General features: G+C 46.6%; 16 protein-coding genes across 38 annotated transcripts; 7 read left to right on the plus strand and 9 right to left on the minus strand.

Moving 5' to 3' along the window:
* Positions 1–48,493: 48,493 nt before the first annotated feature.
* Positions 48,494–56,063, minus strand: LOC311214270 (carbohydrate sulfotransferase 5-like). The gene is made up of 2 exons (XM_084294774.1): positions 56,008–56,063; positions 48,494–49,881 (listed from the first exon to the last, which is right to left on the minus strand). Exon 2 carries the CDS (start codon positions 49,851–49,853, stop codon positions 48,672–48,674), a length of 1,182 nt encoding a protein of 393 aa, XP_084150900.1. The 5' UTR covers positions 49,854–49,881; positions 56,008–56,063; the 3' UTR covers positions 48,494–48,671.
* Positions 55,919–60,974, minus strand: TMEM231 (transmembrane protein 231). 2 transcript variants are annotated; one of them, XM_084294775.1, is made up of 7 exons: positions 60,750–60,968; positions 60,509–60,678; positions 59,508–59,636; positions 58,099–58,242; positions 57,421–57,502; positions 57,177–57,287; positions 55,919–56,288 (listed from the first exon to the last, which is right to left on the minus strand). In XM_084294775.1, the coding sequence occupies exons 1-7, from the start codon at positions 60,889–60,891 to the stop codon at positions 56,104–56,106; spliced, it is 963 nt and encodes a 320-aa protein (XP_084150901.1). In that variant the 5' UTR covers positions 60,892–60,968; the 3' UTR covers positions 55,919–56,103. The 2 variants fall into 2 exon arrangements, with proteins under 2 accessions (XP_084150901.1, XP_084150902.1); XM_084294776.1 differs by lacking the exon at positions 59,508–59,636 and having other exon boundaries at positions 60,750–60,974.
* Positions 60,975–61,237: 263 nt separating this feature from the next.
* Positions 61,238–69,673, plus strand: GABARAPL2 (GABA type A receptor associated protein like 2). Its single transcript, XM_084294777.1, has 4 exons — positions 61,238–61,413; positions 61,750–61,805; positions 66,938–67,110; positions 69,113–69,673. The coding sequence occupies exons 1-4, from the start codon at positions 61,380–61,382 to the stop codon at positions 69,201–69,203; spliced, it is 354 nt and encodes a 117-aa protein (XP_084150903.1). The 5' UTR covers positions 61,238–61,379; the 3' UTR covers positions 69,204–69,673.
* A 5,016-nt stretch (positions 69,674–74,689) lies between these two features.
* On the minus strand, positions 74,690–93,896 carry ADAT1 (adenosine deaminase tRNA specific 1). Of its 6 annotated transcripts, XR_014618834.1 has the most exons (11): positions 93,740–93,873; positions 93,179–93,370; positions 92,362–92,430; positions 90,126–90,180; positions 89,245–89,375; positions 87,938–88,553; positions 85,456–85,601; positions 83,637–83,736; positions 82,016–82,102; positions 75,233–75,824; positions 74,690–74,996 (listed from the first exon to the last, which is right to left on the minus strand). XR_014618834.1 is itself a non-coding variant. In XM_084294864.1 (10 exons), the coding sequence occupies exons 2-10, from the start codon at positions 93,345–93,347 to the stop codon at positions 75,692–75,694; spliced, it is 1,506 nt and encodes a 501-aa protein (XP_084150990.1). In that variant the 5' UTR covers positions 93,348–93,370; positions 93,740–93,896; the 3' UTR covers positions 74,690–75,691. The 6 variants fall into 6 exon arrangements, 5 of the variants coding, with proteins under 5 accessions (XP_084150990.1, XP_084150986.1, XP_084150987.1 ...); XM_084294864.1 differs by having other exon boundaries at positions 74,690–75,824; positions 93,740–93,896; XM_084294862.1 differs by lacking the exon at positions 74,690–74,996 and having other exon boundaries at positions 75,685–75,824; positions 85,456–85,558.
* A 108-nt stretch (positions 93,897–94,004) lies between these two features.
* KARS1 (lysyl-tRNA synthetase 1) lies at positions 94,005–103,966 on the minus strand. Of its 2 annotated transcripts, none has more exons than XM_084294878.1 (14): positions 103,856–103,966; positions 102,974–103,124; positions 102,603–102,768; positions 102,095–102,188; positions 101,621–101,807; positions 101,328–101,453; positions 99,443–99,562; positions 98,443–98,605; positions 98,180–98,353; positions 97,307–97,392; positions 96,526–96,611; positions 96,157–96,283; positions 94,368–94,511; positions 94,005–94,131 (listed from the first exon to the last, which is right to left on the minus strand). In XM_084294878.1, the coding sequence occupies exons 1-14, from the start codon at positions 103,915–103,917 to the stop codon at positions 94,045–94,047; spliced, it is 1,773 nt and encodes a 590-aa protein (XP_084151004.1). In that variant the 5' UTR covers positions 103,918–103,966; the 3' UTR covers positions 94,005–94,044. The 2 variants fall into 2 exon arrangements, with proteins under 2 accessions (XP_084151004.1, XP_084151005.1); XM_084294879.1 differs by lacking the exon at positions 103,856–103,966 and adding an exon at positions 103,641–103,826.
* An 8-nt stretch (positions 103,967–103,974) lies between these two features.
* Positions 103,975–107,402, plus strand: TERF2IP (TERF2 interacting protein; the record flags this gene model as incomplete). Of its 2 annotated transcripts, XM_084294883.1 has the most annotated exons (3): positions 103,975–104,473; positions 104,558–104,637; positions 105,497–107,402. In XM_084294883.1, the coding sequence occupies 3 exons, from the start codon at positions 103,975–103,977 to the stop codon at positions 105,938–105,940; spliced, it is 1,023 nt and encodes a 340-aa protein (XP_084151009.1). In that variant the 3' UTR covers positions 105,941–107,402. The 2 variants fall into 2 exon arrangements, with proteins under 2 accessions (XP_084151009.1, XP_084151008.1); XM_084294882.1 differs by having other exon boundaries at positions 103,975–104,637.
* A 3,608-nt stretch (positions 107,403–111,010) lies between these two features.
* On the minus strand, positions 111,011–115,261 carry LOC311214397 (carbohydrate sulfotransferase 4-like; the record flags this gene model as incomplete). The annotated part of the gene is made up of 2 exons (XM_084294949.1): positions 115,175–115,261; positions 111,011–112,157 (listed from the first exon to the last, which is right to left on the minus strand). The coding sequence occupies exons 1-2, from the start codon at positions 115,234–115,236 to the stop codon at positions 111,011–111,013; spliced, it is 1,209 nt and encodes a 402-aa protein (XP_084151075.1). The 5' UTR covers positions 115,237–115,261.
* A 6,955-nt stretch (positions 115,262–122,216) lies between these two features.
* On the minus strand, positions 122,217–129,318 carry TAT (tyrosine aminotransferase; the record flags this gene model as incomplete). The annotated part of the gene is made up of 11 exons (XM_084294802.1): positions 122,217–122,360; positions 123,139–123,237; positions 124,490–124,573; positions 124,922–125,050; positions 125,872–126,024; positions 126,396–126,448; positions 127,023–127,161; positions 127,358–127,516; positions 127,878–127,945; positions 128,784–128,888; positions 129,084–129,318. 11 exons carry the CDS (start codon positions 129,316–129,318, stop codon positions 122,217–122,219), a joined length of 1,368 nt encoding a protein of 455 aa, XP_084150928.1.
* A 9,178-nt stretch (positions 129,319–138,496) lies between these two features.
* On the plus strand, positions 138,497–141,370 carry MARVELD3 (MARVEL domain containing 3). The gene is made up of 3 exons (XM_084294718.1): positions 138,497–138,570; positions 138,697–138,797; positions 138,937–141,370. The coding sequence occupies exons 1-3, from the start codon at positions 138,512–138,514 to the stop codon at positions 139,545–139,547; spliced, it is 771 nt and encodes a 256-aa protein (XP_084150844.1). The 5' UTR covers positions 138,497–138,511; the 3' UTR covers positions 139,548–141,370.
* A 3,975-nt stretch (positions 141,371–145,345) lies between these two features.
* PHLPP2 (PH domain and leucine rich repeat protein phosphatase 2) lies at positions 145,346–173,302 on the minus strand (the record flags this gene model as incomplete). The annotated part of the gene is made up of 19 exons (XM_084294900.1): positions 145,346–146,820; positions 148,059–148,290; positions 148,424–148,612; positions 149,062–149,172; positions 149,538–149,668; positions 150,189–150,351; positions 151,872–152,072; positions 152,824–152,979; positions 154,328–154,423; positions 155,154–155,214; positions 155,691–155,893; positions 156,736–156,966; positions 159,338–159,484; positions 160,498–160,652; positions 161,832–161,957; positions 162,377–162,567; positions 165,144–165,277; positions 172,504–172,748; positions 173,135–173,302. 19 exons carry the CDS (start codon positions 173,300–173,302, stop codon positions 145,681–145,683), a joined length of 4,080 nt encoding a protein of 1,359 aa, XP_084151026.1. The 3' UTR covers positions 145,346–145,680.
* A 3,816-nt stretch (positions 173,303–177,118) lies between these two features.
* Positions 177,119–217,115, minus strand: AP1G1 (adaptor related protein complex 1 subunit gamma 1). The gene is made up of 23 exons (XM_084294778.1): positions 216,904–217,115; positions 206,819–207,022; positions 204,264–204,388; positions 201,263–201,404; positions 200,180–200,276; positions 199,293–199,369; positions 195,334–195,429; positions 194,765–194,845; positions 194,421–194,519; positions 193,956–194,011; positions 192,993–193,106; positions 189,874–190,014; positions 189,199–189,253; positions 187,486–187,608; positions 187,082–187,171; positions 186,444–186,571; positions 185,700–185,804; positions 183,363–183,504; positions 182,772–182,898; positions 182,182–182,277; positions 181,795–181,955; positions 180,748–180,846; positions 177,119–178,416 (listed from the first exon to the last, which is right to left on the minus strand). Exons 2-23 carry the CDS (start codon positions 207,017–207,019, stop codon positions 178,315–178,317), a joined length of 2,457 nt encoding a protein of 818 aa, XP_084150904.1. The 5' UTR covers positions 207,020–207,022; positions 216,904–217,115; the 3' UTR covers positions 177,119–178,314.
* A 727-nt stretch (positions 217,116–217,842) lies between these two features.
* Positions 217,843–224,859, plus strand: ATXN1L (ataxin 1 like). Of its 2 annotated transcripts, XM_084294784.1 has the most exons (3): positions 217,843–217,931; positions 218,169–219,769; positions 224,115–224,859. In XM_084294784.1, exons 2-3 carry the CDS (start codon positions 218,282–218,284, stop codon positions 224,211–224,213), a joined length of 1,587 nt encoding a protein of 528 aa, XP_084150910.1. In that variant the 5' UTR covers positions 217,843–217,931; positions 218,169–218,281; the 3' UTR covers positions 224,214–224,859. The 2 variants fall into 2 exon arrangements, with proteins under 2 accessions (XP_084150910.1, XP_084150909.1); XM_084294783.1 differs by having other exon boundaries at positions 218,169–224,859.
* Positions 224,860–226,303: 1,444 nt separating this feature from the next.
* Positions 226,304–239,706, minus strand: ZNF821 (zinc finger protein 821). Of its 10 annotated transcripts, none has more exons than XM_084294890.1 (9): positions 239,549–239,706; positions 238,227–238,318; positions 235,960–236,153; positions 235,082–235,160; positions 230,296–234,397; positions 229,669–229,811; positions 228,988–229,092; positions 227,897–228,063; positions 226,304–227,189 (listed from the first exon to the last, which is right to left on the minus strand). In XM_084294890.1, exons 5-9 carry the CDS (start codon positions 230,375–230,377, stop codon positions 226,535–226,537), a joined length of 1,152 nt encoding a protein of 383 aa, XP_084151016.1. In that variant the 5' UTR covers positions 230,378–234,397; positions 235,082–235,160; positions 235,960–236,153; positions 238,227–238,318; positions 239,549–239,706; the 3' UTR covers positions 226,304–226,534. The 10 variants fall into 10 exon arrangements, with proteins under 10 accessions (XP_084151016.1, XP_084151014.1, XP_084151019.1 ...); XM_084294888.1 differs by having other exon boundaries at positions 230,296–234,676; XM_084294893.1 differs by lacking the exon at positions 235,082–235,160 and having other exon boundaries at positions 236,067–236,153.
* Positions 239,707–240,151: 445 nt separating this feature from the next.
* IST1 (IST1 factor associated with ESCRT-III) lies at positions 240,152–249,055 on the plus strand. Of its 2 annotated transcripts, none has more exons than XM_084294522.1 (10): positions 240,152–240,371; positions 242,465–242,564; positions 243,234–243,414; positions 243,652–243,739; positions 244,062–244,145; positions 244,559–244,669; positions 245,033–245,239; positions 246,323–246,415; positions 247,567–247,615; positions 248,646–249,055. In XM_084294522.1, exons 2-10 carry the CDS (start codon positions 242,477–242,479, stop codon positions 248,843–248,845), a joined length of 1,101 nt encoding a protein of 366 aa, XP_084150648.1. In that variant the 5' UTR covers positions 240,152–240,371; positions 242,465–242,476; the 3' UTR covers positions 248,846–249,055. The 2 variants fall into 2 exon arrangements, with proteins under 2 accessions (XP_084150648.1, XP_084150647.1); XM_084294521.1 differs by having other exon boundaries at positions 240,152–240,400; positions 248,646–249,054.
* Positions 249,056–249,122: 67 nt separating this feature from the next.
* On the plus strand, positions 249,123–253,122 carry DHODH (dihydroorotate dehydrogenase (quinone)). 4 transcript variants are annotated; one of them, XM_084294518.1, is made up of 9 exons: positions 249,601–249,630; positions 249,750–249,950; positions 250,127–250,326; positions 250,531–250,613; positions 251,137–251,324; positions 251,724–251,837; positions 252,174–252,327; positions 252,399–252,558; positions 252,667–253,122. In XM_084294518.1, exons 1-9 carry the CDS (start codon positions 249,613–249,615, stop codon positions 252,719–252,721), a joined length of 1,173 nt encoding a protein of 390 aa, XP_084150644.1. In that variant the 5' UTR covers positions 249,601–249,612; the 3' UTR covers positions 252,722–253,122. The 4 variants fall into 4 exon arrangements, with proteins under 4 accessions (XP_084150645.1, XP_084150644.1, XP_084150643.1 ...); XM_084294517.1 differs by having other exon boundaries at positions 252,674–253,122; XM_084294519.1 differs by lacking the exons at positions 249,601–249,630; positions 249,750–249,950 and adding an exon at positions 249,123–249,253 and having other exon boundaries at positions 252,674–253,122.
* Positions 253,123–253,614: 492 nt separating this feature from the next.
* DHX38 (DEAH-box helicase 38) lies at positions 253,615–264,280 on the plus strand. The gene is made up of 26 exons (XM_084294970.1): positions 253,615–254,141; positions 254,594–254,781; positions 254,940–255,044; positions 255,463–255,628; positions 255,747–255,865; positions 256,012–256,088; positions 256,286–256,441; positions 257,397–257,558; positions 257,644–257,751; positions 258,675–258,787; positions 258,889–259,026; positions 259,293–259,479; positions 259,569–259,754; positions 260,214–260,354; positions 260,529–260,639; positions 260,719–260,835; positions 261,076–261,183; positions 261,302–261,414; positions 261,912–262,120; positions 262,207–262,361; positions 262,439–262,594; positions 262,670–262,804; positions 262,884–263,009; positions 263,396–263,491; positions 263,723–263,844; positions 264,026–264,280. Exons 1-26 carry the CDS (start codon positions 253,804–253,806, stop codon positions 264,108–264,110), a joined length of 3,717 nt encoding a protein of 1,238 aa, XP_084151096.1. The 5' UTR covers positions 253,615–253,803; the 3' UTR covers positions 264,111–264,280.
* The last annotated feature ends 17,448 nt before the right edge of the window (positions 264,281–281,728 follow it).

Raw genomic sequence — 281,728 nt, forward strand, 5'->3', positions numbered from 1 at the left:
ATGAGTTGAGTACGGTACCTCCCCTAGCCCATGACCTCCTAACTGCTCAACATCCACGTGTCCTACCTCACTTAACCATTCCTCCACAACAATCCCCATGCTTTTGCTACAGCTTGGAATATTAAAAGGACAAAATGACCAAGCAAGTAACTGAATTTTTTTTTTTCATCTGGAATTAGCTCAAGCTTTTATTTACATAGAAAGAAAAGTCTAGGAGCAGAACTGATTACATGCCAAAAAAGAATTCAATTCCATTCCACTCGCAGGAGAAATCACTTACTTCAGTAAGCTGAGAACCAAAAGGCTATGCTGATGTGTTAACACACACTACAGGACACTGGGTCCAGGCCCTCCGCTGCACCCACTTAAAATCCATCCCTACACTCACCAAGGTACAACCCCAACCCAAACACAGACGCAGCATTTCAGCTTCAACACAGTTTTGGGAACTGATAGAAAGGACACCTCATCCTCAGCGAGGTGTGCTCAGGCTACACAGGACAGGGCTTTGGGCACCTCTTTGCCTACCAAAGAAGACAGCCATCAGCACCTGCTTTGTTCAGATTCTAAAGACTAACATCACAGCCCACATTGCCTGGGACACCTGATAAACAGAAGAGAAAGCAGCCATACCGTTTTCAAGCCATCCCTGCACGTGTTGCTCCTTGATGATCTGCAACCTCTTCTCAAATCCTCAACCGCTTCTGTGGAGAGCCTGCCATGGCACCTGCAAAGCAAGATGGATACCCTTCGCAGTCACCTTGTGCTACTTGGCAGTTCTGCTCCAATCCAGCTCACAAACAGCCAGCCCTTCTCGTGCTGCTCTTTAGAGTGCAGCTTAGCCCCTCTGAGCCTGTGCGACACACCTGTGAAACAAAAAGAAAAGCATAGGCCTAAGCAGCATCCAAAGCCACAGCACAGCTAGGACAGTTACTCTCATCTGCTCCCTTACCTCGGCCCCCTCACCTGCCCTCGAGGCAGATGCTTCCATCTGCTCTCTTAGGCCAGCTACAACACGCCTCTGAAATATAAACAGGATTTTTACTGTATTTTGTGTAGTTAACTAACTGCAGTGACAACTGCACCCCTAAAGTACCTGCTACATCTGTTCATCGCTCACCTTGCCTAAAGCAGCTATGCTCAAGTCCCACGTTGTACACTGTGTTGCAGCTTTAACAAATGAAAACAGTCACAATATAATCATTCAGCGGCCAACATTAGAACCCATCCCTCAACAACAGCAGGGACCCCATTTACAAATCATCGTTTCAAAACAGCAGCCCCATTACCTCAGCACCTCAGAAGTAGATCAAGCCTGTCACTGAGCTGCCTACCCAGTGCTGAACAGTTCCAGATGGAGCTCTTTCCTGTGACAGGTTCCAAAGGTTTACACTCTACTGGGGACAGGAAAGAAATAAGAATAAACATTTCAAAACCCCATATCTGTAACCTTTCAAGATTCAACAGACCTCCTCAAGCACACCGTTCAAGCACTTATGCGAGCAGCTGCTCACAAGCAGATATACTCTCCCACCTCCACATCTGCCAAACACCACAGAGATGACTGTGCCAGCTGCCTTTCAGTACGTGCCCAGAGGCAGACCGGATGCCTTTGCCAAAACAGTCCAGACAATGTATTAGTACACCCATGCACTGCCACATTAATCACTAACTGCCAGGCAGGACAGCTCCAGACCAAACACATACACACACAGGCACGCCACAAACACTACAAAACACACAACACAAGGCGCAAGAAAAGGTGACCCCCCCCATAGGGAAGCTCTATGGCAACAGCAAGTCAGAATAGGTGCTCTGCACCAGACCCAAGGAGAGACTCAAATGTCACGACACGCGACTGGAAGCAACTGGCAACTGCCAGAACTGGGATGATGGAGGCCTAAAAAGCCTGCCTTGAAGACAACAGACCAGAAGGATGGGGACTGAAAACCCCATAAGACAACGCTTAGGAATTCAATTCCCAACAAGAGCTCCTGATGCGGCCCAGATGACTTCCGCAAGAGTGAGGATGGAAACAGACGCCATCTCAAACCGAATATGATGCACGAGACCTGAAACAGAACTGCACTTCAAGCAGCGACTGCAAGACAAGAAGTGCTCGGATCAGAGCCACGATGACAAAACAAGCACTGAGGCCCTTCAGCACCGCTACCAAGTCCCCTGTCTGGTCAGTCCAGTGTAAAAAGCTAGAAGGATATCAAGACCTAAGAAGCACAGAACAGACATTGCAGAAGCAGCACTACAGGACAGACGAACAGAAGGAAACTGTCCTGCCTGGCTCACCCACTCACGCTACAAAATAATCCCGCTGCTTCTATTAGCCTGGTGACCCAGCCACAAGCAGCCTGAACGTGACCCAGCCTGAACCACCCTCACCGTGGAACCAAGTCTAGTCAGCCAGCAGGCACCATGCTCCTCTGGCTCCCAGTTCCCATTAGCCACCCCAGATATGCAAATACCAGGTGCCCCCCAACTTAGCTCTCAGGTTGTTGCATGGTATAGTCCCTCCGCCTCAAGAAATGCACAGGCACTGATCGTCATCTTAGGCAATTGCCAGGCTCATCATCAGCTGCAAACACAGAGTAACAGCATTCACTAGCACGCTGGCCCCATTGCTCACCTTCTCCACAATGCTGACCACTGCTGATGCAACATACGATTGTGCTCACGTGTTCCTCTCCGAGTCCAAGCTCCAACAGTGCAGCCAGCGTCATCCACACCACCTGGGAAAACAAAGGGATTAAATGATCGTTGCGTTCACAACACATCACCCAGTTGTGTTTTTTTTTGTTATTGTTGTTTTTTGTGTGTGTGTGTGTGTGTTTCCTTTATTTATTTATTTTTTAGTCTGCTTTAGCTCAACAGCATGCAGAGTGCAGACAAGAAAACCGGGGTGTTTCTAGAAACAACAATCCCCACGCTTTTGCTGCAGCTTTGAATATTAAAAGGACAATACGACCCAGCAAGTAACTGGAACTTTCTTAACTGGAATTAGCTCAAACTTTTATTTACATTGAAAGAAAAATCTAGGAGCAGAACACATTATACACCAACAAAATTAATTCCATTTCATCCCCAGAAATAAATCACATACTCTCATCCCCTCCTGTACCTCAGCCGCTTGCCTGCCCCACGTGGCAGATGCTTCCATCTGTTCCCTTTACCCACTTATAGCACCTTTAGAAGGCAAACTGGAATTTTACTCTATTGGATGTAGGAAAATAACTGCAGTGACAACCGCGCCCCAAAAACAACAGTTACCTCTGCTCATCACGCACCAGAGTCACTGCAGAGGCAGCTCGGGTCAAGACGTCCTGCACTGCGCACTGCGTTTCACCCTGAACAAAGGCAAAACACAGGCAGAAGATAAACATTCAGCTGACAGCAGTAGCACCCATCCCTCAACAACAAGAGGGACCCCATCTTTAGTTTTAACCTTTCAAAACAGCAGGCCACTTGCCTCGGTACCTGCAAATTAGGCCCAAGCTTGAAAGGAGCAGCCAGCATCACCTACACCACCTGGGAAAACAAAAGGACAAAATGACCACTGTGCTTGCAAGCACACACCTGCCACACTGCTCCTCTATCCCACACAGCCTCACCTCGGACCCTCACAGGGAAACACCTGAGCGTCTTCCCTTCGCTTCAGATAAGGGATGACCAGGCTGACAACACTCACCTTCCCTCAGAGCTTCGTGACATGAGGATTTCCCTTTCCTGTCCACGACTGCACAAAGCACCTGCAGACACAAGAGAAACGCACACTCTGAGGCACCTCACAGCCACAGCGTACCTACTGCAATACCTCTCTCTTCCCAGCTCCTGTAGTTCAGCTGCTCAACAGCTCTAACTCAGATTCTTCGCTCACAGCACCACAGCAAACTCTGCCCGGGCCACACAACACACACTACACAAGCTACAATGGCTAAGACACACAAACTGGAACATTCCTGCCCAACAATCAGTCGCATCGCACAGGAAGGCTGCCGCACACTCTGAGAAACCAAACCTACCAGTCCTGAGCAGCTCCCCACCTCCTCCTGCCAACCACGCTCAGCACACACACTATTTGCCCCTCAAAAAATAAAAGCTTAGAATATACACACACACACACAAAAAAAAAACACTATCTGAGATCCATAAATGCCAAAAAGACGTGCACGCACAGCAGCCCCTGCAGAGGTAATCACAGACATACCCTTTGCAGAGGAAAGAGCAGACTCTGATACAACCCTGCTCAGGCTCTTAGTAATGCTGCATCTACACTGCCAAGCCACATGTAGCATGAAATGAAGCTGGTTTTAGTCCTCTGGAAAATTACACAAGTAGGTTTATACATCTAGAGATTAAAATATAGCTCAAAAAAAGAAGAGCATCCCACCATCAAAAAAAAAAAAAAAAAAGAGCCAGCAACCTCTACTAAATATTCCTCTGTTAAGTGAATTCCAAGCACTTAGAAATCCAGAAATCCATAGACTCCAGCCTGCCTAGAGAATCCTGCAACTGACTGAAGGAAAACAAAACACTTACCCCAAAGAGCAGCCCAGGCAGAAGGAGCTCTCTGATGTCATGCCTGGGGCTCATATACCATTTGGCCCCGCCCAATATCCAAACCCTATCACCTGGAAAAGGGGAGGGACAAAGCACAAGGAAGTAGGAGCAGAGCAGGAGGAGCAGTAGCTGGTTTTTTTTTTTGTTTGTTTTGTTTTGTTTGTTTATTTGTGTTTTTTTTTTAAATCTGCTTTACCTGAACATCATGCAGAGAACAGACAAGAGACCTGGGGTGTTTCTAGAAGCAACAATCCCCATGCTTTTGCTACAGCTTTTAATATTGAAATAACAACACGACCAGTCAAGTAACTGGAACTTTTTCAAATGGAATTACGTCAAACACGTTCATTATCACTTGCAAAAACAGAGAACCAGCAATCACTAGCATGCCAGAGTGTTGTCGACGGAAGGAAGACAGGGACACTCAATATGAGTGATATGATCAGCAAGCTTCGATTTATTGGATAGCTCAGACGCCTTTTATTCCTTAACATATAATTAGCTCATACATCCCTCTACAATTCCCCCGTTTTTATTTTGGACTACTAATACCTTTTCTGTGACTTGTTCATCTGTGACTTGTTCAAGCTTCTTAGTTAAGCAACCAAAGATTATTCGCGCAGCTATTTTTATCAATATAACTATAAGCAGAAAGCGAAATCCCTCTTTGATTAGACTCACTAACCAGTTAGACAGACCCCCAAAGATGGACTGCAACCAATTGTCAAGCCAACTAGGTTGTACTGTAATTTTCTTTGTGTGCTCCATCAACCATTTCAACTGGTCATGAATCGATTGACCATGATCTGAAAGATTGAAACAACACATTCCTTCAAAATCTTCACATCCATGTCCTTGCGCTAAAAGCAAAAAATCAGTTGCAGCCCTATTTTGTAACACAACATGCCTAAGACTATCCATATCTTGTGCCATTTCAGTAATAATTTCAGTTGTTACATTTGATTGCTTAACAGCCCAACAAGCAAGCTTATTAATGCTAGCCAAAGCATGTGCAGTTCCCACTGCTGGAACTAATGAAGCAAATATTCTCTCAGCAGCGCCCCATAATTCTACACCATCGTCACAGTCAGAACCTAAAGTCTTAAGAGCTCGTTTGGATCTCTGCGACAAGCTCTGGTTCCGGAGACTGTGTAAGTCCGGGGCGAACAATGTGAGTCGCCCTAGATAACATGGACCCCCAAACGCATTGGCAGGTATTCCTTGCCATGCACGATCCCCGCAAATCAAAAACATGCCAGGTGGCAGAGCCTTTGCAGTGTCATTATTCCACATCGGATTGTTATTAGATTTTGCTTCAGCTCCCAAAGCCCCCAGTCCTTGACTCCATACTTGTGAAATATGATTTTGCTCGACCGATCGCAACTAGTCCTGCTAGTTGCTTACAATCGACTCCCCATTTTTCTAAAAAGCACTGTAATGAATCTAGGGCTACTTCGTCCTTCATTTTCCTATGATTTTTTTGCCGGCACTAATTTCCTATGATTTCAGCCTGCACTATGGCAATAAGCACGCTCTCACTAACACAGTACATAGCACACTCGCACACACACAGCACAATTGCACACCCAGAGGCCTCTGGCACATCTCAATCTCAATCATACCACAACCTCAATCATACCACAAGAATATAATTTAGAATGATAAGCAAACAATACGTGTGGCCAATATAATTTAGAATCATAACCAAACAAACAAGTATTGTCTCTCATTGTGTTCCTCGTGAAGTGACTTGCAACACTTGGTTTTAAAACCTTACCCTTACACAAATACTTTCAACACAAAATACCTGGACATTTAAGAATAACACATACAATTATTAACACTCCAGTTAGTATGCCTCCAGCAGCCAAAAACATACTGTTTGTCTGCAGCTTCAGGAGATCTTTGCTCCTGTGGTGAGCAGCTGAGAGTGGAGTCCCCTCCGAGCAAAAACGCTCAGGGTACACCGAGGGGCGTCCACGCCGCAGCCGATCCCCGCAGCCGAGCAGTGTCTCCTCAAGTCTGCCGGTGGTCATTTGGCAGCGTAATCTGCATCTCTGCACTCCTGCCCCGCAATAGAGCTAAGTCGTCATTACTAATCCATAGAATGTGGCAACCCCACGGAATCTTATCCAGAAACATAGTTATAACACCGATCTGGGGACGAATAGTCTTTTTTGCATTGCAAGATAAACCTCTTATAAAATGAATGCCAGAGAGAAGCAGCACAGCCGCCGCTGCTTCCATGGTTACGTCAGACAGTCTGCAGGGTCCTGATGTCCACCCCTCTGCTCTGTGCCGACTCGCCACACAGTGAGGGTCGGCTGCCGTTGTCCACTAATGCCTCTGGTCTACTGTAGCAACCTGATCTCGGATGTCCCGCATCGCACCGCGATTACTTCAATTTCCCGTGTCCCTCCGCAATTCCTTTTTCCGCGTCCCTCCGCAATTCCTTTTTACAGTCTATACCCTGTATGCTCCGCTTTTCTAAAAAGCACTTGAGCAGATCATACGTCGCTTGTCTCTCCATACCTTTGTTTACGTCAGCACTGTTGCAGCCTTTGCAAGACCTCGGCGACACGTGGCCGGCGGGACCCTCTATAGGTGCTCCCGGGTGCGAGGATTTAGCATTTTCGTCCCTTCCACCTCCTGAGCTGCATTGCAGGACCTGTTTCCTTCCCTTATTCCGTCGATCTGTGGCTCGCAGGTTCACCGCCAGCGGGGTCCGTGTTCGGGCGCCATTTGTTGTCGACGGAAGGAAGACAGGGATACTCAATATGAGTGACCAGCAAGCTTCGATTTATTGGATAGCTCAGACGCCTTTTATTCCTTAACATATAATTAGCTCATACATATTACAAAAGTTAAGCTCATGATTGGTCCCCCTACGTCCTTATCTTATCAGCTTCTTCCTCATCCTTTCGACCGAAATAACACAGTCGGTACTTTCCCAAACTGCAAACGAATATTGTGTCCTTGTGTCTGATTGGCTCAGACAAGTTGTGTGCAATGTTTGTCCAAATCGTGAAGATTCAGCTGTTTTATGTCTATGTGACCTATCTCAGTTAACCATCCCTCTACACCAGAGCTAATACCCACCTCCTGCACAACGCTCGCTACTACTAATGCAACATACAGTTGTGCAATACCTCTCTGTTCCCAACTCCTTTATCTCACCTGCTCAGTAGCTCCACCTGAGAAATGTGCCCGGGCGGCGCCGCGCCGAAATGTGCCCGGGCGGCGCCGCGCCGAAATGTGCCCGGGCGGCGCCGCGCCGAAATGTGCCCGGGCGGCGCCGCGCCGAAATGTGCCCGGGCGGCGCCGCGCCGAAATGTGCCCGGGCGGCGCCGCGCCGAAATGTGCCCGGGCGGCGCCGCGCCGAAATGTGCCCGGGCGGCGCCGCGCCGAAATGTGCCCGGGCGGCGCCGCGCCGAAATGTGCCCGGGCGGCGCCGCGCCGAAATGTGCCCGGGCGGCGCCGCGCCGAAATGTGCCCGGGCGGCGCCGCGCCGAAATGTGCCCGGGCGGCGCCGCGCCGAAATGTGCCCGGGCGGCGCCGCGCCGAAATGTGCCCGGGCGGCGCCGCGCCGAAATGTGCCCGGGCGGCGCCGCGCCGAAATGTGCCCGGGCGGCGCCGCGCCGAAATGTGCCCGGGCGGCGCCGCGCCGAAATGTGCCCGGGCGGCGCCGCGCCGAAATGTGCCCGGGCGGCGCCGCGCCGAAATGTGCCCGGGCGGCGCCGCGCCGAAATGTGCCCGGGCGGCGCCGCGCCGAAATGTGCCCGGGCGGCGCCGCGCCGAAATGTGCCCGGGCGGCGCCGCGCCGAAATGTGCCCGGGCGGCGCCGCGCCGAAATGTGCCCGGGCGGCGCCGCGCCGAAATGTGCCCGGGCGGCGCCGCGCCGAAATGTGCCCGGGCGGCGCCGCGCCGAAATGTGCCCGGGCGGCGCCGCGCCGAAATGTGCCCGGGCGGCGCCGCGCCGAAATGTGCCCGGGCGGCGCCGCGCCGAAATGTGCCCGAACAGACTTATTCTTTAGACATGAAGCAGGTGACCCTGCTCACTCTCTAGGCACTACTGCACTTATGCGGTCAAGAAACATTACCCCACGGTTTCCCAAAAACAACGTACCTGGCAACCCCTCATAAACATACCTCAAATATGTGAATTCCATGCACATAAAGCCTAGAAGGCTTTATGGTCTAAAGACTCGACAGACAGCAAACACACAGGCAAAAGCTCCAGAAATATAACAAACCGCCCCTAACCCTGAGAAAGACCACTGCTTATATGCCCAATGCTGCCATTTTCAGATACATGCTCACACAGGGAGCCTCCATGATACATTTCTCCTAAACCACGCTCCATCACTTTGCCACCAAGGTTGGGACTTTCATAAGATTTGACATAAAGGCAAAGTCTCAAAAAAAGCCCCGTAATTCTGCAAAAATCATAAGGGACCCAGAACCACAAAGCAAACACACAAAATAACATCACCATACTATCCGTAACACTGATATAACAATTACTCACCTGAGGAAGAGCTCCATGCAATACAGGCACCTACTACTAGATTGCTTTACAATGACAGATCCTGCCAGTTGCCACCTCAAAAAGACATGCATACCGGTTTCTACTTGAAAATGCATCAGTCCATAGACTCTGACCCACCTAAAGAACCCTGCAACTGACTGAAGGAAAAACAAAGCACTTACCCCAAAGAGCAGCCCAGGCAGAAGGAGCTCTCTCATGGCATACCTGCAACTCAGTTACTATTAGGTCCAACCTGGAACCTGAAGCCAATCACCTGGGAAAGTGCAGGGGGAAAGCACAAAAAAAGCAGAAAGAGGAGGAGCAGCAGCTGTGGTTTTATTAACTTACTTATAAGGCTTAGCTCAACAGCATGCAGAGGGCAGACAGGAGAACTGGGGTGTTTCTAGAAGCAACAATCCCCATGCTTTCGCTGCAGCTTTGAATGTTGGAAGGACATTACCACCAAGCAAGTAACTGAAGCTTTTCCTGCTGGAATTAACTCAAACTTTTATTTATGTAGAAAGAAAAATCTAGGAGCAGAATAGATTACACGCCAAAAAAAAAGTCAATTCCATTCCACTCACAGGAAAAATCACTTACATCAGCAGGCTATCTGAGAACAAAAAGGCTATGCTGATGGGTCAAAACACACTACAGGACACTGGGGCCGGGACCTCCGCTGCACCCACTTAAAACCCATCCCTACACTCACCAAGGTGCAACCCCAACCCAAACACAGACGCAGCATTTCAGCCTCAACACAGTTTTGGGAACTGATAGAAAGGACGCCTCATCCTCAGGGAGGCATGCTCAAGCTACACAGGACAGGGCTTCGGGCAACTCTTTGCCTACCAAAGACGACCGCCATCAGCACCTGCTTTGTTCAGATTCTAAAGACTAACATCACAGCCCACATTGCCTGGGATACCTGATAAACAGAAGAGAAAGCGACCATACCGTTTTCAAGCCATCCCTGCACATGTCACTCCTCGATGATCTGCAACTTCTTCTCAAATCCTCAACTGCTTCTGTGGAGAGCCTGCCATGGCACCTGCAAAGCAAGATGGATACCCTTCGCAGTCACCTCGTGCTACTTGGCAGTTCTGCTCCAATCCAGCTCACAAACAGCCCGCCCTTCCCGTGCTGCTCTTCAGAGTGCAGCTCGGCCCCTCTGAACCTGTGCGAGACACCTGTGAAAGAAAAAGAAAAGCATAGGCTGAAGCAGCATCCAAAGCCACAGCACAGCTAGGACAGTTACTCTCATCTGCTCCCTAACCTCTGCTCCCTCACCTGCCCTCGAGGCAGGTGCTTCCATCTGCTCTCTTAGGCCAGCTACAACACCGCTGAAATATAAACAGGATTTTTACTGTATTTTGTGCAGTTAAGTAACTGCAGTGACAACTGCACCCCTAAAGTGCCTGCTACATCTGTTCATCGCTCACCTTGCCAAAAGCAGCTCTGGTCAAGTCCTGTGTTGTACACTGTTTCACCTTAAACAAATGAGAACAGTCACAAGATAACGATTCAGCTACCAGCATTAGTACTCATCCCTCAACAACACAAGGAACCCCATTTACAATATTATAATTTCTAAACAGCAGCCCCCTTGCCTCAGCACCTCAAAAGTAGATCAAGCCAGTCACCGAGCTGCCTACGGAGCGCTGAACAGTTCCAGAAGGAGCTCTTTCCTGCGACAGGTTCCTCCAAAGGTTTACACTCTACTGGGGACAGGAGAGAAATAAAAATAAAACTTTCAAAAACCCCATATCTGTAAGCTTTCAAGATTCGACAGACCTCCTCAAGCACACCATTCAAGCACTATGCAAACAGCTGCTCACAAGCAGATATACTCTCCCCACCCCAACATGTGACAAACAACACTGAGATGACTGTGCCTGCTGCCCTTCAGTACGTGCCCAGATGCAGACCGGATGTCTTCGCCAAAACACTCCAGACAATGTATTAGCACACCCATGCACTACCACGTTAGCTGTCATCACTAACTGCCAGGCAGGACAGCTCCAGACCAAACACATACACACACAGGAACGCCACAAACACTACAAACAAAGCACACAACACAAGGCGCAAGAAAAAGTGACCCCCGGAGGGAAGCCCTATGGCAACAGCAAGTCAGAACAGGTGCTCTGCACCAGACCCTAGAGGAGACTCAAATGTCACGACATGAAACTGCAAGCAACTGCCAGAACTGGGATGATGGAGGCCTAAAAAGCCTGCCTTCAAGACAACAGACCAGAAGGATGGGGGACTGAAAACCCCATAAGACGACACTTAGGAAATCAATTCCCAAGCAAGAGCTCCTGATGCGGCCCCGATGTCTTCTGCAAGAGTGAGGATGGAAACAGACGCCATCTCAAACCGAATATGATGCACGAGACCTGAAACAGATCTGCACTTCAAGCAGTGACTGCAAGACAAGTGCTTGCATCAGCCCTACAATGATGAAACAAGCATTTAGGAACTTTGGTGTGGCTACCAAGTTGCCCATCTAATCTGTCCAGTGGAAGAAGGAAATGTGGATATCAAGACCTGAGGAGCATGAAATATATGTTGATCATATCAAGAAACGTTTGATACAAACAAGTATTACACACACAGAAGGGATTCCTTTAAGCTCCCACCGCAAGACGAGAGGTGCTCAGCTCCCAGTTGAACATCAGCAATATTCCAATGATGTCAAGTGTTCAGTACCCTCAGGATGACTTAGCCAGGGCCTGCTGAGCACCAAGAGCAACAGCACAGTACAGCACAGACAACACAGAACACAGATGACAAGCTGGGACTGCCCTGCCTGCAATGTGTTCACACTGTACGTGACAGAACTCCCCACACATAATCTCTCTGCCTGATCTGATCAATCCTGAAAGGCCCCATCCAAAGCAATGACTTAAAAGCACAGACCCTCGCCCTATGGGTGCATTCACAACCCCAACTCAAACACAGCACTTGCCCCTCCCCCCAACTTAGCTTCGGAATGCTGGGAGGCAGGTTCCATCCTCACCAAGGAACACAAAGACTAGCCAGGACATTGCTTCAGGCACAAGGCTCCTCTTCACCTGCAGAAATGAAGTGCCATCAGGCACCAGCACACCAGCCAAATTTCTTCCAGTGAAACAACCTCCTCAGAAACAAAACAGTAGTCAACTGACCTGCTCCGCTACTGAAATCAGATAGACGCCCTTTAAACAACTCCCCAACATGCAGTATTTGCCCCTGGACTTAATTCTCAGGGCTCAGAATCAACCATCAACGTGGACCACAGAGGCCAGCTAGGATGTTCCCAGGACCTTCTTCGTCCCTGAAAGAGAGGAGTCACCCAGAGATACATCAAGAGACTTCTACACCAAAAACAATACCCGTTTTCCAACTTTTCTCCACTCACCTTCCCGATCCAGGCTTAGCACTTCCATTCAGTGTGCCGAACCAAGGTCACGGGGCTTAGACCAGGGAGAAAGAACAGACACACATGACAATCCACAAAACAGTCTATACCCACTCCTTTCCTCCCCTGCTGCAACAGCCAAGAAGCCCCAGAGCCACGTGCTCCAACCCAGTACCACCGCTTCGCTCACCTAACATCCCAAGGAGATGCATCATGCTCCCAGCTCCTCTTGTGCTCTGAGCATCTCCAGCATTTCAGGAACGGGAACCGCTGACGTCTGGCACGTGTCAGAAACGTGGCAGGAAACGTACTCTGCTGTCGCAAGGCACTTGCAAAGCCGGCCCGACAGCTGAAGCAGACTCACACAGTCCACCGACCAACTCGGGGCCCCCACTGCTGTCCACTCACCCTCATGCTTCGTTCAAGCTTCCGTGCCTACGCCCTGAGCTACAAGAAACAAAGAGAGAAGGTCACATCCACAATGGATACGCAAACAGTGCGGCACATGCAGAGGACTCAAACACAGAGACCAGAGCCAGACAAATAAAAAAAAAAAAATGAAGTCCACAAATGCCACAAGGCCATGAATGCATAGCAGCCCCGGCAGGGGTAATGACAGACATACCCTTTGCAGATGAAAAAGGTGACCCTGCTCAGTCTCTTGGTAATAATGCACCAACGCGGTCAAGCCTCTTCTAGCACGTAATCAAGCTGGTTTTAGTCCTCTGGAGAGTTACACAAGTGGGTTGATTCATCTAGAGAATAAAAAACAGATCAAACACAGGAGCGTATCCCAACCATCCCAAAAAACAGTGAGCCAGCAGCCTCTACTAAATATCCCTCTATTAAGTGAATTCCAAGCACTTAGAATTCCAGAAATCCATAGACTCCAGCCTGCCTAGAGAACCCGGCAACTGACTGAAGGAAAAACAAAGCACTTACCCCAAAGAGCAGCCCAGGCAGAAGGAGCTCTCTGACAGCATACTTGGGGCTCATATACCTTTTGGTCCCACCCAGCACCCAAACCCAATCACCTGGGAAAGGGGAGGGGCAAAGCACATGAAAGTAGAAAGAGGAGGAGCGGCAGCTGTGGTTTATTTACTTATTTATAAGGCTTAGCTCAACAGCATGCAGAGGGCAGACAGGAGAACCGGGGTGTTTCTAGAAGCAACAATCCCCATGCTTTCGCTGCAGCTTTGAATATTGGAAGGACAACACAACCAAGCAAGTTACTGAAGCTTTTTCAGCTCGAATTAGCTCCAACTTTTATTTCCGCAGAAAGAAAAAACTAGGAGCAGAACAGATTATACACCAACAAAATCAATTCCGTTCCACTCGCAGCAAAAATCACTTACTTCAGCAGGCTGAGAACCAAAAGGCTATGCTGATAGGTCAAAACACATTACAGGACACTGGGGCCAGGCCCTCCGCTGCACCCACTTAAAACCCATCCCTACACTCACCAAGGTGCAACCCCAACCCAAACACAGACGCAGCATTTCAGCTTCAACACAGTTTTCGGAACTGCTGGAAAGCAGGCTTCATCCTCAGCGAGGCGTGCTCAGGCTGCACAGGACAGGGATTTGGGCACCTCTTTGCCTACCAAAGACAACCGCCATCAGCACCTGCTTTGTTCAGATTCTAAAGACTAACATCACAGCCCACATTGCCTGGGACACCTGATAAACAGAAGAGAAAGCAGCCATACCCTTTTCAAGCCATCCCTGCACGTGTCGCTCCTCGATGATCTGCAACCTCTTCTCAAATCCTCAACCGCTTCTGTGGAGAGCCTGCCATGGCACCTGCAAAGTAAGACCCTTCGCAGTCACCTCGTGCCACTTGGCAGTTCTGCTCCAATCCAGCTCACAAACAGCCCGCCCTTCTCGTGCTGCTCTTCAGAGTGCAGCTTGGCCCCACTCAGCCTGTGCAAGACACCTGCAAAAGAAAAAGAAAAGCATAGGCTGAAGCAGCATCCAAAGACACAGCACAGCTAGGACAGTTACTCTCATCTGCTCCCTTACCTGCCCTCGAGGCAGGTGCTTCCATCTGCTCTCTTAGGCCAGCTACAACACCCCTGAAATATAAACAGGATTTTTACTGTACTTTGTGCAGTTAAGTAACTGCAGTGACAACTGCACCCCTAAAGTGCCTGCTACATCTGTTCATCGCTCACCTTGCCAAAAGCAGCTCTGGTCAAGTCCTGTGTTGTACACTGTGTTTCAGCTTTAGCAAATGAAAACGGTCACAAGATAATCATTCAGCTGCCAGCATTAGTACCCATCCCTCAACAACACAAGGAACCCCATTTACAATATTATAATTTCTAAACAGCAGCCCCCTTGTCTCAGCACCTCAGAAGTAGATCAAGCCAGTCACCGAGCTGCCTACCGAGTGCTGGACAGTTCCAGAAGGAGCTCTTTCCTGTGAGCAGTTCCTACTAAGGTACACACTCTACTGGGGACAGGAAAGATATAAAAATAAAAGTTTCAAAACCCCTTATCTGTAAGCTTTCATGATTCAACAGTGCACCGTTCAAGCATTATGGGAGCAGCTGCTCGCAAGCAGCTCAACTCTGCCAAATCCAAATCTACCAACCTCCAGAGATGACTGTGCCAGCTGCCCATCAGTACACGCCCAGAGGCAGACCGGATGTCTTTGCCAATACAGTCCGGACAATGTATTAGTACACCCATGCACTGCCACGTTAGCTGTCATCACTAACTGCCAGGCAGGACAGCTTCAGTACTTTGTGCAGTTAAGTAACTGCAGTGACAACTGCACCCCTAAAGTACCTTCTACATCTGCTCATCGCTCACCTTGCTAGAAGAAGCTGCGGTCAAGTCCTGTGTTGTACACTGTGTTTCAGCTTTAGCAAATGAAAACGGTCACAAGATAATCGTTCAGCTGCCAGCATTAGCACCCATCCCTCAACAACACAAAGGGACCCCGTTTACAATATTATCATTTCAAAACAGAAGCCCCCATACCTGAGCACCTCAGAAGTAGACCAAGCCAGTCACCGAGCTGCCTACGGAGCGCTGAACAGTTCCGGAAGGAGCTCTTTCCTGCGACAGGTTCCTCCAAAGGTTTACACTGTACTGGGGACAGGAGAGAAATAAAAATAAAACTTTCAAAACCCCTTATCTGTAAGCTTTCAAGATTTGACAGACCTCCTCAACCACACCATTCAAGCACTATGCAAACAGCTGCTCACAAGCAGATATACTCTCCCCCCCCCAACATCTGACAAACAACACTGAGATGACTGTGCCAGCTGCCTTTCAGTACGTGCCCAGATGCAGAACGGATGTCTTCGCCAAAACACTCCAGACAATGTATTAGCACACCCATGCACTGCCACGTTAGCTGTCATCACTAACTGCCAGGCAGGACAGCTCCAGACCAAACACATACACACACAGCCACGCCACAAACACTACAAACAAAGCACACAACACAAGGCACAAGAAAAAGTGACCCCCCGGAGGGAAGCCCTATGGCAACAGCAAGTCACAACAGGTGCTCTGCACCAGACCCAAGGAGAGACTCAAATGTCACGACACGCGACTGGAAGCAACTGCCAGAACTGGGATGATGGAGGCCTAAAAAGCCTGCCTTCAAGACAACAGACCAGAAGGATGGGGACTGAAAACCCCATAAGACGACGCTTAGGAAATCAATTCCCAAGCAGGAGCTCCTGATGCGGCCCAGATGACTTCTGCAAGAGTGAGGATGGAAACAGACGCGATCTCAAACCGAATATGATGCACAAGACCTGAAACAGACCTGCTCTTTAAGCAGTGACTGCAACACAAGTGCTCAGATCAGAGTCATGATGACAAAACATGCATTGAGGCCCTTCAGCACCACTACCAAGTCGCCTGTCTAGTCAGTCCAGTGTCAAAAGCTAGGAGGATATCAAGACCCGAGAAGCACAGAACAGACATCGCAGAAGCAACACAAGACAGACAAACAGAAGGAAACTGTCCTGCCTGGCGCACACATTCACGCTACAAAATAATCCCGCCTCTTCTATTAGCCTGGTGACCCAGCCACAAGCAGCCTGAACATGACCCAGCCTGAGCCACCCTCACCGTGGAACCAAGTCTAGTCAGCCAGCTGGCTCCATGCTGCTCTGACTCCCACCTCCCATTAGCCACCCCAGATATGCAAATACCAGGTGCCCCCCAACTTAGCTCTCAGGTTGCTGAATGGTAAAGTCTCTCCGCTTCAAGAAACGCACAGGCACTGATTGTCATCTTAGTCAATTGCCAGGCTCATCATCAGCTGCAAAAACAGAGTACCAGCATTCACTAGGACGCCGGCCCCATTGCTCACCTTCTCCACAATGCTGACCACTACTGATGCAACATACGATTGTGCTCACGTGTTCCTCTCCGAGTCCAAGCTCCAACAGTGCAGCCAGCGTCATCCACACCACCTGGGAAAACAAAGGGATTAAATGATCGTTGCGTTCACAAGAAGTCAGCCAATGGTGGTGTTTTTTTTTGTTATTGTTCTTTTTTGTGTGTGTGTTTCCTGTATTTATTTATTTTTTTAGTCTGCTTTAGCTCAACAGCATGCAGAGTGCAAACAAGAGAACTAGGGTGTATCTAGAAGCAACAATCCCCATGCTTTTGCTGCAGCTTTGAATATTAAAAGGACAATACGACCCAGCAAGTAACTGGAACTTTCTTAACTGGAATTAGCTCAAACTTTTCTTCACATTGAAAGAAAAATCTAGGAGCAGAACACATTATACACCAACAAAATTAATTCCATTTCATCCCCAGAAATAAATCACATACTCTCATCCCCTCCTGTACCTCAGCCGCTTGCCTGCCCCACGTGGCAGATGATTCCATCTGTTCCCTTTACCCACTTATAGCACCTTTAGAAGGCAAACTAGAATTTTACTCTATTGGATGTAGGAAAATAACTGCAGTGACAACCGCGCCCCAAAAACAACAGTTACCTCTGCTCACCACGCACCAGAGTCACTGCAGAGGCAGCTCGGGTCAAGACGTCCTGCACTGCGCACTGCGTTTCACCCTGAACAAAGGCAAAACACAGGCAGAAGATAAACATTCAGCTGACAGCAGTAGCACCCATCCCTCAACAACAAAAGGGACCCCATCTTTAGTTTTAACCTTTCAAAACAGCAGGCCACTTGCCTCTGTACCTGCAAATTAGGTCCAAGCTTGAAAGGAGCGGCCAGCATCACCCACGCCACCTGGGAAAACAAAAGGACAAAATGACCACTCTTCTTGCAAGCACACACCTGCCACACTGCTCCTCTATCCCACACAGCCTCACCTCGGACCCTCACAGGGAAACACCTGAGCGTCTTCCCTTCGCTTCAGATAAGGGATGACCAGGCTGACAACACTCACCTTCCCTCAGAGCTTCGTGACATGAGGATTTCCCTTTCCTGTCCACGACTGCACAAAGCACCTGCAGACACAAGAGAAACGCACACTCTGAGGCACCTCACAGCCACAGCGTACCTACTGCAATACCTCTCTCTTCCCAGCTCCTGTAGTTCAGCTGCTCACCAGCTCTAACTCAGATTCTTCGCTCACAGCGCCACAGGAAACTCTGCCCGGGCCACACAACACACACTACACAAGCTACAATGGCTAAGACACACAAACTGGAACATTCCTGCCCAACAATCAGTCGCATCGCACCCGAAGGCTGCCGCACACTCTGAGAAACCAAACCTACCAGTCCTGAGCAGCTCCCCACCTCCTCCTGCCAACCACGCTCAGCACACACACTATTTGCCCCTCAAAAAATAAAAGCTTAGAATATACACACACACAAAATAAAACACTATCTGAGATCCATAAATGCCAAAAAGACGTGCACGCACAGCAGCCCCTGCAGAGGTAATCACAGACATACCCTTTGCAGAGGAAAGAGCAGACTCTGATACAACCCTGCTCAGGCTCTTGGTAACGCTGCATCTACACTGCCAAGCCACATGTAGCATGAAATGAAGCTGGTTTTAGTCCTCTGGAAAATTACACAAGTAGGTTTATACATCTAGAGATTAAAATATAGCTCAAAAAAAGAAGAGCATCCCACCATCAAAAAAAAAAAAAAAAAAAAAAAGAGCCAGCAACTTCTACTAAATATTCCTCTGTTAAGTGAATTCCAAGCACTTAGAAATCCAGAAATCCATAGACTCCAGCCGGCCTAGAGAATCCTGCAACTGACTGAAGGAAAACAAAACACTTACCCCAAAGAGCAGCCCAGGCAGAAGGAGCTCTCTGATGTCATGCCTGGGGCTCATATACCATTTGGCCCCGCCCAATATCCAAACCCTATCACCTGGAAAAGGGGAGGGACAAAGCACAAGGAAGTAGGAGCAGAGCAGGAGGAGCAGTAGCTGTTTTTTTTTGTTTGTTTTGTTTTGTTTGTTTATTTGTGTTTTTTTTTTTTAAATCTGCTTTACCTGAACATCATGCAGAGAACAGACAAGAGACCTGGGGTGTTTCTAGAAGCAACAATCCCCATGCTTTTGTTACAGCTTTTAATATTGAAATAACAACACGACCAGTCAAGTAACTGGAACTTTTTCAAATGGAATTACGTCAAACACGTTCATTATCACTTGCAAAAACAGAGAACCAGCAATCACTAGCATGCCAGAGTGTTGTCGACGGAAGGAAGACAGGGACACTCAATATGAGTGATATGATCAGCAAGCTTCGATTTATTGGATAGCTCAGACGCCTTTTATTCCTTAACATATAATTAGCTCATACATATTACAAAAGTTAAGCTCATGATTGGTCCCCCTACGTCCTTATCTTATCAGCTTCTTCCTCATCCTTTCGACCGAAATAACACAGTCGGTACTTTCCCAAACCGCCAACGGATATTGTGTCCTTGTGTCTGATTGGCTCAGACAAGTTGTGTGCGATGTTTGTCCAACTTGTAAAGATTCAGCTGTTTTATGTCTACGTGACCTATCTCAGTTAACCATCCCTCTAAAATTCCCCCGTTTTTATTTTGGACTACTAATACCTTTTCTGTGACTTGTTCAAGCTTCTTAGTTAAGCAACCAAAAATTATTTGCGCAGCTATTTTTATCAATATAACTATAAGCAGAAAGCGAAATCCCTCTTTGATTAGACTCACTAACCAGTTAGACAGACCCCCAAAGATGGACTGCAACCAATTGTCAAGCCAACTAGGTTGTACTGTAATTTTCTTTGTGTGCTCCATCAACCATTTCAACTGGTCATGAATCGATTGACCATGATCTGAAAGATTGAAACAACACATTCCTTCAAAATCTTCACATCCATGTCCTTGCGCTAAAAGCAAAAAATCAATTGCAACCCTATTTTGTAACACAACATGCCTAAGACTATCCATATCTTGTGCCATTTCGGTAATAATTTCAGTCGTTACATTTGATTGCTTAACAGCCCAACAAGCAAGCTTATTAATGCTAGCCAAAGCATGTGCAGTTCCCACTGCTGGAACTAATGAAGCAAATATTCTCTCAGCAGCGCCCCATAATTCTACACCATCGTCACAGTCAGAACCTAAAGTTTTAAGAGCTCATTTGGATCTCTGCGACAAGCTCTGGTTCCGGAGACTGTGTAAGTCTGGGGCGAACAATGTGAGTCGCCCTAGATAACATGGACCCCCAAACGCATTGGCAGGTATTCCTTGCCATGCACGATCCCCGCAAATCAAAAACATGCCAGGTGGCAGGGCCTTTGCAGTGTCATTATTCCACATCGGATTGTTATTAGATTTTGCTTCAGCTCCCAAAGCCCCCAGTCCTTGACTCCATACTTGTGAAATATGATTTTGCTCGACCGATCGCAACTAGTCCTGCTAGTTGCTTACAATCGACTCCCCATTTTTCTAAAAAGCACTGTAATGAATCTAGGGCTACTTCGTCCTTCATTTTCCTATGATTTTTTTGCCGGCACTAATTTCCTATGATTTCAGCCTGCACTATGGCAACCTGCACTATGGCAATAAGCACGCTCTCACTAACACAGTACATAGCACACTCGCACACACACAGCACAATTGCACACCCAGAGGCCTCTGGCACATCTCACTCTCAATCATACCACAACCTCAATCATACCACAAGAATATAATTTAGAATGATAAGCAAACAATACGTGCGGCCAATATAATTTAGAATCATAACCAAACAAACAAGTATTGTCTCTCATTGTGTTCCTCGTGAAGTGACTTGCAACACTTGGTTTTAAAACCTTGCCCTTACACAAATACTTTCAACACAAAATACCTGGACATTTAAGAATAACACATACAATTATTAACACTCCAGTTAGTATCCCTCCAGCAGCTGAAAACATACTGTTTGTCTGCAGCTTCAGGAGATCTTTGCTCCTGTGGTGAGCAGCTGAGAGTGGAGTCCCCTCCGAGCAAAAACGCTCAGGGTGCACCTAGGGGCGTCCACGCCGCAGCCGATCCCCGCAGCCGAGCAGTGTCTCCTCAAGTCTGCCGGTGGTCATTTGGCAGTGTAATCTGCATCTCTGCACTCCTGCCCCGCAATAGAGCTAAGTCATTACTAATCCATAGAATGTGGCAACCCCACGGAATCTTATCCAGAAACATAGTTATAACACCGATCTGGGGACGAATAGTCTTTTTTGCATTGCAAGATAAATCTCTTATAAAATGAATGCCAGAGAGAAGCAGCACAGCCACCGCTGCTTCCATGGTTACGTCAGACAGTCTGCAGGGTCCTGATGTCCACCCCTCTGCTCTGTGCCGACTCGCCACACAGTGAGGGTCGGCTGCCGTTGTCCACTGATGCCTCTGGTCTACTGTAGCAACCCGATCTCAGATGTCCCGCATCGCACCGCGATTACTTCAATTTCCCGTGTCCCTCCGCAATTCCTTTTTCCGCGTCCCTCCGCAATTCCTTTTTACAGTCTATACCCTGCGTGCTCCGCTTTTCTAAAAAGCACTTGAGCAGATCATACGTCGCTTGTCTCTCCATACCTTTGTTTACGTCAGCACTGTTGCAGCCTTTGCAAGACCTCGGCGACGCGTGGCCGGCGGGACCCTCTATAGGTGCTCCCGGGTGCGAGGATTTAGCATTTTCGTCCCTTCCACCTCCTGAGCTGCATTGCAGGACCTGTTTCCTTCCCTTATTCCGTCGATCCGTGCCTCGCAGGTTCACCGCCAGCGGGGTCCGTGTTCGGGTGCCATTTGTTGTCGACGGAAGGAAGACACGGATACTCAATATGAGTGATATGATCAGCAAGCTTCGATTTATTGGATAGCTCAGACGCCTTTTATTCCTTAACATATAATTAGCTCATACATATTACAAAAGTTAAGCTCATGATTGGTCCCCCTACGTCCTTATCTTATCAGCTTCTTCCTCATCCTTTCGACCGAAATAACACAGTCGGTACTTTCCCAAACTGCAAACGAATATTGTGTCCTTGTGTCTGATTGGCTCAGACAAGTTGTGTGCAATGTTTGTCCAAATCGTGAAGATTCAGCTGTTTTATGTCTATGTGACCTATCTCAGTTAACCATCCCTCTACACCAGAGCTAATACCCACCTCCTGCACAACGCTCGCTACTACTAATGCAACATACAGTTGTGCAATACCTCTCTGTTCCCAACTCCTTTATCTCACCTGCTCAGTAGCTCCACCTGAGAAATGTGCCCGGGCGGCGCCGCGCCGAAATGTGCCCGGGCGGCGCCGCGCCGAAATGTGCCCGGGCGGCGCCGCGCCGAAATGTGCCCGGGCGGCGCCGCGCCGAAATGTGCCCGGGCGGCGCCGCGCCGAAATGTGCCCGGGCGGCGCCGCGCCGAAATGTGCCCGGGCGGCGCCGCGCCGAAATGTGCCCGGGCGGCGCCGCGCCGAAATGTGCCCGGGCGGCGCCGCGCCGAAATGTGCCCGGGCGGCGCCGCGCCGAAATGTGCCCGGGCGGCGCCGCGCCGAAATGTGCCCGGGCGGCGCCGCGCCGAAATGTGCCCGGGCGGCGCCGCGCCGAAATGTGCCCGGGCGGCGCCGCGCCGAAATGTGCCCGGGCGGCGCCGCGCCGAAATGTGCCCGGGCGGCGCCGCGCCGAAATGTGCCCGGGCGGCGCCGCGCCGAAATGTGCCCGGGCGGCGCCGCGCCGAAATGTGCCCGGGCGGCGCCGCGCCGAAATGTGCCCGGGCGGCGCCGCGCCGAAATGTGCCCGGGCGGCGCCGCGCCGAAATGTGCCCGGGCGGCGCCGCGCCGAAATGTGCCCGGGCGGCGCCGCGCCGAAATGTGCCCGGGCGGCGCCGCGCCGAAATGTGCCCGGGCGGCGCCGCGCCGAAATGTGCCCGGGCGGCGCCGCGCCGAAATGTGCCCGGGCGGCGCCGCGCCGAAATGTGCCCGGGCGGCGCCGCGCCGAAATGTGCCCGGGCGGCGCCGCGCCGAAATGTGCCCGGGCGGCGCCGCGCCGAAATGTGCCCGGGCGGCGCCGCGCCGAAATGTGCCCGGGCGGCGCCGCGCCGAAATGTGCCCGGGCGGCGCCGCGCCGAAATGTGCCCGAACAGACTTATTCTTTAGACATGAAGCAGGTGACCCTGCTCACTCTCTAGGCACTACTGCACTTATGCGGTCAAGAAACATTACCCCACGGTTTCCCAAAAACAACGTACCTGGCAACCCCTCATAAACATACCTCAAATATGTGAATTCCATGCACATAAAGCCTAGAAGGCTTTATGGTCTAAAGACTCGACAGACAGCAAACACACAGGCAAAAGCTCCAGAAATATAACAAACCGCCCCTAACCCTGAGAAAGACCACTGCTTATATGCCCAATGCTGCCATTTTCAGATACATGCTCACACAGGGAGCCTCCATGATACATTTCTCCTAAACCACGCTCCATCACTTTGCCACCAAGGTTGGGACTTTCATAAGATTTGACATAAAGGCAAAGTCTCAAAAAAAGCCCCGTAATTCTGCAAAAATCATAAGGGACCCAGAACCACAAAGCAAACACACAAAATAACATCACCATACTATCCGTAACACTGATATAACAATTACTCACCTGAGGAAGAGCTCCATGCAATACAGGCACCTACTACTAGATTGCTTTACAATGACAGATCCTGCCAGTTGCCACCTCAAAAAGACATGCATACCGGTTTCTACTTGAAAATGCATCAGTCCATAGACTCTGACCCACCTAAAGAACCCTGCAACTGACTGAAGGAAAAACAAAGCACTTACCCCAAAGAGCAGCCCAGGCAGAAGGAGCTCTCTCATGGCATACCTGCAACTCAGTTACTATTAGGTCCAACCTGGAACCTGAAGCCAATCACCTGGGAAAGTGCAGGGGGAAAGCACAAAAAAAGCAGAAAGAGGAGGAGCAGCAGCTGTGGTTTTATTAACTTACTTATAAGGCTTAGCTCAACAGCATGCAGAGGGCAGACAGGAGAACTGGGGTGTTTCTAGAAGCAACAATCCCCATGCTTTCGCTGCAGCTTTGAATGTTGGAAGGACATTACCACCAAGCAAGTAACTGAAGCTTTTCCTGCTGGAATTAACTCAAACTTTTATTTATGTAGAAAGAAAAATCTAGGAGCAGAATAGATTACACGCCAAAAAAAAAGTCAATTCCATTCCACTCACAGGAAAAATCACTTACATCAGCAGGCTATCTGAGAACAAAAAGGCTATGCTGATGGGTCAAAACACACTACAGGACACTGGGGCCGGGACCTCCGCTGCACCCACTTAAAACCCATCCCTACACTCACCAAGGTGCAACCCCAACCCAAACACAGACGCAGCATTTCAGCCTCAACACAGTTTTGGGAACTGATAGAAAGGACGCCTCATCCTCAGGGAGGCATGCTCAAGCTACACAGGACAGGGCTTCGGGCAACTCTTTGCCTACCAAAGACGACCGCCATCAGCACCTGCTTTGTTCAGATTCTAAAGACTAACATCACAGCCCACATTGCCTGGGATACCTGATAAACAGAAGAGAAAGCGACCATACCGTTTTCAAGCCATCCCTGCACATGTCACTCCTCGATGATCTGCAACTTCTTCTCAAATCCTCAACTGCTTCTGTGGAGAGCCTGCCATGGCACCTGCAAAGCAAGATGGATACCCTTCGCAGTCACCTCGTGCTACTTGGCAGTTCTGCTCCAATCCAGCTCACAAACAGCCCGCCCTTCCCGTGCTGCTCTTCAGAGTGCAGCTCGGCCCCTCTGAACCTGTGCGAGACACCTGTGAAAGAAAAAGAAAAGCATAGGCTGAAGCAGCATCCAAAGCCACAGCACAGCTAGGACAGTTACTCTCATCTGCTCCCTAACCTCTGCTCCCTCACCTGCCCTCGAGGCAGGTGCTTCCATCTGCTCTCTTAGGCCAGCTACAACACCGCTGAAATATAAACAGGATTTTTACTGTATTTTGTGCAGTTAAGTAACTGCAGTGACAACTGCACCCCTAAAGTGCCTGCTACATCTGTTCATCGCTCACCTTGCCAAAAGCAGCTCTGGTCAAGTCCTGTGTTGTACACTGTTTCACCTTAAACAAATGAGAACAGTCACAAGATAACGATTCAGCTACCAGCATTAGTACTCATCCCTCAACAACACAAGGAACCCCATTTACAATATTATAATTTCTAAACAGCAGCCCCCTTGCCTCAGCACCTCAAAAGTAGATCAAGCCAGTCACCGAGCTGCCTACGGAGCGCTGAACAGTTCCAGAAGGAGCTCTTTCCTGCGACAGGTTCCTCCAAAGGTTTACACTCTACTGGGGACAGGAGAGAAATAAAAATAAAACTTTCAAAAACCCCATATCTGTAAGCTTTCAAGATTCGACAGACCTCCTCAAGCACACCATTCAAGCACTATGCAAACAGCTGCTCACAAGCAGATATACTCTCCCCACCCCAACATGTGACAAACAACACTGAGATGACTGTGCCTGCTGCCCTTCAGTACGTGCCCAGATGCAGACCGGATGTCTTCGCCAAAACACTCCAGACAATGTATTAGCACACCCATGCACTACCACGTTAGCTGTCATCACTAACTGCCAGGCAGGACAGCTCCAGACCAAACACATACACACACAGGAACGCCACAAACACTACAAACAAAGCACACAACACAAGGCGCAAGAAAAAGTGACCCCCGGAGGGAAGCCCTATGGCAACAGCAAGTCAGAACAGGTGCTCTGCACCAGACCCTAGAGGAGACTCAAATGTCACGACATGAAACTGCAAGCAACTGCCAGAACTGGGATGATGGAGGCCTAAAAAGCCTGCCTTCAAGACAACAGACCAGAAGGATGGGGGACTGAAAACCCCATAAGACGACACTTAGGAAATCAATTCCCAAGCAAGAGCTCCTGATGCGGCCCCGATGTCTTCTGCAAGAGTGAGGATGGAAACAGACGCCATCTCAAACCGAATATGATGCACGAGACCTGAAACAGATCTGCACTTCAAGCAGTGACTGCAAGACAAGTGCTTGCATCAGCCCTACAATGATGAAACAAGCATTTAGGAACTTTGGTGTGGCTACCAAGTTGCCCATCTAATCTGTCCAGTGGAAGAAGGAAATGTGGATATCAAGACCTGAGGAGCATGAAATATATGTTGATCATATCAAGAAACGTTTGATACAAACAAGTATTACACACACAGAAGGGATTCCTTTAAGCTCCCACCGCAAGACGAGAGGTGCTCAGCTCCCAGTTGAACATCAGCAATATTCCAATGATGTCAAGTGTTCAGTACCCTCAGGATGACTTAGCCAGGGCCTGCTGAGCACCAAGAGCAACAGCACAGTACAGCACAGACAACACAGAACACAGATGACAAGCTGGGACTGCCCTGCCTGCAATGTGTTCACACTGTACGTGACAGAACTCCCCACACATAATCTCTCTGCCTGATCTGATCAATCCTGAAAGGCCCCATCCAAAGCAATGACTTAAAAGCACAGACCCTCGCCCTATGGGTGCATTCACAACCCCAACTCAAACACAGCACTTGCCCCTCCCCCCAACTTAGCTTCGGAATGCTGGGAGGCAGGTTCCATCCTCACCAAGGAACACAAAGACTAGCCAGGACATTGCTTCAGGCACAAGGCTCCTCTTCACCTGCAGAAATGAAGTGCCATCAGGCACCAGCACACCAGCCAAATTTCTTCCAGTGAAACAACCTCCTCAGAAACAAAACAGTAGTCAACTGACCTGCTCCGCTACTGAAATCAGATAGACGCCCTTTAAACAACTCCCCAACATGCAGTATTTGCCCCTGGACTTAATTCTCAGGGCTCAGAATCAACCATCAACGTGGACCACAGAGGCCAGCTAGGATGTTCCCAGGACCTTCTTCGTCCCTGAAAGAGAGGAGTCACCCAGAGATACATCAAGAGACTTCTACACCAAAAACAATACCCGTTTTCCAACTTTTCTCCACTCACCTTCCCGATCCAGGCTTAGCACTTCCATTCAGTGTGCCGAACCAAGGTCACGGGGCTTAGACCAGGGAGAAAGAACAGACACACATGACAATCCACAAAACAGTCTATACCCACTCCTTTCCTCCCCTGCTGCAACAGCCAAGAAGCCCCAGAGCCACGTGCTCCAACCCAGTACCACCGCTTCGCTCACCTAACATCCCAAGGAGATGCATCATGCTCCCAGCTCCTCTTGTGCTCTGAGCATCTCCAGCATTTCAGGAACGGGAACCGCTGACGTCTGGCACGTGTCAGAAACGTGGCAGGAAACGTACTCTGCTGTCGCAAGGCACTTGCAAAGCCGGCCCGACAGCTGAAGCAGACTCACACAGTCCACCGACCAACTCGGGGCCCCCACTGCTGTCCACTCACCCTCATGCTTCGTTCAAGCTTCCGTGCCTACGCCCTGAGCTACAAGAAACAAAGAGAGAAGGTCACATCCACAATGGATACGCAAACAGTGCGGCACATGCAGAGGACTCAAACACAGAGACCAGAGCCAGACAAATAAAAAAAAAAAAAATGAAGTCCACAAATGCCACAAGGCCATGAATGCATAGCAGCCCCGGCAGGGGTAATGACAGACATACCCTTTGCAGATGAAAAAGGTGACCCTGCTCAGTCTCTTGGTAATAATGCACCAACGCGGTCAAGCCTCTTCTAGCACGTAATCAAGCTGGTTTTAGTCCTCTGGAGAGTTACACAAGTGGGTTGATTCATCTAGAGAATAAAAAACAGATCAAACACAGGAGCGTATCCCAACCATCCCAAAAAACAGTGAGCCAGCAGCCTCTACTAAATATCCCTCTATTAAGTGAATTCCAAGCACTTAGAATTCCAGAAATCCATAGACTCCAGCCTGCCTAGAGAACCCGGCAACTGACTGAAGGAAAAACAAAGCACTTACCCCAAAGAGCAGCCCAGGCAGAAGGAGCTCTCTGACAGCATACTTGGGGCTCATATACCTTTTGGTCCCACCCAGCACCCAAACCCAATCACCTGGGAAAGGGGAGGGGCAAAGCACATGAAAGTAGAAAGAGGAGGAGCGGCAGCTGTGGTTTATTTACTTATTTATAAGGCTTAGCTCAACAGCATGCAGAGGGCAGACAGGAGAACCGGGGTGTTTCTAGAAGCAACAATCCCCATGCTTTCGCTGCAGCTTTGAATATTGGAAGGACAACACAACCAAGCAAGTTACTGAAGCTTTTTCAGCTCGAATTAGCTCCAACTTTTATTTCCGCAGAAAGAAAAAACTAGGAGCAGAACAGATTATACACCAACAAAATCAATTCCGTTCCACTCGCAGCAAAAATCACTTACTTCAGCAGGCTGAGAACCAAAAGGCTATGCTGATAGGTCAAAACACATTACAGGACACTGGGGCCAGGCCCTCCGCTGCACCCACTTAAAACCCATCCCTACACTCACCAAGGTGCAACCCCAACCCAAACACAGACGCAGCATTTCAGCTTCAACACAGTTTTCGGAACTGCTGGAAAGCAGGCTTCATCCTCAGCGAGGCGTGCTCAGGCTGCACAGGACAGGGATTTGGGCACCTCTTTGCCTACCAAAGACAACCGCCATCAGCACCTGCTTTGTTCAGATTCTAAAGACTAACATCACAGCCCACATTGCCTGGGACACCTGATAAACAGAAGAGAAAGCAGCCATACCCTTTTCAAGCCATCCCTGCACGTGTCGCTCCTCGATGATCTGCAACCTCTTCTCAAATCCTCAACCGCTTCTGTGGAGAGCCTGCCATGGCACCTGCAAAGTAAGACCCTTCGCAGTCACCTCGTGCCACTTGGCAGTTCTGCTCCAATCCAGCTCACAAACAGCCCGCCCTTCTCGTGCTGCTCTTCAGAGTGCAGCTTGGCCCCACTCAGCCTGTGCAAGACACCTGCAAAAGAAAAAGAAAAGCATAGGCTGAAGCAGCATCCAAAGACACAGCACAGCTAGGACAGTTACTCTCATCTGCTCCCTTACCTGCCCTCGAGGCAGGTGCTTCCATCTGCTCTCTTAGGCCAGCTACAACACCCCTGAAATATAAACAGGATTTTTACTGTACTTTGTGCAGTTAAGTAACTGCAGTGACAACTGCACCCCTAAAGTGCCTGCTACATCTGTTCATCGCTCACCTTGCCAAAAGCAGCTCTGGTCAAGTCCTGTGTTGTACACTGTGTTTCAGCTTTAGCAAATGAAAACGGTCACAAGATAATCATTCAGCTGCCAGCATTAGTACCCATCCCTCAACAACACAAGGAACCCCATTTACAATATTATAATTTCTAAACAGCAGCCCCCTTGTCTCAGCACCTCAGAAGTAGATCAAGCCAGTCACCGAGCTGCCTACCGAGTGCTGGACAGTTCCAGAAGGAGCTCTTTCCTGTGAGCAGTTCCTACTAAGGTACACACTCTACTGGGGACAGGAAAGATATAAAAATAAAAGTTTCAAAACCCCTTATCTGTAAGCTTTCATGATTCAACAGTGCACCGTTCAAGCATTATGGGAGCAGCTGCTCGCAAGCAGCTCAACTCTGCCAAATCCAAATCTACCAACCTCCAGAGATGACTGTGCCAGCTGCCCATCAGTACACGCCCAGAGGCAGACCGGATGTCTTTGCCAATACAGTCCGGACAATGTATTAGTACACCCATGCACTGCCACGTTAGCTGTCATCACTAACTGCCAGGCAGGACAGCTTCAGTACTTTGTGCAGTTAAGTAACTGCAGTGACAACTGCACCCCTAAAGTACCTTCTACATCTGCTCATCGCTCACCTTGCTAGAAGAAGCTGCGGTCAAGTCCTGTGTTGTACACTGTGTTTCAGCTTTAGCAAATGAAAACGGTCACAAGATAATCGTTCAGCTGCCAGCATTAGCACCCATCCCTCAACAACACAAAGGGACCCCGTTTACAATATTATCATTTCAAAACAGAAGCCCCCATACCTGAGCACCTCAGAAGTAGACCAAGCCAGTCACCGAGCTGCCTACGGAGCGCTGAACAGTTCCGGAAGGAGCTCTTTCCTGCGACAGGTTCCTCCAAAGGTTTACACTGTACTGGGGACAGGAGAGAAATAAAAATAAAACTTTCAAAACCCCTTATCTGTAAGCTTTCAAGATTTGACAGACCTCCTCAACCACACCATTCAAGCACTATGCAAACAGCTGCTCACAAGCAGATATACTCTCCCCCCCCCAACATCTGACAAACAACACTGAGATGACTGTGCCAGCTGCCTTTCAGTACGTGCCCAGATGCAGAACGGATGTCTTCGCCAAAACACTCCAGACAATGTATTAGCACACCCATGCACTGCCACGTTAGCTGTCATCACTAACTGCCAGGCAGGACAGCTCCAGACCAAACACATACACACACAGCCACGCCACAAACACTACAAACAAAGCACACAACACAAGGCACAAGAAAAAGTGACCCCCCGGAGGGAAGCCCTATGGCAACAGCAAGTCACAACAGGTGCTCTGCACCAGACCCAAGGAGAGACTCAAATGTCACGACACGCGACTGGAAGCAACTGCCAGAACTGGGATGATGGAGGCCTAAAAAGCCTGCCTTCAAGACAACAGACCAGAAGGATGGGGACTGAAAACCCCATAAGACGACGCTTAGGAATTCAATTCCCAACAAGAGCTCCTGATGCGGCCCAGATGACTTCTGCAAGAGTGAGGATGGAAACAGACGCGATCTCAAACCGAATATGATGCACAAGACCTGAAACAGACCTGCTCTTTAAGCAGTGACTGCAACACAAGAAGTGCTCAGATCAGAGTCATGATGACAAAACACGCATTGAGGCCCTTCAGCACCACTACCAAGTCGCCTGTCTAGTCAGTCCAGTGTCAAAAGCTAGGAGGATATCAAGACCCGAGAAGCACAGAACAGACATCGCAGAAGCAACACAAGACAGACAAACAGAAGGAAACTGTCCTGCCTGGCGCACACATTCACGCTACAAAATAATCCCGCTGCTTCTATTAGCCTGGTGACCCAGCCACAAGCAGCCTGAACGTGACCCAGCCTGAACCACCCTCACCATGGCACCAAGTCTAGTCAGCCAGCAGGCACCATGCTCCTCTGGCTCCCAGCTCCCATTAGCCACCCCAGATATGCAAATACCAGGTGCCCCCCAACTTAGCTCTCAGGTTGCTGCATGGTAAATTCCCTCCGCCTCAAGAAATGCACAGGCACTGATTGTCATCTTAGTCAATTGCCAGGCTCATCATCAGCTGCAAAAACAGAGTACCAGCATTCACTAGCATGCCGGTCATGATGCCCCCCTTCTCCACAATGCTGACTACTGCTGATGCAACATACAACTATGCTCACCTGTTCCTCTCCAAATCCAAGCTCCAACACTGCAACCAGTATCATCCACACCACCTGGGAAAACAAAGGGATTAAATGATCGTTGCGTTCACAACACATCACCCAATGGTGATTTTTTTTTGTTATTGTTGTTTTTTGTGTGTGTGTGTGTTTCCTTTATTTTTTTTTTTTTTTGGTCTGCTTTAGCTCAACAGCATGCAGAGTGCAAACAAGAAAACTGGGGTGTTTCTAGAAGTAACAATCCCCATGCTTTTGCTGCAGCTTTGAATATTAAAAGGACAATACGACCCAGCAAGTAACTGGAACTTTCTTGACTGGAATTAGCTCAAACTTTTCTTCACATTGAAAGAAAAATCTAGGAGCAGAACAGATTATACACCAACAAAATTGAGTCCATTTCATCCCCAGAAAAAAAATCACATACTCTCATTCCCTCCTGTACCTCAGCCGCTTGCCTACCCCAGGTGGCACACGCTTCCATCTGTTCTCTTTACCCACTTATAGCACCTCTAAAAGACAAACTGGAATTTGACTCTATTGGCTGTAGGAAAATAACTGCAGTGACAACCGTGCCCCAAAAACAACAGTTACCTCTGCTCACCACGCACCAGAGTCACTGCAGAGGCAGCTCGGGTCAAGACGTCCTGCACTGTGCACTGCATTTCAGCCTGAACAAAAGGCAAAACACAGGCAGAAGATAAACATTCAGCTGACAGCAGTAGCACGCATCCCTTAACAACAAAAGGGACCCCATCTTTAGTTTTAACCTTTCAAAACAGCAGGCCACTTGCCTCTGTACCTGCAAATTAGGTCCAAGCTTGAAAGGAGCGGCCAGCATCACCCACGCCACCTGGGAAAACAAAAGGACAAAATGACCACTGTGCTTGCAAGCACACACCTGCCACACTGCTCCTCTATCCCACACAGCCTCACCTCGGACCCTCACAGGGAAACACCTGAGCGTCTTCCCTTCGCTTCGGATAAGGGATGACCAGGCTGACAACACTCACCTTCCCTCAGTGCTTCGTGACATGAGGATTTCCCTTCCCTGTCCATGACTGCACAAAGCACCTGTAGAGACGAGAGAAAAGCACACTCTGAGGCACCTCACAACCACAGCGTACCTGCTGCAATACCTCTCTCTTCCCAGTTCCTTTACTTCAGTTGCTCAACAGCTCTAACTCAGATTCTTCGCTCACAGCGCCACAGCAAATTCTGCCCGGGCCACACAACATACGCTACACAAGCTACATTGCTTAGGACACACAAGCTGGAACGTTCCCGCCCAACAATCAGTCGCATCGCACAGGATGGATGCCGCATACTCCTAGAAACCAAACCTACCAGTCCTGAGCAGCTCCCAACCTCCACCTGCCTACCACGTTCAGCACACTAGCTGTTTACCCCTCAGAAAACCAGAAACTTAGAACATACACACACACAAACAAAAAAAAAAAACACAACTCCACAAACGCCAAAAAGACATGCACACACAGCAACCCCGGCAGGAGTAATCACAGACTTACCCTTTGCAGATGAAAAAGGTGACTCTGATACAACCCTGCTCAGTCTCTTGGTAATGCTGCATCTACGCTGCCAAGCCACATGTAGCATGTAATCAAGCTGGTGTAACTCTCCAGGGGACTACAATAAGTGGTTTTAAACATGTAGAGATTAAAATATATCTCAAAAACAGGAGAATACGCGGCCATCCTAAAAAAAAGTGAGCCAGCAGCCTCTACTAAATATCCCTCTAATTCAAGCACTTAGAGATCTAGAATTCGAACCACTTAGAAATCCAGAAATACATAGACTCCAGCCTGCCTAGAGAACCCGGCAACTGACTGAATGAAACACAAAGCACTGCCCCCAAAGAGCAGCCCAGGCAGAAGGAGCACTCTGATGCCATGCCTGGGGCTCATATACCTTTTGGCCCCGCCTAGCACCCAAACCAAATCACCTGGGAAAGGGGAGGGGCAAAGCACAAGAAAGTAGAAATAGAGCAAGAGAAGTAGCTGTTTTTCTTTTTGTTTCTTTTTTAAAATAAACTTTATCTCAAAAGCATGCAGAGAGCAGACCAAATATTTGCAGTGATTCTAGAAGCAAAAATCGCCTTTGGCTTATTCTGCAGGTTTTAATATTGAATTGACAATATCACCAAGCTAATAACTGAAACTTTTTGAACTGGAATTAGTTTAAACAGGCTCATCCGCACCTGTAAACACAGAGAAGCAGCATTCACTACCATGCAAGACCTAATACCCATGTCCTGCGCAACGCACACTACAACTAATGCAACATACCATTGTGTAATACTTCTATGTTCCCGGTTCCTTTACCTCACCTGCTCAGTAGCTCCACCTGAGTAATGGGCCCGGGCGGCGCCGCGCCGAAATGGGCCCGGGCGGCGCCGCGCCGAAATGGGCCCGGGCGGCGCCGCGCCGAAATGGGCCCGGGCGGCGCCGCGCCGAAATGGGCCCGGGCGGCGCCGCGCCGAAATGGGCCCGGGCGGCGCCGCGCCGAAATGGGCCCGGGCGGCGCCGCGCCGAAATGGGCCCGGGCGGCGCCGCGCCGAAATGGGCCCGGGCGGCGCCGCGCCGAAATGGGCCCGGGCGGCGCCGCGCCGAAATGGGCCCGGGCGGCGCCGCGCCGAAATGGGCCCGGGCGGCGCCGCGCCGAAATGGGCCCGGGCGGCGCCGCGCCGAAATGGGCCCGGGCGGCGCCGCGCCGAAATGGGCCCGGGCGGCGCCGCGCCGAAATGGGCCCGGGCGGCGCCGCGCCGAAATGGGCCCGGGCGGCGCCGCGCCGAAATGGGCCCGGGCGGCGCCGCGCCGAAATGGGCCCGGGCGGCGCCGCGCCGAAATGGGCCCGGGCGGCGCCGCGCCGAAATGGGCCCGGGCGGCGCCGCGCCGAAATGGGCCCGGGCGGCGCCGCGCCGAAATGGGCCCGGGCGGCGCCGCGCCGAAATGGGCCCGGGCGGCGCCGCGCCGAAATGGGCCCGGGCGGCGCCGCGCCGAAATGGGCCCGGGCGGCGCCGCGCCGAAATGGGCCCGGGCGGCGCCGCGCCGAAATGGGCCCGGGCGGCGCCGCGCCGAAATGGGCCCGGGCGGCGCCGCGCCGAAATGGGCCCGGGCGGCGCCGCGCCGAAATGGGCCCGAACAGACTTATTCTTCAGTGATGAAGAAGGTGACCCTGCTCAGTCTCTTGGCAGTACTGCACTTACGCGGTCAAGGAACCATGCTCAACTGTTTCCCAAATACAACTACCTAGCAACACCTCATAAACATACTTCTAATATGTCAATTCAAGGACATCAAGACTAGAAGGCTGCAAGGTCTAAAGACTCAACAGACAGCAAAACCACAGGCAAAAGCTCCAGAAATACAATAAACTGTCCCTAAACCTGAAACAGAATACCCCTTACATGCCCAATGCTGCCATTTTCAGATACACGCTCACACAGGGAGCTTCAATGATACATTTTTCCTAAACCATGCTCCATCACTTTGCCACCAAGGTTGTGACTTTCATAAGATTTGACATAAAGGCAAAGTCTCAAAAAGCCCCGTAATTCTGCAAAAATCATAAGGGACCCAGAACCACAAAGCAAACACACAAAGTAACATCACCATACTATCCGTAACACTGATATAACTACTACTCACCTGAGGAAGAGCTGCATGCAATACAGGCACCTACTACTAGATTGCTTTACAATGACAGATCCTACCAGTTGCCACCTCAAAAAGATAGGAGTACTGGTTTCTACTTGAAAACGCATCAGTCCATAGACTGACCCACCTAAAGAACCCTCCAAACAACTGAAGGAAAACCAAAGCACTTACCCTAAAGTGCAGCCCAGGCAGAAGGAGCTCTCTCATGGCATACCTGCAACTCAGTTACCATTAGGTCCCAACTGGAACCTGAAGCCAATCACCTGGGAAAGTGCAGGGGGAAAGCACAAAAAAGCAGAAAGAGGAGGAGCAGCAGCTGTGGTTTTATTAACTTCTTTATATGGCTTAGCTCAACAGCATGCAGAGCGCAGACAAGAGAACTGGGGTGTTTCTAGAAACAAAAATCCCCATGCTTTTGCTGCAGCTTTGAATATTGAAAGGAAAATACAAACAAGCAAGTAACTCTTTTTTTTTTTTCCACCTGGAATTACCTCAATCTTTCATTTACAAAGAAAAATCTAGGAGCAGAACAGATTACATGCCAAAAGAAGAATTCAATTCCATTCCACTCGCAGGAGAAATCACTTACTTCAGTAGGCTGAGAACCAAAAGGTTATGCTGATGTGTTAAAACACACTACAGGACACTGGGGCCGGGCCCTCTGCTGCACCCACTTAAAACCCATCCCTACACTCACCAAGGTGCAACCCCAACCCAAACACAGACGCAGCATTTCAGCCTCAACACAGTTTTGAAAACTGCTGGAAAGCAAGCTTCATCCTCAGCGAGGCGTGCTCAGGCTACACAGGACAGGGCTGCGGGCAACTCTTTGCCTACCAAAGAAGACAGCCATCAGCACCTGCTTTGTTCAGATTCTAAAGACTAACATCACAGCCCACATTGCCTGGGATACCTGATAAACAGAAGAGAAAGCAGCCATACCCTTTTCAAGCCGTCCCTGCACGTGTCGCTCCTCGATGATCTGCAACCTCTTCTCAAATCCTCAACCGCTTCTGTGGAGAGCCTGCCATGGCACCTGCAAAGCAAGATGGATACCCTTCGCAGTCACCTCGTGCTACTTGGCAGTTCTGCTCCAATCCAGCTCACAAACAGCCCGCCCTTCTCGTGCTGCTCTTCAGAGTGCAGCTTGGCCCCACTCAGCCTGTGCGACACACCTGTGAAACAAAAAGAAAAGCATAGGCTGAAGCAGCATCCAAAGACACAGCACAGCTAGGACAGTTACTCTCATCTGCTCCCTAACCTCTGCCCCCTCACCTGCCCTCGAGGAAGGTGCTTCCATCTGCTCTCTTAGGCCAGCTACAACACACCTCTGAAATATAAACAGGATTTTTACTGTACTTTGTGCAGTTAAGTAACTGCAGTGACAACTGCACCCCTAAAGTACCTTCTACATCTGCTCATCGCTCACCTTGCTAAAAGAAGCTGTGGTCAAGTCCTGTGTTGTACACTGTGTTTCAGCTTTAGCAAATGAAAACGGTCACAAGATAATCATTCAGCTGCCAGCATTAGTACCCATCCCTCAACAACACAAGGAACCCCATTTACAATATTATAATTTCTAAACAGCAGCCCCCTTGCCTCAGCACCTCAGAAGTAGATCAAGCCAGTCACCGAGCTGCCTACCGAGTGCTGGACAGTTCCAGAAGGAGCTCTTTCCTGTGAGCAGTTCCTACTAAGGTACACACTCTACTGGGGACAGGAAAGATATAAAAATAAAAGTTTCAAAACCCCTTATCTGTAAGCTTTCATGATTCAACAGTGCACCGTTCAAGCATTATGGGAGCAGCTGCTCGCAAGCAGCTCAACTCTGCCAAATCCAAATCTACCAACCTCCAGAGATGACTGTGCCAGCTGCCCATCAGTACGCGCCCAGAGGCAGACCGGATGTCTTTGCCAATACAGTCCGGACAATGTATTAGTACACCCATGCACTGCCACGTTAGCTGTCATCACTAACTGCCAGGCAGGACAGCTTCAGTACTTTGTGCAGTTAAGTAACTGCAGTGACAACTGCACCCCTAAAGTACCTTCTACATCTGCTCATCGCTCACCTTGCTAGAAGAAGCTGCGGTCAAGTCCTGTGTTGTACACTGTGTTTCAGCTTTAGCAAATGAAAACGGTCACAAGATAATCGTTCAGCTGCCAGCATTAGCACCCATCCCTCAACAACACAAAGGGACCCCGTTTACAATATTATCATTTCAAAACAGAAGCCCCCATACCTGAGCACCTCAGAAGTAGACCAAGCCAGTCACCGAGCTGCCTACGGAGCGCTGAACAGTTCCGGAAGGAGCTCTTTCCTGCGACAGGTTCCTCCAAAGGTTTACACTGTACTGGGGACAGGAGAGAAATAAAAATAAAACTTTCAAAACCCCTTATCTGTAAGCTTTCAAGATTTGACAGACCTCCTCAACCACACCATTCAAGCACTATGCAAACAGCTGCTCACAAGCAGATATACTCTCCCCCCCCCAACATCTGACAAACAACACTGAGATGACTGTGCCAGCTGCCTTTCAGTACGTGCCCAGATGCAGAACGGATGTCTTCGCCAAAACACTCCAGACAATGTATTAGCACACCCATGCACTGCCACGTTAGCTGTCATCACTAACTGCCAGGCAGGACAGCTCCAGACCAAACACATACACACACAGCCACGCCACAAACACTACAAACAAAGCACACAACACAAGGCACAAGAAAAAGTGACCCCCCGGAGGGAAGCCCTATGGCAACAGCAAGTCACAACAGGTGCTCTGCACCAGACCCAAGGAGAGACTCAAATGTCACGACACGCGACTGGAAGCAACTGCCAGAACTGGGATGATGGAGGCCTAAAAAGCCTGCCTTCAAGACAACAGACCAGAAGGATGGGGACTGAAAACCCCATAAGACGACGCTTAGGAAATCAATTCCCAAGCAGGAGCTCCTGATGCGGCCCAGATGACTTCTGCAAGAGTGAGGATGGAAACAGACGCGATCTCAAACCGAATATGATGCACGAGACCTGAAACAGAACTGCATTTCAAGCAGCGACTGCAACACAAGAAGTGCTCGGATCAGAGCCACGATGACAAAACAAGCACTGAGGCCCTTCAGCACCACTACCAAGTCCCCTGTCTGGTCAGTCCAGTGTAAAAAGCTAGGAGGATATCAAGACCCGAGAAGCACAGAACAGACATTGCAGAAGCAACACTACAGGACAGACGAACAGAAGGAAACTGTCCTGCCTGGCGCACGCACTCACGCTACAAAATAATCCCGCTGCTTCTATTAGCCTGGTGACCCAGCCACAAGCAGCCTGAACGTGACCCAGCCTGAACCACCCTCACCGTGGCACCAAGTCTAGTCAGCCAGCAGGCACCATGCTCCTCTGGCTCCCAGCTCCCATTAGCCACCCCAGATATGCAAATACCAGGTGCCCCCCAACTTAGCTCTCAGGTTGCTGCATGGTAAATTCCCTCCGCCTCAAGAAATACACAGGCACTGATCGTCATCTTAGTCAATTGCCAGGCTCATCATCAGCTGCAAAAACAGAGTACCAGCATTCACTAGCACGCCGGTCATGATGCCCACCTTCTCCACAACGCTGACTACTGCTGATGCAACATACAACTATGCTCACCTGTTCCTCTCCAAATCCAAGCTCCAACACTGCAACCAGTATCATCCACACCACCTGGGAAAACAAAGGGATTAAATGATCGTTGCGTTCACAAGAAGTCAGCCAATGGTGTGGTTTTTTTTGTTGTTGTTTTTGTTATTGTTGTTTTTTGTGTGTGTGTTTCCTGTATTTATTTATTTTTTAGTCTGCTTTAGCTCAACGGCATGCAGAGTGCAGACAAGAAAACTGGGGTGTATCTAGAAGCAACAATCCCCACGCTTTTGCTGCAGCTTTGAATATTAAAAGGACAATACGACCCAGCAAGTAACTGGAACTTTCTTACCTGGAATTAGCTCAAACTTTTCTTCACATTGAAAGAAAAATCTAGGAGCAGAACACATTATACACCAACAAAATTGAGTCCATTTCATCCCCAGAAAAAAAATCACATACTCTCATTCCCTCCTGTACCTCAGCCGCTTGCCTACCCCACATGGCACACGCTTCCATCTGTTCTCTTTACCCACTTATAGCACCTCTAAAAGACAAACTGGAATTTGACTCTATTGGCTGTAGGAAAATAACTGCAGTGACAACCACGCCCCAAACTGAGCCAGCAGCCCCTACTAAACATCCCTCTACTAAGTGAATTCCAAGCACTTAAAATCCAGAAATCCATAGACTCCAGCCTGCCTAAACAACCCTGCAACGGACAGAAGGAAAAACAAAGCACTGCCCCCAAAGAGCAGCCCAGGCAGAAGGAGCTCTCTGATGGCATGCCTGGGGCTCATATAGCATTTAGCCCCACCCAGCACCCAAACCCAATCACCTGGGAAAGGGGAGGGGCAAAGCACATGAAAGTAGGAAGAGAGCAAAAGAAGCAGCTGTGTTTTGTTTTGTTTTTTTTTTTTTCCTTTGTTTTTTAAAATCTGTTTTATCTCAAAAACATTCAGAGAGCAGATGAGACCTGTGGTGTTTCTGGAAGCAAAAATCCCCTTTTGCTTTTGCTGCAGCTTTTAATGTTGAACTGATAGCGGCACCAAGCAAGTAACTGAAACTTCTTCAACTGGAATTAGTTTAAACACGCTCACCGTCATCTGCAAACACAGAGAACCAGCATTCACTAGCCCTAACCCTAACCCCAACCCGCACCCTAAACTCTAACCCTAGCCCCAGCCCTACTCCCTAACCCCAACCCTGGTTCCCGAGAACTGCATTTCCAGGCATGCTCTGAGCGCTCAACATGGCCTCCCGGAGGTCCAGAGTCCCAGAACTACATTTCCCGGCATGCTCCGGGCACCCAACATGGCCTCCCGGAAGTTCGGAGTCCCAGAACTACATCTCCCGGCATGCTCTGGGCAGTCAACACGGCCTACCGGAAGCCTGGTGCCGGAAAACTACACCTACCAGAATTCCCTGGACAGCCAGCACGGCCAATCAGAGGCCGAGTTTTCGAGAACTACGTTTAACCGCACTCACTGTAACCCTAGCCCTTCCCGCCCTTACACAAAAAAGCCTCAAGCCCTATCCCTAAACATCCTCGAAACCCCTACGGACCTAACCCAAACTATTTACCACACTAAACCCCTGAAGTCCTATGCCTAAAACCCCTAACCCAATAAATTAAGATGCTCAAATCCCAAACCCGCAAAATTGAGATGCTCAAATCCCAAACCCAAAAAAATAGGACGCTCAAATCCCAAACCCCCTTCCAAAAAAGAAAAAGAAAAATCAAGAAAAAAAAAATCAAACAAAACAAAAACAACAAAAGGGGTAGATCTGGTGGCATCTGCCCTGTAACCCTGCAAAAATCACGAGGGACCTAGAACAACAAAGCAAACGCACAAAATAACATTGACATCCTATCCATAAATGTGCTATAACAATTAATCACCTCCAAAGAGCTTCAAGCAATAAACGCACATACTACTAGATCGGTTTCCTCTAAAAGATCGTACCAGACCCTGACCCACCAAAAGAACCCTGCATGTAGCTAACAGAAGCATCAACAAAGCACTGACCCCAAAGAGCAGCCCGGGCAGAAGGAGCTCTCTGATGCCGTGCCTGGGGCTCCTATACCATTTGGCCCCGCCCAGCACCCAAACCCAATCACCTGGGAAAGAGGAGGGGGCAAACCACAAGAAAGAGAGCAGGAGCAGCAGCAGCTGTGTTCTTTTATTTATTTATTTATTTGTTTGTTTTTGTGCCTATCCCTAGTTTACAGCATGCAGAGTGCAGACAAAAGAACTGGGGCGTTTCTAGAAGCAAAATTTACCGTATTTATGCCTCAGCTTTGAACATAGAAAGGACAATACAGCCAAGAAAGTAAATGAAATATTTTCCACGGGAATTAGCTCAAACTTTAGTGTTAGGTCAGAGGTTGGACTCAATGATCTTGAGGTCTCTTCCGACCTAGAAGATCTGTGATTCTGTGTGATTTACATATGAAGAAAAATCTAGGAGCGTAGGAAATTACACATCAAAAAAAACAACGACGTAATAAGCAACGCGCATGCACGGCCCCACGGCCGCCTGCAGTACTCGCTTCCCACCAGCAGGTGGCGGCAGAGGGCGCCCGCGGGCGTCACCGCGCTATGCGCGCCCCCCGGCCGCCTGCAGTACTCGTTTTCCACCAGCAGATGGCGGCAGAGGGTGCCCGCGGGCGTCATGGCGCATTTGTGGCGCCCGGCAGCCTGCAGTACTCGAATATCACCAGCAGGTGGCGGTAGAGGGCGCACGCGGGCGTCACCGCGCATGCGCGCCCCCCGGCTGCCTGCAGTACCCCTTTACCACCAGCAGGTGGCGGCAGAGGGCGCCACCGGACCCCACCGCGCATGCGCGCCCCCCGGCCGCCTGCAGTACTCGTTTTCCACCAGCAGGTGGCGGCAGAGGGCGCCACCGGACCCCCACCGCGCATGCGCGCCCCTCGGCCGCCTGCAGTACTCGCTTCCCACCAGCAGGTGGCGGCAGAGGGCGCCCGCCGGCTCCTCCGCGCATGCGCGCCCCTCAGCCGCCTGCAGTACCCCTTTCCCACCAGCAGGTGGCGGCAGAGGGCGCCCACGGGCGTCACCGCGCATGCGCGCCCCCCGGCCGCCTGCAGTACCCCTATCCCATCAGCAGGTGGCGGCAGAGGGCGCCCGCGGGCGCCACCGCGCATGCGCGGCCCCCGGCCGCCTGCAGTACTCGCTTCCCACCAGCAGGTGGCGGCAGAGGGCGCCCGCGGGCGTCACCGCGCTATGCGCGCCCCCCGGCCGCCTGCAGTACTCGTTTTCCACCAGCAGATGGCGGCAGAGGGTGCCCGCGGGCGTCATGGCGCATTTGTGGCGCCCGGCAGCCTGCAGTACTCGAATATCACCAGCAGGTGGCGGTAGAGGGCGCACGCGGGCGTCACCGCGCATGCGCGCCCCCCGCCTGCCTGCAGTACCCCTTTACCACCAGCAGGTGGTGGCAGAGGGCGCCACCGGACCCCACCGCGCATGCGCGCCCCTCGGCCGCCTGCAGTACTCGCTTCCCACCAGCAGGTGGCGGCAGAGGGCGCCCGCGGGAGTCACCGCGCCATGCGCGCCCCTCGGCCGCCTGCAGTACCCGAATGACACCAGTAGGTGGCGGCAGAGGGCACCCGCGGGAGTCACCGCGCTATGCACGCCCCTCGGCCGCCTGCAGTACCCGAATAACAGCAGCAGGTGGCGGCAGAGGGCGCCCGCAGGCGTCACCACGCATGCGCGCCCCTCGGCCGCCTGCAGTACCCCTTTCCCACCAGCAGGTGGCGGCAGAGGGCGCCCGCGGGAGGCCTTGTCGGGCGGATCACAGCTCGCCTACTGTGCCATTCGGAGCTTGTGGCTGTATTTTTTCCAACGTGTTTGCTACCCACACCCCGCGGGGCAGCTTGTCTTACAAAGAATTCTCTCTGTTAATATTCTCTTTAAGGCGGGCACGAAGCATCCACTGCTCTTCTAAGCAAGCAACCTTCCTTCTGTGCTCCCTTCGGGATGCAGGACTACGTGCACTGAGATTTATTCCACCCATTTTTCTTCGCCTTTTCATTGGCACAGTCTCCAAGGACGCCTGGCTTTCTTCTCACAGACTCGCGTCCGTTTCAGCGTAAGGCATTGTCCTGGTTTTAGTTAGAACAGAATTAATTTTCTTCCTAGTAGCTGGTGGAATGCTGTGTTTTGGCATTATTAAATTATTAAATACCACGCAGCCGTTCGCTCACCCTCCCCCCTCCCTCTCTGGGACGGGGGAGAGAAATGGAAAGTGAAGCCCGTGAGTTGAGATAAAGACAGTTTAATAAGACAGGAAAATAATAATAACAAAATAATAATAACAATAATGTTACAATTATGATAATAGGAAAGTAATAATAATATGTACAAACAAGTGATGCACAATGCAATTGCTCACCACCCGCTGACCGATGCCCAGCCTAACCCCGAGCAGTCCGGCCCCCTCCCCCCGGCTAGCCACCCCTATATATTGTTTAGCATGACGTCAGATGGTATGGAATACCCCTTTGGCTAGTTTGGGTCACCTGTCCTGGGTCTGTCCCCTCCCAGCTCTTACTGCACCCCCAGCCTGCCTGTTGGCAGGACAGAGCAAAAGGCTGAGATGTCCTTGGCTTGGTATAAGCACTGCTCTGCAACAATTAAAACATCGGGGTGTTATCAGCACTCTTCTCATCCTAAGCCAAAACACAGCATTCCACCAGCTACTAGGAAGAAAATTAATTCTGTTCTAACTAAAACCAGGACATCTATCTTTTCCCTCCGCCGCTCTAATCCAAATTCAAATTATCCAGATAAAACAATAGCGAGGTAAGAGAGAACTGTCTGAGTTAAAGTCACCATCTTTCTGTAACTAATTTAGCAGACAGCTGTACCACAGAGGAGGACGTTTAGATGCTAACCAGGTCACAGGCCCTGCTCAGGCACATCACGGTCAAGTGAGTGCCCCCGGAATCACTAAAGAAACTTAAATAAGAATCTACTAGAAGAAAGCTGTCTCCTCTTACCACCGCCTATTTAAGAGATAGTGTAGTACAGGCAGTTCTACACGCATAAAACCACATACACACAGTATACCTGACCCAAGTAAATTCCCTCTTAGAAGTCCACCATTAAGCAAAAGAGGCGTATTGTGGTGACATACAGCTGCCGTGTAATGATCCTGAAGGGATGAATCGCCCTATGTATTCCAAGGTACTACTGTGGTTTGTTTGTTTTTTTTTTTTTTTTTTTTTTCTTCCCCCCCCAAGTACGTTCAGCGGTACAGATAAGTACGTTCCCGCTAAGAAAAAGAGTTCAGAATTGTTTATAACGAGTTCGTTCCACGTGTCACTTTCTCACTTAACGTAGTAATAAAGATACGCTGCTGCTTTTGGATTTAATTTCCTTCTTGAATCTCACTGGTGTAATTCCAATGGTCAAACAACCTCTTCCAGAAAGACCAGCCCACTGCTTCACAGGAGAAGGAAAAGATGTCTCACACACGCTGGCTAGTACTAAAAAGAGTAATAGGAAGAGAAGTTCAGGCCATCAACGTAAGTATGTTTCCCTGCCTCTTCTGCTGGCTGGTCAAGTGGAATCCTCAGGACAGCCCCAGTACCTTGTGAAGAGCTTCTTAACGCCAGCACAACTTCAACTTGTCTTTTAAAAGAAAGCTGTTAAAGGAGCAGGAGACTGTTTTTAAATGAGAACAACCGAAAATAAAATTATCTGAAGAGCCACTTACTACTGGCATATTACCGTTTAAAAGGAAAATATTAATTACGTGCAGGTGCTCCAGTCTTCGTTGCATTTTCTGTGATTCACAACATTACCTTTGAACAAAAGAGTAAGAGGAACGGAAGGGAGGATATTAACTCGGGTAACCAAGGATTTGGTAAGCTGGAACTTGGTGTCTTTAACACTTTAGCCTTGGAGCAAAAATGTACACCCTGTACAGGCTGAGCTGACTGATGAGGCAGGTGCTCCAGGGTACGTGCTACCGGGAGGTAAGTAACAAACACATTCTGCAGCTATTACCAGAAGTGGGGTTTCAGGATATGCAGACTGGTTTCACAAAAAATATTAGCGGTCTGTTGGTGACAGACAATTCGAGGAATTCAGTGCTGCCCATTACAGACTCCTCAGATCAGCACTTAACAAGAATTAATAAAACGGTTTATTTATATATATATATATATATATATATATATATAAATATACACACACACACACACCCCTATGTTCAAAAAAACGTATACAGTTAAAATATCAAATTAGTGATCCGGTAACAACACTGTTCAAAACCAATCTCTTTTGTATGAACATTAAAATAAATGCACACTTTTAAAAGCATTTCTTTTTAGTGCTTCCAAAGCACAGCGTGTGCCAAGGCAAGGCCACCTGAAGAATCTCCGTCCTCCTCACGGGATGAAAGAGAACTGAAGTCAGGGACCTGGGAAGCCTCAGGTGCGCTTTCATAATGTCTGCAGATAAAAACAGAAGAGAGTCTGAGGTAGATTGTTTAGTAACCACCAAGTGGTAACAGTCACAGGGCTGTCTTTAGCTTTCATTAACACAACAGCAGTTTCTTTACTCTCGATCTATGCTGAATCTCAAGTTTAAAGGCATGGCTAGCAGTTCTCGGGAACAAGACCCTCGTCTCTGTGCTGGCAACATGCAATATTACCAGTGCAGGTGTTTCTGGGAGTTTTGTTTGTTTGTTTGTTTGTTTGTTTATTGGGGGGGGGGGGGGGGACAACAGATGGGATCTCTCCACAATGCAGACACTGTGTGCATTTGACAGTGCCCCATTTTAGTGCGATCCACTGCCTATTGCACGTAAAACGGCTAATGACAGTATTCAAGTGAGTAAATTCTCACCACCTGCAGGAGGGGCAGCAATGGTTATTTTTTTCAGCCTGTTGAGCAAAGAGCACCCTCCACAGGAAAAAAGCCACACCTTTCATAGCACGTCCTTAAGGTTACAGCCCAGCTTCTGCCGATAGAGGTTCGTAAAGTTAAAGCTCTGCTGCTTCTTCTCAGACTCTGACAGTAAAATCACTTGACTGCCAGGATGGCAAGGACAACAGCTACATCCTCTTCCACTCTTCTGTGGCACAGCAAACTCATTCCTGGTCCATATTCCTCTGGCTGGTACACTATTATCTACTGTTCACCTGATTAACTCTGTTGGGTAGGCTGTTGAACTCTAGTTCCTCTAGTATTCTCTCTAAGTGTTGTATTAAGACACGATTTTTAAACCTAGGGAAGAGAAAGGAAGTAATTTCATTTTTTCTTCCAAAAATAGCAGTTAAATAACTCAGTATTATTTTGCCACGACAAACAGTATTAGCAGAGGCTCTCTGTTTCCAGCATGCGCCAGCACGCCCTGCGGGCCACTTCCGCCCTCGGTTCTTAGCCCGGTACAGAGCTAGCCCGGCGCGGCTCCCGCTCCAGAAGAGGGCTCCGCCATTTTGCCGCGGGCAGGGGCCCTGCGGCGCCGCCCCGCTTCCCCTGCTTAGGCGAGGCGGTCGGCTCCGCGCATGCCCGGAAGCAGAGGAGCAGGCACGGCTTCCCGAAGCAGCGCTGATGTGCAAGTTAAAAAAAAAAAAAAAAAAAAAGATGCCACTGACACCTTTCTGCGTTTACACCACTTCGGGCAGAGGTTGCCTCTTTGTTGCCTTTTTTTTAGCGGTGGTTTGTTGTTTTTTTTTTTTTAAGAAGGTCCGGGTATGCTCGGTCCTCTCTTAACAAAGCTTGTAGCAGGTGGTATCTTCCTACCTTTTCCGGCCTAAGGAAAAATTAGCACTACCCTAAAGGTAACAGGACTTGCTCTTTACATGTTTGGAAGCAAGCTAAATGTGTTTCTAAGTGCTTTCTGCCAAATACAAGCTACCAGAAAACTTAACCACAGAACAATTAATTTTGTCTGCAGAATAAAATTCTGCAGTGCTGAGGCACACGCGCTTTCTTTTATCCCAGTCTTCTTGGGAGTACCAAAATCTGTTGGAGGCAAATTGATGCTAGACAGGTAAACTCCAGAAGGGGGTACATGTCATACTTACGAAACACCTTGCACTTGCATCCAAGGTCCAAGCTGCCAGTGTGCTCTTTGGCCGATGACTGCCACCCGAGCCGCCCCTAGGAGTTACGGTCCTTTTGGAAGGCGTTTAAGAAGTCAGTGCAACTTTTTCCTCAAAGCACGAACACCTCCACGACTTTAAAGCATACTCCTAAGCATTTTCATTAAAACATATTCAAAACTAAGAAGTAACAAAAAGTATGGGTGTTTAGAAAATGGGTGTGGGTTAGCTGCCCCAGACAGCCCTGAGCCCCTGGCAGACCCTTACTTGCTTCCCCTCCCAAGGTGGGGAACGAGAATCAGAAAGGTGCAAGCAAGGAAAGCCACGTGTTGAGGTTAAGACAGCTTAATGGGCACAGAAAAAGCATCACACACAAGCAAAGTAAGGAGTCCAATGTCCACTCCAACCCCCCATCTTTGCCCCAGCTTTTACTGCTGAGCATGCCACACACTATGGTCAGCCTGGCTGCATGCCCTCTGACATACAGTTAAGAAACAAAAAAAACTCAGGATCTGAGAAGGCAGTGGGTGTCCTCAGAGAGGGCATGGAACAAATAGCAACACAGTACAAGCTGGAAAGGATGCTGCTGCACAAATGTGAAAGACCTGCAGAACCTCAGGAGGGTCCTGAGCAGAACACGCAGGTCCTTGGGAAGTGTGTGTGTGTGTGTGGGGGGGGACACGACTAGGATGTCTAAGCAGAGGAGAAAATAAGTGTTGTGGGCCTCACGTGTGCGCAAGGAGGGTTCCTGAGATGTAGCCCTGGGGGTACCTCCCTACACGGTGGGCATCCCACTGTCCTTCAGGCCCAGCAGCCAGCTCTGGTCACATCTCACAGCATCCTCCTTCCTTTTTGCAGTGTCCAATGGTGGAGAATGAAGAAAGAAGAGTCCCAGCATGGAGCTGTGAGGCAAAAAGAGTGGAGGAGGTAGCCAGAGACAGGCAGCCTGGGCAAAGGGACACCCTACCACTGGGACTGCGGTCACATCAGAGCATGTCCATTTTGCATTGGGTGCCCTCCCTGTAAGCACAGCTGGCTTTTAATACAGATGTATTGTATTAAAAAAGACACCTTACGTTTCTCAGTGACCTTCAATAATAATACCTGTTGTGTGGAAGAAAGGGGATAATGATGTAAATTGCATTTGTGGAATCAAGCATGTGCCTACTCTGTCACAGCATTAAAACGCACAGTTAGGACACCATTATATTCCACATATTTCCACAGAGACTCGCCACAAAGTTTCTTTACCTCTTTTCTTTTTTTTTTTTTCCATCCCAAGAATAGAGCTCTCTGCCAACTTCCATTCAAATATCTGACTACAAAATCTGACATTCCAGTAAAAGCTCTAAGAAATCTATCAGTATGTGAAACTACTGCTTAAGCCTTTTAAAACAGAACGACTGCTGTTATCCCAGCACTTGAAGAACATTTATGTTGAAATTAAAAGCATCAAAGGAAGCCTAAAAAATACACAACTGCACAACTTTAGAACAAAAGAAAAAAGTCAAGTGATTCTAGGTAAAAAAGTGAAATCAGTTTCTACTTTGTTCCCTATACACAAATTAAAGACAGAAATTCTTGAGTATTTAAAACACAGAACTAGATGTAAACTATTATCAAGGATCACTTATTAAACTTCTTTAATACAAAGTATTTAAATTATATTTTTAAAACAATGATGAGAACAGCCCAGTTCTGTTGTAAATTTGCAATCACAAAAGTACCTTGCTGCATTTCTTGTGTTTTTGTTGTTGTTTGTTTCGTAGTGTACAAAACTCAGGAGGAAAAAAAAAAAAAAAAAAACTGCTTACACTACTTGGAAAACCATCAGACAGGAAGCTAATTAAACTCATCAGACAGGGATTTTCAAATTACTTATGTACTGCACAATAGATAAATACTCCCCACCACTCACCCCCATCTTTCAAAGTAACATCTTAGTTCTTTGGATTAAATGATGACCAGCTGAATTGGTTTTGTCTTCTTGGCAACACTAAATCCAGTGACAGATCTCTTTGTTCTTTTTCTGAATCCACTAGCTGATAGCCAAGCATGTTTATAGCACCTTTGCAAACTTCCTGTATTTTCTTAATTTTCTGGAATGAAAGAACATTTCTCCAGGCCTGGGAAACATTGACTGCATCTCGAGACGTGATTTTGAAGGCTTCCTTTTTTTTTCCTGGCCCCTGTCCATGTGTGATGTTATAGACCCAACTTTTGAGTGTGGGCGTCAAACTAAGATCTGCAAATTTATACATTTCTGAGATTTCTGATAATGGATCTCTCACCAGATCTTCAAAACGGATCATCAGATAGCGATCTTTAAGGAAACTAGGTGGTTTTAGAGTAGCTGTTTCATAAATCTGAACATGACTTCTACAAATCTCTTGCATTACTTTGTATTTGCTATCTTCCACTTTAGTGCCATTGGTACTCAGAACAATTCCATTGTCACGGGCTAATGCTTTGACTGATTGTTCTCGTGACTTGACAACTGCCCTGGGGTCACGGACCAGGTGAATGATTTTGAGGTTCAGGGATGGATCAGTGAGAAGTGGGTAGAGGACCTTCAAGTCAAAAAAACGAACCTCCTTGATGACAACATGGCTGTAAGTTTTACAGGCTTCCTCCACCTTGGTGAATGGGTACCGTCCACATAGAGTCTTGCATGCCATTTCACTGGTTATGTCAGTACGTTGAAAGGAGTCACAAGCAGGAGCTGAACATAGAGCTCGACTCACTGCCCACTGGAAAAGATCAGATAAGTTTCTTTTCCAAGGCATGTAAGCATCAAACACAGACATGTCACACAGAAAGACCGACCTGACTAGGTCCCGCACTGCCATGTGCAAGACCTTCGCACTGTTCTGATACATCGTAACCCATACGTGCCAGGCAGGCTCCATCAGGTAGAAGACACTGGGGTGCTGGCTGAAAAGCTGACCAACAAAAGAAGATCCTGACCGCCAGGAGGAGAGAATGAGGATGTGGACTTGAGACGGTTTCTCCTCAGACTGAAGCATGAAGCTACTGTACCGGGCATACATGAAGACTAAGAATCCAGTCTGAACCATAACAAAAAGTATAACAATTGTGCTAGAGATCCGAATCCTTGCCATTCTCACTGAGGAAAAGCAATTAAAAAAGCTGAAAAAGAGAAGGAAAATGCTGGTGAGCTGTTGATGCTATGGCATAACAATGATAAAACTTACACAATACAAACTCTTGCATTAGTAAGACCTTTCTTTAAATGTTCATATACATAATTCAGCACTATTAGGTTCCTTTGTCAGTGGTATTTGGAGGAGAACATCTGCAGATGGATGGGTGTTGAAAACAGAAAGAAAGAAATGCACTACAGCAAGATCACAGCAGAAGTAAGTTTGTAGTGAAGGTTTGAAGTAGTGAAGAAACCTTGTGTTGAGGCTGCTCAACTGCTGGAAAAAAAAATAATAAAAAATATAAAATGGTCTCAGCTGGGATTCTGGGAAATGCTGCCAAGGAAAAAGAAAATCTTAGTCACTCCACTCCACTGTATTTCAATCTCAGTCTAACAGTACAAGGGTTTTTATTGCTAGATGGGAACATTAGCAACTGCAGGTACTGAAATTAAAATAATCTTCTCGTTAACTCTAAGTGTTGCGCCCTGTGGTGACAGTAGGACACTAAACCAACTGATGATAGTACACAACATCCTGTTTTTCAAAATTACAGGAGATGGGTGTAAACTTGCAACCTCAAACAGCTTCTGGCTATAAATGTTGTACGGGACAAGCAGTGGATGCATGCCTTTTGTATGGAGTGCATATTCCCCATGAGTGATTAAGGAACTATCCATTTTTGAGTTAGAATTAGCTACATGCACTCCTCACAACTTTTTCCTAGAGATTTTTGGCACCTGACTTTGTACTCTCACTTTTGCAGATTCCCCTTGAAAGCAGTTAGTATGTTAACAGGCTGGGTTTTAGGGAAACATGAATTCTCAGGTATGAAGACCATATCAAGGCTTTTATGTGGAAGTATTTACTATCTAACTGCATTTAAACGTATTTTTTTTTCTTGTTACAATGAATGGCAGATATACCGAAACACTCTGGACTGTTGAAAACAAATAATGCAGACTAGCAAATACAGATGCAAAACCATTTGAGGTAATACATGAGCTAAGTTCTTAGTGCTAGCATTATAAAACATGAAAAAGACTATTTACTAGTACTGAAAGCTGAAATAAATGGTTAATTAAAAGAGATGGTAAAAACAGGCAGTTTCAGTTCTTTCCACTGCCCAAATGTCTCATCAGGATATAAACGCTATTTTAAATGAACACAGTTTTGCTACTAAACTTTTGTTTTTAAGCCAAGGAAAAGAGCAGAAATATTTTTTTTTCTCCCAAACTCCCGTCTTTCACTTGCATGACATACTCTTTATATTCACCTACTCAGCTAAAAATGCCTTTTCACTGTTTTATTATGTTCCCTTCTTCATCACATAATATCACTCTGTAGCTACGCAAAAGCATTTATATATCTCTAAAACCATGGATATCCCCAATTTTGTTACGCTGCCCATTGAGGCATTTTGTCCAGTGACTCCACATTTGCATCAATGCTGCACCAATATTGATGACACATGCCTGCAACAGCACCTCTGAAGATGAAACCCAAGGCCCATTAAGCCTCCCTTGCATAGTTCCTAATGCTTATCAGACACTCTGCTAAGCCACTTCAGTCTGCTAGCTTGGAAGAGAACTAATCACTCATTTTTTTTAACCTAGCTCTTTAGTGTCTAAGCAATGCAACACTGTACATAACAGTACTGGAGCTGGCACAAGGAAGGGGGGAAAAAAGGCATAGTTACGAAAGGAGGAGCCTGATCATGGCTGCCAACAAAATACATCTCGAGCCATTCACTCAGATATTTATGTTATCAATGATTAGACCTTTTGAACATCTAGTGCATAATTGTGTCATCAAATTATTTACATATACTTTTCAGTTATACTAGGCCTCCCTTATGATCGGGTCCCTCAAGCCTCCTGGGTCACTACTCACTTTACGGAACCACACAGCTAATTGCCAAGCTTACAAAGTACAAATGAACAGTGAAAGGTATAAGCTCACACAGCGTCTGTGAAACAAAACAAAACAAAACAAAACAAAACAAAACAAAACAAAACAAACACGTGTTTTTCATTAAGCTACTGCAAGTCTTTTGCCCCGTCAAAACGGTGATTAAAGGACCATGGTTAGTATCACTGAATAGTTGGGGTTGGAAGGGACTTCGGGAGGTCTTCTGGTCAAACTCCTGCTCAAGCAGGGACACTCAGAACAGGCTGCCCGGGACTATGTCCAGGATGAATATGAACCAAAGGCTGAAAGGGAGCACAACAGCAGCTGGACTTCCTGTCCATTACTGCAACTTCAGATACCTTCTCGGTGAACAGATCCTTTAGCAAGCACCTTCTCATTCGCTCATGAGACCAGAATGAACAGAAGTGGCAATGGTGCTGCAAGAAGTAGAAAATCTGATTGATAAGGACATCAAGTTGCCTCACACCATTCACGTCTCTGCAAAATTTGAAGTATCACAATAGTTGGTATCACAATATACACTTTTATACATAAAGATGCTGCTAGGCATAAATTATTTTAATAACAGTTACAATGGTATTAACAGAGCACTTTTCAGACCTAAAATGGTACCAAAATATGGAGAAGGGAAGAAATAATTTGTGCAGAGGATGATCATTTAACTCATGCTTTTAAGGACTTATCACATGAGGGATTTGTCACATGAGACAAGTAATATTGTAATCAAGCAAACATCTTTGCAGTCTGGGAACAGCATTACTGTTGAGTGAACTTCCTTTAAGTACAGAATTCAACCTGAAAATGAACAAAAATTAATTTTAGAGTTAAAAAAAAAAAAAAAGAAAAAAAATCCTCCTATTATATTATACTAAAGACAGAAAGAGAGCAGCGCATATGGGCTCTCTGACCTGGGGCAAAAGACTGGCATGAAAGACTCTCTCAGAACAAAAAGATCTGGGTTTGTTGCAGGAAAACTGAAAATTTGGGCTAGAATAAAGCAAAGAACTGAAAACAGCTGAGGGAAGAATTACAAGTACCTGCTCCCATAAAATAAGTTCTGAGCAACTGAATCATAGCTGTCTTTGCCAAAGTCTTCCCCAGCCATTTTGTGTCTAAGAACATTTCAAGCACACTTGCTTTTAAAACAGCTCGTATGTATGAAGTATTTTTTTAAAGCCAAAGTCTTTATAGATTACAAAGAAATAAGTTTAACTTCCACAAAATGCAAAAATACAAATTTGAATGAATATCCAATAATGTATTATATCCTGTGGCTTTTAATAGCAGAAAATTATTTTGTCCTGTATGACTGTCATACACTAAATGCTGACTTTCAGACCAAACATTAGAGTTGAATGTACGTAAGATTTATGTACTTATAATTCACCACGGTACACCTCAGAACTGACTGTGAAAATGATCATACTAGTAAGTGTCATGCCTTTTATAGAATTAATAGGAAAATGTTTGTGCATGGCTTGATAAACAGAGCAAAGATCACTTGGAGGTCTATGTTTTATGGAGGTGTTACTCATTACATACTTCAGATGTAAGACATTACACCGATGTGTATAAGAGAAAACAAACCAAAACAAAATCACCACCACCAGAATTGCTTCTGTGAGCTTACATTAGAAACAATTTTGCTGCTTGAAACAGTGAAAATGCATGAACATTACAAAACAGATCCGAGAACAAAGCACAACATTACAGTAATTCTTCCTATAAATCACACGGCTGACAAAACATTGCTTAACAATGGTATTCCATAACTGGAAATGGAACATCTTCACAAGACAAAAGCTTGCTGTATTGTCAACAATGTGTGGTAAAAAAAAAAAAATAATAATAATAATTTAAAAAGCTTAGAGGGTGTCTTCTATAACCACTAGTACTTCAAAAAGAGTTAAAAGTATTTCCAATAGTTGTTGATTGCTAAATCATTGAATGGATTGCCTGTTTGATTATTTTAACCTAACAGTGAAAGTACAACAACAGAAATAATTAAACTACATTAAAGGAACCATAATCAGATGTTTTAAATTCTGACATTATATTATCATTTTAGCTGACGGTGCTATTTCTGCTTTTGAAAACAGCGTTTCTTTTACAATTTAGTGGTAAAAGACATGGAAGAGTCACTCCCAGGTAACCATCAAGCTTAAATACTTCATAATGTAATGTAATACTTCATAATGTAATGAAACATACCACAGATTTCATGATATAACTATAAAAGTTTTATATATGTGTGTGTGTATATATATATATATATATATATGTATATATGTATATAAGGTGGTTTTTTTTTTGGCCAAAACGGTTTGGAGTTACATAAAGTTGTACACCCTGAACAAACGGCAGTGTCAAGGCATAGCCCTACAACACCTACTTTTCCATGCTGAGGATCACAAGGTGTCTTCAGCTACTAGAAAACAAGACTGCGACTGAGCAGACCTCGTGTCTTCAGATCTGCGTTGGGAATACCGACTGTTTCTAAGGATGGCAAAACTGGGGCCGTGGGGACACCTGCGGTGACCGATCGTTCCCCCGCCGCAGGCTTTGCCAGCACCAGGGCGGCGGCGGCCCGGAGCGGCCGGGGACGCGAGGGCAGAGGCGCGCTGCGCAGAGCCCCACGGAAGCAACCGTTCCAGGTAAGAAACTATGACAAGGTCGTTCCTCCTACACGCCGCTTTCACCTACACACAGAGGCTGGACACTGCAGAAAAGTGGGAAGGGACTTCCCGGAACGGCAGGAAATGCTCTCTACAGCACCTGATTTAACAGTCTAATTCCGGCAAAAACACCTTGACTCGGATCAGCCATATTCTCTAGGGAAGTAAAGGACAGGATGGAAAAAAAAAAAAAAAAAGCACATTTTCAGCAGCGTCCCCTTGATCGCAACCGACCGCACCGCGGCACCGCGCGGAGCCCCGCCGCCAAGCCACCGGCCGCCCAGTCCTGCAGCGCGAGCGGCTGAAAGAGAGCGCTCCGCTTCGCCGGGCCGCGGGCGCTGCCGGCGGACGGCGAGGAAGGGCCCGTCCTCGCCGCGGACCCCCCGCCCGCCCGGCTCGCCGGCCGTACCTCCCTGCGGGACGCCCCCCGCCCCCGCCGGCCCGGCCGTACCTCCCCGCCGCCTCCCGGCACCGCGAGCATCCGCGCTCCCCACGGAGACAATGGGCCTCTTTCAGACGTGGCCAAGGCGCCGCGGCAGCGGGAGGAGCCCGGGAAGGCGCCGATCCGCCCCGCGCTGGAGCATCCCCGGCAGGGACCCGCCTGACAGGGGCCGCCCGCCCCGCCCCCGGCCGCCCAAGCGGGACCGGCGCGGCAGGGGGCAGCGGGCCGGGCACGCCCCCGCTGCCCGCAGCCGTCCGCTCGCAGGGTCCGGGGAGTCCCACCGCAGCCGCTCCGCTGCCACGCTGCCAGCCCGGGCCGTGCCCCCGCACCCCCCACGGCGCTCTCGAGGGGCCCGGGCCCGCCGGGTTCGACGCCCGCAGCCCAGCTGCGGTGCCGTTAGCGGCCTGGCGCGAGCCCTGCACCGGAGCCGGGTTGTGCCGCCCGCCGCAGGCCGCTCGGCTCCTTAAACGAGCGCGGAGGCGTTTTCAATCTGGCAGCGCCCCTGAGGCATGCTCTTAATACTCGCGCCCCCAGACATTTCCAAACCCGCTTTTATCTTTTATTGTGAGACTTTTAACCCACTACTTACTTTTTCTCCTAACGAGACACTTCCAGAAAGCAAACTTATTTTAGCATGCCTCTCAGTCTGTCCTCAGTGAACGAGGTTTAGATTGCTCTCTGACAAGTGCATACACGGTAGTTCTGTGCAGTAGCATGGTGTTGGACTGCAGTGGAATTTTTATTTACTGCTGCTTAGCAAGCTAAAGGAAAAGTTCTTACAGCCAGCCTTCCAAGAAAAGGAGCTTCAGGAAGTCTCAATACTAGCTGTTATGGATCCACATGCAGGTATATTTTTTCTTGTACTCTCCTGTGGTAGCCATATAATCTCATCAAAAACAAAGGACTACCTGTTTTAGGGGGGGGGTGTTTAACTGTCCAAAGTTAACCATTTCAGTCCAAAAATGTTCCCACAGAGATGCATGAATTAACATACTTTAAAAAGGAAAAATTACATAATGTCATAGCAACATAGAGCAAGGAGAGAACGTACTCAGAACATACATACCTAGTTCTATCTTTCAAAGTAAAAAGTGTGTACAGATAATAAAAGCAGGTACTGATTTTTGAACTGGGTTTCTTTAAAGTTTTCTCAGGCATTTCCTCAGGACTGATGCTGTTTGCAGGACAACACTGGAGACAACGGCAGAACTGATGATATTGGAGTTGTAGTGAACACCTGATTCTGGAACACAAACATTTTAATCCTACCGAAGACCCAGAGAAAGATAAGGAGAATGCTGACATATTGGATCCAGGCAAATTTAATGATTTCCCAAAATCCTGGCTGATATTTAAAGAGAGTCAAGGAGTGTTAATGGAGAAACTTCTCATACAACCACTGCAGTAACTAAACAAGAGAATCAGAGGTGGAAAGGCACCAAATTGGTTAGACATCAGTTTGTGTGGCAACTGCAAAGCTGCTGAGTCACAGAAATCTCAAAAAGCATTTTACCACAGAAATGCTGTGCAAAATACCTATCCTAGAAGATGTTCAAATCAATTCTGTGCAAAATGTCTATTTTGTCCCTGCTTCACCAGAAAGCAGATATTGGTAATACTCAGGCAGGTAAATAAACCTTGTGAGAGATGTGCTATATACATTTTCTTCGAAACACGGGCCAGTTCTTGTCTGAGAAACCGAGTAAAGAACATAAATCATTCTTTTGGAGCAAAAAGTTTTCAGGACTGTCTGTATAGGTAACAGATTTGCCACATCCACTTCAGGGGTTATTATTGGCTGAACCAACCTTGTATACAGATTTCTGATTTGCTTTAGGTCGGAAAGTGTAGTATCATGCTTTGCCAGTAGCAAACATTACTTCTCTTCTGTATCCACAACAAAGTGGGACTGCAGGACCAAAGCAAGGCTTACTAATGAGATTCACTATGAATTGCTCAGAAACCACCTTAAAAGGTCATTTTAGTAAGGGTGAAGAGCAGCAGGGGTTCCCAGTAAAGACAGAAAACAGTTATGTAAGCAGAACCATCTGGAAGTTGCACACACGGAGTTACGGGTAAACAAGTATTCAGCTAACGCTGCAACTATAGCATATGCTCAGCAAACAAAGGAAAAGTTTAGCAAGAAGTCTAGGAGAAAGCAGTGTTCATTTGGCCTGTATATGAAGGCTCGAATAATGCTATCCAATTATGCTTCAGTTAATGCAGTTTTCTAAGGATATAGGATAACTTCCTCTGGGTAATGAATAGTAGCATTAATGATGAATGGTGTATCTGCTGCTCTTCCAGTCATCCAAACAGGGTTGGGATCTGAAAAAACTGTCGTCACTAAAATGGGGAAAGAAAACATCCAAGTTAATGGGGTTTTCAGTCTTAATACAGAATTTAAATCCTCTAAGAGCAACTACCAATATGCTAACTACTGCTGTGCTGCAATTAGCAGCTGTACAGTCAGGCTTACCATTTCTATCTCGATATGCTGCAATGATGTTTGTTAGATCATAGTCAGCTGCAAAAGGACTTGTGCCATTGACCACAGACACCTGTTGACACAAGGAGATATTTACGTTACTTGTTCACTCTTCAAGAAAGTAATCCTACTGAGTTTGTTAAGCAAAGTAACCATGTCTTGAAAGGAAAGCACACAGATGTCACACTAAACATCTTGGCAAAAGATTCTCTTCTACCCTTCAGCCTTACAAATAAATGTTTAAGAGTTCAGAAGTTCTACGGTCCACTCTGTGCAAACATAGAATCATAGAATATCCTGAGCTGGAAGGGATCCACAAAGATCATCAAGTCCAACTCAAGTCCATCAAGTCCCCAGAGGACCACCCAAAAAATCAGACCAAGTGTCTGAGCATTGTCCAAATGCTTCTTGAACTGAGGCAGGCTTGGTTCTGTTACACATTCCCTGGGGAGCCTGTTCCTGTGCCTGACCACCCCCTCAGTAAAGAACCTTTTCCTGATACCCAGCCTGAACTGCCCCCCCGTTGCAGCTTCAAGCCATTTCCTTGGGTCCCTCGGGTATGAATAACTAGAGTGTCACCTATGGTGCTAGTAAGGGAGGAAATTAATGGAGAAAAGACAATAATAATAATAATAATAATAATAATAATAATAATAAAGAAGTCCTCACATTGTATCTGGTATCCAGTCCACAGTGGTTAAGTAATTGCCTCTGGTTCAGTTTCAGGTCTCCATTCATATAGAGCTGAGATCCTGGTACAGGAGAAAAAAACTGAAGAAAAGCCATGCTCTGCATCACAAGCGTTGACATTCTCTGAAACAGTGAACATGAGAAAAGAAAAATCAGGAAAAGCAAACAAAACCACAAACAGTTTTCTAACTCTTTGTATCTATAAATCCTCTGCATAGATTTTATTTTATTGATGCCCAGGTTTCAGATCATCACATTATTCTAAAGAAGGGAGGACCAAGTGAGAAATATGAAAATAAACTAGTATAGTTCTTGATTAACTAACTCTGATTTTAAAAGTTCCGTACATAATTCAGCAGAGTCCAACAGTTTGTGGCTAATGACAAAAAAAAAAAAAAAAAAAAAAAAAGACTTTCCATAACATGTTAAAAGCAGCCAGATAATTAAACATATTCATTGAAGGTAAACTTTAAAATATTCAGACATCAAAACCAATACCCTGCAATAAGGGCTTGATAAGGAAATTCCTCTGCCCTCATCAGCCATTCAATCTGAAAGAAAATTTCAAATTTACTGTAAAACAAAGGCATTGTGACTACTGAAACTTTCCACATGATATTAATGACTAAACTAATACTTCAGCACATAAATTTAGGACTGTAAAGGCTTTTACTCTGGATCTCAGGGGTTTAAGATTATTAATTTTTTTTAGCTCAGCTGAAAGTTTAGTTTAGCTAAACTTGTCTACCTGCAGCCAGCAAGAGTCCCTCAGACAAGCTAAAGTAAAAGTTCCTCATCTGTTTGGCTACATCAAACTCTATTCTATACATTATTGCTGCCTTCAGATGCATCCATGGCTTCTCTGTGCAGCGGTGTTTTATCCACTCTTCTAGCTATTAATCCCACTAACACCTGAGAGAGAGACAATGGCAGCAGAAGCGTTCTTGTCTCCCTGAGACACCTTTTTGTCCCCTCTCAGCTATGAGGTACGGATGATCCTGGCAAATTATTATCATTGTTTCAAAAGCTCTTAAACAAACAAAACCTATGGAGTTTCAGGATGCCGCAGCAGCCTGTCCCTCCAACCTCTACTGCTGTAGATCTATCCTCTATGCTGCACCACAACCCAATAGGAGGACGTACAGCTTCAAAAACAACAACAAAAAATAACCACAGAACAACAACAAAACACACACCAACCACCATACCAGTGAAACAAACTGAAACTAGGAATGACCCAGTAGAGAAGGAAATCAAATATATTAGCAAAATAAATCTTTTGAATAGGAATTTCAAATGCATAAAGATTCTTTCTTGCTTTGCATAACCACTGCTGGAATATTATATTGGGCCTATATGTCACAATGAATAAAATGAAAAATGCTCACATAGAGTTGGTAGGAAAAGATTAGAATCAGCTGAACACCAACTACATGCTCGGTAGATTGTAGCGGAAGCTCCAGTTTAAAATGTAACTGATCCATTTTGCCATCTTGATTTTTGTCTTCCTCCCTAGTCTAAAAGAAGCAGTAAGAATGGTTTTGCTTGTTTGCTTAAGAACTTCCTGTTAAAAAGAAATACAAAGAATAGTTATTGTCTAGGAGATCTCCACACCTGCAACATATTCATAAAAAGGAATCAAATGATTCCATAGGAAAAACAATAAAAATCTAATTTAAAGACATGAGACTAGAGACAAGCAAGAAACCTAAATTTTGTTTGTAACACTATGCCCTGGGTGCTCCCCAGGGAGGGAAAGTTCATCAGGCCCTATAAGAACTCTTCTGCCCTATGCCATTCCAGCAATCTTCCCTGTATACTGGCATTGGTACACATGATGGATCTTCTGCCACATCTTGCGCGAATGCACAACTTCTGCCTTCTGCCCTTGCAGCTTGCTTCTTATCAGCTTCTGTGTGCCTTGTACAATCCCTGGCTGGGAGCCAAGACTTGCTATGCTTCTGTGCGACAAATGCACAGTTCTTCAGCTATCTGCAAACATAACAGGGAGGCGTAACAGAGCTTTCACAGATAAGTAACTGCTACTGTTGAATCCCAGAAGGAACATTTGCTTGCAGAGTAGAGACTTCAGGCTTTTGAAAGCACATACCTGCATTAAAAACCATGGGTTACCAGTGAACCCCTGCAAGCTTCTGAGTGCAATAAATCATACAGAGAGGGAAAAAAGAAAAAAGGAAAAAGACAAAAGAAAAAAAAAAAAAGAAAAAAGAGCTGATTAAAAACTACCCGTCCCGAGGGACTCGTACCGTGAGGTGCAAAACACGAGGCTGCTGCTGCTCCTCGAAGGCAGCGGTGCGCGCCCACCCACTCGCTCACAGGCACCACCAACGCGACTCGCGTCCCCGCCAGCACCGCCCGGTACGCCTACCGACAGAAACGGGACTCGCAATCTGTCCTCCTGGAGCCGGTTGAACGCTGGGAACGTGCTCCACGCCAAGAAGCTGCCCGGGCCGGGCCCGGTGGTGGCCACGAAAAGCACCTCGTACCGGAACCGCACAGTGGGCTGCTCACGGTACGCACCCTGCTTCAGCCAGAAACCTGCGGGCAGACACAGCGCGGGGCCTCAGCGCCGGGCCGGGCCGGGCCGCGCGGGGCCGAGCGGCGCTCACCGTGGCTGCGGTAGGCCACTAGCAGCGGCGGCACGTAGGTGAACACGGCGATGAGCAGCAGCGCTAGCGCAGCGGCGGAGCAGAGCCCGGCCCGGTAGCGAGTGTAGAACGCGGGGTGCGAGAAGAGCTCCACGCCCGCCATCGGGCGCCCGCCCGCCCGCAGCCCTCGCCCTCACCGCGGCAACGGCGAGGCGCCGGACTGACGGGACGCAGCGCCTATCAGCGCGCCGGGGCGCCGAGGAGGAACGGGCGCAGCAGCCAATGAGCATTGGGCTCGCGCGCTCCGGGACGGCTCGTTGCAGCCGGCGACAGGAGCGGGACGCGGGCGAGGGCGCTTGCCACGGCACCGGGACCCCCGGGACCCCCGGGACCCGGGACGCGACCTCCAGCGCCCCGGGAACGCCTCGGAACTCGGCGTTCAGACTGCTCCGGCCGCCAGCGCTGGGCCGGAAGCGCTGCGTTTCGGGCGGTTGCTAGGAAACCGACCGGAAGTCCCGCCTGCCGAGCCGCGGCTGTTGTTGTTGTGACAGGGACCGTGACAGCGACAGGCCCCGCCGCCCGCCACGAGTCCCTGCCCGCCCGCACTCGGGCCTCGCCGCCGCCGGCTCCGCTTCCTGCCCGGCCCGCGCCATGAAGTGGATGTTCAAGGAGGACCACGCGCTGGGTAAGGGCGGGCCCGGGCCGGTGCTGCCCGCCGGCGGCCCTGCGCCGCCCCGTCTCCTGCGTCGCCATCTGCCCCGGGCCTCCCGACTCGGTACGCCCCGGGCAGCCCCCGAGCCGGTCGTCGCGGCTCTGGGCGGACAGCCCCCTGCGGCCCTCGCCGAAGGCTGGCGCGGTAACCGGGGACGGTCTCCCCGAGTAGCTGGGGTCTCGTCGCAGGGAGGCAGGACGGCCGCAGCCCCCACCGGCTCCCATGTCTGCAGCGCTGCTGGCTCTGCCTAGGACACCGGTGATAGATACTGTTACCATCCCAATGACTAATTACGAGTTTTGTTCACAGAGCACAGATGCGTCGAGTCAGCAAAAATCCGAGCCAAATACCCTGACCGTGTCCCGGTGAGTAACCAAGCCATCTTCATTCCGGTACTTAGAGGCGAAGATGGATAAGCTGTTCCCATCCTGCCTTCTCTTCTTTGACCAGATCCTACTACGTAAATTCATCTTTCGTGTATTCATCTTCCATTTTGTGACATAGATGTTTTAAAGAGGCTCCAAACACATTTAACTAATTCAGCATTCCCTCCTCTACCCCTACACGTATTCTCAAGTAAGCAACAGTGCCTGACTTTCTGAATGCTCACCACGTGTCTATGGTTTATGAGTGTCCTGGTTTCTTCTAATAGCAATTATATTCTCAGTAAAGACCCTATGCTTTCAGTCTCTTGAAGATTTTATTCTGTGCCAGGGAGAGAATAAATTATTACACCTTGACAGTCATCCATCATGGCTAGATGAGTTTTGTAATTTTCCCCTTATTTAATATCCACCTGTAAGCAATCTGATCTTGAACCTACCTCATGTAAACTCTGTTGTTTGAAAAGCCATTGCAAGTGGTGACTTTTCCTTTCTGCATTAATACTTGCTGCCTGCTAAATAGCAAATAACTTTTCTTCACTCTGTAACCCCCTTTATCATGTTTCAGTCAGTGAAATGACCATACTTCATGCTCGTGTAACATCTAGCAACACATTCACATTCTCAACTAATATACTTGAGAGTAAAATTTCCACATTCCATCTGATCACATGCCAATTAGTGACATTCCTGTCTGACCTCTACGTAAGTACCTTAGCCAGTAGACAGCACAGACCAGAGATAAGACCTCTAACCATTTTGCCTTTCCCTCTTTCTGAATCAAACCTAGTCACAGCATCTTCTCCAGTTGTAGTCTGGCAAGCTCATCCAATCCTTGCTATTTTCCACTTGGCCAACTACCTAATACAGACTGTAGCATGCTAATAACCATATATCTTTACAGGTATACTTTCGCGCATTTCCAGAATATCTTTCACGACCCTAGAGGAAAAAGAGAGACATTGGAACTCATAGTATGAGTCAGAATTACGTGATACTTTATCGAGAACGGATAGCAATGTGTAAATAGATACAAGAATTAAACCTCAAAGTCCATTGTGATGCTTTGTCTAGGAAAATAAAAAAAAATCTGCATGATGTTTCAGATTGAGACACCTAACTTTTACAAAGTAGTTGGTATCAAATATACATTCTTTTTCATTTAGTGATCAAAAGTGTTTTTCAGACTTAATGCATGTTTTCTTCTTTCCAGTCTGTAGTCTGCATCCAGAATGATGTAGGTCAGAGGGTTCTGACCTTCAGAGCAGTTCTCAGCTGCTGTCTCTGGCTCCATGGATTTGTAGATATTTCAGTAGCTCAAACATCTTAAGCTGTATTGAGATACCATATGAATAGCCCCTGTCCTAGCCTGGACCCTTTAGAAATAAAATGGGAGTTGAAAAGACACTCATGCTTCTTAAGCACTGCTATTTTAAATTTGCCTGGGCATCACATGATCCAAGGGTTAGAGGTATCTGCAAGTTTTACTAGAAGCAGTTCACCAATAGCCTTGACTTCCAATTACGACAGCTTCTGCATTGTAAAGCTAAAATGCCTGGTAGATTATTGCAATCTCTTTTTTTAAAGTATCAGATGTTAAAGCTTGAATGCTCCTTTCAGTCTGGTCTTGGTCTTCTTCACCCTTCCCATGTACTAAATTGCAAGGGCCACCTACTGTACCATCCTGTTTCTGTAGACAGCACCAAATAAAAGAACCCTCTCCAGATCATAGTGTATTTTGTAAATTTACTCGAGCCTTAACTGTATGCTGTAGCAATGAGGAGTGCAGAGCTAAGCAACGGAGGCACAGCAACCTCTTGTCAGCCCTGTTTCCCCACATACTGCATTCTTCAGGTCCTTTCCATAAGTTATACTTAATTCACCTTCCTCCCATATGTTGCTTTTTGCTTTGTTTGTGACCACCTTGCTGTCTTGCCTTCCTGTGGTCAATTTCTTAACTTCCTAACATATGAAGTAAGATAGTGTAATGTCAGTTCAGTGTAACACAGGAGAATAGCATCAGTGAGACAACAATAATAAGGTAGAACAAACTGTATGCTCTAAAGTGCAGTTACGCATATTCAGAATAAAACTTTTTTTTTTTTTTTTCTGCTGTCCAGTGAAAAATATCAGTATGTTACTGCAAACCTGAGTCTGTAGACATTCTAAAATGGTGATTAACATACGCATCTTTTTTTCCAAGTCTATGTATCCCATCTGGCTCTTATTCATATATAACTCATACATAGCTAAAACCAACATTTCATTAGTATGGCTTCCCTGTCATCCTGTAACTTCATCCAACTGATGCTGTAATCGTATTGTTGATAATATCATACGTAACATATACTGCTGGATCATTTCTCAGTTTAAGTTTAGTATGTCAGAAGCATACAGACAAGATCACATCACAGCACATTTCTGCTAATCTGGTGGAGCACTCAACTGACTTCATTGGCAGACTAACTGGTACTCCAGGGCACGCTGCAGGCATTCCTTTCTCTGCCTAGACTCATCATACAGCCTGGCTAAAATGCCTAGTGCCTAACTGTGGGAGGTGAATAATTATTGCCAGATTAATTATGCAAACCCAGACAGTGTGGATGACAATTCAAAAGCTGTGCAGCAAAACACTTTTTTTAAAAAAAAAACAAACCATGGGATCTATGGCAAACTAGAACCTTACATTATACAATTTACACTGCAACTCTATCAGAATTTTGACTACATTCAGATATAACATGGTCTCTTCAGCTCTGCACTAAGTTATCTACAGTATGGCTGCTGCTCTACTTAGCATGACAGTTTCTGAGATCCTGGTACATGTGTGATGATATTGGTACATATTCTGTGATGGTGCAGTACACTGCACAGATAAATACAAAATACTTAAAAAATAGTGAATCAAGTTATGCTTTACATAGAAGCCTAAGAGACATTTTGGCATCTTAGGATTGTGAACAGCAGGTGAAGTCAAAAACATTAGATTCTAGACTAGGCTGGTGGTTCTCCCTCTTACCTTAGTACTGATTTTTTTGTTTGTTTTTTGCTTTAGTGTTGATGACTTTTTTATATTTTTTTTTTGCCCTTTTGCTATATTCCATATCAAGGCAATCAGTTCTGTCATGTGTTAGGAATGACTTGGGGCTTTGTTCAGAGGAGACAGTTAAGTTTGATGGGTAGAAGTGGTGTGTATGTATTAAACCTTTACTTCTTGGTTTGCGGATTACTATTTTATCATATAACATTTTAAAAGAGCATAGGGAATGCTCCTTGCAGACTACAGTTCTATGTAACACAAAATTTCAATCAATGACTGCCACTTTCTGTGTATGAGATAGTGACAAAGACAAAATAAGCAGCATATGTACAAAGTGAGTGAGTGGACTTCACAATCACAGAATCATTAAGGTCGGAAGAGACTTTCAAGACCATCACCCTACTGCCAATATCATCTATTAACCCATGTCCCTAAACACCAGGTCCAACCTTTCCTTGAACACCCCCAGGGACGGTGACGCCACCACTTCCCTGGACAACCCATTCCAATGCCTGACTACGCTTTCTGAGAAGAAATGTCTCTAAATTTCCAACCTAAACCGTCCCTGGCGCAACTTCAGGCCATTCCTTCTAGTCCTATTGCTAGTTACCTGTGAGAAGAGGCTGACCCCCAGCTCCCTAAGCCTTCCTTTCAGGCAGTTGTAGAGAGCAGTAAGGTCTCCCCTGAGCCTCCTCTTCTCCAAACTAAACAATCCCACATCCCTTCAGCTGCTCCTCACAGGGCTTGTGTTCCAGACCCGTCAGCAGCTTTGTAGCCCTTCTCTGGACATGTTCCAGGACCTTGATGTCCTTGTACTGAGGAGCCCAAAACTGAACACAGTACTCGAGGTGCAGCCTCACCAGAGCTGAATACAAGGGGACAATCACGTACCTGGTCTTGCTGGCTACTCTATTCCTGATACTAGCTAGGATGCCCTTGGCCTTCTTGGCCACCTGGGCACACTGCCAACTCATGTTCAGGTGAGCATCTATCATTGTCCCTAGATCCTTTTCTGCTGCACAGCTTTCCAGCCACTCTGCCCCAAGCCTGTAGCGCTGCATGGGGTTGTTGTGGCCAAAGTGCAGAACCTGGCACTGAGCCATGTTGAACCTCATCCCATTGGCCTCTGCCCATTGACTCATCCCGTCCAGGTCCCTCTGCGGGGCCTTCCTACCCTCTGGCAGATCGACACTTCCCCCTAACTTGGTGTCACCTGCAAACTTCCTGAGGGTGCACTCAATTCCCTCATCCAAATCATCAACAAAGATATTAAAGAGGATGGGCCCCAACACTGACCACAAGAGATCACTCCTGGTGACCATTCTCCCACTGGATTTCACTCCATTCACCACCACTGTCTGGGCATGGACATCCAGCCAGTTTTTAACCCAGCAAAGAGTATACCTGTACAAGCCATAGGCTGCCAGCTTCTCCAGAATACTGTGGGAGACTGTGTCAAAGGCCTTGCTGAAGTCTAGGTAGACTACATCAAGAGGCTTTTCCTCATCCACCAGCTGGGTCACCTGGTCATACAAGGAGATGAGGTTGGTCATGCAGGACATGCCTTTCATGAACCCATGCTGACTAGGCCTGATCCTCCGGTGGTCCCACCTACATTGTGTGATTGCATTCAAGATGACCTGTTCCATCACCTTTCCGGGCACCGAGGTCAGGCCTGTAGTTCCCTGTGTCCTCCATATCACTTTCCACTGCTGATTTACCAGTACTGCAGTCTTGTTGATTTTTTCATGACTCCAATACATTTGGAAGGAATATGTGAGACCAGAGGAGGGCCACGAGGTTGTATCAGGGGGCTGAAGCATCTCTCCTGTGAAGACAGGCTGGGAGAGCTGGATTTGTTCAGCCTGCAGAACAGAAGTCTCTGGGGGGACCCTATAGCAGCCCTCCAGTGGCTGCAGGAAAGCTGGGGAAGGACTCTCTGTCAAGCAGTGCAGTAACAGCACAAGGAGTAACATCTCTAAACTAAAAAGAGGATAGATTTTGGTTAGAGCAGGTGATTTATCAAAGCCTTCTGTTCATAGAAAAGCCTCACTTTCATGCTTATATTTTACAGGTCATAGTGGAGAAGGTCTCAGGATCTCAGATTGTTGATATTGACAAGAGGAAGTACTTAGTTCCATCTGACATCACTGTGGCCCAGTTCATGTGGATCATCAGGAAGAGGATTCAGCTGCCCTCCGAGAAGGCAATATTCCTCTTTGTAGATAAGACTGTCCCGCAGTCTAGGTAAGAGGCTGTTCACTTGGTATTCAGAACCATATCAGAGGGACATTAACTCCTTTTGAGGCTTATTTGGTGATTTTTAGAAGGCACATATTTACAATTTAAATCTTACTGCTTCCCTCCCCCCCTCATATGTGATAAATATCTTGTTTCTCAAGCTAGGCTTAAAGGAAAGGTGACTACAAAATGTATTATCAATACTTTCATGGCAAGAGGGTAAGCTCTGGCATTATATCTTTGGTTGAACGTAGGAACAACACTGATATCATCAATGGCAAATAATCCTCAGTATAACAAAAAGGTTGCATGTTAAGTGCTCAAAAGCAAACACCATAAATTATTCTGAAAAAAACATTAACCTACCTCTGTCAGTTCACAAAGAAATGACACTATATTTTTTTTTATATAAGCATGAAATGTAAAATGACTGTAGAAAGGTTTTTCACATTGCTTTTGTATTGAAATAAGTTGCAATGGTTGCCTGCTACATACAGAATAATATATAGAAGCAGCAGCTACTTACTATACAAGCTATTTTAATATTTGAAGGAATAGCATGTAACATTATGTGGCTTAGATGCAGCATTTTTCTTACTAACCCTTACCTTTGTAACAGTACTCCCAGGTAACTTGTCCAGACTCAGCTAGAAATATTTTTATTTAATTCATGATACACAATAGGGACCTGTGAACCTTTTTCTATGCTCTCTCTTCTGGGAGCATTAGGAATGCATTAGTGCCATCTTCTTAGTGCTATACAGCTGCTAGCAACAAACAGGAAAGGAAAAGAAACAGCACATTATCTAATCTCACATTAATGATGAGATCTCTCATCTCTGCTGGAAATACAGGGCGCTGAAGCTTCAAGCTAATGGAAAAATGTAAACTTTTGTTAGCAGATAAAAATCTTATTGATCAATGGCTACTTCTCTTGTAGGACAAATTTATTGCATAGACCACTAACTCTTGCCATTCTTCTCTCCTCATCCAGAAGTTTATCTACTATTTTCCAATTTCCTTCTATTTCTAGTATTGCCTGCAACTCTCTCCAGTTCCTCTCATGTGGCATCCCTTTCTTATGGGTAAAAACCCATGACTGTTTTCCCCATCACTCACATTCAGTCTGCATCTTCCAGTTCACTAGTTTTTTCTCAAACAATCTTGGGAAGTCAAAGGTGAGCAGAAGCAGCACCACTTGTGCACCTGACTGAAGTCAACTGCCTGTTTCATCTGTGGTTCACAGATAGTTGGAACAATTTACTGGCCAAGTAATTGCTTGGTTCTGTTACTGTTTTTCACAGTAAAGCATCCCACTAAAGACTACTTAAACTGTGAAGGGCCACATGCCTATCCTGTTAAAAAAAAAAAAATAGTCCAGACATTCAAAATTTTATCCACTGAAAAAAACACTAGCTTTTAGCTAGCATGGAATTCATTGCCCACACATTTTAGTAATAGCACTATTTTAAGTCATCACTTTTTAACAATACAGAAGACAAAGCTTTAACTCCTCCAAACAACCTGGACCTCGGAGAAACAGTCCAAGCAGCATAAGTTTGGTGAACTTAAGACCATCTGAACATTCAAGACTACAGTATATGGAGAGAGAAATTAGGTTCTTCACACAAGCAGCAAGGTTTCAGTTCAGCTGCATTGAAGGATGATGCTACCAGGCTCTTAATCTTGCTATTAGTCACAGCATCAATAACATACAATTCAGAAATTGAAATACATCCAGTGAGTAATTCCTAATAAAAATAAGGAAGCATTTTCATAGATGTACTTATTAGGTACACAAGAAACAGAAATCTAGGTGTCCTGCAGGGAGCCCAGGATCATTTTGTGAAATCAGGAGTCAACTTTTTTTTTTTTTTGTGTGTGTGTGTGTGTGTTTTAATTTATACATAAGACTTAATTTTAGCTTTTATTAATCTTTATGTGAGATTCTGTTACCATTTGCAACTGTCGTGATCCAAGCAAGCTGTTTCATTTTTCCCTCTTCAAGCTTAACTATGGGACAACTTTATGAGAAGGAGAAGGATGAAGATGGATTCTTGTATGTTGCCTACAGTGGAGAGAACACATTTGGTTTCTGAATGTTGGGTCTTGGCTACTATACCATCCTCCTGTGTATCTTGTAGATAGCTGATCATTTTCTGTTCTGACATCCACGTAGGTTTCTTCTATATACATGTATTTGTAACTTGATTTATTTCCTAATGTATCTATAGGTCTTGTTTTATTAGACTGTTAAATTATAAAAAAAAAGTGTGTTTTTTTCTCATGGCTGTGGATTTGCAGAGCCTCACTTCTTTAGGGGATGCATTTAATGGCATTGATTAAATAATAAAGCAAAGTAGTGGAGCTACTAGAACATGAAAAGAATGCACATTTATTCTGTTTTAAGGAGTTAATTTATGAAAAATAGAAACATTGAATTAGTATTGGGAACACTGGATTTGCTAGGTTATCCTAAGCAGTAGCAAGATGCTGATCATGTTGAATCAAGGAAGTATGTTCTCCTTTCTCAAATAACAAAGTACAATAAAAATTCCTACCACAAACAGACAGTGATGTTATTTGTTTACTTTCACTTTGGCCACAGTTATATATCACTCACTAGATAGCATACAACTGCTTACATTATTTACTAGATATTGTACTGCTTCTCAGCATTTGGGATGCTGCTGATGATAGAAGGAATAAACAAAAAGCTATCTGTTAGTTCTTAAGACCAAAAGATTCAGCACTATTACGTGTAATCAGGAGTTTAAAAGCCAGGCCAGCGCACAGGCTAAATGCGGAAGAATAAATACTGTTGGGATTTGGAATGCAGGACCTAGGTGAAAAAAAGTATAGCATATAAGGAAAGGGCATCTTGAAGAAGGAACGATACAAATAGAAAACCAGAGAGCTGAAGAACAGGAAGGAATAATTTGTCCATGAAGTTGTGGCCAAGAGAGAAATAACTGGTAAGGAGTTCAGATTAAAACAGTTGCATGAGCAGCTTTAAAAAAAAAAAATAACAGTAGTGGTTGTGTTACAGTTAGTTACATAAATATACATGTATTTTCCAACCAAAAATTTGGTAGGTATTGTAAGGAATTTACAGAACCAAGTATGTGAAAAAATAGCTTTAATTTGCTTGAAATGGACAGCTAGACTTAGAAATGCTGCATGCAAGATAAAGAGTTCAAGATCTGTTCCTATACTTTATGAGCACTTTCGCTCAAGCATGTGGCACGGCACAGCAAAAACAGAAAGGTTTGCCATAAAACCAAAAAAGCTGTTACTCATGAGGCTCTCAACTTCCTTCCAATTTGGCTTACCATAGCTACATGACTACCTCTACTTAAGAGGCAGAGGCAAGCTTGTGGCTCTGAACTACAAGACTGCATAAACAAACAAAACCACATGTAAGTGCATAGTACTGGAGTTCATGCTCTGATATGAAAAGACAACACTGGGTTGGAAGAGTAGCATTGCTCCGGAGTTTGTGAATCAGCAAGGAATCACTAATTACAGTTTAGGTTCTTAATAAAAGTATCACTTGATTTTCATGCTAAATGGTGTAGAAGAGTTTATTTTTTACAGTGTTTCCAGACACATTGGAAATGTTACCACTCTGTAAGCTTAAATCAAATTCATATTAGACTAAAATTCTCATGAAGCCACCTTATGCATGGAATTGTGTTCAGCACTACAGGTTTTAGAGGTGCTGGCAGAATGACTCCACATTTGAAGAGATAGGAGCTTATGAAACACTGATACTACAGTATTATTTGGACTTGTCACAGTAGCAGTGCTGTATGTGCTTAATACATCTGAGAATGTGCAGTTAATTTCAGTATGCCTTTCATTATTTGAAATAGTACTGCAATGTATAGCAATGCCTTAGTTAACATTCCGTCCGTTTCTTTCCAGAATGCGTTCCGTCCCTTTCTATGGACTTACTATTACCATTTACTCCAAAACATTTTGATTCAAATTTAGAGTGGTTGCAGCTGTGATTTTTAATACATTTTTCTGCTGAAAAATGTTTTCTTTGAGCTGAAATGTCACAGTTTGTCTACAGTATTAAGTTTGGTGGTTATCTTTTTTTGCTAGCTGTTAATAAGAAAACGTACCTTAGCCCTCACAACTGCACAAGAAAACTAATTACATGCTAGCACAAATATATCTAACCAAAACAAGGAAAAATGAGGTTTTATTGCCAATGTTATGATTCATGTGACTTTTGGAATACCCCTCATAAGCCTCTAAAAACAAACATAATTACTCTCTTAACTTCTCTGTAATTTTTAATTAGTTTGGTTTTAGAAGCCCAGGTACCCAAGTAATCCCAGAGAATGCAGAGATAAAGGCTCTAACATATACGTTCCTTTACATCTGCAAATGTACTTGAAATGTCAAGAAAAAGATTTTCTTTTGAACTGCATACCTCTCCTTTAGAGAGGACAGTGTGTCTTGTAAATTGATTAAAAGCAGTTTGTCTAGAACACTGGGTCCCATATAGTCTTTTCTGTTAACCCTTAAGGACTGAGAAGGCATTTCAGTCTATACACTGAATGAATCACAGAAGCACAGAATTGTAGGGGTTGGAAGGGACCTCAAGAGACCATTGGGTCCAACCCCCTTGCCAAAGCAGGTTCCCTCGAGCAGGTTACCCGGGTAGGCGTCCAGACGGGTCTCATATATCTCCAGAGAAGGAGACTCCACAACCTCCCTGGGCAGCCTGTTCTAGTGCTCCTTCATCCTCACTGTGAAGAAATTCTTTTGTATGTTGGTGTGGAACTTCCTGGGCTCCATTTTGTGGCCATTGACCTTTGTCCTGTCTCCACAAACTACCGAGAAGTTGGCCAAATCCCTCTTTGTCCCACACTTAAGATATTTGTAAACATTAAAAAGATCCCCTCTCAGTCTTCTTTTCTCAAGGCTGAACAGACCCAGGTCTCTCAGCCTTTCCTCACAGGGGGGAAACCCTATAGCCCATAGGCCCTGTATCATCTTAGTGGCCCTCTACTGGACTCTTTCCAGGAGATCCCTGTCTTTTTTGTACCGGGGAGCCCAGAACTGGACACAGTACTTCATGTGAGGCCTGACTAGGGCACAGTAGAGGGGAAGGATCACAACCCTTGACCTGCTGGCCACGCTCCTTTTAATGCACACCAGGATCCCATTGGCTTTCTTGGTCACCAGGGCTCACTGCTGGCTCATGGTCAACCTGTCGTCCACCAGGACCCCCAGGTCCTTCTCCTAAGAGCCTGTACTTCTCCCTTCTCCCCCAGCCTGTACTGATCCATGTGGTTGTTCCTTTCCAGGTGCAGGACTCCAAATTTGGTCCTGTTAAACCTCATTTGGTTTCTTTCTGCTCATCTCTGCAGCCTATCCAGGTCTCGCTGAATGGCAGCACAGCCTTCTGGCGTGTCAGCCACTCCTCCCAGCTTTTTATCATCGGTGTACTTGCTGAGGGTGGACACTATTCCCTCATCAAGGTCATCGATGAAAATGTTGAACAAGACCAGACCCAGCATCAACCCCTGAGGAACACCAGTAGTCATAGGTCTCCAGACGGACTCTGTGCTGCCAATCACCACCCTCTGAGCGCTTCTGAATAATGAAGAAATTGAATAAACATCTCACTATTCTTACAGTAACATTTCTATATAGCCTTAAGCTTACTTGAAGCGTCATCTAAAGAAACAAACACTATTTGAATTTAGATGGTCTTTCCTCAAAAATTATTTCGTGTAAACCACCACTGCTGCAATGCGCTTGTAACGATGCTATCAGATTCTCAGGATAGTTACACTCTAAGGAAGAACCTTTCAACTGCATTTGGTTGCCAATTTTACTCTTAACACCTTTCTTTCCTTCTTACTGACAGTAGCTTTTCATAAGTAACTCACTCAAATGTTTTCCTGCTTATACCTCAAGCATTTCCTCCAGGCATGGTTTCATAACCATCTAGTAGTTTCTAACCATCAGAAGGAAGCCTGGCTCCACCCACAGCAGCACAGCCCTAGCTCTTCCTTTGCTCTTGTGCTTACTAGGTTAATTGCAAAGCTGTGAACAACTAGCACAAAGCTACCTTGTTCTGGGGTCACAGTTTGTTTCTCCACAGACAATTATTTGAACCATCTTCCATTTACTTTGAACGTATTATGAACAGTAAGGGCTCCAGTCAGCATGAGGTGAGCAGTAAAGGCACACTGCAAAGATGAGAACTTTGCTTTTTCAGGGAGAGAGAGATGCTACCACACAGTCTCAAGAAATTTTAGCTTCAAGCTCAAACGGATGATAGTTTAATTTAGACCTGGACAAGTACTTGTTCCTATGCTCTGCTTTTGACTTCCTTTAAAATGAGCGGGCTGTCTGCCCAACCTTCTTATTGTGATTGAGAATAGAATAACTTCTGCAACAGCAAAGCTGTTAAAGGCATCCCATACAAATTAGGGATTACAGTTTCTTTGTTCTAGCAAATAGGAACAATCAGTCCCTGTACTAGCTTGGGATAGCCAAGCATGTATCTGGGTGATAAAAAGACACTCTGTAGAGCATTTTACACATGCCTTGGAAATCCTGCTGCCCTCATAAACTCTGCTGTTCCAATTACCAATTGTTTGCTCATCCTTGTTAACCATCAGTTTAAATGAATTTACATCATGTAACTGCTTATCTCACAACTAGTCTGATGCCAAGACTGCAGAACAACTAAGCTTTATGTAATCCATTTTAATATTGCAGCTGAGCAGGTACTGGAAACATTCCAGTCTGGTCAGCAGGTTCACTTCAGACCTTGTTGACGATTAATGAAGGGAAACTGGGCATGTTAAGGAGCAGTTTCTGCAAGATTTCAAGGAAGGACAGAGGCAAATTTCAGGAGCCTGGAAATTTACCGGTTATCTTTTTAGTTAAACTACAGGACTCTGCCCTTGGGATGCTATTTGCTCAGTGATGGTAACTGCTACCATTTGTCTTTAGCAGTTCACCCAGTGGCCTATCTGCAATGGCAGCTGGCCATCTTCCAGCCTCCAATGACTTAACGCAAGTCACCGTTCTCCATAATCCTCTGCCCTTTACAAACACATGTAATGTCTTCCCCATCACCAATTCAACTGGTCTTTCTGAATGTCAGCGCTGGAGTTAAGCGGATAGGCTTACACACACACAATTCAAGTTTGTTGTTATTCCCACAATAAATAGATCTTCTGTAACACGATCTCTGCTATCAACTGTTCAGTCCCCTATGCAGCTCCGTAGGTTGGCTGTAAAAGCTGTTTTGAGAAATTCTGTACCCATTTTTCAAATCCAAAATAACAGTAAGATACCAAACAGAAATCTCAAATAACTAGAGAATTCTTAAAATCCAAATTAAACACTTTCTTTCATTCTGCCATTACATTGTCCGAATATTTTAGGAATAGTAGGTTATAGCAGAAAAAGTACAGAAAGGGAGCATGCTCAGTAGCAGTGACACAGTCCTGAAATTACTCACAGAAGGTAATAATTGGGACAGAAAGCTTGAGGATGATTACCCATTGTTCCCCTCCCTCCCCCCAGCTAGCAATGTGGATTGTTTTGTCATGCAGATGTTATTGGTAATAAAGCATAAAGGCAAAGATTGCAAAGACTGTGTTTTCACCTTTGCCAGGCTATTAATGAACACTTGGCCAGGAAACACTGACATAAATGCTTACGGCATCCCTGCTTTTAATGAACCACGTATCACTGGAGAAAAAGAAAAAACAGACCCTGAACCAAGCAAGCAAGCAACCAAAAACAACCAATAAAAACCCAGTGTTGAACAAGATCGAACCAAGTAATTCAGGAGATTTCTTTCCTGTCCACAGAAGCACATCAACTGTGAAGGGGTTTCTGGCAAAGTCCTGAAATTAAGAGATACACAGGATAACAAACAGTATTATTTGACAGTCTTCTTCCCGGCACTCTTAATTCTGCTTTGGCTACTTTTAGTAATAGAAAGTTATACGGATTACTTCCAGGAAAAGACCCTTGAACAAAACTACTATTTCCAGTTAGGAGCAAAAAATTCTGTGGGGAGACAGAAAATTCTTGCAAGCACCAAACAAGAAGAGCCAAGAGTTATAAAAATAATACTTACTATACATTAGGGTTGTCCCAGCAACACAAAAGCAATCACAACATTATGAAGAGTAGAAGGAAAACCAGCACCAAAGTTTTAAAAAGACAGCCCTTCTTCCATACTACTGTTTCAATTTCAGTTGACATTACTTCCATTTCAACAGACTATGGCTGATAAATCATATCCTCAGAAAAACGATGATTCGCATCACTGCTTCCTTACTTTTGAAGGCACATTGTTTCATACAGTTCAGAACTAAATATGCAGTGATTCTTCTCTACAGATAAATAAAGGGGGGAGGGGAGTGCAGGGCAGGGTGCAAATCAACCAAAACAAAGAGATCTCTGATTTTACTTTCCTTTTCAGTCTTATCTACTTATAGCACAGGAACTAGAGGACATCTTTACTGGCCCTTGAGTAGCATAGGTATCTGCTGGGTTTCAGGGCATTTTGATGTATTTACAGTTGCTTTTATTCTCATGTGAACTCCAGGTATTCCTGGGCATTCTTGACCCAGCCCAGCAGCGCTTGGCTGCGCAGCACTTTCCAGGCTTCTTGATAACTTGATGCAGCTTCCTTGTAGTCCCAGTATGTTCTTAGGGTCTTCATCCTGACAGAAAGTGCACAACAACAACAAATTGTCTATTATTCTATTGGATGTATTGTAAGACAATGAAAAAAACAATCAAGCATTTAAGAATATGATGATGTCCCTATGAGCTCTTCCACACTAAGTGAAATTCTCTTGTGCTTCTAAGGGAGACTTGGAGAGGCGCAGGTGCTGAGGAAGTCAGTGTTTCTAGACATCGTTAGCAGTCTCATGAAAGAAGAAAACAGTAACTTGTCTGCCACGCTTCATACGTGCTCTCCAGCAACAGAAGTATCCGTGCCTGACTGTGTGACAATAGGTTATGGAAAACCCATGCTAGCAAAAAACGTAGGACCAAAGCAGAAAAAGTGGCTAGAGATGGGTGCTTTGAATTGGGTTGAAGTAGCTTTGTTTTGCTGGAAGAACAGATGTGATTGCTGGCCAGAAGGGAAGGGAATAGGGAAGAAGAGTATTTCTTTTTTAACATGGAGTTATGGGGAAGAATGAGACTATTTTTTTTCCTTTTATCTTCTCCCTAAAGCGTAAGAGGCTCAGTTTTGGTATTCTGCCCCTCTTCATTATGTAGCACCTGCTCCCCACAATCTCAGGAAAACCACCAGTCTCTCTGCTGAATGCGTGATACCATTGGTTTTCAAAACAGGGAAATACAGGTCAACAGTATCTGAACACATAGGAGAGAGAAAGCACAAACACCTCTAAAACAATTTCATATAACTTAATTCTTTTCCAGCCTCTTTCTTCTCCCTTTACCAGTGTCAAACCACATGAGATGCACAATGTTTAAACATCAATCCAATATGAAGGGAAATTCACAGGCAACATGACATTCCTCAATAAAGAGGAAAAGCCAAACTGCTCCAGGGATCCTAATCTAAAAAGTCTGAGAACCATTGCACTAGGTTACAGAACAAACTTTCATGCTTAAAGGCACCACAGTCATCACCACCACCCAACACTGCAGAATAGCAGACCCTAAGAAGCTATAATTCAGCCATTCAGCATTCTATTATAAACGTATTTCTAGAACACTGACATGCACAGCAAACCATGAGATAGTAACTATACAGAAGAACCAAGGTTCAGACAATGCAAGAGCAAAGAACCTGCCTACTCAACTGCTGAACATGGGAGAGTTATAGAATCTCAGAATCATTTGGGTTGGAAGGGATCTTAAAGATTATATAGTTTTGACTCCCCTACCATGGACCCACTAGACCAGGTTGCACAAAGCACCATCCAACCCAGCCTCAAACAGTTGCAGGGATGGGGCATCCAAAACTTTTCTTTTAGATACTCTTACAAACCTGCCTGCACTCTTTGTCACAGCCAATTCATTTTGCTTTCTTTACCTCTTTCACATTATTCAAACTCTGCAACTAACCACTGAGCTGTTTTTGAAAGTTCTGTGGAAAGGCCCACTGCAACTCTACTCCACCTGCTCAATGGAACAGGCATAGAATCCCAGTACCAATGGTAGATGCTATAGGAGCATCACTAAAGAGGTAAAAGACCACCAATTATCTGCATAAGCAGTGTTCAGGAAACAGCACACATCCTAGTTGGATGGTGGACCTTAACCAGCTCCCTCAAATCTCTAGTGTAGGCTAGCTGTTCCTCTCCCAGGTACTCCAGCATGATCCTCAGAGATATGGTGCAAACCACCTGCACCTCCACTCCACTACAAGACAACTCTTGAAGGAGCAAAGTGTATGCTTATACTCAAATTTGATGACCGATTCAGTCTTTGGGAAGAAACTTTTATGCTACCATACTTTCTATACTTGAAGTACTTCTGACACATTTAAGATTTTGACGTTATCTTTCTTCACTGTAAATGCATCTAATGACATATATTTGTTCTTCACTATAGAAGAGCTAATATCAGATGCTGTTTACATCTTCAAAACACAGCTACTTTTACTTATTTGTTTGCATTAGGATGGTTGTAAATCAGAAAGAAACCTACAGAACACAGATTTTTGGACTGGCTCAGTCTTGTAAAAAAGGCGAAACACATGTTTTCCTTGGATTTGCTAGGGATGATGGCACTATACACATATACATAGATTCTTCCATCAGCCACAGAGCCAAGAGACAGACTGATGCCTAGCCATTTATTTCATCCTTGCTAAATGTTGCTTTTTTCCTGAATTTGCTGGCAAATCAATGGCTTTTAAATGTATATCCAGCAGTCTGATCCAGTTTAACTAAAATACGTAAGGAATTTTCCCAACTTAGATTATTTCAACAGAGTTCTGTTATGAAACTTTTATAGTAGACAGTAAGGGAAAACATAGCTAGCACGAAAGCAGGATATGCAGTGAGAAGTAGCTCAGTATTTCCAATTCACTTTAGCAGTTACAAGACCACATATAACTGCAGCCTCCTGAGATCTCATTCTCCAGGCGGGCAACATTGCAACAGGATTGAACAGCAGATGTAACAGAAAGCTGCATTTTAAACAGTTTCATCAAAGAGTGGCCCAAATGAAACAGATTTTTTTAATTCATGCTCAACTTCTGCCTTGGGCTTATGAGAAATTTTTAATATATATACACACATGGAAAGAATGCTTTCAAATTCAAAGTACATTACAACTGCCAAAAGAGCCACATGATTTGTCTGTATCTCTAGTATGTTTGGGACGTTAAGACTCCAAGAATTTGTAATGAAGAACCTGTGACTTTTTTGGAGGGGAGGGAGGAAGGGGCAGAAATGAACGCTTGTCTGCTGACCCAGGCAGTCCTGTAAATAATATGATCTCTAGCCTATCCAGGTCTGACTGTCTACATTCCTTTTATGTTTCCCTTTACTATTCCAATCTTAACACTAGACTACAGTACAGGAGAGAAGCAGAGTGGTTCCAATGCGTGCCAGAGGCATGAGAGGTGAGCCATTAGTGTCACACACTTGGAAAAAGCATTACACCAGCACCACTACGCTTAAAAAGGATCATACATTCAGCCACGTGCAAAACTGAGCTGAAGCAGGGCAGCTTATGAAGAAAAATAATGCACTGCTGCACACTGTCAGGCATTGACCAAAACATTACTCTTATGGGAAAAAAAAAAAAAAAAAGAATCACATCTAAGAGGATAAAAGCTTATAGATGTTCAATATATAAAAATAAGCGGTGAACCCCTAATGCTAGGCTGCCAGGAAACCATACTTTGCCTGATTCTCATAGCATCTTAAACATGAAACCAAGAGAATGTTCTGTTCTTTAGGCATTTTAATCTTAGCCATCTAAAAGTCCTTGTACCCTTAGTACACATACTCTTCTGTAGAACAGCCTACCCCCCTCTCCCCAGTGAGGCTTCTCCGGAACCGGAATCACCCATACATAATGCAGTCTGAATGGGAAGGAGAAAGAAAACACAGTATTAAATGTAGTCAGGACCCATCACAGTTAAGAGAAAAGGTGATCAGCCATCCATTTAACAAGCCCAGCAAGAAACTCAGGCTAGGTTTTTGTTGCAAAGTATCACTTAGATTCACAAAAAGGGTTGTGCAGCTAGCCACACCTTGCACAGACTGCAGTGCCTGCTGACTCTGTAGGGTGGACGCCACAAAAGAAGGCTTTCAGTTTCCCAGGTTATGAACATTATGAACAAGGTATGAAGAACAAGATTCTGCCAGCAGAAAAAACAAACAACAATCCAAAAAAATGTCTTTGCCATACTACCACCAAGTATTTTGAAATAATAATAACTATAGAGGTTTTCACATAACAATTCAGATTAGCAATGGCACAACAGAACCCAAAACTGCATTGTATCCCTCCCTTAACAATGAGCACAGAAAACATGAAATTGATGCAGCACGTGAGATGTAATCAGTAAGAAGACTGAATAAAACAGCTGACTGGCAGCAATAGTTATTTGTTTTGGTTTTAAAGGATTTATGTACCAGTAACTTCAATCATTAAAACAAAACAACATGTGAGAGGGTGTCAAGCAGAAAAGAATGAAGTGTGGCAGGTGGAGGTAAGCAGTTGTCTAAGATGTTAATGTTTGTTTATAGTCCAGTTAGGGAGATGGGCAAGTAAGGCACAGAAGACAGATCAGAATTATCAGAAATGAAGAAAACGGGATAGCGCAAGAGAACACTATCTGATTCTTGGTGAAGAAGTAGATAATACCAGTCAAACATCTCATTGTTTTCAGCTGAAAGTAAACCAACCTAAGACCTAAAAGAAGCAACTGCTAAATGTTACGCTTCGCATGTTAGTTGTACTACATCACCACAATTTCCTAAACATGCTTTTTAAGAGGAGCCAGCAATCTTCTACTTTGAGTATGCTCTCAACCTGTTCCAACTGAACAGTGCCTGCACCGATTCTGAAGAGGTGTCAAGAATGAAGGAGAAATGAAGGGACAGAAAGCAGGAGAAGCATGTCTACATACAGGAAAGAAGAAAATAAAAGAACATTACTACATTATTTTCACATCAAGCTTTAACTGTCCCAGTATCCTAAGTGGACAACAGGAGGTGAGAAAAGGGCTAAATAAAGGAAGATTCTTGTCCTAATACACCCCAAAACTAAAAAGACAAGCTCTAGTAAAGATGAGATTCCCTTGGGTGTGCAGAACAGATGGGAGCCAAGAGACCAAAAAGTGGACCAGAAAAGGCAGGGAAGGAATGTAGGGGCAAAGAGAGAAAAATAAATGGTGTGACAGCATAGCACAGGAGCCAACCATCTATAAGAGGAGATAAGCTACATTTGCGTAGGAGGAAAAAAAATGGGTAAGAGTTGAATACACAGGAGTTCAGAGGAAGAAATTCCACACTTTCAAATTGTTTATCTGAAGTCTACTTGAATTCAGACTACAAGGAATACAGAGGAAGAAAACAGAATATTGTGCAGAAAGGGTAAGGGAAGGAGGAGGAAGCAAAGCAACTTTTTATTTTGATTTTTAATTGAAGAGTAGGAAAAAGGGAAGACTTCAAAAGGAAAACAACTGAACAGGCTGACTGGCGAGCTAGCATCTCTGCTGTATAAACTGAGTTTGTGCAACCTAAAAATGATGCCACATCTGCAAGTCAGCTGGAGTTGGTGAGGAGAAGCCCAGAGAGAAAAATGGTAGAGGACAAAAAAGTCAAAGGAAATTACAAAGCTACTTAAGTCCAGAAAAAGCCTGAGGTAAGGTGACTTTACATAAGCAGCATACAATCAGCACAATGAGTCAACTACTCAACAATGAATTATTTCATGCTCTATTCTGAGGAAATTACAGTGACTGAACAAGTTAGAAGCCATTCCCTCTCAAAAGAGTTGGTAATTTTATATTTGAAACTGAATTAAGAATGCCCATCAGTAGCTACAAGCAGTTAAATTAGCTCAACATCTGCTATGATTTCATCTTAGAGGTGGAAAGATCATACCTTGAAATAAGACTAAAATAAAATAAACCTACCAAAGCAACAGATCTGGCACATTCTGCATCACTCAGAATAATCTCTAAGCCAAACTGAGATGTATGTTTCTCTATCCATGAAGCTATAACTCCTAATCATCAGGTACAGCAAGGTGAAATACCACCAAACGTGTAACGTGATAATCATCCAGTCTCATATACAATCTCCAGCCTAAAAATCCCAACTTGTTTCTAATGGTGTAAATTAAATCCCCAAGAATGGCTTCCTCAGACAAAAGCTTCTTTCTGTTCTTTCCAGAAAGTCTCCATCTACGTAACGCACACATAGTGGAAACAGCCCTGCAGTCTCACCTTGCTAGCTCTTACTCCATCATACACTTAACTGAAAGAAAATTCTAGCCTAGACTTGTTTTAAAAAAAAGAGTAGCTTTCTGACAAGACAGAAAGTTGAACAGACTTACAAGGGGTCCAGAAGACATCTATTGCAAGAGCAGGACATGTCTCTGTGATCAGGAAAATTTACTCTTTCCAAAAGTAGCAATTCTTCACAGCAAAAGCCTTAACTCCAAACAAACAAAACACCTGCAACTTCTGTCTCTCATTAATGAGCTATTTCTCCAATGAGGCAAAAGACCAAAACCAGAAAGACTCTTCCTAACCCATCAAGGATATGCTGTATTCTTTAAGTATCCAATTTTAACAATGGAGTTATCTCAAGTGAGACTCATTGGAAAGTTCTAGTATCAACACATTATTCTTGAGTTTCATGAGGATAACTTTTTATTCACATAAATATTATGAAAATTTCTTTACCGGAGAGTGTCTGGTAGATTCTCTTGTGAAATACTTGTCACCAGCTTTTGAAATGCATGGAAGAGTTCCACTTTACAGATCTTGGATCTGATGGAAAAAATATATCAGAAATGCACTTCCTCTTGATGCTTACAGTAATACATTCCAGCTGAACGTTTTTGCTCCACCATTTAACTTTTCATACCCCACCTGAGCTGCCCATTGTTTTTCTTTTTTTAAACCTTAATTTTAAATGTTATGTTGACAAAGAGCTGTATTGCCCCTATTGTCCCAGCTAGCACCATCAGTTTGCAGAGGGGACATTTTAATATTGCCACATTGTTATAAGACTGCACCATCAATTTGCTCCCAATTATAGCACAGGCTGAAGCAGAGGGACTAGTCCCAGAAATGATCACACGAGTACAGAAGGACTTGAAGAGCTTGTTCAAACTGGAAAATTTGTATTATTCAGAAAAAAATAAAAGAACCAGAAGAAACATCTGTGACAGTGCTGCCCTTGTTGCAACAGTGACAAGGATGCATTCAGCAACAGATGGAGGGCAGTTAAATACAAATAGATTAATCAAAAAGTAAAGTAAAAGTTTGAAAGGTCTTAAGGATACCACAGGCATCTCTGTCAGCTTTCAGCTTTAAGCCTTTCTCTTCTCCCAGAAGTCAGACAACCATATCAGGTGTTCCATGAAACATGGATGGGGCTTTTAAAACAAACTAATTTTTCTATGGAATTAAATTCTTATTACACGATTATATTCATGATGACTAATTCAATTCAGTCTTCCAACACATGCAAGCTAACTCTCCAGAATTATTAAAAGAAAATGTGCTTTCTATTTTGCTTTAGGTTAAGAACCCCAAAACTGGCATGCAAAGGTACTCTAAAATTTTCACGTTAATCTGTCAAAAGTTCATATTGTAGTTTTTGGTGTTTTAGTTAAGTAAGCAAAAGCACATACCAGAAGACTACTTACAAACTACTTTTAGTCAGTCAACTTTATCTTCCATGAGATTTAGTGTTATCTAATATGTTCCACCGAGAAAAACCAAACAACCCTCCTCCCCTCCTCCCACATCCCCCCCAATCACCTAAAGGCTCCTTGAAGGGGGGAAAAAAAAGAGAACAGAAATACAAGTCTTGTTTAGTATTGAACAACCCCCCCTACATTAAGGCTACAAATTCCTTATATGGACCTTTTACCACAAAAGCTGTTAACAAAGAGCTGACTCTCTTACAGAAAAAGAAATCTGTAAAAAAGGTCATGCAACACATTCATTTCCTTCAGTCTTCAATTCAAAAGGTACGAAGTAAAAAATTTTCCCACCTTTGCCAACAAATAAGCTGTCTTTTAAGGAATACTGATCATAATCCCCCACTACTATTATTGACAATGTTCTCCTTTATAAACAGTGACATGCAAGAAACAGGATAAACTTGTTTGCCCTCATTCAGCTCCTCTCACCTTCTCTCCCTTACACAATGACTATTCCTTTATCCACACTACCTTTCCCCACTCAGAGAATTTCTGCTCTGACAATGCCACCACACACCACAGTGACCTAAGAGACAGGCATGTATGCTAAAACGTAAGATATGTGCATCCATGTGTCACAATACTCTCACCTGCTCTGATGGCTCCCAATCCCCTTTTTTGTTGTTCCCTGCCGGAAACCATCTGAGGTGACATCCAGAGGTTGTTCAGGAACTGCACTCCAACTGATAGCTGAGGAAGAAAGGATTTATTAAAAGAACAGAAACTCATCTAAAAACAATAAGAAAAAATAAGAAAAATAAGAAAAAATACACACACTCTTCAGCTCTTTTGAGAACCCATGCCTCTTTAAACATTTAGCCTACAGCTCCATAACTTTCCCATTTTTTAGAGGGATTCTCTCCTTGGTGTATCCAGTCTAGACAAAGAGTGAATAATTCCCAAGTCAGATGGCATAATTTTGTATCAGGCTGTAAAACACACCCCCATACTACTGGTACCAGTCAACCTGTGTCTTCCTTATTATGATATTGTGCATCCTTTAAATAGTTCTTTGTACATTTCGTAACTGACACAAAGATATTTGTAGACATTACCTGAAAAATGTTACTAGCCAACAGTCAAACAAAAATACTTTGTTGGAAGAGTTGTTAAATGCTAACAACCTTATCTTTTACCCCCATCTGGATACGTAATTACAATATTAGACTGTACATGTATACTTCTTGATGCTATAACTCAGCATGCAATTACCTTACAAATTTATAAATAACTAGCAAAGCATCTGAAGAGGCTCGTCACCAGAAACAAAAGCGATTGACATGCCCAGTCTGTACCTACATAGCCTAACAACAATACTATTAAGTTCTACTGTCTTGAGATCATTTCTGCTCCCTTCATTCTCATTTCTGTCTTCCAAGCACATGAAAGAGTTGCAACAAATTTAGACTTAATTCTGATTTTCCTCTGCTCATGAAAAACTCAATCTAGCATAATATATGCAAAACTGTTTCATAAAGTATCATTTACCATCTTCTAACAGAATGACTTGAGTAACTGTATAAAGGTAAAGAGTAAATAGAAAAGTAGAAGTAATTTTTATTTAGTATATTTGGTCACAGTTTGCTTCAGATGTTTTTTGTTAAGTGAATTCACAGCATTTTCAACAATATATTTTGCTTCCTATCTCATGGTATCAAAATCTTTTCCCTACTGGCACCTGTAAATTGTATACAATTTAATGAATCTGTGAATTTAATTAAAGAGACATTTGTTTCTATTTTATCATCAGGTCTATTCTAAGAGAATAACTTCCAATTAAGCCAGAAAAATATACAACAGCAGAAGGTAACCACACCTAAGTCCTGAGAAAATGCTTACCCGTACACATACAGTAGTGCTTCCTCCCCCCCAAAGGAGACCACATTGCTGAATTGCCACATTGCTAAATTATATGACTTGCAAATTCATTCCTCAGCATGACAGAAAATGTAATGTACAAAAACTTTGTATCAATTAAACCTTTATACTACACTACTCTGTATTCCTTCCATATTCAAAGAGTTCTGAAGAGATTATAATCATAACTCAGCATGGCAAATCTTCTGTTCATTACCAAGGATAACACAAAACTAACTTAAACAAGAATTCTTTTGATTCTTCTTGCCCTCAGAACTTTTGTCTTGGCTGTTTATTTTCTACCTTTGTTTAGATTATAAATTCCTAATGGTATTGACTTAGTTTTTATTCAGTCCGAAAAGTGTTTACAGGAAAATAGAGGCAGATTGCAAATACTATTAAGTTCTGTTCTGAAATTAATATCTTTATGTAAGTCATACTTTGCCTCTAGCACTGGCAATGAATGATGTTACGTTTTAGGGAACATCAAAGTCACATAATTTATATTATGATTTCTGCACACAGTTACACAACTAGTCCAAATTAACTCACCCGCGCTACAGGGAACAAGTTTTGTTTTGCTGTTAGTTTGAACTTCCTGGACTGCCTGACGGCTATGTTCAAATCGAAGTTCTGATTGTAGCAGTTTAACCTCCTGAGTGAGAAAACCATCTGGTAAAAATGAGACATGCTGACACCTACAGTAAATAATGGAAAAATGCATGTGATTTAAAGTCTCATCTTCCAGGACAAGCAGATTCCATGCAATTTCCCTACATAATCAAAAGCATGTTACATTTTAAAAGTGAACTGAACGTGAGTTGTAAGAGATGCAAGGAGATATGGAGACATTTTCCCCTTCTAAACAGTATTTGTTTAGGCTATAAAACAAACAAAACCACAAAGCCACAGAGTTTAGTAAGACCTTGTCTTTCCTAGAAAAAGGACAACAAACTGATTTTAAAACGGGTCTAATCAAAACCTACTACAACTCCATAGAAGATAGGCAGAATAAAAACTGCAATATAATTCTGAAATCATAACAGAAAAAAATAATCAGAATGTATTTACACAGTCAACCATACTACATGAATGTTTTTAATGGACCTAGGGGTTCAGAACTAAAGACCAGAAAGACACAAAATATACCTAAAGTTTCATGTATAATCTCAGCTTTGTTACCTTCAATTATTCTAACACTCTGAATGATATTAGGAACATACAGGGAGGAAAAAACAGCATCTATTTATTCACGGTACTTATATGAAGCAAGAATGAATTAAAACTGAGGTTTGCATTGTCAGACGTAATAGGCTGAAAAAGTGCCTGACTTTGCAACCTAGAACTGATGAGGCTGGTCAAACTGACAACTACTGCTAATGCAACCAAGTGTTGACCTGAAATCATGACTTTCTTATCTGGTTGCCAAACACTGTTCATCTTTATAAACCTAAATAGACTCAATCACTGCAATTTCTGTGTTAGGTCCAGAATTCAGTTTCCATGAGTTGCACAGCATATCTGAGAGCACATAAACTCTGAGAAGTATTGTTCTAAAGTTTTGACTAACCTCTACTGAGAATAGACAGACAATACAGTGATTTTAAAATTTTCCATGAGATGCAATTGCATGCATATGCAATAACCCAGATATTAGTCTTCTAGAAAATCTGAAGTTTGGATTCAAGCTCAGTAAGACTTTAACAGAAGAAAAAAGTTTTTACTACAGCTCCCTTCAAGTAATGTTTTAAATAATACATCTTTTACCCTAATAATTGCTGGAAGTAATTACGGTCTGAAATCAGTGAGAGATTAATAAGAACTAATAAGTTAAATCCAGGTTAAGTTCTAAAAGGTTTTGTAAGAACAACCAGAAAGACATCCTTTCCACCGTTACCCTTTGTAAGGGTATACTGTTGCAGTGCATATATAAAGGGTACATATGTAATATTAACAGCAAGCTATTTCTGAGTGACATGCTCCAACTGCAGAGAGATGTGTAACGTGACAACCACGAGTTACTTACCTGAAAGCAAAAGCAGCTAGTCAGACAGTATTTTTATAACCTTTAAATATATGGTTTCTTGAAGACAACAGCACATTTACAAAAATGAAATTAATTACACAGTGAGTAGTCACATAGCAGAGACATAAGGATGTTCTGCTTCCAGGACTAAATAACAAAACAGTGAAAACAGAAACTAACAAACAAAAATCTTAAGTACGTTATTTTAAAGTCAGTGAGGGAAACATTGGAAAGCAACAAAAATCCACTACCTTCCTAACTCACCCTATTTATGAAAACGTGCAAGAAGTCTACCTCAGTATTCATCTGGAACCTTTTTAGGCAGATTACCTTCGGGATGGACATATTTGGGAGCTTAATTTAATTTAAGGAATGTTTTGTTCAGCCATTTGCAATTTTGGGAACTCTATTATTCAGTTATTTCCAAGAAATAAAAGCTGCTTTTGCTGAGCAACTCATTTCTGTAAAAGAGAATTTAAGGATATTCAGAATGGTTTCGTGGCATAAAGACAAATAAATAAATAAAAAGCTCCTATTTGAGGAAAAAAAAAATATTGAAGAAGTTCAAGAAAGTTCAATTTTGCTGAAAAATTCCTTAAACACACCTCCTTTCAGGTTTCATTTTCTGCTGGAAGGCTTCTAGAAAAGCTCTGGTGGGTTACAGCCTCTCACTGCTCCATCAGGGGACAACCAAGTGGATCCTGAATCTAATGCAAATTCTTTAGTACATTTTCAAGTCTGATCATCATCAGCAGTAGTCATCTTTCTCCATACTGTACAGGCCTACTTTCTCAAAATGTGAATTTGCAGAAATCCACACTTTGCAAAGTATGACTTTGGTGCTAAGTCCTGATAGTTGTATGACAGTGACTTCCACAACTCAGCTTCCATACAAGCTAGCTGATTCCTGCTCTAAGGAACCTGCTTTGGCAGGGGGGTTGGACCTGATGATCTTTCAAGGTCCCTTCCAACCCATTCAATTCTGTGATTTCCAAAGAGAGAACTTACCTTTCAATAATTGCTCTCCGCATAGCTTCTTGGCTATATGGACACTTCCCCACTATAATTGCTGACAAATACACTGGATATTGAAGGAAATGCATCAGAAGAGCTCCTTGACACCCCAACACATTCCAGCGAGCCAGTTTATCACTGCAGGACATAGAGCATGTTCTGACCCCGCGACCTGGCTTCACTCGTAATAATCCTACACGGTGATACCCTATCCCAGGTACTCTGGCATCATCCAGCTCTCCAGGTACACATTTTGCTCCAGTTCTATAAACATCTACTGCCTTCAGTCTGCTTAAGCCAGTCTCTTTAGCTGCTTGCATTTGTGCAGAACACTCACAACTCTTTGGATTAGCGTTGCCTTCTGGTTTCACAAATACTTGCTGAACAGGCAGATCTTCAGTGATCATGGAAAACCAACCACCATCATTATTTTTCATTCTCTTGATTATATGATTACTTGACATTTTCTCCAATTTCTTTTTATCTTCGAAACCCAAATGATCATGGTTACTACTACACTGTGCTGACTGTCCAGCTGCATCAGCTCCATTCATTGACTTAGAAAGCTGGTTCTCTGGTTCACTAATTGGAATAATAGAAGCATCTCCACCTACAGCAAAAGAAATAGCATCAAAATTAGCAACATGTCTGGTGATTGAAACACATCACTCCTGTAATATTATGGTTACTACTAGCTTTTACAGATTTGCACCCAGGAAAATGTAGTCACAGGAAGACACTCTTCAAACATTGTTTGTTTCTGGTTTTGTTTGTTCTCCCAGCTCTCCCCCTACCGCCCTCCTCAACCAAATAGTCTTTTCTGTGACAGAAGAAAAGGTTGCATTCCATTCCATAATAAGTTTTGGGTTGAGGGGACAGTATTGTTGTTTTTTTGTTGTTGTTTTTGTTTTTTTTAAGGAACTGTAGAAAGTGACAGTGCTTTTCCACTGAAAGCTCAGCCCAAGAAGACAACATTTAAAGCAGAGTAACCAGGAAATACACACTACTTCAGACATTCTCATTTCTGGAAAAGAAAATTGTAATCATTACTATTCAAAGAGCAAGCAAAGCATTCCACTATATAATGACCTGAATATCCAGTTTAATGACTGCTCGTGGATTACATTCAGTGAGATAAAATGCCAAATGTATTGGTGAAGCACCAGTCAAGTACATCTCAGGGAACATGCCGATCACATGAGCTACTTCCCCACTCACTCCAGAAAGACCAAAGAGAGGCATAAACTTTTCTGTCCCTTGCAAGTAAGAGCCATTAAATTAGTTCACTTCAACATACTCACATGGGGTATGACTAGAGAAGAAAACAAATATGATATTTGGTTTGAGTTTCCATTTCCCTGTTTCAGTTCCTGGAATAAAGATGCTGCATTGCTGGTAGGAAACGGCCAGGCACATCTGATGGAGAAGATACCTGTTAGACAGAAAGTTTCCAAGAATCATTTACTTCACTTTTGATGCATGGGAAAACAACAAAACTTAGATTCCCACTCCTGCTTATTTGCCCCTGATGAAGTAATTTGATGAGCCAAGCAATCAGTTATGCTTCTACAGACAACTCTCAACATAAACACAAATGCATCACCAGAACCTTAATAACAGACCTCAAAGGGTTATGTTCAGAAGAGTTAACTATATTTTCACGTTGTATATCTGATGTCTACTCCTCCCATTCTTTTTTTTTTTTTTTTAAAAAAACCTGCACAGCCAGTCACCTGATTTGACAGCTGTTTTTTCTACATCAAAGAGTAGAAAATGAAAACTTGCTTCTGCCACCTAAGTTTCCTGAAACAGCTTATCCTATGCAAACGTAAGATTTGGTATATGGGAAACAGCGAGAAGGCTACCCTTGGCAGCAAACTGTAAGACCAGTATTGACATCACAGGAAATCACATCCTACTTCTTTGTGGAGTCCCTGCAGTAACGAGGAAAAAACAAACTTTTGCACAAGAGTCTTAAACCACAATCCAGACATTTAAAAAAAAAACACAGAAGGTTAAACTTCTAAAGGGAAAAAAAAAAAAAAGATATAATATTATCTCTTTCTCCGTTACATTCTCATCACTGAAGCTGCAAAATCTATTTCAACCGTAGGTCAGAAGCACGTCACAAAAACAACCCTCAGGTGGCACTGGGTAAGAGCACAAGAACTTCCTGTCTCACCTCTGGAAGCTCCTCTTGGCTACAGTTTCAGCATGACTGTCATTCAGAATGTCTCCTAATACAACGAACAAATGAAAACGTTATACATCATTATTGAAAAGGAGACAAACAAAACAGAATTTGACAGACCACATGGTTCTGTAGATTTGCTAAAATTTGAATGTTTAACATTGGTATGAGGTTATTCCAAGACATTTAAATTTCCAGTCACAACAAAAGGAGGTCAAAACCCTGTAACAATGAAGGATAAGTCCTTCACTCTGCCACAAGTCAGAGACTCATATAAACATCAGATTTTAAAACTTCTATTATCTGAAATCCTTTGAGTTGAATAAGCTGTCTTCCTTCAAAACTTTCCTTAAGTTTGTTCTTAATAGTAAATCATGATATTCTCAGCATACACATAACATCCAATAGTTTTCAAGTGTTAACCTTTCAGTCAAAGTTTCTTGTTGCACTACTCCCTATGATTTAAATTACTTTTTTTTTTTTTTTTTTTTTTTGTAAATATTTCTGGCATTTATCAGGTTTACACAGTGAATCTTTAAGCTTCCTGGAATGTCCACCTATTGCTGTATCTGAAAGAACAGGACCTGTAAATCAGCTATTATTTCAGGAATAAAACATCACATGATTGAACAGCTCCTTAGGCAACACTGCAGAACTCCAGAAGGCTTTTCACAAACTTTTTCTACATCCACAATCATTCCTACAGTTCTCCTTTGAAGTCCTTTCCAGATCAACGATAACCCTTTCTACTAAGAGAAAGAATGAAAATAGAGAAAATAATGCTACTGATATAAATAAATGCACCCTTTTACCCTACAGTTTAAGGTTGTTTCTCATGGCAGTAGTGCATGCTACTAGGTCTTTATAAACATTAATTACTTTTTTCAATTCTTGTGAATTTTAATTAGCAACAGCATCTGCAATATATTCCACACAACTATTATCCTTTTTCCACAGCAGATTAAGGAGAAGCTACTCCAGAACTTTTTGCCATCATAAAAATCAACCCTTCAACAATTCTTTTTCTGCCTCTAAAATTCTTGATAGAAGACAATGATCTGCCTCTGAGTTATGTAGAAAAGTATCTGCTACATGAATCTTCATTTTTTCTCGAAAATGGGTAAATTATTTCTTAGTGCTTCTACCTTCCTATCTCTCAGTGATGCAACTTTGTCGGGGTAACAACAGATAGGAGGATTATCATCAAAATCTCAAAAGTTACATGAATAATTTTACTTTCTGTTTTTCTGACATTAAAGACTAAAGGGTTCATCACGAAACAAGGCCTAATTAATCTGACGTTACAGCATCTTTTTTCTAGGTGTTTTTCTAAGATTTAATGAAAACAAAATGTGCCAAAGAGCTCAGCAGGCTAATTTGCAGATCATTCTTAGGGCCTTTAAAAGGAAACATGGATTTTCTACCTTCCTATCTTTTGGAGCAGTAGCCATCTCTAATGAGAAATTGTATGTCCTTAATGTGTAGATCAACTGCTTATTTCTGGGAAATTCTTAAGGATATTTAGGAATCTGACAATTTTCTGCAATATTTAACGCTATCCTCTTTCTACGCTTCTAAAAATACGTCAGGTCAATTTACAGATGTACCTCACATTTCCTATAAACAAAGGAAAATGTCTGCGATATCTGGAAAATATCTGTGAATCTTCATATTTGTCTTTAAAATGAGTAAATGATTTCCTTGCACTTACCTTCCCACCCCATTTACTGCCACTATACATTTATATGATACACTGAATTCTAATATCTTCTGTGTTGTAAAGCACAAAACCTTTTTTTAAAAAAAAAAATATATTTTTTTTAAGAACAACCTTTTTCAACACTATCACTTTTTTTTTTTTTTTATCATTGCAACTAACTGTTACTTCCCACAATAGGACAGGATTTTGAATTTTCACAAAATGATATCAATACTTGAATCACATCTAAACCATAGTAAATTTCCCATGCTTTTATTATAAAAAGTTTGTTACCATAATTTCATTAACATGACTTAATTTAAAAATTGCAATTTCAGCAAATATTTAGGGCAGCCATTTTGGCTGCCTAAACATGTCTTCTTGCCAGGGGTGAGGACTGCCTCACATTTTTTGCTTCAATTCAGAAGACTAAGCTCAACCTCTTGGACATTCTTCATTGATTATATGACGTCAGAATGAAGGAAGCAAGGACAGCCAATCCGTTCTTGGATTTTAAACCACACTTACCAGTTTTTCTCATTTTGTTTTGGCCAATACATTTTGTTCCAGTTCCCATAGCAACAACCTCCTTTGTTACTGAAAATGAAGACATTAAATGAACAAGCTATTTACAGAAGTATTGCTCTTATGCAGTTATTCTATTAAGACAACACACAGAACATCACATAGGAGGCCAGGTTCAGAGAGGCAGGCAGTGAGACATCCTAGACAGGAAATTACCAGCTGTAGAACCAACATAGCAGGTACAACCACCAGTGCTCTGGAAAGTCTATGTTCCCAAAGCAGGGGTGCTAATGCTGACTTGATATGCTAGGCAACAAGCACTTCACTTGTGTGAACACTAGCAGAGGATTCCTCATATGCATAAGAAATAACTACAGGATACAATCTGCATGAAAACATGGAAGTTTGCAATCATCTTCTTTTCCTTTATTGGCACCAACGCAAATACACAGTGCACTAACACAGTCTGTTAAAAAAGGGTGAAGTGAGACCTTTCCAGGATTCTTATGACTAGCTAAATACACTTATGCAGGCATTTACTTCAGCTGTTCAGGTCCTGCCCAGACTTTCACCGCTTACTGAACAGCAAAACACAGGCCTTTCACCTTCTTAATTACAGTCTAGAAAGAACAGCATTCCACTACCGTCTTTTCAGACAGAAGCCATAAAAGCTTACAAAGAATAAAGAATGTGGGGATAGAGAGAAATGGGACAGGAAGGGGTACTTTGTTCTGTTTGTTTTTAAGGTATCTTTGAAAGCAAAGGAAAAAGCAACAAAGAAAGCCACCACTGCTTAGCTAGCAAAACAACTCATTCTTACCCTGCAGATTCCCTAGTCTAGCAGGAACCTCTCTTCGGGCTGCAGACTCCACTTTGACGACAGCTGCCAGTGAAGTCCATTCCCTGTTTGGATCTGGTTTTCCCTGCTTAGGGAGTCTGGTCCTATAATGCTCATAACATAGTTCAGCAATTTCATCAGCTGACCACATGGCTCCTGGTGCACGTCCAGTTTCTAAGCAGAATTTGATTCCATCACGCTAATTCATATCCCATACCCTTTCAGACCCTCCCACCCTGTGGCATATGGCACCTTCCTGTATCAGACCCCAATGCCCAAGGACCGCCTGCACCACCCCTTTCAAGTTTATAGGCACTACGTTATACGGAGTAAAGATTTGCGGGCTTCCCCTCCCTCCAAATCGCCAGGAATAGGAAAAAACAAAACAAAACAAAACAAAACAAAACAAAAAAACAATGCTGGAACCCGAACAGCCCAGGAACAGGCGAGGTGGCCGGATCCCCGACGTTCCCGCTGCACAGCGGCCCCCAGTGTTCACCACACCACCGTCCCGGCGCAGTTCCTGCGTCACCGCTGACGTGCCTGGAACCACCGCGCTCGCCCCGGGGCCTCCGAGCCCCCGCCACGCCTCAGCAACCGAGGAGCGCGGGGCTCCGCAGCCGGCGCCACGTCCGACTCGCAGCGGCGCCCCAGCGAAACCTGCAGCGGCCTCAGAGCCCGCTCCCGCCCGGCGCTGCTGCCCCCACCCCCCGCGCACGCGCGGCCCCAGGCTCCGCCCCCGGAGCGCGCGGACATCGGGGAAGAGGGAGCTCCCGCGCAGGCGCACACAGAGACACAGGGGCACTCGCGCGGCACAGAGCTGCATTTATTGACGACCACCCCGGGCGTCACACGGAGGTGCCTTCGGCAGGCTGCTCGGGCTGCGCCTCCTTCCTCTTGTCCTCCGGCTTCATGGCGGGGAAGAGCAGCACCTCCTGCAAAGACCGACACCCTCAGAGCGCGCCAGGCCCCCGGCCCGCAGAGCGCCGCGGCGCGGAAGTCTCGCGAAAGCGCGGCTCGGCCCCGCCCCGGCACGCGGCCGGGAGCGGCGCTCGGCGGTTCGGGCGGCTTCCGGGGGCGGGGCGACGCCCGCGGCCTCCCGCGCTCCGCTCGGCGGGACCGCGTGGCAGCTCTCCAGCCGCCCGCAGCAGGCGCCGCCGCTCCCGTTTACCTTGATGTTACTGGAATCCGTAAGGAACATGGCGAAGCGATCGATTCCCATGCCCCAGCCAGCTGTAGGAGGGAGGCCGTACTCCAGTGCGGTGCAGAAGTTTTCGTCAATAAACATGGCTTCATCGTCGCCTGCAGCCTTTGCCTAAATGAGAAAATAAGCGATAAAAGGCAGGGTCGTACAGAGCTAGACGCTACCGGTTCTACTAGTTGCCATCAGAAATGAGTATGTTTGTAGCAGCCGTGTAACTGATAAAACCAAAGCTTTATGCAGCCACAAAAGTGAGTAACAAATGAGGGAAGTTTAATCACCCAGAAAAAGAATGCTGTGGAAGCTGGCTGTACAGGTGCTTCCAAATCAACTCTAAGCTCAACTTCTTTGTGACCCAGAAGCTTCTTTTCTAGACAAACGTTCAGCCTTTTTGCTTCAGTAAAAGCAATCTCCAGAGACGCATGGCAGCAGACCACCGTGGAATAAATCGCTTTCAAAAGCTTCTCGGGTTCTTTATCACTTCCAAGTACCCCTTTAACGTTTGCAGAAACAACTAAGAACCAGAATCATTTGAATCACCAGCAATTGCTCCATGAAACAAAATTAAACAGTTGCTTTCCCCCCCCCCCCCATGTGGAAAGATTATAATCCCTGACACTGAGGAAGTAATTAACACTTCTTACAAAAATTGGCCCTAACAGCCTCCAAGTGCTAAAGGTGATGATGATAAAAATGCAGACTAGTCAAGCCCCTCAAATGTACAACACGTCAGTGTTGAAACAACTAACGTTTTGGTATACATAGTTTCAAGAAACACTCTCCCAAAGTATTAAACTTTTCTGCTTGAGTCTGAAATCCTGAAATGTGAACTGCCACCCTTAGACTCAATTTCCCCCTTAAGCCTTCAGGCAAATTTTAATTTAAAACAAAGAATCACAGGTCTGCAGAGACTAGGCATAATCAGACAACAGCAGCAAACAAACATACAGCAGACCCAAGGAGAAAGAAATCTTTAATAATATTCACACTGACAACATTTTGAAATTTACTAACAAGTAAGTTAGTTAACATATTTTCCTGTTTTCGATAACTGTTTAATCCTCTCAGGTAATGTGAAGCCATCATAAACAGTAGAAATAACAGGAATTCTCTGCAGACCACACCATCTGACCTCAATCATGTATGCACACACGCATCCATGTGCGTGTATACGTAATTAATAACAAAGCCAGTTTGAGTCCCTCCTTTCCCAGACTTATGTAGAGACACCTAGTGCTATCAATTTCCAGGCATAATAATTTCCAGTTTGCAGCTCTATTCTGTGAAACAATTTAAAAGAGCTCAGAGTTCTGAAAATTAGACTCAACATTCAAACTTTTATTGGACACAGAAACTTATTTAAGAAACTGGAAATATGATGTTGTATGATTACATGAAGGCTTAATTGTGGAAAAATAACTCACTTTCACTCCAAGTAACACAGAGAAAATACCCTGCACATCTGCTTTTTTTCAGATAAGTACTTCAGGTAGAAAAAAAAAGCATGCTATTCCAAAACCTGGCAGTGCTACTATAAACTAATCAACAGAAGAGTTTAGACATGTTTACATTAGAGCAAGGTTCCTTTAAAAGGAAGTAAGTTTTAATGAAAGGGTTTCACTTGAGTGAGGAACACTCACTCAAAGTATTAACAACCCTTTTCAGCTGTAGGGACTAGTGACAGATTTGGAATTAGGCATAGAAAATACTCTTTACTTATGTGCCTAAATCATTGATTCACTATCAGCAAACACCCTACCTTGGCCTGATCCTCAAAAAGCTGCCGCTGCCGGAAAGGATCATTAAGTTCTGTGTATGCATTGCACACTTCCTTCTTCATCACAAAGAGTTCAAAACGTTCTGTTAGTCCCCGATGAGTGCGATGCCTACATCAAAAGAGGCAAACCAACCACACCTTAAAATAAATAGCTTTACAAAAACAATAGATCACATACATGACGTCAAGAAGTCTACCCACATTTAGCAGTAACAGCTGTCAAAACTTTAAACTACTCAGTATGAGCACACCTGTTCTCTGGATGCTAGGCTTCACAGTTCAAGAACCTACCTGGATTGGTGTAAAAATAGAGGATTAAGGAGTTACATACTAACTGTCTCATACTCTTACCATTTGGCTAGAGGACTCATGATCTGAGGGTGATCACAGATGAATGTTGGGTTGATACAAGTGACTTCCAGAAATTCACCAACTAACTGGGAAAACAAAAGCAAAAGTTGTGTAGAGTACAGTAACGCTTTCCAGCACTGCCTTTCCCAAACATCTTAATTCCTTCTCTTCAGTACTGAAGAATGTACCATGAAACTGAGAAGTTTCTCAACTAATAATGCTTAATCACGGCAATGTTCTCACTAATAGAGCACATACGTCCTAGCTGGATAAGAAACAGTGACATAGCTGTGTTGTTTTTTTTTTTTTTCCTGATGCTTTTTTTATTGGCCTTTGTTATGATGTGCAAATGAAATTACGTTACTATTTTTGTTAACAGGTTCTATAAGGCAATATGCTGGGTACAAAGGAAAAGACTTAATACAGTTGATAAAAGAACTATATGGGAAGCCTACCAGTTTGATAAGATACATACAAACAAACAGATCTCTTGAAAAAAAAAAATTGACATAAGGATAAAGCAGATTTTTTAGGGGCACAGGAAACGAGTTTTCAACCTAAAATTCTCTAGATCTCATATTAAGCAGGTATCAGTCAACTACGTTTTAGTGTAGACAACAGGATTTTGATAAAACAAGTTTTATCACTGTCATAAAGAAACAGCTTTAGCCTATGTCAGTGTATTTTGTCACATGCAGCTAAACTTGTTCTGAAGAGACTTCTATTGATACAGACAGATCCTGAAATATGTTAGGACTATCAAAAAATCACTGTTACTTACTCTGTCAAGAAGCCTTGCTGTTGTCCTGGGAGGTGGACACTCAACATTTCTTGCCACACAAAGGTCATCAAAGAACCTGCGAGTTTCTAAAAACAGTTGTAGACAAAAAATTAGAAAAGCCATCCAGGCAGCCACATCTTTTCTTCCTGCATACTTCAAAAGGTTTTATAGTGGTTCTTTAAATCTCTATAGTAGAAAACATTAACAGTAGAAATCATCATGGAAAATATTACCTCAAATGTCAGTTTCAAACACTACGAAAATATTTTTTTTGGCTTCGTATTTTTGTTTTTTATCAGTTTACACTAAAATCTAAGTTATTTTGCATTTCGGAAAATCAGAAAATAGTTACATACAATCCTGCATCACAATTGTCAGATATTATTATTTAAACAAACAAACAAACAAACAAAAGCACTAAAAAGTGTATGAACTTATTTCCTTACAAATTATGATTTCAAGAATAAAATAGCAGACACACATACTTTGAAGAATGCCCAAAATAATCTTACTCCTAACCTATGATCACAGGCACGGAGACTCAATTGCACAAAAGACAGAAGAAATAAGAAATAAAAAGCTGTGTTTCTTTAACAGATCAAGTTCTCCTCAGATTACGTCTTCTGAGTATACAGCATTATATATACTCCACAAAGGAAGAGGTGAAAGAGTCAGAACTTGCTAAAAACTGCATGGCACGAAGGCTTCACTTCATTCTGGACTCTCATGTAACAGACAAATTGAGAGCAAATCAATCCCATGTACTGACACCACTTCAAAAAAGTAGCTGACAGACTGCAGGCTGAGGACTTCAAATCTTTGCTCTCTGTGTGTTAAGTAAGAATAACAGGACATGCATAAACACCGTCTAACCTTCAGTTTCAAAGGACTCAGCTGATGGAAATTTCACTCCTAGAACCTTTTCCAATTCATCCACCATGCTAATGCGTCGGAAAGGAAGGGTAAAATCTATCTCGTATGCCTGTCCATCTTGACCATCTGGATGGTAAGTGATCTTGTAGCTTCCAGTAATATGTTTCACCATCCCTACAAGAGTATAGAAGGGAGTATACAACATAATATACAGTTCTTTCTGGGGATTCTTATTCTTTTTTAATTAATATTGCATATGTCACCTGAAAGCAGCTTCTCTGTAATTTCCATCAAGTCATGGTAGTCTGCATAAGCCATGTAGAATTCACAAGTTGTGAACTCAGGGTTGTGAGTCAAATCAATTCCTTCATTCCGGAACTGACGCCCAATTTCATATACTCTGTCCAAGCCTCCAACCACCACCATCTAAACAAAAGGAAATTCTAGTAAATACCAACATTTTCGAAGAACTGAAAAGAGCTCATACAAACATAACTGCAACATGACCTGAAAAATCTGATTCAAGATCCATTTTGTTTCCACTAATCCACTGAGTCCACTGTTCTTCAGGAATAATCCTAATTTATTTATTTATTTTAAATAATGAGATGTGCCCTTGCCGCTAAGAAGGCTAATAGTGCTCTTGGCTGCACTAACAAAGTATTGCCAGTGGGTCAAGGGAGGTGATCCTTCCTTTCCACTCAGCCCTAGTGAGGCAACACCTGGAGAACCGTGTCCAGTTCCAGACCCCTGTGCAACAGAGACATAGTCACACTGGAGAGAGTCCAGTGAAGGGCCACTAAGATGAGTTCAGGAACACTTCCGCAATGAGGAAAGGCTGAGAAAGACGGGACTGTCTAGGCTAGACAAGGCTCCAGGGGAAATCTTATCAATATATATAAATAACTGAAGAAAGGATGTGAAGATGGAGCCAGGCTCACTTCAGTGGTGCCCATTGACAAGAAAAGAAGCAGTAAGTACAAACTGGAATACAGGAGGCTCCATCTGAATATCAGGTAGCTTTTGTATCGTACGGTTGACTGGCACAGTCTGCCCAGAGAGGTTGTTAAATCGCCTCTTTGTAGATATTCAGAAGCTCTCTGGATACGGTCCTGGGCAACTTGCTCTGAATGGCCCTGCTTGAATTGGGTGTTTGGACAGATGACCTCCAGAGGCCCCTTCCAACCTCAACCATTCTGTGATTCTGTGAGATCACAACAGGCTGGAGAATATAGGATTAACCATGTGGGGCTTGTATTTTACCTTGTGGTAAAGCTCCGGAGCAATTCTCATATATAAATTCATATCAAGCTCATTATGGTATGTGATAAAAGGTCTTGCCATGGCTCCACCTGGAATTATATTCATCATAGGAGTTTCAATCTGTAAAATAGTAACAAAACAACAGATTTTAACATTGACATAAATATTTCCAGGCTCCTCCTCAATACCTACCGTGCTTTCATCTTTTGGGTATTTCTGTTTCCACAGCAGAACTCCGTGAAACAAGAAAACCAACCAACCACAGCTAGCTCTGATGAAAAAAATCTCTGCATTTCACTTAGTCTTTGACATTCCAGCATATGAAAACAATTCTGTAGTAAAGGCCATTTCTCCCATGAAGTCAATAATAATACAAACAATATACACTATCAACTACGAGAGAAAGAGACTTACACGTAAGTTCAACATCAAATTCAGGGAAAGAAGAAACTGACAGGCAAGTACGAAAATAAAGACGACCTTTGTAAAAATGGAATGACAGAATGATTTACAAATCAAACCTCAGCCCCGTACTCAGAGTACAGGTGAAAGTGGCAAAACAGTACAAGCAGCTGCTCCTCTATAAGTCTGCCCAAGTGATAAGAATGATTTTCTAATTGATTCTGTGGGAGATACGCTATTTAATCTGCTGTGCTGACCTACAGGCTTGGCTTACACATCAGCATAAAGAACTTCAGGATGCCAGCTATATCCTCATACCTCACTACCAACAAGAATTAATCTCCTGTTAATAACCTCAAATCATGAAAACAAGTATTTCATAATTCATGACAGAACTGTTTATAGCAGTGCAGAAGAGGAACTACAGCGAGACTCAGGGCTTCTGGGAAAGAACAAAGATCAGGGCAAAACCAGAAGTTGACGTGTGATAACGACAGAACAAGAACGCAGCTAGAACTTGAAAAAGAGGAGGAACATCCTAAGATATGTATTAATATAGGTCTCTAAGTATTTTGGGTTTCTCCAAACACATCTGCACTATATATCAGACTGAGCTTCAGAGAACAGAAAGCAGTGAGCATGCCAGACAGTACCGGAATCAGAAACGCAGTTTAACTTTGGAGCATTGAACTGACTGCAAAGAAGCCCTGACAGTAACCTGAAGAGCACGGTACAATACCTATGACAGTTCAGATGTATTTTTCTCAAAATCAAGCGAGTATCTGCCCGTGGTATGACACTAAATCATGCCACATGGACCCTAATGACTCAGCATTGACTCATGCATCTTTAGATTGCTGACGATTCCCTGACTCTGCCTTTTATTTTGTTCATGTATTTACACTTCGCATAAATTGAGAAGGACTCTCATGGTTCTCTTTCATCAAATTATTGTCAAAATAGTATAATTTGTAAGTACTAGATTAAAAGCAAAAAAAAAAAAAAAAAAAAAAAATCAAAGAAAGATTTTAAAGCCTTTACATGGCAAGACAGAGATGACATAATGACATAGCACAGGTTCAGACTGCTTCATCCTTCCTCTGCTCTCAAAAAACTCCAGTGGCAGATTTTGCAGATTCGGCTGATAAACTCTTAATGGAACTATATTATGTCAAAATGCCATTGCAAAGATGTCACTTCTACCTTACACTACTGAAATAAGAAAAAGACAACAGCAGTTTGAAGTTCTACCTTCATAAATGTTTTCTGAATCACAGGCTACCAACTGAGCAATAGTCTTAACTTTAAAAAGAGGGAAAATAAAACAGCTCCTGTTACCTGAAACTGATAAACACACCGTGTTGAGGTAATTGCTCTCACTCTATTAATATTTCGCATGTGAGCCTGAATATACAGTATCCCTGAAGCTGAGAAGCCCCAAACACATTGAGTATGCAGACAGAAACAAACAATAAAGCCTTACCTCTAAGAAGCCCAATTCATCTAGAAAGCTCCGGATATATGTCACAATCTTTGCACGGGTTATAAATTTTTGCCTCACATAATCATTAAGAATTAAATCCAAGTATCTCTGACGATATCTAGTTTCCTGAAAAGAACAAATATTTTTAGAACAAGCTAGACAAAATGTACTGCCAAAGAAAAGAAGTACCAAAACAAGATGAATGGCTCTTTGTTCACTGATACCATCAGCAGATCTGAACGGATGACCTGTCAAATCACCTCCAAGAGTCACAGGTACGGCAGGTACCTTACCTTATCTTTAAGGCCAAAGTGAAGATGAGGCAACATGTGCAGGCATGGAGATAACAGAGTTATTTCGTAAGGAATAATACTCAGTTCCCCTTTCTTTGTTTTCCCAGGATTTCCTTCTACACCAATAATGTCCCCACGACGCAGCTTGTTGTTAATACAGAAATATTCTTCCTCAGATTTGTAAAGTCTGTAATTACAAAAAAAAAAAAAAAAAAAAAGTAAGTAGTTTTGCTTGAAGTTCAACATTCCAACTGTCCTGCAAGTCTCTCCTCAGGCCAAATTCTTAAAAACAAGAATCCTTCTAATAAGGAAGCCATACATAACAGCCTAAGCAAAACGCTACCTGCCTACCTAAGACAATCCCTAGCCAAACAGCTTAGCTAAGGCAATGAAATAACTGGATGCCCAAATACACATTTCTAAGTCCTAGAGAACAGTTCAATTTAGAATGCTACTGGGAATATTTCTACTTACCTGGAATTTGCCATGACCTGCAACTTGACTCCTTCACCACGAAGATCATAGAAAATCAGTTTCCCTCCAGAGGCACGCTTTGCGTGGATTCGACCTAAATACCAAAAGCATGCAGAACACTGAGAAACATGTCCCTAACAGAAGGACACAAGGGCAAAAGCTACAATATTACCACCACCCGTAAAAAAGACCATCAGTTCTGAACTGATCACTAAATGTGGAAGAGAAGCAGTTAAAATCTTAAAACTAACATGACTACACAAAAGTTCACGTGAGCTTTGAGTCCTGAAGCCAAAATCACAATCTAATGTTATACTTGTAAGGTAAGTTGCAACAATCCACTAAGTCTGAAAGCCTGTCCTAAATAGTATAATGCTGCTACAGACTTAGCTTCATGACTAAGAGGATCAGCAAAATTTGAAAACAGACCACCCCATCTCTAAAACCAGCTAGGGCTTAGCTCTGAAAATCAACAGGCCATCCTTCTGTATTCCAGATTAGCTTTTACCTGCCACTCTCACTGTAATGTCTGTCAGGTGATCTCCTGGCTGCAAGTGACTGTATTTCTCTATAAAATCTGAGAGAGATAAGTCTACGTGGAACTTGTGGGGATAAGGATCTTCATTGGTGCCCTGCAGCTGCTGGATTGCATGGCTACGGATCTTGTAATATTGCTGTAACAATAAACAAGCAAGACCGAATGATTTTATTAGAATCTTAAAGCATTTTACAAGTTAAAACACTGCTACCCTGACTTAGGAATATGTGTCTCCTCTCCCCCCCCCCTTTTAACCATTTAGTTCATTCTGAATAAAAATCAAATGTAGATCAACAATATTTATTCTCAAAACAGTAATAAGCACATGTCCAGATTCTCACATTTGGATCCAAGTTTTCCTCATCAGCACCAATGTTATTCTCAGAGTCAGAAGTCAAGGAAGGCTTATTTGAATGCTTTTCACTTTGCTCTTTCTGCTTTGCCTCTTTTTCAGCTATTTTTCTTTCAGCCTTCAAACGCCTCTTCAGCTCACTGTAAAACAGAAGGAAAACAGATGCAGCAGGTACTTTGCTACTTGTATGGGCAAGCACTTTGCCAGATTCTGCCAAAACCTTACTGTAAAAATAGCCCCGTCATTTCCCTTACTGTGCCCTAAAGTCAAAATAATACTTAAGTGTGTTTAAGTGTTTCCTTCTCTGAAGGCTTTTAGTTCATTCCTTAAGAGATACGAATACTCAGGGAAAACTAAACCTGAATTAAGTATTGCGTAGACAGACCTTGAGGATGCGTTCCCTGGGAGCCCAAGGATCCTCTGCAGGCCCCCTTATACGAGCCTTCATAGAAGCAGAGCTACCCCACGCGGCAGGTAAGTGAAATGAGCTAAAAGTCAGGTTAAAGTCACCGGTTAAAGTCAGGCTCTGCTTCAGACTCCCGCTGCCGCCTTCGCGGCCCGCTCCCCGTGGAGCGCAGGGCCCCACAGCCCCCGGCCCCGCCGGCCGGAACTTCATGAGGAAAGAGGCGGGCCCGGCCAGATCGCAAAGCACCGACCTGCTTCGGTCATGAAGCGCCTGGCGCCATCGGAGCGCGGGCGCGGCCTTCCAGGCCCAGCCGCGGAGCCGCGCAGCTGCAGGCCTCAGCATGGCGCGCTCCAACGGATCACCTGGCGGCACACGCCGGACGTTCGCTCAGCTCAGCTCAGCTCAGCTCAGCTCAGCTCAGCTCAGCTCAGCATCGCCCCAGTTGCCCTGCCCGCCCACCCTCACTTTTTACTGAGGCGCGGCTCAGCGTCCCCCACGTCGCAACCCCGCTCCGCTGCGGCCGCCATCTTCGCTCCTCCCGCGGCCCTTCCGGTGCTGCGGCGCCTGCGCGTCGGCGGGCAGCGATGGCGGCGCGCGGGAAAGTGGAGGCAGGGCGCTCGCGGCAGCTGTTCCTGTGGGATGACGGGAGGCCGATGCGCTTCTACGTGCGGCCCGGGCTGACCAAGCTGCGCCTGGCGCCCCTGCTGCTGGCGGGCGGCGGGCGGCTGTGCCGCATCCAGGAGCCGGACGCCGTGCTCCTGGCGCAGCCCGGCGAGCAGGCGCCCGGCGGGGCCGTCTCCGCCGAGTACGTGACGGAGTGCATAAAGCGCAACCAGCGCCTGCCGCTGGAGCCCTTCCGGCTGCCCGCTGCGCCGCCCCCGCCGCCCGCCGCCTCGCCGCGCGGCCGCCTCGCCTTCACGGAGGCGGAGGACGCGGCGCTGCTGCAGGCCGTGCGCGGGCGGGGCGAGAGGCGGGTGGGCGGCAGGGCGCTGTGGAAGGAGCTGGAGCGGGCCGGCCTGACGCGGCACTCCTGGCAGGCCATGCGCGACCGCTACCTGCGGCACCTGAGGCCGCTGCGCGGGGGTGAGCAGGGGGCGGCCGATGGGGCCCGGGGGGAGCGGCGGCGGCGGCCCGGGCCCGGCAGCCATCGCCCGTCTCTTCCCGCAGAGCCCAAGCAGACGGAGGAGGAGCGCGCACGAGGCATGGGCATTTTCGAGGCAGCGAATCGGGAGTTTGAAAGCGACGAGGTGAGCGTTGGCGGCCGGCGGCGGGGCCGCAGCCGCTGCTGTGCCGCTGAGGGCGAGCTGCGCGCGGCAGCCCTGGCTGCCACGGAGTGGCTTTCCCATGCTGTAGCTCAGTTAAATTCTTGTTTTGCTTTGCACCGTGATACCCCTTATGCTATGGCGAAATGGGAGCTTCGTGTGAGCTGTGAACTATGTGGCTTGCGATGAGCAGCATCTCACTGCGGCACGTGCAATAGGGCCCGTTTGTGTAACTTGATTCTCTGCCCAAAGTTCGGCTGAGGAGGTTATCGTGACTGTTACATGCTATGATGTGTCAAGAGCTGTATTGGCAGCTTTTACCTTGGGCATAAAATGTTCGCGCAGTTGCATTACTGTTTATCTTTGCTTTTTGTACTTAGGTTGTTCAAATGGGGAGGTTCAGGCTGGATATTGGGAAAAGGTTTTTCACCCAGAGGGTGGTCGGGCACTGGAACAGGCTCCCTAGGGAAGTGGTCACAGCACTGAGTCTGCCGGAGTTCAAGAAGCGTGTGGAAAACACTCAGACACGTGGTCTGATTTTTGGGGGGCTGGTCTTGTAGGAACCCAGAAGTTGGACTCGATGATCCTTGTGGGTCCCTTCCAACTCAGATAGTCTATGATCCTTTGAAATACTCCCTTACATGTCTTGCTTTTCTGTGATCTTGTATATCCTTGTTAACATATATCGCTTCACTTCAGTCAGTGAATTTTGATGTGTCCAGTAATTAGTGAGTGTCTTTATATGTTATAGAAAGTCATGGTGGAAGATACTGATCACAGGGTAGCAGTAGTAACAGAAGCTTGCTGGGAAATATACCTAACTGATGATTTCTCTTACTTTTAGTCAGAAAGTGACACCTCAGATGCTCTAGAAGAACTTCCTACACAAGTTGGAGGGGGAAAGCCTCCAGGTGAAACGGCATCTGGTTTGAAGACTGGGATGGAGGACTGTGCTTTCCCTGGCACTCAGTTACAAAGGGAAGACAGACCAAGAAGCACTTGCTCTTCTTCCAGTGTGGTGGGAGAAGTAGTGAAAACTATGCGGCACTTCATGGAAAGGTTTAACATGGACCTGTTCACTGTTACACAGGCCTTTCTGAAAAACACTGGTGAAGTGGAGACTACATCATACTTTCTGCAGACAGGACAGCGTTTGGATGGATACCCTGTGTGGAGCAGAGAGGACGATTTAGAATTGCAAAAGGATGATGAGCATGTTAGAAGTAAATTGATAGCAAAATTTGGAGCTGAAAACGTAGCAAAGCGAGTAGCATTTAGGAAAAGTTAGTAAAAGTTAGATGGAAATGACTGTTCTGTTACAGTGGCAAGAACTTAATAAAAGCAAGGTCATTTCAGAAATGCAGATGTGATGGAGAATGTTATATTGTTCTAAAGTTTCAGAAATGCTTTAAAATAACTTTTATAAATGTCTGATTTCTTTTTTTTTTATTCAGAGCATACTGAACATTTAAAAGTAGAAAATGATGAAGAGAGAAATCCTATCCAGTATTAAGTTTTCTTAGTGAAAGTTTGCTTTAGACTGTATATTTACTATATAAGCCATCTGACAGCTTGGCCTGTACTTTATTGTATGTAGTGGATTTTGAATGAGGTTGGCTCCAAAGTGAGACAGACTCTCATTAAATACTGAAACCGCTGTCTTATTATATTAGTACATGATATCAACCTCCTTTCCGTTACATGTATCACTTCAGAATGCTGTGGATGATCATCTAGGAACGTACTCTGCCAGCTGTTGTCACTACCTTATGTTTTTGTTAATGGACCTTGATTAGTAGCTGACATGCAGAAACGATACCAGTGAAAATGTAACCCTCCAAAACAAGGGTTAAGAGCATGTTAGAAAATGTGTTTGAGGTGCTCAGTCTTATAAATAAATGCTGAGATCTGGGAACGACCAAAAAGTTCACCAGGACATTATAATACTGTCTCATGGTTACAGAGACCTCAGTTAAAATCTCAGGCAAGTGTGCAGTCATCTCAATTTTTGTTAACAACTTTCAACAGGTATTTTCCAGTACTAATATTGCAGGATTTGTTTAGTAACATTAAATTTACCATCTGTCCTTGTGATTTCAAAAAAATATTAGTTCTCCCCTAGTTACAGGTTGAAGAGTGCCAAGTCTTCAGTCTAGGCAAAGTAGCACTTCTGCTTAGACTGACCATGTAGTCTAGTTTGAAAAAGTAGACCAGCTTTCGGGGTCATATGCTGTAGTTCTGTCTAGCTGTATCCATCTCAGACTTGAAGTTAAAAATCTTTTAGTTGTGTAATGTCTGAGCAAGATAGAAAATAATGTCTGATATATGGTCATAATCTGAAAAAAATTAGTACATACAGCTTGAAATTGTGTTCTGGTCTCCATTATTATTTGAACAATCAGCTGGGCACTAGTCATTTATAACTCCTGTTAATCTGGAATTAGGTCATCCTTTTAGTGAAGTAAAATGGGGTTATAAAAGCAAAGGTTGATTATTTTTTTTTAAAATAATACTTTTTTTTTTTTTTTTTAGAGTCATTCACGGGGTTGTTGCTTGCTGCACTGTGGTACTCCGTAAAATTAAGTTGAATTAGGGAGTTGCTAGTTATAAGGCAAATTCAAATTATTGAAAGTCAATGATAACTTCATATAATGAGATTTCTATTTCAGAAAACCAATGTACTGAAACATCCATTGACTTGTAATATTGACAACTGTTATCCAAATAAATGCCAAAACTTTTAGACTGTGCAGTGTTCTACTAGACAGGTCATTTCCTGCTGAAACAGTTAGAATGGTTTGGTACATTCGTGCTGCTCTGACTGGTTCGTTGGGACTTGTGGGGAAGACCAGACAAGCACTTAACAAGAAACTGCAAGATAACATAGTAAATAAGGAGTAAGATTTAACAACAACAGAAACTTTTACATCTGGATTCAAAAATCTGATCAGTGCTGATAGCCAAGTTCAAGAGCATGAGACCCTCCTGCAGCCAAAAACTCCCAATTCCAGCTTATGTGGTGTACCTCAGCAGCACCATAGGCTCAGAATTCAATGAAATCATCTTGTGTAACCTAAACTACTCAAGCTCAAAGTGAGAGGTAGAACACCTCAAATGGCTGCAGCATAAGAAGTTCTGGTGTAAGACTTACCTGTATCTTTTATAATTACTATTTTTACCTGCTTTGTGACATTTCTTGAGAATGAGCTTGTCTTTTTCTGGGCAATTAGTCAGACCTTCAGTGCTGATTTCTGAGTCAGTATATTGTGCTTTTACCTTTGCAAAACCATTCAAAGAAATTGTCTAATACTGAAAACATTTCCATATGCACTTAGTGGTCTCTTTAGGTATGGGATCTGGATAAGAAGACAAAGAGTATAGTTTATTCAAGGTGGCACTCTTTCATCTGTTCTAAACTCGTGAAAAGCACTGCTTATCCACAGATACATTCTTTCCTGTGCAAGCACATAGGTCTAGGTCTCTTAATTGCTTATTTCCATCTCCTTATCCTGGAGATGTCACTATATCACACAGTTCTGGTTCAGAGCATTCTGGCTCTGCCTTCTCTTGTGATAAAAAAATAATTTCTCTGTTTTGTTTTACTAAGGACACAGTTACAGTCCTTTGGCTATGAGACACGTTGTCTTTCCACATTCATATTGGAGGCCCTGTGCTATTATATTAAGAACATTTTCTGTAGCCCAAGGAAGTATACATGCATCTTCCTTGTATAACTACCTGAAGCAGCTATATTTGTAAACATGGAAGAATGAGCAGAGTGGCAATGCAAGTGCCAGAACTTTGAGTTAAAGACAAACTTAAAGGCAGATAGTATTCGGTCTGCAATCCATTATCTGAATTTGGGTATTTCCTATTTGCTTCCTTTCAGAATTAGACAGCATTCATCAATATCAATGCATTCTGGCCATTCATAATTGAATTGACAATGAAGAACTGATTGCATGCACTAGGTTGGAAAGCAACAGACAGGAATACCCAAGAGTTAGTTTCTAAACATCTCTTTGACTAGTGGCTTTGCCATCCTACACTTTATTGGTATAAAAGCTGTTTACTCTTTTGAACTTGTAGAACATATGCTTGATATTTGTTTCTAAACAGACTACAACAATCTTTATTTATGCATGTGCCAAAGGATGTAGCCATAGTTTTATCAGTCATACTGTCTTGAAAGTTTGCCCATATCATCTTATGGGCTGCTGGCCAGCTGTTCTACCAGCTCCCTTGCTGGTAGGGCAGTTAACTTCTACTTACCCCTTCCTGCTCCACAGTTGGTCCCGCAACTCCCTTCTTAACTCTGCAGGATGGTCTTTTACCATCCTGCAGAGTTAAGAGCTGTGCTGGATATGGCCATGCCTGCCCCAGTGGAGGTGACGACAGAGCTGCTTCTGGCCTGGGAAGCTATCCCTCTTCTCTAGATTTCTACTCTTGGTGGTCCCAGAGTTCTTAACTTGGGATGGCTCATTAGTTTGTTCCATAATTGCAGTCTATTTAGCAGCTACTTTGTTTTGCGTCCACCCCATGCCATCACATGCTCTGCTTCCATCTCCCCCCCTTGTCTCTGCCCTGTTCTTCTCACAGTTTCCATGGCCTTTGCCATTAGTCCAGCTATGCTACTGGGGCTTGCTGTCCAAACAACACTCCCTCCTATCCTCCTCCCCAAGGTTCACTCTTCACTCCTGATTTGCCTGCATGCTTCCCACCACACCTCTCCTCTGCCCATCCCTGACACAGCTAATCATGGCAACCCTCCCCCCAAATAAATAAATAAATAAATGAGAGAGAAAGATTTCTCTGAGCCTCATTAATCCACCAGGTTGCCATGTCAGCCTATTGCATCTCAGAAGCCAAACCAGGTGATTTTGCCGTGAACAGATTAACAGTTTACAGGGTCCCTTGCATTGCCTTATCTGAGGAGAAGCTGTGACAGTGGTCATACAAACTTCAAAACAGGCTAGCCTGCAAAAATTGTCACATGATGAGGTCCTTTGCAATTCTTAGTACCAGTCTGACAGAAGTTCATAACACAAAGACTTATTGAGCATTACTAATGTCTTTCATTTAAAACATTTTTTTAAAAGAAAACAATCCACATAAACCAAGGTCCCAGAGGACTTTTTGAACAAGTAGCTCTGAATGTACTATTAAACTGACACACGTTGAAAGGACTCTGCAATTTACACATGAAATGGGATGTTTAGAGGAAGATGTTTGTGGGCATTTCATTCCCTAGGCGTACTAACAAGCTTTTCTCCTTGTCTTACAGAACACTGTTAAAAATATGCCAAAATAGTTTTGTTGTTCAGGTTTAAGCTACATATTCCCAATGGAGACAGAAGAATGGCATCTCCAATAGGGATGGGAGGTGGTGCAGAATGGCACAGTATACTAAGCATAAGTTTATTGTGCTCTAAGACAGGAAATAATGTGTTGAAACAAATTCAATAGAATAGCTTCCTGTTCTCCTCTCAGCTTTTTCAATCCACTGCCATGAACCTATGTTGTCAGTTCCAGTATTTATACCAATGGAATCTGTGTCCTTACCTTGTCTTTACAGTCTCAGCATTAGCATGAATTCTTCTCAGTCACACATGTGGGCTGTGAGAATTCCCAGGGCAAGAACTGTTCCTAGTTGTGAAAGCTGGATACAGAATTATTTCAGCTGAAAAATAAATGGATTCACGTAGTCCCAGTAATGTATTCCCATACAAAAACCTAAGAATTTCCACTTTCAGCTATAGATGGTTTATTCAAATTTCCTATTCCACAGTAAGTGAACACAGACATTTTGCCAACATTACCACCAGTGCTGGATGCTCAGGCATGGAAATGGAACAAAAGAAAGACTGAACTTGAAAACTTAGCCATTCTGAAAAAAGGATCTTCCCAGAAAACAACGTCTGGTTATCTTTGTGCCTCTTTTGGCATTGTATGTCCTGAGTGGCAGCATGACAAAGAATGTTCTCTTTATTCAGCTTCTGTTTGTCTCTTCTTCCTCTACAGTGCAGTTGCTTCATGTGATTTCACTAGTACTTAGCTGCAGTCTGTGGGAGATCAAGCTCTGATATCTGCTCCCAACATACATACTTCCTCTTTCACATATACCCTGGACTTAATTTGGAAAAACAGACTTGCATTACTCCATCCTGTGTTGTGGCCTTGAAGAGTGAGCCTGTGCTGCTGGGAAAGCTGCCATGAGTGCAGTCAGGGCTCCTGTGTCACTCATCACATGCACACACACAGATGCCCCTCTGCCCTCTTTTGCACTGGTAAACAGTTCTCCACCTTGCAGCCTTCAGAGAGGAGATACAACAAGCAGCTTCTCTGCCTTTTGAATTTGTTACTCGGAGGAGTTCTGGCCAAACAAAAGATCCAGCAGCAGGTTTTTCTGTTCTTCTTCGGAATGAACTATCCGGTAGCCCAGTAAGTCCATTGCGTCCTTGCACACATTTTGCACTTTTTCTATTTTCTGGAAGGGAAGGGTCTTCCTCCAGGCCTCAGATACGCTCAGCGCATCTCTGGATTCGATCTCAAAGGCCTGTCCTCCTTGCCCCTTCCCATGGGTAATGTTGTGCACCCATTTCTGAAGTTCTGGTGTGAAATGGAGTTCTGCAAACCTGTACATCTGAGCAGCCTTTGCTAGTGGGTCTCTGACAATGTCTTCATAACGAACCAGCAGGTAACGGTCTTTCAGGAAGCTGGGAATAGCCTGCCTGCCTGCCTTGTAAATCTCAACATGGCTTTTGCAGATTTCTTGCATAGCATTGTAGGGTCCCATTTCTCCCTTCATCTTCTGGGACCCCAGAACAATGTCACTGTCACGTTTCAGGTCTACCGCTGTATTCTCTCGGGACCTGAACACAGCTCGAGGATCCCGGACCAAGTGAATGACTTTGAGGTTCAGGGATGGATCAGTGAAAAGGGAGTAGAGGACTTTCAGGTCAAAGAACCGAACTTCCTTGATGGCAACATGGCTGTAGGTTTTACAGGCTTCCTCCACTTTACTGAATGGGTACTTGCCACAGACTGTCCTGCAATTTCTTGCAGTGATTATGTCATTGCGACTGAATGAGTCGCAGGCAGGGGGAGAGCACAAGGCTCGGCTTGTCTCCCACTGAAATAAATCAGACATTTTCTTCTGGCTTGACATGTAGGCATCAAACACAGACATGTCACACAGAAAGACTGATCTGACTAGGTCCCGCACTGCCATCTGTAAGACTTTGGCACTGTTCTGGTACATAGCAACCCACACATGCCATGCAGGCTCCATCAGGTAGAAGACACTGGGGTGCTGGCTGAAGATCTGTCCAGTGAAGGAAGATCCTGACCGCCAGGAGGAGAGAATGAGGATGTGGACTGGAGAAGGCTTTTCTTCCATGGGGGCATTGCTGCAGGTTAGGAAGTTGAAGTGAATCACAAAGGACAGAACTGCCAGAATCAGGAGTACCAGCACCCATCTAGATTTCATCATGGTTGCAAGGGACCTGCAGAGACAGACAGAGGAAGTTCAGCATCACAGGGTCACGAAGAAGGCACTTGTAGTGAGTTGTGCTCCTACCAATCCCACTGTAGGCTCAGGGTTTTGGAAAGCTGCCACACTACCACGATACTGTGAAAACCACAGCACAAGATAGCCTTCCACAGCCAGATCACACAGACGGAGAGAGAGACAGGCTTCCAGAAGAAGCCCACTGTTTTTTTTTTCTTTTTGGTTATACAAATGCCCTGTGGAGTTTAGTTCTGATAAGAAGCTGATTTGGATAGACATTTGGACCAAGCCTAGTAACAGCTGCAAACAAAGACCATTGTGAAATTAAGTCATATATTAGCTTCTTCCGTTCAAATAAATACAGTAGTGTTTACCAAAAACCCTGGCTTCCAAATGAACTTTGATAATATCACTTTCATCTGACACCATTAACATCTTTATTGTAACTCACAGAGAAGTCCTTGGACTGCAGCCAGGCAATCTTAATTCAGAAAAACACATTGAGCATGCCTTAAGACACCCAGGCAGATATAAAGCCACAGTAATCATTATTCTCTGAAAATCTACATCTGAATAGTCTGAGTAAAAGTGAATGGGTTTGGTTTTGTTGGGAAGCAAGGGTATGCTTTTATGTCCAGGGTAGTACAGCTGGATGTTGTAGATATGCAGACTATCCTTGTGACTGCTCTTGTTTGCCTGAGGAACAGCCTCATGTGAGGCAACAGACTCAACAGGGAATTTCTTCATGCACACAGTAAGCAGTAATGATTTATGCCATGACCAGTCTGCCCCAAAGGGAGAGGAGAAAAACTGAAACAAACTGTGTGTGTCTGGTGATGTGGAATAGAGGAGCAGCAAAGAGAGGTAAAAGTTCTATCAGACATTTCCTAATATGAAATAAATACTAATTGAATACACTTACATGTATTTTTCACTGCAACATCTCTTGCTTATGGCAGCTGGGATGGTTAAGGTCTTAAGGTTAACCACATTTTTTTTCCCCTACAGCAAACATCCAGAGTCACAGGCAGAGTGAATTGGTTCACTTCACATTGCAAAAGTGAAATATGAAAGCCCTCACAGAGCTGCAGAGCAGATAGCCATGAATGACTGAAAAAAGCTCAACTGCAGTACAGAAAAGGCACACTTATTGTCAGCTGGCAGCAAGATGAGCTAGGATTTGGCCGAGAGCATAACAAAAAAGAATCATGATGTGCCAAGGATGAAGAACAGGAACTACTGAAAAAGACAAAATCCAGTGTCATCATGTTAGGTCTTCCTATAGCACATGCAAGAGAGGACAAAGAACTGGAATCTGCCTGCATTGCGCAGCTGTTAAAAGCAAACAATCCCCCCAACAAACAAAACAGAGTAGTAACCTTTTGTATTTCACTTATTTGTCAGGCTTTAGGTACGGGGGGGGGGGGGGGGGGGGGGAGAAGGGGGGTGTCTACAGGAGTGGCCTCTATGAGGAGTCCAGAAGCTGCCCCAGGCTAGCTGAGAGCCAGCTCCAGCTGGCTTAAAAAAGGGATCCACCACTGGCCAGAACTAAGCCAATGAGCAATGCTGGTTGCACCTCTGTGAGAGCACAGTTAAGAAGGGAAGAGGAAAAAAAAAATGCTGCACAACAGCAGCTGGGAGAGAGGAATGAGAAAATGTAGAGAGAAACAATCATGTGAGGACACCCAGGTCAGTGCAGAAGGAGACCAGGAGGTGCTCCAGGTGCTGGGGCAGAAGTTCCCCAGCAGCCTGTGGAGAAGCCCATGGTGGAGCAGGCTGCCCCTTGCAGCCCACGGGATACCACGGCAGAGCAGATCTCCACAGGCTGCAGCCTGTGGAGAGGAGTCCACAAAGAAGCAGGTGATCTGGGGGGAGCTGCCGTATGTGGGAGACCCATAATGGGGCAGTTCCCGAAGAGCTGCTGCCTGTGGGAAGCCCACGCAGAATGAATTCAGAAAGGACGGCATCCCGTGGGAGGGACCCCACATGGAGCAGGGGCAGAGGGTGACCATGAAGGAGCAGTGGAGGTGAAGCATTATGGACTGACTGCAGCCCCCATTCCCCTGTGGCGATTGAGGGGAGGAGGTTGAAGAGGGTGGACAGGAGGGAAGGTGCTTTTAGTTTGCATTCAGTTTTTCACTGCTCTAGTCTGTTAGTAATAGGTAATAAATTAGTTTAATCTCCCTACATTGAATCTGTTTTGCCCATGACAGCAATAGGTGAGTAATCTCCCTGTCCGTATCTCAACCCTTGAGCCATTTTTCATCATATTTTCTCCCCTAGTTCCTTTGAGGAGTGGAAGCAAGAGAGTTCTGTGGTGGAGTTTCGCTAGCCATCCATATGAAACCACTACAGCTTTTATGAAAACACACAGAGACCTTGGGAAAGCTCGATGCTAGCAAAGGGAGAGAGTCACAGAAAGCAGCAAGCAGCTCCAGGGACACATACCCACCAAATACACTGTGAGAATGGGTGGCATGTCTCCAAATTACAGGGTTGCTGCACCTATCTATGTCTGAGGGAGGTGACAGTACAGCACAATATACTTCACATCATGCGGACTGCGGCATGGCACTCTACCATAAAAGTATGGGGGAGCTCTCCAGAGCTGCACTGGTGTAGCAAAGAGTATTGGGTGCCCAGAAAACCTCTGACATGGGTCTTTGGTGGCAGTGATGCTTGCTCATTGTTTTATCATATTTATCCTCAATTTGGCCTGGTTAGCTTTTGCAGAGTTAGAAGTAGCATTTGCCAATTCAGAGAACACATGGCATGACTGAAACTAGTTGGAAATATGGAGAAGACAGTCTGGAGAAGCAGGAAATACCCTCTAAGCCAGACCAACAGCTTCTGTCTGCGCAAGGAAACATATAGCACTTTAATGACAGCCGTATGTCTATAGCACTTTTCAAAAATTATCCCCAGTTCAGGCTGGTAAGCACAAGCAGAAAACAGAGTTCTGGGCACCAGAATATCCACACCAGCTACCAAGAAATAGTTGAAAAATCTTACCTTAACATGTCCTCTTGAAGCACCACCAGACCTGCTTCAAGCAAGGCTTCCCTCCTGCACATACACTTGCTGCGGTATGTACTCCTCCAGGCAGCCTTACAAACACCTGTGCATTCGTGTACAGGCACTTAGCCTTTCACACCAGGATCTCTTATACACTAATGTACTCAGATCTTACCTATATCTGTTCTTGTACCTTTTATTTATGTCCTAGCTCTGACTACCATGCCCGCCTACTTCGACCTGCTTTAAATTAGAAAACTCCACCCTCCACTAGTGGCAAAGCATGAGAATGGCAGTTTTTTGAAGGGGCACAAATGACCAAACACTACTAGTAAGTGAGAAGGGCCAGGAAATTCAAAGGCAACTGAGAATTTATTTTGTTGAGACCCTTTGCAGGCCCTGAAATAGCCTGCTGTTCTTAAAAAGAGGAACATGGATTTCTGTGGAGTGTCAGAATGAAAGATGAATGGCAAACCTCATTGCAGGGGGGACTGTCTTGCCCACTGGGAGTGGTGGTAGGGCATATTTGCCTACTAATGCTCTGTCTGTGTGCCACGTTGCTAGTAGATGCATCTCATGTACTGCAGTCTTACTGACTCCTTTCTGCCTGTGCTCTGCTTGAGCTACTCTGAAGGCTGGAAATCATCTGAATAGAGAAACTCTGGGAGGATCAGCAGGACTTGTCGTATTAATGATTCACTGCCAGAACTGCTTCACTGATTCACTGCTGTGACAGACAAGGTGGTGAAGAAGAGCAGAACTGGACTCACTCAAGGGCAACGCGTGGTATTCTGCAACTATGAAGAGACAGTCCCTTTGGGTTATTCCTATTCCAAATGTCATCATTTTTGTCACACCTTCTTGTGAGGTGTTGACCTCCTGACGCCATCCAATGTCCCAGGGGATCTCACCGTGCTGCTCTGAGGACTAGTCAAGTGTAAGAGACAGCAAAAGCAAAAAGTCTGGGCCCTTCCAGCAGGAGGGACACCCAGGAGGGGAAGGTCATGTTCCCTTTCACTTGCTGCATTACAAACACAGATGGTCAAGCCCTGCTAACCCTGGGTTGGGAAACAAGGCGAGGAGCTGGCAGTGGTCCAGGTAGAGCCCTGTGGAGAGAACCAAGCCATGTTCTGTGCAGCCTGGATTTCAGTTATGTGTTCCTATACCTTCCACGGACACCACCTGTAGGATTGATTTATCTCTATGTCAGAGTTACAAAGCCGGTTTGTATGATCACACCACTGACTAGCTCTTCCTGAAGCCTAATTTCTCCCTGCCAACATTTGCATGAACAGAGATATATGGAAATCCTGTTCCACCTGTATATCGTTTGCCCAGGACATGCTGGTCCTTTGGCACCAGTATTCAGGCTTTGTGACAGCCACTGAGCACTGCTGTACAGTCCTCTAGTCATAGGGTTCAACAGGCTTTTTCAGTTGCACAGATCCCAAGTACGAGCTGCTTGGCTGAACTTTCCGGACGGCAGCTTCTGTGTCATGAGCAGTTTTACAGAGGGGAAAAACGTACTCCTCTTTGGAAACGAGGCTTGGGAAGGCACACTGTTCTAGCACACTGCCCCCCAAGAGACCTGCACATTGTGGAAAGTGAAGCAGGAATCCTCTGGCTCTTGAACAATGGACATGCCTCTCCCTGTATGTCTGACTGATAAGCTTTAAGTGACAGATAAAGCAACGCAGAAGCATGTGACAGTCATCATACACGTATGCTTGACAGCAATTAGCCCCGTGCCACTCAGCCTTGAATGCCTTCCTTGTGCCTCACGCAATGGCTGACTAGATTTCTGTTTTCTACCCTGTTCCTTGATTAGAAGTGTTTTCTGGGGACTCAGAAACCAGTGAGCTCTGTGAGCCATTTCATATTCCCTGAAGAAGAGAGCAATGCACGGTGTGCATGCACACACAGGCACAACCAACCCAGGGCAGCAGCAATGGGAAAAGACTGAGGAGTAATGTCAAAGGCATGATCTGGCGTATTACAACTGTACTTGGTAATACCATCAGTTTGTATCAGGAGAGACAACGAGCCATATCTCCCTATTCACAGTCTTTATTGCAATATAGCTTTCACATGCCCCGTAGAACACAATTTGTCTTATACCATGTTGAGATCTAAAGCAGCTCATGGGAATGCTGCTGGAGTCTCCATCTCCTTCCACCAATTGCAAAAGGAACCATTGTGAGTAAGTCAGAGGAGGAATATCAAAAAAGAAAAAAAATATATATATAGTTTTAAGTTTTCTTACACAGTAAGAAAAAAAATATTAAACTGTTGGATTAATTTCACTGGTCATCTTATGCCTTTTTTATGTATATGTACTATCTAAAAACAGAAATCAGCATATGCACTGTAACTTGGAGTAGAACAGCTTGTCTAGAGTTGAGAGGAACAACAGTGATAACAGTACAGCTGAGGCACGCCTAGTTCACAGAAGAGTGCAGAAGGGTCTGTGCTAGCAGCAGCTACTTCATAAAATCCTAGAACCACTAAGGTTGGAAAAGACCCATAAGATCATCAAGTCCAACCAGCACCTAACACTACCAAGTCTACAACAAAACCGTGTCCCTAAGTGCTACATCCACACATCCCTTAAACACCTCCAGAGATGGCGACTCCACCACCTCCCTGGACAGCCTGTTCCAATGCCCAACATCTCTTTCTGTGAAGAAATTCTTTCTGACATCCAATCTAAACCTCCTCTGGCACAACTGGAGGCTAATTCCTTGTATCCTATCACTTGTTTTCAGAGAAAAGAGACCAACACCCACCTTGCAACAACCTTCTTTCAGGTAGTTGTAGACAGCAATGAGTTCTCCACTCAGCCTCTCCTCCCCAGCCTCCTTTAGTTCCAGACTAAACAGCCTCAGTTCCCTCAGCCACTCCTCATAGCCTCATAGGTCTTGTTTTCCAGTCCCTTCACCAGTTTCATTGCTCTTCTCTGAATGTGTTCCAGCAACTCAGTATCATTCTTGTAGCAAAGGGCACAAAATTGAACTTGTAGATGACTTCTGTCAGGCATTCATGAAATATGTAGTTCAGATGTGTTGACAGCACCCATTTGCTCTGGTGAGGCTACAGGGGACAGTGACCCAAGAGGCCTGTACTGCCTGGACAAATGAGGTTATGTGCCAACCCTCACATACAAACAAGCTTCACAAGACCACCTTCCCCTGGGATCCTTTTCCCCATACCCCTCCCAAATGATGCTCAAGTCTCACCTGAGCTCCCCAGCAGGCTTCACCATGGTTTGCCAGGGCCTCCCTGATGCCTCCATGCAATTTCCCAGGGCACACCCCTCTGGATACAGGCGTACAGGGTGCCTGCACACTGGTGGATGGCAGGGTGGTTCAGGCAGGCTCTCATAGCCAAGGGCCATAGGCCTATGGTGGGAGGCACTCAGTGACTGTTCAGACAGCAGTCCCATGGAGGGGAAGTCAGGGCTGCTGGAGGAGACAGTAAGTGAGGTGATGGCCAGGGTCCAGGCTGCATCCACACTCCTAAAGCACCTGGAAGAGCTGATGGCTTCACTGCTGTCAGGTGTGATTGAGCCCAACCCACCTGCAATGCCACAGTTTGTTTTGCTGGGCTGGGCTCTGCTGCCAGACTCTTTGGAAGCTGAGGATGAGAACATTTCATTTCATTTCTTCATCTGCCCAAGAGCTGAGAAGTTCTTTCCTTTCCCAAGAAAGCACTAGGTTGTCTTACTGCCTAGGTCTCTGTTTGAAGTCATGTTCCTCCTAAACATGACCAGCCCAGACAGTGCAGAAAAGAGCAGAAGCACATTGTAAGCCTAACCCAGGAAATAAAGCTCATGCTCACCAGCTAAGACAGGCAGTATGGTTATGCATCAGCTATAAACATACTGGGAGGATTCTACCAAAGCACTGCCAATCTTGTCTGGGTATCTGAGGAAGAGCAGCTCGAGATATTTGTTTTAGTTTTCTCCTTGGTCTCACTGCTGAAGGGGCCTTCATTGGCACAAAGAACCTGCGGATGCCAGCTTAGGCTTGTTTGAATGGCTGGCAGAGTGCTACAAGCTACACCCTCATCATGAAGCAAAGCATCTGTGATTATGATGCCTGGAGAATGATTCCATCATACTTGTGTTTTAATGTTAGTTTGCTATCACAACAGGAAAAACTTAAGTGTGGTCAATTGGCAGTGGCATGTTTGCAAAAGATAGCAATAGAGGAAGTGGCCTTGACAGACCTAAGTGTCTTGAGATCTGTAAGGTATTTACATAAGGTATGTCTCTGGCTGCTGGTCAAATGACATTGGGCTTAGAGGAAACAGAACACTGTTAATCACTGTAGATTATTTGCATGTTAACAGAAATCTCTGGAGGGACTCTTAAGGGAAAGGTGTCCACGAAGGGAGAGGGATTTGAAAGGAGCAGCTTTCTCTAAAAAATGAGACCTATTCATAAGTAATAACAGCATAACAATGCAGCAGCATCATGCTGTAAAGTCCACCTGGCCCAACAGACCCCTTGCACACCATCCTATTAATCATTTATCAATCTTTGTCTTAAACAGCTCAGGTTATTTGGTTTCATTTTGAGGTCCAAAGGACCCAAATCTCTTCAGTGTCATATCATTAACTCACAGCCCCAGCACGATTCTCTTTTTGTTCTAGGATTGCTTTGTTTGAAAGGAAAGGATGTAGCCTGGACATTCAGCTGATGTGTACCTTTTCATATAGTATTTTCCTCAAAAAGACACCTTCCCTCTAATGGAGTACTGGTACCCAGATTTTGTCCTGGACAGTACAGGAGAAGGCAATCAGATGTCCACAGAGCCTGGTGTGAGGTCTGGGAGCACGGAATGCAGAGCTAGCTCACTTGTCCCATGGAAAGAGGATGCAGGATCAACCTGTGGGTCTCACCTCTGCAGTAAGACAGGTGAACAGAGCTGGAGGTGACAGCATGAGGCATTTTGCATATCGCTGCTCTGTGAAGAGAGATGTCTCCCCAGGACCCTGACTACAGCAGCCAGTATCACAGAATCACAGAATCACAGAATTTTTCTAGGTTGGAAGAGACCTCAAGATCATCGAGTCCAACCTCTGACCTAACGCTAACAGTCCCCACTAAACCATTTCCCTAAGCTCTACATCTAAACATCTTTTAAAGACTTCCAGGGATGGTGACTTCACCACTTCCCTGGGCAGCCTGTTCCAATGCCTCACAACCCTTTCAGTGAAGAAGTTCTTCCTAACATCTAACCTAAAACTCCCCTGGCTCAACTTAAGCCCATTCCCCCTCGTCCTGTCACCAGGCACGTGGGAGAACAGGCCAACCCCCACCTCGCTACAGCCTCCCTTGAGGTACCCATAGAGAGCGATAAGGTCACCCCTGAGCCTCCTCTTCTCCAGGCTGAACAAGCCCAGCTCCCTCAGCCGCTCCTCGTAGGACTTGTTCTCCAGGCCCCTCACCAGCTTCGTCGCCCTTCTCTGGACCCGCTCAAGCATCTCCATGTCCTTCTTGTAGCGAGGGGCCCAAAACTGGACACAGTACTCGAGGTGCGGCCTCACCAGAGCTGAGTACAGGGGGACGATCACCTCCCTATCCCTGCTGGTCACACTGTTCCTGATACAAGCCAGGATGCCGTTGGCCTTCTTGGCCACCTGAGCACACTGCTGGCTCATATTCAGCCGACTATCCACCATCACTCCCAGGTCCTTCTCTGCCTGGCAGCTCTCCAACCATTCCTCTCCCAGCCTGTAGCTCTGCTTGGGGTTATTGCGCCCCAGGTGCAGGACCCGGCACTTGGCCTTGTTGAACTTCATGCAGTTGACCTCAGCCCATCGGTCCAGCCTATCCAGATCCTAAATGCCCACCATACATCCTGTATGATGGGCATTACCTTCTTGTGACTGTACAGGCACTGCCTTCTCTTTCCATGGAACAAGCAGGCACCTGGCCACCAGTTCCTTCTTACTTTATGAGACTTATGCACTCAATCATCAGCAACCTGGGCAAGGTGGCACATCACACACACACGATGCAAGCATCTCACAGGGATACCACCCTCTCCTTCACTACTGTGGCAGGAAACACTCAGCTACCTCAGCCTTGAACAGCTGGGGATTGGCACCTGGCACTGCCCACACACCAGCACCCATTGCTCTGCTGGCAGGGAGCTGTGAGAGCCAACCCACAGTGGCAGGTGGGGCTGGCTGTGAGGAGGGGTCCAGCCACTTCAGGGAGCCTCTGGTGTCACTGGGATGGTGTGGCTGGCTCCAGCCTGTGCTGGGCTTGCTGGGCCCATCCTGCCCTGGCTATCTGCTGAACACCACTGAGGTGCAAATGGCTCTTTCTGTGCCCCTGCTGATGGCTGGGCAGGCCCCAGCTGGACAGCTGTAGGGACAGAGGTGACCATGGGGTACCACCAGACAAGCAAGGGTGACTCAGCCAGCAGCCTGGACCTGACCTGGTACAGTAGGAGCACACCATGGGGTCTGCCATCTCAGAACATTTATTAATAATAAAAAAAAAAAAAGTCACAATAACTTACTCCCTTTGTTGCACAAAGGGCTTGGTATAAAGAGCTCTGACCTCCTAAGTTAAAACAGGTAAGAGGTGGGTGAGTGTCTCTTGTCCTCTGAGACCACGACCATCTCCTGCCCCAGAGGGGGAGTGCAGGCAGCACGGGAGCTACTGGCCACACAAGGCCATAGGCTGCGGGTCCTGGTGCAGAATCAGCCATGTGCCCCTGCCTGCAGCTTGTTCATGGGCAGCACAGACCACTGTGGTGGGGTGAAGATACTGAGTATATGGAGACCACAGACACCAGATGCCAGAGAGTGTGGGAGCTGCAGTGGAAAAGAGAAGTGTCTGCTTCTTTCCATGAGCTTAGGGGGTCTGTGAAGAAAAAAAAAAAAAAAAAAGAGAAAAAGAAAAAAAGCAAAGCAGCAGGACAGCAGCTGCCTACAGGCAGGGGGTTGTGGGGCTGGCTGGACACAGCTCTGCCTGCTGCCTCACACAAGATCTAGCCAGGCAGAGGCAGGAGGCTGGCTGTGGCTACTTGTCACACTCCAAATCCTGGGCCCCCTCAGCACCCTGGTAGTGCATCTCGCAGAACTCCTGGATGCGACTGCAGGCCTCTAAGATCATCTCCTCAGGTACAGTGATCACCACACGGAAGAAATTTGGGTACTCAAAGCACTGAAATGATAAAGGATAAAACTGACAGATTATCTGGGATAATGCTGGTGTCTCAGAGCCCTGCCTTGGGGCCACATGTGTAGTAACAAATGAAAATGGTCAGTGTAGGACATTGACTGAGGACAGTAAGGCCAGGCTCTTGCTCCCTTAGACTGGCTGTTCCATTTCAAATAGGTCTCCCAGCTCCATCTGGGAAACTTCTCAGTGCAGACATAATGCTGTAGGGGTCACAGACCAAAGGACTGCATGGATTGTGTAAGACCTAGGGATACCTCTCTCCTCCTCAAAGGCTTACAGAAGGCTAGGGCTGGAGAAAGTCTGGGGCCTGTCTGGATTCAGTGTAGAAAGTGGAGTAGGAAGGAGATAGGCAGAGGGACAGACTACAGGCTGAGAATTATGCCCTGTGCCTACAGGCTTGGGGGACTATAAATGGGGCATACAAAGGAAGATAGGTGGGAGCAGTCCTGAGTCTCTGAGAGAGTGGCTTCAGCAAGGAGGTATGGAGGTACGTTCATTCCAGGGATACAGCTCTGCCAACATCAGAAATACAGAGCAAATTTGGAGCTGGAAAGGTCCTGAGAGCTTGACCAAGAGCTGTTAGTAAGCCAGATATCTCCAGTCCCCATCCTTCCACACTGCACTTAGAGCATGACAGTGCATGGACATTGCATACAGAATTTCCAAGCTGTCCCCAGAATTTAGGGTTGCAGTTTGCTATTTGCTTCTATCCCTGTGCTTAGGCCCCACACACCCATGGGACTCTCAATGTCATGCTTACTGTGGCCGGCAGGCAGAACACAGACTGCTCCGAAATGAGCCGCTCAGTGAACTCCACGTCATTTTCAAACTCAGGGAAATGCTCCATCTCAATTTCAACCTGCAGCAGAAGGATGGAACGTGGCAACCGAAGGCACCAAAACTATCTGCAGTGTCCCCTGCTTACCCACAATGCCCAACAGTCTCCCAGCCAAGTGCAGCTGCCTGCCCTCAGGGATTTTTGCTCATTATTTGGGCTGGCTGGAATGCAAGACAAACAAATATATATAAGTGAACACTGGGGATTTTTTAAGTAAAGTAAAACAAACTGCCCAAAGCTGGAATTTCTGTTAAGGGCAGCTTTAGTCAAAAGCTGAATAACACAGGTACAGGAACCCATTAGAAATGAGAAGGGATAAATCCAGATAAGGAAGAAGTGTGAGAAAAGTCTATCCAATATCTATTAGTAATTTTGTCATCCAAGAAATCTGTAATGTAAGAAAGTGATAGAAGACAAATTAATTAGTTTTAAGATAAGAAAAAAAAAAAAAAAAGATAATGTCTGGAATGCTAAGAAGAAAGGAAGTTCTGGAAGAGCCAGTGGAAGAAAAATTTTACTAGGCAATTTCTTTTGGAATAAGTGTTCAAATACTGCAGAAGTACTAGAGGCATGGATGACTCTTAGAACTATGACTCTACACAAACATCATAAAAAGAATGACCTGTGTAGCTCTGGGTAAGGTTGTAAACAAGGTCTACTGATAAAGATTTTTTTGTTGAACTTGGATGAGACTGACATTGCAGTATTTTCCACTTCTGGATCCATCTTTTTTTATTTTTATTTTTATTTTCCCTCAAAGCTGTGGAAAAACCCAAAACATGAGACCAAACGAAGATACGTGTAGAAATGTACTAAACCTGAGACTTAAGTATTTAAGTTGAGCTTGTTGAGATGAAAAAGGAAACTTCAGTACACCATAAAGAGTTAAAAAAAAAAAAAAAAAAAAAAAAAGCCATGTAGGAGGAAGGCTACACCTTTAACAGCAGGTATGACTTGTGATATAGAGGCTTTCCATTGGCAGCTGGCTTCAAATCCAGATAAAAACAATATTGTTTTGCAATGTATAACTCACTGAGTGCTCTGCAGGTACAAGCAGGTTAAATGTACCAGCCTCTACTGTGTGAGTAGTAGGCAACATATGGTAGTTTTCTAAAATGACCAAGGGATGGTTCCACTGTTCTGAGCTATGTGAAGATGCATGGTAGTGGGGACCTGGTGCTAAGCACTAATTTGAAGCCATTGACAGCTACAGCAGAGAGACCTAGGGTGATCAATGTTGGTCAGAAAACAGCATTTCACTCTCCTCACTTACCATGAGGTACATGGCTCCAGCAGGCCGTACAGGCTGGAGGCCTGGGATAGCCGATAGGGCAGCATAACAAAGGTCAGCGTTGGACTGAAAAGCAGAAAGAAGAAAGTTCAAAAACAGGAGAAATTCCAGGAAGCTGATCAGCAAATGGAAGCCAAGCTCTGGATCAGGACTATAAACAAGTTTGCCCACTGCAAATAAAGGGGCAAGGAACACAAACAACATGGGTGATCATGGCCTTGAGTACACTGAGCTGAGCTCAACAAGTCAGGGATGAATGCCTTACCGCTTGGGTGCGGCTTTAGCTGCAGGGCTGGGCTTCCTGAAACTTGTCATAGCCAGTATTCCTGCCATGAGGATAGGCTAGAGAGATATTGATTTCCCCCACCCCAAACAACACATGAACAAACTGATGTCCTGTGACAGCCTTTTTACCTTAAGGATGCTGAGGGTGTTGTGGTAGAACTCAGGAGGCGTCTGGTGCAAGATACGCTCCAGTGCTCCTTGGACAATTGTACATGGTCCTAGGATCCTCTGACTCAGTCTAAGAAGGCCATCCCTGATCTGAAAGAAGCATGATGATATTTGCAACTCAGTGTGCTTTTTTGAAGAAAAGAGGCAGTTCCAAGGCCTGTTGTCTGCATTTCTACAGCTGTTAATGTTGCTCTCTTCAGCATACAGAGTACTTAGGAATATTTGCTTGATTACATTACAGGTATCTGCAGACTATTTACAGTGTCATTCTCTGGTCTCCAGTTAGGAATTGTAATGCCAGCAGAAACACCATTCTGATCTTCCCACTCAGAACATGCTTGATTATAGCTAATATTCTTGCTAAATAGAGACAGAGCTGCTCCAAAAGCCTCTTTGCATGTCTGTTAGGTTTTGGTCCACAATCCACACTTTCAAAGCTAGCTAGGAAAAAACAACATTAGCTCTTCTGCTCACTCAATTGCTGCTCTCTTCTCTCTCTTCCCATGAAGAAAGCCCTCTAGGTCAAAGGATCACTGCAGTAGGTGGTTGCTCTTGTAACACAGATGAAGCGATAGATAACACACTGGCTACAATGCATGCTGCTTTGGTCCCACTTTAAAGGGAAAACAGATTAGAGCACACTGCCCCCACATACTGGATAAACCATGCAATGCTATCAGTATGCAGGAGCTGTTTGAGAGAAGGCAGCAGAAACAAGTGAGACGGGTGAAAGGCAATATATGGGAGCAGATGGACTAAGGAATGGACATGAGCAGCCAGCATGTGCAGAAAAACATGTGAGCAACTCACATGAAAGCAAAAGAGGCCTGTGTCGGTCAAAGCCCTGGTGATTCACACACTGAACACATCACAAGTTTGTTGCCAAGGCAGTGACACTTGGAAATTCTCACCTCATTACCGAAGATGTCTCTCCTGTCATGGATTAGGATCCAGCCCATCCGCCAGCCAGGGACAAGCCATCGCTTTGCCAAGCCACCACAGGACAAGATGGGCACATTGGTGCTGAGAGTTGCAATGGGTTCATATTTGCAGTCAGCAAACACCTGTGATAGGAGGCTTTGTTACGGTTGTTCCCATCTCTCATTGTGAAAACAGGGGCTTGTGCACAAGGCACAATAAGAAAGGGGGCAGTAAAGTGATAGGAAATGATGGTGAAAGCTTCAAGGGTATGAAGACAGTAAGTGCATTCACACGGGAGTGAGATATTTGGAAAGAAAAAAATGAGATGGATATGAGAGGTACTCTCAGAACTGCACTTTACAGGACTGGGAGCTCCAGGTGTGGACTCACACACAGCACAGGGGAGTGAAGCTGTCGCTCACCTCCAGAGTGCTCACTGCCCTGGGGCTGAAGGGAAAGTGCATCAGAAAGGACAGGTAACATGCGGATGCAAAGGTCTGCAGTAGACACTCACCATGTCTCCGTAGATTTCATCAGCAAGGATGGGAACACACTGTCTTGATGCCACTGCGAGAGAGAGGACATTCAGCTTGGTTATCCTGCATCCTCCATAAGAGGAGACTTGTCCTTTTCTACAGGGCCTGGCAGGGCTCCCTCAGAGCCCTCTGTACCAGGACAGCAGGTCCCTATCTTCCTTCTACAGCAAGGAGTTCATTTGGAGAGCCTTGTCCTGGCTGAGCCTGCTTCTGCTCTAACTTGTAGGTGTAGGTAGTACAGCCCCGTGCACTGACAGGCCAGTGCTCAGGAGCTGTAATGGTCCCTGTGATCGCACTCCTGTGGAGCAAGAGTGGGGAAATGAGCAGTCCAAGTCACACAGGGCATTTGAGAAAGACCAAGACACACACTCTACATGTTCTTGCTTACATAAGGCAAACCCTTCACACTGAGCAAACCCTGCTTCATGGTCTGCAGTCAGTTATGAGGAAAGAGGCAACCCCCAGTACCACAGCACTGCTTCCCTACAGTGCTGTCACATAGCAGGGCAGCCACCACAGCCCTGCAGAAACAGTGATTGAGGCACACGCACTGTGGGCAGACACTAGACTGTACTCATACTCCAGCTACATGCAAGCAGTCTCACCTGCCAGGATCTTCTGGAGGTGGCTTTTGCTGAACACAGAACCACAGGGGTTTGATGGGTTGTTAACAATCAGGCAAGCTGTTTTCTCATCCACCAGGGACTCCAAGTGCTTCAAATCAATTTCCCAGGACTTCTCTGGCTAATGAAGGGAAGAAGAGGGGAAGCACAGTGGAAGAATCATACATGCTGCACAGAGGCATGACAAGGTGCCCAGGGGTGCTCAGTTCATCTTTAAGCCACTTCCCAGTCAGAGACAAAGTGTTTTTGTTTATTTATTTATTTTAAGAAGGAGAGGCAGAGGTGTCACAGCTGCCCTTTCCAGACCTGTCACTTACCAAGAGGTTGTAAAGTTTAACTTCAATTCCCATGGACAGTGCCAGAGTCTTGTAGAGGGAGAAGCCAGGCCGTGGCACCAGGATGTTCTGGCCTGGGTTAGCCAGCACTGCCAAGGCAAGCTCTATCGCCTGGCTGCAGCCACTTGTTAAGATGACGTCCTGCAAACAGCACACAGGAGTGAGTGGAAAGCACAGCCACTCAGAGGATTTCCAGCCACACAAGAGTGCCCAGGCTCTGCCAAGGGAGAGCTTTTCAACCAAAAAGACTAGTGTGGAGCCTGACTGAAGGCAGGTAACCTCCAACAACTGGAGAGCTCAGCCTCCTCCAAAGAGAAGGGTCCAGGGCAAGGGATGGGAGCAGCAGGCCAGTGTAGGACAAGGCCATGAGGTACCCTTCTGTGCCACATTTAGACAGGAGAGGGACAGAGCTGGGGCAAGGTCCCCATGCTGCATGGGCTAGACACAGACAGCAGCACCCTGCCTGCACTGTAGTGGGAATTCCTCAGCTGGGCACCAGTACCTGGGCCTCCAGTGGTGCCTCTGGACAGTTGTAATATGCAGCCACTGCTTCCCGGCAGGACTGGTAGCCTGGGGAGAGAAGAACAAGACATGGTAGGAAGGCTTTTACAGAACATTTCAGTTTTCTTGCCAGGAAAAGGCTCGTAGCTGCCTATCTAGCCAGGGCAAGCCCATTAGTGACATTGTCCAAAGGTGGGAGAGACCATCCTGCCTCAGGCCAGGTGCAATGCAGCTCCATGTCTGGAGCAGGTGTGTCAAACGCAAGAAAGTCTCTGGGAACTATCAAACATGGAACTCTCTGGAGCTGGCTAGAGAGTAGTTAGGGAGCTGTTACGCCCCGGCAGAAAGCCAAATGCTGTTACATGACCTTCACTGCTCAGTGGTGCCACATGGGCAGCCCTCCTTGTACCAGGTCCCTCACTGTCACCACGTGGAGAGTGTCCTGTGAGGCAGGAGTGATCTATGCTCTGTGTATGCTGTTTGTATTAACTGCAAACAAGGCTCATGTTCTCTTCAAAGGCAGGGAATGCAAAGGAAGTCCTGGTCAGGGCATAACAGAAGTAAATTGGCTGCAATCCATGTCAGGGAGACACAGACCTTTGGCCTTCTGGATTTCTGAAACTCTGCCTGCTCAAATGGCATGGGAAACAAACACAGCTATTGTGAGGCACTGGACCTTGTTGGTGTTTCAGGGAAAGCACACATATAATGTCTACTCAAACAGATCATGCAGGAAAGGGCACTAATGGCATCTTGGGGGATATATGTTCGTGTGCTCCTGTGACTACTGGTGAGGGCAGCTGCAGGGTGCTACTGTGGACATCTGTAGGCTCTACATACCTGCTATAGGGTAGGACCTCACATGTGCCTTCATCCCACTCTCATAGGAGTAGCTCTGTCAACTTACCAACAGATGGAGCATAGCCATTGTAACGTCCTGAGTCCAAAACCTCTTTCACAGCCCGTGTGACCTCATCATTTGTGGGAAGATTTCCAAAGACCGTTGGGTCTCCTTTTCAAAGATTGAAAAATAGTAAAAATCAATGGAGGGGAAAAAAAACTTCTCACTGGTCTGTGGCAGGCACAGAGATGTGTGGTAAACTTCCATATCCCTGTGTGGTTCCACAAGCTTTGTGCTTCAGAGCCCTGCAGTCTGCTAGCCCCCATAGCCCACCCCACTGCTCAGAGTCAATAGCACTGTGCTCACCTAAAGACAAGGAAATCATAGCTTTCTTTGGGTTGGGCTCCACCTTCATGCTGTCTACAATGGCTCGGACAGGATTGAAAGTCTTCTTTGACATTTCAGAAGCCCTGACAGCCCATCTTGGCTTCCGGCCCTTCACCTTCCCCAGTGACATGCTGTTTCCATTGGTCTTGAGATGAACATCCAGCAGAGGGGCATGATCTCCAGGGCCGTTCACTTGGATCAAGTACGAGTCCATCCTGAAAACTGTTAGTAGTAGATGGATTTCCTCAGCTTAGTTAACATACGCCAGACAAAAACTCTGCCTACCTGGGAGAGTGTCTATGACTCTCCAAAAGCAAAACTTCTGGAAGCTGCAGAATTTACCTATTACCTATGGACAAATCAGTCACCAACAGCAAGTAGAGCTGTTCTTCGGGCCAGGATGGAGTGAAACTGAACACGTAAATGAGTACAACGGAGTGGGAAAGACAAAGGCAACACTCTGGAGTAGCCACACTACTTCTTTGCATGGATGCACTTGCTGTGCTGTGGAGGAGCAGCCCTCGCTAAATCCATCAGCCAGGAGTTAGCAGCACACCGCAGTCATTGTGTGGCTTCAGATTCAGTGTTCCACTGACAGGAGGGCCAGCTGTTGTGTTGTGTCCCCCCACCAGACCTCAAGCAGTAACTACAAGGATCAGCCCACTGTGTGTGTGTGTCACATCCAGTCCACAGAGTACTAATATCAAACTTTAGATATCAGAAAAGTAGCTCTGATCTCATGTTATCAGGATATACTTGACAGTGATAAGGTATTAGCTACAGACAGTTGTCTCTGTCAGCAGAGCAACAGGGAGCAACAGTCCCATGCAATGCTCTAGATTAAAGGGCTGTCCTTAGAAAATGGAGCAAGACTGGTAGGGCCAAGAGGGAAATCTGGGTAGCGACACCATACTAGGCAAAGGGCCTGTAGCCCTGCCTGAGGCTGAGTAACAAGCAAGGCACAGCAGAGGAACAGCTGCTTTTTAGACCTCAAAAAGCATGCATGAAAGTGGCTTACACACCTGAGCATGTATACCCAAAACACAAGCCAGTCCCAGACAGCAAATTCCTTACTTAAGAACTAGAGCTGACTCAGGAGTTTCTACCTCCAGAAGGGTAGAGAGAAGGCATGCAGATACCTCTAGAGCCACCAAGCCCTTTCTCACAGACACCAGCACAGTGTCTCATAATCTTGCCATCAGCAGCTCATGCTCTGTCTCTGTACAGACTATTTCTCTGCTCCACTGAGAGTATTCACTGAACTGTAGCCCTTTCCTGATGGCAGTTGCATAGCCCATGCACTGTTAGATGCCATGCTCTCAGATACTCAGGGCACAACAGAAAAGGGAGCTGGCTCCCCTGTCCTTGCTGCAGACACTGATCTGGAGGGATTATATTATTAACTGGTTCTGGCAAGAGTTGCAACCTGAACAAATATCTCATTGCTTCAGTGAGGTTTGAACCCAGAGATGCCCCATGCTGCTACAGTTACCCTACCAGCAGTGCTTCCTTAACTTATTTAAAGTGACTGAGATTATCCTAACAGGGTGGTGGTGACAAAGAAAGAGTTCAGGTTTCCTGCTGTTAACACCTTCTGGGTCTCCTTTGCACCAAAAGAAAGGTAGACGAAGAACTACACAGCAGGGCTGCACAAAAACTGAGCAGAGAAATGAGCAATATATCTCATTTCAACATTAGGGCTGAGTCCCAGTGCATGATGCAAAACCCAGCAGAGTCACACCATGGTTCTGATGTGACTGGGAATTACATATGCAGGCAGAACAGATGCCTTCAGCATAGGCAGCGAGGGAAAAACCCACTACTCCCCCTGAAAGAAGCAAGGTACCAGACAATACTTTACCTGCTACAGCACAGACAGGGAGGCACCAACAAGCTTAGAGGTCCAGTCCCTACTTTTCATCCAGGACAAATCCTCTCAAGAAGAAATTCCAGCAAATTCTTGCTCATGAAATAAGCCCCCAAACTGGGCGTTGGGTCAGAAGCCGTTAGCCATTGGCTCACAGAGAGGGCTGCTCTCTCCACCCAGAAGTGCCCTCTCCTCCCCACTGTAACTTCATTCATTTCAAACACCTGAAACATGCCTGCACATTAACTCTTTCTGGGGGTAGCCTACAGAGGGACACAATTTTGCTTCTTGGAGGCCCTGGGCTACCACTCTTCTGCATCACTTCCCTCTGTCCTCAAAGGGGAAGAATCCCACAAAGCAGACCACAGTATTCCAAGCCCTAGCATCTTGTAATGAACCAAGAGAGAAGTGTTGGACCCTGAAGCCTCCAGACAGAATTAGTATGTCCTGCTTGCCTCAAAGGCCCTGGACACCCAGTGTACCAGCTGAGAAAGTACAGTTTATGGCATCACTTATACACAGGAGACATCTTTGTCCATAGGCTGAAAGGAAGCAGACCCTTCCATAGCAGGCATCTGTGAGGCACCAGGAGCTGAAAAGTTAAAGGAAGCTCAAGTTGCTTTTATTGTTGTTGTTGTTTGGTTTTGTTATTGTTGGAAGGCCCAAACAAACTCTTCATGAGGGCAAATAACACATATGATGCAATTAATTCTCCACTGATAGTACTGCAAAGCACAGATGACACCATTCCCAGAAGGCCCTTTTTTCCTTAGAGATGTAAATCTGTGCTTTGTCCTTTGCCTGCTACAGGCCTGGGGTAAGTAAGAGGCATCTGCTCCCTCCCTGTCTTCCAAGGGCTGCTCCCTGCCACCCTGGCAGCAAATGGCTGGAGATCAAAAAGTTGGTCAGGGACAAGACGCATCCTGCTAATCCCCTGGCAAATGGACTGCTGATACTATTGCAGAGGCCAGCGGTCACTGTGATTTTGTCTGTTCATACCCACTCTGCTCCTGTGTGTGTGTGTGTGTGTGAATGGGCGTTCAGCACATGCCCATTGCTCCACCAGCAATAAGGCTGCACCTTCCCAGGTGCTAACTGTGTGTGTCCTCTCCAGCCCAGCACTGGGGCTGGGCGATGCTGCTGGGGAGTCATGACCTGCTATTGGCCACAGTGCTGCAATGGGGGTGATGGGGGCCAGGGACTCTGGTGCTGGAGACAAGCTAGGAGATGGTGGGTTGCAACCAGTGGGTCTGGGCAGAGACCCTAGACCCAGGCTGGCTGGCAGGCCTCCCACAGTAGCCATGCTGGGGGCTTTGGCCATGGAATAGTGCCTTTCAAAAACATTTGACAGAGAAATGTCTTCTGTGGAAGCTGGCTGGATTCTCTTCTGCCAAGAGCCTCACAGTTCTGGATTGTTTCTTCTCTCCTTTTTGCTGAACCCTGACATGAGCAACATTCAGAAGCTCAGTCATGCCCTCTCCAAGCACCTATGGGTACCTTTCTTGCTTCCCCCAGCCAGCCCCATCTCTTACCACGTTGCAGCCCTAACAGAGTTAAAAGTGGTGTCAGGAAGCTTCAAGGACGCTGCTGCCTGTTCTGCCTAGCAACAACCCTGAAGATGATGCAACTGGAGCTCTACCTGACATCCTGCACACTGCAGTGGAGTTCAGGGGAGGGCATGATGGAAGCCTGCTGCCAAGAGAGAAAAAAAAAATGTGGCTCTGGAGGCAGAGGTAGACTCAGTTATGTAAGGATGAAAACCTGGCCAGATAGGAGAGAGACACAGTGCAATGGGATCAGTGGGTTTCTGCTGCTGTTGCTATGCCCTTCTCCTCTCTCTGTATGACTCCAGTCCTTTTCTAGATGATCCAATATCATGCAGCCCCCCTACCCCCACCCCTTGTGCTATGTGGAACAAAGGAACAAAGCATGAGCACACAGCTCAGCACTTCATGTTCCAAGTGCAAGGTCCTGCATCTGGGCCAGGGCAACCCTAAGCACAAATACAGGCTGGGTGCAGAATGTACCGAGGGCAGCCCTGAGGAGAAGGACCTCTTGCAGCACAGAAAGCCAACTGTATCCAAGGCTGCATCAAAAGTGGTGTAGCCAGCAGGTCGAGGGAGGTGGCTCTCCCCCTCTGTTCTGCTCTCACGAGACCCTATCTGGAGTGCTGTGTTCAGCTCTGGGGCCCCCAGCACAAGAAGGACATGGACCTGTTGAAACAAGTCCAGAGGAGGGCCACGAAGATGACCAAGGGTCTGGAGTTCCTCTTCTATGAAGACAGGCTGAGGGTGTTGGTGTTGTTCAACCTGGAGAAGGCTCCAGGTAGACATTATAGAGGCATTCCAGTACCTAAAGTGGGCTATAGAAAAACTAGAAAGTGACTCTTTATCTGGCAGTGCAGTGACAGGACAAGGGGGAATGGCTTTAAACTAAAAGAGGGTAGATTTGGATTAGACATTATGAATAAATTCTTTGCTCTGAAAGTGATGAGGCACTGGAACGGGTTGCCCAGAGAAGCTGTGGATGCCCCATACCTGGAAGTGTTTAAGGCCAGACTGGATGGGGCTTTGAGCAATCTGGCCTACTGGGGGGTGTCCCTGCCCATGGCAGGGGGTGTGGAAGGGGTGGGGTGGGGGTAATTAAATGATCTTTAATACTCCTTCCAACCCAAATCATTCTGTAAGACTTTGATTCTGATTCTCCAAATACAGGGACGCCTGCCCTTGTACAGTGCAGCAAAAGAGGTGGCCACACTCTGTAGGATGCATTACTACCAGTAAGGCAGTTTGTTGCCCTCTCTACCCCTCCAGCCACTTGCTAGCCCCTACCATCTGTTCCTCTTTCTCAGCTGCTCTCCCCTGCAGGTCTTTTGTTGCATACTTCTTCATCTCCCTCTTCTGTAGTTTCAGCAATTGGCCTTTGTCTCTTCCCAGTGGAAGAAGAAACTTGGTAATGGCTTCAATGTTTCTTTGGTACTACCTTGTTCTGATTGCCCAGAGGTCTGTTTCTGTGAAGAGAGTCCAAATCTAGATGGGCAAGCAGTTGCTTCTTCCTGGACCAGCCAGAGTTACAAAGGAGGACTGAGAAACAGCTGCTTGACTACGGCATGAACTCAAGCATCACTGCACTGACAAACCTGTGTCTGCATCAGGCTGCAGGCACTTCATACACCGGTAGAGTTTTGTGCATGTGCTCTGCACTCTTTTTTCAGGGTATACAGCTCCAGGGACAGACACTTAACCAGTACTCTGCACAAAAATTAACTGGCATCAATTACAAATCACTTCAGTAATTATTTCCTCTTGCTTTGCTTTTCTTTTCATCAATTTCTGTCCAGTCTTTTCTGACACTAGCATAACCCTAACCATTCAGGGGTGGTCTCCGCAAGTATTTGTGTAGCCTAATCTCTGTTTAGTCATTTCCAGCTAAATCTGCTTTTAATAACCAAGTATGTGATTTTTCCTTGTTAATCTCTCACTTAGATAAGCAAATAGCCCTGGAGACTCCTTGGTTCTGGTGAATTTTGCGACTGTTTATTGATTCCTAATATTTACATATATCTATAATATCTACAACACTGCAGAAGCTCTCCTGAAATGCAAGGGACAACCCTTGTCTGTTACAGGTCAGGTCACATGAGCACTCTGAAAACTGCACAAATTCATAGTTAAATCTGCCTTGTGCATAGACAGAGCTGTTTTGCCAAACTTGCATATATCCACATATATTAAACCATCACAATGGTTGTGCCTCCAGCAATCTTAATTGTCCAGCATTCAGCTGAAATTGAGCACAGCATTTCTTTGCAGAATCAGGGCAGAAAATTAGCTAAAAACCAAAAACAACCAACCAACCAACCAAAAAAACCCACCATAAACTCAACCTCCCCACAAAACAAACAAACAACAACAACAACAAAACAGCTAGGTTATACAAAGCTGTGCAAATATTTAGGAGCCAGAAAGACAGCAGAATCCACAAAGAGTGACTCAAAGCCAGTAACTAGTAACTCCAAAATATATAGTACCTACTTTACCTACCTGCCTGTAATTAGGATGAATTTTGATTTGACCTCAGAAATATAAATCTGAAAAGTATGAAAGGCAAATTGCACAGTCTAGCTAGAGACACCGCATTCTGGAAAAGTAGCCTGTGTACAGCAAATGTTTTGCGGGGTGCTCTGGTGCCCTTGTGAGCTGAACTCTGGAAAGGGGAGCAGCGGCTTCTGGGGCCTGTGTGATCTCTGCACTTCTTTTGAAAGTGGATCAAGGTGACTCACACTGTGCATGCACATGGGGCATTTCAGTGGGGACAGCGATACTCTGGGTAGTCATTCACATTGAGGCTCTTTGTAGAGTTCTCTTATGCAGGCCTTGGTCCAGGCTGGAAACAGGTGCCTTAATACACCTGCCTTAATGAGTGTTAGCTCCCACCATAGCAATTCCTCTCTGTTAAGAAAATTAGAGAGTGTAAAGACCAAATGCTTTCATGTCCATAAGGTCTTGTGGACCTCTTGTAATACCAATGTCTGCAACTGCAGTGCCACAGCTTGATGCTGGCTGTGCTGCGCAATCTGAATTTCTCTTCCTAGCCACTGATCACTGTAGCACTGGGGAAGGGAAAGAGTCCAACAATCATGAGGGACTGTGCACTGCTCAGCCTTGGCCTTGAATCCATGTGCAGGACACTTGCAAGTATGCTGAGAAAAGCAGACCTTCCCCCAAGTTCATCGAGCATTGGCAGCACTGATGAACTACAGGCCCGGCAGCCACAATGAAGGACTTGCAAGTCCTCTTACAGCTGCTGCGAAGAATGCTCCACACAGCATAAGTGCTATTGGCTCCAGCGTGCAGGCACTGCAAAGAGAAACACCTTGCCAAGCCTTCCTTTTTGCTTACATCCAGGCAAATGTTGTGTAAGTGTTTGAGTTATGACTTCAGATACTCGTGCTGTTGCATGGTTTGTTGAGGCAACTGCACCCTGGACGGCCTTGAAGCCAAGAGGGCAGTGACCAGCCAATGGGAACGGGGTGGAAAGGGGCATGGTGGCCCTGCAGGGCAAGGGGACACCTTGAGCTTGCAGTGAGTGGGGTGGGCAGCACCAGCCACCTCACTTTCTTACAGCACAGGCAGGTCAACACCTCTCATGACTGAATTTGAGCCCCGGTGATGGAGGCCTGCCACCTGCCAATGGATCTGCTCCAGTGACAGCTGCTCTTCTCCTTAGGAAGAGGTGGAGGCAGTGTGTGGGGAGTAGGGGGTGGGGGGAAGCATTTTTTGTGTGTGTGTGTGTGTGTGTGTACATACCTAAATCACATCTCTTTTATGTCACATTGAGAACATTGCTTCCTGAACAGCAAACAGGGAGACCAAAACACTCCCCTTCTCTTGACAGATTTTTTTACAAGGTTGCAAGTTAAGATGCCTCCCTATTAACAAGCTTGAAAGTTGTGAATAGACACCTGTTCGTGCAAATGAAAATACTGTGCTCCATCTTTTTTCATAGGTTATCTTTCTAGAGCTTTCTTTTGCTCTAGAAAAGAGCAGGGGGGAGGGGAGGGAGGGGGGAGAAGAATTTCTTCACATGTCCTACATGTGACATTTCTGTTTATACACCCCAGTGATGTTAGTTTTTTTCGCAACAGGATGACATTGTGGACTTGAGTTCAGTCTGTGATTCACAAACACCTCCAGTTCTTTTCTGCAGCACTGCTGCATCGTCATCATCGTGCTGAGCTCATTGTTCCTGTGACTATTTATTTATGTGGGACAGTTGATAAACCTGTTTGTGGTGTTCAGCAGCCATTGTGCTGCAGGTCCCACCTGCCTCACGCTGGAGAAATATGAGGCAGCTCACAACTCACCCTTTCTGCTTCACCCTCCAAGTTCCCAGGGAGGGCACTGAACCAGGTCAGAGCTCTTCATCCATGGCGAGCCAGGCCAGGCCCTTCCCACCCCTTAGCGCAGCAATGACATCAGGGTCAGCCAGAAACAGAATTGGAAAAAAAAAAAAAAAAAAGGAGGGGGGGAGGAGGAGGGAGGAAAGAGGGGGCAGGGTTAGGGAGAGGGAGAGAGAGGGAGGCCAAAGAAGAGATAAACATTAATACAGGTGCCCTGAGTTTCCTGTAGCTCTCTTCTGTTGGTGGCTACCCATTGCAGTGAGAGTAGGAATCCAAAAGATGATGCTGACCAGGCTCAGCTGGTTTACCAGCTGTGATAATTTGAGCATGATGCAAAGCATTTTGTTAACAATTCTCAATATAGCAACATAAATGGAATAAGATTGACTCAGTTTTGCAATGCCCTGAAGTTTGTACCTCACTTGCTGGCAGCAAACACTCTAGTAAAACACTGATGCACCACCAGATCAACAGTATTTCCCAGCTCTATCTTTCTTGGAACAAGTAATTCCAGCACATCACAAAGTCTAAAGACAATTTTGACTCAGGTTGCTGGATGACCAGCACAACACTGCATAAGAAACACTTATTCCATCCCTTCTTATTACCCATAACTTGGTTGTTCATATCCCTTTCACAGCAGTTAACAGCTCTACTAGGAAAAATAGCATTGCCCATAATTCTAAAATTATAGAAAGGGTTGCTAACGACTTTTAAGCTCATCCTGTTTACGGCAGCAAGGAGGTCTTAGTTCTAATACATGAACATGAGTGATGAAACACGATCACACCAAAAGGCATGTGGCACGTGCAACAGTCTCACTGATGAGCATCTGCAGTCTCCAGAGCTTTTGTTCTAGGCTCTGCAACAGCTCCTCATTTCCTAACTTTACATCATCCTACAACTCTTTTCCCCCATCTGAAATGGGGTTGAACAAGAAGTTATTTTGTTTTGCTTCTCTCTTATCTCCAAACTAGGTAACTTTTAAGGCAAGTTTGCAGATACCCTGTCCTTCATGGAATAGGGTGAAATGGAGAGGATGGTCAGTGCTGAGTCTGCGGTACTCCAATTTACAGGCTTCTCGCATTATTGGGCTACAGTCTTGCTGCTGCACATCGCCAGGAAAGGCAAAGGGCAAGGCAGACAGTCATTTTTCCATGATTTAAAGCACCGATGTACTCAAGTCTCGAATGCTGTGTACAGGTCTGATTACACCGAGGGTGTAGGGGAGCAAGAAGCGTCCAGAGAAGGGCAGCTACTACCGCAGCGCACGGTGCAGCTGCTGTACCAGGAGAAACGCAAAGGGCTGCGACTTCTGTTTAGAAAGGGGACAGAGGGGCGGGACAGAGGCCTGAGGTGGCAGACGAACCGAGGACAGGACGCCTTCACCAGCGGCCGCAGCGCAGGAAAAGCGGAAACTCGTGGAAAACTGCGGGCTCGGCTGGCAAGAGGCGCAAGACGGCGCCTTCCGCGCGGCGGGTGGGGTTCGGGGCCGCGCCGCCACCAAGGGCTGCGGGGAGCCTCTGCGGGACGGGGCCGGGGGAGCCGCGCCGAGCCCCGGGCGCGGCGGGCGCCTCCCCCAGGCCGCGGCCCGGCCCCGCGCTCCGCCCGCGGCCCCCGGCGGGGCCGCGCCGAGCCATGGCGGAGAGGAGCGGCGCTCGCGTCCCGCGGGCGGGAGGCACCGGGGCGGGCGGGCGGTGAGGGGCGGCCGCGGGGGGCCCGGCGGGGGACGGGGCGGGACGGGGCGGCCGCGAGGGGTGGGAAGGGGGGGGTGGGAGGGGGCCGGCTCCCCCCCCCCACCTCACGCCTCTGTCTCTCCTCAGCGCCGTGCCCGGAGCGGGGCCGCAGGGACCGCCGGGGAGCCGCGCCGCCGCGCCGGGGCCGCTGGAGTGCCGCCGCTGCCGGTACCTGTGCACGGCCAGGGGTGAGCGGGGCCGGGGGCGCGGCGGGAGCCGCTTCTGGCCCAGGCGGAGCAGCCGGCCCGGCCCGGCCCGGCGGGGGGCTGCTCTCGAGCGCGGGGCCGCCCCCGGCCCGGCCCCAGCGCGATGCCCTTCCCCTTGCAGCCTGCTGCCAGGTGGTGGGAGCGCTGCTCGCCGCGCTGCTCCTGGTCTGCGGCTCCGTGTCCTACGGCTCGACGGGAGGCTACACGGGCGTCGCCAGCCTGGGGGGCATCCACTACTACCAGTACGGCGGGGCGTACAGCGGCTTCAGCGGAGCGGACGGGGAGAAGGCCCGGCAGCTTGACCAGCGTTTCCACCTCCTCAAGCTGCCAATTGCGAGGGCAGCGATGGCCGTGGGAGGGTCTTTAACGGTCTTCTCCTGCCTTCTCATTTTGTTTGGCGTCTTACGGGTACCGTGGCATTTTCCAGCATGGCTCCTGCTTGAATGCACCCTGGACGCAGTGGTAGGCATTGGCTTGGTGCCTGCTCTGTACTATTTCTTCCATCATCTGCTGGAGGTTTACAATTCGTCGGTGTGCAAAGAGAGAGAGCAGCTCTACCAAAGCAAAGGCTATCAGGGCTTTCGGTGCAGCCTACATGGGGCAGAGATTGCTGCTGGCCTCTTAGGCTGCACAGCTGTCATGGCCTACCTGCTTAGTGCTGGCCTGGCTGTCAAGGGGTACAGAACAGTTCGCAAACTGAAACAGAAGCCAGTACAAGTCTATGAGCTTTAGAATTATTCCTCTGCTCTAGTAATGCTCAGGATTTTTGCCAGCCTTCTTACTGAGGTGAAACAGCACATTTTTCTTGCTTGTTAACAGTGTATCCTTAATGCTACAACAGAACACACACAGAAACAGTATAGTTCCAAATATAGTGAAGCCAAGCTATTCAAACTTGGATTTGCATTGTTGAATTATTAGTGGACGCATTGTCCCGTGGATTGTCTTCATCTGGCTGCTCTCTTAGTAGAGAATGGCTGTTGTTGACTCTAGCAAGCTGCCTGCTTTACAGGTAGTGCTTCTACCCCCTCTCTCAAGGTGGCTTGTTCTCCAATGAGATCTTGCTACAAGCAGCTGGCAAGTCACCATAAATAACAAAACAGGAACAAATAGATTAATCAGAACAAGTTAGATAAATATAAACATCAGGTGCATATCTGTTTTCTCACAATTGCACATCTGAATGACCATTCTCACCTCTTATACTGGTCAGCCACTGAAATTGGAAGAGAGCCTTCAATTACAGCTTTGATGATACTCCGAGTCTGGTTATCTCAGATGTGCTCCAACAATGTATTTTCTCTTAGCCACTGCTAAAACCATTTTTTTCTTTAGCACATTTGGTATTGAATGCTTCAAGGCTATGCAGTCAGGGAGCATACTGTGCTACTCTTCTGGAGAAATCTTTGCTTATAAATGTAGATCATTGAAAGAGAGGTTTACTTAACTAGGCTCTAGGTTTCTTGCTCAGTCTCATCTAGTACTTTGTGTACTAGGACATCACTTACGGGAAAATGTAGTACCCAGCACCTTCCTAAAAATAAGATAGCTGATGTTGATAATCTCCCAGCAGGTATCAGGTAGCACAGCTGGTATCTGTCATGGACACACAAGATTGAGGGAACTGGGCTTGTTTAGCTTGGAGAAGAGAAGACTGGGGAGACCTTACTGTGGCCTTCCAGTACTTGAAAGGAGCATATAAACAGGAAGGGAAGCTCCTGTTTTCATTTGTAGATAGTGATAGGACAAGGGGGAATGGTTTTAAGCTAAGACAGGGGAGATTTAGGTTAGAAATTAGGAGAAAGTTTTTCACCGAGGGCTGTGAGGCACTGGCACAGGCTGCCCAGGGAGGTTGTGGATGCCTCATCCCTGGAAGCATTCAACACCAGACGGGATGCAGCTCTGGGCAGCCTGCTCTAGTGGTTGGCAACCCTGCCCAGAGCAGGGGGGTCGAAACTAGATGATCTTTAAGGTCCTTTTCAACCCAGGCCATTCTATGACTCCTGCTAGTGAACAGCTTTCCATAGCTGAAACTTCTACAAAGGACCTGTGACTTTCCACTGAGCTCTTAAACAGAGCTCTTAAAGCTAGCAATAAGGCTGGTGGTTGTGGCAGCTAATTATTGCTTCATATAGGTCTCTTGGCACTAATAGGGCAGTTTGAATACGGCATTTATATTGCCATCAGAGAATCCTTAAATAACCTTACAGAACAGTGAATATACTCAGCCTAATTTGTGACGTCTTCTTTTCAAACTCTCTTGGTGAGGGCACCCTTTTTTACGGAATGATCTTTTATAAAAGCAAAACTGTTATGTACAAGTTGACTCCCCGAGTTGGGCTCATCAGGGAACAGCTTTAAAAGCTCAGAGAGGTGGTTTAAGACATGCATTGTTTTCAAAACATTCCTAATGTGTAAGCTGGGAAAATGAAAAGATTCTGATCTTGTATTATTTGTAAGCACATAACGATGAAATGTACTCTTAAAAAACTGTCGTTGTTTGGTGGTGTTTTTATGGATTTAACAGGGGAAAGAAAACTAGCACCAGATTCAGATAATCATGCCTCAGAATGAGATGTCATTTCAGAGCAGTGCCCACAATGTGCATTATTTATATGAATCTGGAACCACCACTGGTCTCACAGACCAACTCTGCCCATATAGGAAAACCAAAAATTAAGAGTCCACACTACACCGGAATTGTGTGCTTCGTCATGGATATATCCCCAGGTTAACTGGCACTAAATCTTCACAGCTTCTGAAACTATGGAACACTGCTGGAACCAGAGATACAAAAGTAAAACATTCTAAACAGTAACACTCCAGGTACTTCTGGGTTTCTTTGATTTCTCCATTCTTTTAGTAGCCAGATGCATTGAGTGTTTCAATGCAGGGATTTATGTGAACAGTCCACTGTGGTCCTATTGCTGATTTTGTTTTTCTTGCTGCAGTTACTTTTAAAGAGCCGTACAGTACTATTTACAGCAAGTTCACAGGCAGGATTCCTCTGGTAGGTTACAGAGAGCTGCCTAATATTTGGTATTATGAATTCCACCCTCACAGTGTTCCGCAAGTAACTTTTGTATGGAAGGCTGATGAGTGGAAGCACCACATAGCTCAGCAAGGGGGACCCTACAGCATGACTGTGGCTAGCCACAACTATGTTTGTCTGAGATATTGCACATGTTCCCTCCAGTGCAGTAACAGAATCAAAATATATAATTAGACAAAAGTAAAAATCTTTATTGCTAAATCAGCTGAAAAGTTGATGCAAAAATATTCTTCCTTCCTGAACTGCTCTATACATCCAAGTAAAGAATCAACAAAATAGTGTTTTCCAGCAATGTTATTTGCCTCTCCAAAGCAATACACACACAGGCCGCTGTGCTGAAGGTGCATTCATTGAACAATCTACTCCCATGTACAATAAGAGGAATAATTACAGCTGCATGCCAGAGTGAGATACATAAAATGTTTTCCTTATTAAAACAAAAAGCATGAAAAAGATTATTTTATAGGCATTGTGCGTGCTGCAAACATTTTTTAACGTGCTGAGTCATGAGTAAAGTTTAAAAAAATGGTAACATTTTAAAATGGAATAAATGGGGAAAAATACACTTGAGTCTTCAGGCTACAAGGGAAGAGCAGACAATGGCTGCACAAAAACTGAAGAGGTGAACCTATAGCCTGTAAAATGGCCCTTTGGCAAGTGAGGTGAAAGCCATCACCATTCAGGAATGTAGAAACCTCCTGAAGTCCCAGGGCTTTAGCTGTGGCTTTAACATCCTGTATACTAGAAGAATTTCAGGCCTCAAAGCAGCCTTTCCCTGAGTCAGGGAAATAATTACTCCTTCTTGAATTTTACCCTCACCCATCCAGCTGAGGATTTTGATCAAGATTCCAACAATCTGTGGTGCTGCTTCTACCAGGCCTGATTCAGGTACTGGGAGCAACTCTGAGGCTATCCCTTGCCCTTAATACTCAAATTCTGACCAGGTGCCACTGAATATAACCTTTATTGGTTCCTTTTGCTGAAGCCTTTCTGGACAGGACAGGGCAGACAGGTCAGTGTCTTCAATGCAACTGTTCTGATTGGCCATCATGATCATTAGGGCCAGAACTATTGAAAAGAGACACGCTAACTCACCAGCCTAACTTGGCTATGGCCACCTGGAACACTGTAGGTCTGGCATTGGTCAGTAGCGACAAGAGAGCCTGATGACCCCAAGTCGAGAACCTCTACCGGAAAGCCTGTAAAGAACGAGAGGTTCTTAGTGATGTGGCTCAGTGGAGATGATGCCATCTCCAAGAGCCGAATATGAAGCTCAAGGAAGAGACCTGGGAAAACACTTTCTATCCTCAGCTATGAGTCCTTCACTAGATTTTCTTTTTTTTTTTTTTTTTTTTTTTTTTGTATGTGTTCCACCTATAGCAGTGCTCCTCAGAAGCCTGAAATGTAAGTTGATGTTATAAATATGAAGATGACAAAGGAGAAGTCTCTAGAGAGGCTGGAAAACAAAAGGGGTTAAGTGCTAGGGATTCAGACTGGCAAGGATACACTGGATTTTCTACAACAGTGCAAGAAAGAGTCCTGATTTGCATTAACATCTACCACTCTCTTAAGTGCAAGGTTTGTCACAGTCTTATTCAGAAAGAAGAGTGTATTTCTGCATCAATCCCACACTGAACAGAGACTGCTTTGCAGCCTACTCAGCTAACAGACACTTTTGGCCTGGGCACATGTATTTGGTGACATTACCGCCAGTGAAGGAATTAGAAGTTACTGTCAAATATATTGGGATGAACCTTTTCTGCATACTTAAAATGAAGAGAACCTGAAAGAGACTTGGGTTTGTCTGTTATTTCTATGCCTGGAGGATTCAAAACGTTGTTTCTACGATTCCAAGAGTAAGCGTTTCTCTCCAAGTGAGGCAGACATTTTAAACAGAGTCAAAACTCAGGTGAGTTTAAACTTTGGAAAAAAAGTGGGGTTGTTTCATGATTACATTGTAACTACCACAAGGTATACCCTAAGAAGTTGCTCTCATGCATGGTAAAAACACATTTTTTTCCCTTAGTGAGAAGAAATTCAAGGAGCTCTGAAATCTAAGTAAAACTCTATTAGATTTTGTCAAAAGATCTCTACTGTCAAAATCGCACAAGTTGTCTGCACAGTATTTCCTTCCAATCAGGGCCTGAAATTGATAAAAAAAAAAAAATATACAACTCAAGCCCCTCAGAGCTCCTGAGAAGAAACTTTCACATTTTTTCCATAAATATAATAAAGAAGAAAAGGCACTAACCCACATTATAGCCAGGATTATTGCACCACTGACATGACAGGGGAAGCTGCTGTCCAGCTCTCTGCCAGCTAGGGAAGACAGATCTGCACACGATGGGGGCTGCGGTCTTTTCACAGCACTTACATGAGATGATGACATAAGCAGCCAACTTACACCCTGCGCCAAAAATCTTAATGGAACCACCATGCCTCTGCCAACTGTAGATTGGGCAGTTCACTGTTAGTGGGACTGTTTAAACATCTCTTCCCCACTGCTGACAAAGTTGTTTTTAAGGTGAAAATTTGTTCCTTTTCCATTGAAAACTAAGCAGAAACAAAGATGCTTTCACCTTGCTTGTGGCCAAATTGGGCACATACCACGTAACAGAGGTTGCTCTGGATTTGCACTGACTCCTACTTTTAGCTGCAAGCAAAGATGCTGTGGCTGATAATAAAGACAGTGCAGTTTATGTTGGTGGGAAAGAACATTGAACGCTTCCCCAGCATATGGAGACCAGCCCAACTGCTTGCTTGGCTAAGAGCAACACGCCACTGCTTACACCTTGGCTTCCTCTTAGACTGAATACCTCACTAAAACAAGCAGGAGTTCATGGTTTCATGATGTGTCCTCTGGATATAGGAAGCCTCTACTGTGAAGCATTTGTGATGGAAGTGGACAAGTTGCTGAGCTGTGTCTGTGCTCTGCAGCTAGAAGCACTAGCTCTACATGTTACCTCAATCACTAAGTCCAGAGCTGATCTTTTCCATGCCCCATGTAAAATGCATCAGTAGACAACCACTTATCACCCAGCTTTGTGTTTTTTCATTCTGCATAGGCTGATCCTACTATAATCCTCACTCTACCTGTACTGGTGCTCATCAGAACACCAGGACCCTGAGTCCTCTAGTGCCCTAACAAATACCCACTGGGAAAAGTTCCCCCCACCTGCTGTGGACAGGGATACTGGAGTGCTCTCTCCCCTGGCCCTAAGTAGTAAAGTGCTGGGCTGAAGGGGAACAGAACAGCTTAAGTGCAATCAGTAAAAGTGCTTGCAATTCACGTAGGAAACCGTTCTTGGGTCAGCTTCATTGCAACTGGCTGTATTCTTTCAAGGAACAATGAAGTCAGGTGCTGCCAGGAGGACCTATGTCAGAAATATTCACAGGACTCCAAACGCTGCATACTGTCCCCTCAGCAGCTAACCCCCCTACCTCCCTGCCCCTCTCCCCCTCCCCCCACCCCCCAGCATATTCCAGCTCCTTTCCAGCAGAGCTGGCAGAACCTCAGGGTTCAAGGAGTAAGAGGCAGGTGCTGGAACACCTGCCTTCTTACTAGTGTTTGCACAATTTCTGGACAGTCCCCAACACAGAGCTCAGCTGCTGATCTGAATACTCACAGAACAACAGACTACAGCAAAAAGTGGACAGCCCAAACCTTAGCACTACCAATTCTCCCTCCATTCCATTAAGGAAGCAGCAGACGCCTGTACTCTTTGCAGATCCCAGCACTCTTTGAAGAGCAAGACAGCCCTTACAGGACAAAGCTTCCTGGGACAAACAATGTGGGGAGCAGTACTTAAGGGGCTACAAAGCTGTGTCAAACTCATCTGGCAGAGCCACTGCAGATTCCTCTTTCCGCTCCTGATCTGCTCCATTCTCCTGGTGTTGCTTCATTTGTTCCTTCACTTCCTCCTCCAGATCAGGTGGCACCACAAATTGATCCTCTGGCTCCATCTGGGATGGAGCAGCAAAATAGCCTGTCTTCTTCTTGGGTGCCTCTGTGGCTACTTCGATGAGGTTAAGGCTCTCTTCCAAGGGCACTATGGAGCCATTGGAAAGCTTCTTTCCATAGAGACAGCATGTGGAAGGAGATTTCTGCAGTTCACACTTTTCCTTGATTGCTCCCTGTGCAGTGCCACTGTTTACACTGTTCTGTCTCTGAATGAGGAGGACAAGCCCAGAGTCATCCTCTGGCCCTGGAGCAGAGGAGCTGTACTCTAAGGCAGGAGGGTCAAACTCCAGGCCCTTTCCTTTACAGCAGTGGATGTCCACCTCAACCTCCACTTTACTGCCATTTGTCATCACACCTTCCACAGGCTGTTCATCATCACTATCTAGGCCATTGTCAGACTGGTTACTAGAGAAGGTGGCACTGGAAGGTTGGCGCTGAAAGATACTTAAGGGGGGCAAAGGATGTAGACTACAACGTCGCTCTTGTCGTGGTAGCAAGCTGCCATCAAGACCAACAGCATTGTGCTCATCTGAAGCAGTAGAGCCCACCTCACTGCTAACCTCAGAAGCAGACAGTTCACTACTGAACTCTGAAGCAATTCCGCTGCTAGATGAAGGTGTGGCTGGTTTGGTGGTGGTGGAACTAAATCCCCCAGGGCCTGGAAGAGTGATGCCATGCATCTCACATGTGCAGCTGTCCTCACTGATGTTCAGACACACCACCATTGCACCTACATTGTCCTGGCAACCATAGCTTTGGGCTAAAGTGCAGAGTTTCTTTGCAGCAGCTAGTGGGTCATGTAGATGGCGCACAGCTGAGACAGCCTCTGTGTAAGAAAGGTATTCCCAGAGAGCTTTGTTCCCTAGAAGTAGCAGCTCATCTTGTACAGTCAGTGGAATGGAGCTGACATGTGGCTTGGGCAGGATCCAAGGATGCAAGTATGTGCACCCTAGCATCCGAGTACAGCAAGTCACACCATTGACCTTATTGTCCTGCAGACAAGAGAAACAAAACAGTAACATTAGATCCACTATTAGATCATTTGGAGAGTCTTGCCCCTGCCCATAAACTGGTTCAGAGCATTGAGAAATGCTAGTATACAGGTACAGTCAGTTACAGTACAGAAGAAAGGGATTAAAGGAATTTAGGTCCAGGAACCACAGCCAAGACTTCCCTGCTGTTTTTAAATTAATTTCGGTGTTCTTAATTTCTGTTGTTAGATGTTGCTGCTAATGATGATTATTAAAAACCATCAGAGAACACATGCAGGAAATCTCTTCAGACAATAATTTCACTTACATTTTTCAGAATCCACACATCAGACAGTTTTTAAATCATTTAATATGCTACATTCATTCCAGTTACTGTTAGTCAGTATGCTAAGGAATATAGCATCTCACAGAACTGTAACACATTAGCAGGGATAATACTTTCATCAGACAACTCCATAAGCATTATTATTATTATTATTATTTTTTAAGATCCACTGTTCATAAAGCTAACATGACTGGCACTGATTTCTCAGTTTTTTTGACTACAGATTTTCCAGTTCTTTGGAACTTCCCTGTTTTTTCCAAGTTTTTTGAAAGTTACCATTTAGAGAATTTTTCCCAAATTGTTTTAATACGTTTGAATAAAAATACAAATAATAATAAAAAACACAAATAGAAATACATTTCTGCCTTTTTTGTGTAAAATTTTCACCTGTTCCTACTTGATGTCTACATTCAGCATATCTCAATAGCCACTTAGCCTATACCTTCACTGAATAAAACATGGAATAAATCCAGAGAGAGATACTTGAGTCATGGTTTCCAAGAAACACAAGACGGACTAGATTATTTTGTGAATTTTGAAACAACATGACCTCCCAGGCCCTGCTCTGGTCCCCAGTGTCTTTTCTCCACACTCACCCAAGTCATAAACAGCGCTGTATACCACTCTCTCCACATCTCAATTTAGCTCCACATCTATTTTCTTTCTTTCCACCTCTCCCCAACTCATTCTTGGCATTCTGTACCTGTAATTCTCAGGCCATGATGGGTATTTAGAACATGTCATTCTGAACAGCTAATTATCAAGAGAAACAGGTCAGGAAGGAACAGATAAGCCATCTGAGCATCTTCATGCCACCCTCTCCCCTGCAGCATTGTGCAGGCAGTAGAGCTCAGAATGGCATGTACCTGAACCAAGCTTTTACTGACAGGTGAAAGCTGAAGTCTAAACCAACCTCTGTTATAATGGCTTTTTGCTCTTTGATTCTCTTAGCATCTTCTGAACATTGCTCAAGGCTGAAGACTTTGGAGAGGAGCAGAGGTTTTCCACTTCGGCAAAGAATGGCTTGGCATGTCCCAACATTGGCCACCGTCAGAGAAAAGTTGCTGGCTGGATCAGACACATCATGACGAATATAGCAAAGGACAGCAGAGGAACCCAGCTTCTGTCCAGCCATGCCCAGCTTCCTGTTGGAGGAGAAGGTGTAGGAAGGCTCCAGACTCCATGACAGGCATTCTGGAGTGTGGCCTCACCCCACCTAGCACATTAACCGATGCACCTATGCAGGTCCCACCAGGACCAGCTTGCTCACTGTCCTACCTGTGGGAGACCAAGAAGGTGTTGGACATGAACATCGTGTCCGACTGCTGTACCTCCTCCAGGAGCACATCAGCCATGGTGCACTGCAGTAGACGTGGCAGCTCCTCATTCTTATCACCATCAAACATGCCATACACAGCCTCCACTCCTTCTGCAAAGCTTCCCATTGCCAGCGTTGACACACACAGCCTGTTAGAAAACCATACGGGCAAGGCTGATCTGCCTCGAAGGATTGTATGATCCCCAAAACCACGGCCATCAGGCACCTTGTCACGAGCACTGTTCTCACAGGGCATCAAAGCCACTGACCCTACATCCACTACATCCACTGCCCCATGAGATGTACAGCTGTTGCTTATTACTGGCACTCTCAAATCCTCCTTGAACATGCTGAGGAGAGGACAAGGGACACAGTTTGCAAGAGAGAGCCAAAGCACCTCTGCTAGAGTGGGAAACAAAGCCTAAAGGTCCCAGAATAAGCATGACAAACAAGGAAAAGGACAGCACTGAGGCTTAGAGTTAGCAAGAATGAGCAAGAAATGGAGAGAGAGATGGATGAATTGTTCAGCATAACAGCAATGCACTCCACTTAGCACCCCGAGGAGACAAAGTGTCAGGGTTCAGACCACAATACTTACTTATTTCTTTGGCCAGCCATCTCAGCTATTCCATGACTCCAGAAGGTGGAAGTGAGTGCTGAGTCAGTTGTGAGGGAGGGCTTAGCATCAATCTTCAGAGTGGTAATGTGACTACGGAGAGAGAAGAAAAAAAATCACTTCTAGATGCCACGCTGAACAGCTTGTGGCCAACGGACCATGGACAGTCTAGAATTTTGGAGAGCAGCCTGTTGAAAGAACTGCTTGACCTTCTGGAGATGTCTGACTATTTATGCCAGATACAGGTGGGAGAACCTCATACCACTTGAGAAATTCTTTGTTCGTTCTGACAGTTTGAACCCAGCCCTTTCCTTTACCACAGCTTCAGCTGCCTAAGCAGGGAACGTTATACCATTATGCAGTGCTATGATACATACATTACTATTCCATTTCCTCTCCTGGGAAGGGTTACCCTTCCCTGTGCCTGTCACTAGTGGCTTAGCATCTCCATGACTCACCTGAAGATGTCCAGTGTCTTGTGTTCTAGAACCAGGTTTGTGTTTCCAGTCAGGTCCAACTCTTGCAAGGTAGCTGGCAGTGCCTCAGGAATGAGGATTTCAGTTAACTCATTGCAACTCAAGTCCACAATCTGCAGTATCAAAAAAACAAAAACAAAAACCAAACACAACGACAAAGAAAATATTCTGTTCTCTCGTGATCAGTTACTCCACTGCTCCTTCCTAACATGATATATATATTCCTGCTACTGGTTGTATCTCTCAAACAGGTCATGAAAATGGAGCTGACCTATCAGTAGAAGAATGATTTATAATCATCAAATGCTCATAACCTGCAATAGCCAGGACTCTAATACAGAAAGAATGGGTCACACTAAAGATAAGGCCTATACATACAAGTTCACCTAGATAAATACATCCTGCTGTCTCAAACAGTACACAAGAAATACACCAAGACAGAGACAGTTCACCTCTTTCATCTTCGCTATCTGTCTTCGGTCAGTTATGAGAGGGAACAGATCTAGCATGTGTATCTCGTTCCCTCTTCACAAGCTAATTGAGAAAAATGCTGGGATCTCCAGTTCCTCTTCTAGCAGCTACTCTTCATTCTCCCACCCAAACTTCTTCTCCTTACCTGCTCCATAAGAATACCTGAATATGAGGCAAATGCAGGATCTCTGGAAAGATACTGATTTCATTTGAGTGTGCAATAAGAGTATGAAGCAGCTTGCAGTTTGCCACTGTTGTGGGAATTGTTTTCAGTTTGTTGCCACTCAGATTCAGCTCTTCCAAATGCTCCAGCTTACTGAGTTTGCTGAAAGGGAAACAAAAGAATACCATATCTTTTAGGCCAAAAGAATACCATATATTTTGTCACTTTTTAAACCCACAGACATAGTATCCATACACACTGCCCTTTAAAATCTACATTTCTAATTCATTGATTCGAAACCATGTATCTGCCAAGAGTCCAAAGATACTGTACTTAAAATTCAGGGTCCCCAGATGCCCAGCTTGGATTTACACCAGACAGATCCCTTCCCCTGACTTCTACAGCACTAAAGCAGAAGACTGTAAAGTCTTAATTTGAAAACTGTCAGAGAAAACCTAAGCTGTGTCAGTGTACTTTGTAGGAATAAACAGATTTACAAGACAGTGGTTCCATTGCCTAACCAGTATCAGGGAAAATCATAGCAAAGCTTGCATTGATGCAATCAATATTGCATTAATTGTGCTGATGTAAAAAAATAAAAGTGATAATATAACAGATTTTTATTTTTTTTAAATGAGACTACAAATTAAACTGACAGAGAAGTCTACAAGTTTAGCACTAACCCTACACTACACTTCAAAGATACATTTGATACCCTAAGACTGAATTGCAGAAGATACTGAAAAGTAATCATTAAATAAGAATTCGGTGTTAGTCCTACTATTAGGGTCTTGGCAGGGAGCCACATTTGAATCAATGACAGTCAATGAATCAGTGATTAAAAGGAATATATGCACACATGAAATTAAGCCTAGAAGAATTTGCAGATAAAAAACATAGTGGAATTTCAGTTTCAACATATAGTAATATGAGCTATTTGGTAACTTAAGATTACCTTAAAAGCATGTGATTTAAATTAGCTAAGTAATGCTATGCACATAGAAACTTCTACAAGTTGCAATAAGACAGGAAATAGTCTTCAGAATCCTCAGGGGACTCAGATGCTGGCAGACTAAACTATCTTTGCTTACGATTTTTAATAAAGCAGTGTCCAAGTTCTGCTGTCTGTATAGCCAGAAAAACATCAGAATTTGGAAAAGGTTCAAAGGATCCTTCCCTACATTCTAAGAAATTAAAAAGGCTGAGTATACTTACAATTTTGTAGGAACACATGGGAGTCTCTAGCCTCATAACTTTCTATAGTAAGCATGGATTTCTCACTATTTCAACACCAAATTGTGAGCCTAGTGCATGAATTAACTCTTGCCTCCATCGGGCAAGAGTTCAGACAAGTCTGGTTAGGGACCTTTTGGCAAGACTGAGAAGCGAAAATATGCAGCACAACAAGCTGCATGCCAGTAACACTGAAGTTGTGAAGAAATAATGCCTCCATCCCCACACACACATCCACCACAACTAAGAGGGTAGAAACCACTGCAGCCAGCAGTACTGTGTGCCAGCTCCCCCTTAACGTTATTCCTATGTGCACACATGGGGATGGCAGGTCTCTGCCATCAAGCCAAAGGGATAACATCTTGCTTTGACAGCAACTGAAGCACAAAGTAAATGCTCACCTGGAGGATGCTGACTGCCCATCTTGCCCACCAGCCTTATGTATTTACCTTGCAGGGAATGCCTGTAAGTTGTTGTTTGCCAGATGCAGGATCCGTAGACTTGTGTGTCCCGCCAAGACAGGGATGCATTCATCTGTGAGGTTGTTACTGGTCAAGTAAAGCAGCTGCAGCATGCTCAGACTCTCCTCCCCTGTACATGCAGAGGGCAAGGACTCCAGGTTGTTTGCAGATACATTCAGGTACCTGAGGCTAACCACAGCAAGTGCAAAAAACCAGACTTCATCTAAACCACTCTATTAACAGCAGGAAAAACAGCTATGTAATTGCCTATGCAGACAAAGCAACAACACTATGCAACTCAGAAAACACAGCTAACATCCCTACTCACATTAAGATTTATGAGTCTACAAATGACTTACTAGCTACGTAACATTGCAGATGCACATAGCATTTTACAGTAAACAGTGGGTACTGAAGAGCTGATGGAGAGAGCAGGTAACATTGGTGGAAGCAGACTACATAAACTCTTGCTTAGAGTCTTTTAAGAAGGGTTGACATGTCTGAACAGACAAACAGTAAGGGTCACTGTTGCTGTTCTCCCATGACCTGATGTGTTTTCTGTTATAACGTCTGAAAATCTGTGTGTCTTGTCTTCTTTGCACCTGAATTCATGCACTACTTTTAAAGACAGAGCTCTCCATGCAGTAACAGGATCTTAGAAACAGCTGAAACTGAAGTTAATACACTGGTTGACTGCCAGGTTAGGCAAATATCTGTTTTCCTGTAACTAAACAGTAACATGGACTGATCCCTTCACATCAGCTTGATGATTTCTCTCATGGCACCTAAATTAACTCCTCATAAAGCACACTCATTATCTCCTATGCAAATGGCAACAAAGCCCATAGCACCTCACAAGGACAGTCATGCAGATACCATTAATGGCCTTCACAGTTTCAAAGGTTAACACAGTCAGAAGATGCATGCTACTGTCACTCACTTCAGAGCCTTGACAAAGAGCATCTCAGGGAGTTCAGTCAACAGGTTGTGCTGAAGATCCAGCACCTCCAGTGGAATGTGTTCTAGAAGAGGTGGGAGACTCTGCAGATTATTGTGCCCCACCATCAACTTCCGAAGGCTCAAGCTGCTGAGGATCCTATAAAGACACAATTTACTATGACAGCTTGGTTCACTCCACTTCACATCCACATAATGGGAAAATGGAATATTTAATCAGTTGTAAAATGCAAACAATGACAAAGCAGAAAAACATATGTAGCAAGATAATTCAGTCAATTTGTGCTCAGAGGTATATCTGCATTCCCCTCTATGCTACTACAGATCTGTAATTTGTGACACGAGTTTATCTGTGTGCATACACCTAACATTCTCTCAGGTACATGAAAAAGAAGAGAAAAATCACAAAGGATGAGTTTAAATTCCCATTTAAACTTGTAGGCAGAAATAAGTGACAACTTAGATTCAGGCCTTTAAGAGGCTGCTAAGTACTCCTGTAGTATTTCTGAGGCTGTTGTCACATTTACTTCAATAATCACCACAATTCTGGAGAAGGGCTTCTATCCTCACTAACTGCAAAGAAAATTGAAAAAAAATCAGAAAGGGCACCTGAACACATCTGAACATAGCCTAGAACCACCCTGCCCATTTGGGTGAGGTTTTAATTTGGAACTATATCCTTATGGATCTGTACAGAACGGCTTAAAAACATTAAATGCTCACAACTGTTTCAGGAAAGATACTTATCCTAACATCCAACCTAACCTCCCCCAGAGTAACTTAAGACTCTTCTCTCTCATCTTACCATTTGGTGCTTATGAGATAAGCCCAATCCCCTCCTTGCTATAGCCTCCTTTAATGTAATTGTAAAGTGTGATAAGGTCTCCCCTGAGCCTCCTCCTTTTCTCCAAGCTAAACACCCCCAGTTCCCTCAGCTGTTCCTCATAAGACTTGTTTTTCTGGACACCTCACCAGCTTCATTGCCTTTCTCTGGACACACTCCAGCACCTCTATGTCTTTCTTGTAGTTAGGGACCCAAAACTGAACACAGTATTTGAGACGTGGCCTCACCAGTGAGGAGTACAGAGCGACAATCACTTCCCTAGTCCCACTGGCCACGCTATTTCTGACACAAGTCAGGATGCTGTTGGCCTTCTTGGCCAGTTGAGCACACTGCTGGCTCTCATTCAGCCAGATATCACCCAACACCCCCAGGTCCCTTTCCACCAAGCAGCTTTCCAGCCACTCTTCCCCCAGCCCGTAGCATTGCATGAGGTTGTTGTGTCCCAAGTGCAGGACGTGGCACTTGGCCTTGTAGAACTTCATACAGTTGGCCTTGGTCCATTGGCCCAGCCTATCCAGATCCCTCTGGAGAGCCCTCCTACCCTTGAAGATCAACACCTGTGTCTAACTTGGTGTCATCTGAAAACTTATGGAGGGTGCACCCAATCCCCTCATCCATATCACTGATGAAGTAGTTTGCTTACCTTGATGGGAGTTCCACAAGGAGGTTGTAGCTCATATCCAAAACTTCCAGTTTCTTCGCTTCACAGGCCCAGTCTGGGACACACTGCAGCTGATTGCTGTCAAAAGGAGAAAAAGCTAGACACGAGCACTCCATATGGAATATGCCCTGTTTGAGTATGCCCTGCACAGCACTAGTGACAGCCAAACAAACAAACAAAAAAAAAGTAGAAAACGAACAATATCTGAGCTAGTCATGAGGAATTTATCTCATGGCCAACTGCATAATGCAAATTGAGCTGGTGCATGACTGGTAGAAAATACTGTTGCAAGGCTCTGATGATGAGGCTTTTGTTTGTTGAAAGCACTGACATAGAACTAGCCACCTTACGCTACCTTGCTATTGCGCTTCAACCCAAAACTGAAGCAAAATGTCATCAGATCCTCTGGGCATCCTATTTTATGGGTCCAACAATGCTGCTCTTGTGTGGATGTAAGCAATAAAGCCAACAGTGATGATCACCAGCATCCAAATGTTTGCACAACAGCTTCCCACCATTTGGCCCAGTAAACTGCCACAGGTTCAGTGATCCCTATTTGGCTTGTTTTGCTGATTACAGCCTACAGCTGAAGGACAGCTAATCACCAAGACACGTCAAACCGGTTCAGAGGGGCTTCTGGCCTGGGACACATTCAGTGTTGGGTTTTCCCGTTCTATTGTGAAGATGAAGTGCCTTTTCTCAATTGCTCTCAACTCTTTCAAAAGCTTAAAAGCTCCAGAAAATTTCTGCAGAAAACAACGAAGTGTTCAGATACATGCTTTATATTCTGTACTGTACAGTCACTTACTGGACGAGTTCTAGACATGTCAGTTGACCAGGAACTGGATAAACATTGACAGAAGTAAGACCTGAAGAAATAAAGCAAACAATTATGACTGCAGAGGGGAAAATATCAAAGAAGCACACAGACTAGCTAGCAAGTGAGACTCTCAGCCTTACTCTGCACATACTCAATGTCTCTACTATCCTTCTTAAGAGAGTTCACACTTCATACATCTTCTCACTATTCCATTCTCCATCTGCCACACGGGGCACCAGAACAAGGGAGAACAGTACTTCTTTGTGGACTCACAAGCAGTTGTTACTGGAATACAAAGTCCTTGAACAGCAACTCAGCAGTATAACCTCTCCCTGTTACAAAGCCAACGCACATACATCCAGAATGTGATCCCTATGAGCTGACCTCACAAGACCCATCATGTATGGTCTCACTACTGTAAAAATAATTGTACACGTTTCTTTTTGTGGGAGACAGCAAAGGGCTGCTTCTTTTACTCCCAAGGCTTGAAGGAGGAAGGCTGATGAAGAAGGTAAACAGACGTACAGTTGTTGTTGGCATAAAGGGCACGGAGGGAGAAGCCACTCAGCGTCAACTCTTTTAGCTTATTCCGTTCACAGTGCAGCTGCTCCAGGCTGCCCAATGAGCTGAGATCCAGGTCTGTCAGACGATTGTCTCGTAAATCCATGTAAGTCACAGATTTATTCCCCTCTGGAGTGTCATCCACTGCTCTCTTCAGGTTGTTCAGCCTAAACATTCAGAAATAAGAGGTACAAAGTCAGAAAATAGGACACTGAACACTGTATGTGAGTAAGAAGAGAGAAAAGGGGAGAACTGGTGAAGGCTAACCCCAAAGTACAGTGAGATATATGAGGAGCAATGGTGGATTTCAGGCAGTGAATATGATGAAAAATGGTTCCTATGTCTGCACTGCTAGATGAAACCATTCTACTAAATTTCCCAGAATTTAAGAGATTCTGAAGACTACAGTTTAGAAATTTGAAGCCAGGCCAATGGACAGTTACTTAGTACTGACAGAGCAAGCTAATACAGAGACCAGATAATAGGTCGCCTTGCCATAGACAGAAAATTCTTTGTCCCTCTCTGAGAGCTCTGCAGCTGGCAGCCTCAGGAATCAGGAATACATGTATACCCCTAATATACCTCTAGAGGAAAAAATGCGACAAAACAAAAAAAGGCTAAGAGAGATCAAAACTAAGCTCATGGTAACAGCATATGAAAAAAAGGAAACTAAAGTACTAAGTCACATTTCTTGTATCCCTGCCCGTGGCAAGGGGGTTGGAACTAAAGTCCCTTCAGGTCTTTTAAGGTCCCTTCCAACACAAAGCATTCTGTGATTCCATGACTGAGTTGCTTCAGGCATTGCTCAGTTAGCCTAGTTTCTCTAAGTGAATCCTGCACACCCTCAGAAACAGAACTCCCTAAAAGTTAAAGAATCAGTAAGAGGTGAAAAAAACAGAACACCCAAATTATTGCAACATGTACCAGAATTTACGCAGCTCTTCTGCTGTAAAGAGAAAGCAGTAATCTGGTTTGTGTGTCTATTCGTAAGTGCAAGCTTACCCCTTACCTCAGGTCCACACTTTTGATGTGACTCATACGGTTCAGCACTGCAAGGTCCAGGGTCTCTAGCAAATTCCCCGCCAGTGCTAGTTTATCTAAAAAAGTTAGTTTCTCAAAAATTGCTGGTAGCTCACGGAAGTTATTGAAGGAAAGCCCAAGACAGCTGAGCTGCTGCAGACTTCCCAGCTCTTCTGGTAAGGATGTGAGGAAATTCCCATCTAGCCAGAAGCTCTGGAGACTGCAGCAGTGGAAAAAAAAAAAGAAAGTAGTTCAGCAAAGAGTACTGAATGTCACATTTTGCATTTTCAGTGAATTCACCTGCATAACTGCAAGGTCTCAGTGTGGTTATTTTTAATGGTATTTATGGATACAGTTTTTATTCCTGTATCCGTAAAGTCACTGGAGTAATATTATCACTCAAGTAATAGTCTTGGAACTGCATATACACAACACCAAATAGTTCCTAAATTATTTTGGAGGTAAACTTCTAGTTATGACAATTTTTTATAAACAAAATAAAAATCACTACTTGTGTTGTAAATAAAGGATATTTACTTAATCATTTGGTTTTCTACAAATTAAGAACTCATTTAGCATGCTGGACAATCTTTAAAAAACCTATGACAAAGTAAAAATTAAAAAGACAGCAGTAACACAACAGACCTCTCAAAGCCCATCACTTAGTAACAGAAACAATAAAGTCAACAACATCCAATCACTGAAGTCTCATATCACTATTGTGGCACTCAGTTATGGCACTTATGGCACAGTTTAATCACAATTCCTACCACACTAAAGCATTGATAACAGATTTTTAAATTCTAATCTCCCCAGCAGCCATTCAGAAAATAGTATTTCCAGGGTAGCTTTCTGTTACAAAATAAATTGCTTTGAAGTTTGTATGACTCTTGAGACTCGAGCCTCCAAAACACAATTCTTTTCTTATGACCACATTCCAACAAAGAACTTTCTCAATGGTGCTTATCAGTAGTAAAAATGCAGCTTGGGGCCATGAGAAGTTCTTATAAAGAAGAAGGGCTGAAGGGGTCAAGAAGATAACTGGACCAATAACTAAGTTGTAATCCTCTGAAAACTTTAAGTCGGCGTGTGGATTACAGTTTGTGTACAGCCAAAAGTCCGCTCTGGAAATGCCTTACGTACACCCATTGTAGCTGCAGATATTCTTTTTTTTTTTTTTCTTTTTAAAAAAAGATAAAAGCTGGAGGAAGAACAGGCCACAACGAACCAATAGCTCAACACCAACACTTATCCATTGCAAAACCAAAAGAAGTAATAGCTTTGCAATTAAATTTATCTAAGCTTAAGCTTTGGTGTATCCTGAGTATTCACAGACAAAACTGGAGAAGTTTTCCTCCAGCGAATATTTTAAGATAAATTTTTCAGAGGGGATCGCCTAACTACTTTCATGTTAAAAACTTCCTAACACAAAAAACAATCAATTTTGTAAAAAGCTATCAAAACACATGCACCATACACTAGTGTTAGAAAAAGCACTAGTCCTCTGTGAGAAATTACCACTGAAAAGTTTTAAACAATAAATTAAAACTTTAACAAAAACTGCATCTGTATTGAAAATGTTAAATACAAATATTAAACAGAACTTTGGAAAGTCACAGTCCTCTGCAGCCGCAGAAAAACATGCATTGACATATTTGAGAAACAATAATCACAAACTGTCTTCAGACAATGCTTCATTTGCATGTTTCCTCATCTTTTCTACATCAGCATTTGAAACTGTTTTACACTAGTGATTAAGGAAGTGTAGCTGAGACTGTTCTTATACCTTAAACTTGTGTACAGTTAAAAAAATCTGCTATCCCTTTTGTGTAAAACACTTATAAATACTTCAGTGATATAAACGGCATGTTCTTGCTTATATAAATGAGGTCTCAGAATTCTGACAGGTGTGTATATTTTTATGTAGTTCTACAAAGCCTGGTTGATCTTTATAGATATTCACTGCAGTAATTTGTGGTTTCTGGAAATGTCCTTGACAGCATAATCTTTAGAAACTTCTAACTGCTCTTATGTAAACATTTTTTTTTTAATGTTTAACCAATAAGGGAACACCATAACAGTAAACAGAACAGAAAAGGCTTCACTGGGAATATATTTATAGGCTTAGAAGCCTTCAAGTCTATTGCAGTTCAGCAAGGTGGCACTCGTGGTTCAAGGCATGGTAGCTGACTGTTAAGTGTCCTCCAAGGCCACTTCAAAACAGACAAAATCCATTAGTCTCCACTATTACAAAACTGATTTACCACAGTGTGTTTTAGTTAGTAGAATAGACAGGAAGTCATCACAAATAATGAGCAGTAACTTGCTATATACCAGTAACTTTTTAAAAGACAAATGTATAAAAGTATTGTGATATCTTTATTTGGAAGGAAAAACAAGCCTTATTGCCGGTCTTAGTTCTCAACCCTCTACTGGACTTATATGTACCATTCAGTCTTCAGGGAAGAACTGGCTGACCAGCACTCATACTTTCGTAAGTAGCACCTTTACGTCAGCTGTGCTCAACTGAAACATTAAGAAAGTTTATGACAAGGGAAAGAAAAATACACAGAAAAGAACTATACACTCACTTCAATAGTTTGCCAATCTGTGTTGGCAAGCAATGTAGTCCATTACAGGAGACATTAAGCTCTGTCAGAGTAGAGATCTCACACAGTGATAGAGGAAACTCTCCAAGTCTATTATGAGACAGGTTCAGGCTCTTCAACTGAGAAAACCTAGTGGCAAGAATATCAGTTAATTTGCAAATCTCCATGCTCTCAAAGCAAAAACTTACAGTCACAAGGTGTCTTTGTACACTGATGATAGTCATCTAAGTCATTATGTCAGTTTCTACACAAGTTTGATTTTAAGTCACTGATACTTTATATCTCAGTGGTAACACTGAAAGTGATCAAATACATTTTTACTGCAGAAACAGACAAGAACCTTTTACCTTGATTCCTGGCAGACCTTCTATGAGTAACTGTTACTAAATTACGGACAACTAAAAATCCTCAGTTCAATAAATTTACCTTGCAAGAATTATTTGGAGTACCAATCTACCATTGTGAAGCTGGGGAAGACAAGACTAAAACAAACTGTGACTAGTCTGAGAATAGATCAGAAGAGGGGGATACCCTTTCAAGCTAGGCACAACAGAAGGCCTAGTAGAGCTGTAAAAGGGAAAGGCAAGAACGCTCTGAAAGCATCATAAGATGACGACATTATGCTTCCATACCATCACATCTGCTACTCTTACAAGTTGAGAAAGTAAAGCTGGAGTCTCACAGGCCCTCTGCCCATTTCAAATGAATATTAACATTCAGAACTTACTGAGTAGGCTTTTTCAGATCTCCACTTCTTCCTACAAACTCTTACCCACAACAACAGCACTACATTTTTCCTCACCTTTTATTTTATACCCCAAAATGCTCTCAGTTTAGCAAGCAGCCTTATATTAGTATTGCATCCTGTCTATACAACCAGTGTGTCCCTCTACTAGACTCATCTGAGATAACATTTAACACAAAGAATTTGTGGAAGGGAGTTCACAAATACCATAAACTTCTGTAAGCTTTTATCTGCCTGCATTGCCCAGCTCTGCTTCCTAGTTCCTTCATTTGTTAGAGCTTCCTGAAGATCAATCTTTTAACATCCCATAAGAACAGGCAATACACTCCCTTCCCTTCATCCCTGGATGCACATGTGCAGAACTCCAAATGTAGACGAAAAATAATTCTTTGCAGACCTGCAAAGGGAGTCAAGACTCCCTGCTCCACATGATCTCATAAAATTGTGTCGTAGGTTGAGGTAGATGATGTCTTGACTGTAGAAGAGGTACTCAGGTACTTCCTCAAGGCTGTAGCATGAAAGATCAACCATGCTAAGTCGCATAGACACAACCTGAAAAGAAAAAGGAAGAGTTGCAGCTGTGCAACAATTCTTCTATGGCAGTCTAATGGTCTTAAAAAAACAAAGAATGTAAATTGTTTACTACTTGCAAGAAAATGAAAGAATGCTCTTGTATCCACCAAACACAGGTAGAGCCCATGCAGGAAATCAAGTCCATGGAGTATGAACTTATGTCATTTGCTGCTACTGTCTCTGCAAGCCCCATAACAAGGAGGCACTTCTTGATATCAACAAGAACATACACAAAGCTCTGCTTTGTAGGTACAACGGATGCTCACTAAATGCTGGACTGTAAGAGAACCAACCTAATAGAGAAAACCATACCTCTAGTTGAGATAATTGCTGAGAAAGCATAGTCTCCGAGTGCCTTCCAAAGATACAAATTGCAAAAAGGAATCAGCTGACCTTCCAGTTTTGTCTTTTGGTGCTTACAGAACCTCTTTTTGGCCTACCTGCTTCTTCTGACTTATTGTTTGCTTGTTCAGGGTATAATATTGGAAAACTTCTGCTATGATGAAAAGGCTTCATACATTATACTTTTGCAACATTTCATAAAGCATCTGCAAATATCAGATCTCCTTTAATTAAATGTTTTTGAGGCTTTATATGCTTAATTCCAGATTTTATGACGTATTTTATCCTGCAACTCATTTCATATTTCATAGTATTATATATACGAGGTCAAAGTGCGGGCCAGCACTGTGCTATCACCAGCTAATTGTACTTCCACGTGGAATACAGACGCAGCTCTGAACAAGCTACGCTTCCGTTGCTGATCTATGATCTCTGTGCTAGTTAACTCAAACCTATCAGAGTGCTATTCCAGGCCACAGGTCAGAGTCAGATATGGCAGCAGAAGCATTTAATACGTTTTTATGGTTTTAGGGTTTGTTCTAGTGACACGTGATAAGCTATTCTCAGTAGGTGTGGGGGGTTAAAAAATGCAGAACTACTAGTCAACATTGTTGAACAGGCAGAGCCCCAAGAAAATGCTAAAAGAAAGTCTCTGTAGTTGTGAGTACCTAAGAGATGAAGAAAGCTGGAAAGCATCCCAGGCACTTTCTCCAGAACCCAAGTATAATGTCTGCCTGCAGACCAAGCACGTATCACAAATGCCATCTTACCCTCAGTACCCACCACCCCAAAGTACTGCAGTCTCTAGGCCCTCACCGTGGATGCCTGTCGGTGCCACCGCTGGCACTCTGCCAGCGTTTCAAAGGAGACATGGTATGTTTGAGCTTGTGCTCCAGCAGATGTGAAAGCAAGAGTGTACTGCCGACGTTTCATTTCTTCCACCTGCAAAGGGAGAAATGAAAACACAGCAGTCTGCCTAAACTCCAGCATTACAGTGGATCTGAAGTCTAGAGTACAGAGTACCAGTAACATTGTCTCTTGCTGAAAACTGTTGTGAGAAACACAGGAGTAAATCCTTCTTAATGTCTTTCTGCTGAAGTAGATCCCATAAGTAATCATCTCCAGAATGGCTATTCATAACAATGGCTACTAACATGAATTCATAAGCGGTGTCTCTTCAAGCATTTTATTAGCCTCAGGACTACCTATGCAAAGCAAGTAGAAAAGGGTTGTGCAATTGTCTCTGCACCTGATAATGCAGTAATACAGCCTAGATTAACCTCTTGTGTATAATACCCATCATTATAATCCTTTCTTCCTTTCTAATCTACAGGAAGCTACCAAATACAAAAACGTCTTACCTTCCCTCCAACAAGAGGCAAGATGTGCATCTTCCCTGTGTGGCTATCTTTCACAGAGGATACAATGAGGCAGGTACCACAGAGAATTACTAAGCGTTCAGCCCATTTGTGCAACTGGGTCTTTCCTTTGCGTACATTATAGATTCCAGAGAGCAGGATGCGATCTAACTGTTCTACTTGACATGGCTTTTCTGAAGAAAAAGGGGACATTTGTGTTTACTTTCCATTTGTTCCTCATTCTCAGCTGTGAGTTCAAATAGAAACACAGCAGTAACAAGCATTATAAAAGGTGAGCAAAGACAAGACACACAGTTATACTTAAAACAAAAATCTCATGCAGAAGACAAGCAACTTAGGGCAGTAATGTCTGAAAAGCACTCCCTTTATGACTTTCAGCACAATGTTACCACGTAGTGCATTTTTAATCTACAGCTAATTACTGTCCTTGGCAAACTTACGCACTTGCCAAACATCTTTCTTTGAGATGCAGTAAAAAAGCGATTACAAACTCATTGAGTCAGCACCATCAAATAGGTGGCTTCTACTGTCCTTTAAAGGGAGACCTGGGAAAATCAACTACAGAAGAACGGCAGTTATTTCCTGAAGATGATTTAAGTGAAAGGACTAGAGCACTGGCTGACTATAGCTGTGCTACGTGCACTGCTAGCCGTGGAGCACTAAACCATAGAAAAACACCAAAGAGCATGTATCTGAAGTACAGGAAAAAAGTCTTGGGACTAGCAGTAAAAGCAGTCTCGAAAAATGTGAAAAATATAAATGCCTCTTGTTGGTCCTTCTCTTGAAGGAAACGGGACTTTGTAAACATCACCAGAAATTAGGAAGATGGAAAAGATGAACCTGCATGCTAACTGACTATTTACCATTCAGAGATTATCATTTTCTGAGATTTTTCTCTTTTTGAATACAGAATGCTAGCTGCTTTGGACTTCCACTCTGAATCCCAGCTATTTCACAACTATAGATACGTGTATGAATGGTCTTAATCTCTACGGATAAGGGAATTCCCTGTCACTCTGCAGCTCCTAAGCTTGGCAACTCTAATTAAATACCTCAGGAATTGCACAAGCCCAGCTATAGCAACACAAGGAATCAAGAGAATTCCCCCACAGAGAGAGTGTGCTTGACACTCACGCACAATTCACACTTGTCACATCTGACATAGATGGACAGCCTGATGGCCCTGGAGAGCTTCTTCCATTCGAACTGTTGCTGAGGCATGTAAAAACCCCTCTCTGGGTCACTGACCTCTATGCTCCAAGTGACTTCCATTGAAGTGAAGACACACACCCCCAGTCCTTCTCCCAGCCAATCTAACCTGTTCTTTCCCCTCATAAAACTCTTGGGTCCCTATGAGCATCTCAACAACCAGACTTCAGGAAGCATGCTTCCTTCCTACTGCTGATCAATGTAAGATTTCAATTAAAAGGTTCTACCACTTGTAGTCTCACCACTCCACCTGGGCATAAGGAACCCCCATGCACAAGGAAAAGAAACAACCACAATGGACCACATAAGAAAAGCAGACAAATGCAGAAACACACCAGAGAAATCCAAGCCACATCACCACAGTGTGAAGGAAATATGAAAGCTACTCAGTGCTCTAAGTAATGTTTCTCTGCCTGAAATGCATTACTCCTTTCCCTGTTCTCAGCTGCAGGCTTTGCAGAATTGCCACATAATCCTCCATAGCATTTCCTCTCTTTATTTCCTCCCCTACCTTTAAGAACTGCTTTCTTAGCATCTGCTTTTAACTTTGTTAAAACAGGCCTCCTGAATACTCTTCAGCCATTATGCTTTCTCCTTTACCATCTCTTTCTAGGCAGGACTATCCTCCCATGCTGACAGAGGCTACTCATTTCCATTTTTTACCTACTTGTTTCCATGATGCTGAGTCACTGTTTCTGAATTTTCTGCAGTTCCTGTTCGATATACCCAAACTGCACTCCTCATTTTTCCTCTCAAAAGTTCTCTGCAGCCCTGTTCCTGATGACTTTATTTTAAACATAAAACAATCAAACGATGGCCAGTAGCTTAGTCAGCCTACCCAGCTGTGCGATGGAAAAGAAACTTTCTATTAAAACCTCTTGACTTTTTTCTGAAATGCAAAAAATAAGCAGCTATAACATTGAAAGTAATAAAATTATTAACTTCCTTACCCCTTATTTCTTTTATTTTCCTCTCCAGCGAATTCATTTTCTGACTGCTAGCACTGTGCACTAACTGGCCTATGACTATTGTTCTGTCATACCTTATGCACATGATATCCTGCCCAAACTGACTCAGTAGGCCACTCAGAAGTCTCACTTCTGCAATGAAATGCACTGGGGTTTTGATGGCAACTTGCATTTTTATTAACCAGCTGGCACTCTCACTCATTTTTTTTTACAGGCTGTGGAAGTATTTGGCCAAGACCTTCCTCACCCATATCCATATACACTTTGAAAATAGGCTGCAGTAGAAATGGCATACCTAGACTAAAATGCAGTGTTTCTGATCGCATTAGGAGTTCTAAGACATTCACTATGACATAAAAAACTATGGGCAACACAGCAATCCTGTGTCTTCCTATGGAGCTGTCTTTTCTCCAAGCCACAGACAGGGGCAAGAGAAGGACAAAAAAACCCTTTGCCTTTTCTACTAATTTTGAAAACTCATTATTTTAAGAAATGCTTTCTGATACTTTGGGTTCCATCTCATAGTTAAAGCTATGGGATCAGTGACACTGTGCACACATACAAGTTCTTACCACTATAAAAGCGGATCATACAGCTGAGATCAGAGTTTGCTGCCTCTTCCTGCATTCTGACAGGATCATCGAAACCCAGCCCAGCCAAGTAGTCATACACAATCTGAAGGGGTTTTTCTGTGGGCTCCAGCCTCCTGTCAAAACATACAAGAAAGTAGTTTAAGAGCTTGAACAAGTTTAAATATGTCTCATTGCAGCTAGAGCGCAAGGAATACTGACAGTGGTTGCTCTGCATCTCTCAAAAGGTCTGGCAAGCACACACACATGGGGTCCGTGCTTCCTGCTTGTTAAGCGACAATTGAGAACTGCAGCACTCGAAGAATTGTATTGCAGAAGGGAAATGGAGAGGAAAAACAACAGGTAAAAGCCATACAACACACAGTGATAGTTTCCTTTCCATGATTTAAGGAGTACCAGGAAGAAACAATGACAAGAAACAATACCAGAAATAACGCACAAAAACCAGACCCTAAATAATAATGAAAACCCTATTTATAATGACTAAAAGATTTAAAAGAACTGTACTTAAGTTTCTGTTCCAAATGCAGCTGGGAAAAAAGCACAAGAGAAACCTCCAGAAGAATCACTTCTAATAAGACAGAAAAAAATTCCCATTCTCTTTAGCTCTCATCAAATCAAGATTTTCATGTTTTGTCAAATTAACTTAAATGGTACATTTAAAGAAAAAGACATTTTTAGAACTGCAACAGATCATATAAAAGACTCAGGGACTAATATGGTTAAATAGGAATAAAAGATTTCTACCCAAACATCACGTTTAATATATTCAAAACTAAAAAGACATTTTCTGATCCTCTAATCTCACTGCTTCCAGAGACCGAATTATTTTCCAAAATAAAATAAAATAAAATAAAATATTAAAAAGAATTCCAGCTAAATTAGAAGTTTAACTTTAAGGAAGAAAAAAAAATAGAGAATGGTTTGGGTTGGAAAGGACCTTTAGGATCATGTAGTTCCAGCCCCCCTGCCATGGGCAGGGACACCTTCCACCAGACCAGTTTCTCAAAGCCCCATCCAGCCTGGCTTTGAACAATTCCAGGGATGGGGCATTCCTTGGGCAGCCTTTTCCAGTGCCTCACCACCCTCTGAATGAAGAATTTCTTCCTTAAATATTAGTGTAAAAGATTAAGCACTGAAAATCTAAGATGGGAGTTAAAATAAATTTATTTACTAAAAAACAAAACAAAACAAAACTATCCTTGCTTCTAATCTATATGTGCCTAACTTCAGGCAACAGCCACTAGACCTTTACTTGCCTATCCTTTAAGCAGGTACATGCAAACCACAGTACATTTCAAACTTTCTCTTCAAGTTTTGTTTTGAAGCGTATCAACATTCTGGAAGTGCTAGCATCATGACTGTTCACTGTATCCATGCACGGACTACTTGGTAGCATAAAGATTCAACAGTATCTGTTGTAAACAATTCAAAATATTCCCGGATCAAACCTGCTCTCACCTGTGTGGCACATTCATTCATACCTTTCAATCCACATGTCCTCTTGAATTGCGCTTTTTATGAGTTACAGCCCCCTTCCTCTACTCTTCAGTAATTAGCAAATTTGGCTTTTACATAAATATTTCCAGTGATATAGAAAAGCAATCTGCCCCAGAGAATACTGTATATTAAACCACCTATATCAACCTGTAGCACTGACTTCACAGTATTCATCACTCCCTGACTCCCTTCCTGAATTTTTACCATCCTTTTTGTCAAGGATTATTAACAGAGCAACTGAAAAGCATACATCTACTTTTCTTTATTCATACACCAATCCTCCATTCAAAAAACCCACCCTTACACTGAATAACAATTTCTAATTTGTAAGGAATCAGCCAATGGGTTTCAGTGGTCTGTGCACTGCTTTTCTATCAACGATATCAGAATATCATGCAGTGCAACAAATGACTAATGCCTTTGACGACCATGACTGAAATTTCAAAGCATCAAGATCAAGTTTGTTCAATAAGACCTATTTTCTTCTAAACTTTGTTAACTTGCATATATCATTCATACAGCATGTCCTAACGTGAAATGTTTTATTACTTTATACTCCAAACCTTTCTGCTTCTCAGCTAAAGAACGAAAACCATTTTTTATTCTTTTTAACAATTATTCTCTAGCATTTCCAATTACTGACAGCCTTGCAGGCGTCATCTCATTATTAAGGCAGTACTGATTTCACAAAACATGCACCATTTATAAATATATAATCATCCAGACTTCCTCTGTAGACAATAGGACACGCCTCAAAAAGTTAAATGACCTCGGGTATTCCAAACATATACATTACAACTTTTCCACTGCACACACAGGAATTCTGGAGCAGAAACTCAAGCAGTTATGGTCCAAAACAACAAAGTTCCTAGCCTAAAAAAACAACGGGGTTGACATGCAGCTGATTCATAAACTACCACTAGATGTTTGCTAAGCCTAGCTAGGGTAAATTTATATATTTTTTTTTAAACATGGAAATATATCTACTTCTTATCCAAAAGGCTGTACATGAAATATTCCCCCTGGAAGAAGTCTTTTGAAATAATCTGGGGAGGTTATAAGCAAGGACCAGATCCTATGCTATTCAGATACTATCCTATTTCCAAAACAAAATGGAAAATAGCTTCCAGTTTGCAGTCAAGAACGGAAATTCAAGCAGTGCACCATCAGCAGCACTCACCTGTACCATCTACACCATTCATTTGCACCTCCACCAACCATTCAGATACTGGTTATAGTTTTGGAACTCCTAGAAAAAGATGCCAATCCAGCTAAGGTAGAGAGCTCTTTGTACAATCAGCATGAAAAGCTCATTTCGTGAAAAGCTTTTTCTTTCCCTGTTTTGCAAGATGGACATGGGACAAGAGATTGGTTCAAAACAGTGCAATACTATCAGTGCTTCTCTCTTTGCATATTTCTTCCATTCAAATACAAGCTCTCAGTCTTTTTCAGGACCTTCAGTTGAGATCCAGAAGCTTAGAGAGCAAAGGACTCTCTAAGTATGTACCTAAGGTTTAAGTTATCACTTACTTTTTATGCTACAGAAACAGCAGCGAACATGACACCAAACTTTAAAAAGAACTTTCCAATGTATTCTTAAAAATGACAAACCTGTGTATCTGTCTCCTGTAACAGGCAAGGGACTAGAAACTGGAATAAATAATAGGTTGCACCAAACAATTCAGACTTTCAACACACCAAACCCTGATGTATTCTATAACTTTAATTGCAGAAATCAAGAGGAATATGAGAGATTTGACTGGATCTCCAAATACCTAGCCTAAGTGTCCCTTGACTACTCTCAGATTCCAATTCTTCTGCTACTAAAGCCTTGTGCTTGACAGAAAGCAGCTTTTTCAGCACATGACCCATGGCTTAGGAACCGTAAACGCTTGAATATCATTCATGAACAGTTCAAGTAGTCTGCATCTAGATTTCCTACTGTTACACCAAGAAAAAAAAATTAAAAATCCACTGAAACACTAGTTTGGTTGCTGAACAAACTGAAGTGTTTAGAAGCATGTATTGTACAATATAATACTTGCACATCAGAATTCAAGAAGAACCTTAATACAGCAAAGGGTTAAGCACTTTTCATAAAACAATAATATTCAAATTAAATCACAGTTTTACAGTGCTTAACACTCTGAGGTACAGTACTGTGGTTTACCATCTTGAAAAAGGAGGATACTCTATGCTGGCACACTTGCCCCCAAGATAAGATCTGTTTTTTCATTGCTTTTATTCTTCTCATCTTTCACATCAGCAAGAATTACCGCTGCAGGGATCTTGTAGGATTTCAAAATGTTAGTTTGAAAAAAAACACACCCTACTTTTCCTTCTTGACCATATGAATCAAGCTGATATGTTTCCAGAAATACCTTCACTTTTGTTTATTTTCTAAACAAAACAAACATACAAAAAGAACATTTGCAGTAATACCTACTCAAGCCTAATACCTATACCAACATCTCTCTCTCTCGACATAAAACCTTAACTATCTGAAACTCAGTCAAAAGTTTACGCAGCATTACTGCAACTTCTAAGTTTGGTCGCTACTGACTGAAAGGCAAGAGCCTTGCCAAGAAATTAAGCCTTCTGAATTCTTCAACTTGTCTGCAAAAATCTACAAGCTATTCCAATTTCATTACCTGGCAGAAGTATGCAAGATAACAGGAAAAAAAATACCTGAAAAGCCATGTGCACACAAGATAAATGACTTGCCCCTCAGTGCAGGGAGTGTGGCTTGGTGAGACACCTCAAGTGTGAGGGCAGAGTCGTTCTTATGGCACTAGCCATACACCGTGCCCGATGAGCACTAGCACAGAGTCCAGACATTTGCTGGTAACACCCACAGGTGCCGCACAGGGCTTTGCAAATAAAGCAATGAACAAAACAGCTCGTTGCCTACTGACCACATTCAAATCAGGATATAAAGCAATCCACTGAATACCTCTGGGGACACTCTGGTGTCCTGACTGAACTGATCACTGGTCCAAGTTCTTGTTAAGAGCCATGTAATTTACTTAAAAAAATAAATAATAAAAAATAGCAAAAGTCTGGAAAGCAGGAAACAGAATACCAAAACAAGTATTTGGAACAAGTGGCTGTAATGGCAATTTCTATAAAAAATTTCTATGCTATCACAACCAAGGCCAACAGGTTCTGAACACAACTGTTAGAGCTTGAGAAAGAAAAGTATGTTTTCCCTTTGAGAAAAAAGTAACATGATATGCAACTTAAATTGGCACTGCACATTAGAAATGTGCAAAACATCTCATGAGCTGTGCAACAAACACTGAATACTAACACACATGGAGAAAACCATGGCAGTCAAAGCAGCTGCAATTTGACACAAACAGCCCACTATATCCACATCAGTATCACACAGCAGGTACTAGCCACTTCCACTAAGTCAGAGAAGCAGCTCTACTGAGTGACAGTGTAACGAGTAATGAAAGAGAAAAGACAAAAAATCAGCAGGTCTCACATGTAGCTCTTCTTCATGAGCAAAAATCAAGTTTTCAAATCGTCATAGTTTATATTTTTGTTGTGAGGGGTAAGCATACCAAAAAAAAAAGTAATAAAGCTATTTTTATTTAATCCTCTCCTCTGCAGAAAGGTCTAATTTCTGAATAGAAAAGAATGCTAACAAAGAAAGATTCCAGTTAGATCTCTAAAGATTCTTGAAGCACACTATGGAGGAGAGAAGAATGTTCTGACAGAAACTGACTTCCCTGTACACATACTTAAAAGAGAAATGCAGAAATATCACGAGGACACCACAATATTTAAAGTGAAAAAGTTTTCTGTTATTCTTCCACTTACTGACCAGTCTGTGTTCAGTCTTCTGAGTCAGGTGCCAAATCAACCTTTGCCACTATCTGGTTTGGAGAGAAAGTCACCTATTGATACTTAAAAGGGTGAGGAATTCAGTTGTTTAGGAGACAAGTGTATCAATGGTAAAATGCAAACGGATGCTTAACTGAGTAATCTGTGCTCACAAACACATTATTAAAGTAGTCAGCAAACTTTGTTCAAGGCAAGGATTATCTCAAGAGGGCACGGGGATATCTTGAGCATTCTGTCATCTTCCTGTGGAAATGCAAGCAGGTGCCATCTGTGACTGCTTCCTGTTACTAACAGAGATGGTTACTGAAGCAATACCGGTAACTCCCATTTCAGGGAACAGAATTTCTTCGTGGAAAGGGTGGTTAGGCATTGCAACAGGCTGCCCAGGGCAGTGGTGGAGTCGCCATTCCTGGAGGTGTTTAAGAGACACGTGGATGAGGTGCATAGGGACATGGTTTAACTGTGGAGCTGCAGTGTTAGGTGCATGGTTGGACTCAATGATCTAAAAGGTTGTTTCCAACCTAAACAATTCTATGACTCTGAGAACATCCCCCCCCCGAGTGGTAAGTAGTTCAAAGTAGTTCAGGAATCTCTTCTGTAGCAAAGACGTCTCTAGAATTACAAAAGCAACAGACACATAGTAATCAAGAGCTTTCCAAGAATCTGAAGACAAAACTTGAGTAAGTGCATGATACAGCAAGATGCAATAAACTAACAAGAAAACATTTACAACTTGGTACTTGCTTCCAGAACTCATGTCAGAACAAATTTACCAAAACATTGCAAAGCCTGACACAAGTCAAAGACAGGCACTGCTACCTAGCATGAGAAGAGACATGAGAATTCAAACACATAAGCCATTTCAAGAGCTCAAAAAAGTCAAAACATCCCTCTCTGAACAAACCTCCAAGAGTTACCTAGTCTTCTTTGAGATCTGCAATAAAGGGTCTTTTTTTCTGAATGTTCGGAAGTTTGCTTGCTGCTATAGTACAAAACAAAACAATTTCCTTATAAATACTTCAAGCAATTAATTTTCAGCTACCTCCATGACTGCAGTGAAGTATCTGCATATCCTCATACCACATTTATAACTAACCTTTCCCTAGTTCCTAAAGACCAGGCTGAGCAAAGCAAAAAGGTCCAAATAACTTTTTTCAAGTGTCCTTTTTAACAGTGTCATAGACTCACAGAATGGTTTGGGTTGGAAGCCCTCCTGTTGTGTGTGAGGTTCCCCTCCCTCCTACCCCACCACGGGCAGGGACCCCTCCCACCAGCCCAGGCTTCTCCCAGCCCCATCCAGCCTGGCCTTGGGCACTGCCAGGGATGGGGCGTCCACAGCTGCTCTGAGCAGCCTGTGCCAGTGTTTCCCCACCCTCATCATGATGAATTTATGCCTTATATCTAACCTAAACCTACCCTTTTTTAGTTTAAAATCGTTACCCCTTGTTCTATCTCTACAGTCCCTGATAAAGAGTCCCTCCCCAGCTACATCTATGCCTATCTTTAATAGTTATATACCTGGGAACTCTTATGAAAAAAAAAAAGAACCACCACACACACATACACAAAGACTAATGTATAAATCTTACATGAGTGACTGTTAAAGCACTTTACATGTTTCACTGGCTCAGAATAACTGCGCACAGCCTCCTAAATTGCTCAAGTTTTCTTGACGCTGAAGCGTCCCTAAAACAGAACATAAAGGTGGAGCATACAAACAGCAACCTGTACCTACAAAATGAGGTCATGTTTCTGGTTGGAGCAGCCGCCAAACCCTCCCAGCTACAACACCTATGGCTTGACTAAGGGAGATGTAAGCAGCTCACCACTACTTTGTTTTTATGAATTACGTTACTCAAGGCTGTGTCTGACACCTACCATCTCCGTCCTGCATTTATACTACTTACGTACACAGGTACACAGAGAAGAGGGCCCCGCAAGACTAAAACAAATATTTCTTGATACCAACCTATCCTCTCTCAGCCCTCACCTGACCAGGTCTCCGTGAAGCTGCAAGAAGAGGTTTTTTCTCTCTTCTCCATCACATATCTCGGAGGCGGGGGTGTCCACCGTACAGAGGACCAGGCGTAAGTCAGAGGAAGCACAAGACGCGGAATCTCGTCCGTAAACGTACACGCAGCCTCGTCCAGCATCCTCCCTCAGCCAGTCCCTCTCGCGGGAGCCAAAGCGAGTCCTGTTCAAGCAGCTCCTGCTCCCGTTGCGCTTCACGTTTCTCTGCAAGGAACCGCGGCGTCAGCAGCCGCCTCCGAACCGGCGCCCAGCCGCCCCCCGTGCCTGGCGGCGGCAGCCGGCCGCTCCGAGCCGACCTCCCCCCGCGGCCGGGCGGCACGGCGAGGCCCGGCCCGAGGCCCGGCCAGACCCCCGGCTCCCGCCCCGCCGGGCCCCCGCCCCGCGAGCCTCGGCACCCCGCGGGCCCCGGCCACTGAGGGGCCGCCGCCCCCGTCCCGACAGCCCCGGCAAGGTCGAGGCGGGCATCGCCCCGGGGCGCGGCGCTGCGCTGCCGCCGCCCCCCAGCCCGCCGAGCTGCCGGGAAGGGCCGGCGGAACGGGGCGGCCCCCGCGCGGCGCAGGCCCCGGCCCCGGCCCCGGCCCCCTCCTCACCTTCAGCACCCGGATGCCGCCGCGGGGCCCTGCCCGGCCCCCCCGTGCGCCGCCGCCGCTGCCGCCGCCGCCGCCACCACCCCCGCCCGCCGCCGCCGCCGCCTCGTCCTCCTCGGGCTCCGGCTCCGGCCCCTCCCTGGGCCCAGGCCCCGTCCCGGCCTCCCCCATCGCCCGCCGGACGCCGAGACCTCGGTCGGCGGCGGCGGCCCCGGCCCCGCTCGGCGCAGGCCCCGCCCCGGAAGCGCGCGGCCTTCCGCCGCCGGCGAGCGCGGCCTCGGCGGCAGCGCGGGTTCGCACCGGGCCGGGCCGGGCCGGGTCCCCCGCGTGGCGCCGCTGCCCGCCCGGCCCCCGTCGCGCCTTCAGCCGCGGCCGCCCCTCGCAAGCGCTCGGCTCGGAGCAGCCCGCGGCCCGCCCGGTGAGCGCCGGCGGTGCCGGGCTCCAGCGCGCTGCTGCCCGCGGCACCGGCACCAGCTCGGCGCCGTGCCCGTGCCCGCTGCTATTCCGGAGCTCGCTCCGGGCACTGTCCGCGTCCCCGCTGCCGGGCTTAGCGCTGCGCCGCGTTGCGCTTCCTTCAAGCTCCCCGCCTGCCCAGCGCTCTGCTCGCGGCCCCCTCGGGGGCGTTAACGAGCCCCCGCTGCCCCCGCGAGGCGCGAGAGGCGTCCCTGCCCCCGGCGGCTCGTCCCCCGCCAGGACCGGGCCCACAGCCGCTGAGCTGCTGCCGCCGCACGAACCGCGCCTGGGTGCTCGGCGGGAGCCGACCGGCAGCCTGGCTTAGCGGGAGGGGTACGGGCGCTCCCCAGCACACAGCTACACCTGGCAACACAGAGGAGCGCGGAGGAAAAATGCGATTGTGTTAAATACCGCGTTTTCTAGGAAACGCTCCTGTGACTAGAAAACACGAGGAGGAACCTTATAGAACGCTGGTTTATTACTTTAATGGATAATGAGATTACAATCCTTGTCTCTCCGAGGTACACGGAGTACAAAAGGGGACTTCTCCATCACTAAGGGAGTCATAATTAATGCCAAATGTGAGCTGCAGGCAGCAGGGGAAAAATAAATTCTTACATTCAGATCTCATCACATCTGGACAGAGAGTGGTGATGGTGATTGAAAAAACTCTTTCAGGCTATTTGACCTGCAATGGTTTAAGAATTTTTAGGGTTGTCTACACTCGTTTTACTCTCCAAAATTTCCTGAAAGCTTTTTAAACTCTACTCTTGATTATTTCATGTCACCTGACCTCATCATGGCCAAACAAAAAGCAGTGAAGCCTGTCCCACTGTACTTGCAAAAAGCAACAAGGCACAGTTTTAAATCATGGAATATTGACTTATTTTATTAGTCACTTCATAATTTGTTTCAACCAAAAGACAATACACACAGCAGAAGTCTAATGCATCCCATGTAAGTGTTTACATCCGTTATGCTCCTCACTCACCTAAGCATTTATTTAAATTTTTCAAATCTCAAAAATAGGTCTGCAGAAGTTAAAATGCCACCAGGCCCCCTGCTTAAATGGCATGTTTTTATTTTTAATTTGGTGGGGGGTTGTGGTGTTTGTTTTTTGTTTTGTTTTATGCTATCAAAGACGTGGGATGTGGCTCTATGTAAAATGTAAATTACAGCATCAGGAAAGGAAAAGTAATATATAGGAATAGAGTGAAAGTTCAGAGGGAAGCAGTCCAGCAACTCCTTCCCTCACAGCCCCCACGTAGAAAATGAACATATAGAAAGCACAACCAGCAGGTCTAAAAAAGCCATCTTTGCTGCTCCATCTTGCAGCCAGTACCAGCCCCAGGGAAAGGACTGGACTGTCACTTTTCCCATCTGTTTCAGCATCTTCTGAGTTAAATACCCAAGGTACTGTATAGGTGGCAGCTCCCTCACTGCTATTGCTTCAAAAAAGTTGTTCAAGGCCATACTTTGTCCCATCAAAAAGCGGACTGAGTTAAATTTTCCCACATCCTCTCTCCCTTCAGGCCCATCACGGCCACTATTCCTTCTGTCCTTTCTTGGCTCAAAATACATTAACTTGAAGAAAAACAAACAAACAAAAAAGACATTCAAATGCTCCCAGCTCTAAAGTCTGTAATGCCAATATTAGTAAGATTAGCCATGAAATCTGTATCTAGCTCCCTTTATATCCCCCTTATATCGAAATAAGGAAACTGTTGACAAGACCTACAAGAACTGTTGCATTCCTCTGGTGGAAAAAGGGCTCGCTGCCCTCAGAGTGCTTTATGAGGCAGTTGAGTACTCTCCAGTAAGAAAGAGCAACAGCACAGAAGTTAAGAGGTGCATCTAGGGTCAAGGAGCAAGCAATGATATCATGTACTGCAGACAGAGAAACCTGTGAAACCTGGCCTTCTTTCTGGGGTATATCAATACTTCCTTCCATCCCTTAGGAAAGGGAAGGAAGAGCGCTCCGAGAACAACAGGAATGTTCAGCTACTATAATGGAGTACTTTATAGCCAAGGGATGTCTTCAAGAAAAATGCCTTTCAGGTACATGCACCACCTCCTAGAGCTTGACTCAGAAATATGACAACATATTCTCCAAAAACACAAGCACTTCTGTGGAAAGGCAGCTGAAGGATACAAGAACTGAGAATTTACCCAAAAAGCTTACCAGAGACCAACAACAAAATCCACCTATTCTAGGGGACAGAAAACAAGTCTAAGAGGGACAAGTTGCTCCCAGTTATGCTGTGACAAACTGGCCAGGTGAGAGACCACTTATGTCCTTCTCTCCATCTAAGCTTCCTGCAGCAGTGCTCTTCTCAGCAAAAAGGAATGGAAATTGAGGTGTACCAACTTTCAGTACAAGTGACCCTTGTACAATTCTGAGAACGGGAGAGCTCATGGGGCTTTCAGAAACTAAGGTAAAGACTTTCTATTAGTTTGCTATCTGGGACATCCTCAGAGCTCACTAGAGCCTACATTGAACACATTCAGCCTTGCACACTCAGGAGTTTGAGCCAGTCAGGTGTTGAACAGTCACAAGTGCAATAAAAGCAGAAGTAAATGCTCATCACCCAGAAAAAGGATATTGATTCAACCATTTTCTACAAGATTGCCTGTTTCGTGATGCTTTAGCTAGAAGCAAAGTACTATCTTTGCACTGATAGCTCAGCCCAAGACTCTGCCACAACCCTCAGTCAATTTTAAGGAAATCATACATCATCCTTGCTAGATTTTATAAACCTATGGTGATGCCTCTTTCAATAGAGCAAAACTCTTTGCTAAACCAAAGGCCCAAACCAGTCTTCCTATTAAGGCAGCAAAAATGCCTTCCAAGAGAAACTAAACTTACTCCATATACCAACAATTAAAGTCAGAGAAACAGTCAGTCCTACATCATGTTACCTACTGTGTTAAAACCAAAACGAACCGAATGACCTTTCTTGGCTTCCCACTACAGATTCAAGGGCAGACTAGGTCTTTAATTTTCCCTAAGTGCACTGTGAATCACTCATCCGATATTTCTGGCAAGGACTGGAACCTAGTGTTATTACTTTTGCAGACACAAAGGGCTGGGTTTAAGCTTGCTGTCAGAGCACTGAATGATCATCATGTTTAAAGCCCTGTAACAGAAAATCAAGCAGATATGCCTGCTATCTGTTTCTTTTAAGAAAGCTTTGTGGTTGGAAGCTGGGGTACCTTCAACTTACTAGCATACTAATGAATGAAGACCTATCATTCCCTCTTCATCCCCTGATTGTGCTGAACACCTGCATAGTTTTGTCACACTGTGCCTTACATCCTATACATTGCCTCCAGTAGAATTCATAGAACTCTTACTCCCTCAACAACAGTTTACACTAGGAAACATAACCAAATACATCTTTCTTTATGCTTAGAAGAGTACTGGACCTCACATCTTTGGTTCCAAGTACTCAAAAAAAAAAAAAAAAAGGCTTTCATTCAAAAAAAAATAAAAAAAGCTAAGTTCCTTTCAGTCTGAACCTGAACTAACACAGATTTCTCTGGAAGGGGAGCAAGGAACCAACTACGAGGATCAATTAAGTAACAAAATGGGAGAAGGTCTCTTTAAACCGCATGGTCTTTATTTCAGTGCCAATGTTACAGATACAACACAAATATCCCAGTCAGAAGTAAATCAAATGGAATCCAGGGGGTCTACAACAGGCTCTGGAAATTAATCTGGGGAGAAGGTCTGGAATAACTGGGAAGAACAACTCTGCAGCATAGTCTCTGATGTGTCTCCCAGCAGGCAATAGGACCTTTGCTCAAAGACTGATCCACAAAATTGAATACATCTTTTCTATCCATAAACCACAACTGATGGGTCAAAAGGCTTTGGAATTAAATGTGGTAGAAAACCAGCTGTTCCTTATATCTCTGCATCTCTCAGACATCACCACACTTTCTGGGGAAGCTAGAGAAGACTGTGAATCTGCATGGTTGCAGCCACTGATGGAAAGAAAGAAAATTCAAGTGTAAGGTCTTCATTTCCAAGTACAGCACCAAAGCAATTTTCTGCTTTCACTGGCACCTCTTTTCCTGCACTGTCCCAGGTTTGCAGATGAAGTCCCAAGGCCTGACTTGCTCTTAGTATGTATCACATAACTAAGAGGTATGTGTAAAAGTAATGCACTGAATAGGCCACAAAAAGCCTCCAGCCCCTTCAGACACGGGATACAAGAAGAACGAGGCAGGTTACCCTAATATCCTCCAAGTCCCCATTCTGAGCCCCAGATGAAAGTGCCTGAAGATAATCCAGCTAGTAACAAAAACACACCATGCCCTCCCCAGGGGAAAAAAAGACAGCAGAAAGAAGGGGCAGCTGTTCACTTGCTGCAGAGACAGAGTTTCCCTGCAAGAAATTCCAGACTTCTCTTCCAACCAGGCTGTGTTTCTGGGGTGGGGGGAGAGGGATGGGAAGGGAGGGAATGTTGCTTCTGGCTGTGAATGCATGTGTGAGGGAGTGCAGAGTAGCCTCCACAAGCCACCAGCCTCATCAGCGGAGGAGAGGAGATTAGTCTTAACAGATATGCTTCAAAGTCAGCAATCACTTCAGGAAAATTCCTCCTCATCAGCAGGTCTCATCTGTTCCCCATGCCCATGGTGCAGTTTGGGGGATTGCCAAGGATCACAACCTTCTTCCCAGAGTTCTTTTGATTGGGTGGGGAGAGAATAAGAATGGTGCCAGAGCCTCACTGCCAAGACTGAGGGGGGAAGTTGTTGACTTCTGCTAGATCCTGCATTGCTGAGCCCTTGTGATTATATGTCAACTTGATCCGCATACGTAGTTGTTGCTACAAGAGAAAAAAAAAAAAATAGGTCTCCATTAAAGGTCAGCAAATCTCCCCAACTCTAGCTCCCCATCCCATATCCCCTATGAAGACAAAACAAAGCCAACAAAAACTTGATGGAAGGATGTGCTGGGTAGGCTATGACACTTCAGATAAATGCTTAATCTAGTAGGATGTTTCTTGTTCACTGTAGTTCTCAGATCAGGCACAAGTTTTCTCAGAAAGACTGTAGCACATCTTCCACCCACATCTATCTCTGCACTGGCCCTGCTCTCACAAACATTGAGGTCCTTAAACACAACAGTAACTGTCTTACAGTCTTAATTAACAAGACAAGAAAGCAAGAGGCAGACCTGGCCTCTGCTGCACTGCACAAGGAGAGGTATCATTCCCCATGCTAGCTGTTCATTCAGAGAAGAAGTGGTCTGGAAACTTCAAGTATTAAATAGGTCAGTAGCACTGGATGAAACAGTCTAAGAAAGACTGCAGAAAGCATCTCTAAGAACATTTCTTCCTGCTGTGGGTAAATGATCGAACAGCTCAGAAGTTGTCTGGCTGTCATCCAGATACTAGGCAGCCTTTAATAAAAGGCCAGAGCTCCAGCCAGGTTCTTTGTTCTCCTCACAACTACAAAAAACAGTTTGCCAAAAACCCTAAAAAGAAAAGCAAGAAGTTGGCTTTTTCTGTCTCTTTTATCCATACCAGACAAAACCTACAGTGAAATATGCAAAAAGAATAGCAGAGAGAGGAAAGGAGGATAAAAACTGTTTCAACCAGCCTCAGGATAAAGGAAACGATCACTAATAAACACCAATTTTATACCAGTATATCAATATAATTAGTATCATTTGTTTTATTTGGTACTGTTCTGGGTAACTGGCCTTTCCGCTGTAGGAGTATAATCATGGTCATCCACCATCTTCACTATTAGTCAGTGCAGCATAATGACTGGCCATTTCAAGGTGAACACACTTTTTTTTTTTTCCTCACAGCACTGAGAAGACGAACAGCTACCTCCTAAATAATAAAACTCGGACTGTTTCCCTCAGAACATTCCAGGTAACTTACACCATCTTGTGGACAGGATTCTTGCAAAGCTAGATATTGCTACTGACTTCAAGTACATAGGACAGTAAGAGATGCACGAATGCCTGACATGGAAGAGTTAGGAAACAGCGCAGAGGGCAGTGAAATACTCGCTTACATCTCTGTATTCTCAAATATAGGAGTTCTGATGTTTCAGCAAAAAAGCATATTTCAAACTTGTGTGGCCCATCTGAGATGGATGTATTGTGACTTTTGTCACTTCAGAGGAAAGCTCTGAAAACCTCCCAAGTTCTGAAAATACCTTTCATGTCATCTCTAGCACTACTGAGATTCAGATACATGGAAATTTGTATCAGATTTATGAGACAGAATAGTTACTCTTGTGCTTTACTATAGGCAGAGGGGAGCACACTGCTACATAAAAATGAGGGGAGACCATGGGAACCATAAAAACTGCACTGGAAGACAGTCATTTCAGTGAAATCTTTGACTCTTTTTTCTTTTTAACATAAACATCAGTCTAGCAGTAATACTTAACATCTAGAGCAGTACATAAGTGTTAAAAAACTGTATACAGCAGGAAGATCTCAAGGGTGTCCCACAAAAGATGATTTTTATAAAAAAAAGCTTTTATTACTTTCTTTCTGATGCCATCTGAATACTTGCAAAGCCTCTTAAGGAGGACCCATGGGCCACACCCCTCCCTCCCAAGTCTGTTTTCTCCCAGTCTTGGAAGCCTCTCTCTGAAGACTGTAGAGCAAATGGAATTATGTTTAATCACAGCTAAAGACCTTCCCCCTCAACCATTTAAAAATATACTCATCACATATTAAATGAGGTCTCCAAAAAAAAAAAAAAAAGACAATTTTTGAAAAAAATTTGTGTCTAACAATTTTTTAGTGTAACGGACTTCATTCAAGAAGTACCTCTGCAGACAGCAAGAAGGAATGTTAAATATATTTGTATGGCAAGATGCTTCCCTTTCAGACTTCGTTTTTACAACACAAACACCAGGTTCTGCTCCTCTAGAGAAACTATCCGGAAACTTGTTTAACAACCACACTGATGCAAAAGACATCCACAAAGTCAAAAGAATAGCAAAGCGCTAAGTCTGTTTTAAAGTATAAGCAAAGAGGTCAAACCTGTGTCCACAGCCTTCTGACTTTTTCATAACCCTAACCAAAATGATTGTCATTGCAACCCTACCTTATCAGAAACGCAGCCTAACCAGACAACTAAATGCACAACTCCATGACAATGTCTTTAACTGTTCTCAGAATCACTCACCTTTTGTGGATTCAGGACTTTAATGACCTGTGTGATGGTCCCCGAGTTAAATGCAGGGATGACACTGCTGCTGGGAGACAGGAGCTGCAGCTGGAATGTCTGAAGAAAGGGCAAAGAGAAAAGTTGATGCTTAATCAAATAAGTCAAGTCAAATAATGAGTTCTTCAATTCCCTATCTGTAAAGAACAAAATGCTGGCCCACCTGCTTTCTACATAAAGAAGATCCAGGTGACATGAATATTAGGGGATGAGGACTTACTGCAGTGTATCAAGATCAACAGTGAAGCACTGTTTCAAACATGGCACTCAAGGAGTAGCTGAGGCTGCTCAGCACATTTCTAACTTCAGGAGGCCCACTCTCTCCCTAATGCCTGCCTACGACAGGAATAAAACTTACCCAAACTGAAGTTAGAACATTATTAATTCCCAGAAGTGAAATTCCCCCAAATGGATGCATTTTCCCAAACTTGGATATTTCAATTACAGCCTGCTTAAATTGTCTGCTCAACTACAAACTAGGCAGTTTTTGTCTCCTGCATTTTGGGCTGTAGCTAAATCCAAGGACAGACATTTCACTGCTTGTAGGAAGATAGTTACTAATTACTATATGGGAACTCGTTTCAACTTTTATAAGCAGCTAAAAGCTTCAAAGAATTGTTTTCATGTATTGATTACTGCAAAGAACGTGGTGTGTTTCTTAGAAACTAAGAATAAAGGGAAATATTAGTTTTGATCTTCTTTTATTGACCCAACAATTTCCTGGGTGTGGTTTATCAATCTTCCTAGAAAATAATGAAAATATAGAAAATATAAAGCATACATAATCTAATCTAACAGAAACCCATATTCCACTCTATTTATAACCCTTAATTTCAGACTAGAAAGGAGATGACCAAATTGAGCACTAGGAGAACCTATAAGCAACTCAGCTTTTAAATTCTTTTTTTTAAACCATGCTGCATGCTTCTGTCTACATGGAAGTAGAGATCAGGAAGTACTTGCAGGTGGCCCTCTACCTGTTGATGTAGTTGCCCTAAGTGGTTCTACCTTTGGTACTGCAGCTTGGAAAACAAAATCTGTCATATCCAGTTCTGTACTGTTGGAGGCCTGTATCGTGATTACAGTGACACTGGGGTTGGTGTTTGACCTCTCAAAGGTGAAGTCAATCTTCAGGCCATTCTTGTTGTATGCAGTAATTGAGGGGATTCCTGCAGAAAAAAAATAACGATCAGGAGACTTGCAGAATTTAGAGACCATTCTCAGCATCACAGAATTCATCTCCATTACACCCAGACACAAACTCTTCTGAAGATTTAACACGCTCCCTCCTGCTCCAGTGTCTTTGTTACACTTCACAATGAAATCTTTTCGTTTCTATCCCTAGCTTCCTCTTCTGCCGTGGAACCTTCAATAAAGTATTTACATGCCCCTAACCTGCAGCAATATCATTGAAGAGAGGCTGTGATGGCAGTCCATCAAGCAGGAATGGAGGCTGTGATATCTGGGGTGCAGGTGCAGGTACCGGAGAACCTACAAGAAATGTTGGAAAAATACTAAGTTTAGCTGTCACAAAATGAAGAGTAATTATTCCTTCTCCAAGTTATCAACTGAGGCATATCATATTTCCATATAGGAGGCTCTACAAATAGCTATTTATGTTGTCATTTGCTCCTTCTCTGCTTATATCCAATGAAGACTGGCTCATCCTGATCTAGCATGCATTCAAACAGAGTAATTTCTCTCATCTTCTTATCCTCTCTGGAAAGGTTCACACCCTTCCCAGGCTGGAATGTTAAAAACAAACAAACACAAAAACACGAGCTCCATCATCTAACCATTAAGAGTCAACCTATGATGTCATTCTCTGATTCCCACCTATATGCAAATATGGATCCTGACAAGAATAATCATGAAGACAGGGACTTAGAGTGATGAACTAACCAGCCTTTGCACCTTCAGCAATCATCCTGACATCCCACCTCAGGACTGGGAATGTAGACTTTCAAGAGATACAGCTTGCTTACCTGTTAGGTTGAGGTCTCCCAGTAGGTCAAGGAGCTCCCCACCAGCAGAGGCTGGCTTGCTTGTAGGTACAGTGGGGATTACAGGTGTTATATCACTTCCCCCCAACAAATCCAACAAATCATTTGCCTAATGAAAAAAATAAAATAGTTATATATCCATCTTTCTGCTACTTTTCCTTACAAATGCGATGGATTCCACTTGTTCTCAGATTAAAGACAAGACCTACTGACTGATCAGAGAGGTTCTTAGTTTGGCTATGTTCCCAAGCCCTGTGAGAGATCTAGCTTCCTTGCTCTTGGGGCCACGGTGATTAGTGAAGGATGGAGTTCATGGACAGTAAGACAGGTTGGGTGATACATATGGCTTTACCCCACTATGCTCTTGCACTCCCCACAATAACCTCTTCCACACATTTGTTCTTGGCACTAGAACCATGAGAACAGAGTTGTGATGAGATTCATCACCAGGCCAGAACTAGCAAAGAGACAGGAACAGGGAAGGAGATGGTCTCAGCTTACTGTTGAAAGAGCAGTGGCTAGTACTGTGGTCTGACAGGCAGTGGAAACTTATCCTAGATCAGTTTCCATTACCTGGCTACCAGGCTGCAATCCAGAAGGTGGAGGTTTGGTTTCCAGTACCGCCGGCTCTGTCTCTCCATTGGTCTGTACAATCTCAGTAGGGCCATTTGTGGTGACTTTCTCCATTACCGGCATTCTCTCAAGCAGGGCTGGCCTGAAAGAAGCTGACATAGTTACACTGTGCCATCTTCCTGGATCCCAATCCAAACACTCAAACATTCAAGAGAAGATATACAGGACAACCTGCCTTTTCTGCTGTCAGGGCACTGTAAGATTAGATGTTATCCTGAGGTGGTTGGAAGTAATTCCTGACATTCTGTGCCACTGTAAACACATTAGCTGTCAGTTGAAAACCAAACAAACCCTCCTGCCTCCTGTTTTCTGCTATCACTAGACACAGTTTTAATTATGGGGCTAGGATAACAAGCCAAAGATTAAAGAACTGAGCAATGGTGGATCAACTACAGACACGGGACATTTCACTCTTCTGTTCTGTATCCAACTGAGTCAAAAGGTCAGCTGATTGACTTACCTTTGCACCAGAGTTAACCACTCAGAATAGGTAAAGCTGGAAAAGCAAACCACCATGCTCTCGTTTAGCCAAGTTCAAGTTTCAAAAGACTTTTAAGTTCAGTCCTCTAGAGCACCCTCCTGAAAGGGTACAGAAACTCAAGAAGAGGCATAGGATCCAGAATCCTGACATCAAAACTAAGTAGCAGCGGAAGTCATACAGGGAAAACTGGTCTATAATACAGGAAAGGCCCTTACCCTTGAGGATCAAGTCACAAAGCCTGCATGAAATGAGTAAGTCCCACTGTCTATTCATTTTTGGGGCTGAAAAAGTGTCCCAGTGCCAATAATCCCAACAATGGGCCAAGTTTTTGACCATGAACAAAGTTTTAACGAGCAGAAACTATTAAACACCGACCTTTACACTGTAATGAACACTAGAATGTGTGTGTGTGTGTGGGGGGGGAACACTAATGCTCTCTTGTAAAACTGAGCAAAGTTCACACATTTTTCTGAAGCACAAAGCTTCCCAAAACTATGAACACCATATTCTGCTATTGCCAGTTGATCTCCAGACATTGTTATCTGCAGTGGTTATCTCAGATCAAAAGCTCTCATATTAGATTTTTTCCTAACACATTCATAATGCCTCATGTGAAGGCATAGGCAGTTCACTAACATGACTCTTCCAAGAGCACAATCTTAGTTGCTGCACAAATCCCATGGGAAGAGATAAGAGGAAATCATATGGATGTTGTATCCTACACACAGAGGATAGAATAGTGCCCATGAAAAAAACTGACTGTGAAAAGCCTTTGAAACAAGGTTTGGAAGCCCCTATAAACTCATGCAATATTTAGCCCAGTGGCACCCATTTTTTCCTCTGTTCTTATCTAGATTTGAGAATGGATACTCTCCATTCTGAAAGCTAACTTCTTCCACCACACTAGAACAACATGGCAGTTCTGATGCTTCCAAATCAGGCAAACAATAAAGATCAGACCTATTTTCAAAATAGCATTTAATCTAAATGGCATCTTATCAAGGATGGATGAACTTAACTCCCAGATCTTCAATCTTATGTTCTTCATGGAATAGCCAGTACAGTGCTCCTATGTATCAACAATAATTTGTCCCACATAGCAGATTAACGACTATTCCGTGAAGAATTACAGCTTTAGTTATTGCAACAGAGTGTTTTTCTGAGACAGCTAAAACCAACCACTTGAGTAAAACTATGATGAATGGGAAACTCTCAATGATAACATACAAGGAAATCAGCATGCCCAAGAATTGTAAAACAAGCATGCTGAGTGGTGTAGAGAAGATTATGACTTTTCAGGCAGAACTTGATATTTTAAACAGACACTACAAGAAAATAGTACATTAAGAAGATGTTCTGAAAAACTGAAAAGCATTTTCAGAACTACCTCAATTTCAGAGCACTGCTTAGGAGGAAAGGTCTATAGATATCTGTATGTTTATTCTAAAGGCACTTTAAAATCAATTTGAACTTAAAGATTGGTATTGCTAGTATGGCAAAAGCTATCTGCAGTCACTCACTTAGATAGCAAATTTAATATTCAACATCTGAAAGTGAACATTAACCAAGTCCAAGCTCAGAGCTGGTCAAACATTTTGGGATGGAAAGAGTGATCTCAAAACAATCTCCCAAGATATGCTATGTTCTTAAAACATTCAATAATCCTACAGAGATCAGGGAGGAATTATAGCTTCTTTATACTCCTACCAGGATCACAAGATAAAGCTCTACATACTACGCAGAAGATCAGAGCAGATTATTAGCCTTTTCAATCACTAAAACTCATCAACACTTACCTCATGTGATCATATTTTTTGAAAAGTGCATTATATTCCACTGCCCGCTGCTGTAGCTCCACATCAATGCTGCTGCCATAAATGGAAACTACCTTCTTAATGCGACTGTGGGGAGAGGCAAAAAAAAAAAAAAACAAAAACAAACACACCACACTATGGAATTTGTAACAGTGAGGAAGGAATTAGCATGTGTCATCCAGAAGACCTTATTTGACACCCTGCTCAACAGCTGTCCTGTATTAGTGATTTGAAACAGTAGTCACTGCTGTTTTCCTGGAGTACCTATGCAACTTCAGTTTTTGAACTGTTGTTGTCCCTCTCCAACGTAGTCAACAGGTAGTTAATACACCACCATAAGAATATCATACCAAAACTGAACAACTCACAGTCAAACCATCAGTAGGAAACAAGGCTATTTCTCTCTCCATCAGGAAAAAAAAATAATAAAAAAAACAACTGGAAAGAACAGTCCACTTAAAGGGCTTTCTTTCACATTAATGAATTTTCAAGCAAGAGTAACATGACTCAAAAGTCCCCACACAGTAGACACATCCACAAACAGATAAAACAGCACAAATTAGTGGAAGTCTTCCAGACTGCAAGCAAAGGAGGACCGTAAAAGCCAGTAAGAAGACTCTTAACCATGGAAGTAGAACATGTCCAAGGAATACTTCTACTGAAGACAACTGATGCCAGCATATGTGCAACAAACCCCTGTGCAGAACAACACCAATAAGAACTCACTTGACAGTGCAGGTGAATCTTGTGGAAAGCTTCATGATGGCAGTGAGAGCATAGCCTCGCGTAACAGATGCAGACATATTAGATATCAGAATGCTTTCTAAAATATCAAGAACTTCATCTTCTGTTACCTGAAAAGGTAGAAAAAAGTTTAGGCTGAGTCAGACAGAAGCTTTGCAGCAAACCTTTCAGAGTATATACTGTAAAAAACTTGTTTCTTGCTTAACAGGTGTTTCCTGTCTCCTCAGTAACTTTGTGAACCCACAGCATATATGCACAATGAATGAAACAGATGCATCCAGATGAATATCTTATACTACAGTTTTAAGATAAAATTCCTGTTCCACATATTGAAAAGAAGATTTATCACCACAATACACAGCTAAATCCCTGGCAGATACTGTGCAAGCTAGATGAGCACCAAAAGTACACTGCTCTGCCCAGTGTATCTATGCTCCTCATAGACAAAGCTGGCTATGCTTATATTGCCCATGCCTGTAGCATGCAAACAAGTTCCCTATCAAGGGTCCATCGTAGACACCACAAATAAGTAACTGTTGCAAGCATTCCCCTCAGATATCAAGCCAGCATCAAGCAGGTCCAGCCTCAGCCATGTACACACTTGCTCTCTCAGGCTATACCTGTATTGGCTCCTCTTCTTCACACTGACCAGACACCAGAAGATCTCCATACTCTCCTATGCACCAGGAGGCCACCTGCACCAGGGGCTGCTGTTGGAAGAAAAATCATACACCTAGATAAATGCATTCTGGTGTAAAGTAAACCACCACCATCTCCCAGAGCAAGCTTAGCCCTCCTTCCAGCTAAAAACAAATTTCCCATAGCATAAGAAACGTGGAATTCTTGTTCAAATTGAATATTCATACGAGAAAAATAGAAGAACAGGAACATTTAGAAGACATGCCTCTTCTGCAGTCCGTCCCTTGGAACTAGACAGCATGATGCTGACTTACCTTGATACGCTTAGTAAATATACTTATTGCAGAATAACAGGTAAACCAAAGTTGCTTGTATTGGGTATTACCTGGGAGTAATCACCAAGGATGGCTTTGTAGAGTCTCTGCACAGTGTAGGCATGCATCTCCACACTATTAGTTATTAGCTGAATCAAGTTGGGGACAGCATCATCACGAACATAACTTCCTGCCTGCAAGAACGTATTCAAGAGGAAAATAGAAGCTGTTAGGTTTCACTATTTGACTTCTCAGTAACAGCCAGCATCAACAGTTATCCTTCACAAAGCCTGATTGCACACAGATAAAAATCCACATCCTCATCCTCAGGTACTTTATGGTTGATTTTGAGCAGGCTCAGCTGGATAAAAGTACAGGACAGTACATTCTCCTAACTCACTCAGCTATAGCTAGAAAAAGACATACTGTAAATATCCTGGAACTGTCTGTTGAGGATAGGATGTGGACATAAGAATCCTGTGCTATTTCTATATGACAGAAGTAACAGAACACACACAAGAAAACGCCTTCCATTTAGCAGACAAGACACTTTGGGAGCAAAAAGCAGTTTTTTCAATCACTTCCTCAAAGCTAGACGCTATACCAAATTAGCACAGGACTCAGGGACTTGTTTATCTCTTCAGTTAGGTGATAGGAATATGGAGATCAGATTGAAAAGCCCACTTCAGGGACAGAAAAGTAACTGAGGCAATGCATAAATCACATAGCTTCGCTGCTGAAGGAGAGATGTACATTGCTCAAAACCTGCCTGTTTAGACAGTACTCTGGAACTGAAAACAAATCGTGCAAAAAGAAGGAAATTAAGTGAGCTCAATTAGGTCAATTAAGTTAAAACCCAGCTAGCAAAACCAGGAGCTGATGACATTGTTCTGTGTTAATTCTCCTAAGTCTGGTAAACCGGATAGGATATTTATTTGTAAGAGTCTGCCTGAGTAGTCTTGTGAATATACCTTTAACTTTATAAATGGTTTCCCAACCAGTCACAGGAAGGAGTCCTCCGAGAGAAAAACTTACAACCAACTTTTAAATGGAAATCAACTCTCCGTTCAGAGCAATCCACATTTCTCAGTTTCAGGATGGCACAACAGCACATTGAGAAGTGAGTCTGGCTGCTGAACTAGTCAAATCTGAACACTCACACTAATGAAGTAAGTCTTTTCCCACTTCTTCACATCAGAGAACACACTGCCTACTCAAGTTACACTCTCTTCCCCTCGTTTGCCAAAATACTACTCCGTTCCACCTCAACTGTGGTGTTTATACAGAAATTCACATAGTAAAAAAGTAACAATCAAACACTAAAGAAAAAAAGCTAGAAAGCTGTTATAGTTCTATTAAAAAGCTTTGATAAACTCAACTTGGAATAATTTCAATAAGTTGTTTCAACTCTCTCTCTTTGCAAGTCACTTAGTGCTGTTTACTCTCTTGAAAGGATTGTGTATTGGAATGACAGCACAAGAATTACCCTGACTTAGAAGCTCATGCACTTACTTTGGTTGATACAAACTCTGCTACACAGTCTTCTTGCACGTTTCAGAAATCATACATTTTCTAAAATCTTAATTCTAAAGATGAAATAGTCATATTTACTTTCTGACTAGCTGCCTTAGGTCACTATTATATAAGTGCACTTCTTTTGCATATTGTAACATTTATTATCTCTCAGCCTTTATAGCTGTCTCCCACTCTGTGATAGCTTCCTACAGAATTCAAGATTTCTTTCTTTTAAAAAAGTCACACAAAAGACAGGCAATTTCACTTACCGTTGTTAAGACTCTCATGATTGTGTCTATGTGCCAGCGTTTGGAAGGAGCATATCTGACAAAATTAGAAAAAGAATCAGAGCAATAACCCCTAGCCTTCAATACCAGCAAGAACCCACAGTTAACACAACCTCCCCTTTTGGTCACCTCCTGGCTTACTGCTTCCTAGAAAAAAAATCACATTCTTTGACTTTCTGTATTAATGCTGACACTGGAAATGCTGAGTAAACATGCAAGTCTGTAGAATATAGCACAGCTGTAACTTGCATACACAATACTTCAAAGCAAAGTCAGGCTGATGATTATAATGGCTCTACGTTAGTAAGATTTTTTCATTTGTACACCTAATTGGGGAAAGTGGGTGTGGAGGTGTGTGGAAGGGTGTCAACATAATGACTTTTCCAAAGAATAGTAGAAATCAATATGCTAGACTGGTTTAATGATATGACAACTGCCCACAAGGGAACATTACCATTCCCTGAAGCACTGGTGTGTTCTGTTCCTCATAGGAGGTAAAAACTAATAAACTACACACAGGTCAGCAAATGGGCAAATGGAGAAGATATGATCAACACATTCTTTTAAGGGGTGGGGAAGGGGATAAATAACACAAAAAATGCTCATAATTCTGAAGAAAAAAAAGACAAAATAATGGCAAGCAAATTAACCCCATACTTTTCTGCTGCAAGAAATATTCCAGATGCACAGTCTGCCTTGAACTCTGGCTCACAGGAATCTAGGAAATACAGCAACTCCTTCATCATTCCGCGAACGTTGTTCCCATTAACAAGAGCAAAACTCAGTTCCATTGCACGCCTACGGCAAGGGACAAAAAACAAAGTATATTCAACCCGGAGAAGTAAACAAATCCAGATACTCAAATGAACTTACCTTTTAATTGAGATAGCAATCTTTATTAATCCTGTGAGAAGAGCCTCCCATATGTACCAGTATTTTCTTGTTCATGGGCAGACAAGAAATACCCACCAGAGAAACCTATAAATGCATGGAGTGGGGCAGGTGGAGTCCCCCTAAGATGTCCTAAAAGGCTAGGAATATTTTTCAACATAGTCCATCAGCACTAAGGTTGATGGTCCAAGTATTTGTAGTTATATACTTGTCATCTCTGACATAATTGCAATGAGAAAGTAATACAAGCTACAATCTTTCTCCAGCTTCGGGGATATTAAACACAGAAGGAACCTTTTTTGTTCTCCATCAATTAGACATTCAAATACATTAGAGCTTATAAGCTTTACTGTATCTTGTCAGATGAACTATATAAGACTTTTAGAACCCCAAATTACCCTGGTGCTCTTTTTGGAATTTTCTTTTCATTCCTTCCCTGCCACAAGTTGACACCGCAATTAAACAGAGTACTGTCTCTTTGATTTTCCTTCAGTTTGTGCTTAACTCCAGTGTTAAGCTTGCCAACCTGCCACTACACTGACACAGCCATTTTTTTTTTCTGATCAGCTAAGATTTTCACAATGTTAATGAATCATCAACACCTTACACCAGGCACAATGGTAGTGGGCATTAGCTACCTGATTTGCTCTCAAAAAATCTGAAACATCTAGCTAGCACTGCTTCTCAGCATCTTCCTATTGTTGCAGAAAGCATGATTTCTACAGTAATGTGACCTGTGAATGCGTTACCTTGTTTTTTATCCAACTAATATCTGGGGACCAAGAGAATATAAACGTCTCTTCATAGAATAGCTCTGGTTGGAAGGGACCTTAACTATCATCTAGTTCCAACCCCCCCGTCACGTGAAGTGATGACACACACTAAATCAGGTTGCCCAGTGCCTCATCCACCTTGTCCTTGTTCTCACCTTCATTACAGCTTATCATCAAGGGTTTTGGCTGTTTGAAAACATTACTGGAATTGTTTTCATTCTTCCAATTCATTCTTAACTCCTTACATGTAACCCAGCTGGGTTGCACATTTTCCACATTAATATTTTATCTTTTCAGTCACATTATAGCATATATGACAATACTGCAGGTGCACAGAAGCAGTTTGCAATCTTAACACCTGGCATTTATCTAAATGCATATTGTTCACATTACAGGTCTCATTTCTGTCACAAAATTCCTAATCATGCAATTTGATCTGATTAAGCAGACAGACAAAAAAGTCTTGACTTAAATGGCAAAGCCATTCTAAACTACACTACATAGACCAAAGATGCACTGCAATGGTTAAAAGATGATGAGAACAGGCCATGCTTCAGATGTCAACCAAAACCAGGTATCATGTCTTTCTCTCAAGTCTCAGAACCTAAAGCTTTCTACTAGGGAACTCTGATATCCAGTCAATATATTGCTTCAATGAGAGCAGTGCATTGTCAGCAGCATGAGTGTCAGCATGGCAACATCACACTCTGCCGATGGATCACTCAAAGGCTTCATCCTCCAATAGCACTCAGACATGAAGCTCTATTGTTTGTGGCACACCTGTGTTTTCCTAAATGGTACCAGTTAAATACTTTTGTGGCCTCACACTGCTCTGGCACCAAACAACAACAGCCTGAGTTTGCCTTTTGAGATAGCATACAATCGTAAAACAAGATTACATGATACCCATAGCAGTTAAAACTAAGCATCAGAAGAAAGACAGTTTCAATTTGTTTCCTATTCTACATATATCTAAGTAAGCAGCGCTGTTAAACATCTAGACCTGATTCAAAGAGGCATAAATTTGAAAAATGCCTTTCAGCATAAGCATGTATAGCATATCTAATCAGTTTGACAAGGTGTAGAGAAGAAGATAAGCAACTCTGAAAGAAACAAAATACATTTATGATGTAACAAGAGGTTAATGAAATTTTGGCCTGCAGCAGAGCTTCCACATGACGCAAAAGGGATGCAGCAGTCCCTATCACTAACTTGCTTTACGCTGCACTGAGCTCAGATGACCAGCTACAGAAAGAGTAATAGAGAAGAGATTACTGGAAAAAAAAAAAAAAAAAAGAAAAAACAATGAAGAAGCTGAAATACTTGATTTAGAAAATTAAGCGCAGTTCTCTACATAGTAGTCTGGCAGAAGTGAGATCAAGTGATTCAAGACTACTACAAATATCTGAGAGAAACAACAGAAAGTTACTATCACAAGTAAAAGGAACATAACTGAAGTAATGAGAGTAAACAGGAAGACGTTTAGACTGAGTATCAGGAAAAAAAAGTCTACTTGTAGTGACATGTATCAGGTTGCAAGCTCTCCCATAGTTCAGAGAAGTAACAACATATCACTATTTAAATGGCACACAAACACCAAGAATGTACAAACAGGACACAGCATATAAGCAAACCATTTGTACAATATAGTAATTCTAAATTCTAGCATTGTCTAATTAAATTTAATCTAGAAAATTATTTGGATGGCTTAACTCTGCTTCAGGACAACGTGATACTGCCTGCTTGTCTTGGAAAGAAAAGTTAACACCAAGAATGTCAGAATAATTTTGACTAGGATCATACTTTATGGAGGCTTTGATTCTTACGAACACACCATCCGATCTCTGTTGATTTTATTTTGGAAAGATTCAGGCAAACAGAATCTCCCCTCCTCCCCTTGCCCAAGATGCATAAAATATAAAAGCAGCTTATCAAAGAAAGTCACTGCACATCTTCATTATCTTTGTTACCTTAATTGAAACATGAACCATACTATGCATTAATACTAGTCTCATTTATAAGTTCCTTGTAAGTTCCCCAATTTTACTGTCATTTTCCTCTATGTCCTGTTCATATTCCACAGGCTGTCTATTTCACTGACATTTCATTTACCTTTTAATGGAGACGTCCAGATCCTTCAGGCAGTCCACAATTGTGCTTCTATGTCGCTGTACTGCATTATGGTCTGTCTGCACAGTTTTCAACAATGATGTCAAAGCTACATATCTGGGATAAGAGCATAAAGTAAAAAAAAAAAAAAAAAAAAAAAAAGCTTTTAATTTCTATGCACAAAACCACCCACCCCCAATTTAATCCTATTTTGCAACAGAACAGGGCTCTCTTGTACTCCTCAGTAAAAAATTAGGATCTTCCAGGGGACTGTCTGGCATGTCTCCATAGAAGAGTTACCATACAAAACTGTAACTAACGTGCCTGACAACACCCTGCTGCTTTGACAAGCACTCATCCCAATTGCTGGGCTCATGTTAGTTGCCCAGTCCTCATAGAAGATTTTGAAAAGATGAGGCAAATAAATGTTAGACCTCCACAGATAACACAAAAAGTACCACACAAATTCTCAAGGTTAGAGACTTCTACCTATGTCATGATTTTCAGTCAAAATGCCTAGAGATAGGACTTCGTTCTGGCATTGCAGCAATTCCATGTCCAGTGACCAAAGCACAAATACTTCCTGACTGCATACTGTTGGCAACAAGAAAAAACTCGCTGCCTAACCTGTAAAATCTATACTGCCCACACCAATTTGAATGTCATTGAAGACCAGCTGGGGCAAGACAGGAGATTTACAGAATACTGGAAAAAACACACACAGGTAGATTAAGAAATCGTGTTAAGAATTAGATTGTACACCCAGATTCATCAACTAAGAGCAGAGCCATAGTTAAGACTTTGACAGAGAAAATGTGCCAAAAAAATAGTTAGTTAGTCATATTAACCCCGCTAACACTTCCAAATACACTCTAATGAAAAGCTCTACTTCAGCATGGTCTTTGTGTAATTGCTTATCACACATTTTAAGCTGGATGTAGATGGAACACACTTCATACAACTTACCTAATATTTTTGTCGTTGTTTAATAAGAAACGGCCTAGGATGTTAATGGCTAACACCTGCAGAAAGAGTTAGGGAAAGTCAGTGATCAAAAAGGCTGGTCATCTTCATTGCATCAAGATGATTTTAAAGGCAACATGTCAAAGTTAGTACTATACTTCCTGGCCAAAAGCATAACAAAGAACTCTGGAGCCTGACTAATCAGAGGGAAAGCCAAGACAAACACAGCACAGGCTCTATGGTGTACTCAAGGAGAAAATCTGCAGGAGTTTTTTTTTTTTTCTTTCTCTCTAAAAAAAAAAAAAAAAAAAAAAAAAAAAAAGCACCACTTACTGAAGAGGTTACAGTCTTATCTACAGACATCTGTGGAGCTATCTTTGGGTGAAATGACTTTGTCTCACGGGTCCTCTACAGAAATTTAATTCTAATACAAGCTTAGACAAAAAGGCCATGGCAAAGGCAACTTACTCTCAGTCCACTCTCAGATTTTATGTCCATAATAGTCAGTACAGTTTCATAGAGAATGGCATTTCCCACATTTTTACTTGTTTCCGTATTAGTAGCAACCTGGAATAAAGAAATAAAAAAGTGACTCCACTGCAAACAACGTGGATCCCCTTTGTGATGTTCTGCAGAACAGGCAGTGAAGTTGAGCAATCCCTAGCAAACACACACCACACCTATTAATGCATGCCTCTGGCAACAAAATTCACCCCAGCACAGCAGCAGCTGTATCCTCACCAGTGTTGCTGAATCCAAGTTATTAACAAATTAAAAGAGAAAGTTAAGCTGATCAACTTTGCAAACCTCACCTGTGCAAGTATATCATTCATGGCTTCACTAGAATCATCATCGTTTCGCCCTAGAATCCTTAGTAACCGCAGGATTCGCACCTATATGGTAAAATGAAGCAAAGAGAATATCACTGAAAGAAGTGTTTTACATGAGGAGTGTGAAATACCATGCTACTAAGTTCTACATCTACAGGTTTCTCAAAGACTTCAGCCCTGGGCAGCCTATTCCAATGCTGTGCAACCCTTTCAGCGGTTCTATCCTCAGTAAGATCTTTATGAACAGGCTAATGCCGTGCTCACGCTAGTCAATACATATACCCAATGCCAACTGGGCACAGCCCTGCAAGACCAACACTTGTTTCTTCTCCCTTTTGCCATAATTTAGCACAAAACGATAGGCCTATTTAAACTAATTCAGATGTCTTTCACTGTGGTAGATGAAGAGCATTTGCAGAGTCAGCTCTAACATAAGGACACAGCCTTAGAAATCAACACTGCTGCCCTCTGGTAACTACCTTGTCATACCTAGGTCTGAAAACACAGTGCCAGAATTAAAGCTATCAATTGCTGCTTGCATCAGTTCTTACCTGCAAAAAGGGGTCACTGATCCCAGACACATCATGCTCTGGTGAATAGCCAGACATGATAAGGTTCTTCAGAATACGAACTAATTGGGGAACAAGCTGAGAAGAAAAGAGTTGTCAGAAAATGCACCTACTAAGTTTCTCCTTCCCCCCCGCATTTGAAGTATAGGCCTAAGAACAAATCTCTCATTTGAAAGCAAGTCAGTCTACAGATTCTTCCTCAAAGTCCAGCCTGCACATTTATAAATTATGTTACACAGCTTCAGTATGGAATGACTCGAAGCGGTAAAGCTGGAACCCGAGCACCATATTGCATCTTCAAAACACTAAAATCCACCAGACCTTGACAGGCAACACCTAAAGGGAAATATCAATTTAAGGAACTCTCCACTTCACAAAATGGGGAACCGCCACTTATTAAAATAGTGTTATTCCAAGACTCTCTTTGGGGGCTTTACTACGTTAGATCCTGATTCATTTTAGCGCACACGTCCATGTAGTAAGCACCATCTATTTCCACGGAGCATCAAACATAGCCAAGAGATTTGATCTTTCCAGGTACTGCTAACATTACAGTAAAATATTAAGGATTTTTTCAAGTTTGATACTCCATGCAATTTAGCCTCTAGAAGGAAAAGCTTTGTGATCTGCTTCCTCTACAAAACTTCCAAATAGTAGAGAGTGGATTTCCCTCCAGCCTTCCCTCAGAGCTCTACTCTAGTTCTTCCTCACAATTAGCTTCAGGATCAATTCTCCTTTTCACCCCAAACTTCTCAACAAAAGCTGCAATACTAAACTGACCAAATTGTTTGCTTCACTGATGTTAGAAGAGTTCTGCATCATAGCAGATTAAACTGACTGATGCACAAAAATCATATTGATTTCCACTGTTCATATTAGAAGTTTCTCCAGCACTGTGAGGGCTAAAACAAAACAAAACAAAAAAAACACACAAAAAAAAACCACACCAAAACCCACCAAACTTGCAGAATCAGCTCAGATTCCTCAGATGTTGATGACACTGGTCTTCCAGTAGCCATCTATCCCAGAGGAATAAGTAATCTTTCAAAACCTGTACACAGCTTTGAAGAAATGTTATCTATTTGCAAAAGTTTGGATCATCTCACTCCTTCCTAGGAACTTCCAACTATAGTTGCACCTCATCCGTCAGGGTAATTCTAAGGAACTGTAACAGCTATGCTCTCTGGTATCACACCCACATCCAGCAAGTAATCAGTTGAAGGCAGAACATGGCAAATAAGCCAATGGTTAAAACATATAAGCTATAACAAAATTACTATTTATCCACAAAAAAATTCACAGTGGCTATGAATAACAACGTGGTCTCAGGGATGAAACCAGCCCATTGCTAACAAGTTCTATGAAAAACCTCAAGGTTGAATAAGAGAACCTGATTTTGGATTAAACCCTGAGAGAAACCTCTCCTGGTCGATGACAGATGCAGAGCTCTACCAATTTTATTCCTTCCATAGTTTATTCTACCCCCTTCAGTGCTGATATTAAAATAATGCAGACACTTGCTGGAGATGTGACAAAATAGACAGGTGTTACAGTGACTGCACTAAGCGGATTTTTTGTTCCTGAAGCATAGCTAGCATCGGGAAAGCATCGTTCTCTCTCAACTCCATGCACGCACGACAGCTACATTTTATCAAAAAGTCCCCTAAAAAAAACATCCCGGCAATTAATTCATCCTTCAGGCGTGACAAATTTTCCCATCCTTGAGGTTGGTTGCTCCTGCACGCATGTGAAACTCAATGCAATCCCAAACTTGTAGCAGACTAAATTTCTACTGTATCAGAGATTACTTATTTTAATGTTAATCACTTTTGACAACATCAAATAAAAATGGCGCTTCAGACTTGGGACAGTACTTGCTAAAAGCACAACGCTATTTGTGGAGTACAACAGCTACATATGGACATAAAAAAAGGGCAATGTTTTGAGGAGTTAAGTCCTGTACTTTTGTGGTGAAGTGCAAGAAGAAAGGCAGCTCAGTTCCCCTGTTCTCTTTTTATTCCAACCTTTGCTCTTCAGGAACTATGTACTCCTCTGAAAACATGGATTTCACAATACACACAAAAGGAACCATGAATTTCTTATTATCTGCCTAAGAGAAAACCAAAGGATGCTGCAACATCTTCCCTCATGACAAAGTAAAAGGCAAGTGGAGTGATCTGCTAGAGCACACCTAGGATCCCTGATTAACATTTGCTTCTAATGAGAATGTTATCAGGACTGAGGACAGGACAAACAATGGAAAACGTTACAGCCATGGAGATCGGTTGAGGGCCCCTCACCAATCTTCTGCAGTCAAATTACACAGATTAAAAATCAGTGACGGAACTGCACCTATTCTTTGCAGCACAGTAAGCCTCTCCTGCTCCATTTTGTGCAAAGGAATTACCCAAACCTGCCCTATGGCAGACACAAAGCCCAGTTTATGGTGAGAACGCCCACTGGTGTGTGTGCATGTGTAGAAAAATTTACCTAGGAATCTTCAAATGAGGGCTTAAGGAAAGCAAGCTTGTGTTTGGAGAAGGCCACAACTGAGATTCAGGGCTGCCATGGGTATGGAAGTTTAGTGACAAGACAAGACCAGCACGCAAAAAGCATTAGACAAATACAACTGATCTAAGCATGTGGCATCAATCACAGATGTGGCATTAACAGGTATTGCCTCACAAGAGGCAAACATCTACAGATTCAATGCAAGCATGCACCACCCACAAGATATAACTCTTACCTTTTCATTCTAACACACATCAGGATTCCAAACAGACAAAAGGGACAAAACAGACGAAGCAGGCATTAGAGACAGATTAATGTTATACCATTCGCAGCATAAACAACCAAAGAGATAGCTAGAAAAGGGTGTACCTCAAACCTATATTTTGTGGACTCAGCTCTTCTTTTACCACTAAGACTATCATTTTAATTGAGCAGTTAGTAGCAGGGATAGCTACCTTCAAAATGTTCCTAGCCCCACTTTCGCTTTCAATCCTGCTCTGTTGTATAGACCTGGAGCAAGGGAAGATGCATGCCAAAGTGCTAAGATGCATCAAAGGATGCACTGTTTGAAATCCCTTATGATATAGGCAAACCAAGGAAGTAAACTGGGCACGCAGATAAATAACCTCCCTTGAGACACTTCAGAAGAGCAATTGGACAGTTCCGCTTATCAACTTCATTCAATTTCTACTTTGACCACAACTCAGAATGACAAAATCAATGAAATTTTCAGATGTCATTTCATTGTTATTCTTTATTATGGCAATAATATTGCATAGCAAAGCAATGTAAGGAAGTTTGTGCTAGGAAGACAAAAAGAAGTAAACATTCCTAATCAGAGCAGGAGGAATGATGTTGACTCTCAAAACCCTCAAGTAAAAACGGAAAATGATGTAATACAGCATGCACCAGAGATGAGGTATCTACAGAACTAGAGCTTTCATCGGTATTTTTGACCTAGGCTTCTAAGACTGTGTAGCAGTGGTTAAGACATTCAAGTGTCTAAGCCTTAGTTTTTCTTCTTTGCTTCTTTGTGTTTAATACATGTGCAATTCCTGATGACACTATGAAATTAGCTACAAAGAGTTAAAAAATAAAAAAAAAAAAAAACCACTAGCAGAGTATCAGTCAAAGGAGAGACTGTAACTAACTTCAGGGTGAGTTTCATACTGCAAGTTCTTAAGAGCAATGTTTTATAACTTACCCCCTTCTTGAAGGGGACTAGTGCTAGACACCCAAAATTCCCAGCATTTTTCTTATTATTTTGATAACAAGCAGACAATACCATCAATTTCTTCACCTAAATTGTTTTAGGGGTTTTATTTTAAAAATGTGCACATTAATTTCCAAAGTGAATGCAATAAGAAATACTTCTCAAAAACAAAAAGCCATGAACATTAATTCTGCAATGTCATCAAATTCACACTTACCTTTCTAAAGTGTGCAAGCATGTCTGGACTTCTCTCACACATCTCCGTGAGGAGGACTACTGATGTGTGTAGAACACCTAAAAATCAGGAAAAAAAGAAAATCTGTGTTTTACAATTTCATTGGCTCCAGACAAGTGACAAAAATAAAGAAATGACAAATGATATAAAACATCCTCCTCTTAAATCTAACACATGTCCCCAAAAGATACTTGAACTTGCAGCTGTGACCAAGAGAAAGTTAATAGCAATGTGCTTGTCTTACAGCAGCAGCTAAGGGTCAAAAGAGGACAAGCTGTCCTTGCACACTGTTTACAGAAACCTGCATATTAAAAATACTGTTAGATAGTAACAAACAGGCTAACAAAAGATCTGAGATGGGCAAAAACATTTTGATTGCATTCATTGTACGTGTTGGGTTCCTCATGTTTCCTGATTTCTTCTTCTGATTTGGGTACTCTAGCCGGGCTTATGTGATCTCAACTAGGCCTTTTCCTTAGAAAGTCTTCAAAACTCAGTCTGGGAGACATGAAAAAAGCTAAAACAGAAACAACAACAACAACAGAAACAAACAAAAAACAGAAAAAATACACACACTTTGAAGTCCCTTTAGGCAGTGTGCTGGATAAAAGTCATAAGCTTTTCCACTCCACCCACTCTGAAGTCAAAAAAAGTGAAAGTGTTCTTTCATCACCTATGCCGTGTAAAGTCCTGCTAATTATCAGTCATATGTCCCTGCCTTTTGAACAACATATGCTTTCGCTGCATACCAGGGGGAAGAAACAAATTAAAAATACACCTCAAAAGTTCCCTCCAAACAAAAGGCTTCAGTAGCAAGTGTGGCACCTGCAAAGAATGGCATAGCCTTGCTAAGCAGGCTCAGACATTACCATGGTTCTTCTCATTCAGCAAGTTTTTGGTGGCTGGCAGGAACATCTCCATAAGTTCAGGCACCTTTCTGATAACATGAACAGCACACAATGCTGCCTGTATAGGAAAAACAGTTCAGTTAGTACATAGTATAATGACAAAGACACATTTTGGGAACATCTAGCAAAGTAGCAATTATCACAAATTTCATCATATACATAGGCTTGGAAAGTTTACACTGTGTTTTTCCATCTCTCTGCAAGTGATACTAAACAGCATTACAGAAAAGAGTTCAAGAAAATTTTCACAGTTGAGGAGGAAACAAAACCAGCACTAAGCTGCAATGTAATACTTGCACTAGAAATACTTCATTTGTAAGTTATTCGTTTCAGAAGCTGTATTAACTGCAAAGCAGCCCGGTATTAATAAGGCTACTTCAGTCTGTCTTAATGTTATGAAGTTTTTTTTTTGTTTTTTTTTTTGCAATTGGTTGATAATCAAGTGCACTGGCTGCCTCTTCCCAGAATACAGCATTCTCTCCTAAAATCTCATTGCTGCCCCTGCCCTCCCCTCCAAGACATAATAATGAAATAAATTTAAAAGAACAAGGCTGATCACATTTTGCAGATGTTTTGTCGCACTTGCTAAGGAAGTTAGACATTTTCTAATTGTTTGCCCATTTCAAGTCCTTAATCTGTCATCTCTGAGCTAATCTCCAGTAGTACCTAATAGGTTCAAATCTTCAGATATTAGTCTGCACTATTAACAATATACTTATTAATGATGGACTTATCTGAGAACATACTGAAATAAAACTAATGACTAGAAGTCTAGGGTTAATGCCTGTGAACAGGCAGGCACTCACATGATAATCAATAACCTTAAGGTAAAGAGTATGAAATTAGAAACAAATGCCTCATCTGTTGGAGGCTTGACTTCTAGAGGCTTATACATTCCTGCTATGCAGAGACAGATTTGGCCTCTACCTATCTCACACACTGGAAAATACTCAGCCAGAGCTACAAGCTGTCTAGTATTCCGGTTATAAGCAAAGTACTCCATCAAACTTGAATTTTAATCTGTAACAAAGTATTCAAATGTACCTTCTTCCTAAGATAGGAGTTGGAAGTTTTGAGGAGCTTTTCCACCTCTCCCGCAAGGTCTCTGCACATTTCTGAGGAGCCCATGCAGCCAAGGGTGCAGAGTGCCAGCCCCTGCACGTATTGCGTGCTATGATTAAGGTCACTGTAAGGGAGAATAATAATAAAAAAAAGTCAATCAGCACGCAGAGAGCCTGAATATGGAAAAAAGGGCATCAGCTTACACTCATTTAGACATCTGCACACACGAAAAAGGCCTCCAAATTCTCAGCTACTTGGGAGTACGAGTAAGGAGCAACATAAGCTTGGAGTGCATGTACCATAGGGTTTTCTATTAGTTATAGGTAGAATTCTCAAAGGTAGATTCTAGTAAAAATATCATGTGGACATCCACTGCTTGAGCTGAGAAGAGGGAAGATGACACAGTATTGTCTTCTACAATAAATAAACACTTCTACAGTAAATAAAAAACTCTGTAGTTTGCAATTTGCGAACAGAAAAGAACCTAGTATCAAGCACAGCCATGCAGTGACTTCGCAGGCTGTTCCAGTTTAACCGTGTTCTTGGACAGGCTTCAGCTTCTGTTTTTTGTTTATACTCACACTTATGTAGTTTCTGTGCCTTAAGTTTTTTGTGTAGTTTTCCTTGCATGTAATGTCTTTTAATTTTAACTGCCCTTCTCCTCCCTCCCTTTTATTTGACTATTAGGACTAACGAATGAGTTGTAAAGCTTCACATGGATCTGGTCACAAAGTAAAACCTTAAAGGGTAGGAAACAAAACATATGCCCATAAAATGCTAAGCTTAGCATAAATTCTTATTTCATATTATACTAAGACTTATACACTGAGCACAAACACTAAATCAGAAAAAACAGGATCCACATTTACAAACCAATGTATAAAAAGTCATGTAAAATATCCTCCACCCTGAGCTAGGAAAAAAAACAACACACAAAAACAAAAAATATCATTACTCACACAGTTTATAAATAATCTATATAGTAATTTTGTTTAATAATCCTAACTCTTCATATGCCAATGGAAGATGCAAAATGTAGTCAATAAACGAAGCCACGTTTCAGTATGCACTATTTATGAGGTCATCCACCAATGTCATACCAAGTACAAGACAATGTGGCTTCCACATGGAAATCCCAACAGCTTTTAAAACTGCCTTCTAACCACTTTTCCATCAAACTACTTGGTATTCATGTCACCACAGCACCCAGGATTCATTCACAAGTGACGACAAATGAAGAAAGTAAAAATAAGTTCCCTGGTTTGAGAAGCAATTTGGGGATTGCATGATGGGAGAGCAGGGGAAGGGAGTGGTACGTAACCAAAAGTGCACAACATGCAGAAAAGCAAGAGAGCATTCTGTTCCTAACGTCAAGTTATGGCAACATGCAGATGCAAAAGCAGATAACATGCCATTAAACACATTGATTTTTGTTTCCTTCCTTTAACAAGTTTTTGGCAGCTATATATGCTTGTGCGTATAGCAAGGATGTGCTTCAAAGGTGCCCACTTGTTTGCATTGAAAATCTAGGTCTTGCTATAAGACAGTGATAAAAGCAAGACAAATAATGGTAGTTATGGAAGCCAAAGAAGAAAGCGACAGACAACCCACTGACGTGGTGCAAAACTGTCTGTCAGTGTCATTGAGCTCCACTCTGGCCCATTTCAAACTCACTGCACCCTTACTACACATTTATTTCAACATAAACGATCAAAAAATGCGTTAACCACAATCAAGAAAGGTGTTAACCTAGCAACCAAGTTCTAATGGAAGAGTCTCACAAGTACAACATTCCACTGAAAAAAATATTTGACCAAATGTCTCTTTCCTGGACACTAGTAGATTCTCAGGCCCACAGCTTTGTCAAGTTTATTTTCAAGTACTTTGAGGCCACAGCCTAATTGATCAATCTCATCAATGCTTTACTTGCTACTACCTGAGAGGATTATGTTCTAAAAGTAAACTATAAATACAGGCACACCACACACAACCAAGTACACATTTGGATAAATCAGCTAGACCCCAGTTGTTCCACTCCTGCCCCCATTCATCCTGAAAAGCAGTATCTGTCACTGGAAATACATCAACTCTCATTTACTAAACAATAAAAAAAAAAAAAAGCAATCCTGCTTTAGTAATATCTTGCTGAGAGAAAAAAAAATAAAATAAAAAACCACAACAATCCTTACTTTCCATCCCCTCTTGCCTAATTTCAGCAAGACACCAAGTGAACAGCACATTCCAAGTTGCTGCCTTGCTTGCAAGGAAAATAGGAAAATCATTCATCAGCACTGTTAGGTCAACCCAAAAGAAAAGGCAGCATACACAGCCTTGATCTTTGAAGTACAAAAAAAAAACAAACAACAACTCTTCAGAATTCATTAAGTAAACAGAACAACATGGCTGCAGAAACAGATATGATTTCGTAACACTGGATGGCCAGTCTTGTACATAATGTTTTAGTAGCATTATAAAAAAATCAAATCAGTATATAAGAGCTGTGGGGACCTTCAGTTATGCTACACTACTAGCTGTTTGTCTGACTCTTTCCTACTGCAAACTGGGAGATAATTAATTAAGTTTACAGACATGGAAGAGACTTCTTTAAAACACGAGGTTGTCTGCACTGGCCAAACAGCTTATTGTGATTACATATTCCAAATCTTACTTGTTTTAAGATGACCTCAAGAGTAACATGTATTACCATTCTAAAACGGTAGCTACATCAAGTATGGTTTGCCGTATGTACCTCTTCACGACCAAGGCAAGTTTGTATTCTCTTCCCTCTAAGGAACCTAGAGGGAATCATCCAATTCAGTACAATACTAGAACAATCTTTTACAGTCAACAGTATACAATAGATTGAAGGCACCAGTTTTGTAACACAAGGGACAAAAACTAAGTACTCAAAATATCAGGAGTGTACTTTCAGATTCTGAAGCCTCAAAGCATGTGTTGATGGAGAGAGAGCTGGTACCCTTACTTCTTGATGCAATTGGTCATAAGAAGATGGACATCCTGTCTCTCATCCAGCAGCAACATGGCACCTAAATACCCAATGCGCTTGTCTGTGAATTTCTGAGAGGCAATGAGCTTGAGGCACTCCAACTGGAAGAAAAAAAAAGAAAAAGAATTAGCTTAAACTACTACTCAGCTAGAGGAGAAAGTTTGATGTTTACCGATTTAGGTCTCTGATAATACATTTTAAAAATTACATTTTATTCTCATTTTGGTGATATGGAAAACAAACAAAAAAAAAAGGTTGAATGACTTCCCAGCAAGGCAGCAACAAAGTCAGTAGCAGGTCCTGTATCTTGAAGTAGCCAGACATTAATGACCTTCCATGACCTCAGATATACCAGACAAGTGGGGTCAGAGCACAAAAGTGAAAAATAACACGTTTAGAGACAAGAAATCCATCAATTAAAGAAATATAAATATAAATAAATAATTAAAAACAAAACAATAAAGTTCTGGAAATCCAGAGGATGGTTCATGTTTCATATGCAGTGGAAATTTTTAGCACTTCAATGGATATATCTGCCCACCAGAGAGAGGATCAATGCTCTGTTAAGCTGTCAAAAACAAATTTGATGATTATAAGCTGTAACTAAGTAGCTAGCTAGGTAAACCTTGGATACAGTCAGAGATAGTTCAGTTTTTATGCTGTTCCATAACCACTATCTGAACCCCTAAGGTTTAACTAAAATCATGCATTGCAGTCCTACAAGCTTCCCTTTTGCCACATAGAAATATGCCACCTGTGTTCAAAAGCATAAAGGAGATTCCTTAGATAACATGCAAAACTGTCATGCAATAATAACAACATGCAAAGCTGAGTAAAACCATCACGCTAGCTGAAGTCAAGATGTCTGGCTTCATCTTTAAGACACACATGGGTCTAACAGTCTGTGCCTCTCCTGTTTTTCATCAAAACATATTTCCTACTCATTTATCCCGTCACTCTCAGAAACTTCCTGTCTATAATGCTGGACTATCTACAAGATGCTACTGCTGGAACAGCATCTGCCTTCAACATCTCCCCTGCCCAGTCAAACTTCTTGCTATTGAGAAAGAACGGAGATCATATACTCCACCTACACAACATCAGTACTTTGAGAGATTCCTTCCAGTTATAAGCACCGAGGACATGTTCTCGGCCTTGGGCCCTATAACTTCCTGAAAGTGCAAATTACAAACTGTATGAGAAACAAGGCTATAGAATGGATGATTCTGTCCCCAGAACAGTCGGCATAAATGTTTGAGATGTAGCAACACCAGCAATAAAAAATATAACCTGTCTCCACTGAGACCAAAGAGGTAATTTACCATTACCAACAAAGCAGAAATTGAAGAATCACTAATCGTCCACACACAGGATTAAAGAATTGAGTAACAATGCAAAATAATTAAAATAAAATTTAAATATACTCCTAAAAACTGACAGTGTAAAAATTATTGATGATGCTTATCTGTATTTTTATTATTATTGGAGCTCTTAGTTTCTTAACATTGTTGACAGGAAGTTTCTCTCTTAGACCAGGGAACCCTGCCATGTGTAATACTAAGAACAGGATAATTCACTTGCTCTGACACAACAACTCTTTATTCTGTGGGAAGAATCCAATGATATATAGTAAGAGAACTCATCTTAAACTCAAAGCGCAGCCCAGGCTTGCTCTTTAACAATTTGAAATTTGATTTCTGTGGTTTGAGTCCATTGCATTAGTGAGAGACATGGATCAGTCAATCCAATCGCGAATGTGTAGACTGAGAACATGAAGGTACTTTAAGGACTACAGCAATCTGCAATTTGACTGCCTTCTTACTTAGTCTAACCTAGGCCTTCCATCGAGCTATGACTAACAGGATGCTTACCAACTTCTAAGAAAAATGGACTATGCCCCAAAGACTAAGCAAAGTTCAACCTGAAGAACATTTTTGAACAATAGTTCAAGAATTCCATCTTCCTGTCTCGCTTTTTCAAAATCTGACTGAGAAACCGTGTCAAAAATAAGCCAAGAGAGTAGGAAAGCCCATACTGGTTTTCTCCAAGTCACTTCAGTAAGATGGGAATAAGGAACACCAATTTCTTATTTCTGGCAGACCAGCTATTATCTTCCTAGAACAGATTATTTTAGAAGTAGAACAGTACAGAAACACCTTGGAAGCATCTGGTAATTTCCAGAGACAGAATTTTGACGTGCCATTTTGAACCCATCTACAAATAGCCATACTGGACTATGGTTTAAGAACTACTGCTCTGCAGAAACATGGGCAATGAGAAGCGCACAGCATGGCAAAGTCAGACCAACCCTAAGTTCCTTAACAAAATACGTAAGAACAGGTTCCAAACAGCAAAAGTCTATAACAGTCAAAACTAACTAACACAGATTCAAAATGTGAGTGAAAACAAACATCAAAACATCTCAAAGCAAAACTGCAGCTAGGAATACTCCAATTTAGTCCATGTACCCAAAATACATAAAGCATTCCAGTCTAGGCACATAGCACAGCAAGCATCAAAGACTAACCTACCTGTCCGAAATGTGCAGGGTATCCCAGCATGTGCATATACAGCAGCTTTGCCACATTTCTGCATCGGTACGTGTTATCTTCCTCTCGGAAGGATGATCGGATAGCAGCACACTCCTTTTGAATCATCTCACGCTCTTCTGCCTGGGTTCTTGCTGTCCGGATGGTCCGGATCAGCTCCCGCAGTCTGATGGGGGCTGGCATCCTCTGGGAGGAGAAAGAAAGATATCCATAAGCCTTCTTCTACTGTATCTGATGACTTAATAATTGTCTCATAGTTTAACATAAGGTTTTCCTTCTTCCCCTACAATTATATAAACAAAAGAATTAAGAAAATACATGCTGCTTCAGCAGTATGGTTAAAAGTAAACTTGAAAAACATAAGAATTTATGGCACCTTCCAGGAACATACATTCTCGCAATGTTTTGAACTAGCTATCAAGTGAACATAAAAATGACTTCTGATCTGAAACAGGCAGAAATGGTATGCAAGGTATGCTCCCATGTTCACATCTTCTTACTCTCCCCAGGGATGTCAGGCTCAGAGGATTAATCACAAAAATTGTGACAACTTGGGACAGAAATTCTCTACAAAAAGCAATACTATTTATTAACTTACACAAGATTTCAGATAGGTGTTTCAAATAGCCAGGCTTCAAAAGTCCTATGGACTTGCACACTTAATACTTTGAGTGGTGGAATGCAGCAGAAAAAGCTGATGGAAGAGCAATCCTATCGGTGTGGATGTATTTCGGAATCAAGTTGACACTGTCCCTTTATTAGGCAACAGCCAGAACAATACTTTCTAAAACAAGCCTGTCACTGTATGAAGGAGACTGCAGGAGACAGACATATTCTACACGAACTTCAAGTAGTTTCATTTCACCATATGCAATAGTGATGGTGCCATCTGACCTAGAGAACAATTTATTCTCTTGAATGTTCTTCAAGACAAGAATTACTTTCAAATGAAAGTCAAACTTTAAAACTATGTTCAATGGTGCTGCACCTTTCAGAGGTAGCTATGCCATCATATTTATTTGCATAAAATGTCATCTACTTTGCTCTCTCTTATTTTCCCCTAGTGATGTGTAACACTTGGTTTGAGGTTGTGGTTGCTACAAAGTGCTCGGCAGGTGTTTTTCATGTACTGGTTTAATAAAGCCCCAAATCTCTTTCCTGGGTGGCAACACTCTTGTTAGAGTCCATCATTTTTAAGCCTGGATTCACCTCCTACCCCCACCCTCACTCCTCAATATACCTCTCAGATATTTTGACATGCCATGCTTTTGTTAGAAAACCAGGGAGAAAGTAATAAAAAATAAAAGCACTACTGCAGGCACATTCCTCTGCAGTCTACAGGTAGTAGTTTCGTAATTGTGAAGATGACTTATGAGCAGGCTTATGCTGAAAGAGGAGCTCAATTCCACTCCTTCCATCCTTCTACCAGCAGCTTTCCTGGGACATGGCATGCCAGATAAGGCAACTTGTGCATCTAAAACAGCTTGTTATTTTCCTTTCAACAGAAGCGGTCTTTGAACAAAACAGTTTGACTTGTGCTGACACAAGGCAATGGGAACACACAGCAATGGGAGATCTGAGATGGAGCAGGGAAGAGATGAAACGTTCCCTCCTGCAGTAAGCAACACAACTGAAGCACAGACCCATGATGAGGCTTTAGATCTTAAACTCCCGTTCCTGAGAATACAGGCAACGGCTAGTACAGGTTACAATCACGGGCATTTTGCTTGTTAGCTTTAAGTAGAGACTTCTTTGCAAACTTTCTGAAACCCTATCATATGGTCTGCAAACAAAATTAAGCTTGGTATTACTTTACCTTGATATCACAGGTCCTGTTGCTTTCACATTACATTTGAAGGGCTTATAAATTGCGCAACACTGGTTTGCCCTGCCTGTGACTTGTTACCGGCAGTGCTGTTTTCTTGCCTGTGCCCAACCAACACCTGTGGTAGGCACATCTGTGGAGGGCTTCAGCACATCGCTGTCAGTCTGGCTCTTTATGTCAAAGTAAAACAACAGACAGCCAGAATCACTTAAGTCAATGGAACAGCACCGAGTAAAGATACCACACTTCCAAAGCAGACCTTTATAAGAACCTTTATTTTGAATCCTTCACCAATCTAAGGCAGGACTTCATACCTCTCTGAAGCAGCAGAGAAAATGAAATCAAACAGTGGCAATCTGGTATGATGTCACTCTGTCATCATCCATTCACTGAAAGAAATGTATAACCTGTACTTACAAATGCCCTCACGTAAACAATCAACATACCACACTGTAAAGATTATTTTTCCTCCCCACAACAGCAGTAAAAGAATGAACCAGCATTTCAGAAAGCAAAGCAATGAAGAATAAGAGTTTTACTCAGATTATAGCCAATTAAAAGGTTACCTCCTTTTCTCATCTGATTGTGTCATACTAATATGCTGTTAGTACAGACACAGTCCAATCCGAGCTGTTTCCTAAGAGCAATTCTCTCTCTCTCACACACATCCTGCCTGATAAGGAGAGAGTGATTGAGAAGTGCTCGCAAGGAGGACAGCATGAAGGGCAAAAGACAAAGCTACAATTAATTTTCCAACATTAAGAACTTCTGTATTTATGCCACAACTTCACAACCATACTCCTTTTTTAATCAATAATTTAGCATTTTTTAAATATATCGTTCATTTTTTTCCATAAAAAGAAAAAAAGTTTTTTTCACACTCCCATCTACAAAAAATTCTCTCTCTCACAAGAGAGAATCACTTCACATTCTTACTCTTTGGGGGTTGAGCTACTTTTTTGTGCGCGCTTTTTTTTTTTTTAAACATTTCAATGCATAGTAATTGCCATGCGATGTAACAGGTCGGCCTCCTCCTCCCTCCCCATAAGAAAGGCTTTTCTTGCTACCAAGAAATTCTCACAACAGACATTTTGTTTTCCACCCTCAACTGTAAATCTAAGATTCTTTTGCATGCCAATAAACTGGAAATCTCATCTAAGTTTCAGAAATTTCTGGCAAGTGCATACAGCAGTTACTGCAGTCGTGAAGAGATTTAGGACATGAGAATACTTAAATTCAGAAGTATTCCAGAACAGATTAATATTTACCATTATCAACTATTTCAAAGCCTATTATAATGCTAACCTTCAATGTGACACACCTTGGGTAATTCCTGCTGAATTTCTACTAAGCATGACCGTATACACGACACAGTGTGCATACACCCAAACAGTTTAAGCAACATGGTGAAGCTTACTAACAGGCTGCACAATCAAATATGTGTTGTCCTCTATTGATGCAGAACAGGGCATGAAGGAGAGATGGCAGAGAACAAGAGCCAACCATGCCAGGTAAGTCATGAAACAGATCTAACCCAGTTTCCTGTCTCAGTACAGGAAGCAGCAGGTGCGTAAGGGAGGTAACAGAGAGAGGGCGTCTCCTCAACATCTTAATAACTGATGGGAGAAGCAGCGCATCTCCTCAGTATCTCATTAACTGCTGAACGAAAGAAATAGGGATGTCTAAGCAGCAACTTTAATGTCCTGCCCGTTCATCTCTTCCAGCACTCAAAGATGAGCAACACATGCCCCTTGGTCAGCAAGTAAAGATCCATAGCTTGCAGGGCCAGAAAAGCTAATCATCCTAAATCCAAGTCCTCTGAACCAACAAACCAAGTTTTGTGCAGGTATCATAAGACTGACAAAATGTCATTCGGATTCAGTTTCTGTCCCTTCTCCCCAGACTCATTTAGCTTTTTGAGGACCATACATGCTTTTGTACTCAGAATGGTGACCCAGTAAGTCACCAACAATTTCTGTACAATCCCAAATTCCTCTGGATAACTCCTATCCAAGGGACAGGCTGTAACTTAATAGTTAAGCCCACAATGCTAGGACTTGAATGTAGTAAGAAGCATGACTGCAAAACATTAGAACATATTTTGCAGGCTTGATGGAAAAAAAAATAATCAGAAGAGCTAGAATGAAGCAACAAGGTTACATGGATATTCCCCCAGGATGGAAAACACCTAATTCACACAAGATAGCAACTACTTCGCATGATATATATCTAATCAGCATGCACTCTCAGGCACACAGGTAAGGAGACAAAAGAAACACAACACAGAGAGAGAGAGAGAGAGAGAGAGAGAGAGAGAGAGAGAGAGGATTGCTCTGGCTCCCTTTTTTTGTTCCTTTCAAGAAGCGTACATAAACGTCCTCTCCCTTTAGTCAAATCACCTCCGAGCATTATTTGTATATTAGTTTTCCAGGATTGTGAGAGGTTGCAGAACAATAGGAAACAAACATTTTTCCACATACACGCTGCCAAGCAATCCGGGACTAGAACCTGAGCATAGTGACAAGCAATAACAGCTAGGTAGGCATGGGGCCTCCTGGGCTCCATGGTTACATAGCTAGCACTCGAGGAAGCAGCAGCATAATAGAAAGCACAAAGAGTGAAAAAGGACTCCAACAAGCCTCCCAAATCGATTTATTGCTAAATAGTTTTGATTTCCCTGATCATATGTAGTATGGATGACACGCAGCATAACCATACCATGGCCCTGCCAAGGCAGTGGAACCTTACAGCATCAAAATTCCACTGGGACTTGACATACAGATTTCACTAAAGGAAGGAAGTAGGGGCATACGTTAGTAACCTGTTTATTGATGAGAGCTAAAACAAAAAGAATACTGACAATTTACAAAATCAAAATATAAATAGGATTAAACAATATAACTTAGAAGAACTAAAATACGTAAGAAGCAATCTACCAATTTTGACTATATCATTTTTCTTGAAATTAAAATCTTGAAATTCACACTATGAACCATGCAAAGGGTTAAGGTAAATCAGCTTGAGGTGACAACTACAAAGCTATCAAATAAACTGCCATGAACAATGAGATTTTACAGAGCTCTATATTACAAAAATGCATTTTATTGCACTAGATGACTAACAGAGAGGAAACCATATCATGTGGTAACAGCAAACCTGAAGTATAATTTTAGCTGGTTAAACACAGCTTAGAACTTCCTTCAGAGTAGCAGGTCTTGTTTTTCAGGATTAGCTAACATTTTTCCCCTGGTACTGGAACATGTTTTTATTCTTTCATATCAACATAAATGACAATGCAATTTTTAAAAGCAATCTCATTTTTCCTCTTTTTTTTTTTTTTTTTTTTTTTTTTTTTTTTTACAGTAGCAGTACTCTTTGGCCATTTCTTTGCTACCTACAGGCTCTAGAAATCAGGGCTGGTCCCTGAATACCTGGAAAAAAACCTAGCAGTTAAGTTCACAATATCTGGTATGATCAACAAAATGTTTCTACCTCATCAAGTCTGCTTTATCCTTCTTATTTTAAAGGCATTAGTCTTTAGTATAGCCTACTACCAAGAAAAAGTTAGACGCTTAACTCAATTAGCTCCAATGGTTAGGTGGTTGGTGCCTAGATTCCTTGAAACATTTTTTTTCCTGCTCTCTGCATCTTATAAAAGGTATTAACTCAGGGATTCTCCTCCCTCTCCAACTCATGAGTTCTTCCCCTGAACAAACTAATGAAGAAGGTATTCTTTCTTCATGCAACTTATTCTTAGTATATTATCCAAAAGCAAAAAGAAATTGTTAACCAGGAAAACAAAAATCATACTGTATTAAAAACATTTAGTTTTAGTCTAAATTATATCTCTAAACAGCTATTTTCTCCCATCTCGTAGTCTTTTACTAGTTAAGTTTGTGTTGTGTAAAATTTGAAGATTTTATTTAACAAGCCATTATTCCAAAAGTATTTAAGTATAAAACCTCGATAAAAACCTCCCTGAGAATACAGTAACATTAAAATACAACTGTTCACCAAATAACCTTTTATATTTGCAAGCAGCACACGATACAACCGAAGTCCCACATGTAAAATGCTCGAGTGCTTCAGTCAAGCTACATTCAGCTATCAGGAACTGCAGCATAAAGATTTAGGGTACTTAAACATGCAATTGAGTTGAGACCTGCTCCAGTGTAATCCATTCAGAAATGTTAGCCTATGTCTTAAAAACAAAAACAAAACACACCACACTCCACCACTTAAGAGCGTATTTAGGACAAAATATCAGACATGTTTTTAAATTCCGTTGTTATTTCACCTTGAATTCTGGAAACAAAGACATTAAACCCATTGAGGCTCATTGAATTATTTATAGAATGGCTCTACTGTTTGGGGAAAATAGCCTAAATTTTCAATTCAAATAAGGTGCATACAATTTACAGGAAAATCTATAACTGAGTATTTCTGAGCTTGGTTCATCCTAAACAGCAGCCCAAGACTGTAGAAGCATACATTTTCAAACGGCTCTAAAAAATTCATAATAAGTTGCTCTGTCCCAACTCATCTATAAGCAATCACACTCCTAAAAACAAAAAAAAAAAAAACACACAACCCTCTCAAACCAAACAGCTTTTAGGAAGTTACATCATTAAAGCCTGACCCAACTCCAACTGAAATCAGTAACAGAATTCCCCTTCTTGCTTCAGTAGAACTGCATCAAGCCTCCTGAACACAAAAAGAAAGCATAAGATATATCTAGACTGTATGAAGGGAATAACTGCAATGGTTATCCACAAAATCCCGATAGCCTGAACTCCACAGCACTACGAGCAGGCTTCACACTACTACAAGATACTTAAAGCAAAAAAGCACACACACACACTGACAGTAAAAACAGAATTAAACACTACAAGTAGAGATCAAGCTGGGAGAGGGGGTTGATTGCTGTATAGTTTAGTGTTATCAATATTTATATGGAAAACATTAAAACACCTAACCAAGCAGCACTGTCAACATCACTAAGGGCAAAGGCAACACGAGAGTTAAGAGATAAGCAGCCAACCATACAACATTTAAAGGGGAAAATAATCTCTCTTGAGAAAAAGCTATTTAATAAAATGGAGGGAACTAATAAGTCAAAAATAAGCAACATCGGGAAAGCAGTAATAAATTAAGGCAGAGGGTGGTTTGATACAATATGATAACACAAGGCATCAGCATTACTTTGCACTGTAGAAAGATAGCTTGGAGAAAAAAAAAAAAAAGTCAAGTATGCAAAATATGCCTTAAAAACAAGAGCTTAAATGCAGTTTGAGGGGGCAGTGACTGTTCTATGTCCAGGTGCATTTAAAGAACAGGAAGCGTATTGTGAGTGTAACAGAGGCGGGGGGCAGGAGAGGACAGTGACAGAAGAGACCTACACTTTGAAAGGATCCTATAACTCACCAGGCTGAACACAGCACTACTTCTCTTGTTTCCTGCACCTACAGCCAACAACAGAATTTAGTAAGACTAGGAAAACACTTCCGATGAAGCTCCCATTCCTGCACAATGGTACATATACACCAACCCGCACAATTCCTGAACTGGCTTAAAAGGATGCACTGAGCTTTCTACCATTACAAATATTAGCCTCTAACACTTAACGAATAGAAAATGTTTTCTTAAGGACAGAATTAACGAAGCATTGGAAGAAGAGTTAAATCATCTACATAGCTGATGAGCATGATAGACAAGATTTTTTATTTCAGATTTCTGTTTTCATCCTTCCATCACCTCTGACCTACATATGCTACATCTTTGTATTTCTTAGCTGCTTCTAGATTCTTGTTTTTATCTTTAAGCAATCTGGTTATTTTATTTCCTTGCAGAGTTAAAATAATAAAAAAAACAACAAAAAAAACATACCTGCTTGCTACTACCTTGCGACAAAAACACACATCTTGCTTTGTCTTGGTATAAAGCCTAATGAAAAATGATACACCACGTTTTTTCCATTCATTAATACAACTTTGCAGCAGGTAACTTTGGCCGTGTCCTAGAAGTTCTTATCTTGTATTTTACCTACAGCATCTCTTCCAAACATCAGACAGAGGCTAACCTTACTACTAGTAGCAATATTAGCAGAGATTTGCTTGCACTCACCTTCTTTTTTTGAGTAACACCCTCATCATATATTCACTTACTGACTCCAAAGCTCTCATCAAATAAAGAAACGCTACTACCGCAATAGACCAGATTGTTTTCCTCAGAAAACACCTGAGTATCATCTAGAACAAATTAATATCACTTTCAGTCAGAAGAGTTTGCCCTTTTGGTAAACCAAAAAAATCAAACAGTCTGTCTCTGAAACAGTCTCAAGTTATACACACTGCCAACTCAAAAATAAAAATATTAATGCAAAAGAGGCACTTTACTGAATATGAGCAACTTCAGAAGCAATTAAAATTTTTATTAGCCTTTATACTTTGAAAGGCAACTTTCCAAATCCGAACTGCATTAATTAGTGCACAGTCTGTCTGCATGCCTGAGAACAGACATCTTCAGTTCCTCTGCTGCTGTTGACAACCGTTTTATTCCACAAATAAACTTGCTGATCTCATTAGCTTACAACGATGAGAATTCAGAAGTCTGTATGCAAAGAAGCTATCAAAAATCGGAACATTAACCTCCTTGACTCGTTGGCCAGGACACTGCAAACAAGCCTACTGAAGGACCTCTCTACTCTTATCAGAGCGCCATTAGAAAAGAAGGTCAGATTTGCAGTCACAGGAACAAAGGAAGAGACCGCTCCTCTATCAAAAAAGGAGGGAACCTGAGAGCTGACTCCCTCACAACGCAGACTTTCTTTCCCCTTCTCAACTCACGGGAATTTAAATACCTTCTCCTCCTTCTCTCATCATGGAAGAAACGAGGGGATCACACTGCAATCTGTCTCAAAAAAAGTCTCTTGCCTTTATTCAGCTCTCACATATCCAATAAAGTTTTCAAATCACGTGCCAAAAAACGAAGTATGCAAAAGGGAAAAAAAAATGGTAGTAAAACGGCACATGCAGATAAACAAAGGAAAAAACAGTGAGTATAGTTTAGAGAAAGGATGAAAAAAAAAAAGTAAAAGGGCATAAAAAAAAACACAGATATACACTATTAAGTAGAATAAGAACCTGAGGAAAAAAAAAATGAAAAAAACCTAAACAACTCAATGTGTAATTTTAAATGCAAGATGCAAGGAGTTCTATGCAGCAAAAAATATGTGTATATTTTACTTTGTTTAAGCTATTATGCATCAAATGCACTTTCAGGTATTGCACCAGAAATGCCACCCCTCCAAAGGGGTTCCCCTGGAACCCCATGCCTTTCCATTCAGGCTTCAAGCATCGGAAACTAAAGTAGATCACTAGGCATTTAAAAGCATCGCTTACCACATAACAAAACATACAAACGTTTCATTCACAAACTTTCAAAACAATGCCTACCATTAGAAAAAGTCATAGTTTGTCTCACAGTTTGCGAGACGAGAAAAAGAGAGAACTCCAGCCTCGAGAATGGGACTTGAAACTGTCCTCGGGCTGATTTCTGAGTAACGGTAGACAACTCTAACGCAGACCCAAAGCTGAAATTTACTGAAAACGCTTTTGGCTGGAAACCAAAGACTTCTGCCTCCAGGAAAATCCACGCATCCGCACAACAGCGCGCAGACCCCGTAAGAATCACGGCCTCCCCGTAACGCTGCGGGCAGCTGCGCAGCACAGGCAATGAAACGCCAAGGCAAGGCGGATGCAAACGCACAAACCACTTGTCGGACGCCGAGGCCCCCCGGCGCCAACGAGGCGAGGCAACGCTTCCTCCTGCCACCACTCCGGCGGCGGGCCCTGCGCTCCCCGCGAGTCACCGGGCCCCCGGAGCAGGGCCGGGGCGGCGGGCACAGCCCTGCCGGCCGCGTCTCGCCAGCGGCCGAAGGCCCGAGCCCGCCGCAGACGCGCCCCTCGGCCGCGGGAGCCGGCCCCGAGGGTCCGGGGCCGGAGCGGAGCGGGGCCGGCAGCGCCGGGCAGGGACAGGGGCCGCGGGCGGCCGGGCGGCCGGGCCCCCCGCCGGAGGAGGCGGCGGGAGGGCAGCGGGCGGCCTCCTCCCGCGGGCGGCCCCGGGAGGCCGCGGAGCGACCCGGGGGCAGCGCCGCGAGGCCCGGCGGCGGCACGCGCGGTGCCCGGGCTGCCGCGGGGCGCGGCGAGGAGGGGCGCGGGGCGGGCGGCGCGGCCCCACTCACCGGGCCGGTGCCTGCAGCGGAGGAAGCGGCAGCGGCAGGAGCCGGGCATTCAAAATGGCGGCGGCGCGGCCTCAGCACCGATACGGCAGGCGGAGGGATCCGCGCGCCGGCACGCTCCCCTCGGCCTCCCGGCCGCGACCGGCGCCAGGCTGGGGGCGCGGCCGCGGCCTCCGCGGCGGGAAAGGCGCCGGGGCGGCACGAGACGGGCGGCGGCGGGGCGGGGGGGAGGCGTCCCGCACTACTTTCCTCGGCGGAAGCGCACGCGTGCCGGACCCGCGAGCGGCGCTGCGTTGCGCCGTGGCAGTCACTGATGACGTCACGCGGGGGGCGGGCCCCGCGCCGAGCGCTGCCCCGAGGTGCGGCCGGGCGGGTCGCGCCGCCCGCAGACTGGGTTCCGCGGCGCCTCGCCGCACGGGGGGGCGGGGGGTGGGGGGCGGTTGCCGGGGCCGCCCGCGGCGGGAGCGGGTGGGGCCGGGGGCCCGGACAGCTGCCGGCGGCTCGCCCCCCGCGGGCCCAGGTTACCGAAGCCGCGCGCGGCAGCCGGAGGGGCGGGGAGGGGCGGGGAGGAGCGCTCCGAGCCGGCCGGGGCACGGCCCGCTGGAGCCGGCCCGGGGTGGCGGCGGGGCCCGGGAGCGGCTTGGGCCCGGCTGCCGCCTGCTCTGGGTTCGGCGGGGATCGGCCGCAGGGCGCCCGGTGAGGAGCCGCCGGCTCCCCGCAGCCGAGGCCGGGCAGGGGGCGCCCAGCCGCTGCCCCCCGCAGCAGCGAGGTCGCCTCGGCAGCGCCCGCTCCGCTCTGGGGCCGCCCGCAGCTCCCGGCCCCGCGCAGGGCTCCCCCGCCCCGCCTCGCCTCCAGCCGTCGCCGCGGCAACGGGCGCTGCGGGCGGCCCCGGCGCTGAGGCGCTTCCGGCGCGCGGCCTCCCCCCGTCATCGCTGCGCGCCGCGGCGCGGGGCGGGGCCGGGCCGGGCCGGGCCGGAGGCGGCCGCGGGGCCGATGGGGGTCGCGGAGCAGGAGCCGGGCGATGGCGGCGGGTGAGGCGCGGCGGGCGCCGGGCGGGCCGGCGGAGGCGGGGCGCGGCCGCGGCGCCTCGGGCCCGGCGGGGCGGAGCGGGGCAGGGCGCGGGGCGGCCGGGGCCGGGGCCGCCGAGCGGGGCGGGGGCTCGCGGCTCCGGGGCCCGGGGCCCGGGTCTGGCCCCGTCCCCGCGGCTCGGGGCTCCCCCCGCGCGGCCCCGGCCCCCGGGCTCACGGCTCCCTCTGTTCCCGGTGCAGGTGAGGCGGCGGCGGCCGGCGGCGGGGATCCGGGAGCCGGCGTGCGGCAGCCCCTGCGGGCGCCCCCATGAACGAGCGTCGCGGCCGCGGCTGCCGGGACTCCGCGGGGCGCCATGAGAGCGGGCCACGAGCGCAGCCAGGAGCGCCTCCCGCCCAAGAAGCGGGAGCTGCCGGCCGCCAGCAGCGGCACGGAGGCGGCGCGGGCGGGGGGCGCCCAGGCCTCGGGCGAGGGCCCCGAGTGGGCCCGGACGGCGGGGCCGGGCCCCGCGGCCCTGCGCTACGGCCCCGGGGAGGCCGCGGAGGCGGTGGCGGGGCTGACGGTGGACCAGTACGGGATGCTCTACAAGGTGGCGGTGCCGCCCGCCACCTTCTCCCCCACGGCCCTGCACCCCGTGGTGAACGTGAGCCCCCTGACCCCGGCCTTCAACGTGACCTCGCCGATAATCCAGCACCCGGGGGTGCCCTACCCGCCCATCCACTACGCGCAGATCCCGCCGACGTCCCTGCAGCTCATCGGCTCGCATTACACGGTGCCCTACGCTGTCCCTCCCGGCTTCCTGCCTAGTCCTCTCCTGTCTCCTTCCACCAACCTCGCCGCCTCTCACGTCCCCCACTTTGTGCCATATGCCTCTCTCTTCACGGAAGAAGCCGCTCCTTCCCCCCAGACTACCTCTCCTACCCACACCTTCAACAAATCTGCTTCTGCGGTCTCTCCCTCGGGCCAGATGCAGCACCATGCTGGGACCCAGCCACTAGATACTACGCTAGGTAGAATTCCTGTTTATTATCAGATGTCCCGCCTCCCACCAGGGTACTCGGCATATGAGACGCCCACAGCAGGTGGAAGCCCAGATTCTTCTCAGCAAGACAGTCAGCTGAGTTCAGAGGTAGCTGCTGCCAACGGTGGACAGAGACATCTGGAGCACAACGTGGTGAGGAGGACCAGTGAGGCTGTGGATTCTGGCAGCAGTAAAGCCGAAGACTGTCTGCCAGGGGCTGCAGTGGGATGTGTGGTTGATGGACAGTTTCTTTCAGGTTACCAGACGTTGAGAACAGAGGTCTCTGTGCCAGCTCACAGAAACACCCCAGACACTGACCTGGAGGTCCAGAGGGTGGTAGGGGTGTTGGCATCTCAGGATTATCATGTTCTGGCAGCCCAGAGGAAAGATGACCCAAGCCCTTTAAACCTTTGCCATAGTATCTCTGATCAGCAGGGGGAGTCAAAGGACATTTTGAGGAACACGGTGGAAAGGGCCGCTGCTGGGAAGAGCCAGTCCAGGAGTCCGTATGTTGTATCCCCTGAAGAGATGGTTAGACAAAGACAATTAACCAAAGGAATGGTGATAGCCAACGGCAAGCCAGTACTGGTTCCCGTTGGATCTGAGCCCATCAGGTCTTCTGCTTCAGAAACCCTGGTAAGGCAGAGTCCAGACGTGCAGGCTCGAGGAAGTGTGCTTGAAAAGGACCCGGCACAGCTGCAGCCACCCAGCTCCTCACACTTGCCCTCCCACTTCATGAAAGGAGCCATCATCCAGCTGGCTACAGGAGAGCTGAAGCGGGTAGAGGACCTGCAGACTCAAGACTTTGTTCGCAGTGCAGAGGTGAGCGGGGGCCTGAAGATCGATTCCAGCACCGTGGTGGATATTCAGGAAAGCCAGTGGCCTGGGCTTGTCATGTTGCATTTTGTGGTTGGGGAGCAACAAAGTAAAGTGAGCATCGATGTGCCCCCAGAGCATCCCTTCTTTGTCTATGGCCAGGGCTGGTCCTCCTGTAGCCCGGGGCGGACTGCTCAGCTCTTTGCTTTGCCCTGTCACAGGCTGCAAGTGGGCGATGTCTGCATATCAATCAGTTTACAGAGCATGAATGGCAACTCTGCTTCTCAGGCTAACTACCCTCTCACAGATCAGTTGATATCTACTAGGGAGAGATCTGAAAGAACTGCTCAGGGGTCCAGAGAACCGTCTGACAGAGCTGCTGAAAGGAAGAGCCAGCCAGAAAGGGAAAGTGCAGCTCAGAGCTCTCACGCAGAACCCTCTCAGCCTGAGACTGTCACTCAGCACAGCTGGGCAGCCCCAGGCTTCCAAAGATACAGCACGCAGGCAGAGGAGCCTCGGCCCTCTCTGCTCCGTCCCTCTTTCATTCCCCAGGAGGTCAAGCTGTCTATCGAAGGGCGTTCTAATGCAGGGAAGTGATCCCTTTGAGGCTGTGAGCTAGGGCATGCCCTCCGGGTGAGCCTCACCTTCACTGGGTGGAGAAATTGCACACGCTTTGTGGCAGGTTCACCAGCAAGGCTGCCCTGCAGAACTGGATTAATTCCAGTTCAGTGGCTGACCAGTTCCTCTTGGGGAATCGAGAGGACTCCAGTGCCTCAGGGAGCAGCAACAGGCTAGCCGAGGTAGAGAAAAGGGACGTGCTCACGAGCTTGCGATGAGAACATCTGGAGGCTGGGGCTTTCTTGCACCTCCCTGAACAACTGACACCCTGCAGGGCAGGGTCTAAGTAAGCATTCAGGAAAGGTGGAGAGATGGGAAGGGCAGACGTGGCTTAAGGTAGAAAGTAAAATTGCTGAAGATATTATTCCTCCTTTTTCATGATGGGGAGAGATGGGTCCCCACTGGAGTTTAGGGGGCTCTACTCCCAGTATCCCCTTTCTTCACACATGCACTTTAAAAGGACCGTTCACCGATGGAGCTCTTGAGGGCAGGACACAGATGCTTCTCTGATGGTTCTGTTTAATGTCTCTTCCACTGAATCCAACTGCTCTTTCTTCTTGCAAAGAATGTACAGAGATTTCCATGAATCACAGAAACTCAAGAGGAAGGACCAAAAGGATGGGTTTGGGTACAGGTGAATAGGGAACTTGAGCACTTGGGATGGGGCACGGGATGGGAGATGTCAGTTTCCTGCTTTGAAATATTTCTGTTGTCACCTAATTATTGTAATATTAGTCACCAAATCAAATATTCCTTCCCACGTTAATAACCTTAAAAACAAAATCTCTTGGGCTTAAGGCTTTTAAGGCTTAGCCTGTGGGTGAATGGGGCTAGGTTTTGTTTTGTTTGGTTTTTGTTTTTTTTGAAAGCTGGAGTCAGATATATTTAGCATTCTCTAGTGAGGGATGGAAACGCATCCTTCGACTGTGAGAAGACCAAGACTATTTTGTAATTACATCAGAAGAAAACTTTACGGATGGCTAATTATTCCCTGCAGGCAGTTTTCTGAATAAACTCTAAAGAAACAAGCGTTTGTGCATGTGCAGGCAAAGTACAAAGCTTCAGCTAATTACAGTTCCATGAGTAATGTAGGGACTCTAGGGATCGCAGCATCGTAGGGCATTTCTGGGTGTTTTTCTGTTAGTTGTTCTAACGCAGAACTTTGGAGTTCCTCTGTAGAACAACACAGTAATATCAAGAGTAGCCTTCTTCACAGTGAGATCTAACAAATGGATATTAATACCTCGTTATGGTAAATAACACTCCATTCGAGTGAAGGCTCCTGCAGTTACACTAATTTGCCCTCTCTGATGGTGTGTTATGACACTGGCTTTTGTCAAGGGTAAGAGCCTTTACTGACTTAACGTGGATTTGAGTATTCCCTGTATTACGGTGCCCATCACTCTGCTAGGACCAGGCTTTTGAGGATTTCTTCTCAGCGTGCCGATCCCTGCTAGAGTCCTGATGATGCTCCTGATGTTAGTGTACCATTTTCTGTCTCCCTTGTCTCATCTTCCTGAAGTTTTCTGCCAGGCATGCTGGACTGCTAGGGCTCTGCTTCTCTCTTTCCCCGAATGGCTTGTGTGTCAGCACTTCTCGATGATGTGGCTGCCCTCCTGGTCAGCTTCTGCGGTGCTGGTGTCTCAGGGTTGGTCTGAATACTCTTCAGAAACGTGTCCTGTAACCAACTGGCTTCAGTTGGCTGTGTGGCAGGGGCTTTGTGCATACGTGTTCTGCAAGCGAGAGAGTCTCCAGAAGGGTTCTTCCATCCAGGCCATTGATTATGATTTCCTAGCAAATCGCTAGCCATTTCTGTTGCCTTTGACATGCCTGCGCCGGGAGAACAATTTATTTTCAGGCCTTAGTTAAGATATGCTTTGTTTATGCCTTCAGTGTTTGTGCCTCATGAGGGTTTCTCCAGGGTGAGGATGCTGCCCGTGTCACACGTAGCTTCCCCAGAATCACAAAATGCTTGTGGTCTCATCACCTGCATGTGGAAATGCACAAGGTCACAGTGACACTGTCGTGTGAAGATTCTGCCTCCTTCGACGCGGCAGCTGTGGGGTGCTGCCTTTTCGTGGCACAGGAACATCCTTGCCTGGGCCCAGGTGCACGGCCTCATTCCCACGTGTGTTCCGCAGTCGCTGTTCATCGAACTCTCCTGCACAAAGGCCTTGCCTGATGCTGGTTAGTGCTTAATGCTCAGGATAGCCAGGGTCTGTGGCCAAGAGCAGAAGACAGAGGAGCCCGGCTTCTCTTGCCTGTTCTTTGTGTGGCGCATGCAGAGGGACTGAGAGCTGTGGCAGGCAGCTGAGGAAGGGATCTTGCAGAGGTTTGGCCAGTGAGTGCGGAAGGGACGTTGTGTGCTCAGAGTGTTTGTGCAGCTGGACGGTGCAGAGCCCCGGTGTGCGCATTCAGACATGGAAGTCTCTGTCTTAGAGGGTTTGGAGAGCCTGCCTCATGTCCCGTGTGTCGCTGTACTCACTGCTTCTAGGTCTTGGCCGCGTGGGGCGGTGGTCTGAAAAGGCTGGTGTATGAAGCAAGATGCCGTGGGGCTAGACCAGCTCTGCCTGGGGCAGCTGGGGGTTGGGCGGGTGCTCGTCCTGGTGTTTCCTTGGCTGCTGGCTTGGCCATGCATCTGCTGAGTGGTTCTGTGGTCCGTGGAAGAGGCCAGGGTGTGTTTGTCCTTGGGGCTTCTGTCCAGGCTCCCTGTGAGTCCCACTGTTGAGCATGGTTCAGCTGCCAGCTCTTCTGTTCTCTGGAAGCAATGGTTTGGAGCACATCTCATGGAGGAGGCATTGAGAGTAATTTGGGCATCTGGCCGCTTGCCCCAGGGACTGTGGGTAGGAGGGGAGTACCGGAGGCCCTCTAGCCCAGCAAACAGCACTCATAATCACTGGAATCTTTCTTTACTGGGTTGGACTGTGTTGCTCAGCTCCAGTGGTGGCTGTTGGGTTGAGTGTTCAGGCTCTCTCGAGACAGGGAGTGTGCGAGACAGGTTCTGCTGTGGGCAGGAAGGCTGTGAAAGAGCCCACAGAGGAGGCATTTATTTCTTAGGTTTACAGGGATAGGGGGAGATAAAACCAGGAAGACGTTATGGAACGAGCTGGTTATCCAGGCCTTTCTGCTGGCAGAGATGTGACAGGCTTCTCAGAAATACACTGTTTTCCTGCTGCTATTGTGAAGGGAGGGAGAGCTGCGGTCTGTCCTACCTGAAGGAGGAGGCGTCCTGGCCTTGGTCTTACCCAGCTCGCACGGAGGCTGTGGGAAGAGTCTGTAGGATGCAATAACGGGTGTCTGTAGCCATCTGTCCCATCTCATGAAACATTCCTTGGGTCAGCTGCCCATCAGAGGCCAGGCCTGCTCCCAGGCCGTGTGTACACTGTTCCCCCAGGAACACAAGACTTGCTCCAGGTGACGAGCGCTCATCACTACCAGACTATGCAGAGGAAGCTCTGTCTGGAAAGGAGGAAAGCTGCAGGAGCGCCTCTGCCTCTCCTTTCCAGCAGGTGCGCAAGTATAATGCACTTTTCACATTAAGTGTCCCCATCCCTCCTGTCCCCACCCCACACTTGAAGTCACTTTCCCCAGTAGAGAACTAACGATCCTTGTTACTCAGAAAAATATTTTAAATGAAACTACAGCAGCTTGAGTAGCCCAAATGCTAGTTCCTGCCCACAGCAGTCCATGTGCCTTTCCCTAGCGTCACTCACAACTGCTCTTTGCCTTTCAGGCTGTCCCGGGCCTGAAACTTTACAGAAGCTGCTCAGATGGCTACGAATGCACATTCTGTACAGAGTTTGGCCCAGGGTATGTTCCGTGTAGGGCTTAAAATGCCGATGGTCAAGACTCCTCCATGGTCTTCACATCTGTCCATGGAGGACAGGACTTGTCCCGACGTCCCAGGCTGCTGCCACCCCACCCTGCAAATGCGCCGTGCACGTTCTGGTCGCTTTTCGCTTTCGTGGCACCTTAGAGCCAGGGGAGGGTCTGCGCATGCTAAGCAGAGCAAGGCATGTGGCACTGGGGGAACTGGCTGGGCTGCCCTGAGGCAAGGAGGTCTTTGTAGATAAGTGCTGATCCCTCAACTATAATCCCAGTTATGTAATGGCTGTATTAACATGTAACCGACCGCATTGTATCTAAAGCCTTAGAACTAGTCAGGTGCTCCCCTCCAACCTTGCTCCCACCCCATTCCTCCTACCTGATCTTTAACAAAGCATTAATAATTCTAAGGATAATCTCTATTTTGTTGTGCTTTTTTTGTAACTGTTTTAAATAAATCAATTTGTACTGTATATTTGTACTTTTGGTGAGATCCTTTTTCCTGTTTTACCATTTTAAGTCTGTACTTGGCTACACACAGATTGTATTTTTATTGTTAATGCTCTTATGAATATTGCATTTAACTCGTTGACTCTGTAAACACAGTATATATCTATATCTATATATATCTATATATAAACCAATAGCTTTTCCTTTGGTGTTTGAGACTTTTTGCTCGTCTGTGGCATCAGTGATCGTTTGAATGGGGGTTCTCTGGTCTTACACAGTGATCTGGAAACTGACAAACACAAGGTAAAGGCAGACAGATAGCTTGTAAGCTTTAAGTCTGCATTCAAATACTTTCGCTTTTCTGTGATCTCCTTGAACCCCTTTGATACAATGGTTTTGTTAGTAAATATTGCTTGGAATAATCATAAGGTGCCAGGGAGGTTGTGGTAAAAGCAACCTCAAAAAAGTGTACAGTTAGCACAGCAAAGCTATGTCTCTGCTGGCCAAGCAAAACACACAATGTAGGGTAACAGCAATTGCTGCAAAGAGCAAACTGTTGGCTTGAGTGTGAAAATGAACAGAGGTAAGAATAAAAGTGAGATCAGCTCACAGAACAAAAGAGGATATGGAGAAGGTAACATAGAACTGAATAGATCCTTGCCAGACCTGGTGCCTTTTCCCAAAGAGAGCAAGGCAAGGATGGCTCCTGAAAATCCAGATGAGAAGATAAAACAACTTCTCTAAGCTGAGGAAACAAGCTGTTACAGTGGCATGTTAAAGAGTGTAGGGTTCAAAAGATTAAAAGCTTTTTGTAGTGAGTGCCCACAAGACTGTCTATAAGGTTAGTTTCATGTCATGAAAAAATGCAGCATGGTGCACTTCAAAGGCAACTATTTTAAGCAGTTAAGTAGGACTTCAAAAGAGTTGCAGCAAAAGTTTTTCAAGCTAACTAGAGGGAAAAAATCAAGTTTCTAAGTCACTGAAAAATGACAGGCTCTGTCCTCTCTGCAGCTCCCTTCAGGTATTTCTAGGCATGGGCAAGATCCCCCTAACCATTCTTTTCTCCAGGCTGAGCAATCCCAGCTCTTGCAGCCTCTCCTCAGAGGACAGATGTTGCAGTCCCTTTGGGGCCCTTTGCTAAACTCTCTACAGCATGTCTGTGTCTCTCTCACTTGCAAACCTGAAATGCTGTTTAAGTGAAAATTACCTTGTTCATCAACTGGCAAGCTGCTCCTTGTTTGCTTACCTTGGTCAGCCTTTCTGTTATTGTCTATATGAGGTATCTTAGAACAGGAATTACTTCCTCTTAGTTTTTCCAAGTACACTACGGCAAACAAGCACATAGAAATAGTGTTAAAGGGTGTGCGCAGCCATTTGCAGGAAGATGGCATCCTTTTTTGCTTCAATTTTTATGGACACAAGCAGTGAGGTATGTATTCCTGGAGGAGCATGGGACTATCAAAGTCCTCAGCTCCATTACTTACGCTGCTGTAAATAAGTTCCTTTTTCAGTGAGGCAGGCTTTTCACCTGTAGCAAAACTGCAGCAGCCTAAACCCATCCATGCTGCAAGGGTCCAAGAACAGGACAAAGTACAAAAGGTAAAGAAGGGGACTAAATAAATGTGAAACATTAATTTATTTTCCCACTGTTCACAAGCTGTGGCTGACCCCCACAGCAGCCTGTATCCTCAGAATCTGCTTCCACCAGGGCTACTTTGGCAGACATCTCTCAGCTCTGTTCTCCTCCTGTGTTCAGGAGAAAGTCGGAACCATCTGTGGGGGAGAGCTAGCCAGGGACCCACAACAGCCTCCTGAGCATAGAAGCCTGCTAGTTTGCCTGCGACAGACGCAGCAGTGGCGGTAGTCTTTGGCCACAGCTCAATGCAGTGTACTGTTGCTCTGCTCCTCAAAGGTCATTTTGCCCAGCAGTTGGCTCTCCAGCTCTACGTTGCTCACTGGCAGCTGGAAGAAGTTCATTTCAGCTGCCAAAGCTGCCATGGCAGAGGGGTCCTGGCCAAACTGTGCCCGAAGCATCATGTCCATTTTCTCCAGGCGCCGCTTCAGCCTCTTGGCCTCGCGTTCCCGGATGAGCCGGGCCTGCCGTTTCTCTGGGGTCTCGTTTGCACGTTTCAATCGCATGGCTTCCCGGTCTCGCTGCAGCCGTCGCGCCCGCTGTTCATCTGTCTCTTGCATGCGCTGCAGGCGCTTAGCTTCTCGATCCCGCATCCGTCTCACTTCCCGCTCCTCGGGAGTCTCGTTGTCCCGCCGGCTCTTCTTGGCTGTGCGCTCCCGCTCCAGACGCTGCAGCCGCACTTCCAGGGGCTCGTTCTGCCGACGAAGCGCCCACTTTCGCATGCCAGGTGTCTGTGCCTCCAGCAGCTTGCGATACGCAGCGCAGTTGTTGCACACTAGGAGGATGCTCGCAGGATACACAGGGGTGTGAAAGGCAACGTCCTTCCCCTCGACACTGGAGGGGCCCTCACTTTGGGGTGCGGGCAGGCGATCTGCACTGAGCACTTCTGGCAGCTTCTCACTGGAAAGCAGAAAGTGCAGAGTGTCAGAGACTTGGTGCTGACAGGAGGGACCTCATCTCGGACTGACGGGGAGGCTGCAGTGAACAGTACCCCTAATAGTGCCCATGACAGAGGCCTGTGCTAAGCCATCCCTGCCCACAAACACATCTGAATACCTAAAACCAATCAACAGCATAGACAGGGGTAGGAACAGGGTTAGCCCAGAGCAGTACCTGAGTTGGAAGAGTGCAAGGGCAGGAATTAACCAGCAAGCTGCTACTCCCCATCATCTCTGGATTTCTCCATTCCCTGTTCCCCTAGTCAGTGAATAATCTTCCACCAGGGAGGACACAAATAAGGAACATTTTGGTTTCTGCCTGTAGTCTTGCTTTGGAAATGAGGAACTCATCTGGGCAGCACAGACCCTGTCTGATGGACTGATCAGCAAGGAGAGCAACGATTGTTCTGTGACAAGAGTCTCAGTGCTCTGAAGAATCCTACTTCTTCACAGAGCTAAGAAACACCCTTTTAGCAGCACAGCTCGTGGAGATTTTTGCAGGTAATGTGGAGCTGCAAGGAGGAAGGGATCCAGTAAATCTCAGTCATTGTGGGTGTTCACAGCTGGCCTTTAGTAGGGCATAGACATGATTCCTGTGTCACTTAAGGCAACCCACCTAATCTTTTCTGTGGGTACCCTAGCCCACTCACCAGCCAGGGCGACCCTGACCTGTTGAATGTGGCGTGGCTGGTGAAACGTGCTCCACACACTGCACAGTTTGACAGCTGGTCCTCTGAGTGGATCAGGAGATGTCGCCCAAGGGATCCTGGTGAGCTGAGGGCTCTGCCACATACAGGACACATGTAGCTCTTGGCGCTCACCACAGCTGCAGTGTGCTGCAAAACAACCACTAGGTTGTTAGTTACAAACTGCCCAGCTCCCTGCCCAGTTTGAGGTGTGCTAACAAAATATGGCAAACCATTTAGTTCAGCCTCTTGGAAAAGGATCATTTAACCACTAAAACCTCTGGCTTACAGCTCCTAGACTAAGTGCAAGACATTTGGGATGTCACAGATCAAATACCTTCCTGCAGTTCAACAGCAGTGCAAGAGAAACAAGTAGAGCCAGAACGCTCAGATCATACGACCTGCCCCTTGTTTTCAGAAAGGCATCTAAGCAGCTGGTGTTGCTAGAAAAAGCATGACTGCACCAGCAGTAGGCAGGATGCTGGGGAGGGAAAGCTCACTATGATGGTAGCTACAGACAGTCAGCTGGTGCAGATAAGTGGTCAGTTCAGCTCTCTTTCATTCCTTCTGTTACAGACTTTGATGTGCTGGGAGGAGAGTACTGACAAAAATCCTGTAAGATCCCGGCATAGATTTCCCGCAGTACTGGGATTGTTTCAGAGGAAGAACTGCTGTTTTCATGGATAGGAACCGTGATAAAGGGACAGAATAAAGAACCAAACGATCAAGAGGAGGGTTCCTTATTTCACTGAGTGATGTAAAAATTGCTTCTGTGTTTGATCTGAAAGAACTGTCTTGTCTCAGCCTGCAACTGCTTGTAGTGACTGCCTGGGGATGGAGCTGTGCTCTCCAGCTGTGCAGACTGGTGCCTTGCTGATTCTTTCACCCAGGACTCCCTGTGGATTATCTGCTATAAACTTCAGTCACATCCTAGATAGGAGGATCAGTTCAGCTCTGTGACTGCAAAAATCAGAACAAAGCCGTCCCATGCCCTTGCCCAGGCCTGTTCCTGAATTTGGGACAGCTGAGCAGCTTAAGGCCAGAGACATCCCCCCATTTGGAACCAACCCCTACCTGGTACACGTGCGCAATGAGCTGCTCTCTGCTTCCACATTCCAGCTGGCAGAGGGGACACTGGGACAATCCCAGCATGGGGTCAGCATTCAAACTCTCGGTAACCTAAGGGGAGGGAAAGACACCTTGGTGTAGGGCACACAGGTCTTCACACAGCCACCCCACCCTCCCTTAGTATCTAGTCAACACCTGCACACAGGCCTTGCCCAAATCAAGTGCTGTGCCCAGTCCTGCTGGGGCTGGTTTGCTGTTCTCCATCTAAAACTTCCTTTATGTATCCTCCGAGCAAAACTCCTGCTGCCTCCAGAAGCAAGAGAAGCCTTGTGGCCCACACTCGCACCCATAATCTTGCCAGCACAGTGCCTCTGGTAGGCAAGGTCTGCTCTGCAGCAGAAGGGAAGGGGAGATCAGTCAGAGAAAGGTGCCAGCACTGAAGGAGGTGGACAGACCACGTAAGCATCTCAGCAAGGCAGGAGAATAGCAGTTTGTCTCCTGATCCTGGCAACCCAAGAACACCTCACACCATTTCCACTATTTCCTCCAGCCAGGAGATACTGTTTGGAGGAAGCGAGAGTGGGGACAAGGGAAGAAATCACCCCGAGGAGAAAAGATGTGTTTTCACCCAGCGCCCTCTCTTCTTCCTGGGAACTTGAGGTGAGTGCAGTGCCAATATACACTTGCCTCATTTTCTCTCATCAGTGGGGTTCCAGCTGCAGGTTTTTCCACATTCTCTAACTCTTTCTTCACTTTTATCATTGAACCATCCTCTTCAGAAGTGTGGGAAGAGACTTCATCCTGGGTGGTTTCATCATCATCACTGCCACCTGAAACATACAGAGCAGTTACTCCAAGTGTCAGGGCCCTGAGGGCACTAATAAACCTTAATTGTCTTGACAAGCCTCATCTGGGGCCATCTGCTCACACCCACTGACCAGATGCTTCGTTTAAACTTCAGTCCCCAGAGTACTGCATGGAGCTCCCGGGTCTGTCCTGTTAGCCAGCCTTGCTTGGCAATCTGTGGGCAGAGCCCGTTGCTATCAGCACCCCGCTCTGTGGGGTGCACCCTGCTGGTGAGCTGGTTGCCCAACCTGCGCTGTGGTGGCTCCGGGCCCACCTACCCTTAGGGAGCAGTCCCACTCTTGTTGGCTGATGCGGAGTCCTGCACAAGAGCCAAGGGCTAACCCAGAGGAGGAGATGAGTAAGATGGTCCCCAGAGGACCCCCGCAAGCTGTGCAGCACCTAACCTCAGCCCTCGGAAGAGTCTCTCCAGTCCACTACCTTGCAATTACTGGAAGGGGCAGAACTCACTGCTGCTGGAGTCATGGTCTTGCAGTGGATGAATGGCTGGCCTTTGGTCCCCAAGAGGTCCAGGAAAGCTGTTTTTCATCATGGCTTGGCGGGCTTGCTCCTCCAGCCCTGCAAAGACTTGCTCCCCTGGCAGCCACAAGGACAAAGAGTCAGACTAGTGTCGTTCCATTGATTTTACCACAAAAGCTTACCAGAAATGCATCAGGCGTGAGGTGGCTCACCTGCACTGCGCGGAACCTCTGAAGTCACCTTTCTGAAAGCATTTAAGTAACCGCTCTGCTTGCTGACCCCATGACACCAGCATTCTGTACCTGCTGATGCAAGTGTAGTCCCTATGTCTAGATCAGTCTTGCTAAGGGAAATGTTGGATGTCAGGCTGGTCTCTAAATCCTGTTTATATACTGCTCTGGTGACATGTAAAAAAGCCTGCAAGACTCCACATACCTGCCATATGTGCCCAGGTGACTTCCTCTTCTACCAGACAAACTATCTGCCAATAGAACTGCAGCACAGCTGGAGGTGGGGGGGAAGCCACACGGGGATGATAACAGTATCCCAAATCACGCATAGTGTTATTGGGCTCTTCTAAGTCATTACGTCCTATTCCCTGCTATTGCAGGCAGGGTGATGGTACTGTGACAGATCAGGATATTTAGAAAGCAATTCAATCACGTTAGGATCTGGGAAAACACAGACATTAGTGCTTGTATGATTCCCAAATTAGGTTAAACTGATTTTTAAATACAGGCTCTCTTTTTCTCTCTGTATTCTCCTTGCAGTGTAACAGCATGGCAAACTAAATCTGCATGCTTGCCTTAATTGTGGTCTTCCAGAGTTTAATCACAACTTCAATTAATATCCTAACTTTTCTCCGCTGACAGGATCTGTGTATAGTATTTGCCATGTTTCCTTATCATGCGCTTCCACTGAAACATTCTCAACGTTAGCTCAATCACCATGCAGCGTGTTTGTGAATTTCTTTAGTTATTAGAAAGTTCCTTCATAGCTAGGTAGTAATTAACCAAATAAAATGCTGGCTCTCCTACGTTATTTCTAGGTATTTGGAGAGAGCAAATTGGTGGGGAGAGAGAAGGATCATTAGCTGAATGCCCTGTGCTATGTCCACTGCAGCATACTGGTGGCCCAGTAGTTAGATCATCACCACCTGGATCGCCAGGCAACAGCCCAGACCATGGCATGTCCTGGACGTTCTACAGACGTTGGCTGTCGCCAGAGCAGCATCAAGTTGCTACTCTGCAGCACCTGCTTCCTGCCTGCGGTCCGCTGGGCTCCTCTACAGGGTGAGCAAGCACCCATCCATTCACGTTGAATTCCCTTTCCTCTCTGCACTGTTCAGTGGTTCTTTTCTCTCATCTATTCTACAGACAAAATGCTTCAGCAGACTGAGGATTTGTAGAGAGATATTTGATATTGATATTTTTTATATCATTTTTCATAATTTACACTTCTCCTTCAGGACTTAATTATTTTTTTTCTCTTGAGAAATTTGCAGAGAAATAATCTCTTCCTGAGTGCCTGGCATCTTATCTGTTTTCCGCAGTGGTGCTAAAACCAAGGGCTGTCCCTTGTGTGCTGTCACCACCTTCTCTCCCAGGAGGACTGGGGACAAGCTGCCCCTCCAGAAGCAGCTGGTGCTCAGAGCTCATCTTCTTCCACTTACGTGACGGCTAACTTGCTTCACTAACTTGCCTTGCCCAGATAAAATAAATCTCAGCGATACTTTATATACTCAAAACAGAAAATTAAGGGAGTGAACCCAGAAAGCTGAGATGCTTGTTTAGGTGCTTGTCTGCTGCATTGGCAGATGCTGATAATTAGTACATCAACTCAGCATGAGAACAGGCAACAGCAAACACATTGAGAGAAAGTGATTACTTGAGCTCCTCTGAAAGAAAACTTCCTACAGCAGTGTCTGCTAGGGAAAGCTTCCAGTTCCGTAAAGTCAACATTAATATTTACATTAAAACAAACAAATGACTTTGTTTCATATGTAGTTATAACTTGTTTTTATCAGTGGGTGAGCTGTGAGCACTTGGGACAAGGTGCTAGAGTTCCCAAAGGGCTAGCTTTTGGATTAAATTTATCAGCTGGTTTGTAACTCCCAGGAACTACTCAAAGCACAAATGCAGAAATAGTATGGAAGATGCAGTGCATTTTTAACATAAAACAAAGAAGCCAAAGAGTAGCTTTTGGAACCAAATTGCACCTTTTAGTATAGGGCCACAACTGGCATCAGTGTAATCAGGGAATTTCATTCTTGATCCACTGAGAGAACACCAGTCCTGTTCTAAGGAGGGGTGTATTCCCACATACTAAACTGTTTCAGCCAGCTTAGCCCCATGTTCATACTCACACTGCCTTTCTGGTGCTTACCTCAAAATTTCCGGCATTGCTTTAAAGAGCAATAATTTACGGAAGACTTCAAAGACCTTCAGAAGTTTCACGGAGACTGAGGGAGAGGAGTTTGAGTTCCCACCATCCCCATGGAGGTTTCCAAAAGCATTTGAAGGCTTTTTTCATTCTTTCTCAGAAACACGAGAAAGGTTTCTGTAGAGAGGACTTGAGAACACAATCCACGTTGGCTGAAGAGAGGTGCAGGAGAGCACCCTAAATCTATCTGCCACGGAAAGCAGCAGGCACTATGGTGAATACTGGGACATGTGCCCACGTTGGAATGCATCCCAGTGCTGAATGGTTTTCATAACCTGGAGCGCTGCTTTTATGTCTGGACCACATTGGTGGGACTGAGATACAAACTGTATGAACAGCGGACACTACAGAATTATGGTGCCTCTCCAAGAAGCAGATCTTCACGAACCACCAGGTTAAGAGCCCAGAGACAAGAGCATTGGAAGTCAAAGTATGCTGAAATGAGGAAACCCATGGTATGCAGGACAGATGTGAAATTATGGTGGAGGATGTGCTACCCATGACAATTGTGAAACAAGACTCCAAACATTACCACGACTACTAGTGGAAGCAGTTACACATTTGTTTCCTTTTCCCTTTCTCCTTCCAGATGGCTTTCGTTTCTACTGAGCAGCAGCCCAGAGATTAATGGCAGAAAAGTTCCTGCTCAGACACACAGACCACATTGGCAGGCTGCAATGTCACGATTTTAAAAATCTGTGATCTTTAGAGGAGACGACTGAGGGGACTCTTCCTATCAGTAACACTAACACCAATCACAACAACCAACAGAGTGATCATGTCTGCCAGTGGCCTTTCTGTACAGTGCACCCAGAACCAAGCTAACACTGACTCAGTACAGTGCAGAGAACTTTCAGCTTACAGTCAGAAACACAAATGGTTAGCCAAACCAGTGCTGTTAGCACTCAACATCTTGTGCATTCTCCACTAGCCTGTATCTAAAAGGCATCATGGGATTAGGGAAAAAAAAACAAACCAACTTTTAAAAACTCTTTCACTTATACAAAATTTCTTATTACACTAATATGGTCTCAAAAGGAACTTAGAGAAGAGTGTTTAGTTCATCTACTGATAGACTAAGTCCTACTTCAGTGAAACTTTAGAGCTGTAAGGTTTGACAGGTACAGGGTTATGTTTTTATTGTTTCCGCACACACACGCTCACATACAGACACTTATTCCCCCACCTCCACCCCCTTTTGAATACATTTGCATTTATGTGGAAAGGGAGTAAGACAGGCAACAGCTTTAGGATCACCACTATCAGTGAAGGACGTTGTGCTCAATATTGAATTCACAGACTCTTCTCCAGAATTTTCTTTATTAAATACAAAAAGGGCTGCAGGCTGACCACAACACCAGAACAAATCACTGTATTTGTTTTACAAACAGCTAGAGATGTAGGACAGTGAAAAACTCATACAAATGCCTCTGCTTTGCATTCCAGTTCTCCTCTCCATAATCTTGTAAGTGAGTGGGATGCCAGGAGAGCAGCTGTGGAGGTAGGGGGGCAGCCCTGGGGTACTGCGTAACAGGGGCAGTTATGACTGCTAGGACCTGGTGGTGCACCAACTTTGCAGCAGCCAGAAATGATTTTTTCCTGAGCCCTTTCCTTCTTGAACTGTATGAATGCAGGATAACTCTCAGGTGTTCTGGAAAATAAACACACAAACAAACAACCTCACCCCCAGATCCACAAAACAAAAATAAAAAGAAACCACATCGTTCCCCTGTCTTCCTTCCTAAACAGAAAAGTCTCTCAGAGATGAGCCACTTTACTCCCTCCTTGTACATCAATTTAAAGTCCCTGTTCATGTAGGTCTTCTCTGTGTTCCTTTCCTGGACCTGAAATTTGCAAGTCTGTCCACCACTGTGGATCTAGTCCACCTGCCCCATCGCTATTTGGGTTGTCCATATTGCTGTAGTGGTTACTGAAATGAAAAACAACAATTGAAAGAGTTAATATAACCGCAGCCCACAGAGCCCTTTAAGAACCAAGGATTTTGATGCAAGTAACAATTTTTGCTCAGTTTTGAATGCTGGGTGCTATTTCTTGCAAGATACTTTCTTTTCAAACTTGGAATATTATAGACAGCAGAATTCAAGAAATACTGAAGAGTACAGAGTGTGTGTGTATCAGAGGGAGAAGGAAGGAGACAGAGGATTAATGGGACACTGGGACCATGCTAAATACAGCTAGGAAATGTCCATTAATTTGATTTTAAAAGGCTATTCTGAAGAGATCTAAAATAAGCACCACTTGCAAAGGGTAGAAGCCATAGAAAGAGAAGCAGCTCATGGGACAGCAGGGAGGGAAAATAAAAGCACGCTAATACCTGAAGCAGAATTCTTGGCAAGCTCAAGAACAGTGGAGTAACCCATAACAGATGGAGTGACAGTGCAGCAATGGATGGGCTTGAAGGCAAGATCAGATGATTAATTGCTTAGAAAGATTTTATACTTTTACACTTTTGAGTCTGGGAGAAAATAAAGACAGAAACGGACGAATGAAGATATCTCCACAGGAACAATGTGACTGTATTGCATTTTTCAGTTCAGTGCGAAATGGGCAATGCAATAAGTATATTCCAGTATTACAGTTTTATTTCTTACCACATTGTCAGGTGAGAATGTTTTTCATGCACCATGTGGCAAAACAAAATTAAATTGTTAAGAGCCAATTATGTGCTGCAGCCCTGCCAAAGGGAAACAACTACAATGAAAGCTGTAGATGGACCGGCCATCACACACAACGCTACGTTTACGATAACAGTAATTTTACTGTTGTTTATCTACTATTTTGAATTTCTTTACATATCAACTTCTATTTAAAACGATTTGATCTGTAACAACACAACTTCCCAGCCAGTCACTCTGCATGCCGAAGTGCTTCTGTGCTAAGTGGGGTCAGCAGTCCCTGTTGTGAGAGGAAGGTCAAACAAGGGCCATGCCAAGCCTGGAAAGTAACCCTGGAAAGAGGTGGCATTGAGCAAGCCAGGGAGAGGAGACTGTAGCTGTTGCTTGCCCAAATGAATCTGAGAAGGAAGATAACATGGAGCAGCCAAGCAAGGAAGAAGTGGGCACCATCCTCCCATGAATTTGTCCAGTTAGATATTCACAGTAGCATTTATGCGAATCCAAAAAGCACTTCCCCAGCCCCACAGCCTGCCAAATCAGATCCCAATTGCAGACAACTGCATAAAAAGCTGCATACCTGCTGTCCCTTTTATTCCTCTCCTCCCAAACATTTCAGTCCCTGTGAAGAAGTCTCAGTAACGTGCCTGCTATGTCTCAGCCTGATTCCTCATTCTGCTGGCTCACCCAGTTCTTGGAGATGATGTTCTCTCCGATTTTCCTCGTCATTCACCAGCGCACTGGCATTTCTGGGCCCTCCAGATACACAGCAGGCTAGGTAGACAGAGAAGTCCCAACGATTTGGTGGTGTTCATCATAAGACACACAAGATTTCCATCCCAAGGAGGAGACATCACCATTGTAATTTTCTTGTATCTTTCAGTCCCTTTATTTTCTTGTGATCCTACTCGCTGCTTGTGATGACTCCTACTGAATGGTTTGTCTGTAGCTTACGCATTGCACGTAAAAGTGGTGAACCGGTCCCAAGTTTCCTCTCTCTATGGCCTATCTCACGCCCGTCAGTAGCCTTTTTGCCAGGTGGTTTCCCCAAGACTAAGGCTGGTGATCACTTGTATTGCAGATTAAAAAGCAACGTGCAATGTAAAAATGCAACAACTGAACTCCATAGCATGTATAGTCCTGTACACAGCAGTACAAGCTTCTGGAGGACATAACCGTTGTGCAGTGGAGTACAGAAGAGAAAACAGCCCACCTGAACGCCATGGAAGCTCCACCTACACCTTTAGAGCTGTCATACCCCTTGGTCCCCACGGCCGAGGGACCATAACTCTACACCAGAGGTGGCAACATACATGCAAGCTTTCTACAAGTCTAATCTAACCAGCAAGAGTAGCATCTGGGCGCTCTCAGAAGCAAATGTGTGTGGACAGAAGTGTTACTGGCATTGTAGGAGAAAACACGGGTCGTCTAAAGTTTCTCTAACTCCAAGCAGACAAACCAGTCAATTCCAAGCAGACAAACCAAAGCTATACTCTGCCCACTGTGGAACCCAGCACACAGAAGCAGGAATGGGAGAGCACGACTCAGCACAGCTACCAAAAGTTACCTCTACATCGCCCTCACGCTAGCCAGCAAGGAGCTTTTTCAGCTCTCCCACATCCACCTCTTGTTGCCTATGGGGCCTTCAAATCCCACACAGAGGTAATTCTCCCCACTACACTCAGTGAGCGTGCGGAGTGTTAGGTTACATCATGATGTGTTTTCTTCTAGCAGAGAACAGCATGCATAGATTTCTGTTGCCATATCCATACATAAAGGCACCACAGAGAAACACACAGAAACGTGCAAGCCAGCAGCATCAGCAAAGTAAGGCAGTTGCTAGGGCTGCAGCACTCAGCTCTCTGTCCCACAGTCATGACAGTTACCACAGCTTAGCAATAACCTAGGCCCCCTCATCTCATCAGCCTTGCTCTCACATGTCTACAGAAGTGGGAATTTGTTCTCCTCATTCCGGCTCAGATTCCAAACACGTCTCCAGCTACAAAGCTGAGTAGTTTCAAGGGTATAGCTTCAGACCCTCAACTTCCCTCTGCTGTAGTCAGTCAAACAACAGCTGTAGATGTGCAGATTCCCCTTTGCAACTGAACATCCCCACAGCTGTCTCCGAGTGCTGCTAACATCTCTCTGTAGCCTGCCCACAAGAAGTGCTGATGTTCAGCATCTTCAGTCCGTTCACTATTCAACAAATGCCAGGTTCTTGACAATGCTGGAGAAACAGTCTTGTCCTCTCAGCTCTGAGAGGACAAGTATGATCTGACAGATAGCATTTATCTGTCCATTGATTGACTTAACCACTGCCTATTCCCTGAAAGGATAGAGCAAATGGCTTTATTTGCATTAGCTGGTAGGAAATTGAGGTACAGCGAGATTAAGTGACACGTCCATGCCAATCTGTTTAGTCTGTGGTAGAACAAAGATCAGAAGCTGGGACTCCCAGGCTTTCAGCTGCACACAGACCACCCTACCTGGAACTTCCTTTCCCAAGACTGGCCAGAGCCCCAGATTCACATTTCTTAGTATACTACCTTGCACTTGTGACAGTGCGAACGCAAAGCAGAACTGCAGGCCCTGTGCATACACTCACCTGTACACCTTTACAGTGTCAATTGTTTGGTCAAGCCTATCCCTGTCCTGCCGTGTCAGGACTCAGCCAGTTTCCCTGATGCACAGAGCTCAATTTCTCTTCTTACAGGCCGTAAGAGAAACCGTGAATAACCATTCCCGCACAGACTGCACCTCTTTTCACCATTCCCCACCTCCCCTTCTCATTCCACAACAATCTGTCTGGGGCAGGGATCCCACGATGCTGCGTAACATAATACTCACAGTGAACTTTGTTAGGAGTGGTCTGTTTCCGACGGGACATGTTTCCCTGACCTGGGAGCACAGAGCGTTCGTTCCCTCAGCAGAGGGCTCACCTGAGAAGAGAAGAGCCTGTCACACACACCACTGGAACCTTCTGAGTCTCTGGCCAAACACAGCTGGGCACCTCAGGGTCACTCCCCATCCTTTTGCCTACAGGGCTCATTCTGCATCACCACAACCACGGCGCCGGCACCCAACACGACCCACAAGCGTTTCACAAACCACCATGCATGGGCAGCCCCACCCATCGCAAGCAAAGTTCCGAGCAACCTCGTACCTGGCGTACCAGCAGCCGAGAAGGCCCCGCTTCAGGAGTGACCGCGCGCTCGGCCTAAATCCCTGCCTCCCTCCCGTCTGCTCCCACGGCAGGTCAGGCATAAACCTAATCACAGCCACCACCAAACCGACCCAGAGAGAGGAGGAGGGGACAGCCGGAGGGGCCAGGCGCCAGGCACACAAAGGCACCGACCGCCTGGTGGATGCAGCTCCAGGCACGGAGGCAGCCACTGCTGGGCTGGCACAGGCAGCCCCAGGACAGGGCAGGCCACAGCCCCGCCGGCACCCCGCGAGCAGGCTGGCCTCACGGCCAGAGCTGAGACCGCCCGCGAGCAGGCAGGGAAAGGGGAGCGGCCGGGCAGGGGGCCCGCAGCCAGCCGCTGCCCCTCGGCCCCGGGGCGGGGACACGCCAGCACCCCGCAGGCTTCACCGGGGAAACATCGGCCCCTCCGACCGGCGGGGAAGGAGTCGGTGCCAACAGCGCCCGCGGGCAGACGGGCAAAAGGACTGGAGACGTTCACCACAGACAGACAGACGGACACAGGGACGCTGTCAGCCGCTGACAGGCAGACGCGGGGATGCTGCCGGCCTCTGACGGACTCGCGGCTGCCGGCACCCCCCGGACAGACGGGCAGGCAGCGGCCCCGGCCCCGCGAACGGAGCCCTGCCCGCGCCCCCAGGATGCGGAGGACGCGTGGGGGGACCCGGCACGACGGCCCGGCCGGACAGACCGACCGACAGACAGACAGACCGACCGACACACCGCCCGCCCGGCCCCCGCCCCGCGCCCCCCGGGCCCCGGCCCCGCCTTACCCGCGCCGCGGAGCCGCGGACAGACAAAGGGCCGCGGACGGACGGACCGGCAAGATGGCGGCGCCGCCAGAGCGCGCGGCGCGGGCACGGCCCCGGGGAGCCCCCGGCCCGGCCCCGGCCCCGGCCCCGGCCCGGCCGCGCCCTCCCCGCCGCCGCTCCCCGGGCCCCGGCCCCTCGCCCGCCCGAGCTCTCACCTGCTTCTCATGGGCGCGCCTCGGCCAGCGGGCGCCGGACGCCCGGGAGCGCCCCGCCGCGCGCCGCTCCTCGCGGGGCCGCCTCGGGGAGCCGCCGCCCGGCCGGGGACCGCTCGCCCCGCGCCGCCACAGCCCCGGCACCGCGCGGCCGCGGGCAGCGCCGCCCGGCGGGAAGCCGCCGCGGGAGGTGCCGCCCCCCACCCCGCTCCCCTCCTCGCCGCCCCGGGCGGGCACGGCACCGGGCCCCCCCCTCGCCGCTCTGCCGGGCCGGCTGCCGCGGCCGCCGCTGCCAGCGAGCTCTCGCCGCCCCGGCCCCCGCCCGGCGCTCGGCGGGGAGCTGCGCCGCCGCCCCCGGCCCGGCCCGGCCCCTCCCTCCCGCGGGCGCCGCCAGGCCCCGGCGGTCCCGGCCCCCCGCGGGCGGCTGTGCGGGGCGGCGCGGCGCTGCCCCCCGTGCGGCCGCCGCTTCCCGCGGAGGCGGGGCTGGCGGCGCGGGGCCGGCCGGCGGAACGCGGCGCTGCCGGAACCTCCGCGCCGGGGGGCGGGGCCCGGCGGGCGTGCCTCGAGGTGACGCGAAGGCACCGCCCCTCGAGGGTGTCCCTCCGCCCCGCGATGTAGTCCCTCGGCGCAGCGATTTCCTCCTGTGCCGCCGCCGCTTCTCGCCCCGGGTTCCGCCGCAGCAGTGCGGAGGGCGGCTCGCGCGGCCTCTCCGTAGCCGCCGCGCCCGCTCGGTCGTGCCCGGGGTACGAGGCCGGCTGCGGGGAGTGCCGGCCCCGCGGATCGCTCCGCGCGGCGAGGGGGACGCTGCGGCCGGCCGCCATTTTGGGTGTGTGCGGGCTGCGCGGCGGCACGGCGGTGAGCGGCGGGAGGGGGGCCCGGCGGGGCGGGGGGGGGCCGTGCTGATGGGGCGGACGGGGCCTCGTCCCGAGAGCCTGCGGGCCGGGCTGGGCGATGGGCCCGGGGCGTGCGCTGCCGTGAGGCGTCCCCGCAGCGGGGCCTGGCGGCGGGGCGGGGCGGAGGGGGGTCTCTCTTCTCTCCTTCTCTCTCCTGGTCTCTGCCGCCGCGAGCGGGGCCGGTGCCGTTCGGCAGGGCCATCGGGCAGCCGCGCCGGGCCCCGCTGGCCGAGCAGCGCCCCGAGAAAGCGCCCCGGCGGCGTCCCGGGATGCCCGAGGGAAGGCCGGGCCGGGCGGAGGCAGGGCAGAGCGCTGCCCGCCTGCAGGCCGGGGCGATGCGGGCTGGAGCAGCCCTTCAGCAGCCCTTCAGCAGCCTGTCAGCAGCCCGGCGGTAGCGGGAAGGGTTTTGGAACAGGCGCTTATTCGTACAGAGACGGGGCGGCTTGTGCCGAGGCTGCTGCTTGGAGCTGCGGAGTTACTGCGGGGCTGGAGGCTCAGGTTACGGAAGGGCAAAACTTTCCATGGCATCAGACAAGCTCACACCTTTTTCTGTATCGGTGTTCTTTGGGTTTCGTTGGTTCCGTGTATCGCTGATAATCGTACTGCTGTGCGAAGAGATCAGCTAAATAGACTCGGTGCACGCTAGGAAGCAGTAAACTGTATACAAGCCACTTGTGACGTACAAAAACATTATCGCTATCCAGAAGTCTGCTCTGTCGTGCCCCTCAGGTACAAGCCAAGGTCTGTCAATGCGAAAACCCTTAAGGAAGATTTTTCTGACAAATATTTCTTGTCGTAACAAAGTGCTGTAGTAAAGTTTCTTATGAGTTAGTTTTCTGTACGACTGATTAGTTCAGCTGGCTCACGAGAGACTGGAGAAATGCCAGAGCAAGGGTTGGGAAACAGGAGGAGTGTGGGGAGAACACAGAGCTTCCTCCTGACGGTAGGACTGTCAGCTTGGTTCACAGCCTTAGTTTACACAGTTCTCAGGCTAATTGCATACTGTTCTATGGCTTGCACGTTAATATGACAGAGATGGGCAATTGCAGTTGACCTGTGTGCTTCTTTAAAAATGCTGTTTCCTTGTTGGAGGGAGGGACAGGATCTGACTGTGTGATAGTTGTGCTGGCATCTCCAGGCATTGGTGTACTTGTCTCGCTTTTCAAAGTAAATGAGTGAAAGCATGTCTTCTGCTATTTATGCTGTTTAATACTTACTGCTACTGATGATGTGATATATATATAATTAATTAATACATATTTATATTAATAATTAATATATATTTATATTAATAATTTATATATATATATATTAATTTGCATTTCAAAGAAATCTAGGATAGGGAACCTCAAAATGCTGTGTAGCTCGCCTTACTGAGTTGAACTCACATTTTTCTTCCCAGACTATTGCTGTTGGGTGTTAATCTAACATAGAATCACAGTTCTTAAAATTTTACCGTATGCTGGTGGCTAGCGTTAGCTATCCAAATTGAATATACTCAGGCCTTCAAAGTTACGTTTTAGGGTATGTTTTCTAGCCCTGTACCTTTTTATGGAGTAGGCACTTTTTTTTTTATCATCTCCCATCTCTTTCTGGGGTTGAGGTGCAGTCTGTCAGAAGGGGAATATTCAGGAAGTTTCTGTTTGCTGTTGGCCTTGGTTTGGTGCAATGTTGTAAGGTGGGAAAGGGAGCGGTGGTGTTTTAGCCCAGTCATGTGTAAATAAGCAGATTCAGGAATAGCAGGTAGCTGTTCATTTGGACACGTAGGATAGAATTGTTAAGTGCAATGACGGTGGAGTCCAACTCCCTGACCACTTCAGGGCTAACCAAAAGTTAAAGCATATTATTGACGGCGTTGTCCAAATGCCTCCTGAACGCTGACAAGCACGGAGCATCAGTCGCCTTTCTAGGAACCAGCATTTGCCTTCATTGAATTTAATGTTTTTCTGAGTAAAGCAGTAACCAGTGTTCTTCTGGTGTGACCATCGGTTGCTGGTGCTGATGACCTTCTCGTCTTCTCCCACAGAACCTGTTCATCATGTTGGGCTCTGGATTCAAAGCTGAACGCCTGCGAGTTAACCTACGCCTTGTCATCAATCGCCTCAAACTGCTGGAGAAGAAGAAGAGTGAGTATTTGAGGGGGTAGGTGTGACCCAGGATGCTTTTGGGGCTCAGGAGACTTGAGAAGATGATTTTTCTGGGGTCGGGGGAGTTTCACGGGCCAAGGATGGAGTAGCCTTCTGCTCTTCCTTGCTGGACCCAGGCCTTGTGTTCTGCCCTGGTGCGTGGGTCCCCAGAGGAACAGGTTGGCTGTGGTGCGGCCTCCATCCAGCTCCCTGGCAGGTGTCAGAGTGCAGCTGACAAGGTGTGCGGGGTCACAGCTGTGGGCTGTGTGTGAGGGATGGTCCACTTTGCCCAGAGGACCATCTCCTGGGCCTTCTGTGCCTGTAGCGCAGTGAGGAATTTCCTGTGCATGTCTCTCCCCACCTGGGCTGCTCTGCCCTGATCAGATGTAGATAAGAGATTTACCCCATGGTCTTGATCGACTCTGCAAGGTAACTGAAGGTGTAGAAGTGTCTCTAACAGGCAAAAGCCCACTGCCCTTTCTCCTGTGAGTTGGTATGCGTGGACTGAGACACAAAGGCTCCATTAAGCCGTGGCTGCGTGTCTTGCACTGCAGAGGCTCAATGGAGAGAGAGAAGCTGGTAATGGATATGTGTGGTGGGGGCTGCGGGGGGATTTGGAGGCAGCAACCTCTGGCAGCACAGTGACTGGCTTTGGGATATGTGTTGTAGCTGAGCTGGCCCAGAAGGCAAGGAAGGAGATTGCAGATTATCTGGCAGCTGGGAAAGATGAGCGTGCCAGGATTCGTGTGGAACATATCATCCGTGAAGATTACCTCGTGGAGGCCATGGAGATCCTGGAGCTGTACTGCGATCTGCTGCTAGCCCGCTTTGGCTTGATTCAGTCCATGAAGTAAGCTCTGGACTAGAGGGTGTGCTGTTGGAGAGGGTCCAGGCCCCTTGGGCTCAGGGCGGGGAACTGCTGGGGGCACACCTGGGATACAGAATGGCACCTGTGTTTGTCCCGGTGTCCTAGGGCCTCCAGAGGCCTTTTCTTCCCCAGATGGGGAAGTCTCTGGAGCTTGGAATGGAGGTCGGGGACTTAAAGGCTGAGCAGGTTGAGGGCTGCAAAGACTTCTGTTGTCCTTAGGGAGCTGGATTCTGGCCTGGCAGAAGCGGTCTCTACACTGATTTGGGCTGCACCACGGCTCCAGTCAGAAGTGGCTGAGTTAAAGATTGTGAGTAGGGTTGTTTGAGAGGTGTTAGCAGGGTGGGGGTAACACTGTGAGAAACTGATGGAAGCTTTCTCCCGGGACTCTGCCTTTAAGGCAAAGGACGTAACCTTACCAGCTCTGCAGGTGGAGACCCCGGCCCAGGTTTCATTTCTACAAGGAACCGTGGAGCCTCAGGGACAGTTGAGGCTGATGAGCTGGGCTCTCTTGGTGCCAGAAATGAGAGCAAATAGAGGCAGGGAGGGCTGTGGGGCTGCAGGAAACGTGGAACGTGTGGCTGGGGGAAAGCAAGGCTGTGCATGTTCCCAGAGTTCCTCTCCTGCTGCAGGTCGCTGACCAGCTGTGTGCCAAATACAGCAAGGAGTACGGGAAGCTGTGCCGGACAAACCAGATTGGAACAGTTAATGACAGGGTAATGAACTGGTAGAACAGCTACAGCCAGCTTCAGCTGGCAGAACAGATCTGTCTGCTGTGGCTTTCTGCCACTTATTCCTGTGGCCAGTGGCTGATGCCTGCGGCTCGCTGCAGGGTGGGGTGGGACAGCTGCGCTGCTGGGGCTTGCTGGCCTTGAAGCACAGGAGCGTGGTGCTGAGGTGCCTGGCAGGTGGGGTCTGCCTGTGCTGCCTGTGGGCGGAGAGGCTCAGAGCGTGGGGAGCCCTGCCCCGTGGCTGCCAGCAGGCTCCCCTGTGGCAGTGCTGTGCTGGGAGGAAAGGCTCCTCAGCGCTGCGCTGTGCTCCCCACGGCAGGTGGCCCTGGCTGGGACAGAGCCCGGCTGTGTTGTGCTGCCCCGTTCCTCGTGAGCATCTCTGCACCCTTGTGTTCCAGCTGATGCACAAGCTGAGTGTGGAGGCACCACCCAAGATTCTGGTGGAGAGATACCTCATTGAGATTGCCAAGAACTACAATGTGCCCTACGAGCCTGACTCGGTGGTGATGGTGAGTGAGGCACTGCAGGTCTGTAGCTCTCTTCTGTGTTACTGTGATGGAATTTTCCCATTAGTACTTGGGTGGGTATTCAGAGCACCAGTCTGAAGCTTTGCACCAAACTTGGTGGTAGCTGTGCTTTGATGCCTTCTGTACAGTCCTAGCATACTAGCATAGCAGGATCCCTGCTACTTCCCATACTGTGGCATATGGCTGTTGTCATGCTGCAGTCTGGTCTCTCTTCTGACTTCCATTAATGCAGTTGCTGTCCATTCTGTCCTTCTGGCTTTGTCCCATCTTGTCCAGAGACAAAACCTGCATCTAATGCTGTTCAGAGGGTTGTGATCAGAAAAGAGATTCTTCTTCCCTCCCCAGGCTGAAGCCCCTACAGGCGTGGCGGCAGATCTGATTGACGTGGGATTCACAGATGATGTGAAGAAAGGCGGCCATGGAGGGGGAGGAGGTGGTGGATTTACTGCCCCACTGGTTGGTCTTGATGGATTAGTGCCTGTGCCAGTGCCGATGCCTATGCCCATGCCGTCACCAAATCCACCCTTCTCCTATCCACCTCCAAAGGGACCGGTAAGTGGCTTTGGTTTGAGCTTGCCTTTCTTCTGTGGAGGACTGGTTGTGATGCTTAGCCCTGTCCCTGCTGATTGGAAAGTATCTGTATCTGACAGCGTGATGTGTCAGAAGGCCATCTTGTAGCTGTGAAACTGCATGAGATGGAAATTGTTGGCAGCACAGCTGAAGCTTCTCGTTGCTTCTTGACTGTGGAGATTCCTCCCACTGTTCTCCAGCCAGCCCTCTGCATTGAGGGACCAGAGGAGTCCAGACCTAACTCCTGAGGCAGTCTTCTGACTGTCAGGCTTTTGTCCTGGGGTTGGAGCAGCATTTTGAACTTGGTAGGCTGGTAGCGTGCCAAGGTTCAGTCAAGGAAATCAAGTGAGTTTTATGGGATGGGAACAGCAAAGGAAAATGCAGAAGTGCCTTGCCTTTAGACCCAAGTTGGGAGGGGACTAGGCCAGCGGCTCTGAGATGATTTGCTGTGGGAATGGAAGGCAGAAGCCGGAAAGAGCACCTTTCTTGGCTGTTAACAGGATATCTGGGGAGTGGCAAAACAGCGGGTTGGCTTGATATCTTAATAAAGACCCAGCAATGTGGTGTTTTTCATGGAAAATCTGGGCCAAGTACCGTTAGCAGGCTGAAGACCCAGGCATAAATAATCTGAGGACTTGCTCTAAGTCTAGACCTTTGAGGCACTGTTGTTTTACAAGTAAGGGTAATACATACAAAGCCTTCGGTGAGCCATAGAGAGTTCCTTCCCATTCTGTGGTGTTGCACTCAGGAGAGATGGCTCAAGAATGCTTAAGGCAGAGTGTTCCACATTTTTATTACCTGGTATTTATAATACTGCATGGGATGAAGTGTTTACTCGTGATGGTTCTTTAGAATAACTTGTAGTGCTGTTCAGTGGCTGCAGGTGACTGTGTCTGATTAATACTTGAGAATCTGTTCCTAGTGAGCATAATCTATGTCAAGTTGGATACTTACCTTAAACTACCACTTTCTCTGACTCCCGTAGCAGCTGTAGATGTATTGTGTCCCATGGTGGCTCTCAGGTGACTTGGCTGGAGCGTGACTGTTCAATTTCTCTCTGTACAGGAGAACTTCAGTGGCTTGCCGGTGGGGACCTACCAGCCTTTTACTAACATTCATCCGCCACCAATTCCAGCAAACCCACCAACATACGAATCTGTAAGTGCCTGAGCTGAATCACCCACCGCTGTGGGCAGCAGAGGGAAACTTGAGAGGAGGGCAGTGGAAGCCATTCATTAAGCACGTTGCTATCGACCTTTGGAGCTTTTGGGGTGGTGCTCAGCATTGCTTTGGGTGTGGTGAATAGCTGGGTGTGTGTGATGAGAAAGAGTCTTGTGAGAAGTTCCTCATTCCTCTGTGTATTTTAACTGCAGAGGAAAGCCAAGGTTTATTTTTACCGCGTTGTTAAAACGATGATAAACAGTTGATGAGCAGAGACCCTGGATCCTATTTTTGTAACGTGACAGGTTTATCGCTTTCAGTCTGTCTCATTATGGCGTTTGAACTAATACATAGGTAGTCTGGATGAAAATTTTGTCTGACCCAGCTGAAGAACATTTAAGCACTCTTCCTTTCCCAGACTTTTCTAAGTCCTCGGGGAGAAAAAAGGGGAGTCTGGAGTTTGCTTTCCATGCTTGGTTTTGTTGCAGTTCATGATCACATCTTTTTTTTTTTTTTTGGTGACATGTTTGTCTCTGCGATGCCATGAATAGCAACAAGTATAGCCCAACAGTTGTGCGTACCTTTGAGTCCAGGAGATGCAGGCACAGGTACAGCAGCTGTCAGCTAGGTGCAGATAGATGGCACTGACTGCAGCCCAGCAGGAAGGAGGAGTTCTTCCAGCAAAACTGACCATGCTGTGGGCCTTTGTCCTAGCGGGTTCAAGACTTCTGAAGAGATCGTTTCTTACGTTGCTGCTGATCGCAAGGGCTTATCTATTGCTTGTGAAAGGAAGCAGTTGCTGTGCTTACGTGGATGAAGAGGGCAGTCTTCTCCCGCTTTTGTCCTTGATAAATATGTTTAGACCTGGTAGTAGATGTGCTGCTTATCTAGTACCAAATTATGGCCAATTAAGCTGCTTTGATTGACAAGGAGGGACAGGGAAATAGAAGCACTGCCCCCTTTTCTTGGGAAGAGATACAGATTCTTTGGAGTGTGCTGGAAGCAAGGGTTTATCTGTCTTCTTGGGGAGGTGTGGCATATGCATTGCTGTGCATGAGTGTGGCTGCTTTTGCACGAGTTGTGCCTGTACAGCTGGGGGATTCTGTGCCTGCTAGGAAAGAATGATAGTAACTGAGAGCCTGTTTCAGATTGACGAGCCTAACACTGACAAGGATGCTTCTTCTGCACCGGTGGCTGGTGAGTATGCCAAGAGGCATGGGGTGGTTTGGGGCTGTGAGTAAGGCTGGGATATCCTAGCATCCCTGGGAGTGAACTTTCATTATAGGGAATAATGTGTGGAACTGGACTCAAATCCTGCTTTCAAAATGTGTTGGGAGAAGCCTATGGCAGAAGTGGAGAGTATTCTCAAACACATTGGATCTGGGAAACTCAACAACTAGAGTCTGACTTTGGCGTCAGTACTAGGCCTTCAGCTTATCTCATCAGTTTGCAGAATAAAATGAGCAAGCAACAGATTAAAATGATAATATACTTTTATATAACAGTTTTTGCAGGAACAGAAATAAAGAAGTAAGCCCTGAGAGGTAGATACGCTTGTATTAGTGTCAGCGTTGAGGCCGCATGCAGTGCAGCAGGGCTAGCAGGAGGAGTTGGTATCTCTGTCCCTCTGCCTACATGCTTCTGAGATGCTTCATGTATCGTAATTGGGTCACAATTTCTTCAGCTTTGTACAGCGTGCTTCTGTTCTGTATGCTTTGAAAGCACTTATAATCTGTAGCAGATAAGGGCAGAGTAGGTTTTAAAGTAAGTAAACCCTTGCCAGCTCCAGCAAGGATTTCTGACAGTCATGGAGTCCTTCGGAAAGTGGTGGTGTATGAATGATGGAGGTAGGCCTGCCGTTGCACTGGGATTGGTACACTTCAGTTTGACATCTGGGTGATAGGAGCACATGATACCTACGTGTCCCTTTAGGGGGTGTTGGAATGGAGAAAACTGGGACTTGAATCCCCATGGTGCAGCCCATCTTCTGCAGTTGAGTACATCTGTAGGGTGGGGTCTGTCACAGCTGCAGCTCCTTGCAGCCTTATAAACCTTTTCCCCACTGAGCCTAAGTGCAGTTGGAGCTGTGTGACCACTGGTCATTGGTGCTGCCTTTTTGATTGCAGGATCTTCTTGCGTGTGTTTCTGTGTCTCTTTTGTGTCTCTTTTTGGCCTAATGAGTGTGATTATGAGTGAGGTGAAATGATACTCCTTTTATTCTAAATAGGACCTGGACCCAAGTCAGAACCTTCTCCAAAACCAAGAGCTGGACCTCCTAATACCATTGATAACTTTGTGTTGCCTGAGTTACCTTCTGTGCCGGACACACTGCCAACAGCATCTGCTGGCACCAATTCTTCTGCATCTGAAGACATTGACTTTGATGATCTTTCTCGGAGATTTGAGGAGCTAAAGAAGAAAACCTAAGACTGAGTGGGCTCTAACTCCTGTGAGAAGGGCAGGAGCTGTGATTAACTTCTCTCTAAAACACTCCCCCCTGAAATCGGTTTCCTATATTAACCTCAAACGAACACTCCTTTTTGAGCTCTCTTCCTGCTGTACTTAAACCAAATGCTGCAGCTTTCCCAGTCGTTGCTCCAGGAGTTGAACTGTGGGGAGCCTTGTGAGACTGAAGCAGGGAACGGTTTGCACCAGTTCGGGTAGCTATAGAGGAAACCCGTGTTGGACGTTGTGGCTGCCACTCCCGGCTGGCCGCAGCAGCTGTGCTGCCTTCCCCAGAGAGGGGTGATGAAGGTTGAAAGATCACCAGGCTTCCTTGTGTGTGTGTGGGCTCCAGGGCAGTGTCAGCCTCGAGGTGCCCTGCGCTGCCTTATGGTGCGTGTGGAGAGGGGGATTTTCTTGATTTTTTTTTTTTTTTTTAAGTCCCTTGGGTAAGATTTAACTACTGGGGGCCGAGGCAGGCAGCACCCTTGCGAGGAGCGATGCCCTTCCCCTGCAGCACCTGTTCGGCCCCGGCGGGATGTGGCGGGGGGCGGGCGGCGGGGCCCGGGGGGGCCGCTCCCAGCTGGCCGCGGGGGCGGGGCGGGGGCGGGGCTGCCGGTAGAGGGGGCGGGGCTTCCCGGGCGCTCCCGCGCCCGGCCCCTCCGCGTCTCTATTGGCTGGGCCGCCTCGGCCTCCGCCAATCCCTGGGCCGGGCTCCCGGAAGTTCCGCTGCACACCTCGGGCCGGGCAAGATGGCGGCGCCGCTACGCGTGAGCGGCCGGGGCCGGGCGGGGGGCGGCGGGAGCGGGACGGGGGGCCCGGTACCGGGCTCGGGGCCGGTCCCGGTCCCGGTGCCGGTGCCCGCCCCGGTGCTGACGGCCTCACGCAGCGGCGCCTGCGGGCGCTGGCGGCGGCGCTGGGCGGCTGCGGGCTGCTGCTGGGCTCGGCGCTGGCGGCGGGCGACGAGCGGCTGCAGGCGGTGGTGCTGCCCGCGCTGCGCAGCCTCCCCCCGGAGACCGCGCACGGCCTGGCCCTGAGGGCCGCTGCCTGCGGGCTGCTGCCGGCCGCGCGCCCCGACGGCCCCGCGCTGGTACGGCTCTGCGGCGGGACGGGGGGAGGAGCCGGCGGGGCTTCGGGGGCGGCCTCGGGGGGGGGCGGGGGGAGGTGGCGGGGCCGGGTACCCGCGGGGAGGCTCCCGGTGCGGGGCAGGGGCCGGGGGCGAGGCCCCGGGCCGGGCCGGTGTCCCCAGGCGGCGCTGCCCCGCAGGAGGTGCGCGTCCTCGGGCGGCGGTTCCGCAACCCGCTGGGCCTGGCGGCTGGCTTCGACAAGCACGGCGAGGCCGTGGACGGGCTGTACAAGGTGGGCTTCGGCTTCGTGGAGGTGGGCACCGTCACGCCCGAGCCCCAGGAGGGGAACCCCAAGCCCAGGGTTTTCCGGCTGCTGGAGGACGAGGCGGTCATTAACAGGTGGGGACGCGCAAGGTGTCCGGCCGGGTGCTGGCGGGACGGGCTGGCGGTGTGGGGAGGCATTCGGGTGGCCCCAGCGCCGTCCTCTGCTCTGTGGTTGCAGCTGTACTGGATGCACTGAGCGGAGCTGTGGAGCCTTCCTCACAATTCTGTGTCCCGTGTGGTGCACCAGCCTGGCCCTGAACCTTGTCTTTTCTGTTCCAGGTATGGATTCAACAGTCACGGCCACGCTGCAGTGGAACGCAGGCTGCGGGCCCGCCAGGAGACACAGCGCAAGCTCACTGGTGGTGAGACAAGCTTGTAAACCTCTGCTCTGGGGGTTGGCAGGGTGGATTTGGGGGTCTTCCAGCTAGCTGCAGGTCAGGGAAGGCGTACAATGCCAGTGCCTTGGAGCAGCGTCCAGGAGCTGGCCAAGGCAACATGTACTTAGACAGTAAGAGCTCTCAAGGCTCTGACCAAGCACCTTTCTTGTGCCCGTTCCTTTGCAGTAGAGGCTCTGCTTGCTGCCTGGGGATGGATGCATCAGCTGAGACTAGCCAAAGTCAACAGGGCCCCATCTGGGTCGTTTCCATAGGCAGCCTGTACTGGGTGGCCCAGCTGGAGGCTGCAGTGCTGGGAGGTGCTAACCATGCCAGCCACAGTGATGCTCCTGGGGCTGCAGGACAGTCTCAGGTCCCAGCCCCATCAAACTCTTGGATTGTTTATCCCCACATTGCTTTTAGCTAGTATGGGACCTCCCTTGTCGGGTCCTCTGGCCCCTCGGATGGTGGTTGGTCCTGCTGCACTGGCTCAGATGTGTCTGTGTTCTAGCGGGGATGCCTCTCGGAGTCAACCTGGGCAAGAACAAGAGCTCTGCAGATGCTGCAGCTGACTACGTGGCTGGGGTCCGAGTGCTGGGCCCCTTGGCGGACTATCTGGTTGTGAATGTGTCCAGCCCAAACACCCCAGGACTGCGGGACTTGCAGGGCAAGGCTGAGCTGCGGGACCTGCTGACCAAGGTGGGTGACCCCGCGTGGGGAGGAGTGTGGCTCCCTGGGGCAGTGGGAAGAGCCACCAAGATGTCCCCTGCTCGGCCACTGATCCCATGGGCTGGCGCTGGGTGCTCCAGGGCACTGTACTCCAGCAAAGGGCAGGTGAACAGCGAGGCACTGCCCTCTGCTCTGCTGCTGCAAGGAGCATCCCATGACATCAGGAGTTACCGCAGTCCTGCCTCTGCCCCACAACTGTGCGTGTTGTGTGCCCCAGGCCGTGTTGCTGGGTGCCTGTCCCATGGGTGGTGCAGTGTGGGGACAACAGGGTCTGTCCCTGTGGCTGCGGGTGCACACGGTCCCCCTGGCCCGGAGCAGGAGGTGCGTGTCCCCGACACACTGCCGCGTGTCCCTGTGTGTACCCCGCAGGTGCTGGCAGAGAGGGACACGCTGCCCTGCAAGCACAAACCAGCTGTGCTGGTGAAGATTGCCCCAGACCTTACTCTGCAGGACAAGCAGGACATAGCCAGCGTCGTGTGCGAGGTGAGGGGACGGGGGCGGCACAATGGCAGTGGGAAGGGGAGGCTGCTGAGGAGCTGGGCTTGTGCACCCCCTGCCTGGCCTCAGCGTGGGGCAGGATGCTGGTGATCCTGACGAGCGACCTCTGAAGGGACAGGCAGACGAGCAGCTCTGGCTGGCTGTAGTCAGTGTTCGAGTAGCTGCATGCATCCCAGCAGACCCCAGGGACTGTGCAGTCAGTGGCGGCTGCTTTGTCTCTGGGCACAGTGCTGGGGGGAGTCCCGGCTGGCCTGGCAGCTCACGGATGAGGCTCAGGGGCTGCTCGCAGCAGATGGGTCCTCACACGGCTGCGTCCCTCAGCTAGGTGTGGACGGCCTGATTGTCACCAACACTACCGTCAGTCGGCCCCAGGGCCTCCAGAGCATGCAGCGCCTGGAGCCTGGGGGCCTCAGTGGGAAGCCCCTGCGGGAGCTCTCCACGCAGACAGTGAGGGAGATGTACGCCCTCACCCAAGGTAGGGGCAGGGTGGGACTGGGGGCGTGTGCTGGCCTCGCCCCGCTCACCTGCCCCCCTGCCTGCCCGCAGGCCAGGTGCCCATCATCGGCGTGGGTGGGGTGAGCAGCGGCCGTGACGCCCTGGAGAAGATCCGAGCTGGAGCCTCGCTCGTGCAGCTGTACACGGCGCTCGTGTACCAAGGGCCGCTGGTGGTGGGGGCGGTGAAGCGTGAGCTGGAGGAGCTGTTGAGGTGAGGGAGGGGCCGGCCGCCCCCCTGGGGCCTTGGAGGCTCTGGGCAGCTGCGTGCTGGTGCCGCAGGGCTGTGCCAGCCAGGCCATCACGCGCTGTTTCTGATCAGGGAGCAGGGCTTCAAGAGTGTCATGGAGGCAGTTGGAGCAGATCACCGGCGCTGACGCATCGCAGGACCGAGGTCTGGCCAGGAGGAAGCGTGGCAAAGCAGGGACGGCCGTGATGCTTCTAGCGTGGGCAGGCTGGGACCAAGACAAGGTCCTGCTCTGGGCCCTTGGGAAGGGCTAGCGCTACGTGGAGCTGGGGCTGCACTGGTGGGAAGCAGGGGAAGGGACCTCCACGCTGCCGCAGCTGCTCAGGGCTTTCCTGTGGGCTGGTTCCCCAGCTGTGCGGTGATGGGTGTCCCTTTTGCCAGGGACCCTGCAGCCAGCTTGTGCTGCTGGCTCTGGGTCCTCCTGCAGTGCAGTCTCCAGAGCAGGGTCCATCCTCCCTGCCCCGCTCCGCACACCGTGCTGTTACAAACCCGTGCTCCCCAGGTCCTGCCTGAGTGTCAATAAACGTTTGGCTCACCTGGTCCTGTGTCCTGCTCTGGGGATGCCCTTCGGGCTGGTCAGACTCCAGGGGATGGCTCTCCTCAGCTGAGGGGGATCCTTGCTCTCTGTTCTCCCCCGTGCCTCTCTTGCTGGTCGTTGAGGCCCTCCCACGCAGCCCTGTGCCCGATCGGTGCCCTCAGGAGGAGGCAGGAGCTGTTTCCTCCTGTTGTTGCTGGAGCTTGGAGACAGCCCCGGTTGCGCCCTGTCACTTGTTAGGGAAGAGCCCTGCTTACTCGCAGTGCTGGAGGCTGTGGGTTGTTTGCTCTGGGGCCTCCTGGCAGCAGCTGCTGCTTGACCCCGGGCTGCCGGCAGCCGGCTCTCCCCTTGCTGAGCAAGGCCCGTGTCCCGCGGTTTCCGGGGGGGCGCTTTTTCGGGTGGCGCCGTTGCCGCGCCCCCGCCCGCTCTCTTCCGGCCGCGCCCTCCGAGAGCACGTGACGTCACCCCGCGCCCCGCCGGAAGTCCGCCGGGGGCGCTCTGTGCCGCGGCCGCGGGGCTCTGTGGTTGCCGGTCCGCCCGCGGGGTGCCGCCGCCGCGGCCGTGGTGCGCGGGGCCGGGGCCGGGGCGAGGTCGCGGTCGCTGAGCGCCCGGGGGCGGGGCGGGCCCGGGCCGCGGCCCCCAGGCCCCATGGGGCGCGGCGCGGGGCGGTAGCGGCGATGGCGGAGGCGGAGGCGGGCGAGCGGTCGCTGCACCGGCTGGCCGGGACGGGACCCGAGGCTGGGCCGGGCGGGCTGGTGCTGCGGGGGCGCAGCGCCGCGGCCGAGCAGCACGTCTTCAAGGCGCCGGCGCCGCGGGCCTCGCTGCTGGGCCTGGACGTGCTGGCGGCGCAGAAGCGGCGGGAGCGCGAGGAGGAGGCGGCGGCCGGCGGGAAGCGGTCCCGGGTGTGCTCCTACAGGGACTGGGAGGACGGCCGCGACGAGGCGGGCAGCCCCGAGGATGACGACGAGGAGGAGGAGGAGGGCGGCCGGAGCGCCCGGAGCGGCCGCAAGGACAGGTGAGCGCCCTGAAGCCTCCGCGGCAGCCAGGTCCCTGCCAGGGCACCGGCCGCGTGTGGGAGCGTGGCGCCTCGGGGCTGTGAGCTCCGTGCGGCCGGCGGGGCTGCGGGTGTCTCCAGGGACCTGAGGGGGCCCAGAACAGCTCCCGGGCTGGTGCCATCCCTGAGGCGTGATGGCCGGGAGTGTTTTTAGGTGCTGTCAGGCCCTCAAGCACCAGGTGTCCTGTCCGTGTCGTTGCCTGCCCCCTAACACCTGGAAGCAGCAGCCTCCTTAAAAGTGCTCTTGTCTGAAAACAGCGGCAGGCACACTGGGCTGCCAGCAAAGGGTGGAGCGAGCGTTCCCAACCATAGGCTTCTGCTATTGCGGGGACTAGGACTAGAGTTACGGGAGACAAGTGAAAGGCTAGCTGTTCCTCAGTACTGTAACCTTTCTTTCTGCTCTGCCTTTCAAGGCATTATCGTTCCGTGCATGTGGAAACACCTTCCTACACAGGAGGCGTCAGCGAGGAGTTTTGGGAACGCAGTCGACAGCGGGAAAGAGACCGCCGTGAGCATGGTGTCTTTGCGTCCTCCAAGGAGGAAAAGGAACGGAAGAAGGAGCGCAGCAGGGATCGGAACCACGATCGTAAACGAGACCGTGGTAACAGTTTGAGATATTTGTGACTCTTCTTGCTTAGAGATGTGGGGCTTGTTCCTTAGCCTCTTTGTTGCCCTTGACTGGTGCTCAGGGTGTTTTCTAGGGTAGGCTTGGGAAGCCTCTTTGTGCATAGGGCATCTGATCGTACTTTCCCTCTCCAGAGGAGCGGGACAGAAGTCATCACAGCAGCAGGTCAGAGAGAGACGGCTCATCGGAACGGAGCAGCAGGAGAAGCGAACCAGAGAGTCCCAGGCATCGTCCTAAAGGTAGGAGTGGGACTCGGCAGAGTTCTCACGTAAAACCTAATGGGAAAGGGCGTGGGTTTTTTTTGGGAATCCTGCTGTTTTTGTCAGGATGAACGTGAGTAACAAATCTGGTGTTTTTAAGGCCTGCGGTTAGACCAGGCATAAAACTCCTGGCTCTTCCTGGATGTAGGACTGGGAGTGATCTGCCAGCTGTGTGCAAAGATCTGGCTGATCCCTGCCCAGTGAGTTTCATTCTGGGTCTGTGAGATACAGATGTGTTCCTCTGGCAATTTTCCTTGGAGTCGGTGTGTCAGCTCCTTCTCTTAGAGGGACAGCAGATGGGTGCCCTCTGTGCTCTGCAGTAGAAGGTGGAAAGTGGCTGCAGGTGCCTAAGGCCACGGTGTGAACACTGGTGGTCAGTCATCATCTCCTCTTGTAGATGCAGCCACGCCGTCTCGCTCCAGCTGGGAGGAAGATGACAGTGGTTACAGCAGTTCCCGCCGCTCACAGTGGGAATCTCCGTCCCCCACACCTTCCTATCGGGACTCAGAGCGCAGCCACCGGGCATCATCCTTGCGGGACACGGATCGGAGGGACCGGGACAGGTATCGGCAGCTGGGGGTGTGGCTGCAAGCCAGCGCTCTGCAAGAAAGGGCAGGAGGGTGTGTGTCAGATTAGCACCGTGCTGTAGGCACTGATCCCTTCCTCGTGCTGTTCCCACAGGTCTGTAAGAAGCAGGTGCTCGGACAAGACGCCGCTGCCCACACCGTCGTACAAGTATAACGAGTGGGCTGACGACCGGAGACACCTGGGGGCCACACCACGGCTGTCCAGGGGCAGAGGTGAGGAGTCTGCAGAGGACTGCCGAGGCTGGGCGGTGGCCGAGTCCTCTTCCCCTGTGCAGCACAAGGGCAGGTTTTGTGGGATTCCCTCCACAAGCGACAGCCCGATGGGGCTGGGGGCCCGCTGACCAGCTTGCCTTCTGCAGGGCGGCGTGAGGATGGGGAGGAGGGCATCGCCTTCGAGACAGAGGAGGAACGGCAGCAGTGGGAGGACGACCAGCGGGTAGGAGCCTGGGGAGCTGGGCGCCCGGTGAACGCCGGGCTCCGGGCTGCCGCTGCTGGCCCCAGGGCACCGGGAGAGCCGTGCCGCGGGGCCGCTGGCGGCGGGCGGGCTCCCCCCGGCGGCCATTCGGGGAGCGGCGGGGGGCCCGGCACAGCCCGAGCAGGCAGCGGAGCTCAGCGCTGCGCCTCCCCTCCCAGCAAGCTGACCGGGACTGGTACATGATGGACGAGGGCTACGACGAGTTTCACAACCCCTTGGCCTACTCCTCCGAGGAGTATGTGAAGAAGAGGGAGCAGCACTTGCACAAGCAGAAGCAGAAGCGCATCTCTGCACAGCGGCGGCAGATCAATGAGGTGGGGGCGTGATGCAGAGCTGGCTGCTCTGAATGTGTGCAGACCTGCTTGCTGGTGGGGTGGGCTGAGCCCTTGCCCTCAGAGAAAAGAAGGCAGTCTTTGTCCTGGCCCAGGCTGAATGAGCTCACAGGGAAACTTTTATATTCCCTTGGAAAGTGCAGCCGTGCATCTCCTGCATGGGGCAAAATTCAGTTAGTGACTGCAGTTGGTCACAGCGTCCCAGGCTGCTGGAACCCAGGGGGCTGTGCTCCTGCTGTACAGAGGCAGAAGCCATGTTACTGGGGCTGTCTGATGTTGCTCCAGATGCTCAGGGCTGCCGATCTCAGCATAAGAGCAGGGTTGTCTCCAGGCTTCTGGCTTTCAGTGTGTAGCTGGGGCGTTGTGGACAGTTTGCCCTCTGTTTTCTTGGAGACCGTTCTGTTAACTACGTACTTTGTGTGGCCAGTCTGTGTTTCCTGTATCCTGCTGCTTCTAGTTAATTGTTTTTGTTTGTTTGTTTGTTTTTTTGTTTGTTTGTTTGTTTTTTCCATGTGCTTGTTTTTGGGTTCCCTGGGCTAGAACTTTCAGTGTTAGTTGTTATACGTGTTCCAGGCTTACTTAGTTTCATCTGTGGGGCTCTAGACTTTTTCCCTTTTGGGGGAAGGAAGACCAGCAGACGCAGCCCTAGATCATTTCAGTACTTGAAGCCATGCGGCATAACCGTGGTGTGTATTGCAAATCAGCTACAGGTTTGCCTTTAGCAGCTTCCTGCTTTTAGCTTTCACTTTTATGCCATCATGATTTGGTCACAGTTCTGTAGTGCTTTGCAGCAAGCCGTGTTGCCTTATTTATTGCCTTGCAGTTGCTTTGAGCTGTATATACTGTGGGGTAGGTGTAAAGGAGTCTCTTGATTGTTCTTGAGTTTTAGGTGACGGAAAGTAATAGCTAAAGTCCTTTGATATTTCGTTTCCTGCAGGACAACGAGCGATGGGAGACAAATCGCATGCTGACCAGTGGTGTAGTTCATCGGATTGAAGTGGATGAAGATTTTGAAGAGGATAATTCAGCCAAAGTGCATCTGCTGGTGCATAACCTGGTGCCTCCATTCCTAGATGGGAGGATAGTCTTCACCAAGCAGGTAGGGGCTGTGGTTGAAGGTTCTAATGGCAGGGAGCCTCACAGGTGTGAGCTGTCTGTATTGAAGCAATGCCTTTTTCCTCTAGCCAGAGCCAGTCATCCCTGTCAAAGATGCCACTTCTGATTTGGCCATCATAGCTCGGAAAGGCAGCCAGCTGGTGCGCAAGCATAGGGAGCAGAAGGAGCGTAAGAGGGTATGCTACGACCTTTTGTCCTACTGCCCCGCTGTTCGTGACTTTGTGTAATGTAGGGCTTCACAGCCTTTGTTGGGGCTGTGTAGAACACAGGCCTTGGTGGCGGTGATAAGATGTCCACCGTGTGTTTGTGACCCGGGATATCCTGGTAGCCCAGTTCATTGCATTGTCTCATAAGCAGCTGTAGTGATGTGATTTCCTCAGGCACTGCCTGGGACGTAAATTGTGCACTTGTGCAGAGAAGTTTGATCCAAACGACATTTGGATCATGAAAGAAGAGAACGGGTGAAAGAATACAGGGTAGCTCAGATGGACAACATTTAGTGTGGGTGGCAGCAGGGGAGATCTTGTATCAACAAAAGAGTTTTGAGGAGGAGCATGCAGTAAGGTAGTGTATTAGTCTTTGTGGGTGCGTGCCTAATAGAAAGACTTTCTATAAAGCTTATGTGATAGTGGTGGGTAAAACACAGATACATTGTAAACAGAAACTGAGCTGGATTTGAGGCAGGTATACTACAAGTGGAATGAAGGCAGAAGCTGACCTCCTGATACAAGAGGTGAAAGAAAACAGAAAGTTGGGAGTACCTGAGGGTACCTGTTGAGAGCAGGAAGATTATCTCTGGTTCACATTTGTGTAGATGTAAGTGCAAATTTAATGGAACTGTCAGCAGCTGGAACCATTGTCTTAGGAGGCTGTTGGTCATCCTGTGCTTGAAGTGTCTGTATCCGGACCAGTGTCTAAAAGGTCTGTCACAGTTCAGTTGGAAGAGGGAGACCTGATGTAGGAATGGGATGTGTGTTCTCTCTCGTAGCACTAAGGAAATGTGAAGCTAAAATGCTTTCCTAGCCTTACAAGTAGGAGTGCAGAAGAATTATTTTTGCAGTCCCAACTGTGGCACTTACACTGCTCTCTGCCTTCCCAGGCTCAGCATAAACACTGGGAGCTGGCAGGCACAAAACTGGGAGACATTATGGGAATCAAGAAAGAGGAGGAGAAGGATGAGATGGTGACAGAAGATGGCAAAGTGGATTACAAGTAATCCTTCCTTTGAATTGCTCCTGTTCAGCTGGTGATGGGGCCATAGGTGTAGCAAAGTGTGTGGAGAGACAGTTTTAAGGTTTCTGGTGTTTCCTTAGGACTGAGCAGAAGTTTGCTGAACACATGAAAGAAAAAAGTGAAGCAAGGAGTGAGTTTGCCAAGAAGAAATCAATCCTGGAGCAGAGACAATATCTGCCCATCTTTGCTGTGCAGCAGGAGTTGCTCTCCATCCTCAGGTACGGTTGTTAGGCAGTTGGTCCTAGTGCAACCCTGTGGCACTGGCTTACATCACTGGAACCCAAGTGAGAATTTTTCCTCGATAGAGGACCTGTTTGAAATTGTACCCTCAGAAGAAAAAAAAAAAAATAAAATAAAATTACTTTGTCTGGTTGATGGCAGTTCTCCTGCTAAAGCAGGACAACTCTTGGGTGGCCAACCAGAGCTGCAAACGAGAAAGTCTTTCTTTGTGGTGTACGAAGAAATACTCTTTCCCTTTCTTCAGGGACAACAGCATTGTGATTGTGGTAGGGGAGACGGGTAGTGGGAAGACAACTCAGCTGACGCAGTACCTCCATGAGGACGGCTACACAGACTATGGCATGATTGGCTGCACCCAGCCCCGCAGAGTGGCAGCCATGTCCGTTGCCAAGCGGGTCAGCGAAGAGATGGGAGTGCGTCTGGGAGAGGAGGTGAGTCTGGCAGCACGTGCGAGGGTGCAGCCTGTTGGCAGTGAGTGCACAGGGCTGGTGAAGACTTGCTGATATCTCTGCCCTCCCAGGTGGGCTATGCCATCCGCTTTGAGGACTGCACGTCAGAGAACACGATAATCAAATACATGACAGATGGGATCCTCCTTCGTGAGTCACTGCGAGAGGCTGACCTGGACAACTACAGTGCTATCATCATGGATGAGGCGCATGAGCGCTCACTCAACACTGATGTGCTCTTTGGCCTGTTACGGGAGGTGTGTGCAAGTTGGGCTACAGGAAGATTCTAAGACAGTGGCATAGGGCGCGTGAACTGGTCCTTGGGCAGAATATCGGCAGAGGTGGTGCTTCTCTCCCAGGCCTGGGAAAGGGAAATGAAGAGGCTCCCACATCTCTGACTGCACTTGCTGCTCAAACATCCTGATCCTTGGTTCTGAGGGTTTAAATGTGCCTTAGTGTGTTGCCAGAGGCTTGCTGGCTAACTAAGAAGCTCTAGGTACAGAGATGCTTGCAGGTATAAGGCTTTCTTGGCAGGTGTCAGACTATCTTTATAACTGGACGGGCTATATAGCATATGCCTTCCCTGGCATTAGTGGTGAGTGCCTCTAGAGTATGGTGGAAGCTCCATCCTGTCCTGTTGTCTCAGTAGTGGTGGAAGTAGCCTGGACCCATGCACAAATGCCACTTGTCTATTCTTCCTTTCATATATTTTCTAGGTGGTAGCACGACGCTCTGATCTGAAGCTTGTTGTCACCTCTGCCACCATGGATGCAGATAAGTTTGCCTCCTTCTTCGGGAACGTTCCCATTTTCCACATTCCTGGGCGCACTTTTCCTGTTGATATTCTTTTCAGCAAGGTAAGGTCAATGTGAGAGAGTTTGCAGTGTGAGGGGGGGTTATGGCTTGGGTGTACCTCACTCTGCAGTGGACAGAGAGGAAAGCAGTGGGGTACCCATGCTGTGATGCAGCCTTACACACAGGATGGGGCAGGTGAGATTATTGGTGTCTGTAATTCGGGCTGTGTCTTTCAGACCCCACAAGAGGATTATGTGGAGGCTGCTGTGAAACAAGCCCTGCAAGTCCATTTGTCTGGTGCTCCTGGCGACATCCTTGTCTTCATGCCTGGCCAGGAGGACATTGAGGTGAGCTGGATGGAAGGGCAGGCACTGTCCCACCCATTTTTTGTTTCAATCTTATGTTAATACTCCTCTTTGTGTCTAGGTAACCTCAGAGCAAATTGTGGAGCACCTCGAGGAACTGGAGAAGGCGCCTGCTCTTGCTGTACTGCCCATCTATTCTCAGCTGCCATCAGACTTACAGGCCAAGATCTTCCAGAAGGTGCTGATGCGTACTCTCTGATGGGACTGGGCAGATGGGAGATTAGTGTAGGGAAGACTCTATTTGGCATGAGCAAGAGGTGCAGAGATGCCTTTTGTATTGCACATAGAATGGTGAGGGAGAGCATGTGCCCCCTTCAACTTCCAGTCACTCAGTCACTCCTGTCTGGGTTCTGGGTTCTTCCTCAGTGGTGTAGAAGCTGTTGCCCAACAAACTGACTGGTGCGTGGTGTTCTTGCAGGCTCCAGATGGGGTGAGGAAGTGCATTGTTGCTACTAACATTGCAGAGACTTCACTGACAGTGGATGGCATCATGTTTGTGATTGATTCTGGCTACTGCAAGTTGAAGGTATGCAAAGGTTTCCTGGACTGTTCATGTCTGTCATCTCTGCGGTTGGGTTGATGGAGTTCTTTGCCAGTGACCCAGCCTTCCCCTTGCTTCAGTCTGTTTTTCTTGTGCCCTGCAGGTTTTCAATCCCCGTATAGGCATGGATGCGCTGCAGATCTATCCCATCAGTCAAGCCAATGCCAATCAGAGGGCAGGCCGAGCTGGCAGAACGGGCCCAGGTCACTGCTTCAGGTAGGCACATCACTGGTGTTCCTATTCCTGCCATACTGCAGCTTGGCATCTGGATATAGATATATATATATATTATTTTTTTTTTTCTTCACTGGAGAACTGTTCATTGTCTTGAACTGGTTGTGGAGATGATCTTACCTTGCCAATCTTTACCTGTGGCTGTTCCGCATTGCTGAGCCAGCTGCTTTGATGTTCTCAGGACGATAGCCAAGCTAAGGGCAGCCATCTCAAGGCTTTGCTTTAAGACTGGTCCGCGACCAGGGAAAGACTGTACATGAGGGGGGTGTACCTCGTGCTGCACTCCAGGCACTTGTGTGCTGGGGAGGCTGCACTGTGGCCTTGGGAGAGCTTCTTCCTTGGGGCTCTGCTCGTTGGCCTGGCTGAGTGCAGAGCTGCTGCCTTGTGCAGGGCCTGGCTGGGTTGGGAGCTGCTGCTCATTCAGAGAGGGATGCAGTGGCCTGAAGGGGAGGGACATGCTCTTGGGATCTGCTCCCCAGGCTCTACACCCAGAGCGCCTACAAGAATGAGCTGCTAACAACCACGGTGCCCGAGATCCAGCGCACCAACCTTGCCAATGTAGTGCTTTTGCTCAAGTCCCTGGGTGTGCAGGACCTGCTGCAGTTCCACTTCATGGATCCACCACCTGAGGACAACATGCTGAACTCCATGTACCAGCTGTGGATCCTGGGAGCCCTGGATAACACAGGTACTGGCTGCTGGGGCAGGCTGCCAACCCATGGGACTCTGAGGACCTGTCCAGTTGCTCTATGGATCCTTACGGTATTCCTGCAGGTGGTCTGACATCAACAGGACGTCTCATGGTGGAGTTCCCACTGGATCCTGCACTCTCCAAAATGCTTATTGTTTCCTGTGACATGGGCTGCAGCTCTGAGATCCTGCTCATTGTCTCCATGTTGTCTGTGCCTGCCATCTTCTATCGGCCTAAGGTACCTGTTTGCTCTTCCAGCAGCTTAGGGCCTTTACCTGCCCTCTGGCTAACCTGTGTTCTTTGCGTACTCTTCAGGGTCGAGAGGAAGAGAGTGACCAAGTGCGGGAGAAGTTTGCTGTCCCAGAGAGCGATCACTTGACTTACCTGAATGTTTATCTGCAGTGGAAAAACAACAACTACTCTACTCTGTGGTGCAACCAGCACTTCATTCATGCCAAGGCCATGCGGAAGGTGAGGCTGTGGCAAAGAGGTTGGGGGAGGGAGCCTTACATAAGAGAGGGATCTGACTGCTGCACGTCTTTGCAGGTGCGGGAGGTACGTGCCCAGCTCAAGGACATTATGGTGCAGCAGCGGATGAGCCTAGCATCCTGTGGTACTGACTGGGATGTTGTCAGGAAGTGCATCTGTGCTGCGTATTTCCATCAAGCTGCAAAGCTGAAGGTAAGAGGGGCCTGTACCTGTCTGGGGGATGAGAGGCCCCTGCTGGGAACTGATGTATTAACCACACTTCTCTGTGCAGGGCATTGGGGAGTACGTGAACATCCGCACAGGCATGCCCTGTCACCTGCATCCCACGAGCTCTCTGTTTGGCATGGGCTACACACCAGACTACATTGTGTATCATGAACTGGTCATGACCACCAAGGTAAACTTGAGCTGAGGGCTAGCAGGAAGGGTAAAGAGTGCTTTGAGGGAGGTGAGAGGGCTTTGCTGTGATGGTAGGATCTATTGGAGGGTGTAGTTCTCAGCCTTTCACATTTCTACTGCCCGCACATGTCTCCGTCGCCTGTAGGGCCTTGTTTTTCTCTTTTGTGATACATTTTCCTGGCATATGTGGGACATCTTTGTAGTCTCACCAAGTCCTGCCCATAGCAGCTTCTGAGGCCTGGAGGAGTTGTCTGGAAGGAGTAAAGTCCTAACTTTGGAACTGCCATCAGCAAGTGGAGGAGGGTGGGAGCTGCCATGGTTCTGGCAATGGCGCCCAGATGCTGGGTGTCATCCCTACCCTGGTCTTTCCTTCTTTCACTGCAGGAATACATGCAGTGTGTCACTGCTGTGGATGGAGAGTGGCTGGCAGAGCTGGGACCCATGTTCTACAGTATCAAACATGCTGGCAAGTCGCGCCAGGTGAGTCTCCTGCTCAGGCCCAGCTGACAGACAGACAGCAGGCTACTACACTGGAAAGGAGTGTTGCCTGAGTGGGGTCCCTGCTACACACAGCTCCACGGCATACGGTATACCTGTTCCTGGGTGGGGGTCTGTTTTTCTGTTTGTTTTTGTTTTTGAATGTGGAGGGATCAGACTTGCGGGCCTGCAGAGAGTCCTGCCAGTCCCTGATCTGCTGCTGCTTTGCCCCAGGAAAACCGCCGCCGTGCCAAGGAGGAAGTGTCTGCCATGGAAGAAGAGATGGCTCTGGCTGAGGAGCAGTTGCGTGCCCGCCGGGAGGAGCAGGAGCGCCGTAACCCGCTGGGCAGCGCAAGGTGGGTGCTGGCACTAGCTGGCCATCAGTTGCCTGCTTAAGAGCAGTAGTGAGCTGCATGGAGGATTCCAACTTCTTCACAGGTGCTCCTGGTGCAGGGAAAAATTGTATTCTCCACTAATAATTGTATTCTCCACTAATAATTGTATTCTCCACTAATCACTCTTGTCCTTTACTGGCAGATCTACTAAAATCTACACACCTGGGCGGAAGGAGCAGGGGGAGCCCCTGACACCACGACGCACCCCAGCCCGCTTTGGCCTCTGAGAAAAGAATGCCCATTGCTATGAGGCTTAAAGATTTTCAAGAGCAGCTGAGTCTTAGGAGTGCTCAGCTTCTCTGACTGCTGTGAGGCTTGCTACAGCTTGTAGCCCTGGAGGGTTTTGGTGCTTGGCACTACTTTTGCTACAGAACAGAAAGAATTTTATTTGTTTAAAGATTGTCAGTCTTTAACCTTTTTTTTTTGTTTGTTTTGCGTCACTTCTCATCCTGGAGCTGAGTTCTGGGTAGAGGCAGCCCTGCAGAGTTGTGCGTGGCTCGTGCAGTCAAGTTGCTGCCCTGTACAGCCGGGGACAAGGCACAGAATTACACTGGCTTAGAGGGCAAAGACAGCCTGCGCCTGGCACAGACCTGGCCTGGAATACTGCAAAGGCAGTTTGTCCGTGACCAGAGCTCTGGGCAAGTAACTGGTGCCCAGCTGTCCCTGTACACAAGGGAGGGTTGGTTCAGCACTGTTTTGGGCCAGGAATTCTGCTCACCTTCATCTGCTCACCCTTGTGGTGCTGCTCATGTGTTCTGACCCTGAGGTACTTGTTTTCTACCTGCAAGCTGCCCAGTGTGTCCTGAAGATGCCTGGAAGAAAGAAAAGCAGGGGAGATGAGGTGAGGCAGTAGTTGTTCATTTGTCCTATAAACCCCTGTGGGCAGCGTGAACTGCTCAGACCCAGTCCCTGTGTTCATCACTTACTCCTTGTTGCCTGTCAGCTCTGCAGCGTGGTTGATTTGCTGCTGGGTCTTGTGCCCTCGTTTCTCACTTGACTGCCTGAAAATGAGGTGTAAGCTGAGTGAGTTGGTGTGAGAAGACAGGTACCTGCCTCTCTCTGCTTGGCTAGGGCTTCTTACTCACATCTGCTCTTTCGCACACTGGCTGATGTTGACCAGCAGCAGCTCCCTCTCCTGGTGCGGCCTGCTGCTGTTAGACCATCCCAGGGTGTGGGAAGTGCACAGGGTTACTACCTGAAAAAAACAACACCCTGTGCTGTGAGTGACCCCACATGACTGCTCTGCTCAGCCTGTATGTGCCTAGGGCAGAAGGAAGGTGCAGGAACAAGGCTGTGCTGGGGCAGCAGCCTTCGGGGCTGAGCCACAGGTCTGGAGTAGTTGCCTGTGTTTTGGGAGAGCTGTCAGGATCAGAGAAACAACATTGCTCCAGCACTACTGGCTATAAACTGTGGTGAGGTGTTAGTTTCATGCTGGGGGCTCATTTCTAGCAACCCAACAAAGACGGCTACTTAAGAACATGATGTTCAGCCCTACTGCTGCTTACAGAGCCACAGCTTCCTCCCACGTTGGCCTGGGCTCTGCAGTGAGCCATCCCCTGGCACGTCCTCTCCACCTCTGCCATGCCTGTGGGCCAGGGTCTGTCCTCTGGTGTCAGGGGCTCAGCCTGCTGCACTCCTGCTGTCCTCGAGCTGTGGTGCTGCGCGGTCCTGTCCTGCAGCTGCTCCATGGCCTTGCTGAGCTCTTCCTTGAGGAAAGCCAGCTCCACCTTGCAAACAACCAGCTCCTCTTCCCGCAGAGCCAGAGCTTGCTGACTGTCCTGGTGCAACTGCTGCCAGTGCTGGGCTTGGCTGCTCAGCTCCTGCAGCCTCTGCTGGAGGGAGTGGGCCTGTGGGAGGCAGAGGGGGGCAGTGGGAGACATGCAGGATGAGCACAGGTGCCAGGTGGAAGGCTTAAGGCTTAGGGCATGCTTACCTGCTGCTTGCTCTGCTCCTGGGCCTCCTGGAGCTTCCTCAGTTCCAAGTGGAGCTGCTGCATCTGTTCCTTATAGGCTGCAATCTTTTCCTCCTGCTTGGCTTTCTTCTGCTGGGCTTGGGCCAGCTCGGCCTGTAGGGTTGCCACATCCTGTACCTGCAGGCGAAGTGGTGGGGCTGGGAGCGTGGCTGGCCAAGCTTGGGCTCCTCCCCGGGGTTAGTCCTGCTCAGGAGCAGGGAAGTGCTCTCTGCAGCTCTGTCCCTTTGCAGCGCTGCCTGGTGGCTGGCTGTGTCTAGGGCTGTGCTTTTTGTGCCCTTACCTGTTGCAGCAGCTCTGCCTCGTGCTTTCTGCTGGAGGCTACCTCCTGCTGCAGGTCTTGGATGGTCTCCTTGGCCCCGCTAAGCTGCTGCAGGCCTTGCTGCTCCCGGGCCCGGGTGGCTCCCAGCTCTTCCTGCAGCTGAGCCAGGCTGCGCTGCAGGCCCTGGCTTCGATCCTCCCGCACCCTCAGCTGCAGCAAAGGCACAGCATTAGTGGGTGCTGTGCTTTCCTTCCCCCTGCTGACCCCTCGCTGCTGCACAGGCTGTGTTGCAGGGCTCCTATTTATTCTCTTTCTAGAAGGCTGCTTGTCCAGTCCTTTGCCTGGTGCAGCTCTTGGTGGAGCTTTTCTTTCCCCTCCTGCTGACAGCAAAGCTCTTCCTCCAGTTCCCACAGCGTGGCAGCTTGTGCCTGGCACTGGACATGTACTGGGTTGTCTGTGGGGCCAGGCTGATCCAGGGACACGGTTGCAGGTTTTGCCTGCTGCCTACCTGCTCCCTTAGGGCGTGGAGCTGCTCCTGGCTCCTCTGCAGCTTCTCTTTGGCACGGGCCGTGGCATGCATGTGTTGCGTTGCCTGCTCAAGGGTCACCTGCTGTTTCCACTGCCACTGGCTCAGCTCTGTCTGAAGCCACGCTGCCAGTGCCCTGCAGGCAAGGGCCCAGCTCCAGCTTTGGTAGCCCCAGGGCCCCTTCCCTCTATGGAAAGGGCAGGGGCAGGGCTGGGGCTGTGCCGGGGGCAGCCGGCCACCAGGCCTGCGTACCTGCTCTGTGCCAGCTCTGCCTCGCTGCTGGCTGCTTGCTCCTGCAGTGCCCGCAGCTCATCGTCCGCCCGGCGGCTGGCCTCGCGCTGCGTGCCCTTCCCTGGGCTCAGGCACGACTGCTCCTCTGCACGCTGCTGCTGACTCTGGGCTGCCCGGGACAGGGGCAGGCTGGCATTGCCACCCTGGGCCCCTCCCTGAGCTTCCAGTGGAAGCAGAGCAGAGCACACAGCCCTGCAGTGTGGCTTTGGGACATTTGCTCTCCACAGGGTTCCTGTGCCCCCCTGGGCTGCTTCCCCCCAACTCGGAGACCCTGTTGTGCTATGGGCACTGCTTCTTCACCGTTCCAGAGTTGCCCTGTAACCCTGCAGCCAGCGATGTTCCAAGTGCACAGGGAGCCTCGTGCCCACAGGCTCTCAGCCTTTCCCTGCCATTGTCCCAGGAGGGACTACGTGCCGCTGTAGGCTGTGGACGTGCAGGTACTGCTGGGGAGGCCCGCACTGCCTGCTGCCTCCTGTCTTCCTGCTGTGCCGCCGCATCCTCCAGCGGCACATTGGCTGACCCTTTTGGGTACCTGGAGTCCCCTTGCTGCTGCTCTCTGCCACCACTGGCAAGCCCTGGGCTGCCTGATAGAGGTAGCCGGAGCAGGCAGCCCTGGGGTACAGGCCACAGGCTGCAGCCCTTACACGTCCCAGCCCCGTGGCCCTGGGTGTCCCTCTCCTCCCTCACCCCACCTTCCTTGGCAGCGCTGTGCTCAGCCCGCAGCGTGTCCTGTGCCCGGCACTGGAGTGTCTCAGCGGTCCGCTTCTGCCTGCACTGCTTTGCCTCTGCCTCCAGCACCACCTGCAGGAGCAGCACAGCCTGCTGCTGTCTGCCAGCTCCCAGCCAGCCCCAGGTGCTGGTGCTGTGGGTGCTGGGCCACCAGCACAGACCTGCTCCAGCAGTTCCACGTGCCCTTTGGGAAGCCCACGGCTGGTGTCAGCGTTGTCATGGGAGCCTGCGTAGGTGACCTCTGTCTGCACGGCCTCATCCTTCTGGCCCTGCGGAGAGGTGCAGCATCGGTGTGTGGCCAGGTGTAGGACTGCCCTAGGCCACCTGTGCTCTGCCTGTAGAGGGGCTGGGGCTGCAGAGGCAGGTTTGGGGCAGCCTGCAAGCAATGGGCTCCTGGGACACCTTTGGCAGAGGGACGTGGCCGGACCCAGAAGTGGGGCAGAACGGCTGCAGACTCCTGGCCCTCAGGTCACTCATACAGCCCCCTGCTGCCCTTCCTGCTGCAGTGGTGACTGATGGACACCCAGCAGCCCCAGGGAAGGCATCCCTGTAGTCCCTGATCTGCAGCGGGGTGTGGGCCTGTGAGGAGGGCAGTGAGCCCAACTCCGTGTCTCCCGAGCTGTGGGCTGCAAGGTGTCACCAACGCTAGGATGGCTGGAGCCACCACTGGAAGGGTGTCAGGGGGACCATGGTGGACTGCAGGCCCCCAGCTCTGCTCCACTGGGTTGCAGTAACAATGCCTGCCTTGTTTTGGGGCTGGGTGGGCTGATCACTGCCCGTTTGCACAGGCAAGGCTGTCGGGCAGGGATGGTGCCTCAGCTGCATGGAGCAGGCTGCAGGGAACATGTGGCTGAGGGCAACCTGGCCCACAGCCGCTGCACCCAGCGGTGGTACCTTGCCTATCACCTCCTGGTAGTGCTGCATCAGAAAGACCAAGTCCTGGTGTTTCTGCTCCACCACGCACTCTTGCTGCTGTAGCTGGACCAGCCGCTTGCAGTTCCTGCCCCTGCAGAAGTCCAGGTCCAGCTGCAGCGCCTGTAAGGAGGCCAGCACGTGTGCTGGCTCCAGCTCCTGCTGCTCTGTGTCCTGGCATGCCTGGGGCTCTCCTTGCCGGGGCTCTGGCACCTCTGCTTGCCTCTGGCCCTAGGACACAGCACAAGCAGCAGCTGTCTGTCTCACTGCTGTGGCTGGTACCTAGTAGCCAGCTCTTTCTGCAGCTCCTGCCAGGCACTGGGTTTGAATGACTGTATGGGTGGCCCAGGTTGTGGTTAGAGAGCAGCAAGGAACTGGATTAATGACTGGTGGGTGCAGACCTCCTCCCCTCCCAAGCAACAACCTGTGTGTGTTCAGGCAGCCCCCAAAGGGCTCTCAGACACCTGAGCATCCTACCATTGCAGCAGTGATGCCGCTGCGACGTGTGGCTGCTGTGGGAAATGGAGGCACCAGGACCAGAGCAGCTGCAGCAGGCCTGGATGCCCGCCCCAAGCCCTTGTGCTGCCCCCAGCCCCTATGGATGCGCTCTGTGCTGGTAGGGGCTGGCCAGGGCCTCCTGCACTGCCCATCCACCAGCCTGGGCCGTGCACCTCGTGCCTGAGGTGGGCACAGGGCCCTGCACCACTCACCTGGGCCTGGCAGCGCTCCATCTCCTGCTGACACTGCTGGGTGGAGCTGCTCAGCTCTGCCATCGCCGCCTCTGCTCCTGGCAGCCCTCCCCAGGGCCTCTCAGGCTGTCCCAGGGGTGCAGGAACCTCCCTGGATGTGCCATGTTTTGGTCACTCTCGCTGCTGGAAGGCCAGAACAGGGGCTGGGCCTTTCCCTCTGGCTCTGAACAACCCACGGCCCCGGGGAGGGGCAGCCAGGGACACCACCCAGCCCTGCCCGTGCAGCCCTGCCATCGCTGCCTGGCGTTGGTGCTCCCCATCTCAAGAGCGCCTGGTGCCAGTGGGAGATGCTGAGCAGGGGGCTCCTGTGAAAGCGCGGCACTGCTGATGGCCTGGAGCCATGTGAGGGCCCCTGGCCCCCCTCTGGCAACAGCAGGTCCCTCTCTGGGGAGCAGGGCCCCCCCAGTGCCCACAGCCCTCACCGCAGCTTTTGCGCGCCATGCTCCCCCTCAGCTGTGCTGCGTCCCTGGCAAGTCATCATGCTCTGCCCTGGCGCAGCGCAGCCCTGGCCCAGTTCTTGAGACAATGCCTGGAACCAGAACCTGGTGACCCCGGACTCTACTCAGGTGTCCTTCAGGGAACTCCTGGTGCTCGTGTGCTCAGTACTGGCACACGTGCTGAGCCATGCAGCACCCTCGTGCTGTCCTCACCAGCCTCATGTTTTCTTGCGCCCTCTTGTCTGTGTGCCGCCCTTGTGCCATGCTCCAGACCCATTGTTGGCCCCAGGGAACGCTGCAGCCCATGGCCAGAGGGCCAGCAGCAGCACCGAGCTCGGTGCCGTGCCCCTGGGGCAGCTATCCCTGGCCTGCTGGGCCTGTCTGCGACTCCCTGAGCTGCCCCGCGGAGCCGCGTCCAGCTGCTGGAGGAGGTATCGACCGAGGCTGCTGCTCTGTGTTTCTCGCAGTCCAGAAGGGTAAAAATAACAGGAACAAGTTGTCGGAAATGAAATTTCAATTTCTCCACGCCCTTCCCTGTCCGTGCGGCTTCCCGGCACAGATCAATAGTGTTTAGACAGCCAAGGAGATTTTTTTTTCCCCTCTCAAAGCACCAGATCAATAGTTGGAAAAAAAAAACCACCACCAAGCTCTCTGCTTGCGTGTGCTGCAGTAACTGAGCACATTGGGCCCTGGGCAGCCCTGGCAGCACGGTGGCCGCGGTGGGGGCAGGTGGCCACGGTGGGGGCCCCTCTGCTCTGCACAGCACGAATGGTCTGGGGCCGGCGAGCCCACCGCAGCGGCATGCCGCAGTGGGGACAGAGCCCACGGCCCTGGGGGAGGCTGAGCACACCCCAGTGGCTGCTCGGGGATGGAACTGAGCCTGGCTTCGAGCCCAGCCGCTGCTGGGGAAGCCAACAGTAAACCAAACCCATGGGCACGCGTTTAATGCCAGCCTGCTGGGGAGAGGTGGGTGGCTGTCACCAGGGGGGACCGATGCTGGCAGCAGGAGTCGGTGTCGGCTCTGGGCACGCAGCGACCTCTGGCCAATTTCCTGGGTGCAGGAGACCTGTCCCAAACGGAGTGCCCACAGGTCCCCCTGTGGCAGTGGGATGTATGGGTATTAATTCATCAAGCCGCTGAAGGACCGCATATTGACAGTGCCCGGGCAGCAAGAGGGGCAGTGCTAGTGCAGGGTGGGTAAGTGCGTGGCTACACAGGTGTATGAAAAGCAGTCCACAGAGGCAAACTGTGGGTGCTGGTGTGGGTGGGAGTGAAATCAAGGGCTGGTGAAATCATGGGCCTGTGGTGCCCGAGCACATCAAATATCGTGGGACTGATCAGTCGAGGGCTGCAGTGGGGGCAAGGGGGTGGGAAGTGCCCTGACAAAGGGCTGAGAGTGAGCGAGCGGTGGGCCGACCCTTCCTGCCAGGTGCCCTGGTGCAGCCGTGAGGCAATGCCTGGGGAACAAACTTGCCACTGGCCTTGGCTGCCCATGCCACGGGGCTCCCTGTGACCACCCCCCCGTTGCTGATGCTCAGTGCTGTTTCACGAATAAGTATTTTAGCTGGAAATTTCCAAGGCCAAGCTGGGCCCAGAAGGTGAACTCAGATGTACCATAAGAGGAATCGTCGGTTGCCATGACGACCTGCTCCGCAGGGTTGGAGCCACAGGCGGTGAGAGTGGGCGCAGAACCGATGGTGGCGTGAGCAGGGCCACTTAACCCCCACTGCTGCCAGCTGCGTGCAGTGCAGCTGAATTCAGCCCTAGTTTCTGCCAGTGCAAGGGAACAGAATCCCCCGGCAGATTTTAATCTTGCTCAGGCAGTGGCAGCCAGAGCACAGAACCTACGCGTATGTTCTTCCTTGGCGCTCCATCACTGCGCTATTGCTGCTTTAATTAGCGTGGGCTGCCCTCCCCTGGCTGCAGCCTGCTGAAGGCACTGCAGACCAGAGCCAACCCCATGGTGGCAGCGGAGCCTGGAGGAGCCCATGCCACTCTGCCCACTGCAGCACAGCTCTGCCTGGCACATGGCAGCGCAGCTTGGCACAGCACTGATGTCCTGCAGCTGTGTGCACCCAGATCTGCTGCCTGTGGCACCACGGCCCACCTGCAGCCTCCACGCTGGGCCTTTGCCACCTCCTCCCTGGCTACCGCCAGCAGCAGCCCTGGCTGTGCCGCCAGCCTGTGCCCACTGTGAGCCAGCTGCTGCACGCATGCACTGTGATGGTCTACGCTGCCGTGCCGTGCGCTGTGCTGTGCCACGCTGTGCCACACTGCCCTCACCTCCAGAGGTCGTGCCACCGGTCCTGCTGCCCTGCGGCTGGCTGCTGCAGGCAGGCATAGCGGGGCAAGGGCACAGCCCTGTTCCAGCTCTGTCCTGGCAAGCCTGGGGGGCAGCCCCACAAACCTGACCCACATCAGCCTGCTCTTGCTTGCCTGCTGCTGGGGGAGCGTGGGGCCAAGCTGGACCCTGTTGGGTGAGCCGGCACCTCGCACCGGGCGGCGCTGGGGGTGGGAGCCGTCTCACTTTAATTACTGCCGTAATGTTATTCTTTTCAGTGCCACGTTAATTGAAATTAAACAGCTGCCACGTTCTGGCTGGGACAAAAGTGAATCCATTTTCATTCCTCTCTGGTTTAATGAAGACTGACGTGCTGTGAGAAAACAAAGGCGATCCAGCTGCTGCCTCTCGCCGGCACACGCACCGGCAATTACCAGAGACCCTGCAAGCTGGCGTGGATGCCCCGCAGTGCCCCACGGCTGCTGCTCCGCACAGCCCAGCCCTGCGCCCTGGGGTGCTCCTGCCCCAGGGGCTCGGCGGGGGAATGTCATGGGGGACACTGGCACAGAGGGCTCGAGGGAAAACCACAGCATGCCCAGGTGCCGAGTCCTGGCTTTGATCCTGTCCATTAAGAAGTGTCCTGGCCATGGGCCTGTGCCCCAGCACTGCCCCTCAGCCCTCCTATGCTGCTGGGGTCGTTCCTTCTCCGTGGGATTGGCCACCTTCAGCTGCCCAACACTGAATATCACAAGCAGCCCCATACAGCCCGAACATCTAAGCTGAGGTAGCAGTGCTGAGGATGGTGTCTCCTCCCAGCTTTAAGCCTTTTTCTTTTTTAGGACTAGGAGCTTGCTTGTGATGCCATTCAGTACTTTAAAATATGCAAAATGAGGCGCTGGTGCAAACCTCATTAACACCCGCCTCCAACATCATTAAGATGTTTCCAAGAAAATTAATTGAGAGACTCATTAAAAATAAATTAAGAAAAATGTGTTGCAGAGCGCCTGCTCTGAGCTCGTAAATCACGGCTCAAAGCTCCAGGCCGCTGCACAGGCAATTAACGCCAGCCGATTTGTTTTATCCTGACTGCAAAAATTAGAAAGCAGACGTGGAGATTAGATTAGGGACGTCTGTCAAGCGGAACTTGGAGTGAATATTTTAGGATACAAAATGGAAATCAGTAAAACAAAGCTGAGACTTCATTCAGAGGAGCTGGCAGGCAGAGGTGAGGGCAGGAGGAGGGAGGTTGAGATGTTTTCTGTTTGGGGAGTGACACCAGCACTGTGTTTAGACATACTTCCATCTCACACTCCTGCCACCAGGCAGTTTTCCACTTCCATCTGCACAACGCCAGTCCTGCAGCAGTGTGCTCAGGCACCGACTGCCCTGCTCCAGCGGCATGAGCTCATGTTGAGAGCCTGCTTTGAAGTTGCTGTGTATTACACAGCCTGAACCAACATGTCGCCTATGTATGTGCTGATTACACACTTGGATTAGCAAACACAGTACAGCTGGGTGAGACCAGTGCTTGGGACTTAGTCAGCTTTGTGGCATTAGTACCCCTTTGTCCATCTCTAGCGCCTTCCATCAGAGGATCTCAAACTGCTTTATATTCATGAGCTGAACTGCATAGCCCTTCTGCAAAATGAGCAAGTGTTATTATCCCCATTTTGCACAGGAAAGCCAAGGCACAGATAAGGTCTTGCTTGTTTCTATGTGAGTGCATAAAAGCCTTGTGCAGTTAATATAGGTGCAGTGGCAGGCATGGCTTTTGCACATCCCAGTAGTGTGCTGAACACACTGACAGCCATTTGAGCAGCTGAACATCCAGCCATGAACACAGGCGGAGTCAGCCGTGGTACGCACAAGAGGGCAGTTTGCAAACATCTGCACAGACAGTTAAATAAACATACAGGTCGGAGTGTCCTGCCTGCAATCCTCTACATAACAGGAACAGATCCGGAGTGACCTGGAAATGTGGCCCCAGCGCAGATGCCATCCCTTCCCTCCGTACAGCCCCGGCACACCGGGGAGCCCACGGACCTGGTCTGCAGGCTGAGGGGCTCTGCGTGGCACCGCCGGATGGCTGGTTTCTCAAACAGCCAACAGATGTGGGGTTGGATGTGCTTTCCTAGCAGCCATCGTAAGTGGCCAGTGTTTAGAAAGCAATGACCATGCCTTTGCACTTTGGAAAGCAGAAAAATCTCCTGGACAGGGAGGACTTTAAATCATTCATTTCTTTGTTGTTTTATCACACTATGTCTAGACATGTCCAGTGCCTGTGTCCTGAGGTCCAGCTCCAAAATACACCTGGTGGTTTCAGGCGGTATTTTATAAGGAGGCCTGTCCAGGTATGCAAAATACTTAATAGCCTAGAAATCTCCTGCATTTTAACCTGCCTTTCTCTCGCAGCCCCTTCTTTACTGTACCTGCCACAAACTGGAGGGAATGCTGCCTTTATGCCATTGCTATTACATTAATTCAGTTAGATTTCAGAATTTACTGCCTATGCTAATAGTATCATCTCCCCTTTCTCCCCTGAATTCTGTCTGGTTTTGACCAATACATCTTCTCGCACCAGTGTGGGGCATGCCCACTACGGGAATGCATTTTTTTGCCAGCGTAGAATTTCCCCTGGAAGAACCTTTTTGAGTGGCTGCCTTCCCACCACAATTCATGCAGATGCTTTTCTCCATCCCATCCCAAACACTGCCTCCCTCTCTCCTTGTGGTTTCCTGGACTGCACGGTCACTGTACCAGCTCCCAGTATACCGTGACTGAGGAAATGGAAAGGAAAAAGCAGTTTAGAGCAAAACCAGATGGTATCACTTTAATATGAGCAAACTCCTGGAGCATGCAAAGAAGCACAGGGGATGGTGAATTCCTCCTGCAGCTGAGAGGCAGCCATGTCAGAGCAGACAGCAGTACTTTTACCTACTATGTGGATGAAAACAAAGAAATGAATGATTAGAAAGTAATGACAAATTCATGCCCACACGGACTGGTGGGAGGACCACCACAGAAGTTCTGGATGCCGGGACTAAGAAGTAAAGAGGATTGCTGAGCCAGTGGCAGACATCTTGCAGGAGCTGCGGCCCCTCAGCAGCTACGGGAGCTGAGGTGCTCGCGGTGCTGGGCAATGCCAAGAGCCGCAGGCGTCGCCTCGGCACGCAAGGCTGGAGAGGTGCTGTGGAGAGGAGAGCAAGGGGCAATTGACTCACGTGTGCATGCAGTCCGTAACGTGAAGAACCGAGCTGGTAACAGAAAGCTCTTAGATCTAGCAGGCAAAAGCACATCTCAATCTAATGACTGTAAGCTGAAGCAGGCCAAATGTAAACTGGAAATAAAGCATATACATTAATAGTTAAATCTTGGCAGAGTTAACCGAATGCTGAAGGAGCTGTGCCATCATTGGCCATTTAAAAACATGGTTTGGACAGCTTGTTTCCTTTGCTGGTTTACCCATGTACTGATCCCAAAGTAGGAATTAGTTCTGGTCCTGCAGTGGGGTGGGAGACTCCACGTCGGTTCTTCACTGCCTGCTGCAGTGCCCTGGGGGCTCAGGCATACTGCTGGGTTTGTGCTTGAAGGGACAATACAAGTGACAGAAGTGCTGAAGGAGATCTTGGGCTGAAAGCTTTATCCAGGGTTCCAGCCCTGGTCGGGGGGCTGTTCCCGGGAAGCAGGTGGGCTGAGGTTACCTGCGCACCGGTGTTTGGCAGGCTGAGGAAGTCACCAACAGGATAACATCATACTCGGGCTCAGCTCCTCCTTGAAACACTTCTGTTTGCAGCTAAAATTTTCCATGCCAAGCCTTTTCCTGAAGATGCATTTACTTCAAATCTTTGATTAACCAACTACTTCTGAGTTATGGAATGAGTGGAAAAATACTTGCATGTTAGAAATTACTAGTGTTAAAAATAACTCTAACCACAGGAAAAATAGCTACATATTTTTAAGCTTAACCAGGCTTTCGTCCTCATGTGGCCTAACTTTTTCCCCGGAAACAAACATTTGCAAACACAATAGCAATGCTTTTGAGTATGCTCAGATGGTATAGGCTGGGCCTAGGGAAGGGAAGGGAAGGGAAGGGAAGGGAAGGGAAGGGAAGGGAAGGGAAGGGAAGGGAAGGGAAGGGAAGGGAAGGGAAGGGAAGGGAAGGGAAGGGAAGGGAAGGGAAGGGAAGGGAAGGGAAGGGAAGGGAAGGGAAGGGAAGGGAAGGGAAGGGAAGGGAAGGGAAGGGACCAAGGCAACTGCAGTCTAATTCTACCACCCCCCTCAACCTTGCCGTGAGGTGATCTGTAGATGTCATTTCTACAATACAAAAAGGCTGAAAAAGGGGCTGTGAGGTCACAGGAGACCTAAAAAAGAGTGGAGGCTTATTGGTGGGGGGAGCCAAAAGGAAGCAGCAGTCCATTGTGAGGGTTAGCAGACACACGGCAGAAGGAGGAAAAATAAAATAAATAAATAAATAAATATTTTTTTTTAAAAAAGGAAGGTCTGAAAAAGATGGCAGGGAGGTCCCCGATGGGGAGAGATTGGCTGGAGGGGACATGGGGCCAACGAGGCACGAAGCCGGCAGGGGCCAGGGGCCACCAGGGCAGGAGGAAGAGGGTGCAGCGGGGGCAGGGGGCGCAGGGGGCCGGGGGGCCGGGGGGGGCCGGGGGGGCCGGGGCAGGGGGCGCCGGGGCAGGGGGCGCCGTTCCGGGGGCGCTGTGCCGGGGGCGCGGTCCGCCCCCCCCGTCGGTACCGGCGGCGCCCGGCAGGGGTCGCCCTCGCCCCGCGCTACCGCGGCCCCGCCATGGCGGCGGCCCCTCCCCGCGGCGGCCGGGGCGCGGCGCTGCGGAGGCCCCGCGGAACCTTTGTTCTCCGGAGCCCCCGCGGCCCCCGCGGCCCCCCCGCCCGGCCTTGCCCAGCGCTGCGGCGGGCGGGAGGAGGGGGGCCCCGCCGCGGCCACGGAGGGCGGGAGGCGGCTGCGGGGCCGGGGGCCGGGGCCCGGGGGGGGGGGGCCGCAGCGCTCGGCAACGCGGCGGCGGCGCCGGTTCCGTGAGCGGTCCCGGCCGTTCGGCAGCGCGGCTCCGGCACCGCGGACGCGCTCGGGCCCCGAGGCCGCGGCGGGCGCTGCCCGTCCCGGGGGCGCGGAGGCGCCGCAGAGGCCGGCGGGCGGCGGGGGGGGGGGGGGGGGGGGGGGGGGGGGGGGGTCCGGGCCCGCCCGCGCCCGCGGAGCCGCTGCAGCACCCGGCTGGGTTCGTGACAGGGAAACCGGGAGCGGGGGCTGCGCTTGCGGAATTCTGATGAGCCTTAAAGGTTATTTCTCTGCATTTCTAGCGATAATTTCCAATTCTCTGTGTTGGTAGGAAGCCGGTACCTCAGGGCTAATCGCATTTGGGTACTGTCTAGGGCACAGGCTGTATGTTTGGCTGGTGAGGAATATCAACAAACATAAATTATTGGCAGCGTGGTCAGAGTCTACAGGGGAGAAATAACAAACAGGAGAGTCCTGCATGGCTTTGCATTCTACAATGAAAATGATCTCATTATCCTTTCCAGGGACTCAGCCAGCTACTTGAAAAATACTTATTAAAAAAAAAAAAAAAACACAAACAAAAAAAACCACACACATTGCAGCTCCTGGGAGAGGGTCCCCTCCAGGGCAGGGAAAAATGAAAAATAGAGACTAGGAGGAAACAGCTGCAGTGGCAGAAATAGGTGGGAACCTGGCCTGCTGCGTTTCCAGTACCTGCCAAGAGCCCAAACCAAATCCTGGAGCAGACAGAAGCGCTCTGTGCCTCCTTCATCCCTCCAGCCCCCGCCTTCCCCTGTGCAGCCGGTGGGGAGGGCTGTATGGGCAGCTGGTGGTGCACAGGGGGCACCCACCCGTCCCAGTCACACGTGACCAACCGTGGATGTTCCTATTGCCCAAACACCTGGTACTGCTTCTTACCCCTGGCACAAGGCAGCAGGTTCTGCCCGGGAGCTTCACTGAGAGTGCACAGGCCTCTGCCTCCTCCTCTGTCTTTCCAGCTCCCTGGTGGGGACAGGCCCAGTGTCACAGAAGCAGTGTCACTGCAGTTGGCAGGGGCCTCTTGGTATCTTGTAGTCCAATGCCCCTGCCCAGCTTTGTCAATTTCCTCCTGAACCAGCAGCAATGGCAATGGCAGGTAGGAAAAGATAAGGGGAAAATGGGGTTTAGGAGAGACAGAAAGAGGGAGCTGTGTAAGTAGAAAAGGCTCTGGTGGTTGGGGACCACGGGGAAACTGAAAAAGAGGGGAAGGTGGGTACTGGATTGCAGAAATGGGCAGAAAGAGGATCCTCATGACTTTCTTTTCCTTATGGTTAACCTTCATTCTGGCCAAAAAAAAAGAAATGAGTATTCTAAGATACAGAAAAGATGAAACATCAAAACCAGGAGAAACAAAGTTGAGAACGTACCACAGTTTTATAAACTTTCTTTAGCCCTATTGTCACAGCAATAATCAGAGACAAAAATTCAGTAAGAGTGATGCAAAGGGATTGACGGCCAAGGGAGGAAGTAGTGCATTTACCATCTCGATGTCTTCAAGTCCAGCTGAATGCACTTCTGAAACTGCCTTTGTCAAACAAGTTATTGAATGCAGCAGTAACATGGTGAAATTTTCTTGACTGCTGTTACTGAAGGTCAGACTCCCGATCCCTTCCTGCTCAGTCTGTGAATCCACAGAAAGAAAACACGAGGAAGCACTAAGAGAACCTGCCGTTATTTGTGTTCATTGATAGTGACTTGACTTCAGCATTTATCTGCATTCGTTGGTTAGGTGTGCTTGTGCTGAATGGTGAAAGGTTGGTGACAGCCAACCGGCTGAGCTCTTGAGCAATTAAGTCAACCTCTCTTCAGCACTGAATCCTGCAGTCATCAGCTGAAGTGCACAGGCCAGCCTTTGTGCCACGTGGGGCTTTGAGAAGTCTCGTGGCCTGCGTAGCAGTAGCCTTTGTGCTTGGTATGGGGAGTGAAGGTGCTATCTCAGAAGGAATCCTTGCAACAGGAGTGAAAGGCTGACCACATTTAACAGGTGCAGAGTGTTTGTTTAGGGACACTCACTGTCCAAGTGCAGGGCAAATGTGGGCAATTCCTGGCTCTTCTGCTTGACCTGAACTTGAGCTTTGTTTCAGCAAGGAGAAGGCTTCTGTGCTCTTCCCACAATGCTATATGGCCTCTCAGGTGGTGCTGGTACTTGAGAGCAGACACGCCTGGAAAAGGACAGGTCTGCACTGTTGTGAGACTTAACTGATCTTAACTCATCATTTCTTGGTTTTCAGATGTTTAGCAGCTGTCCCTGATCTTGAAGGCACGAGACACAGCCAGGTAATCTTAACCCTGCTAAAGTTCTGGGGCAGCACTTTCTTTATTACAAGGTTTCACTTGCAGCTCCAGGTGCTGTAGCTCTACTCCTTCCTCAAGAATGAGGGCTTGGGGCTACACTAGATAAAAACAGATATAGATGGATAGAGATGGTTCTATGGAAATGTTTGCTCAGTGCCCAGGAGCAATCCAAAGGCAAACTTACTGTTAAGAATTATTATGAAAATAATGGAGAGCAGATCATAGTTATGCCACTGAATAGATCCATAGTGGAAACTGCATTGTGATTACCATATGCAGTTCTGGTCTGCCTCTCAAGAAAAATAAGAGTTGGAAGGGTTTCAGAGAAGAGCAACAAGCAAGATCAAATACAAAGAATATCTTCCATATGAGGAAAAAGTAGAAAGTCTCTTTAGCCTGGAGAAGAGACAGCTGAAGGGAAGTATGACGGAGGATTATAAAATCAAGTTTGGCACACAGAGGTTGACTGCAGTATGAGTTCTTGTTGTCCCTTCCATGTAAGAGCCAGCAGCACCCCATAAATTCACAGGTAACAACTACAAAACAAACAGCATTTTTGTATGCCCTATGTTGTGTCAAACTGCTTGACAAAGGATCCAAAGGGTCTCCAAAGTTCATATGCATTCAGAAAGAGATTAAATACTGTCCACTTCAAAAAAAAAATCCAGTTGCAATGATTAAATACAAGACCTCAGTTTTGCTTCTGAAGCCTCCGAGCTGCAGATTGTTGGAAGCTTGCAGAGCAGTACTGCAATAGCTATGCCCTCTTCTTACATTGCCCAAGATAATAGCTCTTGACCACAATCAGAGACAACAGTAGGCTAGACAGACTCAGCTGACTGCAAAGTCATAAGTTGTTCTTATTTCCCTTCAGTGCTCCAGGATCATTTGCAAGGACTGACCCTGACAGTATGACCTGTCTCAGTGTGTCTGTTCTCCATTTCATAGAATCATAGAATGGCTTGGGTTGGAAGGGACCTTTAAGATCATGTAACTCCAATCCCCCTGCCATGGACAAGGATGCCGCCCACTAGATAAGGTTGGCCAAGGCCCCATCCAGCTTGGCCTTGAAAAGACAATGGGCCTTAGTCCATTTCTAAGTCCATTTCTAGTCTTTTTCTAAGGACATGTATCCAAAAAGTCCAAAATATTGCAGTGGTGTGCTGGTGACCCTACCTCTGCACTGCCATGCCAGGATACAGCTCAGCCTTCACAGACTAGTCCGCTTTTAAACAAAGCTCACTCCTAGCAGTGGCAGAGCTGGCTGACAGCGGCAGAGCTGGCTTCCATGACAGTGGAAGTTTGTATGTCCCAGCAAATAATTTGCCGTGGCATCAGCCAGCCAATGTCAGCACTAAAACCTGCTCTTTGTTCTCATGGTGAGCCCGATGCTGGGGCCGACAGCACTTGTACCTCTGCCCTCAGCACAAGTGGTAGGTGCAGGCCCTACCTACAATAAGCTGCAGAGAGCAAGATGGAGCAAAGGGGATTCCTGGTCAGTGCGAAACTGCATAGTTGTTTCTGCAGCACACAGAACTGGCCTCTGCCTGATTTCTGTCACATTTCTCATCTTCATATGGAATTTGTCTGGGTAGTTACCATGCCCACAAGGGACCTTCAAATGAATGAAATGAATGACTTTTTCATGCTACAGGATATGATTCCAAATACCCCAGTGCATATGTACTAGCTGGATTCCAAGAATCAATTACCAAATTGCACTGTCTCATTCTAAAGCAAGCTACCAGTAGAGAAACTGAAAACAAGATTTTTGTAGCTATACTGAAATGTCACAGTTGATTTTAAGCCTCTCAGACAGTATAATATTGAATGCAAGTTCCTGCTGAGGGCTATCGACTTCAGTATGTGCCAAGCTGCAGGGAACACCCTGTGCCATGCCTGCATGTGTCAGAGTGCTTTCCTCCACCAGCAGTGTGACTTAGATCAGAGACCAGCTTCCTGGGATTTCCCATCATCAGCCTTTAAGATCGCCATCCAGAAGAAGGGATCTGTGCAGCCACAAGATGAAATGCACTAGGAAACAGCATCATCTTCAAAACATGCAAAGGGATTAGCAGTGTGAAAACAGCAACATGTTGCCCTCTGTTCGGGGTGGAGGCATGCTGCCTGCTGGGGCCTTGGGGATGGAGGAGGCTAGCCCTTCAGATGTCACTCTTCCAGGTCAGGTGTGCTTGTAAGTACACACTCTGTCAGAGTAAGTGCACAGTCTTGTACTGTAAATCCTAAACAGACTTTCTCAAAGCACCTGCTGTCATGCTGCCATGGTGCTAGGGAATGTCTTTATGGTGGAATGGAAGGATATACCTTA

The sequence above is a fragment of the Netta rufina genome (genome assembly GCF_964035555.1).
Source record: "Netta rufina genome assembly, chromosome: 13".
NCBI classification, from domain to species: Eukaryota; Metazoa; Chordata; class Aves; order Anseriformes; family Anatidae; genus Netta; species Netta rufina.

What these genes read in the sequence shown, in the direction of transcription:
- MARVELD3 (XM_084294718.1), top strand. Translation starts at nt 138,512, where the DNA reads ATGGCGGAGAGGAGCGGCGCTCGCGTCCCGCGGGCGGGAGGCACCGGG. An exon ending in GGCACCGGGGCGGGCGGGCG is followed by an intron (nt 138,571 to 138,696) that starts GTGAGGGGCGGC and finishes GTCTCTCCTCAG; the next exon opens with CGCCGTGCCCGGAGCGGGGC. An exon ending in GTACCTGTGCACGGCCAGGG is followed by an intron (nt 138,798 to 138,936) that starts GTGAGCGGGGCC and finishes TTCCCCTTGCAG; the next exon opens with CCTGCTGCCAGGTGGTGGGA.
- ZNF821 (XM_084294894.1), bottom strand. Translation starts at nt 230,377, where the DNA reads ATGATGAAAAACAGCTTTCCTGGACCTCTTGGGGACCAAAGGCCAGCC. An exon ending in CACTGATGAGAGAAAATGAG is followed by an intron (nt 229,093 to 229,668) that starts GCAAGTGTATAT and finishes CCCTCCCCTTAG; the next exon opens with GTTACCGAGAGTTTGAATGC. An exon ending in TCATTGCGCACGTGTACCAG is followed by an intron (nt 228,064 to 228,987) that starts GTAGGGGTTGGT and finishes GTTGTTTTGCAG; the next exon opens with CACACTGCAGCTGTGGTGAG.
- GABARAPL2 (XM_084294777.1), top strand. Translation starts at nt 61,380, where the DNA reads ATGAAGTGGATGTTCAAGGAGGACCACGCGCTGG. An exon ending in CAAGGAGGACCACGCGCTGG is followed by an intron (nt 61,414 to 61,749) that starts GTAAGGGCGGGC and finishes TTTTGTTCACAG; the next exon opens with AGCACAGATGCGTCGAGTCA. An exon ending in AAGACTGTCCCGCAGTCTAG is followed by an intron (nt 67,111 to 69,112) that starts GTAAGAGGCTGT and finishes TCCCTCTTCAAG; the next exon opens with CTTAACTATGGGACAACTTT.
- ADAT1 (XM_084294864.1), bottom strand. Translation starts at nt 93,347, where the DNA reads ATGTGGTCAGCTGATGAAATTGCTGAACTATGTTATGAGCATTATAGG. An exon ending in TAGACTAGGGAATCTGCAGG is followed by an intron (nt 92,431 to 93,178) that starts GTAAGAATGAGT and finishes CTTCATTTTCAG; the next exon opens with TAACAAAGGAGGTTGTTGCT. An exon ending in ATTGGGAGCCATCAGAGCAG is followed by an intron (nt 82,103 to 83,636) that starts GTGAGAGTATTG and finishes TTTTTCCATCAG; the next exon opens with ATCCAAGATCTGTAAAGTGG.
- DHODH (XM_084294517.1), top strand. An exon ending in TAGCCAGCGTCGTGTGCGAG is followed by an intron (nt 251,838 to 252,173) that starts GTGAGGGGACGG and finishes TGCGTCCCTCAG; the next exon opens with CTAGGTGTGGACGGCCTGAT. An exon ending in GATGTACGCCCTCACCCAAG is followed by an intron (nt 252,328 to 252,398) that starts GTAGGGGCAGGG and finishes GCCTGCCCGCAG; the next exon opens with GCCAGGTGCCCATCATCGGC.
- ATXN1L (XM_084294783.1), top strand. Translation starts at nt 218,282, where the DNA reads ATGAGAGCGGGCCACGAGCGCAGCCAGGAGCGCCTCCCGCCCAAGAAG.
- TMEM231 (XM_084294775.1), bottom strand. Translation starts at nt 60,891, where the DNA reads ATGGCGGGCGTGGAGCTCTTCTCGCACCCCGCGTTCTACACTCGCTAC. An exon ending in TGCGAGTCCCGTTTCTGTCG is followed by an intron (nt 59,637 to 60,508) that starts GTAGGCGTACCG and finishes TGCTTCTTTTAG; the next exon opens with ACTAGGGAGGAAGACAAAAA. An exon ending in AGCATATCGAGATAGAAATG is followed by an intron (nt 57,288 to 57,420) that starts GTAAGCCTGACT and finishes TCCCCATTTTAG; the next exon opens with TGACGACAGTTTTTTCAGAT.
- DHX38 (XM_084294970.1), top strand. Translation starts at nt 253,804, where the DNA reads ATGGCGGAGGCGGAGGCGGGCGAGCGGTCGCTGCACCGGCTGGCCGGG. An exon ending in GATCGGAGGGACCGGGACAG is followed by an intron (nt 255,629 to 255,746) that starts GTATCGGCAGCT and finishes CTGTTCCCACAG; the next exon opens with GTCTGTAAGAAGCAGGTGCT. An exon ending in GAGTTGCTCTCCATCCTCAG is followed by an intron (nt 259,027 to 259,292) that starts GTACGGTTGTTA and finishes CCCTTTCTTCAG; the next exon opens with GGACAACAGCATTGTGATTG.
- AP1G1 (XM_084294778.1), bottom strand. Translation starts at nt 207,019, where the DNA reads ATGCCAGCCCCCATCAGACTGCGGGAGCTGATCCGGACCATCCGGACA. An exon ending in ACCCTGCACATTTCGGACAG is followed by an intron (nt 204,389 to 206,818) that starts GTAGGTTAGTCT and finishes TTTTTCTTCCAG; the next exon opens with TTGGAGTGCCTCAAGCTCAT. An exon ending in AATCTGAGAGTGGACTGAGA is followed by an intron (nt 194,012 to 194,420) that starts GTAAGTTGCCTT and finishes CTCTTTCTGCAG; the next exon opens with GTGTTAGCCATTAACATCCT.
- IST1 (XM_084294522.1), top strand. Translation starts at nt 242,477, where the DNA reads ATGTTGGGCTCTGGATTCAAAGCTGAACGCCTGCGAGTTAACCTACGC. An exon ending in ACTGCTGGAGAAGAAGAAGA is followed by an intron (nt 242,565 to 243,233) that starts GTGAGTATTTGA and finishes TATGTGTTGTAG; the next exon opens with CTGAGCTGGCCCAGAAGGCA. An exon ending in AGCCTGACTCGGTGGTGATG is followed by an intron (nt 244,670 to 245,032) that starts GTGAGTGAGGCA and finishes TTCCCTCCCCAG; the next exon opens with GCTGAAGCCCCTACAGGCGT.
- LOC311214270 (XM_084294774.1), bottom strand. Translation starts at nt 49,853, where the DNA reads ATGGCAAGGATTCGGATCTCTAGCACAATTGTTATACTTTTTGTTATG.
- KARS1 (XM_084294879.1), bottom strand. Translation starts at nt 103,732, where the DNA reads ATGCTGAGGCCTGCAGCTGCGCGGCTCCGCGGCTGGGCCTGGAAGGCC. An exon ending in CAGGTCATGGCAAATTCCAG is followed by an intron (nt 101,808 to 102,094) that starts GTAAGTAGAAAT and finishes TTGTAATTACAG; the next exon opens with ACTTTACAAATCTGAGGAAG. An exon ending in ACTTTGGCCTTAAAGATAAG is followed by an intron (nt 101,454 to 101,620) that starts GTAAGGTACCTG and finishes TGTTCTTTTCAG; the next exon opens with GAAACTAGATATCGTCAGAG.